Genomic DNA, 288358 nt, shown 5'->3' with positions numbered 1-288358 from the left:
CCATCTGTTAATGTCCCAGTCTTTCTTTTTTTGTTATCTGGGTCTCAGATGGTTTCTCAAAGATATACTTTGGAATCATATGATTAGCTGGCATGTGTAAAACTTCTGTTATTACTCTGTTAATTTTACAGTGTCCAAGATTGGGCCTTTGAGCCTTCCAGCATCCATTTTGCTCCAGTCTATATGAGCTCATTCTAGCCTGTCCCTCTATAAAGTTACTTAACAGAGGGAGATCTAGTAGGGTATTCAAGGCTTCTGTCAGTTTGCTACTTACTTTTCCTTGACTTACTTTCATCCACCAAATGATTGCTGCATAGGTCATCAGTGGTCTAATGATCATTTTGTATATTCACATTACCATTGCTGGCTTTAGACCCCATGTTGTCCCGACTGCCCTCTTGCATGCATGCAATAGGTTCTTAGCTCGGGTTATGTTTCTTTCTATGTGAGGATTCCAGGGTAACGTTTTGTCTAATATTACACCAAAGTGTAACACTTGTTCTTCCGTATAGATTTCTGCCCAAAGAGCTTCAGTGTTCTCATCCCCTCTAATTTCTTCCTTCTTGTGAAAGGGACCAGTGTTATCTTGCTTGGGTTGATTGTGAGTTGTTCTTCCTGACACCAGTTCTCCACAAGGTTAAATGACCTTTGCATGATGTCCTGGATGACACTCATCACCTTACCTATTACCACAATAACTAGATCATCTGCATATCCTTGTGTATAAAATCCCTGTTCATTGAGCATGACTATGATTTTGTTCACCACAAGGTTCCACAGAAGAAAAGAAAGGACCCCTCCCTGCGCACAAGCTCGGGTGGCTCTAACCGTTAGCGTCTCTTCAAACAGAGTTGCCTTTATTTTCCTCCCGTCCAACATGGATCTAATCCATTTTACAACAGTCTTGCTCACCCTTCAGCAACTTTAATCATTGAGTTGTAGGTTGTGTTACTGAAGTTCTATGTCTAGAAATGCTGCCAGAGCTATTTCTTTGTATTCTAGGCTTTCCTCTAGTTTGCAAACCAAATGATGGAGTGCTGTCTCATAGGATCTGCCAGGCCAGTATGCAGACTGATTTTCATGTAAGGTTAGGTTAAGTTGCACAGTTTTCCAGATGTTTTTATACAGTATCTTCTCCATTGCTTTTAGCATGAAGGAATTTTAAGCATAGTGGTCTATAGGCTTTGGCTTGGGCATAGTTTGCCCTTCCAGGCTTTGGTATAAATACCGCTTTAGTCTTTGATTTTGGCACGTACCCTAGAGCTACATTTGCTCTAAAGAGAGCTGTCAGGGCCTTGATGATTATCTCCCGTCCTTCCTTCAGGAGTATTGGGAGTATCTCCTCCGGCCCCAGAGCCTTTATGGGCTGAAACGTGTTAATTGCCCACCTCACATGGTTAGGCTTCATTAATTGGTTGGCACAGTTCCAATCCACTCTTCATGGTCTGGCCTCTGTTTCAACCATATCTTCTCCTTCTATTTCCTCAGCCTCAGGAAAATGACAAGCTAGCAACACCTCCAGCATCTCCTTTCCTATCTGAGTGTATGTTCCATTGGGATTTTCCAGTGTTCCCACTTGATTTATATGTATCTTTTTAAGAACCTTCTGGAGCCTTGCTGCTTCAGTGTTTGATTTCACTTTCTCTCAAAACAGTCTTCAAGAGTTTCTTTTTACTCTCTGTATCTCTAGGTTATACAAGTGAGCTTCAAATGATATACGTCCCACATGCCATCTCTTGATGATTTTTTATACAATGTACTAACCTCTTTCTTCATTTTGGCTAGGTTGTTATTCCACCACCTAACATTTTTGGCGGTTTTCTTTTCTCTGAGGAGACAGTTGTCATAGTATGAGGCTAAAATGGGCTCTTCTAATTGTCCCACTGCCTCATCCAATTCCCTCCTTCCCCTTATATTCATTTAGATCTTTTGTACAGCCTGCCCTAGAACTTCTCTGTATCCATCCCGGTTCGTTCCTTTAGGATCTCTGTACAATTCAGTATCACATTGCCTCGCATCTATCACAAATTGCATATGCTGGTGGTCTGCCAAGGATGGCTCCTCCAGCACCTTCCAATCCTTAACAAAATTTGCTATATGCGTGGTGCTCAATGTGATATCTATAACCTCTCGACGGTTCTTATTTATGAATGTTGGTTTATTTCCTAAGTTTAGTATTATAAAATCTGATCTAATAATAAACTCTAGGGGGCCGATACCCTTCGATGTTAGGCCCCTTAAAACAAGCAGCATCATCATCATCATCATTCATAAACTCTAGTAAAGACTCACACCTTGCATTGCAGTTGGTACTGCCCCATGCAGTGTGATGTGCATTTGCATCTGCTCCAAGTACTAGGTGTTCACCTTTCCTCTTTGTTTTGCAAATCAATTTTTCAACATCTTCTGATGGAGGTGGATCCATTGAGTTGTATGGAAGGTACACAGAGCCTATTGTTATTTCTCTGAGACCTTCCCAATTTCCAAGTTTTATCTTTGCTGCCACTAAATCCCTTGAACAATATTCCTGTAACAGAAGACATTTTAATTTTCTGCTCACAAGTAAACATGTTCTGGGCATATTCGATGTAGTATCGTACATTAGTTTACCTCCAGATTCCGCCAGTCCTGCTACTCTGCCCTTAACTACCATGGCTCTTGTATAAGGGCTGCGTCAATACCCTCGGACTTGAACTTCCTGATGAAATTGGCAACAGCTGCTTTTTTATGTTGAAGGTTGGCCTGAAGAACTTTCAGCACCATCCTTGCCAACGCTAGGTTTTGTTTTCCCCTTAATTACTTGAAATTTGATCTGCCCAAGTCCAAGCTTGGCCTTAAGGCCTCTCTTCTTGAGCTCTTCAAAATCTCTTTCATTAAGGGCCAAAACAATTGTCCTTCCTGTGTCATCAGTAGTTGTCGCATTCAGCACTCTCCACTCTTTCGTCGCAAGTTTGGTGTCATGTTGATGTATTCTGACAAGAACATCTTCAACCTTCATCTTATCAAATGGAGTTGGAAACTTGGTGATGATCTTTGTAATATTCAGCACCGTCTTGGCTTCTGTCACCTCTAAATTCTCTCCTTTCCAAGGATTGCAATTGGCTACTGTCTGTTCCAGCCAACTTTTGGTTTCTGGATTTGCACAGATCAGTACCATTGCTCCACTTTCCAGCCTTGGAGACTCAAGGAAGCCTGGAAGATATCCGTCCAACAGCGGTTTCATCAGCAATATCAGGACAGATGAGAGCTCTTTCACGTCTTCCTCCTTCAGAGTCCCATCTGGAAAGGTTTTAGGTATTATGGCTACCTTGATTGAAGTAAGTCTTTCAGAAAAGGACATGACTGTTTCTTCTTTCTGTTTCTTGGTGGGCGGTTTTGTAACTGAACTCGATGGCGTACTAATCTCCGACCTTAGCCTTTTGGGTGTTGTCGGAGGGATAGTCTCTCGCTGATCCCTGTTCCTTGGCTTCTTCACCGTCCAAGTTCCAGCCCCTATTTGGCTTCTTTCCTTGCTCTCTTCCTTTCCTTATAGTATGCGCTGTTGCGAGGTGGTATTGTCGATATGTAATCTGTTGATTTTCGATGCAGAAATCTTCAGTTCTGTCTCTACGGACGTTCCTGATTTGCTTGTGGTAGCAGTCTGCTCTACTGGAGCCTCTGTTGCCATTTCCTGATTTGTGTTGGCAACAGCCTGTCCTATTGGAACTTCTGTCTCCATTTTTCCATCTTGGGCTTGCTCCTAAATTTGCTCTGCTGGAGCTTCCATGGCTTCCCTTGATGTCTGAGTTTCTGATGAGCATCCATGTTTCAATCAATCATAGGAATTTTACCCCCTTCTAGGGTCCTGAGCGTCGTTCTCACCATCCATGATGAGTCATACAGCCAGAAATTGTCCTCCCGCAACTCAGACTCTCCGTAGCAGAATTCACGCCCCTCAGTCCTCCATCCATCAGTCCGCCCCTGGCCCGAACCTAGCCAGGTTTGTTCCCCCCTTCAGTGGGCCTACTCACGTGGTTTCCACTTGACATTCCTATGTCTGAGTTCACAGCCATGAGTTTTTCCCTAGGATTCGCATTGTTGTCGACAACTATCACGTCACTGGAAAAAAAGTGTGAGGCAATAGTAGATTCCATTCCACTAATTAAACGGCTGTAGTCATATTAACAACACTTGTGTTAAAATTGCTACAGCTATTGCATTTAAACTGGAAAAAGGGGTGGACAAAAGTAACGGATATAAAACTTTGTGTCAAATCTCAGATATACTGTACTCTGTTCTCCATGATTTTCATGTTAAGGCCTGTATTGATGGATATGACTTTATTGACAGAAATAAGTTACAGATCCACCTAATCAATACATCAGAATTGAGATAATTAAAATGAATTCATGTACAGTAGAACCTCGATTATAGGTTCCCGGAAATTATGTTTTCCCGTATTATTCATTCAAATTACGTGGTCCCGCGAGCATCCTAATTAAATCACGTTGTAAAAATCCCGCATTATCCGTTCCTCGAAGAAATTATTTCTCAGATCAACCCTCCAGAAATTTCAGTCCCATCAACGCTAAATCCTCGATCACATGCTTTTCAAGAAACTGTATCTTACGAAAGGACGGCTACAGCATACTTACAGATTTTGGTGTTGACATCCCATCATTGCGGTGATTTTAGGAAGTACAGTACTGGAAAAGCGATCGGCGGTGAACTTGTGCAGGAGATCATCTTAGCATCGCATTCGGATAGTATTGTTTAGAGAATCCTCGGAAATCATAAAGCAGAGTGTGCCCAGAACAATTGGAAGGAGACAGACCGCATTTTGACAGCTCTATCTGAAGACTGAATGAGTTTCGCCAAATGTTCATACTTGCAAAACTTCTACATTATGTCCAGGGTTATGTTTTTTTTTTTTCTTTTTTCCAGTGTATCGCCGAGCAGGTTTTCGGCATTTCCCTCAGGGCACTGTATAGTCATTGGGCTTTCAGGCAGGAATCGAAACTGTTCCTTCTTAAGTAACATAAATTTAGTATTTTAATATTATTGAATATGATTATGCTATTGAGACCAGAACAGATGTTGCACCTTACTTACATAAAGCCATAGGATGTTTTGGGATATCCTATTACTGTTTTCGTCCTAATATAAGACTAGCAATTTCACGTTTTTGTGTTAAAATGTTATAAAAACCGCAGTCGTTTTATTTGCGCACATACATTTAAAAACTTTGTATCATTTCGCACTCGTACCGACTTGTACAGCGAGCGTGCATTCCATCTGAGCTCAAGGTCGCGAATAATCGTAATTTTGCAAGTGTTAATGATATTTTTCTCTTTTAATTTGATTGTGATTAGTGACGGGCAGAATTGAATATAATGCATTTGAGAACTTGAGGATTGATACTTACATTCGAAACCATATTCTCAAGTTCAACATAACCTGTAAAATTCGATGTAGGCCTAATTTACACGGTACAAGATTTCCATAAACTGACTAGGAACAGTATACCAGTGCCCAAATTACAATGGAAGATTTAAAAAAATGATTTTGCCATCATGTTGGATGCTTTTGTATCTAATGTGCTTTATTTCACTAGATTAGAGAATTAAAAAACTACTTCTGGTCGATTGTTGTTTGGCTTGGCGTTACGGGTACGGTATTAGATTTTCCGAATAGTTTTGCTGATCAAAATTGCTGAACTGAAAGAAGTTTTCAAAGGAAATTTGATGAAGTTTCCCTGATAAAACTGAATGTGAGACTTTTAAGTCACATAACGGTAATTAACGTTTGAAGCCAGCCCCGCGATCTAACTTGCCTGCCTCTCATCCGGAGGGTCCGGGTTCGATTACTGGCCAGGTCAGGCATTTTTACCTGGATGTGAGGGCAGGTTCCACGTTCACTCATTCTACCTTTAACTGAGGAGCTATTTAATGGTGAGATGGCAACTCCGGTCTAGAGAGACAGGAATAACAGCCGAGAGGATTCGTCACACTGACCACGCGTCACCTCATAATCTGCTGGCCCTGGGACCGAGGGCGGTCGCTTGGTAGGCGGAAGGCCCATTGGGGCTGTAGTTTGGTTTGGTTTAGGGGCATTTCTAAGATTATAAGTATACATATTTCATTTTTGTGATGTTTAGCCAAATTGTTGATGGTTCATTCATTCCTGGATTTTTTGTTTTCCCATGTTGTACGCTTTTTTTTTTCATGGTCCTTCCAAAAACGGAGAATCGAGGTTCCACTGTATTCATTCAAAGTTTTTATTTGTCTTAGTAGTAGTTTCTGTCAAGAATCTCATCATCTTCAGCTAAACGAATCAAATAACAAGATAAAACATATCTAAGAAATGAGTACATAAACTTGTCTAAAACATGAAGGTGAATTATGTAGTTAAAACAAGTCAAAAGGAGGACTGTGAGAGTCCAGTCAGAAAAGGACCATCTTATAACTAGAGTAACTGAAACAGAAATGGCCATCAAAAAAGTACCTTCTGAACAACAGGAAGAATTTAGATTCAAGATTTAAAAACAGAGGCTCCTGATTTATATCCATAGTCTAAAAACACAGAACAACAATATTTCTGAACAAAAACAACTCCACGAACTAAAAAACAAAGTTTGAAACAAACAATCATAACCAAAGCTGATAAAGGTAATATTATTGTGATTCTCAACAAACCAATTTATATCAAAAACAGAAGAATTTCAGATAAATCATTCATAAAAATCAAGAGACCCCACTACTAAGCTACAAAGAGATCCTACTACTAAGCTCGAAAGATACCTAAAACAGGTCCTAACACACAGCACCTCTCTTTTTACAGTTTCTGAAACATAATTAATTATTATGAACCCTTAACTTCCAAAAGCAAGAACTCTCCCCAAGACCCACAAGGCCCACATTCCTATGAGACACATAATTAACTGTAGACCTAGTCCAATTAAACTCTCAAAAAAATTTTCAAAATTTTTTAAGTGACCATTACAAATTTCTCTTTAATAAGTCGATTAAAAATTTCATTCAGCTCTGCAAGATCACTAAAAATCTCAAAATTGCCCCTTGTGATACCCTTGCCTCCTTTGATATAATCAATATATATCCCACTATCCCTATAAAAGACATAATAGCTATTGTCAACAACAACTTAAGACAGCACAGCAACAATAATATTGTTTTTACATCCCACTAACTACTTTTTGATGGTTTTCGGAGATGCTGAGGTGCCGGAATTTTGTCCCGCAGAAGTCCTTTTACATGCCAGTAAATCTACCGGCATGAGGCTGATGTATTTGAGCCCCTTCAAATACCACCGGACTGAGCCAGGATGAAACCTGCCAAGTTGGGGTCAGAAGGCCAGCACCTCCACCAACTGAGGCACCCTTGTAATAGAAGAATTCATAGATATCCTGGAGTTCACTTTATATAATAATTGTTTCACTTTCAATAACTCTGTCTATCAACAACACGGACTTCCCATGTGTTCGTCAGCCTCAGGGATCTTGGCCGAGATTTACCTTGATCACCTTGAATATATGAGCATCTTTTTTTTTCTATCGACTTTACGTCGCACCGACACAGATATGTCTTATGGTGACAATGGAACAGGAAAGGGATGGGAGTGGGAAGGAAGCGGCCGTGGCCTTAATTAAGGTACAGCCCCAGCATTTGCCTGGTGTGAAAATGGGAAACCACGGAAAACCATCTTCAAGACTGCTGACAGTAGGGTTCGAACCCACTATCTCCCGAATACTGGATACTGGCCACACTTAAGCGACTGCAGCTATCGAGCTCAGTTATATGAGCATCGGTAACATAAAGTACATCATATTTACTTTACAATGGCGAAAAATGAAAGTATCCTCCTATTCAATACATCATATATTCCGTCATTAGACGGAGTAAACAAGTTCAGACATGTTTCGGCTCGTTTGAGCCATCTTCAGTGAAAAAATTAGGGGGGTTGGAATAATTTACATAATATGAGTTGAAAAAATGCTAAAAAACATAATGAAAGCGCAAATGAAAAAACAAACAAAAGAGAGCCTAGACGGAAACAAAATAGCACAAATATACAATATTTACATCAATATGCAGAGCAAAAAACAACTTATTGCAACAAAATTCAGTGAAACAGGAGTTAATTTGAAATAATAATTGATACTAAAAACTGCGTTAACCTAAGAAACAAGGGAATGAGAAAACAAATGATGCAGATGGAAATGAATAATAGTAGCACATGGTGAGGTTGTGGACCTCATAGTTTACAAATTATTAGTTTATAAAAACGACAAAACAGTTTGAAATCGCTGTCAAAATCCTAGTGGAAACCCATCACATCAAAATGGTCAGGAGAAGAGCGGGAGCAAACATTTTGAGAGAAACCAAGCCTGAATTAACCTGCAGGCGAAAAGCCTGTGATAAGGAGAAAAAACACCTTAAATTTAAGGCTTCAGAAATAGCAGCATTCTTAATATCTTCTCAATCTAGCGGTCCCTTTCTTCATTATTGTTTCATAATGTTGGCTGGTGTTTTGCCTTATTATGGAGGGGTCGGAAGGGCCGCATATAAAAAATATGAGAAGCTGTGTTAGGTAGAAGACAGATGCATAGTAAATTGTAGTAAACTAGTGGAAACCGTCAATGAAGTTCTAATCTGTAATGGAAAAAATGAGGTTGTATGAGAAACATGGGTTGATAAGTAAAAAGTGTGGAATGGTTGTGAAGAAAGCTTAAACTTACGGTGTGCAGTAGGTGGTTGTCCTCTCTAGTGGCCTGGCTTTCTCAAAGTAACGGTCTCGTTCGCGTGATCGAGTCTATTGTTGGTTCGGCTGTGTCTGCTAGGATGGAAGGAGCGGAGGGGGAAGGGGAGGTACAGGGCTGGTTTGAGGAAGGGAGGGGTGTTGAGTTGGAGAGATGGAGGTGGGTTTGTTTGGCAAATATAAAGAATGAATGTTTCAAGAGGATGTTAGTTTACTCGCTGACTTCTAAAGCTCGAATGGTGTGGCCTTCTTAAAGTGACGGTCTCGGTCGCGTGATCGAGTCTATTGTTGGTTGGCTGTGTTTGTTAGGTTGGAAGGAGCGGAGGGGGAAGGGAGGTGCAGGGCTGGTTTGAGGAAGGGAGGGGATGTTGAGTTGGAGAGATGGAGGTGGGTTTGTTTGGCAAATATAAGGAATGAATGTTTCAAGAGGATGTTAGTTTACTCGCTGACTTCTAAAACTCGAATGGTGTGGCCTTCTTAAAGTGACGGTCTCGGTCGCGTGATCGAGTCTATTGTTGGTTGGCTGTGTTTGCTAGGTTGGAAGGAGCAGAGGGGGAGGGGTGGTGTGAGGAGGGGGGGGGGAATGGTGGTGAGTCGGGGAGATGGAGGTGGGGTTTGTTTGTGTTATGGAAATTCTGACAAATGTATGGAATGAATGTTTCAAGTAGAATGTTCTTTTTCTCGCTGACTTCATTTAAATTGTGAGTGGGGTTCATAAACTGATCTAAATCGATGTGGATGCTCTCGAGAATGTTGAGCAAGGTGTCTTTTTGCTCATAATGCAAGATCTTCAGGTCTTTGTCTATTGAAGTGTATTCGTGGCTGGATGTTTTATGGTGTTCGCTCATAGCTGAAAAACGATTATATTTGAGAGCGTTGCGATGTTCGGCGTATCTTATGACAAAATTGCGGCCTGTTTGACCTATGTAGCTGGAATTACAGGATTGGCACTTTAATTTGTAAACTCCGGAGTTCAAATATTTGTTGTTGATGTTGCTATTGTTATTGTTGACAGTGTGTGGATTGAAAATGAGTTTGGAGTTGGTGTGGGAGGTTCTGTAAGCTATTTTGATGCTGTGTTTCTTGAAAATATTAGAAATTTGGTAAATGCTACTATTATTGAAAGTGAATGTGGAAAATTTTTCTTTTGGAGCAGAATCTTTTACTAGGGTAGTCTTGGGTCTGCTTTTGTATCTATTGATGATTCTGCTGATGAAGGTTCTATTGTAACCATTGTGTTCTGCAATGTTGTAGATGGTATTAATTTCTTTTTTGAAATTCTTGCGAGTTAAAGGGATAGTTAATGCTCTGAGGACCATGCTATTGTAAGCTGCTTTTTTATGTATGTCTGGGTGCACAGAGGTCTGATGGATGGTATTGATGGTGTGGGTGGGTTTCCTGTATATATTGAAGGATAAAGTGTTGTTGCTGTTGCGCATAATGGTTAAGTCCAGGTAATTAAGGGCTTTATTGTTTTCTGACTCTATGGTGAATTTTATATGTGGGTCAATAGAGTTGAGAAATCCAAGTACTGTGTTGCTGTTAGTAACGTGGGAGTCTAAAATAACAAAGGTGTCATCTACAAAGCGTGTCCAGTGTTGGATGCCATTGATCTTGCCAATGATGTGAGAATGTTCTAAATGATCAATGTAGATGTCTGCAAGGATTCCTGAAGCTGGTGACCCCATGGGAAGACCTATCTCTTGGTAAATGACATTATTGAAAGTGAAGAAATTGTTGTTCAAAGTAAATTCCAGAATTCGAATAAATTCATCTATTTCGCCTATACTTAAATTGCTGAATTTGGAGAGATTGTTTTTGATCAATTGTACGGTGCTGTTAACGGGAACATTAGCGTACATATTAGTAATATCAAAAGAATGAAGAGTGTGGTGTTTGGATAAATTAAAGTGTTTGATCTTATTGCAGAATTCTAAGGAGTTCTTTACTGATGTGTTGGCTTGAAAACGATAGTGTGACTTGAGAAATTTGTGAATGAAACGAGATACTTCATAGGTCGGACTGTTTCTGAAATTGATAATGGGTCTTATGGGGATGTCTGTTTTATGGATCTTGGGTAGCGCTTTGGCTGTGGGAAGTTTCGGATTCATGATAATCATTTTGGATTTTTCAAGGTCATTAAACAGAAATGAAATGTTCTTGATGATGGTTTTTAGGTCTCTTTGTATTTTATTAGTTGGATCTTTTTTAGAGGTTATGAAGTTGTTGTCTGTAAAAAAACGTGTGTGCTTTATTAACATAGTCACTTTTGTCCATGATTACGGTAGCATTTCCTTTGTCGGCTTTTGTTATAATTAAGTCGTTTTGTTTCACTTTTTTCTTAAGTTTGTTTACTTTAGCTACGTGCACTGTGTTGGGTTTAATGGTTTGTTGTTGATTGAGGATGGAAGATAGCTTGTGTTTGACTTCATATCGGACCTCTTCTTGTATATTAATTGGTAATTTATTAATGGCCAATTCAGATTCAGCTATGGTGGAAATTAAATTATCATGGTTAGAAGGATTACCCCAATTATGTTTAGGTCCCTTGCTCAGCACATCAAGATCATCGGCATCAAGAATAATTTATTTAAGTTTACTACAGGTTGGTGAAAATCATTAGACCTTGTGTTATTTGAGTTGTTATGTTTGCTAAGTATTGTTTTTGTTTTTGAAAGAGCATTCCATTTCTTGTCAAGTGTGTTTTGTTTCTTTAACAAAGTGAGGTTAAGTTTGTTGGAGACGTGGAATTGAAAGTACGTCCATTCGAGGGGGCAAAGGAGAGTGGAAACTTCTAAATGAGTTTCATATAGTTTGTGGTTCAGGAGAGATTTCTTTTTATGGAGAAATTTGATTTCCTCTTTAATCCAGATTTTATCGGTTTTAAGTTGAGTCGCGCGAGTTTTTGCTGTATTTCTGTGAGTTTTCTTGGTAAACTTTAGAAAATTGGGGGTTATGTCATTAATCAAGCATTTTTTCAAAAAACGTAAGTCTTGCCCTAATTTGGCGACCTTTATTTTGAGATTGCAATAAAGGTTGGCTTTCTTCTTTGCCTGGATGGCATTTCCATTACATTCATTTGCGCTTTCATTATGTTTTTTAGCATTTTTTCAACTCATATTATGTAAATTATTCCAACCCCCCTAATGTTTTCACTGAAGATGGCTCAAACGAGCCGAAACATGTCTGAACTTGTTTACTCCGTCTAATGACGGAATATATGATGTATTGAATAGGAGGATACTTTCATTTTTCGCCATTGTAAAGTGAAAACCGTCAATACGGAATGATTCTAATAATAAGTACATCATATGTTGGCTGAGGTATGCCAGTGATATCCTTGTGGTGGTGAATGAACGATCCACTAACAGCAAAATTATACTGAAGTCTCTAAATGATTTAGACACACATTAATTTCACCCTAGAGAAAGAAAATAATGTCTGTTCATTTTTTGGACCTTACAATATCTAGACACATGTTAGAACCACCACCATAGGGGCAAACTCCACGTATCCCAGCTCCCATAAGAAAGAAACCATAGCATAATTAACAGGGCCTTCAACATCCCCATGTCTCAGACCGACCTTAATACAGAATTAAACATAATCCGTACTATAGCCTTAAGTAATTGTTTCAGTCTTCATTACATAAACAGCCTTATCAATAAAATCAAACACAAACCTAAATCCAGTCTCATTAGAGAATCAAAGCCACAACATAAACAACTCCATAAACTCCATATACACATCCAACAAATTCGGAAATGCAGGCGTATATAGACTAAATTGGTCTGACTGCAAAGCCACCTATGTAGATCAAACGGGGAGGAATTGTAATGTACGTTATCTTAAACATGCCAATGCAATAAAATAAGTTTTATGATATGGTTCAACACCTTAAAAAGGATTTTAATTATTATTTCACCAATATTCAACAGGATTCAGACATAATTAGCCTCAGTCAGAAACATTACCAAGGAGTGCTTCATATCCCTTGACCAGTTTACTAATCCTACCTTTAATATTAATGAAATACTTTGTCTGAGAGCAACAATTTTTTTTTAGACCATAATTCCTATAATTGCCAACCACTACAATAGGAAATTCAACAAGCATCACATTAGCAATCACTCACATGCATCTCGTAATTACCCCCACCCTTCACTCCCTTCGCTTCCCCCTCCCTCTCCACTTACCAATTCCTCCCGTCGCCTCAAGCTTGAACCTCCACTAAGCTCTCACAACACTACCAACCGTTATCCCGCGGCATGAACTCCCACTGGAACGTCAAGGAGTAAGCTACTTATACTCGGTTTTCACTATCATTCCGCCTTCTGATCTCTCTGTTTTCTAAGTCTCGTTCATTTCATCCCTTTCTCGATATCTATTAACTTAATCATGATGACCACTAATGGTCCATATTGACTTAATTATAACAGTTAATGACAATACAACAATGTTAAAAACTCAAATATGAGAATCTTTCTTTTTATGTCCCAAATTTTAGAATTTATCTGTATATGATTTAATAAAATACAGCTGGTTGACTGTTGATCCATTGTATTTAAATGTGGCATTATTATGGTCTTTCATAGTCCCACAATTTGGTATTGAGACATCTGCTATCATTAAATATCTTAATGGAAGTAAATCTGTAAATATGTAGATCAAGCCTGCCAGGTGAAAATGAACTTTTTCACTTGTATAAGATGCAGAGGTCTTGCGGGTGTGTGGGCATTATAAGTTCAAACAGCAGACTCTAGATATCCTTTAACAAGCCTTGTTTACCATACTGATCGATATTGCTCTATTTATTATTTATTTATTTAACATATGATGCTTCATTTGACAATCATTTGAAATGTATTTTACATATAAGTGTTATTAGAAAAATATAAACATATTTAAATACATGGATATAGAGTATTTACAGACTAAAGAAAAAAAACACACACACACAATTGTAGGTTCTGAGATTTCATCACAAGCTGATGTCAAGTCTTTCCAGCCAAGTGAGTGCCGTAGGGGTTACTTGATGTAGCTCCTCCATAGGTCCAGTGAATGCTCAGAGAGGACATTCTTTCACGATGTGGCTGATGGTTTGCACTTCAGCACCACAGTTGCAGGAAGGAGACTCCAACCACCCCCATTGGTGTAGTGCAGAAGCAGTTCTTTCAACACCGCAGCATATTTTGTTTAGTCTAGTCCAGATGGTGCGTGGGAGGTTGAACCCAGGAGGTTTTGCTGTTGGATCATCAATGTTGATTAGACCATGTGGGTGTAATCTGACCCATTCTTGCTTCCATGCTTCGTCAGGTCTAAAAGGTATGTCAGTTAGTTCCCTGGCCGTCTTCCAGGCAGGTTTCTGGGATTTCAGTCTCGCAATGGCGTTTTCTTCTGCATCCTGGTGGATGGGAAGTGAGCTGTTCATCATCACCTATGTTTCAACATAATAAATATAATAACTAGGACATCCTTTTGATACTTAACTTCTGTTCACCATTCAAAGGACTTCACTACAACATTAGATTAAACAGAAGACCACCTAACAGGCTACATGGAAGTTTGCATGATCAACTAGTGTGGAATTAGACACACGATCATCATGTTCTTATATATGTTGTTACTTAATTGCAACATTGTTTTTGTATTAACATTTATTATCTATGTGTTTTTATTTACATGTTTAATCTTACATGAACATTATTAAGGATTACAATGCCACTGTTCTGTGGCATATTTTATACAACCTTATTGGAAATACTAACCTAGATACTCAATGCGATATTTTTAAGTGTCAAAACTAGGTACTTTAACATTAAACATCAAGATCTCAAGCTAACATATTTGCAATAACATGGACGCTGTACTCAATCTTTTATAATCATTTATCTCCATTGATCGTAATTTTGTGCGCGTTTTCCTTTTCATTGTGTTCTTTTTCTGACTGAACTCTTGCAGTCTCCTTTTGACTTCATTTAACTACACAATTCACCTTCATGTTTCAGACAATTTTATGTACTCAGTTCATAGATAGGTTTTATCCTGTTATTTGATTAGTTTATCTGAAGATGTACCGAGGGAAAAGATGTTCGCTATACTGGGGGACTATGGAATTAAAGGTAGATTATTAAAATCAATCAAAGGCATTTATGTTGACAATTGGGCTTCAGTGAGAATTGATGGTAGAATGAGTTCTTGGTTCAGGGTACTTACAGGGGTAACGAGCTCGATAGCTGCAGTCGCTTAAGTGCGGCCAGTATCCAGTATTCGGGAGATCGTGGGTTCGAACCCCACTGTCGGCAGCTCTGAAGATGGTTTTCCGTGGTTTCCCATTTTCACTCCAGGCAAATGCTGGGGCTGTACCTTAATTGAGGCCACGGCCGCTTCCTTCTCATTCCTAGCCCCTTCCTCCCTCATCATCGCCATAAGACCTATCTGTGTTGGTGCGATGTAAAGCAAATAACAAAAAAACTTACAGGGGTTAGACAAGGCTGTAATCTTTCACCTTTGTTGTTCGTAGTTTACATGGATCATCTGCTGAAGGGTATAAAACGGCAGGGAGGGATTCAGTTAGGTGGAAATGTAGTAAGCAATCTGACCTATGCTGACGACTTGGTCTTAATGGCAGATTGTGCTGAAAGCCTGCAGTCTAATATCTTGGAACTTGAAAATAGGTGCAATGAGTATGGTATGAAAATTAGCCTCTCGAAGACTAAATTGATGTCAGCAGGTAAGAAATTCAACAGAATTGAATGTCAGATTGGTGATACAAAGCTAGAACAGGTCGATAATTTCAAGTATTTAGGTTGTGTTTTCTCCCAGGATGGTAATATAGTAAGTGAGATTGAATCAAGGTTTAATAAAGCTAATGCAGTGAGCTCACAGTTGCAATCAACAGTATTCTGTAAGAAGGAAGTCAGCTCCCAGATGAAACTATCTTTACATCGGTCTGTTTTCAGACCAACTTCGCTTTACGGGAGCGAAAGCTGGGTGGACTCAGGATATCTTTCATAAGTTAGAAGTAACAGACATGAAAGTAGCAAGAATGATTGCTGGTACAAACAGGTGGGAACAATGGCAGGAGGGTACTCAGAATGAGGAGATAAAGGCTAATTTAGGAATGAACTCAATGGATGAAGCTGTACGTATAAACCGGCTTCGGTGGTGGGGTCATATGAGGTGAATGGAGGAGGATAGGTTACCTAGGAGAATAATGGACTCTGTTATGGAGGGTAAGAGAAGTAAAGGGAGACCAAGACGATGATGGTTAGACTCGTTTTTAACGATTTAGAGATAAGAGGTATAGAACTAAATGAGGCCACAACACTAGTTGCAAATCGAAGATTGTGGCGACGTTTAGTAAATTCACAGAGGCTTGCAGACTGAACGTTGAAAGGCATGACAGTCTATAATGATAATGTATGTATGTATGTATGTATGTATGTATGTATGTATGTATCTGAAGATGTATTCTTGATCGAAAATAGTATTAAGATGATAAGTTCTTTGAATAAATACACGAGTTAATTTTAATGACCCCAATTCTGATGTATTGATTAGGTGGGTCTATAACTCTTATTTCTGTTAATGAAACTTTAACAGCCAACGATCTTCCCCCTTTTAAGTATACTCCAATCACATCAGCTGATAAAGTGCAGCTTTTCGAGGTATAAGACCTTGTTGGAAAATAATCACAGATCCTTCACGTTCCAGAACTTGTAGTTTGTAGTTCAATGCTACTCAGGCTAAGGTGAATTAAATTGAAATATCATTAAGTAGTCTTATTCTTCTTCCTTTGAGTCTTTGTTTATGAATCATATTTATATTTTAAATTTTGTAGAAATTAACTTCTCAAGTTGTTTCTAATAATTTTTAAAATGTTTTTGTAGACTTTAATTTCAAAAATCACCTTCTGTTATTTCAAGTTCTTTTCAAACTGTTTCTTTTTCAAACAATATTCATTCATTTTACTGTGTATTCTTTGTCTTTGAACAGCCTCCAAATCAAAGGCCTGTATTATGTACTTTGTATGTTTGTGTCTAACCTATTGTTTTCTGAAGGATTTTTAAATAATTTTTAAACATCATTTTTTACATTTTATAATGCATTTTTCTTAATTTTTAGGTCATTTAATAAAGTCTTCTTATTCCTGATACGTTTCTGCTTATGCAGGTCATTCAGTTTAATAAAGTGATTTTTAAACTTATTTAAGTGCATATTCTTTATGTCATCAACATTCAGGTAAGAAAATGGGTTAGAGAATTTAAGAGCCGGGCTGGGTGGTGGTGATGGTGGTGATTATTGTTTTAAGAGGAAGTGGCTCAGACGGTTAAGGCGCTGACCTTCTAACCCCAACTTGGCAGGTTCGATCCTGGCTCAGTCCGGTGGTATTTGAAGGTGCTCAAATACGACAGCCTCGTGTCGGTAGATTATCTGGCACGTAAAAGAACTCCTGCGGGACTAAATTCCGGCACCTCGGCGTCTCCGAACACTGTAAATGTAGTTAGTGGGACGTGAAACAAATAACATTATTATTATTATTATTATTATTATTATTATTATTATTATTATTATTATTATTATTATTATTATTATGAGAATTTAAGGCCGTACTAATGTCCACGACAAGATGCGTAGAAGGCAACGGTCTGTCATTACTGAAGACTTGGTGCAAAAAGTTGATGCAAGGATTATGATTTCGTCATTAAGTTATGAGTTGCGTGAATTTTCAAGGAGTGTTGTTAATGAAATTATGTCAGGGCACTTAGATTTTATCAGAAGTTGTCCTCGCACTGAGTACATGGATGCTGATAGAGGTGCACAAAACCAAGCACGTAGGCAGCGATTTGACTTTCCTTGAGCGGTACAGTAATAAAGGTCATGCTTTTCTAAGTTGGATTGTCACTGGCAATGAAACATGGGTGGCTTATGTTACACCAGAATTAAAACAGCAATCTATGGAATGGAGACACTCAACATCACCAAAGAAAGTGAAGTGCAGGCAAACAATTTCTGCTCTCAGACTCATGTGCACTGTGTTTTGGGATAGGCAGGGTGTGTTGTTTGTGAATTTTTTGCACTGAGGTGACACAGTAAATGCCTAGCCTTATTGTGAGACCTTACATAAACTTCATCGTGCAATCCAATTCAAATGGCGTGACATGATCTCAAGGGCGATTTTTTTTTTTTTTTTTTTTTTTTTTTTTTTTTTCCTTCATGATGATGCACGACCTCACATGACTAATCGAACCCAAGACCACATTGCTTCATTTGGTTGGGAACAATTTGATCGTCCTCTGTATAGTCCTAACCTAGCGCCTAATGACTACCATTTTTTCCTGCACTTGAAAAGTATTTAGGAGGTCCATGCCATGACATTAATGACCTAAAAATGACTGTGCTGCAGTGGTTGGCACATCAGGTGGCAGATTTCTATGAAGATGGAATTCAGAAGTTTTTTTATGATAATGATATGTCAGGTGTCTTAATATGCTTGGAACGTATGTTGAAAAGTAGTTTAAAGTAGAAGCTTACATTTAAAGTTAAAAACTTGATTCACTGATCCGTATTGAACTAATAATTACAATGTTAGAAAGAGAAAGATGTTAAGAAATAATAAATTAATAAATAATAAATTTATTATTGTATTGAATAGGTGGAACATCTTTCTCTTTCTAACATTGTAGAAGCTTACATGTAAAAAAAAGGAATTGTTTAAAAATTGCATTACTTTTTTTCTATATCAAAACGGTATTTACTTAAAAATCATGCCTCGTACATCATTTCTTCTGCGGATCACCAGAGCTATGCCTCCAATTTGTGCATTTTGCATTGGAGTTCCTTCAGGAGAGTAGGTTATCTCATTTTAAGATAATGACTACCCCACTGCTCAGCCTGGATGCACTGATTTCCAGCATATCCCACTAGAAGTTTCAATAGATGTTCCTCGGGTATCATGAACGAGGTGTCATTTCGCATCGAGCAGCTCCTGAAAGAAGACAATCTGCGACCACTTTCTGTCATGAATAATCACCATTGAGGAATTTTTGACTGGGGCATACGAACTGGAACTCGAATGTCAGTCCGCGGAGTGACAATATGCTGTCCTGTTGCCAGTGTGGTAGGTGGTCGGAGCATGTTGCATATCGCATCCACTGTCAAACTTCCGTCAATGCATGTGATATCTACAGCGATGCGATTTTGCACAGTTGCAGCTACGTCTGCAATATCCTGTTCATGGTGCGTTTCTCGATGCCACTTGCCGTCTTTAACTCCAGTAGAGTCCATCTTCGGTCTTCCTCTAGGAGCTGCTCGATGATGGCACTAGCCACGTCAGTCCGCACTCTGACGGGTTGTTCCGAGCGTTACTGATCGCCAGTTGCCACGCGTCCTCACTGAAACTTTCCTACCCACCATACTACTGTATGGTAGTAGATCACAAGATTAATGAAACTTGAAAATGATTTTGTTTTGGCTGCATTCAAAACAGCACTTGTGTCGAATAAGGGTGACATAAACTGTCATTGTCCATTGGTAGTCCCACCATAGATCATGAGTAAAAAATACATCTAAGAAACCTGTATCATTTATACAAGAGATTATCACGGTGTTGACGCAAACAAAACTGGTTAGTTGCTGATGTGCATGTCAATGGCCGTATAATGGAAGGAACAATCTTCTTTGGTTACATTAAGTGAAGGATATCCCGATGTTATTAAAACAAATCGTATCTATCCATAAGGGCGTTTATGGGGGAATATCTAAAAGAGAAAGAAAGAAAGTTACTTGACCGAATTGAAACAAAATTGTGGGAATGTGACTGATAGAGAGAGAAAGCTCACCCTTTAAGCTTAGGTGGTCACCCGGCACAGCTGTCAGTTGATAAAGATGTTGATTCCCATAGGGAACCTGAAATATTTGTTCCAAATGAGTAAATTTATAATAACAATATAATGTGATTGGCTGCAGAAGGTGTATATGATCATGCTTATTGTTAAATAATGAGCATCTCAGCACACTTGTTTTTCTTAGTGATACTTTCTCCACATTTGTCTGTCTCCTCTTGCCAGTGGTAAAAATATAAAATGTGTAAAGTTAAGCTTGGACCAAATATTAGAAATGTTGGGCTGAGTAGCTCAGATGAAAGAATGCTGCCCTTCTGAGCTCACTTTACAAAAGAAAATATTTATAAAATCCTCCTATCAATACAATTCAAGTCATCTGTTAGATGAAGCAAAGTCTATACATGTTTCAGCCTAATCTCAAGGCCATCTTCAGTAGTAAAACAATGATTACATAATATACAAACAAATTAAAAAACGTAATGATGTGAAGTGACAGTGATCATGATTAGTGAGTTAAAAACACATTGAGGTGCAAAGTCCTCTCGTCTAAAGATCTTGCTGACTGTTAAATAAAACACTATGCTGAGGAGTGTAGTGAGACCGTCAATACTACGAATAAAACGTGTAACATTTGTAACAAAAAAGTTGTCGTCCCGAATGGAGATGACCTTGTCGGTCTCAAGTCACATTGACAACTAAGCCTTACTTGAGACCGACAAGGTCATCTCCATTCGGGACGACAACTTTTTTTGTTACAAATGTTACACGTTTTATTCGTAGTATTGACGGTCTCACTACACTCCTCAGCATAGTGTTTTATTTAACAGTCAGCAAGATCTATTAGACGAGAGGACTTTGCACCTCAATGTGTTTTTAACTCACTAATCATGATCACTGTCACTTCACATCATTACGTTTTTTAATTTGTTTGTATATTATGTAATCATTGTTTTACTACTGAAGATGGCCTTGAGATTAGGCTGAAACATGTATAGACTTTGCTTCATCTAACAGATGACTTGAATTGTATTGATAGGAGGATTTTATAAATATTTTTCTTTTGTAAAGTGATAACCGTCAATACAGAATGAGATTCATAACTTGCTTCTGAGCTCAAGTTGGCAGGTTAGATCTCGGTTCAGTTTGATGGAATTTGAAGGTTCTCAAATACACTGGCCTCATGTTGATAGATTTACTGGCATGTAAAAGAATTCATGAGGGAAAAAATCCTGGCATGTCAATGTCTCCAGAAACTGTAAAAGTAGTTAGCGAGACACAGAACCTAGTGGGTTTTTTTAACATTGTGGTAACTCGGATAGGTTTTTGGCGACAATGGGATAAGAACTAGTTAGGACTGGGTATGAGTGGCTGTGGCCTTAATTAAAGTTCAGACCTAGCATTTGCTTGCTGTGAAAAGACTTGAAATAATATTTCACAACATTGTGCCAAACTAAGGAGCGCCTTTGAACTTATTTAACAGTTGAATTTGCTTTCTTCTCTTCCCAGAATCTCCTCATTCTCTTGCTGTGTTTTTCCTTTCATTCTTCCGTCTATGCAGTGGTGGTTTTTCATCAAAATGATTTTTGCTCACCAACATTCTAAAGCTAGGTCTGTCACATAATTTCACCTGTTATGCTGATTTCTTGGTCTTTTTCAATTTTGATTATTCAGTTATTCTTGACTTTCAGTGAGGAGGCATAATTAAATATCCTTAAATATCCATTCTTTGAATGTGGCCATAATTTTTTTTTTTTCTAATAGTGTCTGATATTTTCTCAAAAGTCTGGTATAAATCAGGAGACCTCCTTTTCATCCACTCTACTTCTATGCATACTGGGCTAAAGATGATGATGGTGATGATGATTATGATTGTTGTTGTTGTTGTTATTATTATTATTATTATTATTATTATTATTATTATTATCCGGGCTGAGTGGCTCAGACAGTTGAGGCACTGGCCTTCTGACTTGGTAGGTTCAAACCTTGCTCAGTCCGGTTGTATTTGAATGTGCTCAAATACGTCGGTCTTGTGTCGGTAGACTTACTGGCATGTAAAAGAACTCCTGCAAAAGTAAATTCTGCCACCTTGGTGTCCCCAAAAACCGTAAATAAAAAAAAAAGGTAGTTGGTGGGATGTAAGACGACGACTACTACTACTACTACTACTACTACTACTACTACTTAATGCAGTTTTAATTTATTTAAAGGAATTCATGGATAATGTTTACATGGAATATTATACTATTTTTCATGCAGTTTTTGAAGTAGCTGTAAGGATAGCACGGAGGTTAGCCTTTTGTAACGAATTTTCAAAACAAATCAAAGTGGATTATTTAGCTCTGTTGAATGTGATGAGCATACCAAACATCCAGTTGTTTACAATTGATAAGTGAGTGGGACAAAACAGTAAGTCTGAATGCTAAAAAGCCTTCACATATTCCAGGGTGAAGAAACCACAGGCTCACTCCTCTGTCAACATCCTGGTATTGCAAAGATATCCTTCACAGGCTCAGTGGCTACTGGTGTTAAAGTGATGACTGCAGGTGAGTGCATATCATCTTTGTTCTATAGATTTGATTGTTCAAATATGTGGATATAATACTTGTTTCATTTTGTTTGAATTCAGCTGCTGCTGGTCTGAAGAAAGTCACTTTGGAGCTTGGAGGAAAGTCACCTCTCATTATCTTTGATGATGCTGATATGACAAATGCTCTAAAGGGATCTTTGTTGGCCAATTTTCTCTCTCAAGGAGAGGTAAGTTTTGGAACCACTTCTTTCATTCTTATTACTTGCTTTTCACTCAGATTTATTTCATTACTAGGTGTCATACCTGTTGTTATCCACCTCTGGAGTGTAATGGTTAGCACTATTAGCTGCCGTTCTTGGGGGCCCGGGTTCGATTCCTGGTACTGCCAGATATTTAAGAGTGGCAGGAGGGCTGGTATGTGGTTAAAATTATATGTGCAGCTCCCCTGCAATGGGGGTGTGCCTAAAAATAGCTGCACTACCTTGGGAGGACAACACAGGCTTACTTTACCCATCATTGATGGGTTGCTGTTTTTTTATATTTGAGGCAGTAAAGTGACAGAACACCTAAACTAACAATAGTGATTCAATGTAATGTTCATAAGTTTTATACACTTAGGACATTGTAGGCCATCATAATTTGTTTTCTTTGAACTTGATGATATTAGAGCAACCACCTGCCTTATGATTTCCCTTTTCCCTAATTCTTTGAGTGATAGCATTATGCTTCTCATTTTGATAGTCATCTTCATAATCTTCCTGATCAATAGTGGCTAATGACCGAGCAGATTTGCAGCGTATTTAAACATTCACAACAGTCACTATCATTATTAGCTAGTAGATTGCCATGACGACAGAACAATGGAGCATATCCCCGTCAGCAATGCTCACCGTTGATGGACTTCATTATTTTAACCATAATAAAGGTAAACTCGTGTCCTCATCGCAAGGTGGTGCAGCTCTTTTCAGGCACATCTCCAATGGAGGTGAGCTGCATGTACCATTTTAACCACATACCAGCCCTCCTGCCATTCTTAAATTTCTGGCAGTAGTGGGAATCGAACCCAGGCCCCCGAGGATGGCAGCTAATAACACTAACCATTACGCTATGGAGACGGACTAAATACAAACTCGTGTCCTCGTCCCGAGGTGATGTAGCTCTTTTCAGGCACACCCCCTATGGAGATGCGCTGCATGTACCATTTTAACCACATACCAGCCCTCCCGCCATTCTTAAATTTCTGGTAGTACCGGGAATTGAACCGGGGCCCCGAGGATGGCAATTAATAGTGCTAACTGAGTTTACATTTAGTCCATATTGACTTAAAATTGATCATACATTTATTTAAACATCTTGTTCCATATTAAAAGCCAGACATGTTTCAAGAAACTTAAACTGTTCTCTTCTTCAGTGGCATTAAATTTATCAACATATCCTTGGACTTGTTACATCATTATAATCCCAAATTCTTAACTAAACACATTAAAATACAGTAGAAGTCCATTATAGTGAGAATTAATAGCAGCGAAAAATTTACTCGCTATAGCGGATTGTCGTTATATCCAATTTTACGTAAAAGTTGGGGGAAACCTCGTACACATTAAAATCAGTATGAAACGGCAATCAATTTGTTCAAAACTTGCGTTTTTTTGGATAATTTCCACACTACGGCTTATCTTCTTTGTTATTTTTCAAAATTCGATACTGCGTGAAAGTGTGTTCAGTTTTATTCTGAAAAAATTATAGTATCGCTCCAGAGGCTTCTGTCGCAAAGTTTGTTTTCTTCTTCAAACAGCGTCACCTAACCTAACTGTATATGTGTCATGAAAACATATTTCAAGCACATGAAGAAAAAGAATAACCTCCTCGCTAAAAATTTATATGAGAATAGCCTTTCCGAAATTGAACTAGATGTGAGAAAATATGAACTATCCTCTGAAATCAGTGACATACTCTGCCATATCTTGAGGTGTATCATATTCTGACTTAATTTCAGTATGAAAAATTAAAATTAAATGATTGTTTATTCAGCTTTTATTTCTAATGAGTTAACAACTGCTATTGGTCACGTTATTTACGCATTTATTATGAACACGTGTTATCCTCTGTCATTTCAAATTTTCTTTAGAGAACAGCAGTCGACAGGTATTACTATGATATAAATGTTGATTCCCATAGGGAATCTGAAATATTTGTTCCGAATGAGTAAATTTATAAATGTCCAATAATGGACCATTTACATAGGTATTACTAATAGACTCTGACATCGCCTTCGAATGTCAACGAGACAGCATGTAAGTGTACATAGGGAGAAAACGATACCGAAGATGTTCGATCGAATTTTGTGGCAAACCTTTCAGTTTTCTTATTCAAATAGCGTCACCTAACCTAAATTAACCGTACTATATGTATGATGAAAACATACTCCGGTTGTCTGATGAGAAGTCGTGTGCATGCGGAGTAAGGGGTGTGGAGGATAAGCATGGCTTCTGCGCATGCGCCAGTCTTAAGTCTCAAGGCCTGACAAACATCGGTTCTGTCCGCGGTGATTCTCATTGTTGGATGCGCTTGAGAACGGTTGGCTGTTGAGAGAGCTCTTGCATTATTGTAGTGATAAAGTAGTGAAAACCTATTGAAATAGCTTAATTTTGTGTAGATCTGATTCATTTAGTGCTGTTTATATAGTGGTGTTTAGTGCTTGTTGGTAGAAATTGGGAGTAGTAATAATTATTTAAATTTTGTAACAAGTAATTCAGTTGGCCTTCAGTAAATTACGTTTTCTAGGTTAAGTAGGCTAGCTAGGTGCACCTTGTTTCGAATTTAAGTTTAGGTAATACTTTAGGTAACAATATTAACTTTAAAAATATTTGTAAATACCGGTATCTGTAGGTTCGTTGGTTGTACTTACAAAGGCAGATTATCATAAGGAATAGTACCGTAACTTCTGCAGCAACTTCTCCGGTATTTCGTATAGATATACGTTCAAACTATCGCGAAGGTAATAATTTACTGCATTAAAAAACACGATACGCCTGTAAACTTCCATTTAAAAAGAAGTTAAAGAGATTACACGGTAATAGTTAACAGTCGTATTGTTATTGATTATTGTCGCTCCTCATATTCAAATATTGCATTGTTGGCTACAGTCTTGAACAAAGGGTGTAGTGTAGTCAAGTAAATATAAATAAAAATCAGCTGACCTTGTATTCCATTCATTTGTACTTCTGAGCAGGTAGTTAGTATCCGTAATTTATATTTCGCTTCCTCGATCTTTCAGTATTTATGAGCGGTTAGCTAATAATAATAAAGTTCATATATCCCAGTAATTGCAGTTCAAGTCCCTGGAGTAATAGTAGTAGTAGTTTTGACAGAAATATTTGAGAAATTATTGTAGACAACCTCGTATTTTTCAGTAGGCGTAATTAAGGACACTTTTTTTTTTTTTCTCCGTCCCGTGGAGTAGGGAAAATAATAGTAATCCACCAGCTGTAATAATCACATAACCACATTTCAGTAGAATTGTAGTGAAGATAAGGTATAATATATTAGATAGTATCTTGCCAGTTATATTCGTGTTTTTCTTCGTGTACGGCAATCCTTTTGATACATAAGCATTTAACCAAATGCAGTATAGTGTAGTGTAGATACATTGTAGTATAGATACAGTACGGTACATTTAGATAGTGCCGTATCTTGCCTGCTATATTCGTGTGTTATCTTTCGTGTGTATCTATTAGACCCTAATACTAATAATAATTTGTCTAAGCATTTAGCTTCGTTGGTAATCTTTGAGTACAATAGTTCTTGCAAATTTCATTTCTGTTGTGCTTAGTAGTGACATACGGTACGGTACGAGTATCGTAATTAGGATACGTCTGAAAGTAGTTTAAGAATTACTGTAGTGTACTGTACAGTAGTATACGAGTAATATCCTATTAGAATTTAGTGTGCTTATTTTATTATTGTAAAATATTTGTGTAGTACTGGTGTAGTAGAGGTATCCGTAGAAACTCTTACTAAAATATTGTTGAAATTAGGATAGGCTTAATTGCAGTTTGGAATTGTGTAGTTCTTGTGTATTACTTTCGATATTCAGTAATTAACAGCAGTTTTTATCCTGTTAGGGGTTGTAGGATTTAAAAAAAAATAGAGCACGACTAAGTACTATTGTAGTGTAGTCGTATATTAAATTACCTTATTGTTGTGTACTATCCCAGACAATATATCCCTCCGTTCATTCTTTTTTTGCAAATAAGTTACTTCATTTTTTTTTTAATTTATAATTTTTCCCCCGTAAAGAATGGCTAAGGAGTGCGAGTGCACTTATTGTGGGTGTGGTGAGGCATTGAGGGGTATGAGGGAGGAGTTGGAAAGTTTGAGGGAGATAATTAGGATTCTCACAGAAGACAGGAAGGAAGATAGGACTCCCTCAAACAATGTACAGGTTACAGTAGGTGTACAAGAGGGAGGGGAAGGAAAGGGAGGAGTTGTAGAAGACAGGTGGTCTAATGTTCTAAGGGGAAGGAGATTGCAGGCCAGGGCTCTATTCAGGATCAGAATTCAGGACAGGTGTCTGTGCGAAATCGGTACGAGTCACTCCAGGTAGAACAACAGAGGGAAGATGAGGGACAGGGAACTGTTGCTGAGACGCATGGAAGTAGGAGGAAGGGAAAAGGTAGGAAAGGGAAATGCAGAGTAGAGGATAGGAAAAGACAGGTGGAACAGGGTCATGGGAAGGAGAAAAGGGAGGAGGAAGTAGCTTCTGCAGCTATCAGGAAAGAGAGGGCTGACCAGGAGGGGAGGGGATCAAATGAGGTGGGTAGGGTTGAGGCTCTGGTCATGGGGGATTCCATCGTTAGACACATGGGGAAAGTGTGTGGAGGAAAGGGAACCAGGATAGAATGTTATCCAGGAATTAGGTTGAGGCAGATGTTGAGGAAAGTAGAAGAGAGGGAGGAGGGGAAGGAGAAGGTGGTAGTGTTTCACGTTGGTACCAACAACGTAAGGCAAGCTGATATAAGTACCAACATAGTTGGAGATGTGTGGGATCTGGTAAATGCAGCACGGGTGAAGTTTAAGAAAGCGGAGATTGTTATTAGTGGAATACTGTGTAGGAGGGATACTGACTGGAGGGTGATTGGGGATTTAAATGAGACTATGGAGTGGGTATGTGGGAAACTGGGAGTGAAATTTCTAGATCCTAATGGGTGGGTAGGAGATAGGGATCTGCGCTCGGATGGCCTTCATTTAAACCGCAGTGGTACGTATAAGTTAGGAAATTTGTTTGGAAGGGTAATAGAGAGGTACATTCAGGGAAACAGGATGGCCTAGGGAGCGGTGATAAGGGAACAGGGAACTGGAAATCAAGTAGGGATGACATAAAATTGTTAGTGCTGAACTGTAGAAGTATTGTAAAGAAAGGAATAGAATTAAGTAATTTAATAGATATATATTTACCAGATATTGTAATAGGAGTTGAATCATGGCTGAGAAATGATATAATGGATGCAGAAATTTTCTCACGGCACTGGAGTGTGTATCGTAGAGATAGGATAGGAAAGGTGGGAGGGGGAGTTTTCATTCTGGTGAAAGAAGAATTTGTAAGCTACGAAAAAGTTAAAGATGAGACACATGAAATTCTAGGTGTAAGGCTCATTTCTAAAGATAATAGGCAACTTGATATATTTGTTGTGTACAGATCGGGAAAGGGTAGCACTGATGCGGATTCGGAATTATTTGATAGGATAGTCAGGTATGTGGGGAAACGACATGGAAAGAAATGTGATTGTAGCGGGAGATCTGAATTTGCCAGATGTCAATTGGGAAGGAAATGCGAACGACAGGAAGCATGACCAACAAATGGCAAATAAGTTAATATGGGAAGGACAGCTGATTCAGAAAGTGATGGAACCAACCAGAGGGAAAAATATCCTGGATGTGGTGCTGATAAAACCAGATGAGCTCTATAGGGAAACTGAAGTAATAGATGGTATTAGTGATCATGAAGCTGTTTTTGTGATAGTTAAAAATAAATGCGATAGAAAGGAAGGTCTTAAAAGTAGGACTGTTAGGCAGTACCATATGGCTGATAAAGCAGGTATGAGGCAGTTTCTAAAAAGTAACTATGATCGGTGGAGAACGGTAAATAAAAATGTAAACAGACTCTGGGATGGGTTTAAAGAAATTGTTGAGGAATGCGAAAACAGGTTTGTACCTTTAAGGGTGGTAAGGAATGGTAAAGACCCACCTTATTATAATAGAGAAATAAAGAGACTAAGAAGGAGGTGCAGACTGTAAAGAAATAGAGTTAGAAATGGCTGTGGAAGTAAGGAGAAATTGAAGGAACTTACTAGAAAATTGAATCTAGCAAAGAAGACAGCTAAGGATAACATGATGGCAAGCATAATTGGCAGTCATACAAATTTTAGTGAAAAATGGAAGGGTATGTATAGGTATTTTAAGGCAGAAACAGGTTCCAAGAAGTACATTCCAGGAATAATTAATGAACAAGGGGAGTGTGTATGTGAGGATCTTCAAAAGGCAGAAGTATTCAGTCAGCAGTATGTAAAGATTGTTGGTTACAAGGATAATGTCGAGATAGAGGAAGAGACTAAGGCCAAAGAAGTAATAAAATTTACATATGATAACAATGACATTTACAATAAGATACAAAAGTTGAAAACTAGAAAAGCAGCTGGAATTGATCAAATTTCTGGGGATATACTAAAGACAATGGGTTGGAATGTAGTACCATATCTGAAGTACTTATTTGATTATTGTTTGGTCGAAGGAGCTATACCAGATGAATGGAGAGTTGCTATAGTAGCCCCTGTGTATAAAGGAAAGGGTGATAGACATAAAGCTGAAAATTACAGGCCAGTAAGTTTGACATGCATTGTATGTAAGCTTTGGGAAGGCATTCTTTCTGATTATATTAGACATGTTTGTGAAATTAATAACTGGTTCGATAGAAGGCAGTTCGGTTTTAGGAAAGGTTATTCCACTGAAGCTCAACTTGTAGGATTCCAGCAAGATATAGCAGATATCTTGGATTCTGGAGGTCAAATGGACTGTATCGCGATTGACATGTCTAAAGCATTTGATAGGGTGGATCATGGGAGACTACTGGCAAAAATGAGTGCAATTGGACTAGACAAAAGAGTGACTGAATGGGTTGCTATATTTCTAGAAAATAGATCTCAGAGAGTTAGAGTAGGTGAAGCTTTGTCTGACCCTGTAATAGTTGAGAGGGGAGTTCCTCAGGGCAGTGTTATCGGACCTTTATGTTTTCTTATATATATAAATGATATGAGTAAAGGAGTGGAATCGGAGGTAAGGCTTTTTGCAGATGATGTTATTCTCTATAGAGTGATAAATAAGTTACAAGATTGTTAGCAACTGCAACGTGACCTCGAAAATGTTGTGAGATGGACAGCAGGCAATGGTATGTTGATAAACGGGGCTAAAAGTCAGGTTGTGAGTTTCACAAATAGGAAAAGTCCTCTCAGTTTTAATTGCTGCGTTGATGGGGTGAAAGTTCCTTTTGGGGATCATTGTAAGTATCTAGGTGTTAATATAAGGAAAGATCTTTCTGGGGTAATCACATAAATGGGATTGTAAATAAAGGGTACCGATCTCTACACATGGTTATGAGGGTGTTTATGGGTTGTAGTAAGGATGTAAAGGAGAGTGCATATAAGTCTCTGGTAAGACCCCAACTAGAGTATGGTTCCAGTATATGGGATCCTCACCAGGATTACCTGATTCAAGAACTGGAGAAAATCCAAAGAAAAGCAGCTTGATTTGTTCTGGGTGATTTCCGACAAAAGAGTAGCGTTGCAAAAATGTTGCAATGTTTGGGCTGGGAAGAATTGAGAGAAAGAAGAAGAGCTGCTCGACTAAGTGGTATGTTCCGAGCTGTCAGCGGAGAGATGGCGTGGAATGACATTAGTAGACGAATAAGTTTGAATGGCGTTTATAAAAGTAGGAAAGATCACGATATGAAGATAAAGTTGGAATTCAAGAGGACAAACTGGGGCAAATATTCATTTATAGGAAGGGGAGTTAGGGATTGGAATAACTTACCAAGGGAGATGTTCAATAAATTTCCAATTTCCTTGAAATCATTTCGGAAAAGGCTAGGAAAGCAACAGATAGAGAATCTGCCACCTGGGCGACTGCCCTAAATGCAGATCAGTATTGATTGATTGTATTGATTGATTGATTCTTGTGAACTAAGGTGCTGCTGTGAAGTTTGAGATTGGTAGTGCAATTGTGCTTTAGTTACACATTTACTGTAAGTAATGCATTATGAACAGTTTAATAATGAACACGCATCTCTTTCAGAGGGCTTGCACTTTTTATCGCGACGATTGTTTGTAGCTTAGTGTAGTACAGTCTGTTACTCATGCTGTACCTACAAGCTGCCGCGACTTCTCGTGAGACGTAGATTTTATTTCAAGTGCCAGTAGAGAAATAACATTGTCCCTATAAATTTACATGGGAATAGCCTTTCCGAAATTTAACCAGGCGCAAGAAAATATAAGCTAATTTCTGAAATTAGTGATGAGCTCTGCCATATCTTGAGATGTATCGCATACTTACTTAATTTCAGTGTATAGTATTAAAATCAAGCAATCGTTTACTTAGCCTTTACTTCTAACGAGTTGACAACTGCTATCGACCACGTGATTTACATATTTATTACGAAAATATGTTCTCCTCTTTCATTTCTAATTTTCTCTACGGAACAAGAGTCGACAGGTATTACCAATTGTCTCTGACATTGCCTTCGAATTTGAACGAGAGAGCACGCAATTTCTCATGGTGAGAAAACGTTACTGAAGGTCGCATTTTGTGGCAAATGTTTCAGTTTTTTATTCAAACAGCATCGCTTAACTTAACCTAACGTAACCGTATAAGTACCATGAAAACGTATATCAAGCGTCAGTAGAAAAGTGATAGCCTTCTCGCTATAAATTTACATGGAAATAGCTTTACCAAACATTAACCAGTCGCAAGAAAATATAATCGATCCTCCGAAATCAGTGATGCGCTCTGCCATTTCTTGAAATGTATTGCATACTTAGGCCTACTTAATTTCTTTTGCTAGTTGCTCTACTTCGCACCGACACAGATAGGTCTTATGGCGGCGATTGGACAGGAAAGGCCTAGGAATGGGAAGGAAGCGGCTGTGGCCTTAATTAAGGTACAGTCCCAGCATTTGCCTGGTGTGAAAATAGGAAACCACGGAAAACCATCCTCAGGGCTGCCGACAGTGGGGTTTGAACCCACTATCTTCCGGATGCAAGCTCACAGCCGCGTGCTTCTAACTGCACGGCCAACTCGCCCGGTCTACTTAATTTCGGTGTATAGTATTAAAATTAAGCAATCATCTACTTAGCCTTTATTTCTAACGAGTTCACAACTGCTATTGACCATGTAATTTACACATTTATTACGAAAACATGTTCTCTTTAATTTCGATTTTGCTTTATGGAACAGAAGTCGATGTCTAGTACTAATCGACTCAAACATCGCCTTCGAATGTCGACCAGAGAGCTCGCAAATGCACATAGCAAGAAAACAATACCGTACCGAGTATGATTGATTGAATTTTGTGGCAAACGTTTCAGTTTTCTTATTAAAACAGCATCGCCTAACCTAACCTAACCGTACTATATGTATGATGAAAACATACTTCAAGTGCCAGTAGAGAAATTATAACCTCTTTGCTATAAATTTACATGATAATAGCCTTTTCAAAATTACCAGACATGAATAAATATAAACTATTCTCTGAATTCAATGATGCACTCTACCATATCTTGAGGTGTATCCCATTCTTACTTAATTGTAGTATTTAGCATTAAAATTAAGTAATCATTTATTCAGCCTTTATTTTTAATGAGTTAACAACTGCTATCGGACAAGTTATTTACGCATTTATTACGAAAACATGTTCTCTTTCATTTCAAATTTTCTTTATGCAACAGAAGCCAACGGGTATTACTGATCGACTCCAACACTGCCTTCGAAGAAGGCTCGCTAGTGGCCATAGCGAGGAAACGATACCGAAGGTGATCGATCGCATGCAACATAATCGCTGGAATGCACAAATATAGGTAATGGAAAATTGTGCGTGCTTAATTGCTCATAATAACGAATGTGTCGGTGATAGAGCTCTCGCTGTAACCGAAGGATAATACCGTTGCCTACGTTATACTTCATAAGGCCGTGCAATTCAGGTCTTTTCGAGCCAAAAAAGCGGGCATAGCTGTTTCGCCTTTCTGCCGCTAGGTGGCAGGTTTTAGTCCTGTCCTTGCCGAGAATTAACATTGTGGAGATAGCTTTCCAAAGCATTAGTGGGTCCTTCCTGTCTTGTAAATTTTAAAGATTTAGGATTAGCTAATTACTTGAGTTACCTTGGGATCACTAAATAAACCACAATGAAATCGGTTCTGTTAGTGACTATTACTCATTTAATGGTTCATTTGTTAGCCGGAAAGATCAAACTTGTCACAATACAGTATCACTTTAATCTGCCATCCAAATCAAAACAAGTATGACCTTGCTGCCAACTCGCTTCCGCGTGACTGTTGGGAGAAAGGAACGAGCGGGTGGCAGGGAAGTTATCGCTACTATTTACATAACTCGTACTGAGAGGGAAGAGATGGGTCAAAGATCAGAACTACGTTAATTGTTGTTTCTTTCTTCTCTTCTTCCTTATGTATTTATCTGCTAATTTAAGCATGTTCTCGTTCATCGGCTCATTTAAATCTAGTTCGCCATTATGCTTTTGGGCCAAATAGATCCATATTCTTTCCAAAACATTCATCAATTTTCCTTTCTGAACTGTGTGTAATATTTTCATACCTCTCTCTATTTCTGTAAATTTATTACCATATTCTTTCATATGGTCACCCATTGCCAAGAATCTTCTGTGTTTAACTGCATTTATGTGCTCTTCTAGGTTCCTGCCGCACTGTTCTACATACACCTTTTTGCAATCATGCCATTTAATACAATTATTATAATATATAATTATAATAATAATAATACTGACATGGCAGGAATGTGGAAAACAATACGTGGAACAATCTGGGAGAAATATTTCTATAAGATTTACGGAGTAAGTCAAAGCAAAGGAATACACCAGATACTCAGTTATGTGTAATCACGTGCACAACAGTAATTATCAATTCACTTATATAGAACAAGATTTAAAATTATTACATCTGGTGAATAATGGAAAATGCATGAAAATGTTGGAAAAGTTGGAAAAGTTGGAAATTTACAGGTCACAAAAACCAAAATATTTGAACGAATATAGTGTAGAAGAAAACCGACTGTTTAAACTGACAGTCCAATACACGAAAAAAGAAAACGAGAAGAAATGAAGTAGGAAATAGCACATATCAACATTCACCTTCTACACAACATAGGCTTCCCCTCATTACTCCTTCCCTTCTCTTGGTAGCACACGATCCCCTTATCAGTCGGTTGTCTTTGGTCGACGCAGAAGGTCCACCTCATGATGTATAACAGCTGCCTCACATGAACGTAAGCTTTCTCACTACATGCCTGTGTTTTATTACATAAAGTTTCAGTAGGGTTATCATATCTTCATAGATATTGAAGAAACACACACAACCTGGCAGACTTTTTGCAGTTAAATCTTTGGCAGTTATAACTTCAAAGGATATGCCTTGTCACTATAGACGTATGCACATTAGACGATTTATCTTGGATTGGAATGCTCCATTCAACAAGGATTTGACACACTAAAGAGACAGTGTAAATCACATTAAGAGACACTGGATCATCAGGTTTAACAAATTATTTTATGCCCAAACGGACTTACTTGAAAAGTAATTGTAAAGTATTAATATGATGACAAATGTTTAAGGACAAGCAAGAATTCAAGGATATCATTTGAAAATTTAACAGTTTCATATAAATGCATACTTTTGTCATCATTCCTCACCCTCCATCAAAACCCCTTAGGAGTGTGTTGTTTTTAGACCACTTCTTATTTAAAATTTAAGATATAATTTTATGTTTATAGAAGGCAGCACCAATCTCAAATAAAAATCAAGATGAAACCTCCATTATTATTTAGGCCTAGTATATGTATTAAGCTGGTTCATGTTTGTGGGTTACTGTAGTCACGTCCTAGTTCGTGAACCATGGGCAACGGCTGAGTGGCCCAGTAAGTGGTCCTGAGAGTCGGGATACCAGTTGCTATGGAATGGGAGTGGGCATCTCGGACATATTCTGAGTCGTGGCCCTCCTTGTGCTCAGGTAGCTAGGACTATACTATACACCGGTGCTCCATAATCCGTTAAGAGGAGAGATCCTCACTTGGACTATGTGCAAGTAGGGTAGCATCCTGCTTCATGAATCTACCGAGCTCAGAACATTTTAAGCAAGCCTTGTACCTATGGGAGTAACGGAGTCCCACTCCCATTTGACAGACGAGGGACTCCTTGGAAACAACTTGGCGAATGAAATGGAATTCAATGGGGAGCTATCAATATTAATGGAGCTTATGGAAGAAAGAAAGTAGAACTGGCTGAGTCAGCAAAGAGGATGCATCTGGATGTGCTAGGAGTAAGTGATATTTGGGTAAGGGGAGATAACAAGGAAGAGATAGAAGATTATAAAGTGTACTTGACGGGTGTTAGAAAGGGAAGGGAAGAGTCTGGGGTAGGGCTCTTTATCAGGAATATCATTGCACGGAACATAGTTTCTGTTAGGCATGTAAATGAGCGAATGATGTGGGTAGATTTGTCAGTTGGAGGAATTAAGACTAGAATTGTGTCCGTGTATTCACCATGTGAGGGTGCGGATGAGGATGAAGTTGACAAGTTTTATGAAGCATTGAGTGACATCGTGGTCAGGGTCAACAGCAAGGATAGAATAGTGCTAATGGACGATTTCAATGCGAGAGTTGGGAATAGAACTGAAGGATACGAAAGGGTGATTGGTAAATGTGGGGAAGATATGGAAGCTAATGGGAATGGGAAGCATTTGCTGGACTTTTGTGCTAGTATGGGTTTAGCTGTTACGAATACATTCTTCAAGCATAAGGCTATTCACCGCTACACATGGGAGGCTAGGGGTACCAGATCCATAATAGACTATATCTTAACAGATTTCGAATTCAGGAAATCTGTTGGGAATGTATGAGTTTTCTGCGGATTTTTCAATGATACAGACCACTATCTGATCTGTAGTGAACTAAGTATCTCTAGGCCTAGGGTAGAGAAAGTGAAATCTGTCTGCAAACGAATAAGGGTAGAAAATCTCCAGGACGAGGAAATTAGACGGAAGTACATGGATATGATTAGTGAGAAGTTTCAAACAGTAGACAGTAAAGAAGTTCAAGATATAGAAAGTGAATGGGTGGCATACAGGGATGCTGTAGTAGAAACAGCAAGGGAATGCCTAGGAACAACTGTGTGTAAAGATGGGAAAAGGCAAACATCTTGGTGGAATGATGAAGTGAGAGCAGCTTGTAAATGTAAAAAGAAGGCTTATCAGAAATAGCTCCAAACAAGGGCCGAGGCAGACAGGGATTTGTATGTAAAGGAAAGAAACAGAGTGAAACAAATAGTTGTTGAATCCAAAAAGAAGTCCTGGGAAGATTTTGGTAACAACCTGGAAAGGCTAGGTCAAGCAGCAGGGAAACCTTTCTGGACAGTAATAAAGAATCTTAGGAAGGGAGGGAAAAAGGAAATGAACAGTGTTTTGAGTAATTCAGGTGAACTCATAATAGATCCCAGGGAATCACTGGAGAGGTGGAGGGAGTATTTTGAACATCATCTCAATGTAAAAGGAAATCATCCTGGTGGTGTTGTGAACAGCCAAGCTCATGGGGAGGAGGAAAATGATGTTGGTGAAATTATGCTTGAGGAAGTGGAAAAGATGGTAAATAAACTCCATTGTCATAAGGCATCAGGAATAGATGAAATTAGACCTGAAATGGTGAAGTATAGTGGGAAGGCAGGGATGAAATGGCTTCATAGGGTAGTGAAATTAGCATGGAGTGTTGGTAAGGTACCTTCAGATTGGGCAAAAGCAGTAATTGCACCTATCTATAAGCAAGGGAACAGGAAGGATTGCAACAACTATAGAGGTATCTCATTGATTAGTATACCAGGAAAAGTATTCACTGGCATCTTGGAAGGGAGGGTGCGATCAGTCGTTGAGAGGAAGCTGGATGAAAACCAGTTTGGTTTCAGACCACAGAGAGGCCGTCAGAATCAGATTTTCAGTATGCGCCAGTTAATTGAAAAATGCTACGAGAGGAATAGGCAGTTGTGTTTGTTTTGTAGATCTAGAGAAAGCATATGGCAGGGTACTGAGGGAATAAATGTTCGCCATACTGGGGGACTATGGAATTAAAGGCAGATTATTAAAAGCGATCAAAGGCATTTATGTTGACAATTGGGCTTCAGTGAGAATTGATGGTAGAATGAGTTCTTGGTTCAGGGTACTTACAGGGGTTAGACAAGGCTGTAATCTTTCACCTTTGCTGTTCGTAGTTTACATGGATCATCTGCTGAAAGGTATAAAGTGGCAGGGAGTGATTCAGTTAGGTGGAAATGTAGTAAGCAGTCTGGCCTATGCTGACGATTTGGTCTTAATGGCAGATTGTGCCGAAAGCCTACAGTCTAATATCTTGGAACTAGAAAATAGGTGCAATGAGTATGGTATGAAAATTAGCCTCTCAAAGACTAAATTGATGTCAGTAGGTAAGAAATTCAACAGAACTGAATGTCAGATAGGTGATACAAAGCTAGAACAGGTCAATAATTTCAAGTATTTAGGTTGTGTGTTCTCCCAGGTTGGTAATATAGTAAGTGAGATTGAATCAAGGTTTCGTAAAGCTTATGCAGTGAGCTTGCAGCTGTGATCAACAGTATTCTGTAAGAAGGAAGTGAGCTCCCAGACGAAACTATCTTTACATCGGTCTGTTTTCAGACCAACTTTGCTTTACGGGAGCGAAAGCTGGGTGGACTCAGGATATCTTATTCATAAGTTAGGAGTAACAGACATGAAAGTAGCAAGAATGATTGCTGGTTCAAACAGGTGGGAACAATGGCAGTAGGGTACTCAGAATGAGGAGATAAAGGCTAATTTAGGAATGAACTCGATGGATGAAGCTGTACGCATAAATCGGCTTCGGTGTTGGGGTCATGTGAGGCGAATGGAGGAGGATAGGTTACCTAGGAGAATAATGGACTCTGCTATGGAGTGTAAGAGAAGTAGAGATAGACCAAGACGACGATGGTTAGACTTGGTTTCTAACGATTTAAAAATAAGAGGTATAGAACTAAATGAGGCCACAACACTAGTTGCAAATCGAGGATTGTAGCTACGTTTAATAAATTCACAGAGGCTTGCAGACTGAACGCTGAAAGGCATAACAGTTTATAATGATAATGTATGTATGTATGTATGTATGTATGTATGTATGTATATGTATTAAGCTTGTGGAATTTGATTAGTAATTTGAGAGGTTTAAATCCTTAAAAATTAGACATTCAACATGCGCAAGAATATGTAGGTACCATTAATGGTATACAGCCTCAAATAATGTTTAAAAGGTTATTTCACTTAAGCCCATGAGTTTTACAAATAATATTTTTGGCAATAAAGAAGAGACATTGAAAATTCAGTCGAGTACCTTGGCTGTTGTGAAGACTTAGTTTTAGAATTTCAAACAACTTCTACATGGTCCCAATCCATATATGCGTTATGTATATGGTTTATTATCATTCTATTTTGATAGATATTGAAGAAACACACACAACCTGGCAGACAAACTGACACTGACAACAACCATATTTCTTGTAAAATTACAAATTCATACATCAAATGGTTTGGAGGGATGAATAATTTTGTTACAAGCCTTTACGCTCCAGCCAAAATCCCTTAGGGGCGTATTGTTTTAAGACCTGTCATTATTTAAAATGTAAAACTTACAGGGGCAACCATCATGTGAAATTTTAACCTCGTCAAACAGTTTCAGAGATATGAATATTTATGTTTTCAGGCCTTGATCTCCCGGTCAAAACCAATTAGTGCTGTATTACTTTAAGATCATATTTTATTTAAAAACCTAAGACATATAGGAGCAACTGTCATGTGAAATTTCAAACTCATATACCAAACGGTTTGAGAGGAATTAATATTTATGCCATCAGTCCCTCCTACCTCCAAGTTGAAGTCCCTTAGTGGTGTGTTATTTAAGACCACATTTATTTAAAATCTATTACATATAGGAGCAAACATCATGTGAAGTGTCAACCTCATAAGTTTAAACAGTTTCAGAGATATTAATATTTGTTTTCAGACCTTACCCTCCCAGTCAAAACACTGTAGAGTTGTATTATTTTAAGACCACTTGTTATTTAAAATCTAAGACATATAGGACAAACGTCATATGAAATTTCAAGCTCGTATGTAAAACAGTTTGAGAGAAATGAACATTTGTCATCAGCTAACCCCTTCCAGTCAATCCCCCCTTAGGGGTGTATTGCTTTAAGACCACTTCTTATTTAATATCTATTCTATATAGGAGCAATTATAATGTGAAATTTCAATCTCATATGTCAGTCGGTGTCAAAGATATGAATATTTATATTTTTAGGCCCCACCCTCGCGGTCATAACCCCTTAGCAGTGCATAATTTTAAGACAACTTTTTATTTAAAATCTAAGATATATAGAGCAACCGTCATGTGAAATTTCATACTTGTGTACCAAACGATTTGAGAGAAATTAATATTTATGTCATCAGTCCCCCACTTGCAGTTGAAACCCCCTTAGGGATGTATTATTTTAAAACCACGTTTTATTCAAAATTTAAGACATATAGGAGGAACCATCATGTGAAATTTCAACCTCGTATGTCAAACGGTTTCAGAGAAATGAATATTTTTGTTTTCGGATATTAACCCCCAGTGAATTTTGTTTATAAACTTGTGTTATTTAACATCTAGTTCATAAAAGAGTAATCATTGAGTGATATTTCAATTTTGTTCAGAAAACGGTTTCAGAGTAATGTATAATTTGATTTTCAGGGTTTTACCCCTGTTTCATCCCATTGAAGCTGGAATTTTAAAAAACCCTTCTTTAGTGCATGCCTATGTTGTAATAGCAATGTATCCCCAAAATACCATTTGTTTATGTATAGAAGTAGACAATCAGTCAGGACATTGCCTTTTATATATATATTGATAAGTATCATAATAAAAATACTTCAACCACTATTTCAGTTCTTTTCAACACAACACCCGAGATCCCAAATACTAAACTTCATGTCTCTAACATCTTCAGTTTTTGAGATATACAGTAAGAATCTTCTTAAGAATAGTTCAACTCCTTTTTCACTTCTTTTCACCCCCTTTCTCTTAAGTGGATCTTCCGAAAACAAAAGAATATGCGTTTCTATTTTTTTAAAGGAGATCCCAAATACCATACTTTGTCTCTAACATCTTCAGTTTTTGAGATATATGGTAAGTATCTTTGTAAAAAGAATTCAACCCATTTTTCAGTCCTTACACCTCCTGCCCCAATATGGATTTTTCAAAAATAAAAAATTACATGTTTTCTTTTTTAAGAGAGATTTCAAATAACATTTTTCACATCTGTAACCTTAAGTTTTTTTAATACATATAAGTACCCTCATAAAAAGAATTCAATCTTTATCACTTCCTTTCACCCTCTCCCTCCCTTAAGTGGATTTTCCAAAAACAAAAAATATGTTTCTTTATTTTTAAAAGAGATTCCAAATACCAATTTTCACATCTGTAACATCTTCATTACTTGATATATAAGTATCCTCATAAAAAGTTTCAATTCTTTCTTCACTTCATCCCTTCCCCCTGAAGTGTATTCTCCAAAAACAAAAACAAAATCTTCAATTTTTGAGATATAAGTAACTTATCCTTATAAAAAGAATTCAACTCCTTTTCCATTCCCTTTTACAACCTCCCTAAAGTGGATTTACCAAAGAACCATGTTTCTTTATTTTTAAAGGAGATTCCAAATACCAGTTTTCACATCTGTAACATCTTCTGTCTATGAGATGTCATTATCCTAATCAAAATAATTCAATCCCTTTCTCAGACCTCTTTACACCCCCATCAAGTGTTTTTTTTTTTTTTCTCTGAAATATGTTTCATTATTTTTAAAAGATTAAAAATACATATTTTCACTTCTGTAACATGCTTTTTTGAGATATACTATAGATATGCTCATTTTAAAAATTGACCCCCTTTTTCACTTCTCCTTAAGTGGATTTTCTGGGGGAAAAAATTATGCTTGTTCCTTTACTTTTACAGGAGATATACTATAGATATACTCATTTCAAAAATTCATTCCTCTTGTCACTCCAAAGAGGATTTTCCAAAAACAAAAACAACATATTTCTTTACTTTTATAGGAGATTCCAAATGCCAATTTTCACTTCCGTAAAATCTGTAGTTTTTGAGATATAAGTATCCTTATATAAAGAATTCAACTCATTTTTCAATTCTTTCACCCCTCCTTAAGTGGATTTTCTGAAAACAAAAGAATATGTGTTTCTTTATAAAGGAGATTCCAAATACATTACTAATTTTCACGTCTTTAAACTGTTAAGTATTTGAGATATAGATATACTTATTTTAAAAATTCACCTTCCCCTTAGTGACGGAATATCTAAAAACCCTTCATTAGTGAGAACTTGCACTGTAATATCAATATATCCCCAAAATTTCATTTGTTTATGTCCAGTTTTGGCTGGTGATGGTGAATCAGTCAGGATATATATACTTTAATAGTGGCAACACTGCTGTAGAAATGCCATGCAATGGAACCTAATAATGTCGCTGATAGCACATGTTAGTTACATACCTACCTTACCTCAGTGCTCATGGACTCTTCCTTCCCACATCATGCGCATGCGAACTGGCAAGAGGAACAGAGCCTTGTGTGTTAACTGACGGTCTAAGGTAGTGTTGTCATGATGTTTTTGAAACTTGAACAGCGGAGGGGGATAAAGATTGAATGTGCCAGGGGTCGTATAGCACAACAGTGTCATCAAGGTCTTCAAGAGACTTGTGGAAAATCTGCATTGCCTTACAGAACAGTGGCACGGTGATAAAAGCATTCAACAAGGGAAGCCAAAATATGGCAGACATGCATTGGTAGGTCATCCTGGTGTCAGTGAAGAAGTACTGGATGCTCTTACCACATCACTGGACACTGTCAGTTGCAGGGTCTGCCCTGTCAATATTTATTATAAAACTAGCTGACCCAACAGACGTCGTTCTGTCAAAAATAAATGACAATGGAACGAACTTAAATTCAGAACACGCAAAAATCAGAATAATGCAAATGACGAATCATCAACATCAAATGAGTTAATTTTCTACTGCTACTAAAAGTTAGTAACAAACTACTGGAAAAACGTGTTTTCATTACCTGCAATATTAATATCTTGATTGTGAATAAGGAAATGCTCAAATAGGTCACAGCATATCACTACCCAGAAATAACCCTGATTGACTGTAACGTAGATGAGAACTGTTCAGCAGGTCTTCAAATCCCTCACAGAGCCATAACTATCCCCCGTTGCAAATCAAGTAACTTGATAAGTTGATGGCGTGAAGATAATGTGGCAAAACTTACTCCTCTTTCTTCGTAGGAAATAACTATCATAGAAAACACTGATTCCAATCAACACTGTGAAGATATTTTTCATTGTAAAGCTTTAAGGTACACGATATTTTTTGTTTGATTACCTGGTGCGTAAACAAACAAAGTTGATGGTTTTCCAACACGGGAACAGGCAACATACAATTGGCCATGCAAGAAACATGGGTTTTCAAGATTAATGCCGCAAACACTCAATGACTGCCCCTGGGATTTATTTATGGTCATAGCAAAAGCGACGTGCACTGGAAACTGCAGTCGTTTAAATTCAAATGGTATGTCAGTCGGAATCATAGGGATTCATAGTATCAAAACGTCTTCTCCTTTATTATTCCCCGTTAGAATGGTTGCTTCGATCACGTTCAGTAATGTTTTCACCACTAGCCGTGTGCCATTACAAAGGCGCGGTTGGTTGATATTTCGCAACATTATGACCACTGATCCGACATTTAATTGAAGAATGTGAGGTGGCAATCCTGGCAAATCCAGCGAGTTCAAAAATTTGGGTGGATAGTTGACAACATCATCTTGGTTAGCAGCGGATTCAACTGGTTTGTATGTCCTCAATTCACCGGCAATTTCATTTTGAACTTTGAAATATAATTCATTTACATCCATGTTTTTGGCAGTTAATATAGCTCGTTCGCTCAACCAAATTTGATCTGTGTAATTTTGAGCAATGTTTGGGAACACCTCTTGAATGAGTTCAGTTTTGGATTCAGTCAACCGACAAAAATTGTCAGGAAAAGTAATGCAGCCAGTCAGAACGTCTGAAGGGAATTTGCCATTACCAATGTCAATGAAAAGAAAAAATGAAATGGCGTATGGCTTTTAGTGGCGAGAGTGTCCGAGGACATGTTCGGCTCGCCAGGCGCAGGTCTTTAGATTTGACTCCCGTGGCGACCTGCGCGTCGTGATGAGGATGAAATGATGATGAAGGCGACACATACACTCAGCCCCCGTGCCAGCAAAATTAACCAATGATGGTTAAATTTCCCGACCCTGCCGGGAATCGAACCCGGGACCCCTGTGGCCAAAGGCCAGCATACTAACCACTTAGCCAGGGAGCCGGACACCAGTGTCAATTAGTTGTTTTGAAATTATCTCTCCAGATGGATCATTTTGCAACTTGACATGCATATTCTGGCTTAAATTTAGTATCTTGACGTGTATCTACAAAACTGATGACTTTAAACACGCATTAAGTTCATCAGCTGGCGTTGACCGTGGAATCACTGGCAATGTTTGACGAAAATCTCCTCACAAAATCATCGCTCCACCAAATCGGTTTTGATTGTTCCGCAGATCTTGCATGGTTTCGTCTAATGCCTCCAAGGACTTTTTATGTGCCATGATGCATTCATCCCACACTGTCAATTTACATTGTTGCAAAATCTTTGCCATTGCAGAGTTCTTTGATATGTTGCAGGTCGGAGTTTCGTTGCTTTGCATATTCAACGGAAATTTGAGCGCTGAATGGGCTTCCGACAATGTAGCTGCAATGCCTGATGAAGCAAGTACAAGTGCAATTTCATTGTGTGAGCAATTTGTTGCTAAAATCAATGAAATTCAGAAAGTTTTTCCTGTACCCCCGCGAGCGTCCAAGAAGTAAATCCCTCCAGTTCCATCATTTACAACTTTCATTAGAGTATCAAATACATACTTTTATTGTTGGTTCGACAGTGGAAGATTTATTTGAACTGATTCTCTTAAAGCACCGAGATCGTACAGTTTTTTGCGTTGCAACTCTTGATTAAAAGCGTTGTGCATCGGGCGATTGGGCGCAGCCATGCCTAATTGAGATAATACTTTGTTTGACACCATCAAGCACATGTTCTTAATTGATATCAACGCCTCATTGTACATTTCTTCACTGATTTGTAAATTTGTGCAGTCCGATTAGATTAAAACATGGCTTTGCTTGCAGCATTTCGAGTTCTTCGACCGAAGTTGCTCCGCCCGCGTCTTATAGGCGGCATGAGTCTTGAAATGAGTATACTGTATATGGAAGCACACACAAAATAAACCAATCAACCAAAGAAAGCGATAAACTTGTTTGTTGAGAAACGAAGATTTAAAAACAATCAATGTAGACAAAGGTCTCTAACTACGACACTGCGTGCGACTGTCTGGAGAGCGTACGCGCAAAACCAAAACCCAAGGAGATATTCTTCCTGTCACAAACTGAGAACTAAGCAAGATAAGAACTTGGGGTTTGTTTCAAAAATAACTTCCATATCTGAAGACCATTTGCCTCGCTTTGACCCCCCTTGCAAATTCAATAGCAAAGAAGTTGGCCAGCGACTGACTTTTTTGTGCCTGCACATAAAAATCTCTGAACATGACTGAAAGGAAACACAAATAGTGCATGTTCTTACCATTTAAATTTAAAAACAAACTTATCTACGTCGAGCTGAAATGTTCCTTTACCAGCAGTGAAAAAATTACAAATATAGTGAATATTAAATAGGAGTTATGACATGATAAGTTCTATGCAATGAAGATTTTGCATTTGAGGTAACATTCCATTATATTAACATTTTCACACTCAATTATTGTGTAAACCTTTTTTCTGTTAACGGCATCAAATGCGGCTTGAAATTTTGTACATAATCTGATATTCACCCATTTTAACCGATAACATTGAGATTTATGGACATTTGGCAAACGCGCTGGATTAGAGGAGGATAGCGCTAAGCGCAAACGTGAGAGAAGGAAAGAGAGATGAACAGTTAGAATGGAAAAAGAGAAATGGGGCTTTTACGGTTTTTCCTGGCATTTTTTCCAATTTTTCTCTTCGTAAAAACCTTACTCGGACTTCGACAAATTTTTGAAAAAAAAAGAATTAGCCGAATTGGTCCAGCCGTTCTCGAGTTTTGCGCTTAGCAACGCATTTAGCGATTCATTTTTATTTATATAGATTCGTAAGTTTACATAATTATCACTCGTACACGTTTTGAGAGATGGCCCACTCTCTTCATCAGCGAACTTGACATCTCCAAACAAAATACCTCATATTTTAAGATCTGTTGATACTAACTTACACTAAAATCATAAAATATAACACATTTTCTCTCTCTCTCTCTCTCTCTCTCTCTCTAAAATGTTTCCTTAATAATGCTTCTCTAAATAGCAGTAATAGTTGTTGTATTGTCCTTCTTCTTCTCCTTCTTGTTTCCAAATTTGGCCACCTATGAACCGCATTGAACCTAAGTCTTCTTATTCTCCTTCTTATACATCTTCTTCTTCTTCTTCTTTTCCTCCTCCTCCTCCTCCTCCTCCTCCCAGAACCTCTTCATCCTTTCACTTCTAATCTTCCTTTCTTTCTCAGATATGACCAATTTGGGTCTACATTTTGGTGGTTTCTCCTGGAATGTTTCGATGCTGTCCACTCGGCTTGTATTGTCTTTATTGTGGAAACATAAACAAAATTGGTATTAATAAACTGTCATTGATCACTTGGATTAACTGTTAAAAGTCCATCTAAGATGTTCTTATCTTCCACTGAATTTCTTTCTACCTCATAAGATGTATTTAGAATAAGTTGCCCCTTGAACTGTAACTTGGTTGTTCAGACTTCTCCTGTGATGATGTTTGGCCATATATAAACAGAGCGCTCAGTTTATTGATGAGATTAACATCCACAACATCAACCCTGGTCTGATTTAACTAGACTAAGACCAACAGGCACATAAGATTCAACAAAATTCTATTATTTATCTACATAAACTAAGAAAGAATGTTATAACAATATTTACATATAATGATGAGGAACATGCAAAAACTTTTCCACAAAAGAAGATTGCAATGAGAGAACATAACTCTTAAAAGAAACTTTTCACACAAATGTCTTCATATTTTAATTGTTTTATAACATTTTTATGTATTGACAATGATCCAAAGAATCAAAACATGTCTGCATAAAACTATGTGTTAATTTTAGAGTTAACAACATTGTGTATTGAAGAAGGTGGATAAAAATCCTATATATTAATTTTAATTGTAAATTGTCAATACAGACCAAAGATGATTTTTATTGTATGCAATAATTAAATAGTTGCCACTATTAAAGTTCATACCCTCTTACTAGCAGGTACCAGCGACTTCGCTCATGTTCATTATTTCTACCCTAGATTTAAAAACATGATTTAAAAGCAAAATAAAAAACACATTAACACACATTGTTTTTACATAATACATAGGATATATATATATATATGTTATTTTAAAATTATATTGTACTTTCAATGGGAGACTCCGTGGCTCAGGCGGCCTCTCACCACTGGGTTCCATGGTTCAAATCCTGGTCACTCCATGTGAGATTTGTGCTGGACAAAGCGGAGGCAGGACAGATTTTTCTCCGGGTATTTTGGTTTTCCCTGTCATATTTCATTCCAGTCTCTAATATCATTTCATCTGTCATTCATTAATCATTGCCCCAGAGGAGTGTGACAGGCTTCGGCAGCCAGCACAGTTCCTATCCTCGCCGCTAGATGGGGGCTTCATTCACTCCATTCCTGACCCAGTCAAATGACTGGAAACAGGCTGTGGATTTTCATTGTTACTTTCAATGCTTAAGATACCGGGTTGGTGGATGGTACAAAGTAATATTAACACAGTATTATGACCTTATTATATAGAAAGCAAACTAATTTTTCCTTATAGAGCTTCTGGATTAACTGTATTAAGTGTCCTTCCATTTGGTGCTAAGATGTATAATGTATTTACCTTTCCAGCTCTTGAGCAAACCGCATACAGTTGACCATGGGAGAAGCACGTTTCCGAATATCAAGTCCTACAACTTTAAGCAATTGTTCTTGTGCCTTTTTGATGCACAAATCGAAACTCAAAAGAACGGGGAGCTGCAGACATCTAAATTGAAACGGTATATCCGAAGGGATGGTTGAATTGCAGGAACAAACACTACTTCCTCTGTGGCATGTCCAGTCACGATGGTGGTTTCAGTAATATTCGGCATCAGTTTCTTGACTGAGAGTCATGTTCCGTATCAGAGGGAAGGAGGGTTCATATTCTTGATGATAATCTTCAGCTCTAAGATGTTCGAGGGTATCCAGATGACACTCCAAGTTGTTCAAAAGCTCTGTTATATAGTTGACAGCCTCATCTGTATTGTGTCTCATGTTGATAGACTTGTAAATTTTTTATTTGTAATTCTTGTAAAAGTTGCGTGTTGATGCGATGACAGCTTCATTTCTTGGAGCAAGAATCTTTGGCACAGCCATGCGGTATTGGTGAAATGCTGTACCCATCTGTGTTAAAATTTCAAATACTTCCCGATATCACGGACTGAACGTGGCTCCTCGAGTTGGGGACTGAAACTGGCTTCCTATGCCATGGACTTAAAATGGGTCCTTTACTTGTATTACCTATCTTTGTATGTTGCCTAGCGACAGTGAATCTGTTCATTTATCCTGGTGATAGCATGTTGGATTGTCATATCACAACACCCGTTTTCTGCCAGTTTTTTTGTTCATAACTCCCTAATGAACATGAAGATAAAAGGTGCATTTGGACCCCCTTCCATCCACCTATGTTAAAAATTTCAGATCTCTGCTTGTCGTAATTTTGGCTGGGCATCAGGCACACACACACACTTCCTTTTATTTATATATGTATAGATATCTTGCCTTACTTTTGTTGAAATATGTATTTATACTGTCAGTCATATTCTTGTAGGTTTGTTCCAATGGGACCAGGGTGTTTGTACAAGAAACTATTGCATCACAGTTCTTGGATAAGTTGGTTGAAGCTACAAAGAAGCTGAAGATTGGGGATCCTTATGCTGAAGATACTGTGGTGGGGGCAACAATTTCAAAAGAACATGCTGAGAAAGTTTTAAAATATATTGAAGATGCCAAGAAGGAAGTGAGTAATACAGTATATGTCATTTGATATGATTGTTTCTTGTATATTATATTGCAGTTACTGAGTGCAAGGACAGTTTCATTCAACACATGAGAAAATTTTTAACAACTAATCATGCATTTTGAAATAGTTTGTTATTAAAATTTTAAAAATTAATATGGTCTTTTTTTGAGGATATTTAATTTTTAACATAATTTCTGTGTGTGGTCTGTACTAACTGCTGTAAATATTGATCAAGAATGAATTTGTAGTTCCAACAGCACAGTGACGGTTTTAGTGCATAGAGTTATTTCTGAAGTTTGAATGTTAGATCCCCATTTATGTTTGCTCCTTCTGCTGGTGTCATGTATATCGCTTCCTGTAAATCACCATACAAGAATGAAGTTTTATGTCAAACTGAGTGACCTTGTAATCATTCTTTACTGCTATGGCTAATAGGATTCTAATTTAACTGGGAAGAAAATTTCCTTGTAGCCGATCTTTTGTTTTAATAAATACTTAAGCACAAAGCCTGGCTTTAAAACCATGGTTTGTTTGAAGCTTCTGAATCTTTAACTTTGAAGACCCATTGGATCCAATGATAATCATTGTGCCTGTTTTTAGAGCAAGTATTGAACCAGGCCAGTTAGCTGGAAAATTTATAATTTTATTGTATTGGAATTATGCATTCACTCATTCAGGACAAATACCTCAGGTTCCCTATGAGAATCAAAATCTACATCATTTGATGGCCTAGCTGGCATCAGTTTTGTAATAAAGATCAAGTCTCTCACAGTTCATTGGCATTGGCTCGAAGTAGCTTACGCAGTGACCTCCACTATATACACTAGCCTCATGTCTTGGTAGGTGTGCTAGTTAAAACTGATGAGCCCAAATTGGCACAATGGGGCAAAACTCTGGCACCTAAGAATGAGTTAGCTGGAAAATTTATAATTTCCTCCGGCTTAAATTGGAATTATGCATTCACTTATTCAGGATAAATATTTCAGTTTCCCTATGGGGAATAAAGATCTACATCACTTGATTTACTTGATCATAATTTTCTAAAAGTTTGTTTTCTTGAGGACCTCGTTATGTACATATCCTTCAACATCTTCTATATCTTCTTGACAATGTTGCACCCGCTCTTGCAGCGGTCAATGCAAGATTATCCCGGTAGCTCATTATTTCTTCTCAGGGTATCCTTTTTCCGCCCATAAAATCTGAGATTTTATATGTAATTGTTTAACGTGGTTTCTGAAGAGATTCCGACCGCTGGGTACGCAACATGTAAGTATCAGTATGCACGAGAACGACGACCGATAACTTAAAAGTATCTCACATTTCATTTGTGAGAAGACATTAATTGCTTACATCTAGTAAACTTATCAACTAACTTAACTCTAAACGTTGCCAGAACAGAAATCATAACACAGTCACATTCTAAAGAAAATATATAAGATTATTTATTGAGAAAAATTAATGTTCAAGATATAGTGAAATCTTAGTAATTAATTCCGTGTTATCTCATCATTTGAAATTAAGTTTGAGTCAGCGCTGGCTCATTTAAGATAAAATAGTGGAACTTTAAAAAAAAATGCTAACATTCTCTCATTAATAAAGTTCAAATTCCAATAAATACACCTCTGTACCTTCGTAGCCATGTTCCGAAAGTATTATTTTTTTAAATAATATTTTGCGATCATTGAGCATTCAAGGAATCAAATAAAATTTTCATATTGTAAATACAGCTCTGTTAATTATTAAAGTTATCCTCACCACATATAAGACATGTTTCCCAAGTATACACTTTCGCGTGTATTAAACTGTGGCAGTGTTCACCGACCTTCTATTCATAAGTTAAAGTCTTTCATAGGTTTGAACTCCGAGTGTTAGGTAACATCTTTCAAGTACGAACAAGTAACGACTTACGAGCTAAAGCAATACCACCCTCGTGCCTACGATATCTGGCTCCTAACTAACCATTGTAATACTGGTCATTTTTATATACTAAGTTAAAATCATATTTATCTGAGTAGAAATAAATAAAATCTAACTAACTCTTCGAATAGTTTCTAATCTACACACTCATCTATTAGTGGCTCAATGTACTCTTGAAATCTGCACTGTCTCAATATTTCATTTATATACGTGCTACTGAACGTGTATGGATAGTATAGAATGTAGGGATTTCATATCAACCTGTAAGATCACCGCTCCACGAAATACTAGATATATAATCAATCATGAGTCTATTGCATCATATATAAGAACACTCTCTCTTACGTAGTACCTGTTATTCACCCAAGTCAAACACAATATCACTGTCACGATACACAATTCTACATAATTCATATTTACCTTACCTTGAAATGGTCATCTGCGCGAAATTCTCTTCTTGACGTATATTTTTAAACATGGCATATAAACTCACCTTATATTACTAATAAATCATTAGCACGTCAAATTGCAATTCTTACACTTCCAGTAGAACATAACTAAATCTCTTCACTTAAACCATTCATCAATATATAATCACATTTCAATAGAATACCGTCGTTACTTTAACATACTATCGGCTTCCATTTAGCCGCTTGCATATAGCCATAACCCCAAAACCATATGCTAAATATTCAAGAATTGCTTAGCAAAATACGCAGTCAATAACCTCTATTTTTAATAACAGTAATACGAATTCATATGCCCTCTTTCTCTGACGAAAGGAATACTTAATTTGTCAATGATCATCGTATTGCGCAGGTATTTCGTGACGTAAACTATACTCAGGTAAAACGAGATTAATCGAACCTTTACTAGTAACTTAGACTCATTGATTCTAGCTCTACACAAGTAACACACCTTTCTCTTATCGGATATTAGTTCCACTGTCAATGTGCTAGAGCGGTATCCAGTATATGTCATATTATCATTCTAACTCATCACTTCCATCTAATCTTAAAATCTTAAGTATTTCACACATTACTTATATTACACACGCGTTCTTAATTACTTCATAAATCACCAAATTCTCAGCACATGCCAAAATAGATTGAGGGTGCAGATTGCAAGAAACTACTCTACTATAGAAAAGTATGGACTTAGCTCGTCAGTTGCTACATCTGGTCTGGTGGTTGCTCCGTCCTTCTGTTGCTACTAGACCCTCAGATCGGAACTGGATATCTGGCTGGGCTGGACGTTCATGGTCATCTGCTGGTCATATAGCTCGTCAGACCACTCCATATCGTCCGGTCTTTAGGCTGGCCGATCCTCATCCAACGTCATCATCTCCACTGGTTGGCCTGTCCAATACTCTCCGGCTGGTCATCTGGTTCGACGGTACATATCCCCAGTTTAGTCCATCTTGATGAATTAGCAGACAGTCATCATCTTGTATCTGTAGACAATGAGAAGAATTCCTTGTGGGCAGTAATTAGTCATAGTATTCTGCATTTTTCTGTTATTTAAAATAATCGTCAAAGTTTTTCTTTCTGTGAAATATTTTCTCCGTAAATAATTATTATTTTTACTGCTACGGAAATTATAATCTTCTCATATGTAGATATTTAATATTTCACACAAGTGAATTCCGATTCTTCCGGTCGTTACGTTGCTGCTTATTAGCCCAAATCCGTCGTATATCACCAATATTTTATATATTTATATTTTTTTCTCGGCTCTTCTACTTGCATACAGCGATGAATACTTTAATTATATGCTGTCGCGAATATATAGAATTAATATTCTTCTTCTATAGGTAAGTATATTCGTCGAATATGTAGATCCGCTTGCATCTGCGTCTTGTCTCCGTGAAGTAATTTTTTTGAGAGTCTCCTTAAACAATTCACCCGCTGCTATATTTTTTTTAAAACAATTCAAATGAGCCTCTACTGTTCTCCAGTGTCTTCGAAACCTATCCTTTCCGTGACGTACATAGCCTGCTATACGTTGCATTGATACGAAGTTCATTGCCTTAGTAGATTGCATGGGCCATACCTTCCTACGCCGCCATTTTGTTGTTGGTCTACGAGATGCGAACGGGCACATTTAATCCCCCTGGCACAAAGAAAATATATTGGTGTCGATATATTTTCTCATTGTTAACTTGAATCTCAAATGTGACTTTGCATCTCGTATATTCTCTGCCATTGCGATATTATCTATTCGATTATCGAATATCAGCAGATTGATATCGATTACGTCCTAGTTGCATTAATTTGTTTACATGACCCGTAACCATGTATTTGGCAACCGCTTTTTCTTCATTCTAGTGGTCGTAATAAAGATATTTAATCCTTCCTCTTTGCGCATTTCACAATGGTAGGTCATTTAATGGCTTTAGACTTTCTTGACTCTTAAGTTCTTATTACATTTGCTGATTCTCTTGGAAGTATAACTTGATATTGCATGCATTATGTACGTTACGATATTTGCCACTTAAACTTGCTATTTCGTACGCATTATTCCCAAGTACGCGTTCGATTCTGTAGGGACCTTTGTATAACGGTAGAAATTTAGCACATATTTTTGCTGGTGCATTTGATATTGGTGCAGTCTTAACCAGAACTAGATCTCCTTGTTTGAAATGTGGATGGAACTTCTTATTCCGCAGCCTTCTTAACCGTTTTTGAGACTGATCCTTGAGTCTCTGTTGGATCTTTAGATTTATTTCTTGAGGATCTGGCTTTTTCTCTAGCTGCATAGTGAAAATGCTGTCCCATGTTCTCTGTGGATGAACATTTTTATGGGCTACGCTAGGAATTTGGGCAATTGATTGATTAACCGTGTTGTTTAAACTTTCTGCTATGATATCTAGCATATCTATCCATTTCCAATGTTGTTGACTACAATATATTCTCCCGAATTTAGCGATCTCCTTCATATATCTCTCTACGGGATTAGCTGCTGGATGACGAACTGAGCATAACGTATGCTTGATGCCCTCATTTCTTATTCGTTCGCGGAACATAACTGAAGTAAATTGTGTTCCTCTATCAGTTAGGATCCTCTCAGGTTTTCCCATTTCAGGAAATGTCTTATTAATGAGGCCGTGTAAAACTTGTTTAGTATTGGCTCTCTGTATGGCTTGCAATGAAATATATTTAGAGAATACGTCGATAACCACTAGTATATATTTCTTTCCCTTCCTAGCAGTGGGCAACTTTCCAAAAATATCTATTGCATAAATTTCCTGAGCTCTAGATGGTATAATTGGGATCGGTTTATGTCCGCATGTGTAATTGTTGTGCTTTACTCTCTGACACACATCGCATGTTTTCGCTATGTTTCTTACTGATCTTCGTAATCCATTCCACGTGAATTTCTCCATTATCGTCCCTATAACCTTGTCTATACCAGCATGTCCTGTCATCTTATGAGTATGCCAGATTAATTCTCTTTGTAGCCCTTCCGGTATTACAATTCTTTTGCTGTTACTGTTCTTGTCCACTACTTTCAATAGTATTCCGTCTACGATTTCATATTTCTTTGTGAGTTCTGGCGTTGATTCCCTGTTAACCAGATTATCGATGATGATCTTTAATTTCTGGTCAGATTCTTGAAATTCTCTCAGAATCTCTAACTTTCTTAGTAGTTGTTCGTCTTGAGTATCCAGTTCGATTGCTAGCACATGTTCTTCACCTTCATGTGGGTTTCTACTTAACGCATCAGCTAAGATGTTTTCCTTTCCACTGCAATGTTCAATCTTTAGGTCAAACTGTTGCGTGAATAACATCCATCGCGTTATCCTTTCGCTGATCATGACGGCTTTTAACCCAAAAGTCAACGCCTTGTGGTCTGTCCGTATTGTTACTGGGTAGCCATAAATTATACGTCTCCAATGTTGTAATGCGTGCACTATTGCGAGTAGTTCAAGCTCAGTAGTAGTATAATGTTGCTCATGTTTTCTAAGTTTCCTACTGGTAAATGCCAAATAAGTTCGTCTTTTGGTTTCATTATCTTCTTGATATAGGCATGCTCCTACACCAACGTGTGATGCATCAGCTTGAATTATGAATCTCTGTTGATAATCAGGATATCCCAGTTTAATACTTTTCTTCATCAGCTCTTTCATGTTGATGAATGCTTCTTCTGCCTCATCATTCCACTTCCATTTATTGTTGACCTTTAGCAAGTTCTGTAACGGTGCAGCCGTATCTGTGTAACCTTCACAATGGTCTGAGAAGAATCCAGTCAACCCAAGAAATTGCCTTATATGCTTTACTTTAGTCGGCCTAGGGAAATCGCATATTGCCTTTATTTTTACGGGATTTGGTCTTATCCCTTCTCCATCGATCACGTGACCTACAAAAAGTACTTGGCTTTGGCAAAATTTAGATTTTGATAAATTTATTTTGAAGCCAGTTCTCTGTAAATTACTTAATAGCTTTTCCAATTTGACACAGTGTTCTTCGAAGGTAGTGCTCGCAAAGACTAGATCATCAACATAACAATTTACAAAGTCCTTTACTTCACTCGTTAGGCTTCTGTCTAGTGCCCTTATCAATACTGCCGAACTGACCTTTAATCCGAAAGGCAACCGACAATAGGCATATGTTTGGTTATTAAACATAAAATCTGTTAATAACCGTGACTTTTCTTCAAGTACAATATGGTGAAATGAAGCTGTGCAGTCCATACTCGTAAAATATTTCTGACCTCGAAATCTCTTCACAATGTCCTTAATTTTAGGGGCCTGACTATACTCTGGAATCAGTCTGGAATTTAGGACTCGCGCATCGAGGCACAAACGAAGTTTTCCGTTATTTTTCTTTACAATTACTATAGGGTTCAGAAATGGAGTGGTAGTTTTCACGATCAATCCATCAGCTAACATTTCCTCGATGATTTGTTTTACTTCAGTGAAATATTTCTCTGGCACATCATATATTTTTCCCTTATATGGTGTCCAGTCAGTAACTATCAGTTTGTACTTATAATTAGGAATCTGCCCAGGTTTATCACTAAAAGCATCAATATATTTCTTTATGATGTTGTACAATATTCGTTTTTCTTCTGCAGATACCGCAGCTTGAATGATAGCCTCCCAAATTTCGGGTTTTTCGCAGCTTTTCTCTTCGATTGCAACTATCTCTTCAATTCTCATGACCAATTCCGGCTCTAATTCTGTGTTAAGATCTCTTTCTTCTAGTTCTTGGCTCTCTTCGTCCAATAGATCCACTTCTTTTCCCTCGATCTTTAACAATTCGTTCTCTTCAAGTGTGCTACTAATTTGAACTCTTTCTACAGTTCTGTTTCCATTATTTTCTACCACTGGAAATCGAATTTCACCCTTATCCATATCAATTGTCATCCTAGAGCTTATCATGAAGTCTATACCAAAAATGACGTTATATTTTATTTTCTTCATAACCATGAATGGATGCTCAAATTCATATTTTCCGATCTTTATACTTAAGTAGGCTTGTATCTTGCATTCAACAGACTTGTCTGGAATTATGCCTCGGATTTTTACACCAGATACAGGTATGATTGGTATCTGTATTTTCTGATTTAGCTCTTGGAATAAGGTATATGACATTACACTTATGCTAGCTCCAGAGTCCACTAAACAGTACAATCGTGTGTTGAACACTCTCACAACTATTACGGGTAACTTGAATTTAGGTTGAGTTTCGTGACAAGTATCTTCTTTTATTAAATCTTCAGGTTGAATGTCCCAATGATCTATTTGTGCTACTACCCAACTGCGAATTTTGACAATATTCATTAACGGTTTAATATTTACAATTTCGTGTTTAACTAGTTCGTCATCGGCGTTTTTTTTTTTTTCGCTCAGATGTTTGGGAAATTTCTGTGTTCCCATGATTTTCATGCTCCTTCCAGCCTTCTTCCTGTCTTCTTCGTTTATAATTCTGAAGTTCGAGACTTTCTGCGCCTTCGAGGTCGCCGTTTATATCCTTATTTTTGATGGCTTCCTCCCATCGGCTCCTATTTTGTCTCTCTTCTCTTAGCTCTTGAAGATATCGCCTATTCTCATCACTTTGATTATATTGTGCCGGTCTTCTCCTCTCATCGTATCGCCTTCTGTTCCTCTGATATGGTCGACTTCTATTGTTCCCATATCGAGTATTACTCCTATATTGGAAACCATTTCTATTTCCAATTTGCCCACATCTTCCGTGCTGTTGACCACTATACTGACAATAACATTTTCTTGGTTCTTTGTTTTGGGCTCTAACACAATCTTCTGTCCTAATTTCATGACCCTTATCTAGTCCTTGGTTAGTGATTTCGGAGCTGAGCGTATTGACTGCTTCTATTTGTCTTATATTTCTGGGGTTCCTCTCTATTAAGCAGGATGACGTTAGGTCGATCTGTCTTAACCGTCTCTCCATGTCAATAGCAGTTTGTATATCAGAGGCTGCTAATAATCTTTGTATTTCGAGTGGTAATTGCCTCTGAATAGTTTTAATTGCCTCCAGTTCACTAGGTGGAGAATCTAAGTCCTGAAAACGATGAAATTGTAGGGAGAAGAAATCACTAAAGCGAGTTTGGCCTGCAGTCGAAAATTTCCTTGAGTACAGCTCTAATCTTAGCTGCTGCTGGATCTCAGGATCCCAGAACTTCCTCAGGAAAGCTATTTTAAACTCATCATAGTTATGGAATGTGTATTTGAAAGCCTGGAACCAAATATTTGGGTTCCCGTCCAGATGTTTTTCGATAATTCTCAATTTCTTTTCCTCCTGGATTTTTCCTTCCCTAAAATATTCCTCAATGTCCCTAAGGAATTGTTTTGGCGAGGTTTTAACCGAACCGTCAAAATGTTTTGGGCGGTCGTCGTAATTTTTAATGATATTAATTATCGTGCTTCCCTCACTTTGATTACTACCGTTTAATATTTCCAAATCTCTTCTACTTGGGTCGCTTATCCCTGAAGGTGTGTTCTCTCTTTCATTAATCTGTACCTCTACTGCTCTCTGCCTATCACTAGCGCTTGAGGCCATTGATTTCGCCGTGTGCGATTCCACCTTCATCTCTTGGATTTCTCTTCTAATCTGTTTCATCTGCTCTTCTGTCTTTTCAATTTTCCGTTCTGATTCCAGCTTGTTATCTTCTATTTTCTGCTTCAATTCATCAATCTTCTGTGCTACTTTGGTCGCAGCTTGTTCATATTTTTCATCTAAGTCTTGCTGTCTTAGATTTAACCCTTGCATATTAGCTGTTATATTATCTATTTTCTCTTGTTCCAATTTTCGGATTGTTTCCTGGTTCTCCGTTACCATTTCATTTATTTTATTTATTTCCTCGTGTATTTCCCTGTTTCTATTTTCCATGGTTTCAGTCAACCTCATCTGCATGTTTTGGATTCCATTCTTAATTTCACATACTTCTGACCGTGTCTTCGCTGTTTCTTCAGTCACTTCCTCTTGTTTCTTGCGTAGCTCATCGATCATCCCTTTATGTTTGTCTTCTATTTTCTTAACAAATTCTTCTAAAGATTCTTTCTGTTTCTGTTGCCATTCTTCTCGTTTTCGTTCCTTTTCTATTCGTCTTCTTTCTTTCTCTTCTTCCATCTTCCTCTCTTTCTCTTCACGCTCCTGTTTCTCCTTCTGTCTTTCTTCTTCTCGCTCCTGTTTCTCCTTCTGTCTTTCTTCTTCTAGTTTCCTCTCTTTCTCTTCACGCTCCTGTTTCTCCTTCTGTTTTTCTTCTTCCAGTTTTCTCTCTTTTTCTTCCAGTTTCCTCTCTTTTTCTTGTTGTTGCTTCAAATATTCGAGAAACCATAATGGCGCTCCCTCTTGTTTCTCTTGAGCTCTTCTCATCTCCTCTTCTTGTTCTCTTCTTGTCTGAACTCTACCCTGTGTTGCCATTTTATGTCGTTTTCTATATATTCGTTATAATATCTCAAAGTTTATATTAAGCTCTCTATTTTGTTAAAAATCACTATTTGCCTAACAGTCCTCTAAGTTCACAAAATATTAAATATTATATCACACACACCACAATAACTTAGTCTACAAGGTTTAAAAATAGTTCAAGGTTTGCACTATATGCACTAGTTTGAAGTTTTCTCTTCAGTAAATAATAATATTGATGGACCTTCCTGGAGATCGGCACCATCTCACCAGATAAACCAACAACAACCAGACCAAGAGTTCAAACCTATGATTTCGTTCACATTTCGGAACATGTTACGAAATAAATAAATCAAAATTCCGTTATGCTGCATTCCATATTTATATGTATGGCCATCAGCCTATACCATAATTAAAATTAACTAAGTTTCATTTCATATTGACTTAAAATCACCTTACCCTAGATTATTATTATTATTAAAAAGAAGCATTCATCTAATAAATACAATAATTCCTTATTAATATATCTTCACAGGTTCAGCCATGTGGTAATAATTAATAAATTACTCAATACATTAGTGACATGTTTTCTATACCCGATACCTACATTTCGAGCTTCGTCACATGATTGCCTATTAAGTAATATAAATTATCAGACTATTTTCATACACTCCCGCGATGTGTTTCTCTTCAGGCGCCAACCATTAATGCGACATTTAATTTATTTCAAAGTGAAGACGGTTTCCAATACTTTTTCACTTTATTTGGCGTTCCCACGGTGTATTTCTCTTCACTCGCTCCACTGTTGCGGCATTTTATTCTTTGGCAACCAACAACTCCCACGGCATCTTTCTCCATTTTAAATCACGTTATGATGTCAAAAATTACCTCTGGCAACCAGTATTCAATGATCCCGCGGTGTCTTTCTCTTTAAATCGTCACACATTGCGGCGTCATTTTAATAACTTTCCCACGGTGTGTTTCTCTTCAATTGCCCCACAGTTGGGCAGCCATTTTAACTACTTGCACCCGCTCTTGCAGCGGTCAATGCAAGATTATCCCGGTAGCTCATTATTTCTTCTCAGGGTATCCTTTTTCCGCCCATAAAATCTGAGATTTTATATGTAATTGTTTAACGTGGTTTCTGAAGAGATTCCGACCGCTGGGTACGCAACATGTAAGTATCAGTATGCACGAGAACGACGACCGATAACTTAAAAGTATCTCGCATTTCATTTGTGAGAAGACATTAATTGCTTACATCTAGTAAACTTATCAACTAACTTAACTCTAAACGTTGCCAGAACAGAAATCATAACACAGTCACATTCTAAAGAAAATATATAAGATTATTTATTGAGAAAAATTAATGTTCAAGATATAGTGAAATCTTAGTAATTAATTCCGTGTTATCTCATCATTTGAAATTAAGTTTGAGTCAGCGCTGGCTCATTTAAGATAAAATAGTGGAACTTTAAAAAAAAATGCTAACATTCTCTCATTAATAAAGTTCAAATTCCAATAAATACACCTCTGTACCTTCGTAGCCATGTTCCGAAAGTATTATTTTTTTAAATAATATTTTGCGATCATTGAGCATTCAAGGAATCAAATAAAATTTTCATATTGTAAATACAGCTCTGTTAATTATTAAAGTTATCCTCACCACATATAAGACATGTTTCCCAAGTATACACTTTCGCGTGTATTAAACTGTGGCAGTGTTCACCGACCTTCTATTCATAAGTTAAAGTCTTTCATAGGTTTGAACTCCGAGTGTTAGGTAACATCTTTCAAGTACGAACAAGTAACGACTTACGAGCTAAAGCAATACCACCCTCGTGCCTACGATATCTGGCTCCTAACTAACCATTGTAATACTGGTCATTTTTATATACTAAGTTAAAATCATATTTATCTGAGTAGAAATAAATAAAATCTAACTAACTCTTCGAATAGTTTCTAATCTACACACTCATCTATTAGTGGCTCAATGTACTCTTGAAATCTGCACTGTCTCAATATTTCATTTATATACGTGCTACTGAACGTGTATGGATAGTATAGAATGTAGGGATTTCATATCAACCTGTAAGATCACCGCTCCACGAAATACTAGATATATAATCAATCATGAGTCTATTGCATCATATATAAGAACACTCTCTCTTACGTAGTACCTGTTATTCACCCAAGTCAAACACAATATCACTGTCACGATACACAATTCTACATAATTCATATTTACCTTACCTTGAAATGGTCATCTGCGCGAAATTCTCTTCTTGACGTATATTTTTAAACATGGCATATAAACTCACCTTATATTACTAATAAATCATTAGCACGTCAAATTGCAATTCTTACACTTCCAGTAGAACATAACTAAATCTCTTCACTTAAACCATTCATCAATATATAATCACATTTCAATAGAATACCGTCGTTACTTTAACATACTATCGGCTTCCATTTAGCCGCTTGCATATAGCCATAACCCCAAAACCATATGCTAAATATTCAAGAATTGCTTAGCAAAATACGCAGTCAATAACCTCTATTTTTAATAACAGTAATACGAATTCATATGCCCTCTTTCTCTGACGAAAGGAATACTTAATTTGTCAATGATCATCGTATTGCGCAGGTATTTCGTGACGTAAACTATACTCAGGTAAAACGAGATTAATCGAACCTTTACTAGTAACTTAGACTCATTGATTCTAGCTCTACACAAGTAACACACCTTTCTCTTATCGGATATTAGTTCCACTGTCAATGTGCTAGAGCGGTATCCAGTATATGTCATATTATCATTCTAACTCATCACTTCCATCTAATCTTAAAATCTTAAGTATTTCACACATTACTTATATTACACACGCGTTCTTAATTACTTCATAAATCACCAAATTCTCAGCACATGCCAAAATAGATTGAGGGTGCAGATTGCAAGAAACTACTCTACTATAGAAAAGTATGGACTTAGCTCGTCAGTTGCTACATCTGGTCTGGTGGTTGCTCCGTCCTTCTGTTGCTACTAGACCCTCAGATCGGAACTGGATATCTGGCTGGGCTGGACGTTCATGGTCATCTGCTGGTCATATAGCTCGTCAGACCACTCCATATCGTCCGGTCTTTAGGCTGGCCGATCCTCATCCAACGTCATCATCTCCACTGGTTGGCCTGTCCAATACTCTCCGGCTGGTCATCTGGTTCGACGGTACATATCCCCAGTTTAGTCCATCTTGATGAATTAGCAGACAGTCATCATCTTGTATCTGTAGACAATGAGAAGAATTCCTTGTGGGCAGTAATTAGTCATAGTATTCTGCATTTTTCTGTTATTTAAAATAATCGTCAAAGTTTTTCTTTCTGTGAAATATTTTCTCCGTAAATAATTATTATTTTTACTGCTACGGAAATTATAATCTTCTCGTATGTAGATATTTAATATTTCACACAAGTGAATTCCGATTCTTCCGGTCGTTACGTTGCTGCTTATTAGCCCAAATCCGTCGTATATCACCAATATTTTATATATTTATATTTTTTTCTCGGCTCTTCTACTTGCATACAGCGATGAATACTTTAATTATATGCTGTCGCGAATATATAGAATTAATATTCTTCTTCTATAGGTAAGTATATTCGTCGAATATGTAGATCCGCTTGCATCTGCGTCTTGTCTCCGTGAAGTAATTTTTTTGAGAGTCTCCTTAAACAATTCACCCGCTGCTATATTTTTTTTAAAACAATTCAAATGAGCCTCTACTGTTCTCCAGTGTCTTCGAAACCTATCCTTTCCGTGACGTACATAGCCTGCTATACGTTGCATTGATACGAAGTTCATTGCCTTAGTAGATTGCATGGGCCATACCTTCCTACGCTGCCATTTTGTTGTTGGTCTACGAGATGCGAACGGGCACAATGTTAATATGGATATTTTCAAAAAAATAATTTTCCAAGATGCCTTGATCTTCTTCATAACAGGATCAAGTAAATAGTAGATACCCGAGTTACCATCGTATCCCACAAACATGAACTTTTGTCATTTCCCATCAAGTTTGTTCCTTTGACTATGTGGCAAGTGCATGAAACCAATGCATCCAAATTTTTTGAAGAGTCTTTATGAAGGCTTTCTTCCTATGAATGTCTCAAATGGTGTTGTCTTTCTTCTCATTTGTTGAGGTCCTATTCAAGATATACATGACTGTGTTGACTGCTTCACTCCAAAGATTTCAGGATACGTTCATTGCATGCATCATCGACCTTGCATTTTCCATGATCGTCTGAATTTTCCTCTCAATGCAACCATTTTGTTAAGGCAAGTAAGGAGCGATGTTTCCTAAAATAACTCCCTCTTTCTTCAGAACATCCATAAAATCTTCATTTATATACTCCTTACTATTGTCGCAATGGAACATTTTTACCTTGTGACCAAATTGCTTTTCTGATATCTTCAGATTTTCTTTAAATTTTGACAAGTCGTCAGACTTAGGTAAGCAGCGGATGCACTGTCCTTAAGAGAACCAAATGATATTTTGCTCAGTCAATCACCACTGATCTGCATTTAGTGCTGCAGTCCAGGTGATAGAATCCCTATCAGATGTTTACCTATTCTTTTCATAAAACATAAATCAAAGTTGAAAATTCCATCGACACTGGTCCACTGACAACAGAGAATATTCATTCATCAATCGTCTCTCTTCTGACGCCTTCAGATGGATGTGGTAAACGATTGCCATACAAGCATGATTCACAAAGAAAATCTTTGTTTGCCAGCATAATGTCAGTTACTGCTTCTTTCTTCATCATGCCTCGAATGCATGTATTATTTACACGACCAAGCCTTTTAGGCCACAGTTTTAAACTGTTCACAGAAAATTAACAGGCATGGTGCGAGACATCTGTTTCAGTAACGCTTTGTTATTATTTTGATCCAAAATTACACTGTCAAACAGCCTGGGAAAAAAATGGGAGAAGTTGTGGAAGACAAGTACAAAATTACACTGGCAAACAGCTTGGGAAAAAGGGGAGAAGTTGAAGAAGACAGGTAGGCTAATGTTTTAAGGAGAAGGAAATTGAGGGCTGAGGGAAGATGAGGAACAGGAAATTGTTAACAGAAGAGGGAAGAGATAAGAGGAAAGGGAAAGGTAAAACTGGTAAACATATACTAGAGGATAATAAGAGGAAGGTCAGACAGGGTCATAAGTGGGAGAAAAGGGAGGAGGAAATTGGTTCCGAAGCCATCATGGAAGATAAAGGAGACTGGGAAGGGAGATAATCAAATAAGGTGGGAGGTTTGAGGCTTTGTTCTTTGGAGACATCATTGTTAGGTATGTAGGGAAAGTGTGTGGAAGAAAGGGAACCAGGGTAGTGTGTTATCCAGGAATTAGGTTCAGTCAGTCAGTCAGTCAGTCACCACTGATCTGCATTTACAGCAGTTGCCCAGGTGGCAGATTCACGATCAGTTGTTTACTTAGTCTTTTCTTAAATAATTTCAAAAAATTTGAAAATTTATTGAACATCTCCCTTGGTAAATTATTAAATTATTCCAATTCCTAACTCCTCTTTCTATAAACAAATATTTTCCCCAATTTGACCTCATGAATGCCAATTTTAATGTTGATGAATGTAGAAAGAAAGGAGGAGGTAAAGAGACGGTAATAGTTTTTCACATTGGTACCACCCTCTGTGGGTGGGGGACGCAGATGAAGAATACACCCAAGGTATCCCCTGCCTGTTGTAAGAGGTGACTAAAAAGGGCGACCAAGGGATGATTGAATTAGAACCATGAGACTACTTGTAATTAGTACCATCATGCAGGTAATACCATGGGTCGCTTTTACTTGTGCGTAGTACCACTATATTAGGTGCACAATGGGTTTGTGATTAGTAGCGACATTGTATGAATCAGGGTGGGTTTTACAGTACCTGTGATTAGTACCATGAGCGACACCATGGGTCTGCCTTGCCTATGATTAGAACCCCTATGTGAGGAACACCACCGGATAGTACGAGCCCCTGTGATTAGTACACCTATGTGAGGAACACCATAGGTTTGCGTTGCCTGTAATTGGTGCCACAATGTGGGAAACACCATAGGTCTGTGTTACATGCGCGCATTACATTACCTGTGAGTAGTACCATAATGTGTGGAGTACCGTAAGTCTACGCTACTTTTGATTTGTACCGCAACATGACAACTATAATGGTTCTACTTTCCTAGTGATAAGTACCATTATGCGCGGCCAATGACCTGGATTTTGGACCCCTTTAGTATTGTGCTTTAGAAGCAGTCCCTTGGTCAGTAATACTATTGTTTAATGCTAGTTTCTGGGAATGTGGGGCATTGCTGGTTGGATCCACTGATTGTTTTAAATTCACATCCATCCATTCATTCTTCGTCATGACGTTCCAAATTCTGGTCAGTGGATTATTTTGGACTTTTAAATTGTCATTACATTTAGTCTCATTTCATACCATTAGAGGCCGATGGCCTAGATGTTAGGCCCTTTAAGCAATCATCATCATCATCATCATCACATTGGTACCAACAATGTAACACAACATAGTTGGATCTGGTTATGACAGTGCAGGAGAAGATTAAGGAAGTGGAGATAGTTATCAGTGGGGTACTGTGCAGGAGGAATACTGGCTGAAGGGTGGTAGAGGATATAAATGAGGCTATGGAATGGATATTTGGGGAAACGGGTGAGATTTGTAGATCCTAATGGTTGGGTAGCAGATAGGAGTCTACACTCAGATGACATTAAGTTGAACCGCAGAGGTACGTAAAGGATAGGAGATTTGTTTATAAGAATTACAGGGAGTTACATTCAGGGAAACAGGGTGGGTTCGGAAGTGGTGTTAAGAGTACAGGGAGCTGAAAGTCAATTAAAGATGACATCAAGTTGTTAGTGTGCATAATGAAACATCAGAGTAAACTTCACAGCTCATATTAAACAAGCACCTAAACATTCTCTAAAAGTGATGTTCTGGAGAGGTTTTACCTAGAGTGGGCCAGAACCAGTAGTTCCCATTGAAGGTATGATGAGCAGTGACCAGTACATAGACATATTCGATGGAGGGTAGTGTTTGAGCTACAAAAACTCTCTCCACATGGTGAAAAAGTTTTTCAACAAGATCGTGGACCATGCCACACATCCAATAGTCAACAATTTTTTTGAAGACAGAGACATTGAAATGGTTCATGGTGTGGGTTACTGTAGTCACATCCTAGTTCATGAACCGTGGGCAACAACTGAGTAGCCTAGTAAGTGGTCCTGAGAGTCGGGATACCAGTTTCTATGGAATGGGAGTGGGTATCTCGGACATATTCTGAGTCATGGCCCTCCTTGTTCTCAGACAGCTAGGACTATATAATCCATCGTGGTCCCTAACCCGTTAGACGAGAGATCCTCACTTGGACTATGTGTAAGTAGGGTAGCATCCTGGTTCATGAATTTACCGAGCTCAGAACATTTTAAGCAAGCCTCGGACCTATGGGAGTAACTGAGTCCCACCCCCATTTGACAGGCGTGGAGCTACTTGGAAACAACTTGGCGAACCAAATGGAATTCAATGGGGGGCTATGAATATTATTGGGACTTATGGAAGAAAGGAAAGTAGAACTGGCCGAGTCAGGAAAGAGGAAGCATCTGGATGTGCTAGGAGTAAGTAATATTTGGGCAAGGGGAGATAACGAGGAAAAGATAGGAGATGATAAAGTGTACTTGACGGGTGTTAGAAAGGAAAGGCAGAGTGTGGGGAATAATATCAGGAATACTATTGCACGCAACATAGTTTCTATTAAGGCTGGTCTCCACTGATTAACATTTTAACACCAATATGTTAAATTTAAATTGAACATGTTAGAATTGACATGTATGTTGTCATTGCATCTTCCCATTGACTTTGCATGTTAACTCAGAATGTTGAGGTTAACACTTTTAACATGGCGTGTTTTCCGCTCCAAGTGGAAAACTTGACAAGTTAATTCATTGCTCGTGAGATATCAGCACAGCTTCTGCAACTTCGTTGTTCATGAGATGTCGACACAGCTTCTGCAACTTCCGTGCTGTTTCCATGTCAACAGATAGCTTAAACAGCCTGCTTCTCGTGAAAAAGCCAAGAAGTAGGATTATAGTTACAAGCTACAAATACAGTACGCACACGTGTGTCATTCTCTCTGCACTATACTAAAATTTGTAATCATAAATGGAGTGAAGCAAGGAGATCACTCTGGACTTATTTAATGATATTACAGAAAGGCCTTCTTTGTGGGATATCTCATCGAATATCGACATAAAGCGAGGAAAGCCGACACTTTCCAAGAACTCAAAATTATCTATAATTGCTCCCACAAGTACATTGAAAAAAAACCCTCCCTCTGCTCCCAGTACAGTCGAGAATTGCAAAAAGTTCAGAAAAGTCGGAAGTTGGGGACGGGAGTGGACGAAGTTGACACAGTCGTGCAATCTCCCCAACTCACCCAGACTGCCAGTATAAAACACAGTCAAGTGTGGAAGCGCACATCACCAAGAATGCACCACAACAAGAAAATTAAAACAAGAACTTGCCATAAACAGTGCAGGTGATAACAAACCCGTGGAACTCTGTCACTGTATAGAAATCTGAGTAACTACCCCAAGAAAATAACAGCACCATACTATTTAAATAATCAAAGAAATTGTATTGCAAATGTTTTAGATAATAGTTAAAACCGAACATCCTCAGAGCAAGAGCTAGTTTATAAAATAGTTGACAAATACCTGTGCATGATTCGGCCAATCCTCACAAAAGATTTTAGACAAATACTTACAACTTCTTTAACAATTTACTCAAATTCCATAGACCTCAGTCTTGCATATTCAGTAGCATTCAGTCTTTTTTTTTTTTTATCCCTTTCATAAACCATTTTTAGAATTTCGGTAGGATATACTAGTTTTACATCTTTAAGATTAGTAAAACTTAACCCATTGGGGAACTATTTCCACATAACGGGGTAAGAGTAGTTTAAAATAATAGTCACACAACAGCAGGAGGGAATAAAATCAAATACAGTAGGTGATAACTACACCAAGGTACTGAATAGAAATAGACAAAAGGATAATTCATCCAGATTGAAACACAACTAGATCAGTAATACCAAGGTATCCAATCAATACTAACCTCATCACAACGCAAAAACAATAATCATCACCAAGGTGACGGACCAAAGCCATCTCAGCTCAGTTGGCCCAATCACAAGGCGGGAGCTCAACAGTGCAAATAAGATATAGACGGAAGAAAAACAGAGGAGAAAACTCCCAATATAAACATTAAATGGAAAATAAACTAAACCAAAGTAAGGAACAGGGAAAAAGATCCCACCACCTGTCCTTGTGAAAACTCCTTCGCTAGGTTACCTCACATTAAACAGTTAAAACCCTACCAAATATGGTAAGGCGAATTCCTAATAAAATAATCATAATGTAGTTGAGAATACAACTTTAACTATAACATCAAAACCATTAGCTTCATCAAAACGTTATAATGTTGAAAATACACATTGAGTAGTTTTTTTAGAACTCGGTAATCATTAGTGGCCAAGCGAATGTTAGTTCCCAGAAAGATCAAAGACGCGGTTTTCAAACCTTTCGTATACCAGACACAAATCCACCCCTTGAAAAGGAAGATCAAACTCCATAGAAAGGCGAGCGCGAAGAAGCTCTCAAAATAATCTTGATGATTTGGTCGAGATATCCAATCCAGATATAGTACTTATGACCACGAGGCTATGAGAGTATCACACAGTTCAATCCATAATAAAAAAAACTGGAGGATGTATTAGTTATGAAGAACCAAAAACAAAACTCTTCGGGGAATAAACCCAGAAGGATAGTTGCACTTATCCATTGTCCATCATATTATTTGATTTTACGGCGTACCGCGAGCGCAGAGCAGAGTCAGCCTCCATGCTTACAGCCCACAACCTTATCATCACTTCTGCCCCCGAACACACACCATTTGCTTACACATGCCAGGGAAATATGCGCGTGCAGGATGCGCAGAGAATTAGAGTACTGGCAACGCAATATAGGATTGCTAAGGGAGAGCGCAGCAGCAGCAGCAGACAGACCCACACCCAGCATACAATTCTCATCGAAAATATTCAAATACATTTCAAATACAAAATTCAAATACAAAATATGAATAGTTTGTGTTTTGGGATCACTTTTAAATAATGTTAGTCAACACCTTGGCAAGAAGGTTCAGTTCCACAAATTTCAATGGTAATACTGTGGTACCAGATCAAAAGGATTATAGGAGGGCTGTTGTTGTTTGAGTCATCAGTCCATAGACTGGTTTGATGCAGCTTTCCATGCCACCCTATCCTGTGCTAACCTTTTCATTTCTACGTAACTACTGCATCCTACATCTGTTCTAATCTGCTTGTCATATTCATACCTTGGTCTACCCCTACAATTCTTACCACCTACACTTCCTTCAAAAACCAACTGAACAAGTCCTAGGTGTCTTAAGATGTGTCCTATCATTCTATCTCTTCTTCTCATCAAATTTAGCCAAATCAATCTCCTCTCGCCAATTCGATTCAGTATCTCTTCATTTGTGATTCGATCTATCCATCTCACTTTCAGCATTCTTCTGTAACACCACATTTCAAAAGTTTCTATTCTTGTTCTTTCTGAGCTAGTTATCGTCCATGTTTCACTTCCATACAATGCCACACTCCACACGAAAGTCTTCAAAAACATCTTTCTAATTCCTATATCAATGTTTGAAGAGAGCAAATTTCTTTCCTTAAGAAAGCTCTTCCTTGCCTGTGCTAATCTGCATTTTATGTCCTCGTTACTTCTGCCATCATTAGTTATTTTACTACCCAAATAACAATATTCATCTACTTCCTTTAAGACTTCATTTCCTAATTTAATATTTACTGCGTCACCTGCCTTAGTTCGACTGCACTCCATTACTTTTGTTTTGGAATTATTTATTTTCATCTTGTACTCCTTACCCAAGACTTCATCTAATTCCCATTAATTCTGTCATAAAGTTTATACTGTGCAGAAACGCAGAGTTATCCCAAGATGCAGGTGAGGTGGAATAGCTGCTCATAACTGTATGACTTCCTTTCTTATAGCAGGAAGTATTTTTTTCCAAAACTACATTAAAATCATGCCCAGATATTCTCAGAAAGTTTTTAAATCCAAACCTGCCTTCTACTTTTAGCTCATTCAGAATATCATCCACATTGTGCCTTTTACTGAGATATTGTCTTACCCACATTCTCCTTTCCTTCATTCTCAAAATCTTGTAAGAAGCAGCAGTTGTAATAACAAAGGTGAAATCCTCTCAATCCACGTCAATTGTTCTTGTTTGAAAATAAAAGACACCACCAGAATTTGTTACCACAAACCGATATGATGAACTGCCTGTATATAAACAAAGCGTCCCACCAACTACTTTCATGGTTTTTCGGAGACACCAAGGTGCTGGAATGTTGTCCCGGAGGTATTCTTTTATGTGCCTGTAAATCCACCGACACGAGGCTGATGTATTTGAGCACCTTCAGTTACCACCGGACTGAGCCAGAATCGAACCTGCCAAGTTGGGGTCCGAAGGCCAGCACCTCAACTGTCTGAGCCACTTAGACTGGCAAAGTCAAGCTTAACATGTTTATAAGTGTGGACACAATGTTACATAGAACAGTATTTAACAGTTAACATGTTGATGGTGTCACCAGTTAACATTTAACATGTTGTTATTAAATGTTAATCAGTGCAGACCGGCCTTTAGGCACGTAAATGAGTGAATGATGTGGGTAGGTTTGGCAGTTGGAGGAAGTTAGGACGAGAATTGTCTCAGTGTATTCACCATGTGAGGGTGCAGATGAGGATGAAGTTGACAAGTTTTATGGAGCATTGAGTTAGATCGTGGTCAGGGTCAACAACAAGGAGAGGATAGTGCTTATGGGCGATTTCAATGCAAGAGTTGGAAATAGAACTGAAGGATATGAAAGGGTGATTGGTAAATGTGGGGAAGATATGGAAGCTAATGGGAATGGGAAGCGTTTGCTCGGCTTCTATGCTAGTATGGGTTTAGCAGTTACGAACACATTATTCAAGCATAAGGCTATTCACCGATGCACATGGAGGGCTAGGGGTACCAGATCCATAATAGACTATATCTTAACGTACTTTGAATTCAGGAAGTCTGTTACGAATGTACGTATTTAACGGGGATTTTTCGATGATACACACCCCTATCTGATCTGTAGTGAACTGAGCATCTCTAGGCCTAGGATAGAGATAGTAAAATCTGTCTGCAAATGAATAAGGGTAGAAAATCACCAGGATGCGGAAATTAGAAAGAAGTACATGAATATGATTAGTGAGAAGTTTCGAACAGTAGACAGTAAACAGGCTCAGGATATAGAAAGAGAATGGGTGGCATACAGGGATGCTATAGTTGAAAAGGCAAGGGAATGCCTAGGAACAACTGTGTATAAAGATGGGAAAAAGCGAACATCTTGGTGGAATGATGAAGTGAGAGCAGCTTGTAAACATAAAAAGAAGACTTATCAGAAATGGCTCCAAACGAGGGCCGATGCAGACAGGGAATTGTACGTAGATGAAAGACACAGAGTGAAGCAAATAGTTGTTGAATCCAAAAAGAGGATTTTGGTAACAACCTGGAAAGGCTAGGTCAGCCAACAGGTAAACCTTCCTGGACAGTCATAAAGAATTTTAGGAAGGGAGGGAAAAAGCAAATGAACTGTATTTTGTGTAATTCAGGTGAACTCATAATAGATCCCACGGAATCACTGGAGAGGTGGAGGGAATATTTTGAACTTCAGATCAACGTAAAAGGAAATCTTCCTGGTGGTGTCGCGAACAACCAAGCTCATGGGGAGGAGGAAAATCATGTTGGTGAAATTACGCGTATGGAAGTGGAAAAGGTGGGAAATAAACTCCATTGTCATAAAGCAACAGGAATATATGAAATTAGACCTGAATGGTGAAGTATAGTGGGAAGGCAGGGATGAAATGGCTTCATAGAGTAGTAAGATTAGCATGGAGTGTAAGTAAGGTACCTTTAGATTGGACAAAAGCAGTAATTGCACTTATCTATAAGTAACGGAACAGGAAGGATTGGAACAAATATAGAGGTATCTCATTGATTAGTATACTAGCCAAAGTATTCACTGGCACCTTGGAAAGGAGGGTGCGATCAGTGGTTGAGAGGAAGTTGGATGAAAACCAGTGTGGATTCAGACCACAGAGGGGCTGTCAGGATCAGATTTTCAGTATGCGCCAGGTAATTTAAAAATGCTACGAGAGGAATAGACGGTTGTGTTTATATTTCATAGATCTAGAGAAAGCATATGACAGGGTACAGAGGGAAAAGATGTTCACCATACTGGGGGACTATGGAATTAAGGGTATATTATTGAAATCAAATAAGGCATTTATGTTGACAATTGGGCTGCAGTGAAAATTGATGGTAGAATGAGTTCTTGGTTCAGGGTACTTACAGGGGTTAAACAAGGCTGAAATCTTTCACCTTGGCTGTTCATTGTTTACATGGATCATCTGCTGAAATATATAAAGTGGCAGGGAGGGATTCAGTTAGGTGGAAATATAGTAAGCAGTCTGGCCTATGCTGACGACTTGGTCTTAATGGCAGATTGTGCTGAAAGCCTGCAGTCTAATATCTTGGAACTGAAAATATGTGTAATGAGTATGGTATGAAAATTAGCCTTTTGAAGACTAAATTGATGTTAGTAGGTAAGAAATTCAACAGAATTGAATGTCAGATTGGTGATACAAAGCTGGAACAGGTAGTTAATTTCAAGTATTTAGGTTGTGTGTCCTCCCAGGATGGTAATATAATAAGTGAGATTGAATCAAGGTGTAGTAAAGCTAATGCAGTGAGCTCGCAGTTGCGATCAGCAGTGTTCTGTAAGAAGGAAGTCAGCTCCCTGACGAAACTATCTTTACATGTCTGTTTTCAGACCAACTTTGCTTTACGGGAGCAAAAGCTGGGTGGACTCCAATGGTATCCCCTGCCTATCGTAAAGGGCGACCGAGGGACGATTGTATTAGAACCGTGAAACTACTTGTGATTAGTACCATCACGCAGGGAACACCATGGGTCGCCTTTACTTGCGATTAGTACCACTATATTAGGTACACAATAGGGTTGTGATGACTAGGAGTAGAGAGTGGTTCACTGTGGGTTTCCAGTACCCATGGTTAGTACCATTCTGAGTGTCGTGACAAGATTTGGACCTTGTAGGAGAATTTCAGGTCAGTTGATTGTTAGCTTGGATCGTTCCTGAACGGTTGGAACGTTAGGGTTGGGAAGTTTCAGCTAAGGTGCAGAGAAGAAGGATAACTAGTGAAGTAGACTCCGACGATGAATTTACTATTTTCAAGTGAAATATGTACAGACGTTATGACTCTAATATGATGAGTCTTGAGCTAGAAGTCGTCCAGAAAGCCGTCGTACTTGGCTACGAAGTATGCAAACTCTTATTATTACTATTATTGCATAATTGCCCTGTCGACTGCCAAGGGTCCTGGCTACACTGCTTCGCGAATATCTACAGAAGGCCCCAAGCAGGGTTTTACTGAGCTGTATGTAGGCTCACTGACCCCACCCAGTCATTCTCGAAGCTTGTGGAATATTCTATCTGATATACCATAGCAACTTCCATGCTTTCAACCAATCAGAGACCCAAATCCTCTGTATATTTCCTGTGCGTCTCTATATTGGTAGCAGTCTGACCTATGTACTGCGTCAACATGACTCATATCCTCGTGGTTGTGACTCTAGCTGTGACGACTTGTCTTGCTCAAGATTTCCTAATGAGTTGAAATATTACTCTTCAACTACAATTCTCAATTATGTGAATTATAAATTATATTACAATTTCCTTTTCTTTTTTTTTTTTTCCTATACCTAACCGTACTTGTCTATGAGTACTGAGTTTCAGCTTCTTATGCCTGTTAACCCTAACATATCAGGTTACAGCGATTCCTCCTATGTTCCGTTCCTTCTGGTTCGATTTTCGGAGGGAGTTGCCATCCTGAGTTCATGTCCCGGGGAGGACACAACATGAGAAACACCACGAATCTGGGCGTTGCCTGTGATTAGTACCACTATATGAATGACACCGTGGTTCTGTGTTGCCTGTGATTAGTGCCCACTATATGAGTAACACCACGGGAATACCGGTGCCTGTGATTAGTACACCTAGTTTAGGAACACCATGGGTTTGCGTTGCCTATGAGTGGTGCCATTATGTGAGAAACACCGTAGGTCTGCGTTACCTGTGAGTAGTACCATAATGTGTGGAACACCGTGAGTCTATGCAACTTTTGGTTAGCACAGCAACATGACAAATACCATGGTTCTACTTTACTAGCGATAAGTACCATTATGAGGGGCCGTTGACCTAGATTTTGGACCCTTTTAGACAACAAGCATCCTCGATTCAGGATCGTGCTTTAGAAGTGGTACTTTGGTCAGTAATACTATTGTTTATGATAGTTTATGGGTCGGATCCACTGATTGTTTTAAATTCATATTCATCCATTCATTCTTCATCACATTTTTTATTCTGGTCAGTGGATGATTTTGAACTTTTAAATTTCATTACATTTCGTACCATTAGGGGCCAATGACCTAGATGTTAAGTCCTTTTAAACAGCAGGCATCATCATCATCATCATTAAGGATGTCAGCAGGATTGTCACTTTCAATAATCAACTGACCTTCCTTTAATAATTAACCACCAGGCAAGTTGCAGTTACGGGTGCGCAGCTGTGAGCTTGCATCCGGGAGATAGTGAGTTTGAACCCCACTGTTGGCAGGCCTGAAGATGGTTTTCTGTAGGTTCCCATTTTCACACCAGGCAAATGCTGGGGCTGTACCTTACTTAAGGCTACGGCCGCTTCCTTTCCACTCCTAGCTCATGCCTGTCCCATCGTCGCCATAAGACCTATCTGTGTCAGTGCAACGTAAAGCCAATTGCAAAATAATAGTAATTAATCAAACTTGTTTAGTCATAATGCTTTCGGAAAACAAATTTATTTTAAATTCTTGTACAAAGAGAATATTAGTAATTACTGACTCATACCAATCAGCTCTAACCATTTGCCAAATTTTATTATCTCTTTTTCCCAAAACAGGAAGAGTTGCAGTATTTCAAGAACAGCAGCTGTTTGAGGAAAAAAAAAATAGATTAACCATCTAATCAATACACAATATAATCTAAAAAGATTATTTATCTAACAAACGTGGACATGTTTTGGCTCTTGATCACTACATTCATGATTTCCTTTCAGATGTGTTTATTTATGTGCTATTAATCTTATTTAAGTGTTTGTATGCTGACCATGGCTTCAAAAGCCAAAACATGTTCACATTTCTTAGATAAATAATCTTTTTCATATTATATTATGTATTTTTTATTTTTTTGCTAGTTGCTTTACATCGCACCGACACAGATAGGTCTTATGGCGACGATGGGACAGGGAAGGGCTAGGAATCGGAAGGAAGTGGCTGTGGCCTTAATTATGGTACAGCCCCAGCATTTGCCTGGTGTGAAAATGGGAAACCACGGAAAACCATTTTCAGGGCTGCCGACAGTGGGGTTCGAACCTACTATCTCCTGAATACTGGATACTGGCCGCACTTAAGTGACTGTAGCTATCGAGCTCGGTCTATTGTGTATTGATTAGGTGGTTAATTTTTTTTTTTTTTCCCTCAAGTTATGTAGTCAGTATGGACCAATATGAGCATGATTACTGGTAACAGCAGCTGTGCCTGGTTTTACTTGACATTGCTTATATTGTCCATTGGTCTGGAAAATTTGGGATGAAAAGCAGAAAATTATTTTTGACTTTGGTTGACTTTTGTTTTTTCTTGAGCTTGCAGTAACCTGCAACGTGGCTGTTTCCAAAAAAAAAAAAAAAAAGTTAACTTTGAATCATTGAGACCTAATAGGATTTGGATTTTCTGATTGTTTTCTCTATTGGAGAAGTGACGATGATTTAGGCTGCTTCTGTGAATTTCCAGGCATTAAAACGTTTTCAAGATTGCTCAGTCATAGCAAAACTTCCTTCTTCACTGATTAATTGAGCAGTTAAATTTTCTAGCATTTGATTTTCCAGAGCAAACAATAGACATGCTTGTCAAAAGTTCTTGTACTTCATAGGTAGTGTACTGAAAGTTTTTGCCATGATTGCTGTGTCACTGATAGTTTCACCAGTATCCTTTAGTTTTCTGCTAAATGTTCAATGTTTGCAATCAGTTGTGCCATGGTTTCATTGTATTTTGTTTGACATTTGTGGAACTTTTCATGCGCTTTTATAGATTCAGTTTTCTGCAAATAAATGAATCGTGCTTTCCAGTACAGTAATTTGATTAAATCTGTTAGTAGTACAACGCATATGTAAGAATAAACATCATAATTGCCTCATTTTTCATCCATTCCTTTTGATCATTTCCTTCAGCTGCAGGCTTTGCTTCAACTCTTGTGTTCATTGTCATATGGTTGTTACGTGCAGAATGTACAAAATTATTTGAAAACAACTTTAGTGATAATTTGAGCCATCAAACTTGTTTGGACGACTAAAATCTAGCTTCTCGGTCATTTTACATAATCATTATTTAGAAGGTTGTCTTAACAGGCATGGCTAAACGTGTTAAAAACAAAAGAAACAATTCAATTTTACGACGCATGTACAATTCAGTTTTCAGATTGGAGTGACTTCATGAACAAGAATAAACAAGACTACACACCGTTGGAGTGTATAATCTTGTTGGTGCCAATAATCCATTCTCAGTTTGTTGATCCAACCCTTTTCACCAGTATTATGGTCATATTGAGAGGTTGCCCTTGGAATCTTATGGACATCACTCGATCACTTATGATGTAACCCAGAACAGTTCTAGCAGCTTTTCTGGTTGATTACAAAAGCCACACTGTGTTCTTTCTGTTCCTCATGTCCTGAGTAATATATTATGTGTTTTTCTAATTTGAAATCACTAATTTCAGTCCATCGTAACTCCGTAATTCCTACGATATCAACATTCAAGAGAGTCATCTCATTTTTCACAATTTCTAATTTACCTTGATGCATACTCTGCACATTCCATGTGCCTACATTTAATCTGTCCTTACAACTTTGGGTTATCTTTTCCTGAATGGCAGCATCAGCAGCATTAGCATCACCAGAAATATGAAGGATCCGAGGCTCTTCCTCACTAGCATATCGAGTCCTTCCAACCTGAGGGTCACATCTCCCGGCACTACATCATCGTAACTGACTTCAGTTATATTCCATGCAGTTTTCTTGGTAATACTGTAATATACGAAAGTGGTTTACCATTGCCTATTTACGCACGTAGTGGAGTCTCTGCCATTGTCATATATACGATCATCCGCCGCAGACATTGTCTTAACTGTTGCTGCCCTAGGAGCCACAGCCGCCACTAACCTGGGATACAGATGCTGCTTTATGGATTTTAGGGGCATTTCCTCCACCCAGGGGACCATCACCCCACCTAGAGGGACCCATCCATCCGAAGCCATTGATCCCTTTAATGAGCAGAGTTATTTACCGCCACGTAGCACTTGGCATGGAGTTGCTGGGTGTACGGCCTGCTCCATTACCGTAGCAGGGATGCCTGGCCATACTACAAAGTTACTGCATACTCTGAGTTTATCATCTTCAGACAACTGTCAGTCAGTTCATTGTAAATTTGTGGGACAGAGGGTAGATTTCTGAAAAAGCTACTGTAATTGCATTTACTAGGAAACTGTTGGAATACAATATTGCTTAAGAATGTAAAGAAGTGTTTTGCTAAGTGGCTCTTCATCATAGCTCTAAGAATTATTAGAGCGCACAAAGCCTCAAAATCACCCTGCAAAAAAAAAAAGGCCTCTTTGGCAAGCTAATATTACTTTTTGAGGGATATAAACTGACTACTCTGTTTCAATATAAGTTCATTATTTATATAATAGAACCACATTAATGTAATAATTTTATTCTTGAGAACTGTTTAGTTTAATGTTCAAATATATTGACAAAGCTGAGATATACTACAAATCTATGACTATGAGTATCAGATCTAAATTGGATTTCTTGTAATCTCATGGTAAAAATTTGGAAGAAATATTTACAATCCAGGCCATTAATTCCAACAACAACAATTAAGAAGTAATTGCACCTGAATGTATAGTATGGTACTTTGGACTTTCTTTTAGGGTGCAAAGGTGATGTGTGGTGGAGAAAGAATCCACCTTCCCTCTCCCTTGGATGGAGGCTACTATTTATCTCCATGTGTACTAGCCAACTGTCATGATGGCATGCGTGTTGTCCAAGAAGAAGTGTTTGGAGCTGTGTTGTCTTTTCTCACATTCTCAACTGAGGAAGAGGTTCTCAAGAGGGCAAATGATACAATGTTTGGTCTAGCTGGTGGAGTTTTCACTAGGTGAGTTATCTGTAGCTTAATGTCAGTTTCTTTTGCTATATGCAGAACCATAAATGAATGATAAAGTAGGTCTATGACATACATACAGTGTTACCAAGTGAGTGGCTGCGTGGTTCAGGTCATGTAGCTGTCAGCTTGCATTCAGGAGATGCTGGGTTCAAATCCCACTTTCAGCAGACCTGAAGATGGTTTTCCATGGTTTCCCATTTTCACACCAGGCAAATGTACCTTAATCAAGACCATGGTCACTTCCTCCCCACTCCTAGCCCTATCCTATCCCATGGTCGCCATAAAACCTATTTTCTGTGCTGGTGCAATGTAAATTTTTTTAAAAAAATCCCATACAGTGTTGAAACATCCAAAGTTTAGCAGCAATGGGGTCATTATTTTAAAGGGTGATCACATGCTTTTAACTGGTGGAAAAGAAGAAATACACAGGTTCTTGGCAAATAAACTTTCAGGCAGGAAGTATGATTACTTGTCTCCCCACTAGATTTGGAAGAAAAAATGTCAGTTAATAAAATTGCTAATGTCCAGGTACTAGAAAAAGCTGTAAACAGTTAAAAAGGTAATTTTCCTCCAACTATGCAAAGTATAATGACCATTTAATAAGCTTTCTTGAAAAAATATAAATACATCTTGTGAATTCATTAATGTACCTACAACATATGATATGAGACTAGTGTCAGATGGGAAGCTAGTTACATTGTGGTTGCTTTTATAAAGAAAATTCTTTGGCCTGGTGTGAGTGATATTTGTAACTGCACAGAATCTTAACCCCATGTGATAATTTTGTAATTATGGTATTATTTACGCCCACATATGTTATGAAAGTATTATAAGCATTATTTATTTCATTGTAAGAACACTATATTAAATTGGTGACATTTTGTGGCACCAAAAGTTGGGAATCTTTGTTAGGCAAGAGAGCTAAGTACTGTATAAGGAAAGTTGTGTAAGAGGTTGGTTTGTCCAACATGATGCAGATCAACCAATATTTTTCATGGCATCAGTATTTCAGTGTTTTGCATCAGTATTTTGAAACAGCGTGCCACATGCGATGAGAATGCAATGTCATGATTAGCTCGGATGGAGAAAACTGCAAGGGTAGAAGTTATGACCAGTGGGAGAACCATGTGACTGGAATAGTTTATTTATTGGCTGGTTCATCAGGAGTGAGATTGTCTTTGAGGCTTGTGGCTTGCATTGACTCTTGACTGGGACATCTGATTGACTTCAGTGTTACTGCAATGTCTACTGAATTGTGCTGCGAATTGTTAAGCTAGTCAACTTCATATTGTGAGCGTGTATTTACCGTGGTCTCTGACCATGAACTTGTACTTCGTTATCGTCAAATGTTAACGAGGCACGAGGGTATCTAACCTCAACTTCGAGTAGCATATGTAAGTGCACACTCATTACTTAGGGGATAAATTGAGAGTGTCAGGATTGATATGTACAGTTGTTCTACCAAGTGGTCGTGGTTGTACGGTATATAGTTATGAGTTTGTATAAGCTTTGGAAGATTAAGGTTATTAAGGCTTTGTGGATCATTTTTCATAACAGGGTTTTATTCCTGTGTAGTGTTGCAGGTTATGTGGCAGCAGTTGGTGATTCAGCATTTCTCACTAGCCAGATTGCGTACATATTAGTGCTAAGATGGTACCTTATTTTGTAATACATGTACAATGTAATTTAGCATGTGTTCTGCGAAAATCAAGGGACGCAGAAAATATGAATGTGATACTTTACTAGCAAGGTTCAGTCATGAGCGAGACAGCGTACAGTGCAGACGTGTCAGTGGAAACGAGGAGTGAGTGATGGGAATAACGGCACAGCAGTACAGGATAAGAATAGGGTGTTGGCAAGGAGCGAGGTGGTGCTGGAGGAAGTGTGGAATGGAAGGAGGCAGAGATAAAAGCAGCACTAAGGGGCTGCTAGAAATCATGTTGTGTACAGTGGTGATAGCAACGTTGTTCATGGTGGGAGGAGTAGAGAAGAACCCAGGTCCCATTTGGGTGGGAGGAATTGGAAGAAATAAAGAGAGTAGTAAAGGAAGCTAGTAAGGGAGAAGAGATTAAAGAAATGCTGCAGGAACACGATCCACACAAAGAGAAATGAAGGATCTCAAATTTTTTATAAAAGAAGAAATTGGTGGGGTAAACGATAAGATAGCTGACTTAGAAGAGGAAGTGGGTAGTTTAAGAGAAAAGGGGGGTGCATTGGAAGAGGAATTGGTAGAAATGAAGAAAGGAACAAGGCTGGCAATGCAGGAGTCAACAAGGAAGAATGTTTTTGTGTATGGAGTACTAGAGGATAAAAAAAAAATCAAAAGTGGAGTTGGTGCTGAAAGTGGTAGATATAATTGCTGATAAGATGAAAATAACTTCTCGGAAGTAGACATTGATGATTTGTAAAGAGTAGGAAGAAATAATGGAAATAAGTCGGTGAAAATGAGATTAATTTCAATCCTGATAGCGGACATATTATTAAGAAATGCAGTGAATCTGAAAGGCTCAAACATATATTTGAAGTCAGAGATAGACAAGGATGAGAGGAAGCAGATGGAATTTTTAAAGCGACGTATGTCGAAGGCGAGAGCACAGGGCATGCGAGCGAAAAGAGTAGGGAAGTGTTTGGTTACAGCAGACAGGAAATGGTCGCAAACTTGGACCCCGGAGAAACTGCTGAAGCTGGAAAGGGGCGGGAAGGAAGGGAGTTGCAGTGACCGAGCACAAAACGTCATCAGTGGAGATAATGGAGACAGAAGAGACGGCAGTGTCAGCAGTCAGCTGTTGGTGAATACAGACACTTTGGTGAGTCAAAGCAGCACAGTTGTAAATGAAATGAGAAAAGACACTAGCGGTCCTGAGTGAGGAGAGAACAGGAGGTGAAGGGAAGGGAAGAGACATAATTAGACAGGGAAGTGATCCAGCCTCCCCGATGTAGGGGAAAACAGATAGGAGTGTGGAGAGAAGACAGGCATTGAATAAGGGAAGATCGATAAGTCTGAAAGATTTATGGGGGGTAGAAAGGATTTCGGCTCGGAGAAGGGAAAGGAGGGAGGGGGCAATAAAGACAAGGAAGATGAGAGGGCCGAGGAAGGCTCATAAGAGAGAATTACGAGAAGCAAGGCAAGGAGTGGAGAAACACATAAGCAGAGAGGGGTGGGGGGAGAAAATAAATAACTATATATGTCGATAGCGATGCTGAACATTGAGGGGTTAATGGGGAATTTGATGAACAGAGAAATAGTGGAATTAGTAAAAATTTTTGAAATAATTGCCCTAGTGGAGTCTTGGTTAGGGCTAGGTGTAGAAATTGAATTGGACAGATATAGAGTAGTAAATGTGATAAGAAAAAAATAGGGAAGATGGGGAGGAATCCAGGGGGAATACTAGTTTTAATAAGAAATGAGGTAGCCGGGAGAGTGGAGAGAATCTAGTGTGAAGTAGACGGGGTAGTATGGTTTAGAATAAATATGGGAAGAGGGGATCATGAGGCAATTTGTCTGGCCCTCCTATACAGTTATCCAGAAGACTCAGTATATGCAAATAAATATTTATTTAGAAATTCATTGAGAAAATAAACATGATTAAAGGGTTCTATGAAGAAGACGGGATGATTTTAATGGGTGATTGGAATGCAAGAGTTAGCAATAGAGTACCGGATTATGGGAGAAATGATATGGAGGTTAGAGGGTGTCGAAGGAGGAGTAAAGATAAAGGTTTCAATTGTTGTGGGGAAAGGCTGCTGGAGTTATGTGCACTAGAAGATTTATATATTTTAAACATGTGGATGAAGGGAGATTGTAATGGGGAATTGACATATATTACAATGAATGGGGGGGGGGGGGGGGCGTAGTGGATATAGGAATAAGTTCAGAGATAGCTTTAAGGGGGGAGATTCGTTTTGAAGTGTTAGGGTGTGGGGTTACAGAACACATGCCAATAAAGATAAAATTGAGAAGTGAAGTAGAGGAAGAGAAGGGAGATGTGAGAAAAAGAAAGAGTATAAGGCTGAGGGGTGGAAGTATGTTTGGAATGATATGAGGTTGGATCTTAGAGAGAGGGGAGAAATATTAAGGGTGGGAATTGAAAAATGTTGGAAGGAAATAACATAGATGGGGTGTTAGAGTTAATAGAACTCCCAGTGCGGAGTGTGGGGAGGAAATTTAAGAGAAGATGGAAAAAAGAATAGAGAGACTGGGTGGTTTGGTGAAAACTGTAGTAGGAAAAGAGAGGTTGTAATGAGAGCCCTAGCGGAGTATAGGAAGGTAGGGGAACAAGGGAAGAGAGAGGAATATTGTAAATTAAGAAGAGAATACAAAGGTGTATTGAATGAAAGAAAAAAGAGGGTGGAAGGAGGTGGAACCAGAAAGAACTGGATACTGTAGGGAAAATAGAATAGAGAAGATCTGGGAGTCTATAAATAAGATAAGGAGAGCAAGACCAATGGAGAAGGGGACAACCATAAGGGAGAAAGATTGGGTGGAATATTTTAAGAGGTTTTTAGGAGGGGAAGATAACTGGTATAGAGAAATTGGAAAAACATATATAGGAAGAGAATTAGAAGTAGGAAACCAGATATTAGATGAGGAGATAACAGGGCAGGAAGTAATTAGGGTATTAAGAAATGCAAGACCCAAGGCAGCGGGGGGTGTGAATGGCATTACTAACAGTGTGTGGAGGGAAGTAGGTGCCAATGAAGCGATGTTGAGAGGGATGGTAAAATTCTTTAACAGGTTGTTTGAAACTGCTAAATATACGAGTGAATGGAGAAAGGGGGTATTATGCCCAGTTTATAAAAATAGAGGGGTTAGAAGCAATCCGAATAATTATAGAGGGATAACACTCTTAGACGCCTTGTCAAAGGTGTACACAGGGAATCTTGACTAATAGGATAAAGAATTGGGCGGAGCAGTATGGGAGTATATCAGAGTTTCAGAATGGATGTAGGAAAGGAAGAAATACGGTCGATAATGTGTGGATACTGGACACTTTGATTACAAAATATGTGAGGAGAGCAGGGCTCAAATTATGCGTAGCGGCGGTTGATTTAGAAAAAGCTTTTGATACAGTGAGTAGGGAGGTGCTATTCACGAGATTAAGAGAGACAGGGTTATCGAAGAAAATGAGAGGGGCAATTGCAATAATGTATGAGAAGGTATTTGTGATAATCAAATTACAGGGAGGAGGGTTGAGTGATTTTATTGAGTCTAAGATAGGTGTGAAACAAGGATGTAAGCTATCCCTGATATTATTTATATTATTTATAAATTATATATTGGAGAGCCATGGAGGAGAGAGATGGCATTGTCCATGGATAGGGAAGAGGGAGGTGCCGGGTTTGGTATTTGCAGACGATTTATTGATTCTGGCATTGACGGCAAGGGATTTGCAAAGAGGGTTAGATGAGGTGATAGATTATACCAGAAGATGGTCTCTTAGAGTAAACGTGAGAAAGGCACACATAATGATATGTAGGAAAAGGAGAGATAGGAAGGAAAAGAAAGTCTGGAAGGTAGATCAAGAGGAAATTATACCAGTAGAAAAAATTGAATATATGGGAGTAATAATTAATAAGGGGTCATGGAAAGAACAGTGTAGAAGGTCCAAATTAGAGGGAAGAGGAGTGCTCACACCAGTAAGAGTATTAGAAAATAAATTCCTAGATCATCATCATCATGTGCAGTTTCCAGCTGTTGGCCGGGTCTGCTTGGAACATAAGCCTCTCCATCTCCTCTTGCCTTCCCACCACTTCTCCCTAGTCACTCTTGCCCAGTCCTCTCCTCTTCTCTGTATACACTCTTCCACTCCTTTTATTCACCTGTCTCTTGGTCTTCCTCTTGGTCGTTTACCAGTTATCTCCATTTCGTGCATCCTCCTCAGTATTCTTTCCTCTGTCATTCTCTTCATGTGTCCATACCATCTAAGTCTAGATGCCTCTATCCTATTCTGTAGTGGCTCTTCTTTTACTATATCTCGAACCTTCTCATTTCTCATCTTGCCTCATCTTGTGACTCCTATCCTGCTTCTCAGAAATTTCATTTCACTTGCCTGTATTCTATTCACGGCTCTCTGCCTCATTACCCAAGTCTCAGCTGCATACATCAGAATAGGTATATAGTACATCTTCTATATCACCCTTTTGCTTCTCTGAGGGACGTCCTTGCTCTAAACCAGGCTTCTGACACTTTTCAGGAATGCTCCTGCTTGTCTTCCACGCTCAATTATTTACTTATCATTATTTCCACTTTCCTCTATGATACTTCCTAAGTACTTGAAACTCTCTACCTTCCTAAGCTGTTGCGCCCCAAGCATTATCCCTCTCATAAGTCTCTCCTTCTTTCTAGTTGTGATCACTATCTCGCTCTTTTAGGCATTAAATTTCATTCCATATTGTTCCACCTCATCTACCCAAGCATCTAACTGTTCCTGGATATCCTCTTCCTTTTCTCCCCAGACTAACAGGTCATCTGCAAACATCATCACTTTCATTTTTCCTTCTCCAATTTTCCTTGTGACTTTTGCCATTATCTTGTCCATTGTTACTACGAAGAACAAAGGTGACTGAGCATTTCCTTTAATCTACCTTTTTGCTCAAACCAGCCTGTTCTCTCTCCTCTTATTTTCACACAACTGACACTCCCATTGTACATCTCCTTCATTCACTCTTTCTATGGTCTGTTCCTCGACACCTTTTCTCTGTAAGGCTTCCCATACCTTGTTTCTACACACATGGTCATAAGCTTTCTCAAAGTCCACGAAGATCATCACAAGATCCTTACCCCATTCATAATGACGCTCTTGTAGTTGCCTTACTGTGAATATGAGGACTACTGTGGAGCTTCCTGATCTGAAACCATACTGCTCTTCTCTTAACTTTTCTTCCACCCTCTTTCTGATTCTATTCTCCAGAATGTTCTCAAACACCTTTGCACAGTGGCATATCAATGTGACTCCCCGATTTCTCTATTCTCCTTCTTGAAAATGGGTATGATTACCCCCTTCTTCCAATCTTTAGGGTCCTTCCTTTCTTTTCATACTACTTTTAACACACCATACCTCTCCTGCTGCCTTCACCATCTCAATATTCATCTCATCTAACCCTGGGGCTTTCCCTCCTTTCATCTTGTCCAGTGCTAGCTCCACTTCTGCCCATGTTAAGTATTTTTCTTCTTCCATATGTCTTCTTCCCTGGTTCTACTTTACTCAAAATTCAATCTTCAAAATACTTCTTCCACATTCCTTTAAGTTTCTCCATTTCCTGTACTTCATTTCCATATTTGTCTATCTTTATAACATCTTCCCTCATGCCTTTCCTCTTACTCTAGACCATTGCATACAGTACTTTTTCTTTCCTTTGCTATCCTCTTCCATCATGTTTGTCCACTTTTCCATCCATTTTTTCTTGTCCTCTGTTACAGCCTTTTTAGCTTCTTCCGTCTTATATTCTTGTGTTGACTCCATTGTCCTCTGTTGAAACCACACTCTGAAAGCTTTATTCTTCTCCCTAATTGCCGCTTTGGCTCTGTCGTTCCACCTTGGGGTCTCCTTGCATCTTTTCCTGGCACTAGTTGTCCCACAAACTTCCTCTGCAGTTTTTACTAGTGTCCTCTTGAACCTTTCCCATTCCTCCTCTCCTGTTTTTGTATCATCCATTGGTACGTTCAATCTTATTTTTTACTGGTATTCTTCCTTGGTTTCCTTTTCCTTCAGTTTCCATATTTTTGTGTGTCTTTCTTGCTTCTCTGTTCTTTTCCTTTCTGTCATTGTTCTCAGTTTCATTACCAGTAGTCTGTGGTCACTATCTAGGGCCTCTGATGGTATTACCCTTACATCTATAACATTTTTCTTCATTTCCCAGTCGTAGATCATATAATCTACAATGGATTTCGTAGACCAGTCACTGCTATACCACGTTATCTTATGGGTTTCTCTCCTTTTGAACCACAAGTTCCCGACCACCAACCTATTTCTTTTGCACAAATCCAGTAGTCTTTCTCCTTATTCCTATTTCCCCATCCTTCCGCTCCAAGCACGTTCTCATAACCCTTCTTTTCCATGCCTACATGGGCATTCAAGCCCCCATTACCACGTTATTTTGTTCATTCAATTGTCTCTCCAGTTCTTCCTCAAAGTCATCTTTATCTTGTTGCATGCATACTGCTTGTGGAGCATACACTTGTACAATTTTCCAGGTTTTTCCTTTGACTGTTATTTTGACTTTAATCAACCAGTCACTTATCCCTTTTACTTCCTCTTTCAATCCATTTCTTACTACCACTCCTACTCCATTTCGCTTTCCCTCATCATTTCCTATCCAGTACAAGAAAAAAACATTCTGCAGCTCTCTCCTACCCTCACCCCTCCACTTAGTCTCTGCCAGCCCTAGTACAACCAGTTTTCTTCTTTCCATTATGTCTACAACCTCTTCTACTTTTCCGGTCAATGTTTGTATATTCATTGTGCCAATTAGTAATCCTGTTCCTCGCCAGGGTTGTCGTCTGTTACATCTGTCCGGCTTATCATTCCTTGTTTCCTTGAAAGCGAGTTAATATCCATCACCAGCTTGCTAGGCCTGTCGTGACTTCATCAGAGCCCCGTTTAGCCGCCATCGTTTTCAGGATTCCTGTAGGGCCTTCACAGCTACCGTAACGATCTCGGGGCCCACACAGTCCCCACTGTACTTCACCCCCACAGGCTATTCCCTACTTGATGACGTTGCCCATCTCCCACGACGTAGACGAGGGGTTGGACTTGTGGGAGACAAATTCCCAGATATATAAAAAAAATTCCCAGATATAAAATACAAAATCCAGAAACTGATGTTTAAATCACTGGTTAAGAGTAAAATGGTATTTGGGGTGGAAGTATGGGGATTGGAAGAGGATAGGGTAGAATTAAACCAAGTAGTGGCGAAGTTCAGCAAGATCATGATGGGACTATGCGGGGGCTAGATTAGTTTGCAAAGAGTCTATGGAGATTGAAATGGTAAAGAGGGTGATAAAGTATAGGATAAGATTGGTGGAAGGGAAGGGAGGGAAATGATTACAGGAAGCTTCTAGATTTCAAAAAAGTGTGGAGAATGAAGGATATTGGGTGAATAAGTGTAAGGAAAGGTTGCAAAACTAGGTTTGGGGGGGAGAGGAAAAAATGGATATGGAAAAAGATAAAGGTGAGAATATTAGATATGGAGAGGCAGAGTTTAATAATGGAATGTAGGAATTGACTCTCTATCAGTGTTAAATAAATTGATTGAAGTAACTAACCCAAAAACAGATTTTGAGGGGAGAAGAGCAAAGGGAGGCTTGTATTGGTGGGTGTTAGGTGTACCAAGAAATTGGGGGTGGGTAGGAAAGGAGAATAGGTGTGTATTGTGTGGGGAGGGGTGATCAGATTTACATATATTCAACCACTGCAAAGCTTTGGATGAGGTGAAAAGGAAATTGCTTAATAAGAAGGAAGTGGAGAAGTTAGATAAAGTTTATAAGATGACATCATGGTTGTGTAGAGTGGGTGAGAGGAACAAATATTTCAAAATTTTTAAATGTGGTTAGAGCAAGATTGATAAAGAAATTGAGGGAGTAAATGAAGGAGACAAGGGAGTTGATAGGTAAAATTGATTGAGTACTGAAAAATTATATAACTGATGTAGAATGTAAGAACAAAAGTTTGTAGTAAGTTGTAATATGATAAAGGCAATAGTGTAAAAATGAAGAGAGGGACAGTGTGGGAAGAGCTACAGAAAGAAAAAATGAACAGAGAAGAGATTTGAATGTTGAACTGTTTGTATGTGTGCAGTGTACGTTTATGTAGAATATTGTGAATAAGTAGTAATGTGATAAAAGTAATGGTTTAAAAATGAAGAGAAAGGCAGTGTGTGAAGAACTATGAAAAGAAAGTGAACAGAGTAGAGATGTGAATGATGAACTGTTTGTACGTGTGTAGTGCAAGTCTATGTAGAATATAGTGATGAGAGTAACAGATAATAAGAAAGAGTGAACAGAGTAGAGATTTGAATGATGAACTGTTTGTATATGTGTAGTGCAAGTCTATGTAGAATATAGTGATGAGAGTAACAGATAATAAGAAAGAGTGAACAGAGTAGAGATTTGAATGATGAACTGTTTGTATGTGTGTAGTGGAAGTCTATGTAGAATATAGTAACTGATAATGAGATTGTGATGGCTTCACGCGAGATGGTGGAGTGTATGACGTAAATTGTCAGAGGGAGGGATAGGCCAGACCTATCCCAAGGAAGCGATGATGTACGTCTGCATGAGGAGAGAGAGGAGATGAGAAGAAGTACGCTATCAATGTGACAGTGAAATGAGCTGAGTATGGTTGCCGTCTTGGCTGGAGAAGAGAGTGTGACGGGCTACGTGTAGAGCTGGTTTCCGCTCACATGCGGCCTGTTACACAAGGTCTGATGAGGAATAGCATTGACAGCGTTACGGGTATCTGAAGACATGGTTTTCCGGCCTCATGATGCAGGGCTAGTTGTGGCGTCCATTGGGATTTGTGATTGATGCAACACTGACTCATTCAAGACTGACTCCAGACCGACCTGGTCTTGCTGGGTTCACTCTTTGTATAGGCCTACGGAAGATATTTGTGGTTTCCACTTCTAGATCCTGAGATCATTCTGGATACATTCTTCATCACTAATCAGCTTCGAGCTTCTTTTAGGAGCTTCTTTATTGTGATCCTCAACAATTTGCCAGTGCTGTTATTTTGCTTGCTGCTGGCCCACCCACATTGTCGCTAATTTGTTGGGATTGGCAGCTCTCGCCAGCATTGTAGCTTCTGCCGATCCTCTGCACTCTCAGCCTTTGTCACAATGTTAAACGGAAGAATGAAATACAGGTACTATGCATTTACCAAATAGAAGTAACAATAGTTTGAGGAAGACCCAGGTTAAAATAGATGGACCTACTGTATTTAAGAACAGTTACTGTGTAAAGCAACAGGGCATGATCTAGAACATATGTGGATGAGTGGTAATGGAAAGATTAAGATAGAAAAGAGCAAATTTTGCCCAGACCTGGCTGCATCTGGATCATCATCATCATCATCATCATCAAAGTTGTTTGGAAGCTATGCTATATGTAAGCAAACTGCTAGTAAAGTATCAAACTAGTATACTGGTTCCACCTAGTCAATACATACAAGTCTATTTACAATTCAGAGTTGTAAAAACATCATATCAATTTTTTAATTTCGTATGGCTATTTCTAGCCGAGTGCAGCCCTTGTAGGCAGACCCTCCGATGAGGGTGGGCGGCATCTGCCATGTGTAGGTAACTGCGTGTTATTGTGGTGTAGGATAGTGTTATGTGCGGTGTGTGAGTTGCAGGGATGTTGGGGACAATACAAACATCCAGCCCCCCGGGCCATTGGAATTAACCAATGAAGGTTAAAATCCCCGACCCAGCTGGGAATCGAACCCAGGACCTTCTGAACCGAAGGCCAGTACGCTGACCATTCAGCCAACGAGTCGGACAAACTCGTGTCCTCATCCCGAGGTGGTGCAGCTCTTTACAGGCACACCCCCATTGGAGGTGAGCTGCGTGTACCATTTGAACCACATACCAGCCCTCCTGCCATTCTTAAATTTCTGGCAGTACCGGGAATCGAACCCGGCCCGAGGACGGCAGCTAATAACACTAACCGTTACGCTACGGAGGCGGACATTATATCAATGAAGCGATGGAAAGAAAATGCAAGACCATAATGTGCCACATGGTCCAATACTTGGAAGGATGATGATGATGATGATGATGATGATGATGATGACATAACCTCTCCTGTCCAAATGCCAACCTCACCTTCCCGGGATGAACCAACCTGTTCCCACAGACGGGGCCCTGTCGACCGAGTCACAGCGGTGTAACCGTTACATCAATTACGGAGGAAATGCTGTAATTTCAGCAAGTCCATTAGCTGAGAGGTGGCAGCCCCACCAATGGTCTTACTTCCTTCAAGCTAGCAACCCATCGGAAGGACATTTGATTGCTTTCAAGTCTTGCAAAAAGAAAAATGCAAGACCATAATGAGACACATGGTCCAATACTTGGTAGGATGATGATGATGAAAAACATAATATTAGAACAACAGTACTGGCCATTTTAGGCCATCTTCAACTGTCTAGAAATAACTTTGACTTAAATTTAATGTATTGAAAGTTGCACAACATGAGTAAAATTTATATTCATATGATTTCCTGTTCTCCTACTTTGATTTTCTTTGTGACCCTATTTCCTATGGTGGTAATTTGTTGTTGAATTTCCTGAACATTAAGAGATATGAGAGCAAGGTCATCAGCAAATCAAGACAATTTAAGGTTATGTTGTCTTTTGATTTTTCAATTTTGATGTTTTTTGGGTTATCCTTATACCATTCCTTCGTTATATATTTCAAAGCACAGTTGAATGGGTGAAACAATCTCCCTGTCTTAAACTAGTTTTTATGAGGAATGGCTTAGAAAATTCCCCTCTGAACTTGACTTTTGATTGTGTGTTGGTTAAAGTGAGTTCAATTAGTTTGATTATTTTCAGGTGAAGATTGCGAGAGGTTTGTTTTTTCTGTAATATGCCAGAACTAACTTTAACAGGGTGATTGGTTCTGCACAGCTTCTCCAAGGTCTGAAACCTCCTTTGTATTCACCTAATTCTTGCTCTAGTTGTTCTTTAATTCTGCCATACAGGATTGTAGCAAATATTTTCTATGTACAGTCCAAGAGATACCTCTGTAGTTATCTTGGATTGCTCTTATCTCCTTATTTGTGAAGCGGGTGGATGATAGCTGTTGTCCAGTGGCGGGAAAATGTTCTGTTGTCCATATTTTTGATAGAACCACGTGAAGGGAGATTCGAACTGTGTCACGGGCATATTTTCACATTTCTACAAAAACTTTATCTTCTCCATATGCCTTGTAGTTTTTCATCTCCTCGACTGCTGTTTCCACCCATTGGAATGTTGAGGGGTTTAGGTATTCAAGTTTGGTGTTTACTCTGGTGTCTGTGTTAATTTTTAAAAGTTATTCGGGCTCTTCACAGTTCAAAAGTTTATTAAATGCTTTTGCCATAATTTTGGCATTTTCCTTATTACTGTGTGCCATTTTTCCTCTTCACTTTTCAACATTAATGTAGGGGGGTTGAATTTCTTTGTCTACCAAAGATTTTATAGTAATCTCTAGAATTGGTTTTATGGTATTTATTTTTTTTGAGGTGATTATATCTTTCTGAAAATGTCTCTTAATTTTTCTAATAGTTTGGGTGAATTTTTTCCTAATATTTTTGAGGTAGATGGCATCTTCTTCTGTTTCGTGAGTTTGAAATTTTAACCATGCCTGGTGTCTTTCTTCGTGACATTTGTCACATTCTGGTTGTCCACCAAGCATGCCTTGTGGCTAAATTTTCAGCCTGTTGTTTGAGAATTGGTATACGGTTAAGTTCTTCTAAATCATCTGTTAATTTTATGGTCTGTGTGACTTCTTGATATTTGTCATTTCTGATTAATTGGTGTGGATCGTAATTCCTTTTTCCTCTATTTTGATATCTTCTTCTTTAATGGTGTGAATTTAATTTTGATTTTGACTACCGGTATGTAGTTGCCTGAACTGGTGTCTATTCCTCTCAGCACTTTAACATTGTAAATTTCTCTATGAAAAGATTTGTCCATACACACATAATCCAACTGCAATTCTCCTTTTCTCCAGCCAGGGTGTTTCCAAGTTTTAAGTTTGTTCGGTCTCATTTTGCAGTATGTGGATTTGGAAATGAGATTATGTTCTCTGCATAATTCAATGAATCTTTGACCATTCTTATTTGTAAATTTGTGTGGAACCCATTTTCCAATTATTTCTCGGTATTGTTTTTCCTTTCCCACTTGGGCATTGAAATCCCATAATAAAATCTTAATATTGTTTTTATTCATTTGATTCATTGTCTGTTCTAGGTTATCCCAAAAGTTTTCCACTTCTCTCCTGGTCTTTGTTAGAAAAGTTTTCTCATTTATGAGGGCATGGGCATTTATGATATTATAATTTTTATTTGTTGTTTTTAAAGTTAAAGTTGCAATTCTTGTTGAGATGGCTTGAAAATCCATGATAGAGTCTATGATGTTAATATTTACTATAAACCCTGTTCCAAATTGCAGGCATTGTTTCATAATCTTTTGTCCAGGCTTCCCGTTGTAAATTCTGTATCCTTGAGGTTCAAGAGGTTCTTCCGTTGTATTTCTCATCTTTTGGAGCCCCCCCCCCGCTATCAAAATTTTTTGTTTATTTAATTCATCAATAAAACTTTTAAGTTTTCCTGTTTTCAATAGAGAATTAATATTGTGTGTCGCAATGTAGTTGATTTTTGTTACGCTTGATCCATTTCTTGTCTTCTGATGTATATTTTGGGCGATTGCAAATGCTCCGGTTCGTTGCTGTCTTTGAGATTGCTACCCATCGAATCCGCTGTAGCCTTCTTCTGCTTTCTTGCTGGACAGAAGACCTTTCCATAATTGACTTTCGAAGGTTTTTATTTATCCGAGTCTGAAATCACTACAATATATTTACAACTACTCTATTTACACTTTGTTTTTCCAGTATTCAACTAACTTATTAGTTATTATGAACTTCAAAGGGCATTTTTCAATGCCAGCTTTAGTAACTTTTGAAGGTAGTTAGCCTTGATTGCAGCAATCTCCAGTTTACAACTATGGTTGTTAACTGCAGAGGAATTCTGATTTAGTTCACTTTTTGGAAATCTCCAGTTTCCCAGAGGCTATTCACACGAACCACGGGGAGGTGCGAACCGAAAATTATATGAAGATTTAATTTTTTGTTTCAGAATTAATTACAGTGATTATTTTTATTTTGACCGTATTGAAATTCAATTACCATATTAAATGTTAAACAATTAATTTATTGAAACCACCTATTCAAGTCAATTTTGATAGGGGGTCTCCAAAAGATGAGAAATACAATGGAAGAACCGTTTGAACCTCAAAGATACAGAATTTACAACGGGAAGCCTGGACAAAAGATTATGAAACAATGCCCGCAATTTGGAACAGGGTTTATAGTAAATATTAACATCATAGACTCTATCATGGACTTTCAAGCCATCTCACCAAGAAGTGCAATTTTAACTTTAAAAACAACAAATAAAATTTATAATATCATAAATGCCCATGCCCCCATAAATGAGAAAACTTTTCTAACAAAGAAGGAAAGAAGTGAAAAATATTTTGGATAACTTAAAACAGACAATAAATAAAATAAATAAAAACAATATTGAGATTCTGTATGGTTCATGGTGTGGGTTACTGTAGTCACGTCCTAGTTCGTGAACCATGGGCAACGGCTGAGTGGCCTAGTAAGTGGTCCTGATAGTCGGGATACCAGTTGCTATGGAATGGGAGTGGGCATCTCGGACATATTCTGAGTCATGGCCCTCCTTGTGCTCAGGCGGCTAGGACTATACAATTCACCGGTGATCCATAACCCGTTAAGAGGAGAGATCCTCACTTGGACTATGTGCAAGTAGGGTAACATCCTGCTTCATGAATCGACCGAGCTCAGAACATTTTAAGCAAGCCTCGCACCTATGGGAGTAACGGAGTCCCACTCCCATTTGACAGGCGAGGGACTCCTTGGAAACAACTTGGCGAACGAAATGGAATTCGAAGGGGAGCTATCAATATTAACGGGGCTTATGGAAGAAAGAAAGTAGAACTGGCTGAGTCAGCAAAGAGGATGCATCTGGATGTGATATTCGGGAAAGGGGAGATAACGAGGAAGATATAGGAGAGTATCAAGTGTATTTCACGGGTGTTAGGAAGGGAAGGGCAGAGTCTGGGGTAAGGCTCTTTATCAGGAATACCATTGCACACAACATAGTTTCTGTTAGGCACGTAAATGAGTGAATGATGTGGGTAGATTTGTCAGTTGGAGGAGGAATCAGGACTAGATGTGTCTCCGTGTATTCACCATGTGAGCGTGCAGATGAGGATGAAGTTGACAAGTTTTATGAAGCATTGGGTGACAACGTGGTCAGGGTCAACAGCAAGGATAGAATAGTGCTAATGGGCGATTTCAATGCGAGAGTTGGGAATAGAACTGAAGGATATGAAAGGGTGATTGGTAAATGTGGGGAAAATATGGAAGCTAATGGGAATGGGAAGCTTTTGCTGGACTTCTGTGCTAGTATGGGTTTAGCAGTTACGAATACATTCTTCAAGCATAAGGCTATTCACCGCTACACATGGGAGGCTAGGGGTACCAGATCCATAATAGACTATATCTTAACCGACTTCGAATTCAGGAAATCTGTTAGGAATGTATGAGTTTTCCGGGGATTTTTCGATGATACAGACGACTATCTGATCTGTAGTGAACTAAGTATCTCTAGGCCTACGGTAGAGAAAGTGAAATCTGTCTGCAAACGAATAAGGGTAGAAAATCTTCAGGACGAGGAAATTAGACAGAAGTACATGGATATGATCAGTGAGAAGTTTCGAACAGTAGACAGTAAGCAGGTCCAGGATATAGAAAGTGAATGGGTGGCATACAGGGATGCTGTAGTAGAAACAGCAAGAGAATGCCTAGGAACAACTGTGTGTAAAGATGGGAAAAGGCAAACATTGTGGTGGAATGATGAAGTGAGAGCAGCTTGTAAATGTTAAAAGAAGGTTTGTCAGAAATGGCTCCAAACAAGGGCCGAGGCAGACAGGGATTTGTATGTAGATGAAAGAAACAGAGCGAAACAAATAGTTGTTGAATCCAAAAAGAAGTCGTGGGAACATTTTGGTAATAACCTGGAAAGGTTAGGTCAAGCAGCAGGGAAACCTTTCTGGACTGTAATAAAGAATCTTAGGAAGGGAGGGAAAAAGGAAATGAACAGTGTTTTGAGTAATTCAGGTGAACTCATAATAGATCCCAGGCAATCACTGGAGAGGTGGAGGGAATATTTTGAACATATTCTCAATGTAAAAGGAAATCATCCTGGTGGTGTTGCGAACAGCCAAGCTCATGGGGAGGAGGAAAATGGTGTTGGTGAAATTACGCTTGAGGAAGTGGAAAGGATGGTAAATAAACTCCATTGTCATAAAGCAGCAGGAATAGATGAAATTCAACCTGAAATGGTGAAGTATAATGGGAAGGCAGGGATGAAATGGCTTCATAGAGTAGTAAGATTAGCATGGAGTGTTGGTAAGATACCTTCAGATTGGACAAGAGCAGTAATTGCACTTATCTATAAGCTAGGGAACAGGAAGGATTGCAACAACTATCGAGGTATCTCACTGATTAGTATACCAGAAGTATTCACTGGCATCTTGGAAGGTAGGGTGCGATCAGTCATTGAGAGGAAGTTGGATGAAAACCAGTGTGGTTTCAGATCACAGAGAGGCTGTCAGGATCAGATTTTCAGTATGCGCCAGGTAATTGAAAAACGCTACGAGAGGAATAGGCAGTTGTGTTTGTTTCGTAGATCTAGAGATAGCATATGACAGGGTACCGAGGGAAAAGATGTTCGCTATATTGGGGGACTATGGTATTAAAGGTAGATTATTAAAAGCAATCAAAGGCATTTATGTTGACAATTGGGCTTCAGTAATAATTGATGGTAGAATGAGTTCTTGGTTCAGGATACTTACAGGGGTTAGACAAGGCTGTAATCTTTCACCTTTGCTGTTCGTAGTTTACATGGATCATCTGCTGAAAGGTATAAAATGGCAGGGAGGGATTCAGTTAGGTGGAAATGTAGTAAGCAGTCTGGCCTATGCTGACGACTTGATCTTAATGGCAGATTGTGCGGAAAACCTGCAGTCTAATATCTTGGAACTTGAAAATAGGTGTAATGAGTATGGTATGAAAATTAGCCTCTCAAAGACTAAACGGATGTCAGTAGGTAAGAAATTCAACAGAATTGAATGTCAGATTGGTGATACAAAGCTAGAACAGGTCGATAATTTCAAATATTTAGGTTGTGTATTCTCCCAGAATGGTAATATAGTAAGTGAGATTGAATCAAGGTGTAATAAAGCTAATGCAGTGAGCAAGCAATTGTGATCAACAGTATTCTGTAAGAAGGAAGTCAGCTCCCAGACGAAACTATCTTTACATCGGTCTGTTTTCAAACCAACTTTGCTTTACGGGAGCGAAATCTGGGTGGACTCAGGATATCTTATTCATAAGTTAGAAGTAACAGACATGAAAGTAGCAAGAATGATTGCTGGTACAAACAGGTGGGAACAATGGCAGGAGGGTACTCAGAATGAGGAGATAAAGGCTAATTTAGGAATGAACTCGATGGATGAAGCTGTACACATAAACCGGCTTCGGTGGTGGGGTCATGTGAGGCGAATGGAGAAGGATAGGTTACCTAGGAGAATAATGGACTCTGCTATGGAGTGTAAGAGAAGTAGAGGTAGACCAAGACGACGGTGGTTAGATTCAGTTTCTAACGATTTAAAGATAAGAGGTATAGAACTAAATGAGGCCACAACACTAGTTGCAGATCGAGGATTGTGGCGACGTTTAGTAAATTCACAGAGGCTTGCAGACTGAACGCTGAAAGGCATGACAGTCTATAATGATAATGTATGTATGTATGTATGTATGTATGTATGTATGTATGTATGAGATTCTGTTGTGGGATTTCAATGCACAAGTGGGAAAGGAAAAGCAATACCAAAATATAATTGGAAAATGGGTTCCACACAAATTTCCACCACCTATTGAATAGGTGGTTTCAGTAAATTAATTGTTTAACATTTAATCCATAATTAATAACAGAATGATAAAGAACATTAAAAAATATATTTACAGTAATCTCATTTTTAATGTGGTATCATCTGCAATTGCTGTTGCCTTCCTATGTGTTTTCATGATGCCATAGATGCCAATCGTTATGACGTAACTACCCCTCATTTGTTTTTCAGAGACTTGCAAAGAGCAATACGAGTGGTCCATAAGTTACAAGCAGGAACGGTGTGGATAAACAACTTCAATGTGGTCCCTCTTGAGATTCCGTTTGGAGGTTATAAGCAGAGTGGAATTGGACGTGAGAATGGTACAGCTGCACTGGATAATTATACTCAGCTGAAGACTGTCTATGTGGAGAGTGGTGATGTGGACTGTGGGCCTTTATTGAAGGATTAGTGTGCTCATTGTATATACAAATAGGTTTTCTGCTGTGGATATAAATATTTCTACTGTGGATTTTTTAAGGTATAGTATGTATAAAATGTTCAGTTTGAACATTTAGCTTTCACAACTGCAGTGTTTTTCAAACAGGTTGTGTCAAGTGCATTTAGTACATATGAAAGTGATGGCAAATACAGAGCCAAAATGGCCAACTAGACACCAGTTGAACCAAAACTCTCAGCCTTTGAATTTCACATCTGATGCTATAGAGATGAGCGAGTCATAGCTCATGCTCGATGTCTTCATCCAGCAGTGGCACTCTCAGCAAGTAGGCAGGCAGACCTGTGTCATAATTTTGGACCTCTGATGCCTTGAACTTATTCTGATGTCATGCACACATTCAGTTTGATAGCTGTCTGCTACATACTGTGCATGAAAAAGAGTGGAATGGGCTACCCCTCATTTCTTTTTCAGAGATTTGCAGAGTGCAATACGAGTGGTCCATAAGTTACAAGCAGGGACGGTGTGAATAAACAACTTCAGTGTGGTCACTCTTGAGATTCCGTTTGGAGGTTACAAGCAGAGTGGAATTGGACGTGAGAATGGTACAGCTGCACTGGATAATTATACTCAGCTGAAGACTGTATATGCGGAGAGTAGTACAGTACCTTCTCTAAGACATTGGAACTCTCTTCAAATCAAAATTATTCAATCTCAGACGTCTCAATTGAAAATTGCTTTAGAAAGGGCACTACACTTAAACAGATCTCTTTGCAAGAAACTGTCTAGTTTCTAGTTCTTAAAACTGAGGCTCCTCTAATATTTGTATTAAACAATATCCACAGCTTTTCCTGTAGTGTCTGCCTGGTAATCTTGGATTATATTAAAGACAACTTTGGTGTATTTGCTACCTTAAAAATTAGTGAAGTAGTTGTCTAAGAAGCTATTACTATAGTCCTTGGTTCCTGTTCTAAACTCTGTTTATTTACTGTTATTTGATTTTAAACATTATCAGCTATATCGTTAATACCTTTATATATACAGTATATACTCACAAGATTTTTGTACTTTTCATGCTAGTTTGATGTAATTCACTATGCGAGCGAGATTAAACTAGACTCCAAGTCCCCCAGCTAAGTTCCATGTGGGTCAGGTGTGCGATCAGGACCCGCATTGAGACTGGTGATACAAGGTCACTGTACTGGTCAGTTGAGTGGGAGTATATGTGTTTTGTGTTCATCTGTAGTAGGCTAGGATCTGAGCTACAGGTCTGGCATTACTATAGTGTGTGAGTCACCTACCATGGTCAACTGTAATTGAACATTTAGCTTTCACAACCACACTATCCTTCAGATAGACTTTCAACTGTTAAGTTGTGTCAAGTACATTTAGTACATGCCAAAGTTTTGTACGGAGTAAAAATGGTCAAGTGGACAACAAATGCCACCTCATAACAATGTCATGAAGTCTGGTTCAGACAAACACCATTCCAAAGTTGCACATGAAATTTGGGTATTTTAGAACGAGAACCAATCATCAGAGATGTCGTTTGGGTTATATTTGATCTTGAAGTAGATACTGTTTAGGTGATAAATCAGTCCCTTCTCAGCATTTGCTTGTTTTGGTTTAGTCATATACCATAAATGATTCTTTATTTTCTGCTGGGTTGAATGGTTATCATGTCAAAATATCTATTACTCCCATTAGTGATCATCCATAAGCATTGTTGTGTACTTCAGAGCTGTAATATCTTGGACAGTTTGTGATCATATGTCATATGCTCTAACTTGGCTGTCTCATAAATGTAAACCAATAAATATGGACTGATGAAGTTGATTTCTTAGGACCTCCCTATGGGGACAGGTGGCACTCTACATGAACAAGGGTTTCATACTCTCTGTAGCATTGTCAACTGAGCATTCTATCCAAAGACAGGTTCAGCACAGAGCACACAGAACAAGCATTTATCGACATCTTGATGGCCTCTACCCATTCTACTCGGGTATATTTTCTGTAGTCTTGTATTAATTTGTTCACCAGTATGTATTCCTGGAAAAGTCTGATACCTTTCCCCTTGTATAGTAACTTTGCTCATGACTGTATTTCTTTGTCACTAGTAAGACCCCAGTTAGAGTATGTTTCCATTGTATAGGGACCTACAATAGGATTATCTGATACAAGAACTGGAAAGTACCCAAAGGAAAGTATAATTTGCTCTGGGTGGTTCCCGACAAAAAGAGTAGCATTACAAAAATGTTGCAAACTTTGGGCTGGGAAGACTTGGGAGTAAGTTGACTAGTTGCTCGACTAAGTGGTATGTTAAAAATTAAATAATTGAAAAGGAGGTTCAACCTATTCAATACTTAAAAGAAAGAAATGTAGTAATTACATTCTTATTTAAATGGGACCGGTTTCGACCTTAGTCCAGGAATTACTCAAAGGATGTTACACCAATCAACATTCTAAAAGGTACTTTAACACAATTTAATAAATGAGTACTTGTTATGGTTCGCCTAGAACCATCCTCAGCTCAAACAATACATACACTAAGGCAGATGTTTAAATTACACACATTAACAATAAATACACATAAAAATACACAAGTTATAGCCATCATATTCTATATGTCACCAAATTTCTGTAATATTATTTAATAAACATGGGGTAAAAGTAGCTTACAGAAAAACTAACAACAATTTTTTCCCATTTTCACAACTTAAGAGTCCATTAACAAATCTGATAAATTTGGCAACTCAGGAATTTATAGATTACTGCACCAATCTTGCCCGGCGAGCTATATAGGACAAACAGACAGGAGCTTCAGTACTAGATACACCAAACATATCAACGCGGGGAAACATAATAGATATTCTGCAATGGGATTACGTATGTCCGAATCCAACCATTATCTTTCCAGTGTAGATAAAGACCTACAAAATATCAAAACCATCAAAAAGGGACCCCTGCACAATATTGCAGAAATGTATTACATATCTCTGGATCAACAAGAAAATTTCAATCATAATTTGTACAAATCTATCAAAAGATAAATATTCTTTATTAGGTTATTCACATATTTAGTGAGGACAGCACGTCAATGTATTACTCCCTGATTCTTCCACACACCTTTAGCATCACAACCAATCCAGAACAAGTTACTGCTCCCTTCCCAAACACTCCTGCTGACATCATCCAGCAACAAGCTTCACACCAACACAGATGAGCAGTGCACTCCCAACTTAGCCAGTTTTTTTTTTTTTTTTTTTTTTTGCCAGTTGCTTTACCGAATGGAAATTCTAAGTTCCCATAGAGGGAATTAGTTGCTTTACATCGCACAGGTAGGTCTTATGGCGACGATGGGACAGGAAAGGCCGAGGAATGGGAAGGAAGCGACCATGACCTTAATTAAGGTGAAAATGGGGAACCATGCAAAACCATTTTCAGGGCTGCCGACTGTGGGGTTCGAACCCACTATCTCCCTGATGTGAGCTCACAGCTGCTTGCTCCTAACCGCACGGCCAACTTGCCCGGTAACTTAGCCAGTGGCAAGATCACGAGGGCAAGGAGTAAGAGAGCAAGTACCATTAAACAACTTTTAATTTTAAATTTAAAGTCTAGGCACACATAGTTTTCATTATATTCTACTCTTCTTTTTCCACAGACTATCCATCTCTCTAAACATTTAACATTCCATTTAACTACGGCCGTATCGTCATACGACTACCTAATATCAACACACTGGCTGTTCCATTTTAACTCTGTAATGAAGGATGTTCCCCCAGGTCTCAACTCGCCTGCATGCAGCTCACCATAAGTGTTAGCTGGTCATATTCAATTTCCTACAGTATAACAATGTACTTTAATATTGTCTATTCAACTGGTTTCAAAAACGGCACTTTTACATATTTTAAAAATGTTTTTTAAGTTTCAATACAAATGTGTGTTTTGACTTATTAGTCGGACTCACAGTAAATAAGTGTGTCAAACTATTATTCCATGTTATCATCTTAGCTCATCCACCTTCATAGCTACATGAATATAATGCTGCTGTTTTCCAGGAACTTTACAAGAACTATAGTCACAAGTGTCATATATCATTTTAAGACAAACTTTGATTGATAGTTTTACAATGCTATTTTAACTTCTAAGGAAGTTATTTCAAGATATTTAGTGACATATTCTATATGTTGGCTATAACATGTGTATTTTTGTGTATATCTATTTGTTAATGTGTGTTATTTAAACATCTTTCTTACTTTTATGTATTAGGCAAATCAAAACCGGTACTCATTTATTAAATTGTGTAAAAGTACCTTTTAGAGTATCAAATGGTGGAATATCCTTTAAATAATTCCTACCACACCAGATAATCATCAACACGGAAATGAATATAATAAACTACGAAGCGTGTTTTTTAAGTAAGGTCCATTTGAAAATAAGTGCACAACGAAAGGTTATTTCAAAAAAGTAAATTTATTTTCAGAAAGTAAATATAATAAATTACGAAGCATGTTTTTTAAGTAAGGTCCGTTTGAAAATAAGTGCACAACGAAAGGTTATTTCAAAAAAGTAAATTTATTTTCAGAAAGTACATACTTCATTCTTCATTCTATTTTTTGACATAGTTGCCAAGTTTGTTCAAACACACAAATACACAAAGAACATATTCCAATGAGACCTATTATTAACTACAGAGCAAGCCCAACCTATAAACTTTCGCAACTTATTCAACGATTTCTCAAAAAGCACTACGTATTCTTAGCTAATAAAACAGTACGGAACTTAATAGATTTTTGTAATAGGACAAAAGGATTAAAGATTGAACCATATCACAAACTCGCATCATTTGACATAACAAACATGTACCCGAACATTCCCACAAAACGAACAATAGAAATCATTGAATCTAACCTAAAAAGTCATAGCAATCTAAGCACTTTGGAAATAGAAGAGTTCATTAAATTACTTAATTTTGCCATTAGTAACAACTACTTTAAATTTCATGATACTATCTATCAGCAACAGGGTTTACCGATGGGATCTCCCGCTTCTGGTATAATCGCCGAAATTTACATAGACTATTTAGAGCACACATTCATTAACAAAATAGACCATATATTTTTTTGGTTTAGATTTGTTGATGACATCTTTATCATCCTCGACAGTAAGTCCACAAATGAAACTGATATATTAGATAAACTCAATACAATAGATTCCCATATAAAATTTACCATGGAATCCGAAAACAATCACAAACTGAACTACCTGGACATAACGACAACTAGACATGATGACCACCTTTCTTACAGAATATACAGAAAACCCACGCATACCTCAAATACAATTAAAATGGATTCCGTTCACCCCAACATACACAAAAGAGCAGCCTACTATAGCATGATACACAGAGCATTCAATATACCGTTAACAAAAGAAGATCTAAACAAAGAATTACAATTAATTCGTGACATAGCTAAAAACAATGGATTCAAGAAAGAAATGGTTAACAAAATCATTCACAAAATAAAATCCCAACCCAAAACCAAACTAACAAAAGTAAACGAATCCAAGAAAGATTATGCACTATTCACTTTCAATAATGTACACATATACCCCATAACTAACATTTAAAAAAAACATAACCTAAGAATAGCATTCAAAACTACACACAATAGTACCAACATCATACACAACGTCAGGACAATCAACAGCAACAACAAATACAACCACTCAGGGGTATACCGTATCAAATGTAATAACTGCGAGACAAGCTATATCGGACATACCGGTAGAAACTTCCTAACCCGATATAACGAACACATAAACGCGGTGAAACACAATCATTTTTCCTCAATAGGACAACATGTCGCAGACTATAAACACAGTTTTACAAACATCGATAACGATATGCAAATCCTAAACAAACCCCAAAGGCCCCCTGCTCAACATAACAGAAGAATTTTACATCACTCTAGATCAGTACACCAATCCAAATTACAACATAAATGAAATCACAGAAAAAACTAACATCATCTTCAATACAGTTATCCCTGCCCTAAAAAACCCTTACCTTAAGTTAATCAATAAACAGAACGCGACACGCAACAGAAAAACACCAAACAACGCACCCAGCTCCACCCCTACTCCCACAACAACTCTCCCTACCCCTCCTTCCCTTCCCCTCACAGCAGCTAGTATGAGCCCAAGAAGAATACGAAGTAGTACATTACAGGCTCGCACGTCAAACACAACTCAGCTACACCAACAACAGTAAGTACATATTCTAATTCACACACATAACCCTTAGACATTCCTCCAACACGATATCACTTATAACTCAATCTTATCTTCCACAGATAAACATAACATCATTGCACAGCTACAAATGGGAAAGGAGCCACTACTTTGAACCCAATGCCATCCAAATTTATGGACGCCACAGGACAACATGAATTGGTTCCAATAAAGGGGCAACACACACAGCAGAGCTGAACATATTTTAGTTGAATTTCATCCATACATTTGGCACCTTTTTAAAATTGAAAGTGTTTTATCCCACATATACACAGGAAGACAAAACTTTTCATCCATGCAATTTTACAAACTCCAAGAATAGCAGCCGAAGTGTACAACTGTAAATAAGACTTAAATACGGAAGTTAGTCGATGTATTGACCAACAAGCAAGAACGAATGTTCATATGCATGAAGTGTTTTTATATATAGTATTTATCTTGTACATATATATAAAAGTTAGTTTAAGTAAAGACATATTTTATACACTAATTTTAAGACCTTCAACATAATATTTTAGACATACAGTTGCAATATTGTACAGATTGACATATACGCCAGTTCACACTAAGACGTGCCCCATTTGTATGTGACTAAATGTACATCATCATCATATAGCATTCCTTTAACAACACAATCTTAATCAAAGCTTCATTATATAAATATGTATGTATGGTTCAGCTGAAGATGACCTTGTATATGAGGTCGAAACCGGTCCTGTAGTTCAATATATGCAATAAATAAGTATTGATTGGTGGAAATCCTCTCCTATTTTTAATTGTACCCACTTACACACTTTGCTTTCACTCATAACAGTATCACCGTACACTTAGCAAATCTGTCGATGAATTTCTGCAGCAGGCAGGTTGCTTGCTGACAAAAACCATATCACTGACCGAACCACACATGCGGCGGGCGAGTTGATAGTCTTAAACATTTTGAAAGCACAGAACACAACCGTACAGGTTAGCTACAGAGCTGAAACTGAGTACAGTTGTTCCCGAGACATGCCGGTACACGACGTATGTGCTCGTTGCGATATGCATGCGAACTACTAGTATCTACAACAAAATGGACCTTACTTAAAAAACACGCCTCGTATAAGTAGTATGATCCGAGCTCTCAGTGGAGAGATGGCGTGGAATGATATTAGTAGATGAATAAGCTTGAGCGGAGCTTTTAAAGGTAGGCAAGATCATAGTATGAAGTTAGTTTGAATTAAAGAGGACGAATTGGGGCAAATACTCATTTATAGGGAGAGGGATTAGGGATTTGAAAATTTTGATAAATTTGAATTAAAGAGGACGAATTGGGGCAAATACTCATTTATAGGGAGAGGGATTAGGGATTTGAAAATTTTGATAAATTTCCCATTCTTTGAAATCATTTATGAAAAAAACTAGGTAAACAACTCATAGGGAATCTACCACCTGGGCAACCTGGGCTGATGATGTCTACAAGATAGATGAAACATGTTGCATTATTTTTTAAATGTTATTTAAATAATGAAATTTAAACATTTTTAGTATTGTAAAGGTGGAACATTTGACCATACGTTTTAAGTATACGCACAACAATACGGGCTTTATAATGAAATTCATTTTATGCAACCAGCTGCCCTTTCTGGCATCAGCCTTATTGGAGGAGTTAATGAGATGAAATGATTTAAAGTTAAAAACTTCATGAGTGTTCCGTATTGATTAGAGAAATAAGATGTACAATATTATAGGGAAGGATCCACCTTTCAATACTCCATAGTAAGTTGAACTAAAAAGTAGTTACAATCTGTTTATTGGGACCAGTTTCAACACATTTCAAGTGTCATCATCAGCCAATTAGCGAAGATCTTAAAACAACTGTGTTCAATATATTAGTTGTTTTAAGATCTTCGCTAATTGGCTGATGATGGCACTTGAAATGTGTTGAAACCGGTCCCAATAAACACGTTGTAACTACTTTTTAGTTCAACTTACTATGGAGTATTGAAAGGTGGATCCTTCCCTATAATAGATGAAATGAATCATGTGATATAAGAATAAATAAAGCCGACTGATTATACTTACAGTATTTATAAGCCTGAAAGACAAGTATTCACCATTTATTGTTATCTTCTATTATTTTTAATTTCAAAATACTGCCTACCAACAAAATTAGCCAGTAACACTGAAAATACAATCATAAATTTGTTAAAGAATAGTGTTGAATACACACGTATACAATTTATAGGCCTAGTCAGAAGTCATGTGTTCCCTGAACAAAATTGGAGGCTATCACATACTGGACCTCTCCTTACTTTTTGTGTTTATAAAAGTGAACAAAAAGGGGGTCCAATATGTGAGGAAATACATTAGTTTTACTTCATCTGGCCATGGAAACTTTGCATATATCAGTCCTTAACCCATTGGGCACTTGGCTCTAAATTACTAACAATTTTTAAGGGTCAGAAATAATTGAAGTTTTTTAACAGTTGAGTTATTTTTGACATAGATACATAATGTAGATGGTAAACAAAACACAAAAAGATGGTCAGTCTATAATAGTGGTGGCAGTTTTCATAGGTCACATTAAAATGGACATTCATTATCAAGTCAGTAACTTGCAAGGGAATTAATATAATGTGTACGTTGTGTAATGGAAGGGTTTCTGACATTTTCTGCCAATCATTTTTGTGTCCAAAGAGTTTAAATATATTCTACCTGCCCTCACTTCCTATGAGTATATGATCAAGCAGTTCCTTTCTTTCTCAATATTTCTTGTACATTTTCAGTATTTCACTACAGTACATTCATGAAGTAACTACCAGTAGCATAGCCAGGATTTCAGTTTGAGGTGGCCTATTAAGGTAGTTCTTCATCCAGAATTTTATTTTGATAGGTGTCCAAACTTCCAGAGTTTAGGTGGTATAGAATACCTAAAAAGGAAATGAGTGTCCTTGGATCCAAGTAAGAGTGGTGGATTCGTGCGGATTCCAGAAGCTAATATACATTATATATATAAAATGCTTAATAAATGTACATTTGTGAAAACTCCTGGGGTGTCTGGACTCCTTGGACGACAACCCCCTTCCCCCCCGCCAACCTCTGTTATTCCCACCCCAACATAACTGCAGCATTTCATATATTCCGAGTACAAGTGAAATTAATGCAAGAATATATAGTTTGAATAAAGATGCAATATTCCGTTATAAAATAAATATGGTAATTTTATTAAAATAATGGTCATGTGATAAGCTATAAAGAAGTGACATTTTATACAAATAATGCAACAAGGAAATACACACACGCACACAACATAGAATGTAAGGTGTATGGGTATAGGTATTTTGTTAGTTGGTAAATAAAAATACACATCACCACATATGCTAGGTAGGGTTTACCTTGTCCTATTAGTTTCCCTCGCAAGCCTGGGATACAGAATATATTAGTATAAAGTTACAGTTTTGTGACGCTAATATTCATATGTATAATTTTTATTAACGTGCCAGAAACCAACGACATGGAGCTGTTGCCATTTCAACACCATTTTAAGGGCCTCTGACCCAAGCCGGGATTTGAACCTGCGAACTCGGACTCAGAAGGACAGCAACTCAACCAGCTGAGCCACATTAAAAGGAGGCGTTTGCGATTATTGTTATAAATAGATGCAGTTAGTATTTTTACAAAGGTTTTATGAGGAGCATTTATTAAGGCATACTTTTTCCAACTGTCCTAAATGCACGAGACTGGACGGTAGAACTAGCTGTAAGCTAAAGAGCTTTGCAGGGATGTCGCTTCCTTCTCTGTTTACTTTTCCAAACAAAACTCCATGGCGTAACAGCCCTAAAGGGCCATCGCCTACCAAGCGACTGCTGTTCAGCCTGAAGGCCTGCAGATTACAAGGTGCCATGTGGTCAGCACGATGAATCTTCTTCGTCGTTATTCTTGGCTTTCTAGACCAGGACCGCCATCTCACCATCAGATAACTCCTCAATTATAAGCTCGTGGGCTGAGTGTACCTCGAACGAGCCCTCAGATCCAAGTAAAAATCCCTGACCTGGCTGGGAATCGAGCCCGGGACCGGCTGTTTACTTTTAGCTATCCTTATTTTAGAATTTTACTGAAGGCATCCGGCATTCGATTCCCGGCACTGACAGAGTTAAGAAAGGTATGGGATGGGGAAGATACAGCCTTGTTTGTGTGTGCAATAGAGTTGGCCTTGAGTCTCCCGTAATCTAAATATCTAACGACCTGGAAGGTAGTTAACTTCTCGGGGCGTAGTACCAAAGTGGTTCCCTTGTTTTAAGAAGACAAATTAAATGAAGATTCTACTTTCTCACAAACGAAGAACGATATTATCAATTTTATGAACACTATCAATAATGCAGCCGGTTTATGTTAAGACTACTACAGAAGCTATGATTTCGATTGTTGGATATAATTACATGGTAACAATCAAAACCATCAATATCTACTGAAGATCAGTCACCGCACTCGGTAGGACTGGCTTTCTTTTCATATCCACCGGGCGAGTTGGCCGTGCGGTTAGGTGCGCACAGCTGTGAGCTTGCATCTGGGAGATAGTGGTTTCAAACCCCACTGTCGGCAGCCCTAAAGATGGTTTTCTGTGGTTCCTCATTTTCACACCAGGCAAATGTTGGAGCTGTACCTTAATTAAGGCCACGGCCACTTCCTTCCCACTCCTAGCCCTTTCCTTTCCCATCGCCATCATAAGATCTACGGTGCGACATAAAGCAAATTCTAAATAAAACCACAATTGGTATGGTACGGGTCAGATCTCTGCAGCGTCCATAACATGAGCTGTCACTTTCGTGGCTTTATTGCCAGAGGGCTCCATCTGCCATTAGCTGCTTGTCTTTCCACTGTCATTGCATGCCAGTGCATGTTTGAGCCTTAAACAAAGCGGTTCATTGTTTCCGGTGCATCTGGGTCTTTCTGACCTGCTCCATACCACGAGTGTGACATACATTCACCTTGTCACTGTCTCCTTCCACCATTATTTCTTTTAGTTCTTCAATTGTTCTGTGTTAGTAGATATTCATACAGTGTGCAAATAGTGTGTAGCAGCAATGGCAAGTAATTTTAGGCGAAATATGACTGGACGATGAGCAGATTCTTGTTGCTTTGGATGAAGAAGATGTAGTTCTTGAAATTAACAGTAATGTTTCTGACTTTGAAGACATTATAGAAGATAGCAAACACTGTAGAGAAAGTGAACAGTTGAAGAAAGTGTTGAAGTTAGTGGTGATAATGATGCTCACTTCTTCTATGGCAAGGGAAGAAATCCATTCAAGTGGACTGCAAGTTCTCCACAGCATAAGAGTGTACGGACCCCTGCGCACAACCTTGTTAGAATATTTTCAGGTGTTATTGGTGATGCAAGAAAACTTGATAAAGGGTCCAGTGAAGGAATGTTCTGGTCGTGTATGTTTAGTCAAGATATATTAGACAAAATACTTTTGCGCATGAATGAGAAAATACATCAGTTCAGAATCTGTGGTCTGAGCAACAGAAACATATGGTGAAAGAAGCTGACATTACTGAGCTGAAAGCATGTTTAGGCCTATGTTACCTTTGTGGAGCTTTCACGTCTGGAAATGAAGACTTGAGCTCACTGTTTGCACGTGATGGAACAGGTCGTGATATTTTTCAAGCTACAATGATGCTTAAGAGATTTCTCTTTCTACTGAGCGCAATGCGTTTTGACAGAGAAGAACATCAGAAAATTGATCCTTTGGCTGCTATTTCATACATTTTCAGTCTGTTAATAAACAACTGTCAAGCTTGCTTTACAGTGGGAAACTATGCATGCATTGACGAAATGCTGCTGGGTTTCCAGGAAAAGTGTAAGTTTCGTGTGTGCATGACAAGTAAACCAAAAAGGTATGGGCTAAAAGTGGGCTGATGTGAAAACAAGTTACTTGTACAATGGCTGTGTTTATATTGGAAAAGATTCTGATGGGAAAGGACTTCCAGCTGAGATGCAAAGTTATTCTAAACCAGCACAGGCTGTACTCGGACTGAGCGAACCTCTGGATGGTAGTAATCGCAACATAACAGCCGATAACTGGTTTACGTCAGTTGAGCTTGTTCAGATTTTTAAAACCAAAGGTCTGACTTACGTAAGTACTTTGAGGAAATATAAACGAGAAATACCACCAGAATTTCAGGCTAACATATCTCACCCAGTTGGCTCGTCATTATACGTCATTATTGTCACATGTCCCAAAACGGAATAAATCAGTCTGGAAAAGACAAGGACAGAGAAAAAGAAGAGATCATAGAATTCTACAACTGCACGAAAGGAGCAGTTGACAGTCTGGATCAAAAGTGTGCCAATTATTTGATGGCTAGGTGTACTCAGCGGTGGCCAATGGCTTTGTTTTGTACCATGCTTGATATTGCTGGGGTGAACAGTTATATCCTCTACTATTCTATTAAGATAGAAAATGCTGAGTCACATGGTTTGTTTCTGAAAAATTTAGGTCTTTAACTCGTTATGCCAAATATTTTGCAGTGAATTTACAATAATCGCTTACCTGTGGACTTCGACAGGTGATGAGTCGAATTTGTGGAGTTCAGCTTCCTCCTAGGGGTGACAATGACCCGATTCCAACAGAAAAAGGAAGGGGTGTTATATTTGTCCCTCCAAAATGGACAGGAAGACAAACGAGTCTTGTAAAGCATGCCAGCGACTTACGTGTGGAATGTTCAGCGTGCGATACTGTCTCAACTGTGATCCAAAATTAGTGCTGTTGAGGAACAAGTAATCTAGCATGTGAATCAAGATTTCTGTAAACTTTGAACACGATATCTCCTTTTTATTAATATGACTGTAAAAATATCTTAAATTTGCTCAAAAAATGCCATTCCATTTTGAAAAAAAGTGAAGTGCTTTTCTTTGTGACTAAAATTTACATAGTGCTCCATTTTTTTGAAAAACTGACTGTCACAAACTATAATTTTTGTGGAACAGCGTTTTTTGTATTTAATAGCTGATAAAGATGTGTAAGACAAAGCAGGAGTTTCATTTATCAGTTTAGATTTGTTAGAAAAGGAAAATAATTTTCTGGGTTGTTTAGACCCTCCCCATACCAGTTGTGTTTCTAAAATCCACCACACCCGCTGAGGATAAAAATAAAAAAATCTTTCACAACCCCTTCCAAGGAAAAGTTGTATCCACGCTACTGGCCTGGACTTATACCCGATTCACTGAAATTATTTTGTGGGTATGCCACTGCATCCACTCACCATTTAACGTACAAGGTAAGCCCAAAGAATGGTTGGATACTCAAAATACACCACCATACATGATGCGGTTATGGCTCGAAAGTACTAAAGAAAGGTAAGGGACGGGATTTAGTGTTTTAAGTAGAATCCGAATCAATAGGAAGTGACTTCCGATTTTTAAAATGTTTCATGCATCGACTGCGATTCAAGACTCGGCCGTCTTGATCAGAAGATAGAACCATTGGAACTGAGTTATCATGCCCGCTAAGTACAAAATAGTTACCCGCACTTTTGATGGTGCCATTTGAGGTTCCAATCAGTCAACGGGCATTTGCAAAATATATAGGCTTACCTATAGAACTTAGGTATGCATCCACAATCTGTCTTGCTACTGTTAGAATTTAAAAAAACTTTTTCATAACTTACCAAGAATGCCCGTAGTTTTGGCTTCTTTATGACAAATTGGTCCATCTTCAAAAAAAGTTACTTACATTGCAAAAAATGAACCCACAACCCCGTTAACTTGGTGGTCACGTTCCGGCCCCCTACTGAGTAATCCCTTGCTAATTATTGCCCTTTTCCTCTTTTCTTCACATTAGTCAACACACGGTTATATTCCCAATACTGAGGCCTCTACAGGGAAATATCCCCGCTCATCACAATCCTAAGCTTTTCCTTTCATTCAAGTAGTACAAATATGGAAAATTATGTATGGCCCTACTGAGCCTTGCTAGTAGATTCTTTGTCGCTATGTTAATTTAACATTTTGGCGTAAGTTTAAGTTGTTCGCACCGTGCGTAAAACAAGGCTGATCCTCGCTCTAGTTTCAGGAAACATTTTGGCGGGCCCCCTATCCCTCCCACCCCCTTGGCTATGCCAGTGGTAACTACTATCCAGTTGTTGAACTGATGGACATTCCAACAACTCCCTACACCACTGATGACTGTACTGTCTTTTGATTTCTTATACTTGTGTATTGACTATCATGCTATTACATTGAAGTATTTTATTGAAATAAAATTATTTTTACTTCTACAGTGTTTGTGTTTTCTACCTGTTTCAGAATTTACCAGTAATAGGTACTGATGTTTAAGAGACATGTTTTTCAGTGGGATAACACAGTAAATCAGTGTGTTCAACTGCTTGGACAAACAGTAATACGTAGGTCAAGACATAAGTCATGGCAACTATTTTTTTTTTCTTGCGAACAGGGGACAACATGGAAAATCTAAGATATGCATTTGGAAACGTACGGTATGTACTTGAGTATGATGCCACTAGATGGTGTATGTAAACAACAGTGTCGGTCTAAGCATGCCCCCAAGTTTAGTGTATGAGTGAGTGAGAGCGTCACAAAATGTAAGTCAACAAGCAGGAGCAACGATCGAATATTAAAATAGCAGTTCTCCGCAGCAGAAATGCATAACAATGCTATGGAGAGCTGTGGAAAGCATTAGTTGTGCATGCCATGCTCTATAGAACAGGGGCGAGGTGGGTGGAGACGTTCAAACGGGGTAGAGTATCAACTACCTATTTGCCTCACCCAGGCCATCCAGTGTCCATGGACAAAGCGATACACATGCAGTGAGTGGTATTCAGCGCCTGCCCCACAGCTGGCAATGCACAGTGGAAACCTTGGGTGATTATTTTGAAGGTCTGTAGCTAGTGGAGACCTGTCCGTTGTACATAGTCTTGTGTATTTGCTGTCTATACCATAATAAAACAATGTTTACCAATGACCTGTGTTCTGTCACTTTCCTATGAGAATCTCCTGAAGTCAGAATTTATCTTCAGGCACTTTGCATAAGTACATGCCCTACATTTCCAAATGCATATCTTAGTTTTTCCGTGTTGTCTCCTGTTCGTGAGAAAAAAAAATAGTTGCCATGACTAATGACTCAACCCTCGTATTACAAAGGATTACTAATACTGAATTATCGTTAAGACATGAAATCTATATGTCCGACGGTTCAAGTCACATTGGTAGAAAAAAAAATTTCACCATCAGAATGTTGGGTGGTGGTATAAAATTTCTAATCACTAGATTGCATGCCAAAAGCCTGGATTCAATTTGAAACCTCTCTGGAGCGGTCATACGATGCTGTTGATGGTGATACGTACTTCACTGGGGACGTTAAGCCTTTAGCAGACCTCTTGGTGCTATTCGACAGAAGTAGGCTACATCCCAGGTGGATTTCACCCTCTCCCTTCCTACTATCATACATCATGTCATTCATTTCATCTCATTAACTCCTCTGAGGAGGTTGATGTCAGGAAGGGGATCTGGTTGTAAAAACTTGCTATGAAGATTCATATCACTTCATACCCAACCTCATAGAGGAACGGAACAAAGGTTGAGCATACACACACAGAAAGAGAGAGAGAAAGAGAGAGAGAGAGAGAGAGGGGGGGGGGGAGGGGTTGATAACATGTTGAATTCTCTCTGAATAAAAACCCAATATATTCTGTACATGCTAACAAAAAAGTAGATCAGTTTTTATTCAATACTTGTGTATTCTGATACTGGGTACGGAATGATAGTAAAGTTTTGCTTCATATGGAACGTATTATGATTTAGGCCAGTCCAAGAATTGTAATGAGTTAAAAAGGTGAGAAGTAGGTTGTATGGAAGCCAAACTGTTGCGGGCAGCCTCTGAAGGACTTTTGATAGGAATGAAGGAAGTACATTTCTTCTTATACTGAGGCAACTAAGCTTTTAGTATCCTCATGGTTTTAAATAATAACAAATGTTTTTTGTGTTTCTCCTGATACTGCACGATGCACTTTGTTTTTGATACCGATTTTGTGAACTTGTATACACCATTATTAACCCCTGCGGGTGGGGGACGCACATGTAGAATACACCCGCGGTATCCCCTGCCTGTCGTAAGAGGCGACTACAAGGGACGACCAAGGGATGATTGAATTTGAACCATGAAACTACTCTTGATTCGTACCATCATGCGGGGAACACCATGGGTTGCATGTACTTGCGAGTAGTATCACTAAGTTGGTACGAAATAGGTTTGTGATTAGTTGCAGTAAAAAGCCTGGCCTGGTGGATTCCAGTACCCGTGTGTCGTACCCATGTGAGCAACACCGCGGGTCTGGGCGTAGCCTGTGAGTTGTACTGCTATATGAGCGGCACCATGGGTCAGCGTTGCCTGTGATTGGTACCCACTATGTGAGGAACACCACGGTAATACTGGCGCCCGTGACTAGTACACCTAGGTGAGGAACCTTACCGGTTTGCGTTGGCTATGAGTGGTGCCACTGTGTGAAAAACACCATAGGTCTGCGTTCCCTGTACGAATTTCAATACTTGTGAGTAGTACCATCTTGTGTGGACCACCATGAGTCTTCGCTACTTTTGATGAGTACCCCAAAATGACAAATACCATGGTTCTACTTTACTTGCGACATGTACCATTCTGTGGGGCCTTAGACGTGAATTTAGCACCCCTTCAGACATCAAGCATCATTGTGCTTTATAAATGGTCCGTTGGTCAGTAATACTCTAATTAACTACCTTCTTTTTGAGTCTCATCCACTGTTTTTGTTTGTTTGTTTGTTTTTGTTTTTTGTAGGGCTCATGTCCATCCATTAATTCTTCATGACATTTTTTATTTTATTTTGGTCAGTGGATGAATTTGAATTTTTTGTTATTTCATTTCGTACCATTAGGGGCCGATGACCTCGATGTTAGGCCCCTTTAAACAACAAGCATCATCATCTATACACCGTTATGATCCACTAGTAATTTACATAATGTGCATGAGACCCAGGATTCTGAGGAACAGCAAGTCTATCTGTACTAACAAATGGAAGTCGAAGTGTTGTGATATTATAAAAGGTAGGTATAATAATGCAAATAGCCATGATTTGATGAGGCACTTCCAGGCACCTTAGAAACTTAAAACTTGGTACAGGAGTGATACCTCCAAGATCCCCAGAAAAATTGAAAATGTCCAAGAACTTCCTTAGGGGGGAAAAGCTGGCGGAGCACACATGCGTGTGTGTCAAATTTGGTGTTCAAAAGCGAAACAGTACAAGCATTATTTTCACCCAGTGTCCAAGTGACGAAGCACTGACTTGTTGGAAATTTTAACCCAACATGAATGAACATTTTATCTTGTCATCATAACCATCACATGTGTTTTAATTGTCTTGTCATTTTGTCAAAACTTTTAGCTGATTTTATCATCATAATTATCACATGTATTTTAATTGTCTTGCCATTTTGTCAAATCTTTTAGCTGAAGACGTTCCATAATCAGAACGAAACATGTCCTAGAGATTAAGCTGGATTATATCATGTAATTAATAAAACCATTATATAGAAAATGACAAGTATTGGAAGGTGGGAATCTCCTTATAACTTAACCTTAGTTAAGCCAATACGGGACAAAATATGAGATTTATAAGCTGTAATGGAAAATTTACCATCACCTAGAGTCCAACCATCTCAACCATTTCTCAACGCTTGTGTGGACTATGCAGGCCCAATATTGATCAAGTGTGGGAATGTGTAGAGCACAACACTGAAATGCTATATTGCAACATTCATCTGCTTGTCAACACAGGCAATCCATCTAGAAGTGGTTAGTAATCTGTTTTCAGATATACAGTGATAACGGAACCAATTTCGTTGGAGCAAACCAACAACTACAGGATCTGAGAAAATATTTTCTGTCAGAATCATTCAATCTACAACTTCACGAGCATACAGCAGCAGAGCAGCTAATCTGGCATTTCATACCCCCAAGTTCACCTCACTTCAGCAGTCTGTGGGAAGCAGCGGTAAAATCCATGAAATACCATTTTTAATGTGTAGTAGAAAGCTGGCATTTGAGGAATTAAGTACACTAACTGCTTAGATAATCTACCCACCTCCTTTACAGTGGTGGATGGGAGTTATTACCAAAATTCACCCAGGCTAGGATAGAGTGGTGAGAGTGGTAACACTGCAAACCAAGGCAGGCACACTTACGTGTCCTATTCACAATTTGGTGTTACTGGCTACTCAGTAGGAAGTCTTTTAAGACAATGGAACAGTCTTGTATTGTATTGTATTGTATTGTATTGTGTACGTTGCGTAGACTTGTCAATGATATATTGGAATTTACTGACAATTGAACAGTGTACATAATATTGTAATTCAAGGGAGGGGAGTATGTTTAAGTTATGTTTTTTAATGTATGTTTAAGTTATGTTCGTTTTATGTTTAGGATATGTTTGTTTTGAAAGGTTGTACTGAGGGTATTGGTGTGTTGGCAACAGTTAGTTGTCACAACGTGGCAGTAGAATATAGTTGATTATCTATTACAGTAGTATCAGTCATGGCAAAAGAACGGTTAACAAATCATGCAGGGTGAAATAATGTAACAACTTTCCAGTCTGTCAAACACGCACATCCTGAGATCACATTTGTTTGGAGCTCCATAATTTAAAAATCCATATTAACGCTATATTTCTATATTTTTGGCCCCGTAGGGCTTACCGAGTTTTGTTCTTTGCATCAAAGGCCTTAAAATGAGCTTCTGTCTAGTCTTTGTGCGACAAATTCGATTTTGATGTAGATGTTGATTCCCATAGGGAACCTGAAATATTTGTCCCGAATGAGTAAATTTATAATACCAATATAATGGTCTGTTATTGGACATTATAAATTTTCCAGCTAACTCATTCTTGGTGCCTGCGTTTCGCCCTTGTGTGCTAAGTTAGGCTCGTCAGTTGGGACTTAGCACACCACCCAAGACGCAAGGCTAGTGCATACCGTGGAGGCCACTGCATAGGCTCTTTGAAGCCACCAGCAGTGCCAATGCACTATGAGAGCTATGTCTCATTTCCAAAAATGGCAATGTAGCTCTCTATAGGTGAAATTATTTTTAAAATCGGTTCAGTAGTTTTTGAGTCTATCCGTTACAAACAAATATACAAATATTTCGTCTTTATAATATTAGTATAGATGATAAAACAACCTGTGTCCTGATACACTTTACTTCGTCCATTGTGGCAACCCATAATTGTGGGAAGTCATTGATTCATTCAATAAATATACAAATCTGTAAAAAAAACACTATTATACCAACATCAACTTAAAATGATCAATCAATCAATCAATCAATCAATCAATCAATCAATCCTGATCTGCATTTAGGGCAGTCGCCCAGGTGGCAGATTCCCTATCTGTTGCTTTCCTAGCCTTTTCCTAAATGATTTCAAAGAAATTGGAAATTTATTGAACATCTCCCTTGGTAAGTTATTCCAATCCCTAATTCCCCTTCCTATAAATGAATATTTGCCCCAGTTTGTCCTCTTGAATTCCAACTTTATCTTCATATTGTGATCTTTCCTACTTTTATAAACGCCATTCAAACTTATTTGTCTACTAATGTCATTCCAGACCATCTCTCCACTGACAGCTCAGAACATACCACTTAGTTGAGCAGCTCTTCTTCTTTCTCTCAGTTCTTCCCAACCCAAACATTGCAACATTTTTGTAATGCTACTCTTTTGTCGGAAATCACCCAGAACAAATCGAGCTGCTTTTCTTTGGATTTTTTCCAGTTCTTGAATCAGGTAATCCTGGTGAGAGTCCCATACACTGGAACCATACTCTAGTTGGGGTCTTACCAGAGACTTATATGCACTCTCCATTACATCCTTACTACAACCCATAAACATCCTCATAACCATGTGCAGAGATCTGTACCCTTTATTTACAATCTCATTTATGTGATTACCCCAATGAAGATCTTTCCTTATATTAACACCTAGATACTTACAATGATCCCCAAAAGGAACTTTCACCCCATCAACGCAGTAATTAAAACTGAGAGGACTTTACGTATTTGTGAAACTCACAACCTGACTTTTAACCCCGTTTATCAACATACCATTGCCTGCTGTCCATCTCACAACATTTTCGAGGTCACGTTGCAGTTGCTCACAATCTTGTAACTTATTTATCACTCTATAGAGAATAACATCATCCGCAAAAAGCCTTACCTCGGATTCCACTCCTTTACTCATATCATTTATATATATAAGAAAACATAAAGGTCCAATAATACTGCCTTGAGGAATTCCCCTTTTAATTATTACAGGGTCAGATAAAGCTTTGCCTACTCTAATTCTCTGAGATCTATTTTCTAGAAATATAGCAACCCATTCAGTCACTCTTTTGTCTAGTCTAATTGCACTCATTTTTGCCAGTAGTCTCCCATGATCCACCCTATCAAATGCTTTAGACAGGTCAATCGCGATACAGTCCATTTGACCTCCAGAATCCAAGATATCTGCTATATCTTGCTGGAATCCTACAAGTTGAGCTTCAGTGGAATAACCCTTCCTAAAACTGAATTGCCTTCTATCGAACCAGTTATTAATTTCACAAACATGTCTAATATAATCAGAAAGAATGCCTTCCCAAAGCTTACATACAATGCATGTCAAACTTACTGGCCTGTAATTTTCAGCTTTATGTCTATCACCCTTTCCTTTATACACAGGGGCTACTATAGCAACTCTCCATTCATCTGGTATAGCTCCTCCGACCAAACAATAATCAAATAAGTACTTCAGATATGGTACTATATCCCACCCATTGTCTTTAGTATATCCCCAGAAATCCGATCAATTCCAGCCGCTTTTCTAGTTTTCAACTTTTGTATCTTATTGTAAATGTCATTATCATACGTAAATTTTATTACTTCTTTGGCCTTGGTCTCCTCCTCTATCTTGACATCATCCTTGTAACCAACAATCTTTACATACTGCTGAATGAATACTTCTGCCTTTTGAAGATCATCACATACACAGTCCCCTTGTTCATTAATTATTCCTGGAATGTCCTTCTTGGAACCTGTTTCTGCCTTAAAATACCTATACATACCCTTCCATTTTTCACTAAAATTCGTATGACTGCCAAAGAATGACAAAGAATGACATGTTATGTTCTACTAGAACATCCTCAGATTCTATCAAATCACTTAAATGCATACACAGTATATATTACAGTATTGTTTATGCTGTGTAAACTTGTCAATGATAGAGAGTTAGGTGATAATATGTAAAAGTCTTAACAAATAATGATTGTATAAGTATTCAACCATCACTGTATTAACATAATGAAATACTTCTGTACTTATCTAGACTGCCCAAGCTTAGTCCGTTGTCGCCAAACACTATTTCAGGACTGTGGTCATGGAGAGGCTAGTGGAAATTTTTGGGCATAGCATACTGTTCCGCAGAGAGGGGAGGGGAAGCAAGGGAGGTGTGGGTGGAACACGTGCATGTGTGTGGTTCGACTCATTGTCAATAGTATGAGACATCAGAGTGGGCTTTCTGTAATCTTCTTGTCAGTTTCTGGTTCCATTGTGACAGTAGCAGGATTGAATACAATGATATACAGAGCCATTTCCATACCAATGAGCACAACGGATTTCAATGAAGAGATACAAATAATTAAACAAATCAAAAACACCACCCTCTGGGTACAGTAGATGAACTATTAAATAAACATAAGTAAAATGCCTGGGAAGCCACCAGACATGACAGTGAAAAATATGTAGTTCTCAACTGTTGTTGTTTGAGTCATCAGTCCATAGACTGGTTTGATACAGCTCTCCATGCCACCCTATTATGTGCTAACCTTTTCATTTCTATGTAACTATTGCATCCTACATCTGCTCTAATCTGCCTGTCATATTCATACCTTGGTCTACCCCTACCATTCTTACCACCTACACTTCCTTCAAAAACCAACTGAACAAGTCCTGGGTGTCGTAAGATGTGTCCTATCATTCTATCTCTTCTTCTCATCAAATTTAGCCAAATCAATCTCCTTTCACCAATTCGATTCAGTATCTCTTCGTTCGTGATCCGATCTATCCATCTCACCTTCAGCATTTTTCTGTAACACCACATTTCAAAAGCTTCTATTCTCTTTCTTTCTGAGCTAGTTATCGTCCATGTTTCACTTCTATAGAATGCCACGCTCCACACAAAAGTCGTATATCAATGTTTGAAGTGAGCCAATTTCCTTTCTTAAGAAAGCTCTTCCTTACTTGTGCTAATATGCATTTTATGTCCTCGTTACTTCTGCCATCGCTAGTTATTTTACTACCCAAGTAACAATATTAATTTACTTCCTTTAAGACTTCATTTCCTAATTTAATATTTCCTGCATCACCTGCCTCCATTTGACTGCACTCCATTACTTTTGTTTTGGACTTATTTATTTTCATCTTGTACTCCTTACCCACGACTTCGTCCATACCATTCAGCAGCTTCTTAAGATCTTCTGCAGTCTCAGATAAAATAACAATATCATCGTCAAATCTCAAGGTTTTGATTTCCTCTCCTTGGATTTTGATTTTCTTTGTTGTGTGTTCTATGTAAACATTGAAAAGGATAGGGGGGACAAACTGCAGCCTTGCCTCACTCCTTTCTGGATTGCTGCTTCATTTTCAAAGCCCTCGATTCTTATTACTGCAGACTGATTTTTATACAGATTGTAGATAATTCTTCATTCTCGGTATCTGATCCCAATCACCTACAGAATCTTAAATAGCTTGGTCCAATCAACATTATCGAATGCCTTTTCTAGATCTACGAATGCCATGTACGTGGGCTTGTCCTTCTTGATTCGATCCTCTAAGATCAGACGTAAAGTCAGGATTGCTTCGCATGTTCCTACATTTCTTCTGAAGCCAAATTGATCTTCTCCCAACTCAGCTTCAACTTGTTTTTCCATTCTCCTGTAAATAATAAATGTTAAAATTTTGCAGGCATGATATACTAAACTAATGGTGTGATAGTTTTCACACCTGTCAGCACCGTCTTTCTTGGGGATTGGTATAACAATATTCTGCCGAAAATCAGATGGGACTTCTGTCTCATACATCTTACACACTAAATGGAATACCCTTGCCATGCTGATTTCTTCTAAGGCAGTCAGTAATTCAGAGGGAATGTCATCAATTCCAAGTGCCTTATTCCTATTTAGGTCTCTCACAGCTCTGTCAAACTCTGACCTCAAAATTGGGTCTCCCATTTCATCAGCATCAACAACCTCTTCTTGTTCCAGAACCAAATTATCTGCATCTTCACCTTGATACAACTGTTGGACATGTTCCTGCCATCTTTCTGCTTTGTCTTCTTTCCCTAGCAGTGGCTTTCCATCCGAGCTCTTAATATTCATACACCTAGATTTCCTAGAACCATACAACCTTTGACATCCTTGCACTTTCTATCCACTTCATTCTTTAATCGCCTGTATTCTTTTCTGCCCTCTTTATTTCTAGCATTCTTGTATTTTCGTCGTTCATCAATCAGGTCTAATATCTCCTGAGTTATCCACTGATTCTTAGTTGATTTTTTCTTCCTTCCTAACATTTCTTCAGCAGCCCTACTGACTTCATTTTTCATGACTATCCACTCTTCCTCTATTGTGTTTCCTTCAGCCTTTTCATTTAGTCCTTGTGCAACATGTTCCTTGAAACAATCCCTCACACTCTTTTCTTTCAACTTATCTAGATCCCATTTTTTTTTTTGCATTCTTTCCTTTCTTCAATTTCTTGAACTTCAGATGGCATTTCATGACCAACAAGTTGTGGTCAGAGTCCACATCTGCTCCTGGGAAAGTTTTGCAATCCAACACCTGGTTTCTGAATCTCTGCCTAATCATAATGAAGTCTACTTGATACCTTCCAGTGTCTCCAGGTCTCGTCCACATATACAGCCATTGTTTGTGGTGTTTGAACCAAGTATTGACAAGGACTAAATTATGATCAGTGCAGAATTCAACCAGCCGACTTTCTCTTTCGTTCCTTTGTCCCAATCCGAATTCTCCTACTGTATTACCTTCTCTTCCTTGGCCTACCACTGCATTCCAGTCTCCCATCACAATTAGATTCTCGTAACCTTTTACGTATTGTATTAAATCTTCTATCTCTTCATATATTCTTTCGGCTTCCTTTAGTAGGCACACAGACCTGTACTACTGTGGTTAACAAAAACACATGCAAAGTAGCTAATATTTTCAAAAAACAAGGTCTAAAAGTAGCCTATAGAATGAACAACACACTTTAAACACAATCAGCAAGTGCAACCTAAACAAAAATGACCCTTTCTCCACGTCAGGAATCAATGAACTCAAATGCCAAGAACCTAACTGCAATGCCACAAATATAGGCCAAACAAAACATAATTTCCATGCAACATACAAAGAACACAAAAACGCAATCAGATACAATTGGTATTCAGCCCTCGGAGAGCACGTGTACAACAGTTCACACCATTTCACAGACATCAATACAGATAAAAAAATTTACACATCGAAAAAAAAAAAGGGGGGTGGAGGGAGGGGTCTAATGAAACCAACCTAAATGACCATGCACATTTAAAAAATTCCCCCTTTTCGCTTTACTGGTCAAACACTTACTCTTTAAATTAGCACTTAATGAGCTTTATCATAAAAATAATGTTTAATAGATACTTTCTATTTCAATTCCATACTTTATTTACCCCAAAATCATTAACTTGCTTTTATCCATAATTCATAAAATACATTATAACATGAAGAAGGTTAATAACCTTCTCTCCCCTCTGCAGTAAATGAAGGAAGGCTCCACAATGCTCCCCTCGCTCTGCCCCTACTCACCATTCCCTCTCCTTGGTACAGTATGCTAGATTATAACATGGAGAAGGAATTAACCTGCTCTCCAATATATATTATATATCTTCTCTTCTGAATCTCTATTCATTCATTCACTGTGTTCCTTTCAGCATTCTTCTATCCATCCACAACGTTCCACTAGCTCCTCCCTTGCTTCCCTTCCCCTCTCTGTGGAACAGTATGCTATGCCCAAAACTTTTCACTAGCCTCTCCATGACCACAGTCCTGAAACAGTGTTTGGAGACAACAGACTAAGCTTCGGCAGACTAGATAAATACAGAAGTATTCCAATATGTTAACACAGTGATGGGTGAATACTTATACAATCATTATTTGTTAATACTTGTACATATTATCACCTAACTCTCTATCATTGACAAGTTTATGCAACGTAAACAATACTGTACATATACTGCATATGCATGATTTAAGTAATTATCTGATAAACTCACCAACAATCCAATCATGCTTACCGGGAATAAAATCAGTGAGGTTATTTATTTGAAGGCATATTGTACATCTATCTGGTAGATATATTTACACTGTTGTTGTACTTTAATCTTGGATTATAATTAACTATGTGCTCACTCGTGATGAAACACCCTCTCGCCATTTAGAGTCTAACTATTATCACCGGACGCCTGTTAAATTTTAAATACTATTTTCAGAAATTCAGTGAACAGGGAAAGTCACACAATACTACAACACTGCATAATCATTATTGCATTATGTAATTATATTACTTTTTGCTTAATGAATAACAGGAATTTTACTTTTTAAAAATGGAAATACTGTCATTCCCATCCAAGGAATTGTAAATCGTAGCTTGTACACTTAAACACTGTACCTCTGTAGATTGTAACACAAAAATTAAAACTAACTTTATATACCAACACAGCATAAAATCAAACCAGAATGTCTTGAAGAGATCAGTTTTTTTGTTGCGATTATAGTTTTATTTTAAATAATGTATCCCTATCAGCACTTTGCTGAGTAGTGGAGGAGAGCTTCGTAATTAAAATTGAACGTCTATGCTCCTTCGCTTCCCTGCAAAGTGTATTTGCTCTCTCGCTTCACTGTGACGTATGCTTCCTATGTAAGCTGCCCGTATTTATATCAGGCCCGCCTGGTTGTACTGCGCTAGCCTCAATGGGCGACCAGCTGAGCACCTCTGATTTAAACTGGCCATCTCAGAAACCACTGACAATGTTGCTCAGCTATCATGTCCCCATAGCAAATCCCTTAGCCAACAGAATGGGATGGCATACCACAGTAGTTCCCATGCCATGTAACTTATGTCTATACACTACTCAACCCAACATTAAATCTGTGGATAGTTCTCTCATACTTACTCCTGAGACAAACATATACAAAGTATTTGTAAACTGTTGCTTATTGAAACGGTTACTAGAAAATTTGAGTTGCTACTTACAGAACTAAAAAGTCAGAAAATGTTTACAGTCAGTCAAATGTGATCTAGAATCCACATTTTTATTTATAATGAGGTTATTGTATACAGAAGATTTTATTTTACACACTTTACTATAATAATTATGTATATGCAAATTAATTGAACACAATGTACATTTCAATAAAAAGTTATAAAACTAGCTTTCTGCTTAAAAAAAGTAATATTTACAACACTACATACATTGATAATGATAGAAGGTCCCAAGATTGAGATCTGAATGATTCCCAATTCTGAATTTTAAACATAATTTGTATTTGATCAAAGCTGAGAACTATATGCTGGCCACTTGGGCACAATAAGAACACTTTGGGCTAATTAATTGTCTCTCTTGAAAAGGGAGATTGGTTAACAACATAATCAAGTGGTGCAATATGGTACACTACTCAATCCTGAGGCAAATTTAGAAGAGAACCAAATGAAAGTAATCTGGTTCTCTTGTACTTCTGTTTATCTGCATCAGAGATCAGCAAGTGTAGCTAGGATAGCTCACAGTTATTTTCAGCTAAATCCACTTGATGCTATAAATATTCCTTACATGAAGGTTTCATCAGGTAGAGTAGCCATTCCAGCTTACTGTAAAGACTGGAGCAACAAGTCAACATTCTTCTTGAATTCAGGGTTACCAGTGGTTGAAACCTAAAAACAAAAAATTCATATTTCGTATTGTAATATTTTAAGATACAAGAAGCATAAAGTATTTCATGACATGTAATTGTGTGCCTGCAGTTGTATGCAATTGAATTATCTTTTCAGGTCATCAATACCAGACTAACAGCTAACGCAAGAGATACTGTGATTGTTGTGATACATACTATAATATGGGAAGCCGAGCATTTAATTCAAGGACTAATATTTGATGATGATGCTTGTTGTTTAAAGGGGCCTAACATCTAGGTCATTGACCCCAGATTAAGATTTATTTAGCAACTAGTGCACACACACACACACACACACACACACACACACACACACACACACACACACACACACACGCACACACGCACACACACACGCGCACACACACACACACACACACACACACACACAGACAGAGTTTGCACTCTCCATCACTTATGCACCAATACAATCACATTGATTCCACAGGTACACACAACAGAATTACCAATATTGTACGTAGTCCTGTCTTAATAAGCCAGTGTCGCTTGTTCGTCGGTCACACACTCAAATAGTCTCCGTCTGATGTGCCTTGCTGGTCTTCGCCAAAGGTGGTGGAGGTGTTTATTGCTTTAAGAAGAAGTACAACTAGGCATCCATCCTCTATAAAACTAAATCAGAGGGAAAAAGTGGAAGGAGTCTGACACTTCAAAAAATGAAAGTATCAGCCAAAGAAAAAGAAAAAAAAGAAGAAAAAAAAGGAAAAAAGCCACGAAGGGCATGAAAATGAAAAACTTTTTAGGCCTCCATATGTAATACAGTTAGTCAGAAAAGAACAAAAGTTGACCAAGGAAGGTCAGATTGGATAGATGAAAGTGAGAAGCTTGGCAAAAGTAGGTGGAAGCAATGCCTGGAATCACCTAAGGGCCTCATGGTCGCCAACCCAAGCTCAAAAGTTAAGAGCCCCTGGGGACCCTTTTAGTTGCCTCTTACAACAGGTAGGGGTTACCGTGGATGTTATTCTACCACCCCGACCCACAGGAGGAGTCTTCGCCAGACTCCATGGTGACCCAACAACCAGAGCGCTCCACACTGCAGGCAGAATCGGGACCGAACACAATTTTACAGAGGACACAGTGGGAACACAACTCCGTAACTCAAACACTTCACAACAAAAACAGAAGCTCTGCTTTGTACATGACAATATTCCACAGCAGTACACACACAATACTCGGTGCTCTATGACAGTCAACTCAACAACAGAACACGCACTACACTCAATTGTACTCGATTCTGACTGTCTGCCTGCCTGCTTTATATGGGCCAGATCAGTTACTTGAGATATTATCAGAGAGGGGAGGTCTCCAGAAGTCTCTCGATTTGAAGATTCTGGGCTCAGTCGCCCAGAGACTTCTAGGGGGATGTTCGAAAGGGACTGGCCTCACTCTTCTCGTCCTTCCCAAGTGGTAGCCGCAGCAGTGGGACAGAGCCAATAAACTTGATATCATTAATAACATTGATCGCTCACGGGCGGGGATAGACTAAGTTGCTCCTTCCACTTTGGAACAGCACAACAACATACTTGCCAACTTTTTAGAAATCAAAAATAGGAAGATTTTTTAATTATTGCACCACGGTCTACGTAAAATTGGACAGGATAGAAGGCATACATATCTACAGTTACAGTGTGAATTGACCATTAAATTTCAAAATTAAATCAAGCTATGAAAACATAAAAGTGGTTACAAGAAAATGTATGGTCTACCTAATCATTCTCATTTATGAGACATACATACAAATAATAATATTTATATCACACCAACACATGCAACAAAATGCAGAATAGTTCCCTTTATTAGACTGTAAATTGAATAGAATTTTAATTTTATAGGTATTTCTGAACACTTGGAGATAACGCTTGTTATGTTTTTTGACCATAATGTGAAGAGAAAATACCAGAAACTGTCACCGACACAACTTCCTGAAATACATGCAACTCTTAAAATTATGGAGTAAGAATGAACACAAACGCACAGAAATATGTGAAACTACCACATACAAAACAGATTAATGTGTCTCATACATTATTAACATACGACTTTGACAGGGGGGAAAAAAACAAAGAACTGCAAGAAAAAACACGTGGCCTACAACTCCAGAAATGATGTTAACAGTGCGCGAACCACACAATAACAAACTCATTCTTTCATCTTGATTAACTGAGTCACTAGCACGCGCTAGCCTCTCTTGCTTGCAGGATGATTTCCGTTCCAAATCTCCGGCTGTAAAGCACACACGATACACAAAGGCGATGGACGATACATTCGCGAAATAAAGCATCAAAAAATACTCTTAGAAATGTGGTTGCGTAAATTACACAAGCAGATACAAATTTATCATTTATCCTAGGGGAAGATTATTGACCATACTGGAGGTTATATTGGTCAAAAGTAGGAAGAAGTAAGAATAAATCAGAAAATCGGAAGACGAGTTAATAAAATGGAAAGTTTTTGGGTAAATCAGAAGGGTTGGCAGGTATGTGACAACCATCCTGCAACAATGCCTAAAGCATAGAGATGTTGAGATACGGTTTTTGAAAGTCATCAGATCGTTTGTGCACAAGATTTGGAATGAATCTGAAGCTCCCAGCAGGAATGTGTCACATGTAGCTAGGAGTGAAAAGCATTTGCAGCATTCAGGCAATATGAAGACAACACAGTTCATACAATAGGTGCAGAATATTATTGATGAGAACCCCCGAATGTTCATGAAGACCATTGTCATAAGGTCCAATCTATACTGTGTAGCCCAAGGACTTTCATTTAACTTGTATGTTGTGAGGAAAGAGAAGTTCATATCGATGCACACAAGAACAACACTGCTCTGAGCAAAGTGATTGCTAGGGAGTGGATTTTTATGTAATTACCAGAGCTAGGGATTTCAGGTGTTGCACCTTAATAACGTTTTACTATTAAAACATTAAAACTGACTAAAAGGAAAACATAAAATAAACAATCTTAACTGTGTTTTGGTTGCACCTTTTCTCAATGACAGCACCTTTTAGCATTCTCTCCTGCCTCATATTTTTCTCCTTTGCTGTGTTTATTTCCATGGAATTCAATAAAGGAAACCAAACATCTGTGGTTTGATCTACTTTCCTCCCATTGACTGTTTTATAAATGGACAACTATCACACTTTCTATATGCTTGTTGTTAGAATTTACTGTTTTAAGGATGGTATCACATTACTCTTGCTTCAGCGCAGTCATGTTAGGCAAAAGCTTTCTGATTACTTTGAGCCTCAATGAACTCCCATTAGGCAAAAGTTCCACAAATCCGTTTGTGCTTTATCACACTACAGTTAGGTGAAAGCTTTAGAACAGGAAGAAAATGGGGAAGGTGAAGTCAAACTGACCAATTAGCAATCCCACCAATCAGTAGCACTGACTGATGTAGTGGGGAATGAATTTAGACTGTTGTAATTTTTCAGTCCAGAGTTCATTTTGGCTAGTGCATGGTGTCTTAGTCATTCTCCTTTGTAGCCAATATTCAACATGTCAAAACAGAAAATGAACCCTGGGAAAATGCAAAATGTTGTTAAACAGTTTAGTGCAGATAGATATTCAAAGTGATTGGTCTGTTTCGAGGTGTAATGTTTGTGATATTTCATTAAAACATTACTTAGTGAGCGAAGTTGCAACTTCACTGAAAAATGAAAAATAACAGTTTCTGGATGAGAGACTTCAATAACATAGTGACCAGGCGAGAGACTGCGCAGTTTGGATCTATAGCAGGTAGGTTCCTCTTCCATCTTCCTCAGTTCTCACTACATGGGGTACAGGCTTGACGGCTGGAGTGCTTATCTTTAGCCATATTAAGGCTGCATGTGATTTCCTACATGCTTAACCAAATGATTCCTAAGCTGTGACAAAGTACAAAGAACTGAACCTAAACAGGAATTGCAAGAGGAACATTTTTACTGTGCATGGTCACACTCTCCTGACAACTACCCTCACAAAATTGGAGGAACAGTCAGTGTCTTTAGAAAGATGAGCAATGGGCTGTTCTGATGGATGGGAAGGAAGCACCGGAGGGAACTGGAAAGCAGAAGCCGTAGCAGAGCTCAGCCATAAACCTTGACATTGAGATATTGCAAGTTGCAATCTACATGACTATATCATTACATATATGAGGTCTGTATTAGTACTATTATAATTCTGTTTTTTCTGAACTGATATACATTTGATGCTGTTGTTATGAAACTTGGAAGTCATCTTTGAAATATACGGTGCTGTGAAGGATTAGTGACAGTTGCTATGGTTATTATAAACAAGTCATTTATATTCTCTGAAGATTGTTTCCTTATATGGTGAATATTTTAAAATTATGAAATTCTATACATTTTATATGTATTTTATCTATACCATGAAGAACTTGGCATATTAACCTTTTTTTAATTGTACTGTATAACAACCAACATTAACTTTATGTGGAATACATAACCTCTTCTGCTCAAATGCCAACCTCACCTTCCCGGGATGAAAAAACATGCTTTCACAGACGAGGCTCTGTCGACCGAGTATAACCGGTATAACCGTTACATCAATTATGGAGGAAATGCTGTAATTTTAGCTAGTCCATTAGCTGAGAGATAGCATCCCCACCAATGGTCTTACTTCCTTCAGGCTAGCAACCCGTCGGAAGGACATTTGATTGCTTTCAAGTCTTGCAAAAGGAAAAGAAACCGGTCGGATATTAAAGATGACGAACATGGCAAAGAAAAGGTTAATGATGAGCATAATAAGTGGAAGAAAAATAATATATTTAAGTGTGCTACAGGGAATAGCACACAAAGACGATCAACTAGATGACATTCTCTCAAAAAAAGGACATCTCGATTGATTCAATCTCTGAAACCAAACGTAAACTACAAGGCTCAAAAGAAATGGTAAATTACCTACAATTTTATAATGGGGTCAAACAAGAGGATAGAGGTCAAGCGGGAGTCATGATCATGATACACAAAAGACAAGATCGAGAATAGATAACTACACTTTCTGGAATGAAAGAATTATTTCAATAAGACTACAGCTATCCAGAGGCTGTCTGACGGTCACAGGTGATTATGCCCCAGTAGAGGGACGATTAGAAGACAATGATAGTTTCTATAACAATGTACAGAAAGTAATTAACAAAATTAATAAGCAAGATATGATACTTTTAGTGGGAGATTTTTATGTCAGAGTAGGAAATAGCAAAATTCAGAACAATATAGGAACAAATGGGGAAAAAATCTGCAATAGTAATGGAAGGAAACTTACTGACTTTGTTCTCTTCAATCAGTTAAAAATTAGATGTTAGAGTATATCGAGGTCCTGAAATAGAAACAGATCATTTCTTAGTAGTTTCACCAGTCCGCATAAAGCCAAGGTGGATGAAGAAAAATACACCCTGCATGGAACAAAAAGAAACCACTTATTAAAATGGTCTTTTAAGAGATCCAAGCATAAAATGGCTATACCAAAATAGACTTAATAATCTAATTCAAGCAAAACCAGTGAGTACCAATGTAGAGGAAGAATGGTCAAATATTAACTTGGCTTTGAAACATGCAGTTTTTGAAATTTTAGGAATAAAAAGAAAATGGAAGAGAAAAAAGGGCCTGAGAATTTGGGATGAAGAGATAATAATGGTCATATCAGAAAACAGAGATGCTTACAAGAAATTTCTGTCAACTGGTAAAATAGAAGATAAACTAAAATACAATTATAAGAGAGCAGTAGCTAAATGAGAAGTTAGACGAAAATATAGAGAAAGTTGGGAGAATCTTGTTTTTACATTGGAAACAGACTTAACAAGACCACAACCACAACCTTATAAAATTCTGAAGAAATTAAACAGGGAAGTTGAGGAAGAGGTAAAACTTGAAACAATACCATCAAATGACTGGCTTAATTATTTTCAAACACTATGGACAAGTCCAAAAAATGAAGTGTTAACTTTACCAATATCTAACAACTATACATTGGAATCTATACCATTGGAAGAGCTAGACCAAACTTTGAAGAAGCTAAGGAATGGTAAAGCGCCTGGAGAGGATGCAATACATGCTGAACTGTTCAAATATTCAAGTAAAACTTTCAAACAAAGATTCCTCAGCTTTGTAAATCAAATTTGGAATGGAGACAATCAACCAGAAAGTTGGCAGAAAGCAATAGTTATCCCTCTTCATAAAAAAGGTGACATAAAAATCCGTGAAAATTACAGAGGAATTAGCATTGTTAACTCAGGTTATAAAGTATATGCAAATATCATTAATGGTAAGTTGCAGCAACATTATGAAGATAAACTGGGGAATGAACAACAAGGTTTCCGTAAAGGGCGCTCCTGCACTGATACATATTTCACTATGAAAATATTAATAGAAAAACATAGAGGATTAAATTTGGAAACACGCATTGCATTTGTGGACTTTAAAAAGGCCTTGGACCGAGTAAATAGAAACAAATTGCTTGAAATTCTAAAACAAGACAATGTGTCTCTACAGATTATTAACAATATCTACAACATCTTCAAATCCAATCTCATTTCTGTAAAATTGAACAAGAAGCAGACCGAGTGGAAATCAATAAATGGTGGTATAAGACAAGGCTGCGGACTCTCCCCTCTACTTTTTATAATATATATGAAAGCAATAATGGAAACTTGGAAACAAGGATGCCTTGGATCAATATAAAAAATGGACGCCTTGAACACTCAGACCCATATTATATGCTGATGATGTTGCGTTGCTGGCTATGATGGAAGATGACCTACAGAGATCAGTTTTCAATCTAGAAAATGTTTCCTCAGATTTTAATATGATTATTTCAACAGAAAAGACCAAAATAATGGCCTTCAAGGGAAGAGAACCGATTCCTAGTAAAATATGCTTAGATAATACAACATTGGAAAGAGTACATGTGTTCAATTATCTCAGGTTCAACTTATCATACCAATCAGAATTATATATACCAGCAAAAAATAAAAAATTCACAAAAACTACAGGAATAATAAACATCATGAAACCTTCACTTGTTCAGAAACATACTTGATTGAGCCTTTACAATACCCTAGCTAAACCAACACACTTTGCTATGGATGTGAGGCATGGACGTTAAGATCTCAAGACTTGCCTTGAATTACAGCATGAGAAATGACATTCATACATCGTACAGCAGGATATACAAAATGGGACCATAAAAGGAATGAAGAGGTGCTAAAAAACTGATAGTACAACCGATAACCGACTACATATACAGTTATCAGGAAAGCTGGAAACGTCAAATACAAAGGATGGAACCTGGTAGATTGCCAGAAGAGATTCTTTGATACCAACTCAGAGGAAAAAGATCTGTAGGACGTCCGATGAAGAGATGGAGGGAAAATGCAAGACCATAACAGGACACATGGCCCAATGCTTGGAAGGAAGATGATGATGCAATCTACAATAATGACTACAAACAAAATATGCACCACTTTAGTCTGTTGACATTTTCTGGACAGTTTCTGGATGAGTGACTTCAATAATGTAGTGACCAGCAAGAGGCTGCGTGGTTTGTGTCCATAGGTACCCGCCAGCTTGCATTTGGGACATAGTATGTTTGACAGCCCTGAAGATGGTTTTCAGTGCTTTCTCATTTTCACACCCGTCAAATGTTGTGCCTGTTCCTTAATTAAGGCCATGCTCGCTTTCTTCCTGCTCCTACCCCTTTCCTATCTCACTGTTGCCATAAGACTTATGTGTGACAGTGCAACATTAAGCAGATTGTACATACATACATACATACATACATACATACATACATACATACATACATCCATCATCATTAGACTGTTATGCCTTTCAGGTTGTCTGCAAGCCCCTGTGAATTTACTAACTGCCAATCTTGTAAGCGCAGCTGTCAGGAAAGTGTGACCATGCATAGTAAAATGTTCATCTTGCAATTTCTGTTTAAGTTCAGTTCTTCATCCTTTGCCACAGCATAGGAATCATTTGGTAAAGCATCTAAGAAATCACATACAGCCTTAATATGGTTAAAGATAAACACTGCAGTCTTCACGCCAGTACCAGATCTAGTGAGAACTGAGGAAGGTGGAAGAGGAAGTAGTTATTGAAATATCACAAACATTGCACTTCTCCTATTTGTAACTAGTTATGTGGCCTCGTTTAGTTCTGTATCTCTTATCTTTAAATCGTTGGAAACTGAGTCTAACCATCGTCGTCTTGATCTCCCTCTACTTCTCTTACCCTCCATAACAGAGTCCATTATTCTCCTAGGTAACCTATCCTCCTCCATTTGCCTCACACGACCCCACCAGCGAAGCCGCTTTATGCTTACAGCTTCATCCAACGAGTTCATTCCTAAGTTATCCTTTATCTCCTTATTCCGAGTACCGTCCTGCCATCTATTTGTACCAGCAATCATTCTCACTACTTTCATATCTGTTACTTCTACATTATGAAAACAGACTGATGTAAAGATAGTTTCATCCAAGTGCTGAGTTTCTTCTTAGAGAATACTGTCGATAGGAACAGCAAGCTCACTGTGTTAACTTTACTGCACCTTGACTCAATCAAACTTACTATACTACTGTGCTGGCAGAACACACATCCTAAATACTTGAATTAATCTACCTGTTCCAGCTTTGTACTCCAACATGGCATTCAATTCTCTTAGGTTTCTTACCTGACATCACTTCAGTCTTGGAAAGGCACCTATATTCAAGTTCCAAGGTAATAGACTACAGGCTTTCAGCACAGCCTGCCATTAAGACCAAGTTGTCAACATAGGCCAACTATATTTTCACCTACCTGAATCCCTCCCTGCCACTTTATACTTTTCAGCAGGCGATCCATGTCATTGTCGGCAGCTGCAACTCGTATCCGAGTAAACATATTCTTCAGCAGTTTGTATTTTCACACGCACAATGCTGTGTGAATATGTTTCGTATGACTTAGTAGCCCAAGCTTAGCATGAAACATACGTCCACACAGATCGCCTGGAATGGTTGGGGTAGGGCGGGGCTTCCATGGTAGTCGTTTATCTTCTTATCCTCTTCAAGCACCGTAACTGATGTAGAAACAGTGTAGCACCAAAGTGTATGATTCTCAGCAAGCATATCCCAGGATTGAGTGTTAATTCCAGCTCTTTTCATAGTATGCTTTAGCTGATTCTTGAAACGCCTCAAAGGGGCTCCATGAAGTCTTGTGCCAGAGCAGAGTTCACCATACAAGAGTTGATGAGGAAGCCTGGTTTCACTCATGCAACGGATGTGCCCTGTCCATCTGAGACAGTGGCCAATGATGGTAGCGTCAATGCTTATAGCATGCGTTTTCTCAAGAACTGCAAGGTTTGTGACTAGGGCCTCTCATTTGATGTTTAAGATGGATCTAAAATTTTTCAGATGGAAGCACTCTAGCTTTCTGATATCCTGATGGTAGAAGGTCCAAGTTTAACAACCGTGAAGCAGTGTTGATATGACAACAGCATGGTAAACCATGATGATGCATGTACAGTAAACTATGAATAACAAAGGTGAAGTATTACAGCTTTGTCGAACCCCTCCAAGTACCTTGAACTACAGTAAGAACTCATTTTATTACCAATTCTCACTGCAGCAGAATTGTCAACATAAATGCCTTTCTATGATTTTAATACTCTATCCTTAATCCCATAGTCCCCAGTACGATGAACATCTTTTCCCTCCGTTATAAGCTTTCTCTACATCTACAAAACAAACATAACTGTCTAGTCCTCTCGTAGCATTTTTTATTACCTGCTGTATACGGAAAATCTGATCCTGACAGCCCCTCTGTGGTCTGAAACCACAATGGTTTTCATCCAACTTATTCTCAACCACTGATCGCACCTTCCCTTCCAAGATGCCTGTGAATACTTTGCCTGGTATACTAATCAATGAGATACCTTGGTAGTTGTTGCAAACCTTCCTGTTCCTTTACTAACACACCATGCTAATTTCATTACTCTATGAAGCCATTTCATCCCAGTATTCCCAGTATATTTCACCATTTCAGGTCTAATTTCATCTATTCCTGCTGCTTTATGACAATGGAGTTTATTTACCATCCTTTCTACTTCATCAAGCATAATTTCACAAACATAATTTTTCTCCTCCCCATGAGCTCGGTTACAGGCAACTTCACCAGGAAGATTTCCTTTTATGTTGAGAAGATATTCAAAATATTCTCTCCAGTGATTCCCTAAGATCCCCTCCAGTGATTCCCTGAGATCTATTATAAGTTCACCTGATTTACCCAAAACATTATTCATTTCTTTTATCCCTCCCTTTCTGAGATTCTTAATTACTATCTACAAATGTTTCCCTGCTGCTTGACCTAGCCTTTCCAGGTTATTACCAAAATCTTCCCATGATTACTTTTTGGATTCAACAACTATTTGTTTTGCTCTGTTTCTTTCATCTATGTATAATTCCCTGTCTGCATCAGTTCTTGTTTGGAGCCTTTTCTGATACGCCTTCTTTTTACGTTTACAAGCTACCCTCACTTCATCGTTCCACCATGATATTCGCTTTTTCCCATCCTTAAGTAGATCCTACATGGTTAGTAATACTGAGTCAATAATACTGACAGTACGCATCAATATTGTAGCGACCTTACATGATCATTATTACTGTCAATATTTTGGTCAGTACTAGTGTGCTTGCTTACCATTGCGGTATTCTCACTTTACAAATAAAAAGTCAATAACCGTCAATATGGAATGAGATTTATAACATGCAACTGTGGTATTCTATCAAAATGAATCGTCAAAGACAAGCATGTGTAGCTATCACATTAGCACTCTGCACGAAATGCAGTGTTAAACGTAAACGATGGGTTAATGATTGGCTTAGGAAAAGAGAAGAGTATTCTCATATCAAGTTGTTGAGGGAAATACAATATACCGAAGCAAAAGATCATCAGAACTATCTCTGAATGAGTGAAGGTACTTTTGCAAAATTACTAAGAATGGTAGAGCCTTTTCTAAGAAGGCAAAATACAAACATGCAGGCTTGTTTATCGGTGGCAGAGAGATTAAAAAATAAAGTCAAAGAAATATTAATGTTTATTTATTCCACCTATTCAATACATAAAAAATGATTTTAAATTATAGGGACATATTTCGCCCTTTATTTAAGGGCATCTTCAGCTTAAATCTCAATCTGAAAGATAAACAATCTGGATCCTGATTGTTCTTAATCGTGGTTGATTTAAAAAAAAATTACAAATGAATGTGAGGATGATGTAGGAAATAGTTAAGATATTCTTAAAAATAAAGTCTTAATAAAATCTTACAAACAAATAGACGTAATTTATATACTTTCTTGAATGTCCTTGTCTAAAAATGTGGTAACAAGTTGCATATTGGTTGTTCTATAAGAACGCAAATTGCTATGTTGAATCTTGTAACGCGGCGCCCTGTGTTGGTTGAGGGCGTTAGAGATAAGTTTAGATCCTAAACAGTTCAAACGTCAGAATAATGATCAAGAATGTTGCCGATTACTCCAAGTGGAGTTTAAATACATTTTAAAGCTAGTAATAAGACGTTTCTGCCGCTCACTCAAATTATGCTGTAGGGGCAAGGGAGATGCTTGATACTTTAAGTGGGGTTTATAATAACTTATAAAGTGGTTAGATTGTTGTAAATCTCGTATGAAGAGATAAATCTGTAGATTTCTTAAAGCACGAGTGAAGAATAGTGCTGTGTTAAATATTAGCTGGAAGGAGCAACTGTAGCTTCTTGTGTAGAGTCAAAAGGGAAATTTATTTGAAGTCTGTAACAATAATAGGAGATTTACGTATTAAGGAATGATTTTGGAGGAAAGGAGAGTTCAAAGAAAAAACCGATGTGTGTAAATTTACTTATCTCTTTATTAATATTAAATTGGTTAACGTAAAGTTGAGTTGGAGAGAAAACGTTGTGTGTAATTTCATTTATTTTCGATTGTAATATCGTTGAAATGACTGATACTTATGCTACTGGTGTTACAACTATGTGAGATTAAAGGAGAGGGTATAAGCGGGGTGCCAAGTTTATATGCTATTGGCCGCGGGGCAGCGAGAAATGAGTTCAATTCTCAGAATAAAAACAAAGAGAAATGTTACCAACTGCTTCAAGTGGAGTTCAAATAAATATTAGATCCAGCCTGTAGTCAATCCTTTTCTTCGTCAGACTATTAAAACTATAATTTGATTTCTTACACCCTCAACCCTTTACAGGACATCTTTTAGTGGAATTGACTGAGTTCTTATAGAATTTTATTATTGTGGCAGCTTACTGTCAGGCTTTTCCCACACTCCTGCAACGTAGTTTGAGAGGGCGGCAGAATTATCTGCTCCGAGAACGTGCATGAGACTAACACCAAGCACGGAAGTAGCGTATACTGGGAGTGGAGAGAGCATTGTTGCCAAGCCGTGCCGGCGGTGATGCCCGATTTACGCGCATTCGGAAAGATAAATTTCCCAAAATTTTAAATAAGACCCACACCCAATTTTGGAAGCGATATTTTCGATAAAACAGTGCGGGTGGTACTCGAGATTATACGGTATCTTCATGGGTCCTCTAACCACCATCCTTGCCAAAAACATGATGTGCTTAACCCATTCAAGTCACAATAAATTGCCATATTGTTGACTGTAGAATCAGATTTAATTTGCCCACTCATAGTTTGAGTGTACTTGTCACACCAAAACATGTATAAAATAAAAACTAATGCAGATAAACCACTCAAATTTCACATTCATGCCACTGAAGGTTATAACTTACCCATTCCTCCTTTCCTTCAGTGACTGCTGGCTGCGGTACAAATATTTCAGTTGAAATAATTTCAAAAAGAGGGGTTCCGTGTACTCTAAAAACATCGCAATTTCAGATGGTGGACGGACTATACATTTTTCGTACGTATTTCTAAAACACCGCTGTATCTACAAAATCGATACGTATTATATCAGGATTATATATTTTTTCTCTCCAATTTTCAATCACTATAGTTATTTTGTGTCACCAGCCATGCGCGTTTGGAAGAACCTGGTGCGGCACTTTCAATCTCAGTTTCTTCAATATTCTGCTCACTTCAGTAACTTTCACTGTTGCTATCACTATCATCGAACTCGGGTTCATTTTCCATAATGTCATTATTGCCATAATCGCTATCTAAACAATGTCTACAAGCGCTTTTAATCTCTCGTCGACATTACCATGAAACCAGTTCTACTGCATTATGAATACAGATGAAAATAAACTGTTATTCAACAATTCCAGTGTCATACAGAAATACAGACAGCATTGTTTACCAACAGTACATGCCTCTAGTTCCCTAGTGTGTATTGTTAGGAATTATATTGCAAGGAAAGCTAATATATGAAGAAAAGCGAGGCACTGTGTCATTGAGAGCTGAGCCCGTCATTTTATTTATGCGCCGAAACACCACACCTGACCACAGCTCGTCATATAACGTGAATGGGTCACCACCCTTATCAGCTAAGTATGGGAGGTTTGCGAGCAAGATAAGTTAAACGGCGAATTTGAGTTCCTAACCAGAACATTTCTGAGAAATAGCTATTCAATGAAACACATTGATAAAGTGCTACATACTAAGCCAAGGGACAGATTGTCACATGAATTTTCTCTTTTAAGTCTGGGCTCCTTGCCATGTGTACAATCTGTTACGGATAGGATGGGCAATATTCTCAGAAGGCACAACATCAAGACCATCTTTAAGCCTTTTATTATCACAGGTAATTGCTTCCAATCTGTTAAAGATCCTATTGGTTTAAACTGTGCTCAAAAATATATGATTCCTTGTTCCTATGGATCTGTTTATGTTGGCCAAACATGTAGGAAGGTAACGAGAGTTAAGGAACATCTCAAGCACGTATGTCTTTGCCAGCCGGAGAAGTCTGCTGAGGCGGAGCATGCCAAGGATGGGAAAGAGCTAAGATTGGGAAGGAAACGGTTGTGGCCTTAATTAAGGTACAGCCCCAGCATTCTCCCTGTGTGTATTCGGAAACCATGGAAAACCATCTTCAGGGCTGCTGATGGTGGGACTTGAACTCACCATTTGATGAATGCAAGCCCATAGTTACGCGACCCTAATCACACGGCCAACTTGCTTGGTTTCACACAGCTTTACAAAATGTGTGTTTTCTCAATGTCCTTATCTCTTAAGAATGAATACACTCTTACCTTTGCACTTACTTGTTCAAAATAGACATGCTCTGCACATTAAAAGAAGCAAAGAATGTTGTAACTAGAGGAATATAATTAACAGTAAGGAAATAAGGAAGCATAACATAATGTTCAAACATATCAGTTAACTGAGATTGTAGGCATAAATGAAGGATACCATACCTGAGACAATATTCTGGTAACTTCAAGCCACACACAGTCTTGATCACTAATAGCAATTGTTCGGAACAGCTTGATGCAGAATTCCTTATGAAAAGAAAAAAGGGCACATTATACAAAAAACACAATTGTTCGGAACAGCTTGATGCAGAATTCCTTATGAAAAGAAAAAAGGGCACATTATACAAAAAACACAAACATTAATATAAACTTCTACTTTAATGAATTCCCAGTAGAGCAGTAACAACAACAATTACTACAACAATACAACAACATTATCGTTATGGATTTTACATCCCAATACAGTGGAAACTCGGTACCTCGAATCACCTCGGGAGCTAAATTTTATTTCGAGTTATCGAAATTTTGAGATATAGAGAATACTATTTTTGAGCATGCATCATCATCATCATCATCATCATGATAGACATTTATTCGTCAACAAATTGTGTCGTCTCAGATGGCTGAACAGCCTGATTCTGATTTTATTGCAGTGACAGCACACACTAGTTGTTGCAGCAGTTGGTTGTGCAAGAACACCATCCCTCATATTCGCTCGTTCTTTCCTACGGTTCCTCTTCTCAGCTTCTAATCTTCTCCTATCTTTTTCTAGATGTTCAACTCCGTTGTATACAATGCTATGCCATTTGGACCTCTCCTTAGCTGTAGTTTCCCAGTTGACTGTATCAATAAGACACCTTTTGAGATTACATTTTAGAACATCCTTATATCATTTAAGCTGCCCTCCACGGTTAAGCTGGCCATTCTTTAGTTGGGAGTACAGGAATTTCTTTGGGAGGCATGTATCTGGCATGCGGACGATATGACCAGCCCAGCGTAGCTGATGCCTGACTATCTTTGCCTCCATGCTCGTAGTGTTGGCTCTCTCGAGGATACTAATGTTCGTTCGACAGTCTTGCCATTTAACTTTCAGTATTCTCTGCAAGCATCGTTGATGGTATTTTTCCAGGCATTTCAGGTTTCTCCTGTAAGTTGTCCAGGTCTTGCAACCATATATAAGAGTAGGAATTACAACAGCATTGTAAACGTACAGTTTGGTTCTCACACTGATATCATGATTGTCAAACACTCTTCTTAGGAGACGACCGAAAGCCGCACTAGCACATCTTAAACAATATTGGATTTCTGCATCAATGTTTGCACATGCTGAGAGGTAGCTTTCAAGGTAAGGAAAATGATTTATGTTCTGCAGAGAATGGCCACTGATTGTATTAGCCAAAGTTCTCTTATTGGAATTTGGTGCCGGCTGGTAAAGGATCTTAGTCTTATTAATATTAATTTCCAGTCTGATACTTTCAAATGCTTGATTAAAAGCATTGAGGATTGATTGCAGATCTTCCTCTGTATTGGCTAAAATAACATTGTCATCTGCGTACTGAAGCTCTGTAACTGACACTGAGGACACCTTGGTCTTAGCTCGTAGTCTGTTAATATTAAACAGATTTCCATCTTGTTACACAGAGTCTTGTCCCCTTTCTTGAAGATAGTGATGATGGAAGCATCCCGCAGATCAGCAGGGATTGTTCCCGTGTTCCATATTTTCACAATCAGCATGTGTGTATGCTGAATTAGCAACGGATCACCCTCCTTGAAAACCTCGGCTGGAATTCCATCTTGTCTGGGTGCCTTTTTATTCTTCAGCTGTTGAATGGCCTTCTCGATTTCTTGAATAGAAGGGACTTCACCTAAGTGATCTCAAATTGGCTGTTGTAGAATATCAGCAAACACATCTTCCTCGATATGCGAGTTTCTGTTCAGGTGTTGAAAAGTTCTTTCCAACGGGAAGCTATCGAGTCAGGGTCTTTAAGAACTCCAGTACCGTCTCTGGATTTTAGACAATTAAGACCTTTGGTGGAGGGACCATAAATAGCTTTAGTAGCACTTAAGAAGGCACTAGTGTTGTTGGAGGCGATTAAATTATCCATTTGCAATGATCTGTCTATCCACCATTTATTCTTGATCATCCTGCATCTCTTCTGGACTTCTGTTTTGAATTGTTGATATCTCTGTTTCTTGGGAAATGAATTTGGGTCATTTTGCCAAGCATTGTAGGCTTTCTGCTTTTTATCAATTAGGTCACATATTTCTTTGTCAATCTCGTCAAACCAGTCCTGATGTTTCCTCTTATTAAAACCAACTGCTTCTTTGCCAGCTGCTATAATAGCTGATTTTAATAATGACCAGTGCTGCTCAATATCTTCTGTGTATTCATTTGGAAGTTTATCAGCCAATAGTACTTGATAGGCAGATTTGATACTGTTGTTCCTAAGTTGTTCAGTATTTAGTTTGTGTTTTATCGCCTTCCCCTGAATCCGTCGTTTTGGAGGAACCTGTATAGCCATCACAGATCGAACTAAGTGGTGTCCTCGAGCGCTTATATCTCTGGCGCGGACAATAATGCAGTCGATTGAGTGCCAGCGCTTTGATCTGGGATGTTGCCATGTTGTTTTAAATCCATCCTTCTGGCGGAAGAGTGTATTTGTAATGACAAGATCATATTCAGAACACTTTGTGAGTAGGAGGGTTCCATTGGCATTGACTTTGCCTACACCCTCTTTACTAATAGTTCCAGGCCAAAGTGACGATTCTCTGCCAACCCGAGCATTAAAGTCTCCCAGCAGAATAAGCTTATCTGACTTGGGTACATTCGACAGGAATTCATCAAGTTGATTATAGAACGCTTCCTTTTGATCACATTCTGACTTCAACATTGGGACATATGCACCGATTACCGTAGCTCTTTGGTTGTTCTTGAGTTTCATAATAATAATGTTATTTGCTTCACGTCCCACTAACTACTTTTACGGTCTTCGGAGACGCCAAGGTGTTGGGATTTAGTCCCGCAGGAGTTCTTTTATGTGCCAGTAAATGTACCGACACGAGGCTGTCATATTTGAGCACCTTCAAACACCACCGGACTGAGCCAGGATCGAAACTGCCAAGTTGGGGTTAGAAGGCTAGCGCCTTAACCGTCTGAGCCACTCAGCCCAGCTCTTGAGTTTCAGACGGAGGGTCGTGAGTCTTTCATTAATTCCAGATGGGAACTCATCACGATTGTGAATAAGCTCATTCTTTATTGCAAAACCTACTCCATGAATTCTTAATTCGCCTTCATCTTTTCCTTTCCAGAAAAATGTATAGCCACTGCCATGCTCCTTGAGTTGTCCTTCTCCAGCATGTCTGGTTTCACTACGAGCAGCAATATCTATGTTGTATTTCTTCAACTCACGACTTATTATTGCTAATACCAATATAATGGTCCGTTATTGGACATTATAAATTTTCCAGCTAACTCATTCTTGGTTGCCTGCGTTTCGCCCTCGTGTGCTAAGTTAGGTTCATCAGTTGGGACTTAGCACACCACCCAAGACGCAAGGCTAGTGCATACCGTGAAGGCCACTGCATAGGCTACTTGAAGCCACCAGCAGTGCCAATGCACTATGAGAGCTATGTCTCATTTCCAAATATTGATGCCTGCCTGGCCATCAGATAATACAGATGTTAATTCCCATAGGGAATATTTTAAATTCCCTATGGGAATTAACATCTGTATTATTATTGCTATATGTTGCTTGGTTATCTACATCAGTGTCCATCTGAGTACGAATATTCCAGGTAGCTATATTCATGTTGCAAATCTTTTTGTTTCTACCGCAAATTGATGTACCCACTGAATGCGGTAATCCAGTCAGGTGAGAAGTTAGATTGCCTATGTTTAGGGCACCTTTTAGAGCCCCCTCACCATTCAGGGTGATCAGAGGGGATCCTAAATAGGACTGCTCAGTCACGGGTGTAGCACACGAGTTGCTCTATAGTCTGTCTTCGAGCAAAACGGCGATCACACACTCTGATCTGTTTTTTTATCATACACTCACCGCCTACGTGCCAACTCATCACTAGGAGAACCCAGATTAAACTATCCTGCTCCCGTCGCAACTTGCCGATCGTCACAGGACTTTGATATTGAGCAGATGGTGTTGCTTGCCAAATGACGCCTGTGCATGAAATCTTTTTACGTGGGAATGCTGGTGCACATCAACAGTCACACGGCCCTTGACAGTTTCAGGACGCTGGCCCAGTGGCATAGAGTCTACGACGACTGGAGATCCAAAAACTGCTGAGGTTGTTAGACCTCATAGACATAATCTGGTGTAGTTGGAGTTGTACCTTATTCGACATTTGGAGATTAAGATGGTATCTTCCAGGAGCGTCTTTCTAGTTGTCGACTATCTCTGATTGCACTCCTATGGCTACAAGCAGTACAGCATGCCATATATGCCATAGTAATCAACACACCTTAATGAATGATAGAGTGGTGATCCTCCAGCACTGATCTGCTCACTGACCCAGTTTCCCATTCATACTGGAAAAACAAGAACATTCGACGAATGCAAGACGCCAAACTCAACTTAACGAAGTGTTCCTATTTATTGTAACAGATTTTAACATGAACTGTATATTTTAACATGCCATTCAACATGTACCACATATTTTTAAATGAGAATGTACCTGCATAATTAATAATTCACCTACACGATTTTTAGCCCTAAAAAGATTCACCCACAGTTATTTTAGATTGTATATATAGTCAATTTTAACTTTGAGTATGCCCAATTAGAACGTAAGACATACTCCATATCATGACTTTTACAACAGACAAGGCAAATCAATAAAACTTGACTTATGTGTAGGTTATAGTGTACAGCTGAGGATGACCGTATGTAAAAAGGTCGAAACTGGTACTGTAGATTGAATTTTTATATAAATAAATTTGTATTGAAAAGGTGGAAACTTTCTTGTCTATAACATACGATAACTGTCAATACGGAAAATGAAACTGATAAATCAAGATAAAGTTTATGCATCAGGAAAATGAATGTATAAAGCCACAGGCATATTATACCAATCCATTGTGCACTAGCCAATAGTAATTTATGAACCGTACGTTAATTGATATTGCATTTACCTATGCTGTCGTTATTATCTTCGTATAGTGACACTGAGCACAAAATCACGAAATCTCACACCACAAGTACACTTCTTAAGTAACCACCTCAAAACGGCGACCACACACTTCCATCACAACAAGCTTGTAAGCACTTACTGAAGGGTGCTGCAATCTTGCGGCGATTCCCAGAAAGTGACACTGTCCGATACTGCACGCTGTCCAGTACTGCCAGATCTTCCCCTACTTTATTTTACAAAATGTTTAGAATTATTTACATTTACATTAAAATTTACATTAAATTCTAAACAATTTGTAATATATTGATTAGGTGGAAAACTCATCCTTCATACTGGTGTAATGTATGTGCTGCAGGTCAGTATATCTCCAAAAGTATTATCACATAGGAGGTTTTGTCCCAGCAATGACATGTTAAAATTTTGCAAAAAGTTATTTTAGTGATTTGGAAAGCTGATATGCGAGTCATTTTCTTAGCAACTTAAGTGTGAATGGTTATGTACATGACAGTAATGTGCATGCTGTAAATCACTGTCCTACAAATGCCAGTAGTGACCATAGACTACAACCAAATGTTTAATTGTTACTGCTGGTCACCCTGCCTGGTGCTTTTACTGGTGACAAACAACCTGTTCACATTCTACCTACTGGTTCGAAAAAAACTGCCATATTGCACTAACCTCCATGCTGAGTATAACTCAAGAAAGAAAGGTTGGTAGTGAATAGTTTGACACAACACCTGATGAAATCAAAGCTTCCTTGAGAGACTCAAAAAGTGTGAGAGTAGGTCTGAAATATAGTTAAATCGTATGGAATATAGCTCTCAAATTTTAGTTAAATGTGTTGAATAGTTTTAAATTTATGAGCAGTTGTTTAACTCCAGTCTTCCTCAAAGGCTAAAATACAGTAATAAGGTGAAAACTGGGGATAGCAAGTGCAAAAATAAGGTAAGGAAAAGGTTAACGAAAATCCATCTTGATGAAATATATTGTTTACAGTGCACTGTGGGCTTAGCATATCTTATTCTGACCTTTGCTTTTGAAAATATGAGAGTGACTGAGGTGTGAGCATAGCTAGTCACATCATTCCCTACACAGTCAGTGGTGCTGATTGTTGGATTATTGTTTTAAGAGGAAGTACAACTGGGCAACCACCCTTTACGTGTCAGTGGGCTTAGCAGACATTTTTATTTTTTAGGATCTGCTTTATGTTGCACCGACACAGGCAGGTCTTACGGCGATGATAGGATAAGAAAGGGCTAGGACTTAAAAGGAAGCAACTGTGGCCTTAATTAAGGTACGGCCCCAACCTTTGCCCAGTTTGAAAATGGGAAAGCACTGAAAACCATCTTCAAAGCTGCCGACAGCAGGTTTCGAACCCACAATCTCCCGAATGCAAGCTGATAGCTACGTGACACAAACCACACAGCCATTTGCTCGATTCTTACCACTGCAGACTGGTTTTTATACAGATTGTAGATAATTCTTCATTCTCGGTATCTGATCCCAATCACGTACAGAATCTTAAATAGCTTGGTCCAATCAACATTATCGAATGCCTTTTCTAGATCTACGAATGCCATGTACGTGGGCTTGTCCTTCTTGATTCGATCCTCTAAGATCAGACGTAAAGTCAGGATTGCTTCGCGTGTTCCTACATTTCTTCTGAAGCCAAATTGATCTTCTCCCAACTCAGCTTCAACTTGTTTTTCCATTCTCCTGTAAATAATAAATGTTAAAATTTTGCAGGCATGATATACTAAACTAATGGTGTGATAGTTTTCACACCTGTCAGCACCGTCTTTCTTGGGGATTGGTATAACAATATTCTGCCGAAAATCAGATGGGACTTCTGTCTCATACATCTTACACACTAAATGGAATACCCTTGCCATGCTGATTTCTTCTAAGGCAGTCAGTAATTCAGAGGGAATGTCATCAATTCCAAGTGCCTTATTCCTATTTAGGTCTCTCACAGCTCTGTCAAACTCTGACCTCAAAATTGGGTCTCCCATTTCATCAGCATCAACAACCTCTTCTTGTTCCAGAACCAAATTATCTGCATCTTCACCTTGATACAACTGTTGGACATGTTCCTGCCATCTTTCTGCTTTGTCTTCTTTCCCTAGCAGTGGCTTTCCATCCGAGCTCTTAATATTCATACACCTAGATTTCCTAGAACCATACAACCTTTGACATCCTTGCACTTTCTATCCACTTCATTCTTTAATCGCCTGTATTCTTTTCTGCCCTCTTTATTTCTAGCATTCTTGTATTTTCGTCGTTCATCAATCAGGTCTAATATCTCCTGAGTTATCCACTGATTCTTCGTTGATCTTTTCTTCCTTCCTAACATTTCTTCAGCAGCCCTGCTGACTTCATTTTTCATGACTATCCACTCTTCCTCTATTGTGTTTCCTTCAGCCTTTTCATTTAGTCGTTTTGCAACATGTTCCTTGAAACAATCCCTCACACTCTTTTCTTTCAACTTGTCTAGATCCCATCTTTTTGAATTCTTTCCTTTCTTCAGTTTCTTCAGCTTCAGATAGCATTTAATGACCAACAAGTTGTGGTCAGAGTCCACGTCTGCTCCTGGGAAAGTTTTGCAATCCAACACCTGGTTTCTGAATCTCTGCCTAATCATAATGAAGTCTATTTGATACCTTCCAGTGTCTCCAGGTCTTGTCCATGTCTAAAGCTGTCGTTTGTGGTGTTTGAACCAAGTATTGGCAAGGACTAAATTATGATCAGTGCAAAATTCAACCAGCCGACTTTCTCTTTCGTTCCTTTGTCCCAATCCGAATTCTCCTACTGTATTACCTTCTCTTCCTTGACCTACCACTGCATTTCAGTCTCCCATCACAATTAGATTCTCGTCACCTTTTACATATTGTATTAGATCTTCTATCTCTTCATATGTTCTTTCGATTTCCTCATCATTCACTGAGCTAGTAGGCATATAGACCTGCACTACTGTGGTGGGCATTGGTTTGGTGTCTATCTTGACGACAATAATTCTTTCACTATGCTGGTCGTAGTAGCTTACCCGCTGCCCTATTTTCTTATTCATTATTAAACGAACTCCTGCATTTCCTCTGTTTGATTTTGTCTTGATAATTCGGTACTCGACTGACAAAAAATCCTGTTCTTTCTGCCAACATACTTCACTTATACCAACTACATCTAACTTTAGTCTATCCATCTCCCTTTTCAGATTCTCTAATCTACCACAACGATTAAAACTTCTAACATTCCACGCTCCGACTCGCAGAATGTCAGTATCCATCTTCCTGATGATCGCCCCCTCTCGTGTAGTCCACCCGGAGATCCGAATGGGGGACTAGTTTATCTCCGGAATATTTTACCCGGGAGGAAGCCATCATCAGTACATCATTCATACAAGGAGAGCTGCATGTCCTCGGGAGTTAGTTACGGCTGTAGTTTCCTATTGCTTTCAGCCGTGTAGCAATATCAGCACAGCTAAGCCATGTTGAGAATTATTACAAGGCCACATCAGTCAATCATCTAGACTGCCGCTCTTGCAACTTCCGAAAGGCTGCTACCCCCCTTTCGCTACACCATATCGCTTTCAAAACACATGAAATGGAGTGGTATATCTGCAGTACAGAACTTCTTTGAGCATTTCCATGGAATCGCAAAGCATGACATTATATCGCGTTCATTCGTGAGATTGGTGAAGTACACACTGCACCAAAACATGTATATATAGAGTTTGGCGGACGTGGCTGGGTGTTCAATAACGTATATATACGGGTTTGGCAGTGAATAGGTTAAAGGTGGTTTTAAAGAAGTTTCAATAAAACAACAACTGATACATGAATATGTATCCTTCATTATACCAACTTGTCAACATAATTTAGTCAACAGGAAGATAAATGTTCAATCAATCAATCAATAAATACTGATCTGCATTTAGGGCAGTCGCCCAGGTGGCAGATTCCCTATCTGTTGCTTTCCTAGCCTTTTCCGAAATGATTTCAAAGAAATTGGAAATTTATTGAACATCTCCCTTGGTAAGTTATTCCAATCCCTAACTCCCCTTCCTATAAATGAATATTTGCCCCAGTTTGTCCTCTTGAATTCCAACTTTATCTTCATATTGTGATCTTTCCTACTTTTATAGATGCCATTCAAACCTATTCGTCTACTAATGTCATTCCACGCCATCTCTCCGCTGACAGCTCGGAACATACCACTTAGTCGAGCAGCTCTTCTTCTTTCTCTCAATTCTTCCCAACCCAAACATTGTTAATGTTAATAATTTCATGCTTAGCTGTGAGTTTCATCTATACTTCTGATGATATAAACCTAAGAAATGACTGACATGGAAAACAACTGCTTAACTGCTTAAACATTACGAATTTATACCTGGAGAAGAGGAGGCTGCAGCTGGCTGAGATACGGTGAGCTTGCATTCAGCACTTGGTACATCTCTTTCTCTTGGAAGTGAAGATCCACAGCCAAGTCCCCCAACTTATCCAGCAGCTCACATTGAAGTTTAAAGACTTGGGTAAAGCAATATGCAGGCACCATGCCTTTGTGTTGACTCTCATTTGCAGACCGAGAGAGGAACTGACAGATTTGTGGCAGGACATTCCTAGAGAAGAAATAAAATTTAAAAAATAGAAAATGAAAAAAATGGACTTCTCTAATGAATGCTCTTGAGTGAGACCTGTATTATAGGAGAGCTCCTCCGAGAGTAAGAAGGAAACGTATTTGAAATAATTGTACCAGTTCTCAGTTTCTAATACTTCTGTGGTCTTGGGCTACAAGAATTTCTACCATGAATATCACCCTCAAAACACAGCAGTAGTACATGGGGATAAGACATTAAAGCCTTATGCCAGTGCTTTACCTGACAAGAAACATTTAATCGTACTGTATTCGATATATCTACAGCTGCCCAATGCCTCAACTCCTGAAGCCACTCCCAATTTTCAAGAGATATGCTCAATATTACAAAATTTGCATATTAACAATATAAATATTTACCGTGATGACCTGTGCTAGTGTAGGCATTGACAATATGAAAAGCAAAGAAATTTTTTCATGCACAGTAGGAATTACGCTCCCCTTCCACCTTTCCAATGAATTCATAGTCAATTTGGGAACTAACCGAGTGAAAGTAATCTCATCAAAAACATATTTTGTTAAGACTTTCTCCCAAGAGGTCATTCACTTCTTGAAATATTGTAATCGTTGTATTCCAGTAATCATTTCATTCTAGTCATTGGTGCACATTGCATTGAAAGTTTGGCCAAGTTGGAGCCCCAGCAATCGTAAGCAGTCATGCCAAGGGCATAAATTATAGAGCCAAGGTTACGTAGGAATATTGCAATACCACATTCGGTACGATATTTTGATACTGATAATCAAGTTACAAAAATATCAATACTCAGATAGTATCAGAAACAGATATCAATACTAATAGTACCATTCAATATTGGCAGTATTCTGCAAGCAGTTTCAAATCTGGAGATAACAAAAGAGCAGCAGAATTAGCTATCAATACAACCTTCAAAGCTCTTATTATTACAGTATGCGTGGATGAATTGTGTGAGCACTACTAACAGTAGAATACTAATACATAATAAAAATATAAATATAGCAGAACGTGCCCATTGTTGATGGACCAATATTTGGCAGTCACTGAAGTTTGTTTCTACTCAGTGTTAACATGTAAGCCATTGGTGCAGACTTCAGGGTTGCTTTGCATATTGATCATCGCCAAAATAATTATTGGTCATGCTCAGCACTTTCAGCATAATTCATGTGCTGTATTTCCTGAAACTTAAGAGCCTCTTCCAACAATTACTTCAACCTGATGGCAGTTAGCATATTAACTTGTGAAGTTCATGAAACTAGGTTTTACAGTGCCAGTGTCTACTTCTACGGCTGAGCATTCATTGTGAAAGTTTGTGTTTTGCCTATTCTAGACATTATGTACGGAAATATATTCAAAACGAGAGTGAAATAGAGTCACATATTAAATAGTGATGAATACCCGGAAATGAGTGATAATGAGTGGAAAGTGAGGAAAGTGAAATTGTTGCAAGTGAGTGTAAAAATAATCTAAGTGACAGAGCAGACACATATGACGAAAAAGGGTTCTGTGGCCTGTGTTGTCTCTAAGGCCTAAAAAGTAAGAAAAGAGACTATTTATTATTGTAAAATTTGCACAGCAAAGTCATTCTTATACCCAGATACATGCTCTGAAATGTATCACACAAGTGAAAGTTTCTAAACTGTCAGGGAAGACTCAACATCATGTGTATAAAATTGCATCATAAATACTAGGTAGATTGTTACTGTATATGTTTATTGGTGAATTTACCAGTTCAATATTTATAGCAGTAATCACAGTGAATTATGAAGTAGGGTAGAAATTAAATTACACTTCAGATATTTATTGATCTTAATTGAGACTAAGAACGTAGATCAAATATAAACAGGATTTTTGTTCCTGAATCTCAAAAGTTGGTAGGACTGGCCCCGTGCTTCTGCAATGCTTAGGCGGGACCGTTAGGAGTGGGGAGAGTGTGCTGTTAGATATTTCCCACAGTTTTGTCAGTAGTACTCATGATGTCGGAGCAACAGGTGCACATCTCCACTGCGCAACGCATAATTATAAAATTTCTTGCTCGTGAAGGAGTTACAGTGGCGGAAATTTGCCAGAGATTGACTGCACAGTTCGGTGATCAAACACTGTCAAGGATGCGTGTGCTTGCCTGGCATAAAAAGTTGAAGGAAGGATGAGAACGTTTGGGAAATCAGCAAGATGATTGCCATCCTCAGACCAGCATTACAGACGAAGAACATTCGTGCGGTTAAAGACATTATTGACGACGATCGAGAGTATCAGAAATTGCAGAACAAGTCAGAATCAGTTATGGGAGCTGTCAAGCAATCATCACAAATGACCAACAGTTCTGTAGTGTGTTCCAGATGGGCCCCTTGCCTTTTGACCGAAAATCTGAAGTTGAGACGTTTGGAGGTCTGTCAGAGGCTTACATCATCCACCTTACATCCCGGACTTATCGCCCTGCGATTTCCATTTGTTCGGACCACTTAAAGAAGCTCTAGGAGGGTAACAATTTGAAGATGACAAGAGTGTGGAAGACTTCGTGCACAACTGGCAGGTGAGACGACCCTGTTCTTTTTACGATGAGGGCATCAAAAAGCTGTCCATATGCTGGGACAAATGCATTTCCAAAGCAAGAAATTATGTGGAAAAATAAATTGTAATTGCCTTGTGTTTTTCAATAAATGAATTTAAATTAAAAAAACTAAAATCCTGTTTATATTTGATCCCTCCCTCGTACTTTGTGTTGTGCCTTGTGCCATTTTTGCACTGTAACAAGCAATTAAGGATTTATTTTTTCAAGATTATATGGATACCTACAAGCTGATCTCCTAAAATCAGGTATGAATGACTTAATAAACCTTAGAGTACTTACATATTTGCATTTTCATGTGTGTTAAGAATAAAAAATATTTTCACAAAAAATAATTATGCTCACAAGCAAAAACATATCCGCTTGACAAGGGTTAAACCAACTTCTGCATCTCCCATGTTTGATTTCATGTTGATAATTCTGTAGTTACCTGACCAAAAATCCCGCTCTTCCTGCCAACGTACTTCACTTATACCAACTACATCTAATTTTAGTCCATCCATTTCCCTCTTCAGATTCTTTAAACCAACCACAATGATTCAAACACCTAACATTCCATGCTCCAACTCGCAAAATGTCAGTATTCATCTTCCTGATGATTGTCCCATCCCATGTAGTCCCCACCCGGAGATCCGAATGGGGGACTATTTTACTTCTGGAATATTTTACCTGGGAGGAAGCCATCGTCAGTACATCATTCACTCATATAGAGAGCTGCATGTCTTCGGAGTTAGTTTCAGCTGTAGTTTCCCGTTGCTTTCAGCTGTGTAACAGTATCAACACAGCTAAGCCATGTTGAGTATTATTACAAGGCCATATCAGTCAATCATTTAGACTGCCACCCTTGCAACTTCCAAAAGGAGGCTGCTCCCCTATCGATGAACCATTTGTAGTCTGGTCTCTCGACAGATACCGATCCGATGTGGTTGCACCTGTAACTCGGCTATTTGCTTCATTGGGACGCGCAAACCTCCCCACCGCGACAACGTCACACGATTCGTAGGAGAGGCTAAAATTCATATGAATACCAATATGTTTTGCCATCATGTTATCCTTAGTTGGCTTTTTTTTGCTAATACAATTTTCTAGTAAGTCCCTTCAATCTCTCCTTACTTCCACAACCATTCCTACCTCTATTACTTTCTAACCAGTAACTTCTTAATTTTTTTATTTCTCTGTTATAATACAGTGGGTCTTTCCCATTCCTTACCACCTTTAACCGCTTGGTGTACTTTGACGGATCTCTCTGTCCTGGCTCTCGACTGCACTCCGGTACAAAGACGGATCTCCCCGTCCGCGTAGTGTATATTTCCGGACTCGCTCCAAGCCGGTTTCCCTTGTGAAAGGATTTGGTATTAGTAACGTAACCTCTTGACAGATAGAAGCACTGTTTTATTCCACTGATGTATTTGATAAACACTTCTGTGCAGTTATTCCGTGGAAAGAATAACCTGTATCTTAGCAACCTCATCGTAAGTGAAATCATGGCTGCCTCCAAGTTGAGTGATAAAGTGATTATAAGGGAATTTCTAGAAGAGAGTGACAATGATATAGAAATAAGCAACGAAGAATTTAGTGGAAGTGAAAGTAGCGAACGTAGTTCGTGTAACAGTGGCGTGAGCGCTGGTGGGGGTGAACAAAGTGTTGTTTTGCCATCAAATGTGTCCTGAATTTTAGGCCTACATCTGATGCCACACCAGTGGATGAAATAAAGGCCAGATTACCTTTAAGTGGTAAAGTATGATGGCAAGAAAAAGTTCAGACCCAATTTTGTTGTTGACTACAAATGTGGAATGGGTGGTGTTGATTCCCATAACCAGAGACTCGCATCATTCCCCTTGATGGCAAAGGATGTAAAAGGATACAAAATATATACTTCTACATGCTAGACATGACACTTATGAATTCCAAAATCATTCATCGCCTCCTCAACCCTGACAAGAAGTGAGAAGGCTTTACCAGCTTCCAGATCAATTTGGCCGAACAGCTGTTGGCAAGTGTGACCTTGCCTGACTATCCAAAATGAGGATGCCCAAGCCCTTAGGATACACCACTGAGACTTCAGGGGAGGCACTGGCACTTTCCAATGAAAATAACCCCAACAATGAAGAAGGTTATCCCATCACAGAGATGCAAAGTCTGTGTGACACGGGTCTGAGGAAGGAATCTTCATTTGAATGCCACCGGTGCAAGATGGTGCTGCACGTACATTACTGTTTTATGATCTACCATACACATAAAGACTTTGCAAAGTACCTCTGACAGTAGTTGGGATATTTCCTCTCATTAGGTTGCTATAAAGCATGCTTTTTAAGCATCGGTGATAATGTCATGCAAAGTAATGAAAATAAATGGTACACCAGGGCATAAGTAAGTTCAGTTAAATTGTATGTGAATGGGTTAAGGGCACACACCCATTTTCACACTCCTCAACAATAGCTTTAAACCAATCCCATAGGTGTATTTATTTACCACTAGCTGATGTACCCTACTTCGCTACGGGATTCTCAGAAAGACTGTGGTTTTCCTAACTGAAGTCAACATAGGTCATTACAAAAACATCAGTAGGAATGTAGTGATTAAAAGCAATGTTACCATAAATAAAAAAAATGAAACGGCGTATGGCTTGTAGTGCCAGGAGTGTCCGAGGACAAGTTTGGCTCGCCAGATGCAGGTCTTTTGATTGAACACCCGCAGGCGACCTGCCAACTTTACAAAACAAAAAATCAGGAGATTTAGATATGAAAATCAGGAGATACAATTGGTCAAAGCTGCTTATTCTAAATGTATTGCACAATACAGGACTACTATGGTATACACTGACTGAGCAAATGTCATGGGATAGCGGTGCACTGATGCGCAGGTGTGTTGTCTGCACACCACATGACCCCTGTGCCAGCGGCAGTTGTATAGGAGACCTTGTGAGCAGTGGCTGTGCATGTGACAGGTGTAACATGGAACGTCGTCGTGAGCTGACATCGTTCGAACGGGGTATGGTGGTCGGTGCCCGAGGGATGGGAAGTGCGATTTCGGAAGTGGTGCGGGAATTTGGCTTCACACGCTCAACCGTGTCCAGGGTGTATCGTGAATGGTTGTATGCGGGTGTCACCGTCCACAACAGACGAACGACCGGCCGTCCAGCCACCCTCGATGACCGTGACCGGCGACATCTGAGACGGACTGTCAATAGTGACAGACGGGTAACCGTGCAACAAATCACGGCTCAATTCAACACAGGTCGTGCTAGAAACGTCTCCCAGTGGACAATCCGTAGGAACATGGGTTCTATGGGTGACCAAGATCTGAGCCACGGAACCCAACGGTGAAATGCCGGCGCGCTGCTGCCTGAGTCACGGAGGCTCAGTTGGAATGGAATCTGATTCAAATTGATTTTGTAATGTTACAGTCACAAAATAATGTAATGTTAGAACTGGCTGATAATTTTTATTACCCAGTGAGTTGGCCGTGCAGTTAGGAGCACGCAGCTGTGAGGTTGCAGTCGGGAGACAGAGGGTTCGAACCACACTGTCGGCAGCTCTCAAGATAGTCTATGTTTTCCCATTTTCACACCTGGGGCTGTGCCTTAATTAAGGCCACGGCTGCTTCCTTCCCACTCCTAGCCCTTTCCTATTCTACCATCGCCATAAAACCTATGTGTGTAAAAAAATTAATTACCTTGCTCTGATTAGAACTGAATGCATGAGTCGTAGATTTATGAATGGTGCCTTCCCTAACTGAAGTGATAATTGACACACATTTTGAACAACATTTGAAAATGTGCCTGAACCATCAACAGAACTAATCAGTGACAAGAGTCCTTTCAATTATTATTGAGCTATTAGTCAAATTATGATAATCATTTAAATCTATGCCTCCACTTGTATAGGACCTTGTGGGGAATTATGACTCCAAGCTAAATTAATATTGATTCCATGACTAGTAAACTTCTTCCCATATAATTTACAATCAACAAAAGTAGATGAATTACCCAATGCTGTAGACTGTGCACACGTTTCAGCAGACATGAAATCAAATTAAATAATTCAAGAAGATGATTAATAACTCTCGTAATATAGAGTATTAGTTGGCATAACGGATAACTGTGTAATTTGACACAATTCATGGGACCAATGCCAATCCAAGAAGTCATTAACATATAGAATGTCTTTAAAGATGTGAAGGAAAGTGCAGTGAAGGTAAATGAGCAATGAGGTGTAACGTGACTCAAATAATATCAAAAGAAGCAGAACACAATTTACTTAACGTGTTATCACCCTGTCGTAATAACCAAAAAAACACAAACTTCCATGTAAAGCCCTTTAGGATAACAAAAAAAAAACCTTATAATTAAGTGAGAAAAACTTTATTATGGTGACGATGGGACAAGAAAGGACTAGGAGTGGGAAGGATGCGGCCGTGGCCTTAATTAAGGTACAGCCTCAGCATTTTCCTGGTGTGAAAATGGGAAACCATGGAAAACCAATGGAAAATTATAGAAAATGCAAGTTCATAATAATTTCTAAACTATCATTCCTTAGTAACCTTGTAAACAAAAGGGATGAACCATAGTCATCATAAAATCACTACTGTAAAAGGGATGAGAACAAAGAGACATGTACACTTAAGAAAATGGAAATTGCAACACCATGAAGGCATTGGTCATTTGTGTTGATTTTCAAGATATGGAACGGTGCCATGTAGGTATGTAAACGATCAAAGTTTCAGACCCATTGGATTGTTGCTACAGGTCTCCCCACGTGATTGGTCGCGGAGGAATCAACTCCAGTATACGGTCTCTGGTGTAGCATAGTTGACACAGTCTGTGCAGTGATGTGTTCCCCGTCAAACATGCCTCGACGACAGAGAAGAGCACGCTATCAACAACTGTCGCTGTTTGAGAGGGCTCGGATAATTGGGCTATGTGAGGCTGGATTATCGCTAAGGACTGTAGCTGCACGTGTTGGCCGACAGGCATCTACAGTACAACGTGTATGGCAGCAGTGGTCAAATGAAGGTACCCACACTCGTAGACCTGGCACAGGCCCAGCGCGACAGACGACTGTGAGAGAGGATCGCCGCATCATTCGGATGGCCCGGATGGAATCCCATGCAACAGCAGCGCAAATTCGAGCAGCTGTGGCACCCCACGTTACACAACAAACAGTTGGTAATCGCCTGCGTGCAGCTGGCTTACGAGCCCGTGTTACTGCAGAGGGTGTTCCATTGACCCCACAACAGCGACGTGTAAGGCTGGCCTGGTGTCGAGAAAGATCAACGTGAGTCGACGAATGACATAGGGTCATCTTTATGTGATGAATCGCGCTTCTGTCTTGCCCGCAGTGATCGCCGGAATCATGTGTGCCGACGTACCGGGGAGAGGGGCCGCCCAGATCTTATTGTCGAGAGGCACACAGGGCCAACACCAAGCATTATGGTCTGGGGAGCTATTGGCTTTAATGTGAAATCACAATTAGTGCTTGTTGAGGGCACTATGACTGCTCGAGAGTACGGTGATAGGGTACTCAATCGAGTGGTTGTCCCTATGATGGTGAACATTGCTAATGGGATGTTTCAGCCGGACAATGCCCGGGTTCACACTGCACGCATCTCCAGAGAAGCTCACCAAGACATCACAACCTTAGAATGGCCCGCCAGATCCCCGGACCTCAGTCCTATTGAGCATGTGCGGGACATGATGGGTCGACAACTGGCCGACCGTCCTCAGCCACCCACAACTCTAGAACAACTGACCCATGCAGTGCAGCAAGCATAGGCCACAATTCCTCAGGAAGCGATCCACGGCCTTACTGACTCCATGCCTCGACGAATTCATCAATGTATTGCAGCTCGTGGTGGGCGCATCCTGTATTGATTGTTGTCCAAACTTTCGGTCAGAGGGACCTGAAAGTGTAATCATCGAATCACAACCGAACACTCGTCCTGCATGTTCAATTGCAGCAATGTAGCACCACTCCTTCTGGGTGTTGCAATTTCCATTTTCTTCAGTGTAATTTATCACCACAGATGGCCCAAATGGCACTACTCACTCTTCAGAGTATCACACAAAATTACCCTATAAACCGCAAAACAATAACATAAAAGTGAAAGAAATATTTAAACTATATAATTATCAGCAGTCTAGAATCTCGCCCTATACATCGTTCAGCCATAACAACAATTGGACGTCTTCTATTATAATTCAACGCCAATGCTGTACTAAAATTCAATAATAAGAATCCTGCAACAGACAGGAATGACTCTATGAAATGGGTTTAAAAATAAGCTTTAAAATAAAATGAAATACTAAAACAACTTTTCTGGTTCTCTCTCAAAGATTCTGAGTGCACTTAAGTCTACTGATCATGAGAAAGACTAATCCACTGGAGGACTAACAATTACGTATTTTACTTACTGTAGGGTTCTGGAACGTATGAAGTTTTTAGCAAGGCAGGCCATCGTATGAAGAAGGGAGAAGCTACGACTAAGTATGAGAGGATCTGAGGCATCCTCAAAACGACCAATCAGAGGTGACCAGATGAGGTGCACTACAGGTAACAGTTGATCTTCCCATTTTGCCAGGATAAGTAGACCTGCTTGTAACGTCTCTAGAGCAAGCAGTTTACACTGCTTATCCTTGGAGGGCAGGAAGTGTAGACATCGTTTCAGAATGGCTTCTGTCATTTCCACATAACTGGGTACTTTCGGTTTAGTTTTATTACCATCGTCTTCATTTAGCTCAGCCATGAGTTCACTCTCACTATCTGGTGAAGTACCCTCTGCACTTTGCACATCAATTTTCAAATCTGATAACAGCTTATTCTCATGATATTTAACTATACTCTCAACAATACTCGTAGAGGATTTAACTTCTTTCCTACATGGTTGCTGACTGCTGTCTTCATCCCCAAGCCATTTTCTGATGGACACAAAAAATGTATAAAATACTTGAAGAAATGACAGAGCATGACGATCTTGAAAAGAATCACAACTCTGCAGCAACACCTGAAGAATAAAAATACACTATGTTTCAAAAACAAATCAGAAAGGAATATGACAAATATTATTCCAATACCTTCTATGATTTAACACAAATTATTTACTGATAAACAAAAAGCTGATGCTGAGATAAGCATGATGGATCAGATTTATTCCTGAAGAAACAAATAAAATATAATACGAAATTGAGTCTGCACATCTAAGTTGATGAAAAATAAGCTCACAATTAGGACACTCGTAGACCTGTAAATGACATTTGATAAGGTGCTTGTCTCGATTCTGTAGATGACTGAAGTACAGAGAGAAGATTTATCTACAATCTGTCCATGAATCAAACAGCAATATTACGAGCTAGGGGACTTGAAGCAACTTCCCAGAAAGGAGTGAAGCAGGAATAACATCTTTATTTTTTGTTAATACCATAATAAGTAATTTGTAATATTACATGATAATTCATATTTCAATCTTTTAAGATGCGAATACTAGTTACAACAAGGTCCATATAAACCATCATAATTTGAATGAGTTATAATTTCTACTAGAACTTCATGGCTAAGTGGTTAGCGTGCTGGCCTTTGGTCACAGGGGTCCCGGGTTCGATTACTGGCAGGGCCGGGAATTTTAACCATAATTGGTTAATTTTGCTGGCACGGGGGCTGGGTGTATGTGTCGTCTTCATCATCATTTCATCCTCATCATGACGCACAGGTTGCCTACGTGAGTCAAATCAAAAGACCTGCACCTGGCAAGCCGAACATGTCCTCGGACACTCCTGGCACTAAAAGCCATACGCCATTTCATTTTCCTACTAGAAGCGAGTGCAAACTAGAAATTGAGTTTAATGATGTTAGTGGCTCTGAGAAAATCTATACCATCTATTGTCAACTATTATGATTATTGTTGGCTATTACTAATTAGTTTGCAGTCTAGTTTTTGTAGTCATAAAATGAATATGCAATAATCTCTTCGTCAGCATGTTTTTATTGTGAAGACGTACTGGAAGACAAATTCCTTGACTGAAACATAAAGAGCATTTCAAAGAGAATTTGGTGTGTGTGATGTTCCAATCAGGCCAACAATTTTATCGATTATAAGAAAGCTGGGGACAGTGGCTTGTTCCTCCGTAAGAGTAGAAAATGAACTAGGAATTAAATCAAGATTGTGTTGATGATGTTTGAGGATGTTTACTGAATTCACCAAAGAAATTGCTGTGCCGATTGAGCGAAGAGACAGGCTACTGTACTTATAAGGCACATTAGAGAGCTGCATAGGAATCGGGCTTACGAACATACAAATTGCATGCAAATCCAGATACTAAAAAAGTGAATGTGTTATTGTCAATGGTTTCAGATTCTTCTTATTGCAAGCCTAGACATTATTTCCATAATTTGGTTTACAGATGAGGCATGGTTCCACCTGTCGGGTTACATAAACGCACAAAACAGCAGGTACTGTGGTACTGAAAATTATAATATCATCCATAAAACACGAGTGCATTGTGTTGCGCAGTATCAGCTACCAGAATTGTTGAATTTTGTATGACAATGTGGTAAACACTGAGGTTTATGGGCACATCTTCAATAATTTATTATTCAACTAAGGTCAAAGGATTTTTCCCACCTTCTATTACTTATTTTATTTTTATAGCTAGTTTTTATACAAACGTGTCAGCTTAAATTCTACTTAAACATCACAAGACCATGTATCATTCCATTTTGAAACATCTTCAGCTTAAAAAACATATCAAGTACAAATATTGGCACACATAAAATAATGGGAACACTAAAGATGATAATGAAGTTAAAATGCTCTTCCGTAAAGAATTAAAACACTGAACACGTCATTGCTCATATTGATAATATAGTTTGTTGTGGCATTAGTCTTTAAAGGGAAGAGGTTCTTCCTCCTTCTAAATATAAAAATGTTGTTGATATTATACATTGTACATTCCATTAACTTGTAATATGTACTGAGTTTTGAATTTTAAACTACAATCACTGGGGGAAACTCCTTAACATCAGAACCTTAGTTGATTATAATTCCTGGTTAAAAATAAAAATAAAGAGATGTTAGTGGGAGTCTATAATGAAAGGAAATAAAATGTATTAAAAGGGAGTAAAGAACCTCGTGAATAAGTGGCAGTGCTGAGTGAAAACAAAGAAATTCTTACGTCCCTGTCAGCCCCGTTATATTCCTCCTTCCCTTATGCCATCAGCTGACTGACTGCATGTGTTGTGAGGTTGATCTGTGAGTGAAGGATGAAACAGAGGAGGGGAGATGGAAGGTTGAGTGATAGGTATATCGTTGAGAGTGAAAATGGTGGGGTGCGAGGGAAGGCACACAGGATGTTTTATCGGATTCTTTTTGGTGATCTTCCTACATGAATCCAAATTAGTAACTTCATCTAGAAAATGTTGATGCTATCAGTTATCTTGTTTATATTCTGGCCAGGGTTATGTTTTTGATCGATCTCAATGTAAAGGTTTTCCAAACTATTCACCAATTTACCATTATTCAAAATTTGCAAAATAGTCAACTCTCTTTGTATTGTGGTAAAGCTGGGATTATATTCGGTCATGTTTTGACTTATAGTCGAGTGTCTGTTATATCTTTCTGAATTTATGTGTTTCTGATACTTATTAAGTAGTTCCTTCCTGAAACATGTCTCCCATGAGTCCAACCCCTCGTCCACGTCGTGGGAGACCGCATCATTACAACATGATTCAAGACAAGAGTTAGAAATATTCATCTGGTACAGTGCTATGCACCAACGGAAACAGCAGAGCCGGAAGAGATGGACCCTTTTTATGGACAGCTTGAAAGTGTCCTGACAAAGATTAAGAAGAAAGAGATCAAAATGGAAATGGGTGATTTAAATGCCAAGAATGGAAATAAAAATGATGGGGTGAAAAAAGTTCTAGGGAAACAAGGAGAGGGAGTCCAGAATGACAATGGAGAGCACTTTGTTGAATTCTGCCTAAATAACCATTCAGTGATTGGTGGATCAAATTTTCCTCACAGGACATGTCACAAAGTAACATGGGTTTCGCCAGATGGGAGAACACAAAATCAAATCGATCACTTTGCAATTAGCCAGACGAGAGGGCGATCCCTCTTAGACACTTGGAACACAAGAAGCGCAGATTGTGGAAGGGACCATCACCTGGTAATAGCTTAAGTTAAACCGAAGATTGCTGCAGTAAACCGAAGAAATAAACCAAGTAGAAAGAGAAAAATTCAATGTCGAAAAATTGAAAGATGCTGACATTAAAAAAGGATTTTGTAATCAAGTTGAAGAAAAGGTACAGTTCACTTGATCTAGATAACGCAGGAGGAGTCCCAAATGAAATGGGAGTTAATGGAAAATGGGAAAGGATAAAATCAGCCTTCCTGAATACAAGTGAGGAGATACTGGGATTCAAGCAAAACAGGAGAAAGGTATGGATATCACAGACAATACCTGGAAGAAGATAGATGAGAGAAGAGATATCAACACATAGCTAAATCATTATAAAGATGAAACAAAGAAAAGAAGCTTGATAGAACAGTTCAGCGAACTGAACTGACAAATAAAGAAAGCAGCAAGAAATGATAGAAGGAATCCGGTAAATAGACTAGCAGAGTTGGCACAGGAGGCAGCACTTAAAGTAGACTCAAAACAGTTCTACAATGTTACAAAACAGCTGTCTCAAAAGAAATTCAATTAGCGCAGGCCAATAAAATCCAAGGAAGCTTACAAATAGTGAAGAACAAATGAGAAGATGGAACGAGCATTTCAGAGAAGTGCTAAACAAAGTCATGGTATACGAGGATCAAGGAGAGGAAGACTATCGAGAGGTTCCGGAACTGAGAGTGAATATCAACCTGCCAACAAAGACCAAGGTCATAAAGTCACTGAAAAGCTGAAAGACAAGCAAATCACCCGACGTGGATAATATTGTGATGGAGGTGTTGAATGTAGACTACAAGTTGACTGCTGAGATGATTTTGCCATTGTTTGAAGACATATTGAAGACGGAGACACTCCCAGAGGATTGGAAGAAGGGAATTTTGATACGACTACCAAAGAAGGGGGATCTGACTTGTTGCACCAACTGGCGAAGAATTACATTCTTGTCTATACCAAGTAAAGTTTTTCGAGAATCATACTGAACCGATAGAAACATTGGAAGCTAAGATCCGGAAAGAGCAGGCAGGTTTTAGAGAACACCGATCCTGTATAGATCAAATAAATAGCTGACAAATTATAGTAGAACAGTCCATGGAATATCAGTCTTCACTGTACTTGGCATTCGTTGACTTAGAAAGAGCTTTTCATAGTGTACAGCACCAAGCAATCTGGAGAGCGATGCAGGGGTATGGGAGTTCCAAAGAAAATCATCAACATGGTCAAAATGCTATACAGAGGTTACACCTGCCAATTGGAACATAACAGAGACCTATCAGAGCCCTTTCAAATAGAGTCGGGAGTGAGACAAGGGTGCCTGCTCTCACCTTTGCTGTTCTTATCGACATTAGATCAGGTCATGACAAAAGTGGTTGAAGGGAAGCAGAGGGGAATACAATGGGGAATGATGGATCGTCTGGAAGATTTGGACTTAGCGGATGATATAGGTCTATTATCTTACTCATTTAGACATATGACTGAGAAAATGAAAGACCTCAAAACGGAAGCACAAAAGGTGGGACTCAAAATAAACATTGCCAAGACAAAGGAGCTAAGGATCAGTGCCAGAAACACAGACCCACTGGTATTAGAGAACAAGACAGAGCGAGCTGACAACTTCTGTTACCTAGGAAGTATTATTTCCAGAAGTGGAGGGGCAAATGAAGATGTCCAAATTAGGGTAAACAAGGCCAAAGGGGCCTTTGCCCAGCTCTGGCTGGTGTGGAAGTCCAGAGAACTGAGAACAAAGACTAAATTGAGGATCTTTGAGACAAATGTGAAATCAGTGCTCTTCTACGGGTGTGAGACATGGAAGATGATTAGGGAGATAATATGCAAGGTCCAGATTTCATTAACAGATGTTTAAGAATCCTCCTAGGAGTGCGATGACCAGATATTATATCAAATCAGGAATTGTGGGAGTGAACCCAACAATGCAAGGCTGAAATCCAGATAAAAGAACGTAAATGGAAATGTATAGGTCACACACTGCAGAAAAGTCCTGACAGCTTTCCAAAAGAGGCTCCTGTGTTACCTCTTTACAGGTTACATTAAAAAACAACAGCAACAACAACAACAATAATAATAATAATATTAATAGATCTTAAGAATTAAAATAAATAAAAACGGTTACAATACTTGCAAAATTTACCGACTGAAAACTGCGTTACATGTAAATAAACAGGTTGACAAATGTGACAACTATAAAGGACGTGGGAAGCGGCATGGAACTCTAAAGGGTGGATGGTTACGTGTGCGTTGTGGGGAAAAAAATGTAAACGGTAATCACTCTTAAAAATTTTAATTAAATGAACTAACAAAACAGCGATTAAAAAGGATGAACAAAATCAAAACAAAAAAGAATAACGTAAATAAACAACCTCATATATAGACGATGGCAATTTCAAACTACATTTAAGGAAGAAAATTAGAGCGAACATTACATGATGTATAAAAGGGTTAATCCCTATAACAAACGAGGTAAAAGAAACATGTAAAAAGATTAACACAGAAACAGAAATGGGGAGATAAAAAAAAACTTAACACAGAGGCGCCGGAACCTAGTATACTAACCTAAAACACGTCCAGCAAGAAACATTGGTTTTCAGGGCACGATTTAAGCGATGCTGAAGTACCGGAGGCAAATCCGAGCAAAGGTTATGACATCTTGATTACAATTTTTCTTTCAATAAAAGAAAAGGGAAATGCCTCCAAAAAAAAAAAAAAAAAAAAAAAAGGGGGATGCTTAGCTGAACAGCTAAGTCATTTTGATTATTAAATGGCGAATGTTAATATCGAGGGTAAACTCCTACGTGGAAGAAAAATTTACAATTAAATTAGATTAAGTCCAAAAAAAAACAAACAAAAAAAAACAAGAAGTAGTGCTTACCCCGAGGTAGGTATCCCATGATGGGATGGAAGCCGAAGCGCGTCCGCCCTCTAGGCTAGTCAGAATCAAAGGATGCAGAAACAAACTTTGCTCTCACGAAGGAGCGAGAAGCCGAAAATGGTGCAACCACCAGGTAACCAATCAGGACACAGAATTTACTGCCGACTTTCACATTCACCAATTAAAATTCTCGTTATTCTGACCAATGAGGTCTCTTCATTCTTGATGATCTAATTCTTTTTGGAATAACAGGAAGCAACTGGAAAAATCCTAAAAATGGCACGTGTAGGTACACGCTGCCTCAAAAGCTAGATGCATGATTTCAAATATTAATAATAATGTTGTACAAATGTTTTCAACATAAATGTTCTTTAGAGTTCCAATTATAAATAATTTTGTTCGCAGGTCCAAGAAGACCACCCCGCAATTATAACAGTATACACCCGTAAGCTTGTGCATACTAAGAAAAATAAAATAAAACGATAAAATAATTAATTTTTTGAAACAATAGATTGATTTTTTCAAAGCAATAAGTCCAATTCTCAAATGTCCAAATAATTAGGTTTTTTCTACAACATAATTAATTTCTTTTAGAACAATAGATGATTTTTTCAAAATACAATGAAGAGATTTCAATGACTTCCGCACAGCCGTCTCAATACCGGTCACAAGGGGCAGAAGAAGAGGGAGACCAAGGATAACATGGCGTCGAACAGTGGAAGCGGAAGCGGCGTCAGTTGTGAAGTCCTGGAAGAATATCAAAACTGTGGTAGTAAATTGAGTCATATGGAGAGCTCACGTATGTGCCCTATGCTCCACCCAGGAGTAACAGGAATTAAGTCAAGTAAGTCAGTCCTGAAACATATTCTTATAATGTTTAGCTAGAATTTAAGCTGGCACATGTTGATATATGCATAAAAACTAGCTATAAAAATAAAATAAGTATTGGAAGGTGGGTAAAATTCTTTAACCTTATAATACGGAATATAAATGAGATTTATAAATTTATTATTCACTGGAGTTATAAGCAATACCGTACAATGCAGTAAAGGAATGTTACGATTATACAATTGAAAAATAAATAAACAAAATGTCTCAGATTAGATGATCTTCACCCAGAAATGGGCCACTTTCATAGCACTATCACAGCCTACCATTAACTCTTGCGTTGTGCAAGAGTATGGGCACAGTTCACAGGTATGCAGGTGCAACAATGCCTGAAAGTTTTAGGTATCCCCATTTATGTAAATTAACTCTACATCTCCCCACACGACTCCTAAGTCTGTTGAGTGATCGCCAGATTTCCCAGTTGGTGTCGTGGACTGCAGGAAGGCTTTCTTTGGCCTTCATCCCCTCTGGTGGTATAGTGGATTACTATAGCTGTGGCATGGCTACCTCAGGTTTTGCAGTGAACATTGTTGTTGTCCACTCAAAGCTTTTCCTTGATTTGAGCCATCTCCTTGAAGGTTGGTGACCAAGGAGAGGGTGAGCTAGGTCCTCTACTGACTTTGTTCTTTCAGTCTGTGCTATGACGTCATGATGTACCACAGGAGGGTCTATGCCTGCCACGGAGTATAGTTTACAGACAGATGTAGATTTTAGGCAGCCAGAAATTGTTCTACATGACTCATTGAGAACAATACTCACTTTGATTTGGATTTATTAATTTTCATCTCGGAGACCTTTTCCAAGACTGTGTCTACATCATTTTCCCGATCTTCTGCAGTCTCAGATAGAATAACAATATCATCAAGAAATCTCAGAGTTTTGATTTCCTATCCTTGGATTGGGATTCCTTTTCCAAATTCCTTTTTGATTTCCTTTATTGCCTGTTGTATGTAAACAATGAAAATGAGAAGGGACAAACTGTAACCTTGCCTCACTCCTTTCTGGATTGCTGCTGCTTTTTCATAGCCTTCGATTCTTATCACCGCAGACTAATTTTTGTACACATTATAGATAATTCTTTTTTCGTGGTATCTGATCCCGAAAAGTCTTCAGAATCTCAATTAGCTTGGTCCAATGAACATTATCAAATGCCTTTTCTATATCTACAAATGCCATGTATGAAGACTTGTCTTAATTGAACCATCTAAGATCAGAAGTAAAGTCAGGATTACTACACATGTTCTTAAATTTCTTCTGAAGCCAAACTGATCTTTTCCCAACTCAGCTACAACTCGTCTTTCCATTCTTCTGTAAATAATACGTGTTAAAAATTTTGCAAACGTGAGATACTAAACTAATGGTGCAGTAGTTTTCACACTTCTTAGCGCATGATTTCTTGGGAATAGGTATAACATTCTGTCTAAAATTGGATGGTACTTCTCTTGTATCATACATCTTACACACTAAATGAAATAACCTCCCCATGATGATTTCTCCTTAAAGGCGGTCAGTAATTCTGAGGGTACGTCATCAATTTCAGGTGCCTTGTTCTTATTTAGGTCTCTCGAGGCTCTGTCGAATTCAGACTTCAAAATTGGGTCTCCCATTTCATCAGCATCAACAGTTTCTCCTTGTTCCAGAACCTTATAATCTATTTCTTTCCCTTAATACAATTGTTAATAATATGTTCCTGCCATTTTTCTGTCTTGTCTTCTTTTCCTAGAAGTGGTTTTCCATGTGAACTCTTAATATTCGTACAAATAGTTTTCCTTTCTCCAAAGGTTTCCTTGATTTTCCTGTATGCAGCATCTACCTTTCCAAGGACAATACAACCTTCAACATCCTTGCACTTCTCCTTCAGCCATTCTTCCTTAGCTGACCTGCACTTTTTATCTGCTTCATTCTTTAATCATCTATTCTTTTCTGCCTGCCTCATTTTCTGCATTCTCGTATTTTCACCATTCATCAATCAGGTTTAATATCTCTCAAGTTATCCACTGATTCTTACTTGATCTATCCTTTCTTCCTAACTTTTCTTCAGCAATCCTACTGATCTCATTCTTAATGACTGTCCACTCTTCATCTATTAGGTTTCGTTCAGCAATTTTATTTAGTCCTTGTGCAACATGTTCCTTGAAACTATCCCTCACACTCTATTTCAACTTATCTAGATCCTATCTTGTTGTATTCCTTCTTTTCCTCAATTTCTTCCACTTCAGACGACATTGCATGACCAACAAATTGTGGTCTGCTCCTGGGAAAGTTTGGAATCCAACACCTGGTTTCTGAATCTCTGCATAATCATAACGAAGTCTATTTAATACCTTCCTCTGTCTCCAGGTCTTATCCAAGTGTACAGCCATCATTAGTGGAGTGTGAATCAGGTATTAGCAAGGAACTAAATTATGATCAGTGCAGAATGAGTGCTTAAGGAATCTTCAATTCCAAAATAGGTTTGCAGTTGGGTATACTGCTGCCTCACAGCACATATCAATTATGTGGAAGTATGTAATTACATGATCATATCTTTAGAATCCCCTTGATATTATTATTATTATTATTATTATTATTATTATTATTATTATTATTATTATTATTATTATTATTATTATTTTTACTACTAATAAATACATTGCAATTGGGAAATATCCCAGTAGCAATGATCACTTATAGTAGTGTGATAATAAAGTAAAGATAAAACATAATTATCCAACAACAACAAGAGTACAACAAGCAATTCCATGGAAAGAAAAATCATAAGTAGTACTACTAGTTTAACATTCTAAATCCAGCATCATCATATAAGAATTCACATACAACTTAAGTATTTCCAGTGCTTTGAAACACTACGGCTTACAATACTATAGGTTGAGACTACAACTAGCTTAGCATTACAACACAGTCACATACAATGTCACACGTACCTTAAGTATTTCAAAATTTCACACTATTACTTACAGTAGACTGAGCAGTCCAATTACTATTATCTTAGAATTGTAAACACAGCAGTTCATATACAAATTCACACTTATCTTAAATAATTCAGACACCTTAATACTACAATTTACAGCGGGTTGAGCGCTGCATTAAAATTGATACCATCACGTAGAAACTTACCACAATTTACAGAATGCTGGAGTCTATTGTTGAAGCATCTTGCATTTTTGGGAAAAGGCTCTAAGACAGCTACAGGTAATGCATTCCAATTATCAATTCCCTGATTTACAAACAAATATATACTAAATTAGTTTTCTGCTCTACCTTTTACTTTATGCTTTATACTTTATGACCTGACCTGCTTATGTAACAGAAGCCTCTCCATTTTGTGTTTTGACCTGGAAAAGGCCTTTGATAGTGTTCCAAGACTCGCTATGTGGGCAGTTCTGAGAAGCTTTGGCTGTCCTCAGCATTTTGTATATATGCTATTGGCTTTACGTCGCACCGACAGATAGGTCTTATGGTGACGATGGGACAGGAAAGGGCTAGGACTGGGAAGGAGCCCCAGCATTTGCCTGGTGTGAAAATGGGAAACCACGGAAAACCATTTTCAGGGCTGCCGACAGTGGGGTTCGAACCCACTATCTCCCGAATACAGGATACTGGCCGCACTTAAACGACTGCAGCTATCGAGCTCAGTGAGCATGTTGTGGGCCTGGTGCAAGCACTTCATGATGGTATGACAGATTCTCCATCAAAATAACTTCTCCGAACCATTCCCAATCACGCATGGATTGAAGCAGGGTTACGTACTTGCTCCGACTCTGTTTGCCTTGTATCTGGCGGTCATGCTTTATGAAACAAAAGACAGCCGCAGCATAGAGATTAAATACCGCTTTGATGGTGGCCTCTTCAACTTGGCCAGACTCAATCGCGAAGACATACCAATGTTACTAGAATAACTGAAATGCAGTATGCTGCTGATACCGCATCACCGGCTCTTACACCTGAGGAACTGCAACAGTCAGTCAACATTTTCAAGGATGCATATGACCTTTTTGGCCTCACTATCAATGCCAAAAAAACAAAGTACTTGTTCAGCCTGCACCAGGGACTAACATCTCAGACTTTACCATTATCATCTCAAACACCAAACTAGAACAAGTAGACCACTTTACTTACCTTGGGAGTATCTTGTCAAAGAGCTGTACTTCAGAACAGGATGTGCAAACCAGGCTTCGTGTTGTCCGTGTGGCCATTGGCCAACTATCACACAGAGTCTTCAGGAATAAGAACCTTACAATTCACACAAAACTAATGGTGTACCAGGCTGTAGTCATCTCTACACTTCTCTACGGCTGTGAAACGTGGACCTTATCCCGCTGTGAAATCAAAAAGCTGGAGCGCTTTCACCAGCAAAAACTATGCTCCATCATGAACATCAAGTGGGAAAACTACGTCTCTAATGTTGAAGTTCTCGAGAAAGTATGTGCTAAGAGTGTAGAAGCATTGATTGTTGGCCATTGCCTCAAATGGGCAGGACATGTGTGCCATATGAATAACACCAGACAACCACGCCAAATCCTCTATGGTGAACTTGGTTCCGGTTCAAGACCACGGAGTGCCCCCCTCCCCGAGATGTTTCAAAGACCAACTGAAACAAACCTTAAAGATGGCAGAAATAAACCTACAAACCTGGGAAAAACTTGCCAAGGACCGTTAACTTTGGCGGCAAAGTGACTGTGCCTCAGTTCAACACTTTGAACAAGAACGCCGCAGACATGAATATATTGAGTGACAGGAATGCAAACTTCGCCAAACCCAGCCAAGATGTCCCTGTCCCTCAGCTGCGCAATGTGTGGACGTATGTTCTACGTAAGGATTGGCCTGTATAGTCACCGGAAGTTTAAATACAAACTACCATGAAATGAAGCGAGCTATTAGCCAGGAAATCTGTAAACTCGGAAACGAGTAACTGCCGACGATGACGATACTCCTGTGCCTTCGCCTGGGAACTGCTGCCCTTTGGCACCCTCATCACGAAGTGTAAGGACTTGTATGCTTTAGTAATTACCCTTCCTATGTGGGTGTCCCATTTTAGATCTCTCTTTACGTGGATTCCTAAGTACTTGCATAAGTCACACTTTAGCAGGGCGTCCGATCCAAGACAATATTGAAAGTCCCCTTGTCTATGTTTCTTTCCGATTCTTATGAGATTGCCTTTTCGAGAATTTCTTTTTGTTACCGAGTGCCCACTTATGGAGTATATTTGTATCACCTTGTAATAACCTATTATCGCTAGCATTCTGTATTTTTCTGTATATTATGCAGTCACTTTGAATTTCATTCGGCAGAACGTTGATAAACGCTGTAAATAGGAGTGGTCCTGTAACACTACTCTGCACTATTCCTGACATTATAGAAACTTCGTTGGAGTATTTACTTCCCACCTTTACCCTCTGCGTGCAGTCTGTCAAAAATTTCCGGATCCACAGAACCACCATTTTATCAATGTTTGTTTCCACCAATTTTTGGATCATAATATCATGTGGTACATCAAATGCTTTAGCAAAATCAATTATAATAGCATCAACTTGCACACCTTTGCCTAATGACTCGCTAATATCTTCAAAGAGTGACTACATATGGCTCTTGCAGGAGAAACCTTTTCTACAACCATGTTGCCATCCATTAATCCACAAGCTTTTCTCCCATTCTTCCCTTAGATATTCTGAAATGAGGTGTTCCATTTGTTTGCACACATTGGAAATAAGGTTAATGGGTCTGTAGTTATCCATTAGCAGCCTGCTGCCCGTTTAAAAATCGGAACTACAGTTGCTTTCTTCCAGTCATCCGGAATTTGCGTATTGTTGAGAGACACAGTAAATAGTATTTCCAAATAGCGAAGAATAGCTCTACCTCCCAGTTTCAGAATCTCCCAAGCAATATTATCAGGCCCTGTCAACTTATTTTCCCTTAAGTTCTTAATTCTTACCTGAACAAGTATTATCGATAATGTCTACTGCCAGGCTATTCTGCTCATTAAATACGTTCCTATACCAATGATTTAATTCATTAACTATTAGTAGATTGTCAGCAATTACCTCACCTTCTCTGCACACTATCACCGACACATCCTGGCTGGCTCCTTTCCTTTTCCCAACATCCTTAGAGATTTTTCCACCCATTTTCTTGGAAGAAAGCACACCTTTCATATATTTGTCATGAGCAGCTTTCTTTTCAGAAGCAAGTTCTTAGAACAGCTTGTGAAACCTATTCATATGCTCTGAACTAAACTGACTTTTGTACGCTTTCCTCACTTTCCTTTTAAGGCTCCTAATTTTCCTATTGGATCTGGGTCCTGTTTCTGTAATTTAAGAGGCACAAACTGCTCAACGGCCCTATTAATAACATTAACAAAATTATCCCATGCTATGTTTATGTACCTGCTTTGTGATGCCCACCTGGGAAATATTTGATATAGAAACACTTGGAATTTAAAGGGGTCAACTTTACTATACTGGTAGACCTTTATTTTCTCCTCATTATCTACTTTAGTATTTAACGGATGTCTAATATTTAATTCTGCAGCGCAGTGGTCACTAATTCCTGATACTGCCATACAGCAAATAATGTACGTCATCGGGTCTTACAAGATAAACATCTAAAGTGTTGTTTCCTCAAGTAGGAAAGTCTACTATTTGGGTAAATCCACCATCCCTAATTAGCTTGTTTACCGCAACCTGACTGTAGCTCCTTCCCGTAGCCTCGCCAGATCAGTTTATGTCTGGAATTGTAAAACTTTTCTGAATACTGTTGCTTGTACATGTAACATCGTACAGTCTATTGAGAACCAAGAAGTTGTTACGAGGTGCCCTATATATTCCTATATTTGAATGGGATTGGCATTCCCTTGATCAATGATTTGCACACACAGCATTTCATGATCCTCATCAACCCTTTTTAAACAACTCCACCACCTCTAGACTCTCTGTTCCTTCTATTGCTACTATTTACATTCCCATTCACTATGGCTGAGTACAAATGACAATATCCACATGGTATCATTCAGTAATATTCCAAAATTCAATAATTTTATTTTGCACGCTTTTACAATTCACCTGCAGTAGTCTTATGGTCTCGTCAGCTCCAGTTGGCAGCCCTCCTCGTTTCAATGACTCTCTTGGGCAGGTTTCCTAACTCATGACTCAGCTATGATTCAATACAAATGACAATATCCACATGGTATCATTTACCTCAGTCTGTCTCGCGCAAAGTCCCAGTCTCTTGTCCAGCAATCCGTCTCCACATACACCAAGTCCAGTTGCGGACACACCCAGCCCATCTGGTCATTCAAAGCCTTCACCCGCCGTAGAGGTATGTCTTTTTAGCTGCACTTGCCAGTTCATACACCTCTCCTATTAAATAGTCTACTGACATCTTTCTTCTAAGATCATTGGTCCCTACCTGAAGCACTAACACTTGCATATCGTCCGGCTCTATGGCTAAATGGTTAGCGTGCTGGCCTTTGGTCACAGGGGTCCCGGGTTCGATTCCCGGCAGGGTCGGGAATTTTAACCATCATTGGTTAATTTTGCTGGCTCGAGGGCTGGGTGTATGTGTCGTCTTCATCGCCATTTCATCCTCATCACGACGTGCAGGTCGCCTACGGGCGTCAACTCAAAAGACCTGCACCTGGTGAGCCGAACATGTCCTCGGACACTCCCGGCACTAAAAGCCATACGCCATTTAATTTCACTTGCATATCGTCGCTATCTTCCACTCTTTCAACCTGCTGAGACAGCTGTCCAATTTTTTTATTTCCAGACAACGCTGTACATTTTTACCAGTCCTTCTTGAAATATCTCCACTCCAGCATACTGTCGAGTCACCCATGCTGAGTATGTCATATAAATTTTTTATGATCCAATCACTTTCCTTCCCTGAGTCAACTGTAGGAATATAATCAGGTTCTGCTTCCTTGTTCCTTTTTGTGATAATTTCTATCTGTGCTTTCACTGTTTCGTTGAATTCTGCAAGTTTCCGCTCTAGATGCTCTATTTTCAAGTCTCTTGCCTTGTTCAATTCCCTCATATTTTCCACAGTGTCACAAATTCTACAAAACCAAAAGTTGTCCAGACAATCTTCTTTCTTCACCTTAGTACAGCCGAAGTGGAAAAACTTTGAACACATCACATACTTGATTCCATTCTTTAAGTTCTTGCACACATTGAACACTTAATTGCTATCACTTCTGTGGGAGCCTGAACATCACACTCCACTGCAGGTCCTGGGTTCAAATCAACACCATCAATAACCAATAAGGCCGCTATAACACTGCCAGGAACCACAAGTTACTAGGTCCGGAAAGACCACACTGTCACGGGAAGGAGGGCTTCACCCGCCCGTACCACATTCCTATCCTCGCCCGGTAAATTTCCAACGTGCAACCCATGGTAAAACAACTTCACTTCAGAATGCTGGGAAAACACATCCGTCCACTTCCACGACTTACTCACTACTGTTAGCTTACTTAAACATAAGTCTCCAGCTCTCAAAATCAACCACAGTCAACACACTTCACACTGCAGACATCCCATCCTGTTTGATGAAATCAAGTCAATCAATCAATCTGGTCATCACTTGCACCACAGAAAAAAACGGAGAGGTATCTACAGTATATCCCAGTTATTTCTGAGGCTCATTATGGTTTTGGCCCAGGGTTTAAGACTGGATGCCCTTCCCGATGTCACATGATTCTTGAGATGAAAATCTAGACCCAGAATCGATCGGGATTCGAACCTCAGCCTTCCTCAACCCACCCCACCCCCGACCCTACTGTTAGCTTACTTGTGTTTCCCAATAGCTACTGCTTAACCTTTGTTTTTAAAACTTTGAATTCCTTTGATATCAAATTTAAATCTGACTGTATTTATTTGGTTCATGGAATATCACCCAGGTTCTGAGGGCAGGACCACAAACGCAAGTGTCTGTGAGCACTCCCATAGTGAAATAGTTCATTTTAAGAATTTTGTATTTCATGAATTAGTGTATTTTAACTGCAGACCAAATTTTCCGCATCAAAGGATAGACTTTTATGTTTAATAAACAATAGCATAAGAAACATGATTCCCCGAGTTTGAGAGGGTCACCAATTTGTGTTCCTCGGCAGGGTTGTCCAGCACCTTCCACATTCTGTTGTCCGACGGTTCGTATTGCCTTCAATTGTAAGTGATAAATATCATTAGGGTTCCGTATTGAAGATACTGTACTACTTCTTCTTATGACGCAGTCTCCCTCCGAAGGTTGGCGATCCAACTGATTATGATTATGTAATGTGGCACATAGGTATTGTTAGAGAAGGGAACTGAGAGAAGTTGTCTTGTTTTGAGCCAGACTAGAGAACTACTGGCTACTACAGCAGGTACGAACAGACGAATGGACAATGTAGCAGATTCTCACCACGAGTTCCCTGACTGAACTGAACATCTTTTAAGAAGAGTAGGAGAGAAGGAGTACTAATAACATTTCACATTTTCTTAATGCCAGGTGAGCAAGTAATGCTGTGGCACACTTTCTAGGTATCTATGTACAGTATATCCCATACATGTAGCACACAACAGTCTATGATCTTGCATCTTAGACTTTCATGTTTGGAGCTAATGTTGTTGCCTGTGGTGCTTTAGGCTGTTGTACAGCATCCTGGTTGGTGAGTGGCTAACATCTATATTACGGAGATGGGCCGGTGCATTGCCATAAAAAAAACACACATGCACATACGTCTCCAGCTCTCAAAATCAACCACAGTCAACACACTTCACACTGCAGACATCCCATCCTGTTTGATGAAATCAAGTCAATCAATCAATCTGGTCATCACCTGCGCCACAGAAAAAAACGGAGAAGCCATAGATATCCACCCATGTGACTACAACGGAGATGAGGGATTACTGCCATCTAATGTCTAGAAACTAGTACAAAAAGGACAAGAACCACCGAGTAGTTCAAATGCCGGGTATAAATACTCCCATTTTACTTTTTCACTCAATCAGCCTTCACAAATTCTACAGGAATGATGGTGAAATGTCAGCCATTCACCAATGCAGGACACGGCACAACAGCCTAAAGCACCATGGACAACAGCAATAGTTTGTAGCATTTCTATTATAAAACTGTTTTCATAAAGGAAGACTATCATCAACTAAATCATTACAGATCATAAATACAGATAAGTTGCACCCTACATACTTCCTTTACAACTTCATTTCCTAAACATACAGCATTTATCTGATGTAAATATTCTATACAGGATATAATTGTATTCACTATTCTTCAAAGAAACTTTCAGTGCATATCAGCAGCTAAGAATTTTCAACTGGACTTAAAAACAAAACCATTGCGAGTGAAAAAAATGGATTAGTTTTTTTAATACGACTAGGTTGATTACTCCCTTGTAAGAAGAAGAAAAAAGGAATGATGGGTACAAAATTTAATTAAGTAGCATTATGGAGTGACTTACATCATCCACTATGGTTTGTAGAGAAGGTAACATTTCCTTGTTACTATGCCTCATTGCAAGGCTCAACACATCTAGGACTCCTGGGTTCCTATCTACTTTACGAAGTTTTATAGTCACATGGAATGAGAAGTAGTCCATATTTGCTGTTAGTAGGCAAGCAATGCTACTTCCATAGCCCCCAGCACAGGCAATCTCCATAGCTGCCATGGTACCCGCCAGTGCAAGGAGTTTGTGGGTACTACCAGCACGCTCCATGACCACATACAATGTACGGAGAAGGAATTGGTTAAATTTAGAACCCAGCATGTGAGCCATTTTACCAATACCTTCTACTAACAAGCAAGATAGAACCAAGTTACTCTGTGCTTGTCCAATTGTAATGCTGTCTTCTTGGACAGAAAGGGGCAGATACCACAAAGATGATTCCAAATAGACATCTAAGACATTGTTTACTGTATGCACACACTGATCCGGTGAAGCTGAAAGAGAAGCATACAGAAAATGATAGAATCTTGATATCTTAAATAAGAACATTAAACTGCAATACATAAATAACTGGGTTAGAATTGGGAAGGACGTGGTCATGGCCTATGAAAGGCAGTCTCATGAATTCCCTGGGGTTGAAATGAAAAACAATAGTAAACCATTTCAAGGACAGCCAAGAGTAGAAACTGAAACAATCTGGGTGAAACTTTCATACATGGTATCCATCATGGCAAGTGCAACCCAAACCTCCTGAGGTTTGATTCACTCAGCAAAGCCTATATGCTATAAGAAAATTTGGTGATCCATCAGTAACCAGAATCTGACTGTGAGAGACCAATTTTAAGAAAATGATATACAGTACATATTTAAAATATATTATAACCCCTTAAGTCTAATAAGTACTGATTCTTTAATAAACCCCTCACCCCCTATGTCCTTCCAACCAACCAAAAATATAAAATAAAATTGTTTTACATTAATTGCTTTACGGCTATGGACAACAGTTTCAAAATCTTCTACTAGAAGTTTCAAGGGATGACGCTAAAAACAAGTTCAAGATCTCTAGTGGAAGTTGTTAGCTGGATGGAAGTGATTTGCCAGTGAGTTTAAGAGGAAAAAAAAAAAAAAAAAACATGGATATCCCACTATCTATAATAATTTTGCTAGAAGAGCCTTTGACTTCATCTGGTAGCAGACATTTGAAACTATAAAGTTGTGCAATAAGTCTTGAACCAGCATATGCCTTTCTGAAGTCCACGAAAAATGTCACATACTTGTTTTTTATGATACTCTTAAGGTTCAAGATTTGTTCTGTGCATGATCTACTTTTCCAGAACCCTGTTTGATATTCTCCCAATTCTTGATCCAGTATACCTCCTACTCTAGTTACATGCAGTACTGTAATCGCTTTAGAGAAAATCATGTACAGGACCATAACTATAGATATTCTTCTGTAATTATTAACATCTTATCACCTTTTTTTAATGCAATGGATGTATCAGAGCTATCTGCCAGTCTTCAGTGATCCTCTCCATTTCCCATACTGTATGTTCTCAAGTAATAGAGTCAGAGATTATACAGAGGGATCCAGAAAAATGTTGACACTCTTTGATAGTAGCTTTGGAACAAAATGATATATCATTGTAATTCTTGCACAGTAGTGTAGTCCATTGTTTTCTCAACAGATGATGAAGATCATGTGAATGGTGCAACAATCTTGCCATGCATTTTCCAGCAGATGACAGTGCACAAATGAATGCAGTAAGATTGTCGTTTGAGGCACACAAGGCCGTATTGAAGTGTTACTGGAAGTGCGAAAACATGATGGAGGTACAATGGCAATGGCGTAATGTGTACGGTACTCAGCCACCAACTCTTACAACAATTTATCGTATTCGGGATAAATTTGAAGCTGACTGTACTGTTCAGGTTGTGCATAAGAAAAGGTCTGACAACCAAAAACATCAACAAGTCCAGCTTCCAGTGCTGGTGTCACCTCAAAAATCTGAGAATCAGGGTGCACGTGAAAGCGGGTAAGCCGATCGACCGTACGATGAATTCTGAAGGCTGCAAAGTGGAAAGTGTACGTTCCCAGATCACTGCACGCTATGAACGAGGACGTCTCAGATCGAAGGATGGAGTACTGCTAGTGGTTTGAAGGCATGCTTCGCAAGGATGAACGGTTTGCAGGGATGGTTGAGGTGCCATTCAAACTGAACGGTACTGTAAACCGCCACAACTGCGCATACTGGGCTCATGAAAATCCTCACATTCACGTGGACAAACATGTTAATCTACCCGATGTTAATGAGTGGTGTGGTCTGTATCCCGCAATTTGATTGTCCCATTCTTCATTGAAGGTACCATAACTGGTGACTTGTATCTTCATATGCTGAAACACCGATTTTACCTGCCATCCAAGAGGTGTTTGGAACTGAAAGATTTTACCTACAACAAGATGGCACTCCTCACTACCACAGAGATGTTAAAGCCTACTTGGACGAAAATCTAACTGGACAATGGATAGGTCTAAGAGGAGCTGCTGAGTACCCATCATGGACTCCAGACCTTACATCTCTTGACTTCTACCTATGGGGGACCTTGAAAAATGAAGTTTATCGACAGAAGCCAGCTACGCTGAACGAGCTATGAGAAAGCATCGGGGCGTCCTGTGCAGCTATCACACCGGCAATACTGACAGCTGTAGTTCAGTCAGCAGTTCAGCGGCGCTGGCGTTGTTTGACACCTAATGGGGATCACTTTGAACACACAAAATAACCTTCCCCCGTGCAAGAAATGTAACGGTATGTCATTTTGTTCTATTATATTGACTATTAAAGAGTGTCTACATTTTCTGCACCCTTCTGTATAAATTCAGTAGGCCCAATTTTCAGTTCTGCCAGAATGTTGTTGTTTTTTTTTTTCCCCAGCCAGCTATGGACCACATCATTTGAACAGGTTTCTTCATGGTCTTTATCCTCTGGCCAGTACTCCTGCATTCATCTTCAGTGAACTGCTTCTCTCTCCTCAGTCCATTCTGGGCTTTTCCTGAAAATCAGTGTCCTAAAAGTTTCTTTTGAGGATGCCATCATGTCTGAGCCCCCACTTTCTCCAAGTCGTATTCAACCTCAGTGAAGCAAGCTTGTTTTGTCTTCTTATGCAGAAAATAGGCAATGATCTGATTGGACAGCTCATTTGAACTCATTTGCATCAGATCCTCCTTTTTTGAAGGGTGTCCATTTTCTTTTCCACATGTGGATATAGTTTACGGTCATGCCTACTTCTCTAACAATTTTCTTTGAACAGGCCCAGACTTTCCTCAAGACCTTCATTTCCTTTGCTTCAAGTTTCTCTATCAAACCTTTCTTATTCATTTGCAAGGCATGCTGCTGCATATGGCTGTACATAGGTTCTCTGGTAAAATGACTGTACTGTAGAGTCTGAACTTAGTATTGAAGGACACAGATCATTTATTATAGATGTCTTTGATTAGTTGCTATGTACATTTCCCTCTTGCTGATCCTTGATATGAAAACATTTTTTTGGATATGTTAGACTCCATTCACCTGGGTGTTTGAACTTCTCTATCTGCTTTATTTTCGTATGTCCCACTGCTAGCTGGAGGCCTGCCTTTGCTACTCGTGCCTTTTGTTTTGTAGAAGTGTCAATGGAATCTGAAAATAATCACAAGTTGATGATGATGATGGTGGTGGTGGTGGTCGTGGTGGTGTTGGTTGTTGTTGTTGCTTAAAGGGGCCTAACATGTAAGTCATTGGCCCAAAAATCACATGATCATCTGCAGATGCTTGAGACACAATTGTCACATTCTTATACAGCCCAGTCTTACTCTATTTCCAATACCCTCTTTACTCAGTTCCTTGCACGACTTACAGATAACTTTCTCAAGCACACGGCTGAAGAGAAGAGAAAGCCCTGCGCAACTGATTTCAAAGGTTTTTGAAATTTTCTCTCTAAATTTCACTTTTGAGGTGGTATCCATAAGATATGTTGAATGAACTTTTTTTTTCTTCCTAGCCTAAATCGATCTGAATTTTGATTAAAGTGGTTCAATCAATCAAGTTGTAAGCCTTCCTAAAATTGAAGATCACCAAGAATATCTTATTCCTAAGTTTCAGGTATGAAAGAAAGGACTTAAGTTCATGATTCTTCTTCTTCCCCTATTCACTTGGGTTCAGGTCCCCTCGTAAAGCGGCACTGTGTTGCTCGAACTCATGCTGTTACAGGTGGTAAGTTAACAATCCTGGGTTTTTTTTCTATGTTTGTCCATTACGTCACAGTTGACCTGCCTCTTCCCATGGATAGATTTGGCATGCTAAGTGTTTCTTTGACAAAATAGGAATTGTTCTTCCTCATTACGAGATTATACCAGCTCATGTGACACTCCTTGAGTTTCTCTGTGATCAGGGCAACTTTAAAGAAACCTTTGATGTATTCATTCCAGATCTTATTGAGTTGGGTAACACCTCCTGCCCGTCTTAGCATTTCATTTACATGTAGTTGCCGTTCAAGTATTATTATTATTATTATTATTATTATTATTATTATTATTATTATTATTATTATTATTATTATTATTATTATTACCACCCACCTTTACGGCTCAGCCCTTTAGCATCCTACATACATCAGCCCTTATGTCAGTTCCACATTTAAAATGAAATAACAAAAATGACCTAAGATTGCTTTAGTATGTCAGCTGGGGGTAAGCAGGAAGTGTGTCTGTAGTAAAATCAGATTAATGAAGCAAACCATGCTCATCACCTAATAATCGAAAAGAATATGACAAAAATAATATGTATTTTATAACACCATTTGGCATACAAGAATACATGTTCACTCTTATCGACAAAAGAAAGAACACTATGGAGTCAAATGGGATGTGCGTAAGCTGATTTACGTTTGGAACGTACAATGTGTTCTATGCGTAGAACAAGCATTCCCAATACAGTGAAAGGCATGAAGTTGTGCTGATTTAAGTCAGTCAAACACACATGTCGTCAGGTCTTGGTCAATTTCATACCAGATGATGATGATGATGCTTGTTGTTTAAAGGGGCCTAACATCTAGGTCATCGTCCCAATTTCATAACAGAAAAGAAATGCTCAGGTACATAGATGAAACCAAATACCAAAAGAAATTCCGCAGATTGTCTATGCAGTTGAGGATATTACTACTGTAGTGAAGTATTCTATAAAAATCGTGCCCATTTCGGGATTACAGAAATATGTCCTTGAGCTGGATGTTGCACAGCAGTTCTACCAGCTCAAGCTGGAAGTAATGGGGAACAATCTCAGCCTAAAGCAACAAACATCTGATAAATAAATCAAAGTCAGTCTGGAGCTCTTCGAATCTTGAAAACTCTTCCTGCAATGCAAGAAGTACAGACTGATAAGATGACTGCTCCTATAGTATAATCAGACTGCCAACCTTTACTTCCTCCTTGCCCCTCGACACTACTGCACTTGGCACACACAGGGCAGGAGCAGAGCCGGAGTGCTATTTGGCCAGTTCTCCTCTAGATTATCAACTGAATAGATAACAAGATTCAGGAATATACAGGTATTACAGTAGTAGTTCCATATTTGTTTTAAGGGAAGTAGAACATAACCTAATAATGGACAGAGATGAAAACACAAAAATGAAACTTGTTAGATTGAATCCTGGCACAGCCCTTTGGCGTTTAACCCGTATCTGCCCACATTACTTTCCTGCAGAATATTGCAGTATATTTTCTAAGTACAGCTGTTTGTAACCTAAATGAATGGGTTATGATAATTTTAGGTTTCATTAACATATTTTTCCGGAGATTTTCCGTGATGACATGTCGACAGTGAGCATGAATGGGCAGGGTAAAAGACATGCTCAATAAAGGTACATTTCTTAGCAAATTATGCTCATATGAATGTAATAATTAATCATTTAGTAAATATTAGTTACATAGGTGTTGAATTAGCATAAAAAATTAAAATATATATGACTTAAAACATCAACGAGGAACAGTTTTGTCTCAATTTAGAATGCACACAGTTTTGGGGATCACTGTAAGTATCTAGGTGTTAATATAAGAAAAGATCTTCATTGGGGATTGTAAATAAAGGGTACAGATCTCCGCACATGATTATGTGGGTGTTTAGAGGTTGTAGTAAGGATGTAAAGGAGAGAGCATATTTGTCTCTGGTGAGACCCCAACTACAGTATGGTTCCAGTGTATGGGACCCTCACCAGGATTACTTGATTCAAGAACAGGAAAATATCCAAAGAAAAGCAGCTCAATTTGTTCTGCATGATTTCCGACAAAAGAGTAGCATTATAAAAATGTTGCAAAGTTTGGGCTGGGAAGAATTGGGAGAAAGATGATGAGCTGCTCGACTAAGTGGTATGTTACATGTGCTAAAATTCATTTCTGGGTCTGTATTGAAAGTATTTTGTATTAAATAACACTAGTATTTTTTTTTTGTACACCCACCTATTCAATATAATACAATCTTAAAAATTGACGTACAAAGCTGAAATGGCGGGATTTGAATGTTTGAAGTTCGCAAAAATCGGGAGAAATAATAGAATTATCAGGAGGTGGGAAAAACTGTCGAAAATCGGGAGTCTCCCGCCTAAATCAGGAAAGTTGGCAGGTATGGAGATGGGATCAAAGGAACGAGAGTGGATAGTGGATGCGACTGAAGGACACGTAAAAAGCCAGATAGAGAGGAAGTTATGGAAACAACAGCTGAGAGAGCTTTTAAAAAGACAGAATCTTGGTATTCTGGGACATCTTATTCGTATTCGCAGGGGCATTCCGTTCATATTCATAGGGCATTTCATTCGTATTCGTACTGGCATTCTGAAAGTAGTCACATTGGAATTTTGATTATAAATCTCATTTCTTGATAGTTGCAGTGTTAATTCATGTGTGCGCAGCGTTTCCAGAGATAACTACTGATTCAGTCTTACAAGTTACATGTTTTTCTTTTCAGTTCTTTATTTATACAGCTGAAGAGGACCACTAAGTGGTCGAAACATGTCCTGTAAGTTTTAATTTTATTCAATTTTGCCTGAGGCATTAATAAAGTATCGATTAGGTGGTTATTTATACTTACTTCTTGATTCAGTCTTAGTCGAATTCTGAACTCATTCTCAAACTTGTTCTCAGAAGCAGGCTTAGTATTATATTATGCTGTACGGAGAGTGTCATTCGGTAATCAGTTAAATATAAAGACAATATTAAAGTATTCACACAGCCCCTATGAAGATAATTCAGAAGGGACACAGTGCAACCGCGAGGTATTCGAAGCAGTAAACAGGTGAAGAGGATATGATGTCAGAACAATTGACATGAGCAAGGCATATTACGTGTGTGTCCGAGTATCGAGACCGTCGCTTTACAGAAACTAAACTAAAGTGCGGGAGTTTCTGACGGACACCCGCGGAACAGTATTCACGAGTGAAGATAAACATTAGAAAGACAGTAGGAAGTAGTGGTACCAACACAGTCCACAACGCTAGAATAAATCACGATAGCCAATGATTAATAATTTATTAAGTCAAATGTTAAATAACTGAGGTCCGAGTGACGTTACAGACTGTTACCAGACTACTCGTGCAACCTGTACGAGTCTGGTCAAATCAGCAAGGGACCACAGCAGTAGCAGTATCGTATCCTGAACTTGAGACGACATGGTCCAGCCCAGCATCCAAGGAGCAACTGATTCAATGGGAACCAGCGATGGCATCATGATCGAGTAGAAGCAGTAGGGAATGATACCTTATGCTGGAGGAAAGATGGAGGTCGAAGGATGAGTAGAACAAACTCTTAGCATGTAAAAACTCATGTAGATGTTTTAGAGTGAAGGTTTTATTTTGTAAATATTAGACAGGATTTTTATTATTGTAGTGATTCAGAAAACTGTAGTTTTATGGTACAGATAATGATAGGAATTTGTAAAGACAGGTAAACTGAGTGATTTTGTTTCATTTCATTTCATCTTGTGTTATGATGGGTGGTTTAGTTCAAATGCATGGGAACCACATGAGATAAGTCATAAATGTAAATACTGGGAAGTAAAGACTTAAATGTTATGCGAGTCAAGGGATGGGATGGAATATAATGTCAAACCGTAGGGAATGTTGAATGTAATGCATGCATACAGTGTAGTATGCATGAATGAATTTGTGTTAGTGTGAAAAGTGTCAATTTAATCAGAGAAGTGATTATTATGTGATTATTATTTCAGAGTCAATGTTGCTTAGGGAAAGTTATTAGTAATGTGTAGCATTGTGGCTAGAGTAATCTAGTTTGTTTATTAATCATGGGAAAGAAAATGTAACAATTGTGCAGTTGATAAAGGTAGGTTATTTCAAAAATTACCATATGCAGTTGATGAGATAGAAATTAATATCATTATGAGTTGTGAGCTTGGTTTAAGTTAGCATGGTGACTGGAAACTGCAAGAGTTTTTTGATAGTTAAATAAACGTCACCTGAAATTAGGCAATGTTATTGAGAGTGTGTATTTGATAATATGACAAGATAGAGATTTCAGAGAGGCCATAGAGGTAAGATGGTATGAGAAGGTTGACAAGCCTTGAGATCACATGTGTGTTATTACGGAGCGACGTTCTCCAGGTGTATGTGCAGCTGAGTATCATATGAAGTAAAGGTATTTATTTTGTAAATATTAGACATGATTTTCATTATTTTAGAGATTTGGAAAACTGTAGTTTTACGGTACAGTAAATAATAGAAATTTGTAAAGACAGGTAAACTGAGTGATTTTGTTTCATTTCATTTTATCTTGTGTTATGATGGGTAGTTTAGTTCAAATGCATGGGAAGCACATGAGATACCGTATTTACGCGAATAATCCCCGCACCCTAACTTTAGGAAGGTTGATTTTGAAAAAAAAAATTGCCAGCATTGACGCAAATAAAACCCGCACCCCAATTTCGTGCCTCAAATTCTTTTTTAAAATGTGCGGGTATTATTCGCGTAAATACGGTAAGTTATAAATGTAAATACAGGGAAGTAAAGACTTACATGTTATACCAGTCAAGGGATGAAAATAGAGAAGGTATTTGAATTCCCGTTTGTGCAAGGCGGAAGGTGTGTGATATTGGTAATCGCTGTCAGCTTATGTTATATGCCAGCTGGACTGCGAAGGTATTTATACGGATCCCAGGGAGTGTCAGGTTTGCAGAGGCCAATATGATGATATTGTTAGCACTGCACTACTCACGAGTATAATTTATCGATTTCCACAAGCGAGTATTTAGACCAGGAAATAACTGCAAGAAAGTAAGATTTGAGTAGAGTTTATTAGTTTCTGTCATGATAATCAGTTTTATAGGCATGAATGGAGATTTGCTTAATGTTGAATGAGAATGTACGTGAAAGCGTATTTGTGGTAACTGGGTGGCATAATATTTTTAAGGACCTGTGTGTGTTGATTTGTTTTATGTTGCGATTCATTGCTTTGTGAATAATTGTCTGTGGTAAATGAAATCCACGCGAGGGTTGAAATTCATGTTAATTTGATGTTGCGTGTGTAATTAAGATAACAATTCACTCAGGATGTGCAGTATGATAGATTAGGTTAAACTGTAGTATTCCCCTAAAACATCTGTGTGAGGCGGGTAGGGACTCATCGATGATAGGCAAATCATGGTGAGGAATAATTTGATCCTTCAGCTAAGTGATCAAATATTCAATGGCTAACGATGTTCGTAGATTCAAGTGCACAGATTTTGAATTCCAGACATTTGGGAGAGAAATTTAAGTACATTTCTATTCGTGTTTATGTCACGATTTTTGTCGTAACTGCTGTATGTTGTGTTTGTCAAGTTAACTTTCTTTGATCTTTCTTTTGAATAAATTTGACTAAATTTACCAAATGTTGCCATTATTTTAGTATAGCTCCAACCTTATTCATGTCTGTCAGTAAGTGGAAAATCTCAGCTAGTAAAGTTAGTTAGACGTTCGTGAGAGGGCGTGAACTGGTCACCCCTGAGATATTGAGCAAAAGTCGGAGCAAAACCAGATTTTGGTGGCATATGGGGACACTACACTGTCAAGATAACGGAACTGATGTATTTGTTCCAGCTTTGATCCATCTAGAGTGACATTAGTATGGATGTTCTGCTGATTAACAGGCAACATTGCCGTTTTGGACTTGCTTATCTTGAGACCAAATTGGTCGAACGTCGTATTCCAGTCATTGTACTTCAGCCTCACTATCGTCCCATATCACTACATCACCTGCAAAGGCAAGAGCTTTAAACTCAGAGTTGTTGTTGAGTCTCTTTAACTCTTTTCATTATTTCATCCATTAAAATGATGAATAAAAGCAGCGATAGTGTGCTGCCTTGTTGTACACCTTGCCTAGTCATAAACCACTCTGAATATCCAACCCCAATTTGGACACAACTCTGGCAATGTTCACACAGCATTTTGACTTCATTAATTAAAGTACATGGTATAGATCTATTCTCAAGGCATTCTCAGATTTTTGTCTCTGTACACTGTCGTAAGCCTTCTCAATATCTAGGAAAATGAAGATTTTTCCTTTTTGCCAGTGCTTCTCCATGATCATTCTTACAGAAAATATCAGATTTGTTGTTGCCTTATTCCTTCTAAAACCATACTGCTCATCTTCAAGCTGTGGTTCGGTGATGGTTCTTAGTCTCTGTTGTATGATTCATTCCATTACTTAGAATCCATGAGATAGAAAAGTGATACCTTTGTAGTTGCTGGGCTTCCGTCCATCTCCTTTCTGAAAGTGAGGGACAGTGACTGCTTTAGTCCAGTCTTTGGGTAGATTTACTTCTTTCCAAATGCTGTTTAGGACTCTTAAACAACCACTGCAATCCTTGCACTCCAGCAGCCTTGGTCATGTCGGTGCTTATCTCATCTGTATGTGTAATGGTAGTCTTCATGAGACCCAGTGGCTACTCCAGAATTCGGTCCTGTATCTGTGTCTGGGTAGGCCTATTTAGAACCACCGCTGCCTACCCCAAATGAAGAAGGCTCTAGAAAATGTGGGCTAAACATCAGAAGTCACCCTTTTGCCTGGCTGGGCAGCTCCACCCAGCGGGTAAGCCCGACATGTGGTCGAAATATGGCAGATGAACGTAAAATTATAATTGGATCCTGGAATATCAGAACATTGCTTGATAACGACAACAGTGAGAGACCAGAGAGAAGAACAGCTTTCATCACCCATGAGCTTGCCAGACTAAACACAGACATCGCTGCACTGAGCGAAACTAGACCATCAGATTTAGGGAAAATTGTTGAGTCCGGATTGGGCTATACCATCTTTTGGAAAGGGAAGGAGGATGGAGCGAACCGTATTTACGGTGTTGGATTCATTTTTGTTGTACCCAGCAGAAACGTCTTAATAAGGTTTTATTGTTTTACTGTATTTGTTAATACAGTAGTTATTCATATTACCAACTACAGTAATTCTCAATCATTGACAAGTTTACGCAACGTAAACAATACTGTACATATACACGCATGATATAAAGTGATTTGATAGGATGTGAGGATGTTCTTGTAGAATGAAACATGTCATTCTTTGTTTAACAGTGTGTTTTTTTACAGGTATGTTTATAGTGTTATATTTTATATTGAAATTTTGTGTGTTTGACAGACTGGAATGTTCGTTTTTATATCTCATTTGACTAAGTCAACACTGGAAATATGGCTTCGTTCTTAACAAAAAATTATTGAAGAAAGTCATCTTTCTCTTTTTTACTATACCCAGTCTGTGGATCATAAATCTGAACAATGGTCAGGGTGTTTTTTGTTTATTTTCTGATGAAGCTTAATGACTCGTTCATTAACATATTCTATATCGGCCATAGCATCAATGTCCTTGCTGATTATAACGCACCATTCTTAGTTTCCTTTTTATTTCCATGCTAGCAGATTTTGTATCCTTTCTGCAGAAAATTTATTCCCTTTCCCTTTCCATTTGCTCAGTGCAAGAATGTCAATCTTTCTTCTTTCCACGAGCTCTACAGGCTCCTCACATTTAGCAGTCAGGGTTACAGTACAGTAAAACCTCGTTAATTCAAAGTCGTTAGGACGCAAAAATCGGATTTTGAATTACGTGATTTTGAATTAACCGTTAACTCGTAATTCAGAAATGCCAACCCTTGCTGCAATTAAACTGAAATAAGAAATAAAATAGTTCAACCTATTCAATACAATTAAATAAGAAATGTAGTGTTACAATGTTATTTGATTAAAAGCGGTACCGGTTTCGACCACCAATCTGGGTCATCATCAGGCAATTAAAAATACAAAAACAATGCATAGGAAAACAAGAAATTAAAGGATAAGTCTTTCAAAAGCAGTTGAAGAGGCAATATAAGACAATAAGGATTAGCACTGTGTGATTTTAAATCATAAAATCCAGAAAAGTTGAAGATCAGTCACTTATATAAAGCACGGCGCAAGCCCTTGAAGAGTAGCATAACACACGCAATATCCGGAACTGTGCCTCAAAATGTTTACGAGAAGAGGTGAATAGTTCAGTCAACCAGTCTGCATACACTGTCTGGCGCAAAGTCACAACACAATTTAGTAAATATGAAGTCCCAAAAATGTGTAGAAGTTGAAGATAAGTTGTTTAATTGAAGTGAGATGCTAGCTCCTGAAGATCAGCGTAACATAGGCCTACTCAACGTCCGGCACTGTGCTTTTAAATGCCGACGAAACTTGGTGAATAGCTTAATGATCAAGGCTGTTAATGCTTCAGTCGCAAAAATATACATTATACAATTAAATGTAATTGATGTATGTATCAATGTTAATAGGATCTTGTAGATTCTTAAAATATGCGGAACAGTTGACATAAAAAACTGTTGATAACTCAGTGGCAAACATAACCTCATGCAGCGAAAGGAAAAAAAACACGATTCAAAGAAGAGGACAAATTATGCTGGCTCCGCTGTGCAACTGCTTTATTTCTTGGGTTACTGTACTGTTTGCATTTATAGATGCCTTGTTCTTGGACTGAAAGTGCCTGACACCCTCCTTAAAACATCATGGCTAATCGAACTTTCCTACGACAAGGGGAGTAAGTCTCCACTTCCGTCTGCATTGCAACACAGTACAGTGACCCCCCCACCCTTGTACGATTTCCCAGCCTGGCACTTCTCTCTTTTAAAACCATAAGCCTGTTTGGGCCTGGCATAAAAAAAATAAAACAATGCAGTTTCATTGGCATTGACAATATTGTTCAGTGCATATGAACTGATTCGGCCAAAGGACGGCATCGCCAGTGTTCTTGGATTCAACTTCTCGGCACACTGCCTGCTACATGATATTGTGGCATTCCTTAAAACGCTGAATACAAAAGAATGAAGATTTTAATTCAAACGTAGCAACTATGAAGCACATTGTAAACACACCGACGTGAGTGAAATTGTGGAAAGCTGACCCTGCATGTTCCGGAAATTCACATTATCATCATCATCATCAATTTCCCACTCCAGTCTCTCGGGTGTAGTTAACAAGCCTCCACCACATCCAATCCAGCTTCTCTAATGTCCTTCCAAATCGTATCCATCCACCTTCTTCTCGGTCTTCCAACTGGTCTCTTTCCCTTAACTTCTCTTTCCAATTCCCTACTTGCTACCCATTCCTTTTCCATTCATTTTACATGTTCGAACCATCTCAGTCTTGCTTTCTGTATATTTTGCACTAAAGGTTCTATATTTAGCTCTTCTCTGATTTTGATATTTTGAATTCTATCTCTTTTGTCTTTTTAACCGATGTTCTTAAAAATTTCAGTTTTACTGTTTGGATCTTACTATCTTGTCTCTTATTAGTTACCAGCGTTTCTAGTACGTATGTTACAACTGATATGAAATACTGTTTATATAATGTTAATTTTGTTCTCTTGGGTAGTTTGTCATCCCATAAAGGCTCTCTGACTTGATGAAAAAATGTTGTACCTTTACTTAGTCTGTTATTAATTTCAGGGTTGATTTCATTACTTCCAGTAATAATGCTACCCAGATATGGAAACTGTTGTACATTCTCTAACCATTCTCCATCTTTGTTTACATGGCTTCTCTTTTTCTCTTTTCCACAGTGCATGACTACAGTTTTCTTTTTACTAATTACCATTCCAAACTCCTTCAGATTTTCATTCCAAATGTCCAGTCTCCTTTGTACATCCCTTTCTCCCTTTCCCCAAATCACCACATCGTCTGCAAATACCAAAGCATTCACTTCATCACTACTAATACTCTATTTTACACGTTTTATGATTTTATCCATCAATATAATAAACAACAATGGCGGTGCACTTCCTTGCTTGAGACCTTTCTTTGTATAAAATGTTTCAGAGTCACCACTCCCCACTTGTACACTGCTTTTACTCTCATGATACAACATTTTTATCTTGTTAATTAATGATTTGGGTACATTCCTTTTCAGTAGGCATTCCCATACATGTTTTCTCTTAACTGTATCATAAGCTTTTACCAAATCCAAAAATACGAAGATGATTTCCTGGTTCCTTTCCAGATGATTTTACATTATCGTTCTCACTGTAAATATCAAGTCTATTGTTGATCTATTAGGTCTAAAGCCATATTGTTCTTCCTCTGTGTTTCTAATATATCCCTCAGTCTTTTGTCTATGACTTTCTTCATTATTCTTAGCCCATGTGATAATAGGGTTATACCGGTACCTCTATAATTTTCACATTTCTTCCTATTTCCTTTTTTGAACAGTGGTACAGTGTTTCCTTGTTGCCAATCTTCAGGTATCCTTTCATCCTTCCATATGGCAATGAGGGCTCTGTATAGCCAGTGTAGTCCAATGCTTCCTGCTGCCTTAATCATATCATGCTTTACCGTTGGTCATTGCTTTCACTCCCCTTTCAAGTTCCAACCATGTTATCAGGTTCTCTTCTTTTTCTCCCTCTATTATTTCCATTTTCTTATCTCCTTCTTCGTCTGAGCAGTCATCCTCATTATAAAGTTTTCAAAATACTTTGCCATCACCTTCTGATGACCCTTTTCGTCATGTACTATGGATCCATCTTCCCTCTCTAATGCCTTAATTTTTTCTTGATTTATTCTTTTCGATTTTATTACTCTGTATAATAGTTTCTGATTTCCTCGACTATCTTGCTCAATTTTGTTGGTAAACTCTCCCCAACATTTTTCCTTTTTTTCCTTGATACTCCTCTTTACTTGTAGTTTCAATCTTTTGTATTCCACATGTAACCTTTCTATCTTATTCTCATCCCTCTGATACGCTTTTTTTGCTTTTCCTTATCCATTTCTTTCTTCACCTTGTTCCTTTCTTTTATTTCTTTTTTTAATATTTTGTCTGCCCACCACCGTGTCTCCTTTCCCTTAACCTTTGCTTTTGTTTTCCTGCATACCTCAATTGCTGCTTCCACAAATGTCTGTCTTAAATTGTCCCACTCTTCTTTCCCACTTCATATTTCCGTGTTAGGCAACTTCCTTTTTATACAATCTTGGAATGCCATTCTTTTATTTTCCTCCTCCAATTCCCAAATCCTGATCTTTGGTTTCTTCTTCAATACAATTTTAGGGATTTTTACTTGTTTCAATTCCACAATTAATAAACTATGATCACCTTCCATACTTTCACTGGGGATTATCTTCATATTCATGATGTATCTTCCCCATTCTCGATCTGTTGTTATAAAATCGATGAGTGTTCCATACTGTCCATCCCAACTATATCGGCTGATATTATGCCTATTCCTCTTCATAAACCATGTGTTTTTTATTATCAGGTTATTTCTGATACAAAAGTCCAACAGTTTCTCTCCATCTTCATTTCTATTGTCGAAAAGCACGTTCTATTGTGACGCAGAAAATTTTGAATTTAAATTACTCTGTAAAATACTATTCTTTTTTTTTTTTTTTTTTTTTTTTTTTTTTTTTTTTTTTTTTTTTTTTTTTTTTTTTGTAAAGGCAGATTTGAATTAAAAGTCTAAATTTCCATAATGGGACCGACACTGTTCTTTGAATGATGAATTATCCGTATTTTGAATTAAACAATTTAAATAACATGCAAAACCGTACCTCATGTTTCCGGGAACAAGAGCTTCAATAAGTAAACTCTTTCAAGATTCTTCACTAAGGAACAAAATGAGATTAGTTACTTGTAACAAGAGCTTCTTCGAATTAGACGGAAAATTGATTTAACTGATTTTGATTTATCGAGGTTGTATCGTATTTAATGTTGTTATTTTGAATTTGTTTTTCCAACCGGGAATTTTCTTCTATGAATAATTTCGTTTAACTTCGGGCTTATCACCGTCATCCTTACCAGAATTATACATAGGAGGAGGTCTATGTCTTGGTTCCTGTTTATATCCGAGGCTCATTTTACTGTTGAAAATGATTTAACAATATTTTCTACCATTGCTGGACCTAACACAAGGCGAGGTTTTTCTCTCAGGGTTAAGTCCCTTAGCCTTTGATAGTCCCCTATCCAGTCTGCACAGCAGCAGTGTTGTGATAAATTTGTGTGTCATTTCCTACACACAGATTTCATCAAACCTGCTAAGGAGGAACTTCTCCACCCAAAACCGTTGGTTCTTCCTTGGTTTGCCTGGTCTGGTACTGGCCGCAAGACCCTCAGCCAGACAGTCGCAGGTAGTACCGTCTACTGTCATATACGGTAACAGAATGATTCTGACCTGACCAGATTTGGATAATACAGTAATGAAATTATAGCAGTAGTTACAGGATTATATCTGAGAAAGTAACACATAAAAGCTCACAAATCACAGATTTTAACGAGAATTAATTTTTTTTTGTTCTCATGCTCTGGCACAGAAGCAATCTGTATGTGAACTGAGAACTAATCGGCATTCTGTGCACTGCTGCCAAGAATAAACAAGTGACAAACAAACTCAAATATAGAAAGAGAGGAACACATACTAGGATAAACACAACAGGTAGTACAGGATGTGGGAACAACAGAAAGGAGAGACAAGGACAAACATGTAAACATAAAAGGATAAGATGTGGACTTTGTCCTTATCTCTCCTTTCTGTTTTTCTTTCATCCCACACTGACCTGTTGTGTGTAACATGGTATGTATTCCAATCTTTCTTTATTTCAAGAGATATAATAACTTTAAACAAGATATCGTGATTTCTACATAAAGACAATACAGAATGAAACAATTCACAAACATCACATTATAAAAATGCCTACTTTAGTCACTTGTGTAACCAAATTGTATAAAGTGATACACTTCAAATAATTTTGTCTAAATTTCACCAGGTAGGACTTACCTCCAGCCAATATTTCGTTCATAATGAGCACTATCTCACTACGATGTGAAATGTCAGTGTATAGTAGGTCCAATAAATAATCGCTTAGGATACCCAAATCACCAAACTGACCAAGTAGCTGACATATAGTTTGTATTTTCAACAAAATATCTGGATTCATAAAATGCTTAAATTGTTTCCATGGCTTATTAAGTCCCAAACATATACTCTGGTCCAATTCTGAAAAATGAAATATTGATACAATATTAAAAATTCAGATTTAAAATAATATTAATTAGTTGCCATTTAGTTTTCTATTTACTGGCTGGGGTTATCTTTAGGGCATCCACACTGAGTAACTGTGCTTCTGAATTCTACCTTATATCCTGTATTACTCTGATATGTATTAGTTTAACATACCTTAAATTGCTACAGATTTTAAGAGAAATGGGGTGTTGGAATTATGTCCCACAACTGCAATGTGCAAGAATCCAACAGTACAGTGTTGTTGAATGTAAATACCCACAAATGCCATCGCTCTCAGTCAAAATCAAACTGGCTATCTTAAGAAGGGAAGGACAACTAATTGACTGCAACACTGAGCCTAGTAGGTATGTTTGCCAAATTATTGGGCCATGGTTGGGATAAGTGCCTGGGATTTGAAAGACAATGCAGTATATCCCAGCATTTTCCTTCAGTATGAAAAAGAAAATAAAGAAAATTCTGGTTCAATATCTTGTAACTACCAAAAGTTGCCATTAACCTAAAATTAAACCCCACCACTTTAGTTCCCAAGTCCTCCCAGAGTGAGTCTCTAGCATCTTAGCAAGTCTGACAACAAAAACTAGTTTCATGTAAAGAGTACATGGGCAAACCCTGAAACAACCAACAAGCAAACCACAAAGCCAGCAATCACCATGTAGTTTACATCAAACTGGTAGATGGAGGCTCAAACAGACAATGAATGCAGTGGAAGTTGCTGATTCTTAGACAAATATTGATTATGATTTATGTATACTTTCGACTAGAGTAAACAAATAATTTATAAGATTTTCTTCTAATTACTTTTCTGTTACATTTGCAATTATTTCACTAAAATGTGGGCTTAATTCAGTTAAAGCGTGATGACCGAATGAATACTGACCTCCTGCAGTGTCATCTCTTTGTATTTTATATTTTATGTGAAGGTCGAGAACCACTTTTATGATGTAAAGTATCACTCTCCTCAGATCTCCCTTTTTAATGTTTTTTTTTTTAACAATTTGCTTTATGTCTTACGGTGACAATGAGATAGAAAAGGGCTAGCGGCAGCAAGGAAGGGACCATGGTCTTAATTAAGGTAGAGTCTCAGCACAGATCTCGTTATTAAATACAAGAGAGAGTGTATATCATTTCAGATCAACATTTGTTGTGGAACTTACTTAAGGTTGATGAAATAACAACCATCTTAATCACTCAGAATTGCATTCATAACTAATATCAACAACATAAAAATGATGACATCTGTGGGGTTTTCTACAAGAAATATTCGTTTGAACATACACAAATGCAGAAAGGTGAAATGATATGATCTTCGGAGCAAACTCGAACATACACGCTATAAACTTGTCCTGTTTTAAACAAACCCATCCCATATACACAAATCCATACATTATGATGGATTTAGGAGCAGTACAGTGGCTTTATTAAAAATGAAAAATATATGATGCACCAAAATTAGTTCTAAAATGACCATATGAAATAAATGTAACTAGATAAAGCAGAAAGTAAACTATGTTGTTGTTATCCTGAACAGAAACACCACTCAAAGAGCCACATTTTAAGTACCTAGTATGTTGGTTAATGTAAGAATGGGATACAGATATAGAAATCAAAACTAAAATCAACATTGCAAGAGGTGTGTTTCAGACATTAAAACATCTTGTGTGCAACTGTGGCTTAACAATCAAAACCCTGTGTATGTCATGAAGTGTTATGCTTACGCATTATCAGTGCTGCTTTATGATGCTGAGGGCTGGATACTAAAGATAATGGACTGATTGCAGACTTGAAATTTGGATGCATTTCAAAATGTTAACAAACATATGTGTAACCACTATCACTAATGAGGAGATACTCTGCTGTGCAGGAAATCGTACAAAACACTTACAAAATGCAAGAAAACAGCCTATTTTGGTCACATCTTCTGAAATGATGAACACAGCCTGATAAAACTAATCACAGAAGACAGAAGGGAAATGTGAACGTGGACAGAGAAGATTACCCTGTAAGTAGAACCTCTGACAGTGGTTGAACATTCGCAATATTGCAAGAGTGATATGGAATGTGCAAAATAGGGATAATAACTCCATGACGGTTGCCAATCATCTATCAGGGTAAGCACCAGAAGAACAAGAAGAGGATAAAGAAAACACTGAGAGGAAGATCAAATTATCCAGACAATACGAGAAGATGTGCGTAATAAATCAGAATAACACACAAAAGAGAAATATTTCAACTTTATGTCTTTATCAGTAGGAGGAAATAAGAGGCATCATGTAACACAACACATGTAGAGGGGAGAAGAAGAAATTTAAAGCACCATTTCCTGTAAGTTTTTGTGGTTGTGCCCTCCGCCAAGTGAAACATACTCTAAAAATGAAATCAAAATATTAATATTCAAAGTATATACGATACATAAACAATGAAAAGAAATCAATTATCACTAATCATATTACCTAAATGGCCTTAAGGACTCCAAAATCAAGCTGTAAAGACCTGGCCTGTTAAGTCAGGAAACCAAAATACCGTAAAGAAGGTGTTTGGCATTAATGGTGGTGTATATTTCAGATTAACACCTATACGTTGGACTTAGTTTTATTAGCCTATATCCTACAATGCTCTGTTCTAACCTCAGCCTTTAATATTTGTCAATACCACAGAACGTGCTTGCATTGTTTAGTTTTACTACATAACTTATGTTACATGAGTATGTCATACAGTGATTATTTTGCAGTGTGGCGAACTTTAACATTCATGAAATGTTTACCGATGTGCCTTCATAAACAAATGCATTGTGCTCACCCGAAACGGGGAGGAGTTTTATAACTAGGATTTAAGTTTTATACGCCAGTTGGTTCAGGATACCTTACATATAAATTATAAACATAAAAATTTTCCACCTATTCAATACATAGATTTATTTACACTGCGTGTATTTACACTATATGGGTTGCCTGGGACTAGTTTCAATCTTACTTGGGCTCACCATCAGCCATACTAAAACAAATATTTAACAAAATCCTAAAACATGTTTTTAATGAGCAGTATTACATATGTATTGTATGGCTTTACAAGTACACAAAATTATCTAACATCAAATGGAAATGTCCAAATTTGACAACCAGTCCAGAGCACTCGGAGTCACTTGTGTAGAAGCTTCAGATCACCGTTAAATGCTTGAAGTGGGCACTCATTAACAATGTGTTCTATTATCTGCTCCTCCGCTCCACAGTCGTAGTCAGCAGATGAACGGAAACCCCATTTCTTCAACATGTAGCCACACCTCCCTTGACCCGTCCCAATTCGGTTCAGCTTCGACCAGGTTTGACGCATGTACAAGAAAGAGTTCTTACGAGAAGACATCTTCTTGAGCAAGTTTACCTTAGCTGCTTTCCTCCTTAGATCTGGCGGAGCAATATTAGCTAAGACAGGTAACCACTGAATGGGAGTAGATCTGACAGTACCAGTGATAACTCTCATGGTTTCATTAAGCTGGACATCAATTTTTGTTGTGTGAATGCTGTTTTGCCATACAGGAGCACAGTATTCACCAGCAGAATACACAAGAGCGAGTGCAGCAGTGCGTAGGGTATTGGTGTCTGCACCCCAGCTGCTTCTGGCAATCTTGCGGAGTAGATTCATTCTGGGGATCAAGGAAGAAGCCTCCCCGAAGATTGTGGTTAATGCAATCGAGTGTTCCCTGGGCAACGGTTTAACTGGCTGATTCTTCCACAAAGGTGCGGCTACACAGCAACAAGTAATGAGCAGTAAAAACATTATGAAACAAATATACAATTAACACTATGATGTGTGGTTGAATTAGGCAAAGTGCTATGGTGCTAAAAATGTTGCATATGAAAGTGAAATATTATGTGTGACAATAGGTGAGCCATATATAATACAAGTACACAAAGGCGTTAAAAAGTCTGGGTATAGAAGTACAAATGAGATGCTCTATATTGTGGATCGGCTTGAGTCAAATTTTTTAGACACATGGTGTTTCAGATAGAATTCGGTAGGTCCTGGCAATACATTGCGGTTGTGGACCGACTGCTATGGTACTAAGAATGAACAAAATATAATGTGACACTTATAGTAAAAGTATACAAGTACAGTATGTAAAAATGTTTGAGTAACAAATGTGTACATGATTCTCTCTAGAAGAATCTAAGAGGAGTTGATTATGCACTGTATCAGCTTAAGCAGAAATTTTGAACTTGGTATGTTAGGTAACCAAGCTATGTTGATATGACTGCAAGACTGATTGTTGAAGTTTTAGAAATTCTTCTGGAGTTGTAAGTAGGCACTGAGCATGATGATAGAAATGGGTGGAACTCTCAGTTCATAGCGGAACAAGTGGGACCTATTACAATGAGGAAAAGCCAGTAAAAACATAAAGTACGCGGAAAGAAGAATAGATAACAATGAAGCGAATGGACACTCACCTTGCGCACCGGTGTGTGCAGCTTAGCTGGTAGTGTGCAACTGGTGTGAAGATGTTAGTGGCGCAATGGGAGGGGAGGAAGGTGAGGGGCAGGCACATGCGGGTTGGGCATAGTAGTAGTGCCTTGGGAGGGGGGGGGGGGGGGAGAGGGGAATTTAAGGCGGAGCTGAAGGGTATGGGAGAAAGGGTAATTGTTTCGGAAAAATCCTTTAATTAAACTTAGGATCGATTTCTGGTTAGCTGAATTATTGTTTCTGAGAAAAGTGATAAATAAAGATGTTGGGATTCTCTGAGATTTCATTAAAATTGTAATTAGCATTAAAATATAGGTCTAGGTGTATGTAGTAACTTTCCATTATGTTGAGTAAAGGACCCTTATTTGCTAGTTCGAGTGTGTGCAGCTTAGCTGGAAGTGTGCAATTGGTGTGAAGATGTTAGTGGCGGAAGGAGATATATGGAGGGAGGAAGGTGAGGGGCAGGGGCATGCGGGTTGGGCAGAGTGGTAGTGGCTTGGGAGGGGTTGAGGGGGGAATTTAATGTGGAGCTGAAGGGTGTGGGAGACAGGGTAATTGTTTATGTTTATAATTTATATGTAATCTCAATTCAATACGGACCAATAACATGAAGTTTATAACCCTTGGTCAGAATACCTTAACGCATGATAAGCAGAATAAAGACACAACATTATCCGGGCATGATGATCAGATGCTGCTCATGATACACCGCCATTACTAGCAAGGTTGCACGTGAGCGAGCAACACCTCAGTGTACTATGGTAGCGTACCGCCGAAGGTTATCAAGCAAGAAAGCTTGGCTGGCCATACGCTGACAAACTGACACAGAAGATGTTCATGGTTGAACTTATATTTCTTTGTCTATTTTCTGGTAAGCTTTCATGAAGAAGAAATAAAATATGCTAGAGATCGATTTTTGTTTCACAATACTATGTCTTCGTACAATTTCTGTAACTTCTTTTAAGACATCCTGTGTATCCTCATGTCCTTTTTCTGTTGCTCCCTCTGCACATGCTTTAAGTTTATCCTTGTATGATCCCCTATTGTCCTTCCTTCTCTTAAGTACTGTTAAAGAAATTCTTTGTCTTTGCAGTGACACACCTGATGTAATGCTACATACAGCAAGAAAATTCAAGGGGTTAGGTCTATTTCATTCAAAATGGAAGCATATCTGCAACACATTTATTAATGCAAGACCACACTTAAAACCAGAAATCCTCATGATTGCTACAAGACCCCTCAGCGATGAGATCAGACTGCCTGCTTAAACTAATAATAATAATGTTATTGGCTTTACATCCCACTAACTACTTTTACGATTTTCAGAAATGCTGAGGTGCTGGAATTTAGTCCCCCAGGAGTTCTTTTACGTGCCAGTAAATCTACCGACACGAGGCTGACGTATTTGAGCACCTCAAATACCACCAGACTGAGTCAGGATCGGCTTAAAGTAGAACTGCTTAATGAATCTGCATACCTGAGGGTCCAAGTAGCCTGTGAGAAACTGAGGAATCGCGAATACAAGAAATGGTGTGAACTACCCCAAAAAGACAAAGGGGTAGAATTATACCAAGAATATACACCTGGCAATCGATGGTTGTTCGACAAAACAGACCTCACATCTTCAGCCTGGCAAGATGCTATCAACATGACAGCAAATGTAATACCTCGATGAGTTCTTCCATGCAGATCCCAGGATGGATCCCGCTACAGACACTGCAATGAGTCTGAAACCCTTGCACATGTTCTGGGAATTTGTCATTATATAGAATTTTAAAGGAATGTCTGTCATCATTAAGTCAGCAAGATAATAACAAATGGATTAAAGGACTCTGTTTTGGAGGTACATGAGAAAGTTCATTGTCTTGCTACAGGAGGTTGTGTATGTTATTGCAGTTGTCAGAAAGAATGGATATGCTATTGTAATTTATCTGACAGGTTTGAGGACAATGCTAAGTAGGTATCTAGAACAGAAAAAGTATGCATGAGCCCACAGTTACCTACCTGAAGGAAAAATACAGTGTAAGTGAAAATATCAACTTTATAGGATTAATGATAGGTCTCAGAGGAAATATTCCAAAATTGTTAGTGGATACTTTTAAACCGTACAAAATTAATCTAAATTTAATATCAGATATAGTTATTACTACATTGAAAGGTTTGTTATCATTAACACCACACCACTTATGCCAGAATTAACGAGAAATTGCCATGATTATTAATGCTGAAATGTATACTTTTAATTTATGTAATTTATTATACTATGTCAACTGGCAACCTCTGATGAGAGGAAGATGAAATTGATTTTCATCCTCTCTCTTTGATCATTTACAGAAATTGCTTTATGAGCCAGTCTAATGTACAATGTGTGAGGATTTTAGTTTTTCATGCTCATCATTCACAGTTTGTTAAATAATCCTGGATAAACTTTCAAGGCAGTCACAGCATCATCTCTATTAAAGGAGCTATCCTATCCTTTTGCCTATTAGGACTAAATATGGGTCCACACCTAAAACTTTAACAGTTCTCCTAACGGACTAATTTACATATAACATTTTTTACAACTTTTTATTGTTGGGTTCTTCAGTCTGTCAGGGCTGATTTATGAGTGAATACATTTGGAAACTGCCTGAGGGGGAGAACATCTGATAGCGTAATAATAAGTCATCTGAAAAAGAATCAAATTTTGATCTGGTAGTTAGTAAAGGTGCCCTGCATAATGCCCAATACATTAGCTGGTGGAATGATCAGACTAAAGAAAATGACGTGTCTGAAAAGAAACAAGTTTTTAAGATCTGGCAAGAACTGGGTTCGAAAAAAGAAGAAATACAGTCGAAATCATTTATTGCAACATTGCTTTTAATGCCCCGTGTGTGTAACATCTGGTAAGGGTCCCAGCTAAGGGTTACGAGTGAAGACCTCAACGGAATCTTCAGCGGAGGAGATGGACATCGGAATGGTGGAGATTGCAGACGAGGCAGCTCTTGCCCAGAATTATGGGTGAAGTCCATAACGGCACCTTTGGCAGAGAAGGCAACCTTCAGAATGGCAGAGATGGTGGATATGGCAACCCATCCTCTCTGGGGTTAATTAGAAGAGGATACCAATGCTGTTACCTTGTAGAAGTGGCAGGGGACTGCCAAAGGCTAAGGGACAAAACCCTAACAGAAACTCCTCTCCAGTAATAGGCTTAGCAAGCCAGCTGAAGAGTAATTTGGATCGCTTTCGAAACTAAAACAAGCCTCAGAAATAAAAACAAATACCGGGCTGACAAATCTTTTCAAACATTTGTAACGTATGATGACCGAAAGGCTGATGATCTTTTACAACGTTATGCAAAGAAATCCCAAATCAAGAAAATCAAACACAGGACTGAAACACTAAACATCGTTACATTGACAAGTAAATGTGAAAAACTGGTGGATTTCATGGAGAGGAGGAAACTTTGCATCCTTGACATAAGTGAGACAAAATGGAAAGGCACAGGAGTAAAACAAATGAGGAAAGGATATAAACTTCACTGGATGGGTAACAAATCCGAAGCTAGGAATGGTGTCGGATTTGTACTGAGAGAAGATATAGATGCTGTAAGTGAAGTGATATATGTGAATGACAGAATCATCAAACTGGATGTCTCCTTCAATAAGGAGGTGTTAACAGTCATACAGGTATATGCCCCACAGTCTGGATGTGATGAAGAAGAAAAGGAGCAATTTTGATCTGACTTGGAGGAAGCTACTGAAGGAGTGGAAAATGTATTATTGATGGGTGATCTGAATGCACAAGTAGGAACAGACAGACTTGGGTATGAAAATGTGTTGGGCATGGTTTTGGTACCAGGAACCAGGAAGGTGAACAACTTCTAGATTTTTGTTGAGAAATGGCTTAAAAATAAATAACACCTGGTTTCAAAAACAATTATCTCCAAAATAACATAGATTACATAATATCTGATGGAAAAGCTGGTCAAACTATTTGTGATGTTAAGGTTGTACCAAATGAGAGCTTAGATAGTGACCACAGACTGCTTCTTGCAATCATCAAAAATGTAAAAATCCACACACCAAGGAAAACCAAAAAGCCAAAAATTAAAACCTGAGAACTGAAAAAAGGAGAAAACAAAATGATGTATACAAAAAAGGTGGCCTCCAAAATACCTGCAAACAGAACAAATACAGAGTGGAACAGATTCGAAGAATGTCTTATTGGAACTGCTGTAGAAATATGTGGCAAAACTGGTACTAAAGTAAAACAGTCTGGTGGAATGATGAAGTAAAGAATGCAGTTAGTTCAGCAGAAAAATGAAGCAAGAAAGGCTTGAGATAAAGAAATTCAGAAAGGATATGAAAAAGATGAATTAAAAATGTGTGAATTGCAACAGACACACAGAGATTGTAGAATGTGAGTGAAACTAATAGTACCGGGCGAGTTGGCCATGCGGTTAGGAGCGTGCGGCTGTGAGCTCGCATCCAGGAGACAGTGGGTTCGAAGCCCACTGTCGGCAGCCCTGAAGATGGTTTTCCGTGGTTTCCCATTTTCACACCAGGCAAATGCTGGGGCTGTACCTTATTTAAGGCCACAGCCGCTTCCTTCCCATTCCTAGGCCTTTCCTCACCCATCGTCGCCATAAGACCTATCTGTATCGGTGCAACATAAAGCAACTAGAAAAAAAAAATACAGTGAAACTCTGTCAAGAAGTTTTTCAAGAGACTGCAAAAAAAAAAAAAAAAAAACTTCTTAAGCAGGAAACTTCTTAAAAGGGGTAATGTCCAAAAACTTATTCTGTACTTTGAAATACATGTGAAACACACAGCCAACAGATTTCCTTGTTTGTGAACAATACCGAAATAGGCTGATATGTAAGAGCTGCTAACAGAAAGCCACAATATAAAAATTTGCCACAAATTGTTTTGTAAATGATGCCGGCTTGATTTTTAAAGCCGTCCAGCCACCCGTTCAACGCGGTAAAAGGTACCCTTAATTTGCATGCAATTTTTCGGCTTTCTCCTTCACAATAGTCCAACTGAAAGGTATGTTTAAACTTCGCTGCTGTTTAAACCACATTAGCAGAGCTTGTTCTATTTCATCGTACTTTTCAGATTTAACTTCCTTGCAATTTGCTGAAGTAATCCCTGCAGAAGCAAAGATCTCTTCTTTCTTCGCTATAATGCCGTTCAAAGTAGACGGCGGCATCTCCAGTTCCTTTGCCAAAGCAACACGGGAAAGTGTAGATGACTTCACTTTCCTTATAATCTCCACTTTGTCTTTTATTGTTAGTGCCTTTCGCTTGATCTCTTTCCTCTGAGTTCCACTCATTTACACTTAAAACGTTTTTACGTTGATATTACAAGTACAACTAACTTCACCGACTCCTATTCATACCAATTACGATGCTACACTATGCTTGGCAATCCGTAGCTTAGGCTTACAAGACGCAAAGACAAGACAGTTTGTTAGCATGTTTTTTCTATCTTCCTCACACCCCTGACACCTGCTTCAAGGATAATGGCAGCAAATGGGAAATCTGGCAACTTATTCCTATAGAACCCAGGCCTAAATAGCCCCTGCATTCCTACTGGTTGTCACAGCAACGGGTGTAGTTTCTGGCTGTTTTGCAAGTACCGCATGGTCAAGCCAGTATTGAGTTTATTTTCCCGCTTCAATCCTCTTCATGCTATAGGTAATGAAGAAAAGAAACACAGGTTCGAAGTTGCAGAAATGAGTGCATGGAAAAGTATCTGGGGTATTACATGGGAGTGATAAAGACGCAGTAGCAACGCTAGCACATCTAAACGTAAACAAGTTTCTTTCCCCGCGAGAATTTTATTTCATGTCTCCTCATCCTTGTGCTACGTTCTAATAATGTGATGTAATAATTACGAGTGACACAATAATACAATGTTTAGCTCGTATAAAGGTAAAATTAAAAATAACTTTCAATTTTATGCCAACACGTGGTATTGCAATGCCTCTGTATGCCTCCCACCAACACCCAGTTGGCTATCAACATTCGTTCAACTTTGTAGACGATCGGGATCTTTCGGTCAGCTGTTTGGCGGCATGTGTATCAGCTGGCTGCTGGCAAGTCGGCTGTTTCCTGCATAGAGTCAGGAAGTGTTTTTGTTCACCTCACTAATAATGGACATGGAAAATCTTATCAGTTTAGTTCAAAAACGTAGTTTCCTCTACGACAAGGCCCATAAGTATTATTGCAACAACAACGTAAGAGAGAATGCCTGGAAGGAAATAAACAAGGGAATGAAAAATCAAACAGGTTAGAATATTCAATTTTGTGGTAGATTAACAGTAATGTTGTGGACAAATACACTTTATGGTTTTTAATTAATGTTTAGGCCACCTCGATAAATGACTTCACTCTATTGCGGCCCGTAAATTACTGCATTAAAGTTTTATCAAACCATCCATTGTGTGCTTTATGTTTCCCACGTAGAATCCCATTCGATTCTATTCTGCTAGATGGAATGGAGGAGTGGAAATTTTGACTGATGGGTTCGATTCGATTCCGCAAGGTGAGAGTGAGCATCTGGTGTCCGTGTTGCACAGCGTGACGTCGTATGGCCTTGGCAAGCCTGCACAGGTTCCGTGACACCAGAAACACACCGCGAGCACGTGAATGGTCTAACACAGGGTGCAATTTGCGCAGAGACTGGAGGGTTCTAACCATGGGCTGCTTTGAGCAGACGTTTTCTATCTCAAGGGGCTCTAAAATCTGAACTGTTTAACTGGGAAATATATTTACAACAGAACACTTTAAACAGGAAAAATATACATATATCTTAATGCAACTGATCAAGGGACCAAGAATATCACACTTCTTAGGTGGGAAAACTTCTTATGCGGGAACTTCTTAACCGAGTTTCACTGTAGTAGCAGAAGAAAAACAAAAGTCTTGGATTGATTTTACAAATAAATTGGAAGAAGATAGTAAAGCAAATTCCAAATTGCTGTACAGTGTTATTAGAAATACCAATAGTAATTAGGAGCAAATAACAGCTTTACAGAAACCAGATGGGAGCAATACTAGGGAAGACACAGAAATAAGAGAAATTATGAAATTGTACTTTGAGAATTTATACAATGATATAAAGAAGGATTCCAGTCCTTATGCACAGCTTCAGTCAAGCTGCAATGATAATATATCTGAAGATACGCCACCAACTTGGAGTGAAGTAGAATCAGCCCTTAAAAGTATGCACAATGAACAAGCTACTGGCTTTGATGAATTAAGTGCATACATGATTAAAGCTGCTGGCCCACAAGGAATTCAATGGCTATACAGGGTGATAAGGGCAATAGATAAGGATAAAATACTACCAGATGACTGGAAAAAGGGAGTTATAGTTCCCCTGTTCAAGAAAGGAAGTCAAAAAAAAGTGCAGCAACTATAGAGGGATTACCTTAGTGTCCCATGGTTTAAAAATATTTGAGAAGATTCTTGAGAAAAGATTAAGGAAAATTATTGAAACCCAACTGCAAGAACAACAATATGGATTTAGGAAAGATAGATCAACTATAGACTTCATATTCACACTGAAAATTGTATTTAAAAAGCACTGGGAGAAAGATCGTAACTTGACATTTGTGTTTCTAGACATTGAAAAAGCATTCAATAGTGTCCCTAGAACAACTATATGGGGAGTGTCTTAAAAAGAAGAATGTATCTATGGAACTCATTCAGAGAATAAAAATGCTTTATGATGATTGCTACAGCTGTGTTCAAGTAGGAAATGGATATTCAGATTGGTTTCAGACATCTAGAGAAGTGCAACAAGGCACTGCCCTTTCACCATTACTATTGCATCACCATCATGGATGAAATCATAAAAGAAGTGAAGTGGAACACCAATATGGATCTTAAAGCATTTGCTTTTGCAGGTAATATCTGGGGAAATAGCGAGATGGGAGTCCAGGAAAGGCTGAACGTCTGGAATGATCACCTGAAAAAATATGGACTGAAAGTAAGTGCTACAAAAACTGCTGCAATGTCTGTTAATAGACAGAGAAGTGAAGATAATATAATGTTGGAGGGTGTACAATTGGAAACAGTAAACCAGTATCAGTACCTTGGATGCATAATATCAAGTGACAACAGAATAGAGCTTGAATTAAATAACCGTGCTCAGAAATCCAGTCAATTCTATCAGCAAGTTCAATATCTGCTCTGGAATAACCAAGTGCCATTAAGATCAAAGCAAACTCTGTTTCGAACATACTTTGTCCCTATATTGACTTATGGGTTGGAAACATGCACAACTACCAAAAAAGATGACAGCAGACTTCAGGCTTCAGAAGTAAAGTTTCTAAGAAGCATGCTTCAAAAGACTAGGAAAGACAAAGTAAGAAATGAGAAGATTGGAGAACAAACAAGCTGGAATACATCAGTCCCTGAAGGAGACCATAACTAGGGCACGTTTGCGATGGTTTGGTCACGTCAAACGTATGACAGAAAGAAGAATTGCCAAACAATGATTGCATACTGAGATTACTGGAAAGAGATCTGTTGGAAGACCTAGGAGGAGATGGCTGGACTAAGTGAAGGAAGATATCACATCCAAAGGAATCAATTGGGATGAAATCTTGAAGGAGCAGTGGTACAGGAATAGACTAAAATGGAGAGCGCTCGTAAACCACACCCGGGAAACTGGAGTGGAAACTTGATGATGATGACGATGATGATGATTTCTGATGGCATACACTGAAAGCACCTGGTAATAAGGAATTTTAGATTCAAGTCTGAAAGAGTTCACCACTTCCAACTCAAATTATTTAGAAATTGAAGATGAGTAATGCTTGTCTTACAAGCTACTTTCAAACAATTTGCTTTTTTTTTTTTTAATGTTGCAAAACTTAGATTGTTTTTGAACATGATGGGACATGAAAAGGTGCATCCATGGGTTTATTCACGGTACAGCCCCAGCATTTGCCTGATGTGAAAATGGGAAACCACGGAAAACCATCTTCTCTCAAATGCAAGCTAGCAGCTATACAGCCCATACCATGCAGCTATCTTGCTTGGTATAATTCAGTTCACTGGGCGAGTTGCCCGTGTAGTTAGGGGCGCGCGGCAGTGAGCTTGCATCCGGGAGATAGTGGGTTCAAATCCCACTGTCAGCAGCCCTAAAGATGGTTTTCTGTGGTTTCCCATTTTCACACCAGGCAAATGCTGGGGCTGTACCTTAATTGAGGCCATGGCCGCTTCCTCCCAACTCCTAGGCCTTTTCTATTCCATCGTCGCCATAAAACCTATCTGTGTCGGTGCGACCTAAAGCCACTAGCAAAAAAATAATAATAATAATTCAGTTCCTTTGGAATTAGAGAGCATAGATACAAGTAGAGAACTACACTGAATGAGTCTCTAGACTGATAACATAATCCAGGAAAGTATGATTTAGGAGATATCATAATTATCAGTTTAACACCTAAATCCTTCACCTCTCAAGCTGCTATCTTCCAACAGGCACACACGAACAGTCTCCATTTCTACAATTTGAATCAAAGTACGTATCAAGCGTTGAAGATGACAAGCAGAACTCAGCATATGAGGGAGCTTGTCAGCTCCCAGGAGTTGAAGGTAAACTGCCAGCAGGCTAAGTTCTGCCAACTTCTCCCCATCATCTGGGAACAATTCAAGAGTTAAGTAAGTATAAATGATCAGAGAATAGACATTTTATAGGTAGAATGACCAACACTCACTGACAAAAATGTGAAAGCAAGCACTTTAAGAATAATGAGTAAGGCAAATATAACAAAAATAAATTCAACCATTTGTATTTGTGTTTGTAACATAAGTTATTTTTAAAATACCATTTTAAAAACCTGATCAGGAAAATATAATTTGAAATGTGCTAAATTAAGTTATATTACCAAAGAATTATTTTTTTATCTTCTCTATATTAGAACCCTTTACCTCATAAAAACATATACAGTGGACTCTTTTTAATTCAAACTCCAAGGGGAATTAGAAAAAAATTCAAATTATCCAAAATTCAAAATAACCAAGAATGACTATTTTAACAAAAAATATAATACAGTACTGTATAATTACATAAAATTAATAATTCATTGTAATGGATAATTAATACTGTATTATGCATTCTACCATACCTTAACAGCTGCTATGTTGTCCTGTACTGTAGATGAACGTTTTCACACAAAAATATACTGTATAAACACAAGTAAAACAACAGCATTTGCAGTATTTACACATAATTTTGCACATGTGATAATACACCACTTCCATTGCTCACTTAAAAGAGTTAGTGATTTTTGTTTGTTTGGATTTGTATAGTTTTGCATGATAGACAAAATCCTCAATTTCATTTAAAGCTTGAAACACCTCATCATAACAATTTGACAAAGCTTTAACAAATCTTAAATTTCCTATCATTTTGAAAGCTCAGACGTGGTCAGTATAGGCCCTTCCATGACATCATAACTGTTTTTTTTTTTTTTTGCTGTTCGTCATTGGATGGATTGGAAGTTTGTAGTACTTCTTGCAGAATATTGCCTCCTGTCAGATCTCCCTCCAACTGCAACTTCAGTATTAACAGCTAAATACACGTCATAACTGACATCAGTCACTACTTCTTGCCATCGCTCTGGATCAACATGCATTTCTAGTTCTTCTGGAAAAATTTCTGCACTGATTTCTTTATTTTTGAAACTTGCTCTCCAGAAACAGTTTGCAATTCTTTGCTCACATTCCAAGGTTGATGACTTCGGGATGGAGGAAGGGAAAGATTTCCAGTGGCCAAGTGCGGATGTCCACAGACAAGCAATGATCAAGGCCATTGCCGATCCTACACTCATTGACAGCCACAGAGATAAAGGCTAAGTCTGTTATCAATAGTAACTACTTGACCATACCTAGGAACGTACAATAAAAATAGAGAATTCTTGGAAATTATTTGAAGGCTTCAATTCGTGGAACCGTTACAAAAGTAACGTGCAATAAAATCCTGACTTCGAATTAATCAAATTTCAGCTTAGAAAATTCAAATTAAATACAATTTTTTTTTGCATTGATTAGAATATGAATTTCAAGGGGAATAAACTTTTATTTGAATTATCAAATGTCAAATTAACCAGAGTCCACTGTATGCTGTATGTGGCAAAACAAACAACACTGAAATGTTATTGCGTTGGTATATGTTCAAAGTGTGCACGAGCACATGCCACACATTGTTCATAACATTTCTGAAGATTAATGGACATGTTGACGAACAAAGGTTGCTGTAAGAACACAAAAGATGCTGTTATCTTCTCACTTAATTCAAGAATATTTGTAGGTGGATCTGTTTAGAAAACTGATTCTTTCAACATGCCCCATATGTAGGCATCTGGGGTCATGAGATCCAGGGAGCAGGATAGGTATGGGAATGGAGTGGGCTGTAGCTCCATCTCGTTGCAGCCATTGTTGTTGGATTCTGGTGCGACAAAAATAGCTCACATCCTGCACAAATGGGGGTAATAATGAAGTCTCTGTACATTACCTCGTCCATTGTTTTAGGATTCAGTGCAGCATCCTCGATGAAATAAGGTCCCAATATTCCAGACTGGACACACAACATCTGTTGGAGAAGCCATCCCCACGATTCTTGTTTGTGGTGACGATTCTTGAGTGGCCTGTTGTCCCCTTTTGTTGACATAAGACTGATTCAAACAAGGGTGGAGCATGACAAGAAGAACTCAACAGAGTAGCCAATGGGTTTAAATTGTATAACCTCATACGTCCCCTGATCTGGAATAAGAAGGTACCCCTACAAATCAAGATGTCCTTGTATAGGCCTAAATCATATCTTATTCCCATACCAACATATAAACCTGCACGTTGCAGACTAGAGACCTTCATAACCTGCAGGCCTGTGAAATTAAATTTCTTAGGAATACCATTCATAAAACACATCACGATCATTAAAAAAAAATTTAAAAATGAGGATGTCAAATCATCTTTGGGAGTGGAGCACCCCCTGGAAGAAAGAGTAAGGTCTGCAAGGCTTAAATAGTTTTCAGGCATGTAAAGAGAATGCCAGGCACTCAAACCCCACATGCATGCATATATACATGGAACATACAGTTAGCAGAAGGAGGCCTGTTGGACAACCGAGGAAACAATGGCTGGACCAACTGCAGATACACGTCAATAGTAGAGGAGGGGACTGGAAAGTGATCATGGAGGAAGAGAACTACATGGACAAATGGACAGACAACACTGGCAAGAGCTCTGTCAACACCACACTATCCAAGAAGTTGGAAGGGTTACATGATGATGATGAAGAAGGAGAAGAAGAAGACTGATTCCGTAAGATGGAACTCGTCAAAACAGCAAACATTCGTCTGTTATTTGGTGCCCCCTTATTAAAATGCTCTTTGTACTGTTCTTTAACATGAAGCCAACTCGACTCATTCTGACGCCCCACTCCGTATGAACGGAAATAATGTTCCATGATAAACACCTTCTCCACTGTTGCGAGACCCAAAATTGCAGAAATCAACACAAGACTGAATTTACAGTATGTCAAACTATTATATACAAAAAATATATACTTCACTGCTTGGGAAACATGAACAGCAGATGAGCAATAATTTCAATGTTGTTTGTTTTACCGTATATCATACAACCTAAAGTTACTTAAACTTATTAATTCCAATACAGTTCTCCTGTTCATTACAATGATATTTTTTACCTATAATCTATACATGTTTTGGCCCTAAGTTTGGGCCATCTTCAGTAAAACAATTGATTAAAATATTAACACACGGCTATATAGTTGTGAAATATATGAATGAATACCTAAAAACATTAAAAGGTTTGCTGTAAATGATAATAATTGGTAATGAAAAAAGTGTGTGATAAAATATTGCCCATGCCTTGAATGTATTTTAAACTATTCCTCAGTCTTTCAGATGTTAGATGAAAATAAAATATGATGATCACCAAAGCACATAAAATCAATCACTGCACTGACATGCGAGTCCATATATCAAATTGGTTATTGAAGTGAAGTTGTTTTCTTTAAGTTTGCTTATATTGTTAGTGATGATGTGTTTTAAAAAGTATCCACAAGGAACTTAAACTGAAAATATAATGTACAGCGAACGTTGTGATATGGATGGATACAGTTGGCTGTCAATACGGATGTAGAGTAACTGGCTAAAAGGTATATATTGAAGATATATGTAGACGTCTGTAATATGGAAAGAAAAACATTTCAGAAATATTCAGTGAAAAAGGTTGAGGTAAAACTTGTTCCTTGTTACCCATTTGATTCCTTACAGTGAATCAGTTTATAATCAGAACTTTTTCCTTGGTGAGGTGTGATGATGCTGTTATTGGAAGCGGGAGGAGCACATGAGAGAGGTAAAGGAGAAAGAAATGGCCTTGATTCACTGAGGGTAAGACTGGGAGTTATTAGGTTTGTACAGATGAACGGTGTAATTGCTTCATATAATACATAGATTTTTTTCATTAATTTCATTAATTGTAAACATGAAAAGAAGGCTTATCAGAAATGGCTCCAAACAAGGGCTGATGCAGACAAGAAATTGTATGTAGATGAAAGAAAGAGAGTTAAACAAATAGTAGTTGAATCCAAAAAGAAGTCGTGGGAAGATTTTGGTAATAACCTGGAAAGGCTAGGTCAAGCAGGAGGGAAAACTTTCTGCACAGTAATAAAGAATCTTAGGAAGGGAGAAAAAAAAGGAAATGAACAGTGTTTTAGGTAATTCAGGTAAGCTCTTAATAAATCCCAGAGAATCACTGGATAGGTGGAGGAAATATTTAGAAAATCTTGTCAACATAAACATAAATTTTCCTGATCCTAGAGGAAATATTTAGAAAATCTTCTCAACATAAATGGAAATTTTGCTGATGGCGTCGTGAACAACTGAGCTCATAAGGAGGAGAAAAATAATGTTGGTGAAATTACTCTTGAAGAAGAGGAAATGATGGTAAATAAACTCCATTGTCATAAAGCAGCAGGAACAGATGAAATTAGACCTGAAATGGTGAAGTATAGTGGGAAGGCAGGAATAAAATGGCTTCATAGAGTAATAAGATTAGCATGGAGTGTTGGTAAGGTACCTTCAGATTGGACAAAAGCAGTAATTCCACCTATCTATAAGCAAGGGAACAGGAAGGATTGCAACAACTATCGAGGCAACTCATTGATTAGTATACCAGGCAAAGTATTCACTGACATCATGGAAGGGAGGGTGCGATCAGTGGTTGAGAGGAAGTTGGATTAAAACCAGTGCGGTTTCAGACCACAGAAGGGCTGTCAGGATCAGATTTTCAGAATGCGCCAGGTAATTGAAAAATGCTATGAGAGGAACAAACAATTATGTTTATGTTTCATAGATCTAGAGAAAGCATATATAATGTTATTTGCTTGACATCCCACTAACAATTTTTACCGTTTTCAGATATGCTGAGGTGCCGGAATTTTGTCCCACAGGAGTTCTTTTACGTGCCAGTAAATCTACCGACACGAGGCTGACGTATATGAGCACCTTCAAATACCACCGGATGGAGCCAGAATTGAAACTGCCAAGCTGGGGCCAGAAGGCCAGCGCCTCAACCGTCTGAGCCACTCAGCCCGGCCAAGAAAGCATATGAGAGGGTACTGAAGGAAAATATGTTTGCCATACTGGGGAACTATGGGATTAAGGACAGATTATTAAAATCAATCAAAAGCATTTATGTTGACAACTGGGCTGCAGTGAGAATTGATCGTAGAATGAGTTCTTGGTATAGACTACTTTAGGGGTTAGAAAAGGCTGTAATTTTTCATCTCTGTTGTTTGTAGTTTTACATGGATCATCTGCTGAAAGGTATAAAATGGCAGAGAGGGATTCAGTTAGGTGGAAATTTAGTAAGCAGTCTGTCTTATGCTGACAACTTGGTTTTAATGGCAGATTGTGCTGAAAGCCTGCAGTCTAATATCTTGGAACTTGAAAATAGGTGCAACGTGTATGGTATGAAAATTAGCCCAAGACTAACCTGATGTCAGTAGGTTAGAAATTCAACAGAATTGAATGTCAGATTGGTGATACAAAGCTGGAACGGGTAGATAATTTCAAGTATTTAGAATGTGTGTTCTCCCAGAACAGTAACATTGTAAGTGAGATTGAATCAAGGTGCAGTAAAGCTAATGCAGTGAGCTCGCAGTTGCGATCAACAGTATTCTGTAAGAAGGAAGTCAGCTCCCGGATGACACTATCCTTAGATTGGTCTGTTTTCAGACTGGGGCTGAAAGCTGGGTGGACTCATGATATCTTATGAATAAGTTAGAAGTAACAAACATGAAAGTAGCAAGAATGATTGCTGGTACAAACAAATGGGAACAATGGCAGGAAGGCACTTGGAATGGGGAGATAAAGGCTAAGTTAGGAATAATAATAATAATAATAATAATAATAATAATAATAATAATAATAATAATAATCGTATGGCCTCAGCTACCGTGTGCAGACATTTCGATTTGACGCCATCTGGCTGTCTCCTCGTCAATTTTGACGTTCCATTTTACTCTAGGCCCACTAGATGGTAAACCGCGTAAACCAAAACTCTCTTGGGCGTCTATGGCCGAGATTTAATTAATTTTGTCGGGTAAACACCAAATGTGTCACCAGAGATCTTTTACATGCTGACATCGTACGACATGGAGTGTCGAATGGACTTTTTTCCGCCCTTCAAAAATCCGGCTACCTCTGCCGGGTTTGAACCCACTATCTTGGGATCCGGAGGCCGACACTCTACCACTGAACCACAGAGGCAGCTTAAGTTAGGAATGAACTTGATGGATGAAGCTGTATGCACAAACTGACTTTGGTGGTGGGGTCATGTGAAGCTAATGGAGGAGGATAGGTTAGCTAGTAGAATAAAGGACTCTATTATGGAGAGTAAGATAAGTAGAGGGAGACCAGGATGATGATGGTTAGACCCAGTTTCTAATGATTTAAAGATAAAAGTTATAGAACTAAATGAGGCCACAGCACTGGTTGCAAATAGAGGATTGTGGCGACGTTTAATACATTCGCAGAGACTTGCAGACTGAACGCTGAAAGGCATAACGGTCTACAAAGATGATGTATGTGAGTATGTATGTTGTTGTTTGAGTCATCAGTCCATAGACTTATTTGATGCAGCCCTCCATGCCACCCTATCCTGTGCTAACCTTTCCATTTCTATATAACTGCTGCATCCTACATCTGCTTGTCATATTCATACCTTCGTCTAGCCTTACCATTCTTACACGCTACAATTCCCTCAAAAACCTACTGCACAAGTCTGGGTGTTTTAAGATGTGTCCTATCATTCTATCTCTTCTTCTTGTTAAATTTAGCCACAACGATCTCCTCTCACCAATTCGATCCAGCACCTCTTCATTCTTGATTTAATCAATCCATCTCACCTTCAGCATTCTTCTGTAACACCACATTTCAAAAGCTTCTATTCTCTTTCTTTCTGAGCTAGATATCATCCATGTTTCACTTCCATACCATGCTGCACTCCAAACAAAAGTCTTCAAAAACATTTTCTTAATTCCTATATCAATAGATTCACAACCAAGCATTTTTTTTATTTTTCACCTTGTCAATACATTAGTTGCTTAAGGTAACTTATTTGTTAAAAGTGGTACATGTTTCGTATATTATTAACATCTTCAGCCACACAACACTGTTTAGATGAAAAATTCATTAATTGACGAAGTATCAATGCTTTGAGAGAAAGTGCCGGGAGTGTCCGAGTACAAGTTCAGCTCGCCAGATGCAGGTCTTTTGATTTGACCCCCGTAGGTGACCTGCGCGTTGTGATGAGAATGAAATGATGATGATGATGACATATACACCCAGCCCTGTGCCAGCGAAATTAACCAATTAATGTTAAAATTCCCGACCCTACCAAGAATCGAACCAGGGACCCCTGTGATCAAAGGCCAGCGCACTAACCATTCAGACATGGAGCACCCTCACTATTAATACTATTAAACAAACTTCACTACATCCAGGAGCCCATAAAAAGAAACAGCTTAGAATAATACGATTCATTGAGTATAATGTCCATCTTTCCAGTAAAGATTTCAACAATGCCATTTATGTCATAGCTGAAAATAACTGATACAATAAACAATAAAATAAACACTTCATATACAAAATAATCAATAAATTCAAAAGTTAACCTAACACCACTTTAACAAAAGATCCTTCCCCTAAGAAGGGCTATTCTTCTTTTATATTCAATAATAAGAATGTCTACCTAATTACTCATTTCTTTACCCTCTTAACCAGATGTGTTGAGATAATTTGTCTAGCAATAGTTGTTACGCAGTCGGTGGGTAATGACGAGTTAACTCGTCTAGAGCCTTAGAAAATTGTTATCTGCTGGACAGGACATGTTATCTCGTCTCTTACTGTTGAGTGTAGTTCCATGATCGCTTTGTAGATGTCAATAGGCTCCAGATTTTCCGCGCCACAGTGTGCGCCAATATTTTATTTTATTTTCTTCCATACATAATGGCTAAACGCGCTAGTTCAGATGATTAAACTATTCTTCATCTCAATAATCCAAATTATGAATTAGGTGACAACTCTTTGGACAGCACCGATAGGACAAGTGGTGAAAGTGACAGTGAACTTGCTTCTGAAAATGAAAAGGGGGGCACTGACTTTGGTGGTGGGGTCATGTGAAGCTAATGGAGGAGGATAGGTTAGCTAGGAGAATAAAGGACTCTATTATGGAGAGTAAGATAAGTAGAGGGAGACCAGGATGATGATGGTTAGACCCAGTTTCTAACGATTTAAAGATAAAAGTTATAGAACTAAATGAGGCCACGACAAGTGCTGCAGCCACTTCACACTGGCGTAACCTGTGCTCCTTTTAGGTTTGTATCAGTTAGTAAAATAATAACTGAAGCAGTTGCAAGAAGTCGAATCAAATACGAATTATCGTTTGAATTAACAAATGCAAATCAAAAGAAAGCTTTCTCTTTGCGAAAATCAAATGATCATTGACATGCCTCTCGGTCATGGCCATCCATCAACGGCTTCTAATTTCAGACAACCACCAGCCATTAGATATAGCCTGCACGGTTGCTAGGTAACACTGTATGATCATCGATCCATACCTTACATCACAGCATGCAAGTTACACTTCTGTCACACCTACTGTGACGCTAACTTCTGTAACGCAAATTTCCAGATGATCACCAGCCATAAGATATATTTATGTCAAAAGGGGCAGGCTACATAACTTATCTACTATGAAGGCATGCACGCGTAATGTGCGAGTTTGCGGAAGCATCGAAAGATTTGATTGGACCTGCCGGATGGCAGAACATCCTATGATGAAGATGAGTCAGAATATATTCCCCGCTACAAGTGTTCATTTCTCAGTGGAAACTCCCTGGTTAAGAGGTTAAGAAACACACATATGAAAGATTTCAATCACAGCTACACTTCTATTGATCGAGACTTAAAAATCTTGTATTTTGCCCATAAAGGCATAATGCATTTGAAAATATATACATTCATACGGACCAAGATGTGCAACGTAAAAATAATTTAAATGAAATTAATTAAAAAAAATTAATACATTCATCCATAAAAACAAACCTAACAATTCACAGTCCACTCAACTAATCAAGGCCCTTCTTTTCCCTCCCATTTCTCATTTAACTCCCCTCCTTCCCCTTCCACTAACAGCATCAACACTCCTCACCAAGAAAACAATTCTTAGCATACTGTAGACTGATTCACTATAAGGAACTCTTAAACAAGTGTTATACCTCAAATACTACTCCACTCATTGTTCTCTTTACATACACATATCATTATAGACTGTTATGCCTTTCAGCGTTCAGGATGCAAGCCCCTGTGAATTTACCAAATGTCGCCACAATCCTCTATTTGCAACTAGTGCTGTGGTCTCATTTAGTTCTATATCTCTTAAATCGTTAGAAACCGAGTCTAACCATCATCATCTTTGCCTCCCTCTACTTCTCTTACCCTCCATAACAGAGTCCATTATTCTCCTAGGTAATCTTCCTTCCTCTATTCGCCTCACATGACCCCACCACCGACACCGGTGTATGCGTACAAATTCATCCATCAAGTTCATTCCCACCTTAGCCTTTAACTCCTCATTCTGAGTACCCTCCTCCCATTGTTCCCACCTGTTTGTACCAGCAATCATTCTCGCTTTCATATCTGTTACTTCTAACTTATGAATAAGATATCACGAGTCCACCCAGCCATCGCTCCCGTAAAGCAAAGTTGGTCTGAAAACAGACCCATGTAAAGATAGTTTCGTCCAGGAGCTGACTTCCTTCTTACAGAATACTGTTGATCGCAACTGCGAGCTCACTGCATTAGCTTTACTGCACCTTGATTCAATTTCACTTACTATATCACCATCCTGGGAGAACACGCATCCTAATACTTGAAATTATCTACCTGTTCCAGTTTTGTATCCCCATTCTTACATTTAATTCTGTTGAATTTCTTACCTACTGACATCAATTTAGTCTTGGAAAGGCTAATTTTCATACCACACTCATTGCACCTATTTTCAAGTTGCAAGATATTAGATTGAGGGTTTTGACACAATCTGCCATTAAGACGAAGTCGTCAGCATGGGCCAGACTGCTTATTACATTTCCACCCAACTGAATCCCTCCCTGCCACTTTATACCTTTCTTTTCCACTTAATATTTCTAACACGTTTTTCTTTCTATATTATAGACATCTACATCATAATTTCTAGCCAATACCCTACATCCATACTGACAGTCAAGTATATCCATGTTATAAAGTCATAACACAGTAGAACTCGGAACATTTGTTTGTTCTCCACAGCCATATATTTTCAATTAAGATTCCTTATGGATACTATTAAAAAATGAAATGGCATATGGCTTTTAGTGCCGGGAGTGTCTGAGGACATGTTCGGCTCGCCAGATGCAGGTCTTTTGATCTGACGCCTGAACACAACCTGCACGTTGTGATGAGAATGAAATGATGATGAAGATGACACATACACCCAGCACCCGTGCCAGCGAAATCAACCAATGATGGTTAAAATACCCGACCCTGTCAGGCATTAATCCTAGGACTCCTGTGACCAAACACCAGCATGCTAACCATTTAGTCATGGAGCCAGACAGGAATACTATGGAAGCACATCAGTGCAGTGATTGCTTTTGTGTGTTTTGCTGATCAACTAACATCTGAATGAATGAGAAATAGTTTAAAATACAGTAGAGTCTCGATTATCCGACCTAAACGGGACCTGGAGTACGTCGGATCACCGAAAATGTCGGATAATACAGAATAACTTTGAAAATGAACTGAAGCAAACAGGATGGCTATACTCTAGAAGTAAAACAATGACATGTTTTCCAGTACTCTGTTTATTGAATTATCAATTCAATTGTACAGTACATGCAGTATTGAACGAAAACATTCCAGATATCTTACGAAAGGAAACTTTTCTCCACAGATATTAAGCTGCCTAATGCCGTACCGTTTTTCCACCGATCAAACCACCCAGCACTGGCAGGAAAATTAGGGTCCCCTTCATTAAACTCCTTGTGGAAATACGCAGCCTTTTCCTGTAGCATGGGGCTAGATATTGGCAGGTCCTTCTCCCGGTGTTGAGATAACCAAAGAAATAGTGCTTCACTTACTTTTTCGTACTCACATTTTTCATTTTTTCTCTGCTCTGATAGAGCACCACTTTTAAATTTCTTCCCTCTGTTTTTTCCAGTCTCCCACTGTAACACATCCAACATCCATAATCTGAAGCCACATTTTGAAGAATTTAGCGGTCAGGCCAGTGCTTGTCTCATGGTCGCACCCACCACAGCGGGTGTGCCTGAATTTAGTCTCCACCAAAAGTTCAAATTAAGTCTACCAGTGTCGGATAACACGGAATGTCGGATAAGCGAAGGTCGGATGAGCGAGACTCTACTGTACATTCAAGACTTGGACAATGCTTTTTTGCACACTTTTTCATTATTAACGTTTACCATTCACAGCAACCTTGTGATGTTTTTAAGTAGACATGTTTCACAACCATATAGTCATGTTTTAATATTTTAATCAATTGTTTTACTGAAGTTGGCTCAAACGTAGGGCCGAAACACATAGGTAAAAAAATATAACTGTATTGAACAGGAGGATCCATTGGAATGAATAAATCTTTTATAATAGTTAACTGTCAATATGGACGATAATGAAATTTATACCTTGTAATAACCTGCACTTTACATGAAAAAATAAAGATGGATATGTAAAGTATAGATTAAGAAAATAAAAAGATGGATATGTAAAGTATAGATTAAAGAAATAAAAAGATGGATATGTAAAGTATAGATTAAGGTACCATTTCCACGTAGAATTCTGGGGAGTTTCGTTATCAAGTTATAGAAATTCTCTTCCAAGATCTCCAATAGAGAAGTATCGCTTTCTTCTTTTAATCTTTTAGACAGAAGCTCAACAGCTTTTTTACTTTCACATGAAACTTGTTCAATTGGATCATCAGACAGTTTGAGCAGCACATCAACTATAGTCATAGCAACAGGTCTCAAATTTCTGAAAAAAATATTCAGGTGAAAGACAATACACAAGATTTAACTGAGAAAAACTTAACTCGTACCATTTCCTATACTCAATGCATTGCACCAGTTTCTGTTTTTAAGTATATCATTTACTTATATAACTAAATAACATAATATGTTGTCTTGACCTTTTCTTTTTTCAAAAATGCACATAACCGAATAATTTGTTGTACCACACGACAAAATTAAATAATTATTTCTAAACATCAACTTACATTATTTAGCTATTATATGAATAAACCAGTCTACTTTATGTCTAGTGACCAGTGTATGAATGTACAGCGTTTTTCAAATGAATGAATAATCAATATTTTGGGGACATAAGTTATATTGGCATTTATCTTTGAAAATAATAGTTTGTGTAACCTTTCTGACAATATTAATGACAGAAATTGAAGTTAAAAAATTAATTTAGACATTTGTGATATGTTATTAGATTACTTTTAAAAATATGTCATGTATTAGGCATCCCAGTCAACACATTCTTTGTGGGCCATGGACCAGAGGAAGAGTCTTCTATAAAAAAAGTGTTATGATTATCAGGAAACATATACTGTATGATTTTCCACAGATCTTCATTTTTTTAGGTTAATGTTGACTATGTGTCAAGCCTGCCTGGTGGCCATCATCATTAAGGCATCAGGTCTATATGGTCTAACAGTATGGTTAGCTGGCTCAAGTCCTGATGATCAAAAATATTGTCACCATCAGAATGTTGACTAGCAGGGTAAGGAAAGGTAGTGATATTCAATTTATAATCATTAATTGAGTGCCAAAAGCCTAGATTCAATTCCAAACCTCTCTGCAGTGCTCATATGGAGTGAGGGCAATGATGCTGTTGATGGTGATTAGTCCATTGGATGGGGACGTTAAGCCTTAACCAGACCCCTTGGTGCTATTTGAGAGGAACAGGCTATGATAAAGATCTTGATTCCCATAGGGAACCTGAAAAATTTGTTCCGAATGAATAAATTTATAATACTAACTATATTGGTATTAGGAACAGGCTATGTACTGGGACCAGGTTTCATCTTCTTCCTTCCTACTACCATATATCACATCATTCATTTAATAACTCCTCTCATGAGGATGATGTCAGAAAGAGCATTCAGTCATAACACTCCCTGCAAAGATTCATCTCACTTTATAGCCAACTCTGTAGAGAAATGGGACAAGGGTTGGACACACACAATGTTGAATCCACAAGCACATTCTAACAACAATAAAAGGTACTGTGGAGGAAGGACCCACCTTGAAGTTGAATAATGACTTGTCATCAATGTCCCTGGTAACAGCAATTCCAAAACACATCAATGTATAATGGAGCTGAAAAATCATCAATGACTGTCTCAGTTTCTGGCATTTTCTTTGCAAGAATATTTAATGTACTCTATTCTTCTTATCAGGATGGGAAAATCAGATAGAAGTATATGTTTCAGCAAATAGCTAAAGAAGAGGCAGTAAGCAGGTTAAGCAGGTTCAGGATATGGAAAGAGAATGGATGGCAAATCGTTCTATGTACGCTATTTTACACCTAACCTTGTAAAACCTTCAATTATTATGTTTAATACATTAATACATTTAGTACATTTATTAAATGCTCTAAGTATGCCTAACATATGATTTTCCTGTAAATATGTATAGTAAATTTGTATAACCTCAAAATCTGTTCAGCCAAAAACTGTAGAAAACTCTAATATTTATATATTGGGTATGTCCCACTATCAATCTGATACACATGGAGATATCTGGAAACTTATCATGATGTTTTATTATCCAGATATGTGTGGAAGCTTTAAGAATTATGTAGACTTCTCCAGTAAGGGTTTTGTATTGTAGTCGAATATTCCAGTTTGGTCACACTGGAGTACTCCAACCGACTGGTCAGTCGATCGATAGTTCCTTGTATGTTGTACATAATTAGAGTATTGCAAGAGCATTTCCAGACGTTGGAGATTTCTAGATGATCCCTCGAACGGTGTATATATATTGAGCTGGTGTCTGAGAGGCCGGTAGTTAGTCTTGCCTTGTGATGGTGAACTGAATAATCAGTGTGAGGACTTGTTGATACCTGTACTTGTCACAATTGACTGTAAATTGCTTTAGTGTGTTTCTCTTAATAGTATTGCAGTGTTGCTTATAATTGTGTATAATTGTGTAGTTGTTAAGTGAACTGAGTAGGAACTGTGTGCAGTTAAAGAACAGACTCAGTGACAATGTGATTTTTCAATCAAGAAGTGGAACTTATCTCGTGTGATATTTATTTACACCAAATAAAATGAGACTGAGAATGATAAAATGGCAACCATGACAGGATTCTTGGAAACTCGAAAATGAAGATCGACCAGATGACCGTAGCGATTTTATGCAAAGTGCTGGCATCCCAAGGCTTGCCCACAGCAGGAAGCAAAGCGGACTTGCAAGCGAGGCTACGCCAGGATATATTGGACAACAAGGAGGACCCAGACAGTTTCGACTTCGAAAACACCTCGGAGGAAGAAGCTAACGACCCGGTAAGAGCTAATTCTTTAGTCAAAAATTTCAAAGAAAGTATTTCAAAAATTAAGATAAAATAATGAACTTAGAATCAGCCATGGATAAAGTAGTAAACCATATGCACATTTTGGAAAATAAAGTCGAGGAAAAGCCTGGAGAAATCGAGTGAGAATCTAATGATTTTAAAACTGAGGTAGACCAGAAATTTACGAAGTCTGAATTGAAGGTTGGTAATACAATTTTAACCCTTGAAAAGAAAATTGTTACAGACAGTAACCAAGCTGGCATGAGTAAGGATCTTCCCTTTGGGATACATGTCAATTATAGATTAATTAAAGAAAACCTACCCGAATTTCATGGCAGGCTCTAAGAGTGTCCTAAAACGTTTCTGAAAACATCCGAGTCCCTAATTTGTAGGACAAATATACCTACAGAAATCTACTAGTAGATTGTCAGTCAACAACTAAAACGGTCAGCAGGGGTTTGGTGGAAGAATATAAAGGTCTCAGTCTTGACTGGGAAGAATCCAAGAAATAATTCGTCCAGAGGTTCGACTCAGCGGCTCTCCAAACTTCTATTCAAAAAAAAAAAAAAAAAAAATCCTAACTGAGACACAACCCAGTGGAATGAGTGTGGGAGCTTTCATGATTTAAAAACTTCAACTCTTTAAGAGAGTCCACAAGGGAGAAGACAATGACACGAGAGTCCCTTATATAATTGAACTGTTCCATGATAAGGTTCTATCGCTTGTTAAGGTGGTACAGCCACAAACGTTTGAAGATCTCCGTCACATCGTAGCTAAACTAGATGAAGAGACAAGTTACCGTACCACAAAAATAAAGACTTCAACTAAGGATTAATCCCGGGAATGCTACAGATGAGGGCAGACCGGGCATTTAAAAGACCACTCCCTGGAAAAACTCAATTGGGACTGTTTGAGTCGGGGCAGAGACGGTTCCAAAAGAATAACGAAGCCCCCCAAAAAATACACTTGCTAAAAAGTGAATGTATTGGTCAAATTTATAGTGATGATTGACATAATCCACCCCATCCAGCCATTGATTTGACGATTAATGACAAACTTTTTGTTACTATCCTTGACACTCAGGCTTCACACTCATTTGCGAACATGAATGTGGCAAAATTAATAAAACCTCTTCGTCCTGATAAGATGGCGAATGTCAAGGGATGCAGTCCTTGGCATAGATTACAAGATTGAGGGTTATACTTTTCTTCAGATGAAATGCTCCAATGAAGTAACAGAGAGATGAAAGTTGTCAAGGATTTGATACCGTACCTGATATAATTTGTCGTATCCTAGGAGATGGAGAGGCTGGGCACTAGGATTCAAATATCAGATTGACCTTGATAGAAAACACTTTCTGACACCATTAAATTCTTACTCTAATTTATTTAAACAGATTATCAAGTATACCCTTTTCAATAATACTACAGCACACCTGTAATTATTCTTCTCTCAACATTACTTTTAAAGTAATCAGTTTATCAGTCTTTGACTTCTATGGAGAATACACACACTTCCACAGTTCACTATACAATACTTATTAATTCCTTTCAGTCTTTAAGGTCTCTTAACTAGTTGATAATTATCTCGGGTTTTGAAGCTTCTCTCTTCTTGCTTCTTTCTTGAATCCTCGTTGTAGATTTTCTCTGAATCTTCCCTAATGGTTTCAGGACTCGAACGCAGAACTCTAAGGTGAACGCGAACTGAAGCTACTGTCTCCTTTGAACACTCAGGGAGTTCTCTATATACTGTCTCTGTACTTTACCCTGTGGGACACTGCTAACCAGTTCTACTGCTTGACAGTCTTAATTGCTGCCTAATTTGTGTAACTTCTTATACTGCTGATGGCAAACTCAACTGCTGCCTGATCTGACTAACTCCATACACTGCTATCTTCACTAACTTTATTCTACAGAGTCTACTCTCTGCCAAGTGACCTAGTGACTGTCCCTTCCTGAGAGAACACTCCTTTCCAAGTTACCAGAATGCCTGATCAGAATGACGACCAAACATGACCAAGAGTCTCCCTTGTCACACCTCTTTATCACTTCTCCAAGTTTCTAGAACAAGTCATCCCCTACTACTATGTTCCCTCACATCAATGATCTGTTAGCTTCCTATTGGTTACTTCAAGTGTGGTCCCATCCTCTCCTGCATCTACGTGTGTCTGGTGACCTTCCACAGATTCCTTCTAGAAGGAATGATTGCACCATCTTATTTTACAACCACAATGTGCGTTCTTATTTTACAGGGCACCTTGCTACGTGACTAACAACAGGCTTGCTTTTCCTGGTTCACGCAATTTGAGCCTCTAACTATGACCTTCTAGTGTGTTTACTTCTTTCTCTGACAAATATTCTGATTGCACAAGTTTGCTTCACTCTCCGGCTCCAAGTTGAGACTAGCTTTAAGAAATGCTTTTAATTATAATTGTAATTCTGCACTTATTCACTACACTGATAATTGATTTACTTTTAATTACTCCTTCCACTGATTTTGCTTTACCACCTCTTTATATGATAGACTTAAATTACTCATGATTATTAGGGATTTCTGACTGGGAGGTCATGGATTGAACCCCATTCGAAGTGCTCGCTCCATAATTTCCCACGGAAGGACGTGTTGCGAATCGGCACTCGCGACAAATTTTAGGACATGACTTTTTACCCAAACATAGGTTAGTGATGGATTATACAGCCAACGGAATATTCTTTGGTAATAAAAGCAGAATTAGGTTGGCATAGTTAGAAAATAAAGCCTTTGAGTCTGAAACTTTGGAAACCAATGTTTTGGCCAAAATAAAAACAGGGCTGTTAGGGTTGGAAGAGAAGAAAGATCTTGAGAAATTATTGAGCAGGTTTCCTGAGGTTATTACAGATAGAATTTGATTTACCACAACAGTAAAACAAAATAATTCACAAAGATAACGCTCCAATAAAAAAAAAGACCTTGCCCACTTAACCCAGATAAACAAAAATTTGTAATAGAAAAAGTTCAAGGAAATGGAGAACCAAGGACTGATTGAACCTTCAGTATCAGGATGGGCTTATTATTTATTTATCATATGATGTGCACAGATAGATTATATAAATAAGTATACAATATATACACAATATATACAAGCAGAAGCCTATAGTTCCAAATCAAGTCCATTGATCCATATTAAGGCCTCCTCAGTTGCATTATGAATGTCCTCCAAAGAACCTTGAAATGCTCTCTGTGGACACTCGGCAATTATGTGGTGGATGGTCTGTGAGGTAGCTCCACAATCACACCCAGAAGACTTCTGCCAGCCCCATTTATAAAGAGTATAGCCGCATCTTCCTTGATTGACTCTTATCCTGTTTAGAGTCCTGGGTAGATGGAATCCGGGAGGTTGAACATGAGGTAGAGTCACAAGATCTTGATTGGGAACAGAAGACTGCTGCCAATGGTGTAACCAGGCGTTCGTGATGGAGAACCCAGATTCTTCCAGTGTAAGTGCAGTGCGCCAGGGTGGAGATCTAGACTTAAGTCGTGGAGGGGCAGGTTGAGTAATATCCTGGTGAACGGGGAGGTTGGAGTCCAGGCTGGTCTTCTTCCACAGTTTTAGAAGAGCTTCAGACCTTCTTAAGCAAGGCGGTGGAATATTACTGAGTGTAGGCAGCCAGGCCACGTTTGTAGAGCGAATACAACCAGTTATGATGCGCATTGCTTGATTTAGTTGAGCATCAATCTTCGCAGTATGAGCACTGTTCAGCCAAGTTGAAGCGCAGTATTCGGCAACTGAATAGCAAAGAGCTAGAGCAGTAGATCTCAACACTTGGTTGTTTGCACCCCAGGATGTGCCGGCTAATTTTTGAAGAATATTATTCCGACTTTTGATCTTGGCGGCTGTGTTGTTAATATGATGTTTATATGTTAGGGATCTGTCTAATGTGACACCTAAGTATTTTGGGAAGGGACAGTGTTGTAAGGATTGATTTCTGAATGTTATTGTAGGCTTGTAGTTGGCAAATTTATTTCTGAGATGAAACACAGATGCGACAGTCTTTTGGAGATTTGGACGGAGGCACCACTTTTGGAAGTATGTATCTAGTTTTTTTTAGATCTGCTGTAAGAATTTGTTCAGCTTCTGGAAAACTTGGTGTTTGGCTAACCAGTAGTATATCATCTGCGTAAATAAATTTCCTGGACTTAGTTGCTGGTAAGTCAGCAGTATAGAGGTTGAAAAGTAAGGGTGCCAGAACAGATCCTTGTGGAAGTCCATCATTCAGTTTGTAGGTTTTGCTTACTGCATCATCCGAGAAGATCTGAAAGTTTCTGTTGCTAATCATATTGCCAATAAGATTTGTAAGCTTGAAACAGGGGATGGCAGAGATAAGTTTTAGCAGGAGCCCTTCTCGCCAAACAGTATCATAGGCTGCTGATAAGTCTAAGAAGACAGCCATACTAATCTTCCGATTCTCAAATCCATTTTCAATATGAGAGGTCAATGCAAAAATTTGGTCAGCGCAATTTCTTCCAGGTCTGAAGCCAGCTTGTTCTGTGGGAAGGAGATTATTGATGGTTTCTGAGATCCTATTGTATATTAGTCTTTCCAGGAGCTTCAGAGTAACACTTAGCAGTGCAATGGGTCTGTAGCTTTCTACTCTCAGAGGGTCCTTGTTGGGTTTCAAGATCGATATTACTTTGGTCTTCTTGAATAGTGAAGGAAGGTTACCTGTCTCCAAAATATTGGAGAAGAATTTGGTGAGCCAAGTGATTGTTGCAGGTCCAAGATGTTGCAGGAATTCAGGATAGATGCCATCTATACCTGCTGCTTTCCCGGATTTTATGTTCTTGATACCTTCTAGGGTTTCCTCTCTTGTGAAAGGACAAGAGAATTGGGATGATTGTTGTTTTGCTAATTGCTTTTTATATTTCAGTGCTGACCGGATTTCCCTTACAACTTGTTTATCTCTATTGATCTTTGAGATAGAGATCATGTGTTTGGCTAGATCATTAATGTTAACACTCAGTTTCTGTCTACCAGCTAGCTTTGATGAGTCAAGCTTTCTAATGAGAGACCAAGCCTTTCTACTTGAGTGGGTAAAATCAAGAGATGACACAGTGTCGTTCCAAATTTGTTTTCTATTGTCATTCAGTGATTGAATAAGTTTTGTGGCTGTTTCATTGTTGCCATTTTCCTCAAATTCCTTAAGAAGGCTCTCACTCTCTGCAGTCCATCCAGGAATATATTCCTTACGGCATCCTCTTGGAATGCAGCGCCGAGCAGCACCTTTTATAACTCCAACAAATCTGTCATAGTTATTAAAGGTAGGCTTAATCCATCTTATATTTGCATCAGTTTGTGATTTAAATTTTTTCCAATTAGCTTTTTTAAAGTTCCATTTAGGTTTCGGATAAGATCGAATGACAGGAATATACATGCCAATTTGGAGTATGACAGGCCGGTGTTGACTATGAGGGAAACTGTTGAGAACTGAGCGAAGTATCTGGTTAGGAGAGTTTGGGGATTGGGTTATGAAGGAAAGGTCTGGAGTATATTCCTTACCCCATCAGGTGGAGAAGAAGGTTCCTTTTTCTTTAGCATCGTAGATTAGTTTAAGATTTTCCATGTCCATCCAGTCAACAATTGCCTCCCCATTTAGATCATTTTGTTGATAGCCCCAACATGTGTGATGACTGTTGAAGTCTCCTATGATTACGGTTGGGTGTTGTAAGGATGGTAGAGGAGGAGTAGGCCACGTTGTGTTTGGTGGCTTATATACGTTCATTATTGTTAGATTATTGATTTTAATTGTGATGGTGAAAATGTCATCACTTGAGCTACAGTCGACTACTGAGTAGTTAGTAATATTGTTTCTCACATAGGTAGCTAAGCCATACATCTCGTGATTATTGTGAGCCACTAATTTGAAGCTACTCTAATAGTACTACCTAAAAAGAAAAATCGTGACTACCAACTTTGTGTAAATATACGTCAGGTAAACAACAAGTAAATATCAGATGATTATCTTCAAAACCTAATATAACACGTGAGTGGGGCAAAAGCCTTCAGTACCCTAGATCTTAATTCTGGCTACTTGCAAGTGGAAGTTGAAGAAGAGTCTCAACCTATGACTGCTTTTTCCACACCAAGAGGACTAAATTAATTCTAAGGCATCCACCCTTAAGCCTCCAGCCAGAACCAAAATAAGCCTCGGTGGCTCCAGCAACCCTCAAAATAGCTGGGATAAGCTGAAGGAAGTGTTCATCACGATATGCCCCTAAGATGAGATGTCAAGGGAAACAAAAAGAAGAGTTTAGAGAATGCATTGAAGAAATCATCAAGACACATTCCAGAATCAGGAAACACTCATAGTTGGTGCAGATTTGAATGGGAGAGTTAGACAAAGGAGGAATGAGTACTATGGAGAATATGGAGGCTTTAGATATGGAGAGAGAAATACTGAAATGAGCAGACTGGTAGAAATGGAGTGAAGTTTTTACCTCACCTTTGTGAATATCATCTTCAAGAAGAAGAGCAAGTACCCAATTAACACTTTCAACACTATAACGGGCGTGATTTTCTCGTGTGTTTATATCCAGCTGCACGTATCACGTACGGTTCCCGTCCCTTGGTAGGAGGTAATAGTTCATCTAGTGACCACTAGAATGCAGCAGTTATCGGGAATTTTGAACTGAAACGATAAACAGTGTATTTTCTCCTTGCCGTGACCTCTACCGAAGCACTCGGTGTGCTGCGCGCCCCAAATCTGTCATGCTGTCAGCTGTGTTACTGTGTAAACATGTCTTCACGCCAGCTCAATGATAATGATATTTTGGATATTTTATCGGGAGAAGCGGGTTCAGAGATGGATGAAAGTGATGACGACTCTGCTTACGAACTGGATAATATATCAAGCGATAGTTCAGGTAAGATTTTTATTTATTACGTCACTTTGGAACGTAAGTGTTTAGCTGTATTATTTTACTCCGAATACAAACGATAGAAATACTTCGCCTACAGAAATTTGGGTTTATTTTTTTCGTTTAGATGAAGAGACGCAGGCTGATGATTCACCTGTGCCGGGAACATCTGCTAGATCATCTGAACCTGATGATGAATGGTCCGAAACAGATGATCAACCACAGCTACCTGTCTTCCAGTCGGCATCTGGTTTTACTCAGTTTTGCGTGGGGAGTGACGAAATGGATTGTTTCAGTAATTTTTTTTAGTGACGATGTGATCAAAAATATAAAAACAGGAACTAACAGATATGCAGGTACGACAATTGCGGCAATGAAACGTCAGGGCAAACTGAAGGAAAATTCCATGTCGCACCGGTGGTCTACAGTAAAACTTCACGAAATTTATTGGCTTTTTGCAACAATTTTGCATGTGTGTGTGGTGAAGCTACCCAAACTTAGTGATTATTGGTCTACTGATCCCTTTTATCAGACAGGATTTGCCAGTCGATTGTTGAGTCGTGATAGATTTTCCGGAATTTTATTTATGTTGCACCTAAATGACAATGCCACCTTCATCAAGAAGGGGGAACCTAATCATGACCCACTACATAAACTCAGGCCTTTCTTTGATTTTTTTGGTGCACAAATGCATTGCCAGTTTTCAGCCGTATAAGAACCTAACAACAGATGAGGCTATATGTCCCTTCTGAGGTCGAGTAGAGTTTAGGGTTTATATGAATAATAAGCCCAATAAGTACGGTATGAAAATGTATGTACTTTGCGATCCAGCAACAGGCTACGTACTGAATTGTGAAATATATACGGGATCCGCAGGGAACGTTGACAACAGCATTCAGGCTCTTGTAGATAGATTATGCTCACAGTTTTTCAGTAAGGGCCACTGTATTTATATGGACAGGTACTATACTAGCCCCTCCCTACTGAATATGCTGTGGCAAAAAAAAAAAAAAAAAAAAAAAAAAAAAAAAAAAAAAAAAAAAAAAAAAAAAAAAAAAAAACCTGGCTGTTGGAACTGTCATGAAAAACAGGAAGGTTTTACCACCAACGTTCAAGACAAAGAAATTGAAGAAGGACGAGATGATATTTTTGAGGAAAGGGCACCTTCTTGCTGTGAAGTGGAAGAGCAAGAGGAATGTTTTATGCCTTTCAACAAAACATAAGGCTTCCACTACACTAGTTTCTGGTAGATCGAAGGGTGGTGTCGTACAGATACTAAAGCCTGATGTAGTCATCGATTACAATATAAATAAAACTAGTGTTGATAGAGCAGATCAACTGAACAGTTATTACCCATTTGCACGGAAGACAATGAAATGGTGGAAAAAGCTCTTCTTCCATTCGTTCCTTATGTCTGTTGTGAATGGTTTCATTCTATATACAGAGACCTCAAAATCAAAGATATCTCTTGTGGATTACATGAGTGATCAGTTCGCGGTTAGCAGCTAAAGGAGGAGGAGACATCTCAAGGCTGGAACCTACTCCAGCCCCCAGTGTTGACAGGACTTTTGTTCGCCATTTTCCAGAAAAGGTTCTTCCAACGAACAATAAAGTGAATACTACTCGTTATTGCAAGGTATGCTCAGACAAGGGCAAGAAGGAAAGTGGTAAGCGCATAAGAAAAGAGTAGATGGTGGTGCAAGGAGTGCAAAGTAGGACTGTGTATAGTCCAATGTTTTCAGGACTACCATACGAAAACAAACTATTCCTAAATAGGTAAATATTTTATTCCACTGCATTTGTGTTTATTTGTGGCCTAAGTATATGCATTAAATGATTATTTTTTACTGTTTGAGCAAGCTTATTGGTATAACCTCAATGTAAAAAAAAATTTCTGTACTATTTTCTTCATGTTTTTCATAAGACTAGTATAATTAAATTACTTCAGATATTCACTTGTTGATTAACATCTTCATTTTGGATGGTTGACACCTTCATACAGTACAAAAATCAGGCATGTAATATATTTCGCTGTTCCATAATAACATGTTAAAAATTAGCAAAAAGACACAGTTCACAGCCAGGATCCATGTTAAAATATGGTAGTGTTGAAAGTGTTAACTATTCAGGAGGAGTTATTGTTAGTTAAATGGAAAGTCTATTTTAAATGTAAAAACCTGCAGGTTACCCATTACAGCAAAGAGATCTAGGGGAAGGCAGAGGCTAAGGTGGAGGAATATAGTTGAGAAGCAATGAAAAAAGGACTGAAAGAATGTACTCCAATATACCAGTAAATTACACAAATTAACTACAGAAAATCTGTTGCAACTACATAAATTAAGTAGACATGAAATAGAAGAATTCATGATCATTCTAGAATTTGTTCTTAACAGTAACTATTTCTCTTTTAATAACATGTGTCAGCAAAAATGACTCTGAATGGGAGCTCCCGCCTCTGGAATCATAGCAGAAAGAAACTGAAAATAATTACGACTAATACTTTCTTGACCTCACAGCACTAAAAAATAATAACTACATTACAAGAAATAAAATTCATGTTTAGCCCGTACTGTCAACCTGAATAACAGTTATGGTACTTCTAGGAGAATTCCACACCTAGAATACAAATTAAATTTATTCCTTTCACAATAACATTAAATCATGACACATGTTACATCCTCATTGGAAACTATCTTCAGCCTTTAACTTCAAAAAACAAAAAGAGAACAAGGATATATACGAAGGTCGATCAAATATAAACGGGATTTTTGTTCCTGAACATCAACAGTTGGTAGGACTGTCCCCATGCTTCTGCAATGCTTAGATGGGACCTTTAGGAGTGGGGTGAGCGTGCTGTTGGATATTTCCCGCCGTTTCATCAGTAACGCTCACGATGTCAGAGCAACAGGTGCACCCCTCCACTGCGCAATACATAATTATAAATTTTCATGCTCGTGAAGGAGTTACAGCGGCGGACAATTGCCAGATATTGACTGCACAGTTCAGTGATCAAACACTGTCAAGGACGCGTGTGTTCGCCTGGCATGAAAAGTTCAAGGAGGGATGAGAACGTGTGGAAAATCAGCAACACAATCGCCGTCCTCGTATTTTTCGATCGGCAAGGCAAATTGCTGATTGAATTTTTGCATGGGCAACACATAATCAATGCCGCTTACTACTGCGAGCTGTCGAACAATGCAAGGGTTGCACATCACTGCAAAAGACGAAACCAACCGATTCGACAGATCATACCCCTGATATAGATGTTGATTCCCATAGGGAACCTGAAATATTTATCCCGAACGAGTAAATTTATAATACCAATATAAATGGTCCATTTTTTGGACATTATAAACTTTCCACCTAATTCATTCCTGGTTGCCAGCATTTTGCCCCAGTGTGCTAAGTTGGGCTCATCAGTTGGTAAATAGCACACCCACCAAGGCACACGGCTAGTGCACACCATGGAGGCTATTGGGTAGGCTAACTGGAGCCACCGGCAGTGCCAATGCACTATGAGAGACTTTGTCTCATTACCAAAAATTGATGCCTGCCTGGCCATCAGATGATACAGATGTTGATTCCCATAGGGAACCTGAAATATTTGACCCGAATGAGTAAATTTATAATACCAATATAAATGGTCCGTTACTGGACATTATAAATTTTACAGCTAACTCATTCCTGGTTGCCAGCGTTTCGCCCCAGCGTGCTAAGTAAATAGCACCCCACCAAGACGCATGGCTAGTGCATATTATGGAGGCCACTGCAAAGACTACTTGGAGCCACCAGCAGTGCCAATGCACTATGAGAGACTTTGTCTGATTACCAAAAGTTGATGCCTGCCTGGTCATCAGATGATACAAATGTGATTCCCATAGCGAACCTGAAATATTTGTCCCGAATGAGTATATTTATAATACCATAATGTCCGTTATTGAACATTATAAATTTTCCAGCTAACTCATTCCTGGTTGCCAGCGTTACGCCCCAGTGTGCTAAGTTGGGTTCATCAGTTGGTAATGAGTTAGCTGAAAATTTATAATGTCCAATAATGGACCATTTATACTGGTATTAGGTCATCCTCCTCCACAACAACCTGCGGCCCCATACTGCAGCTCTGTCTCCAAGCTACAGGAAATGCACTGGACTACACTTGATCATCCTCATTACAGCCCAGACTTATCGCCCTGCTATTTCCATTTGTTCAGAACGCTTAAAGAAGCTCTAGGACGGCAATGATTTGAAGATAACGAGAGTGTGGAAGACTTGGTGCGCAACTGGCTGGTGAGAAGACCCTGTTCTTTTTTACGATGAGGGTATCAATAAGCTGCCCATATGATGGGACAAATGCATTTCCTAAGCAGGAAACTATGTGGAAAAATAAATTGTATTTTTATTGCTAGTGGCTTTATGTCGCACTGACACAGATAGGTCTTATGGCGATGATGGGATAGGAAAGGGCTAGGAGTTTGAAGGAAGCGGCCATGGCCTTAATTAAGGTACAGCCCCAGCACTTGCCTGGTGTGAAAATGGGAAACCACGGAAAACCATCTTCAGGGCGGCCGACAGTGGGATTCAAACCCACTATATCCCGGATGCAAGCTCACAGCTGCGGACCCTTAACCACACGGCCAACTTGCCCGGTAAAATAAAATTGTAATTGCCTTCTGTTTTTCAATAAATGAATTTAAATAAAAAATAAAATCCTGTTTATATTTGATTCCCCCTCATTTCAAAACTTTGAAAGACTCTAAATAATTCTTGGTATCTGATCCTGTCTATGTACTCTAGGTTGTTCGTTATTTTCCGAATTCAAAATTTCTGAACACTCACCCTCCAAGTTTGTTCAAATGACTCTTAAAATATACCTATACAAAATTTTGTTGAGATCGGAGCATTCTAACCCATGCCGACTTAAGCACAAAGTCGCATGAAGAAAAAGTGCGGAGTTGCCATCCAGTGCTGAGTCAGGCCTGACCCTATCCGTATGTGCATTGTTATCCACCATGTCACACAGGTTTTTGGGTCGCTAATCTAACAATGTTACATCAATTACGCAGTGCCAGGGAACATGTATTTATATAAAACACCAAATAACTGGACACAAATCACCATCAAATAAACAAGTGCTTGAAGTTTTATTTTATAACATGCGGGGGGGGGAGGGTAAAATTAACTGTCAGTGTACGTGCTGATCTTGTAGTTTATGAGTGTATGATATTTCGGGAGAAAGTAAGAATTCCAACAAGAGCTTATGAGCATTGTTCACCAAAACTTATTAACTTGTATTCAGTGGAGAAAAAAAAAAAAATGCAATCAAGTGTGAAGATATTTTTAAGCATCATGAAGAGGAGTTTAGAAATAATTTGGACAATTTGTTTAATATTGCGCATCAACAAATGAGGAAGTTGGAAGGAGAAGAAGACAGGACGTTTTTACTTTGGCAGAGAGAACCAGGACGTAAAGGCTACGTTGCACGAGTAGACAAAAAAGTTGCAGATAAAGAAGAAAGAGTAAGGTAAGGAAAATTACATCTCCTAATTCAATCTTATCTTCATTTCAGTGAAAACAATAGACTACCGTGTGTCAACTAAAAACAGGGATCTGTTCTCTTTCCTGAAGATGGCCACTAGATTTATTCAAGAATGTCCTTCAACATGGACGAGCAAAACTTCATATTTAGAAGCTAAAATGATAGTTATGGAGTTGAAAGCTGTGAATGACTCTGCTGAAAGGGGTGTTAAATTAATGCAAGATTTTCATGGACTACTGACTGTACAAAGGGCACTAGGAAAGTTTTGCAATGTGAGTGAACACTTTAGACTTTTTCAAAATAAATTCCACCACACTCAATTCACTTCTCCATACGTCGAAACCAGTCACTGAACCAACTCTGCCACTTTTCTTCGGTAACATTTTCACTATCTTGATCCCATGCTCCCAGAAACTCCCTGCCGGATGCAAAACACCGCCCTTTCAGCTTCATTTTCACTTCTGGGAAGAATGTGAAGTCACATGGGGCAAGATCAGGACTGTATGGAGGGTGATCAAGCACAGTCAACCCTGATCTGGCAAGAAAATCCATTGTTACATTAGCACGATGTGCTGGAGCATTTAAAGATAAAAATTTCATTGTTCCGTATTGAAATTATTGATGTTAAAAATTAAATAATTGAAAAGGAGGTTCAACCTATTCAATACTTAAAAGAAAGAAATGTAGTAATTACATTCTTATTTAAATGGGACCGGTTTCGACCTTAGTCCAGGTCATCATCAGCCGTAAAAACATGTACAATGTTTATGAATATTGGAGGTCAGTTTCACACTCTAATAGGCACAAAGACATGACACCACATTCTGTCATGCACAAAGTCACAACACTATCAACTAATATACGAAGATCAAAAATAACTTGAAGTCGCAGACGAATAGATTTGTAGTAGAAAGCCGCCAGCTCCTGGTGATCAGCGCGGCACATTCAAGGTCATGCGCTGCGGTCGAACGCCAAAGTAGAGTGGAGAATGTTTTGAAGGTCCAGAATTTGTCACAGTTGCGGGAAGTTAAATACGTATATAAAAATATACGACGCAGCATGACCTTGAATGTGCCGCGCTGATCACCAGGAGCTGGCGGCTTTCTACTACAAATCTATTCGTCTGCGACTTCAAGTTATTTTTGATCTTCGTATATTAGTTGATAGTGTTGTGACTTTGTGCATGACAGAATGTGGTGTCATGTCTTTGTGCCTATCAGAGTGTGAAACTGACCTCTAATATTCATAAACATTGTACATGTTTTTACGGCTGATGATGACCTGGACTAAGGTCGAAACCGGTCCCATTTAAATAAGAATGTAATTACTACATTTCTTTCTTTTAAGTATTGAATAGGTTGAACCCCCTTTTCAATTATTTAATTTTTAACATGCTGGAGCATTGTCGTGATGCAAGAGCCACGTGTTGAGCTGTGACCTTGGATGGAGCTGCTTGAGAGCCTGGATGACCCGAGGCAGACAAGTCTCACTGTACCACTTCGCAGTAACTGCCCTTTGTGTTTCTAGCACAACCCGAGTTAGGATGCCCCGTTTAGTGAAGAATACTGCAATCGTCCTTTTCTTCACTGACCTTGAAATCGCACAGTCACAGGAGTACCCTCATCTTCAAACAGCCACACCTTGTTCTGGGATTTTGTTGGGACATCGTAATAATAAAGCCAAGTTTCGTCCCCTGTAACGATGCTATTGACGTTACGCGAAGTCCCATTTTCAAACTGTTTTAGCATTTCTTGGCACCATTTTACTCGATGTGCCCTTTGTTCCTCTGAAAGTGAATGGGGCACCCCAAGGAGGACAAACCTTTCTAACATGGAGAGGGTCATGTAAATTTGAATGCATAGCTGGTGCAGGAATGTGGAGGGTCTCTTCTACCTGCTGATATGTCAACCGCCTCTCTTGCTGCAACAATTTCCTCACAGCTTCAATGTTTTCCTCAGTTACTGATTCAGACGGTCGCCCAGAACAAGGATCGTCTTCAACCCCAAAATTACCCCTCTGGAACTCTTTGTACCAGTGGAAAATTGTTGCCCGATGTGGACAGTCTTTCCCCAGCACAGGAGTCATTCCCTCCAGGCACTGGTCAACAGTTAATCCCCAAGCAAAATTGTAGCGGATAGTTGCGCATTATTCACCTTTTAACCACACTGACATCTTAACTTACTTTCAATCCCACTGCTTGGTAACAACTGGTGTGAAGGTCGCACCTTGCTGTCTTCTAGACCGGTTTTCACCCCTCTTTTCATCCATCACCATAACAGGGATGTCCAGCCAACCGTTTTTGCGTATTGCAAAACTTTCCTAGTGCCCTTTGTAGATAAAGAGCAAAAGCAATTTGTGTTGTATTGTGTTCAAGAACATGGTACACTGTATCCAGACTGCAAGAAAGAAACACCAAACAGAAAGTATCAACAAGAATACTAAACACCATAATACAATCTAAAGAGGGAAAATGTATTAAATTTTATTACAAAATTTGATAATAACAGGTGTAGGCTACGTGCCGACACCAGGTTTCACTCTCTCCCTTTCTACTATCATATATCACGTCTCATTAACTCCTCTGGTGAGGTTAGCGTCAGGAAGGGCATCCAGTCATAAAAACCTGCCACGACAGATTTATCTCGCATCACCTCAACCCGACCCTATAGAGAAATGGGACAAGGGGTGGACAAACAAACAACAAACATACAATTAGACAATAAAAATGTATCAATAGCTTTTCCACTAACTTAAAATTACAAAACCTATGCAAATTTCATGCTCAAGTCATCACAGGTTAATACAGTATCCGCCCACTGAGATGAAATTTTGTTTTTGAGTAAATCTGACCCAATAGAAAATACGGTATTTAGAGTATGAGCCCAAAAAACAAGCATTTTTTATTTTTATTTTTGCAAAATAAGGGACACCGTATTGTACTCATATCACTGCCGTCTTACACTAGCCTGGTCAGCCTGTGTGCTGCCTTGAGTTGAACTGCGAACAGCTGAATGCTTGCTTGGAGTAGTGAAGATGTAGAGGGAGAAGTGGGAGGATTGAGGGGAGTGTGAGAGAGGAGCGGGAGTATGTAGGTTGTAAGTACTTGTTGCAGTATTAATGAAAAAATGTTAATGATCTCTTCATGTAAGATGTTGATAGTTTCAGATACAGTGGACACTACTTATTATGATCACTATGGACGCAGATAATTTGATAACATTAACGGACTGATAACAGTAGCCGAAAAGTAAAAATTGATAGGCAATCTGTGTTTATTCATAACCTACATGCACTACAATGAAACACTGATTCATAAACAAGGAAACAGATACTGGTACACAGCACTGCAATACCATTAACTGTTTTCAGCTACGTAAAACAGTCTCTAATTATTGTTTGCTTCTGGTTTTCCCTCAAAAGTCCATTAATATCTAGTGCCTGTCGCATTTCAGCATTTGTTGGTGTTTGTGAAGTTTCGGCAACATCGTCATCATCAGCATCATTATCTTCTGCTCCATGTTCTTCACCTCTCATATCTAATTCTGTGGAAGTAACTGCCTCACATCTTCTGTCTGTTTTGCATCAGTAATGATGCCCTCATCAATGTTCATCCATTCCTGAAATTCCTCTTCTGTTAAGCCTGTTGGACAATGTTTAACATTCTCGTCTACTTCTGGTAACCCTTTTAAAAATCTCCCATGCCGGAAACAGTTCCTTATTGTATGTGCTGAGACATTATCCCATGGCATGGCTAGAAGATGCAGGGCAACGAGAAGGCTGGTTGTTTAGGCAAGGGCACTGTCACTAGTTTTATGCGAGTCCTAAGATTCTTGTGTGCATTTCATGGCAATAATACGCTTTCATGGTGCGATTGATTCCTTGATCGCATGGTTGAATTAATGAAGTTGTATTCGCCGGTAAGAAAACCAAATTGATGTTCTTGAGCTCAAAATATACAATGTGTGCTACATAGTTGTCAACCAGCAAAACTATTTTACGGTCCAGCCTACTATCCCACTTCAGTAGCTATTTTTGAAAATCAGGGCAGTCATCCATGCATTCGAGTTGGAATGATAGTCCATTGGAAACTTATTGATGCCTTTAAAGCAACGTGGGTTCTTACTTTTCCCAATCACTAACAGTCTTTTCTTTTCACCAGACATACTTGCACAACATAAAACTGTTACTCGTTCCTTAGAGATTTTACGGCCTTTAGCACTTTCATATTTGAACTAGTAAGTGTGTTCAGGACAGGTGCGATAATACAGTGCAAGTTTTTGTTTTCTTTTGCTGCCTTAAGAATATTGTCTTGATTTTTCAATAGCTTGCACAGAAGAGGTTGCAAAATTCATAACTCCACAGCAGCATTGCGTTGACTCATTGTAGGTAATTCATCACAACATTATGTAATTGAAAGTTTTTCTTTAATGGTTAAATCTTTAAGTATGCTTTTCACGCTAGCCATCACTGCACTACAACGCTAGAAACTTCATAGTGCGAAAGCTTTAGTAAGACTCGAATGAGTGGTGCTTGGCTAAACTATCACAAGGGAAGAAACAAAAGAGTAACTGTATGCGGGAGGGTTACCACCTGCGCTGACTGGTTTTCTACCGTACACCTACTACAAAAGATGAGACGTGAAAATGGCCCTGAAGACAGGCGCAGTGTAAAAATGGGTTTTTAAGGGTTGGGAGCGTTTTCTTTGTATGCACTCTAATCACATACTTGAGAACGAAATCCTTGAAAACAAATGAGATAACATAAACCGAATTCATGGTCACAATAAACGGAAGATTTTCAATGCTTCAGTATTTGTCCTATGGGACTTCATAAAAGTGATTATATAATACGGCCGATAACATTATCCATGATTACAATAAACAGCGTCCACTGTATTTCGTTCAGATTACCATTCGGATTCTTCCTTTGGTCTATATTGATAAAATCTTCTCAAAGATGTTTCACAGAATACCTTTACTGGTTGTTCAAAGAATGGATAAATCCTGACTGACTGACAAAAATGAATCACTGAAATCAGACATGTGAATACTAATGGCTGAGAATCTATTATGTCTCTTGGCATTAATATGTTCTTGATACCAGGTAAGGAAGCTACGACCAGATTGACCTATATAACTGGCCTGACAATGAGTACACTTCAGCTTGTATATTCCAGATTTCATGAATTATTTTACAAGTTGCTATACGTCGCACCGATACAGATAGGTCTTATGGTGATGACGGGCTAGAAAAGGGCTAGTTGTGGGAAAGAAGCGGTGTTGCCTCAATTAAGGTACATCCCCAGCATTTTTCCTGGTGTGAAAATGGGAAACCATGGAAACCCATCTTCCGGGCTGCCAACAGTGGTATTCAAACCCACTATCTTCCAAATGCAAGCTCACAGCTTTGCGCACCTAACCACATGGCCATGAATTTAGTATTGCTGGTATTAATTAACACTATGGGAATTGTAAAACGTAGTTGAATTACTGTTGACTGTTTTAAATGGTATGCTAAAAAGCTTCCTTTTTTTCTTTTTCGATTCTCTAAGCAGAGTAGATGGAGGTTTATTTATAAACTTATTAATAATTTTATCAACAAAACTTCTTTTGAATCCATTCTTATTACCAATTAAGTAAATTGTATTCAGTTTTTTTAAAGACTTTTTTTCAGATAAAGGAATATTGAGTGCTCTATGAACCAAGCTAAAAATGGATGCTTTCTTCTGGGCTTCAGGATGAAGTGAATCCTGTTTTATTGTATAATCGTTTTTGTAGGTTTTCAAAATATATCAGAGGTAAGTTGATCATTATTTCTACTTATAATAAGTTCTAAGAAATTTAATAAGAGAATCTATTTCATTCAATTGATCTAATACCAAGTTCCTATTTGTGATTTTATGGTCAATTATAGAAAAGAGAGCGTCCACATACCGAGTCCAGAAAAAATCCTTTTCTGTTATTGAATACCTTGGTCCTCTCTAAATGATCAATATAGATTTTGGCTAGAATGCCTGAAGCTGGAGTACCCATGGAAGACCTTCTTGCTGATAAAATGAGTTAATAAATGTAAAATAGTTGTTTGATAATGCAAATCCCAAGATGACCGTGAACTCCTCTGTTTCATGTTGGCTCAATTTACTATGTTTGTAATGTTGTCTTGAACAAGCTTAATAGTTTTTGATACCAGGATATTTAAATACATATTTTTAATGGAAAATGAATGTAATTTATATTGAGGTTGTAATTCTAAGTTCTTAGATACTTTCCAAAAATCTACAGAGTTTTTAATACAATTTTTACTCTTGAAAGTATAGGGCTTTTAAGAAATTATGAATATAATTTGAGGATTCATAAGCCGGACTATTTTTGAAATTAATAATAGGTCTTATGTGAAAGAATTCGTATTTTGCTGAAAATGCAGGTTACTGCCGTAATATCTATTTATAGCATTAATTTTCAATCTGACCTTAAAGGTTTTCAATTATTATAAGATGTACAGGAAAGTGAAAAGAAACGGCATAGAAATCATTCTTTTTATTTTCATGGTGTATATCATCGATTCAAAATTTTGCTGCCTCTATGTATAGTATGAGGTTTACATGAAGGAAAATATCCAAGTACACTACCCATATTTTATTATTTTGCTATCCCCCTATTTTTATGTTACCCGCATTTAGAGTTTTCCCCGCATCCACCGCCATTCCCCACCTCCCCCTCCCCCCCCCTGAAAAACAATGCATCAAGGTTTTTGCTGTACTTAGTTATTTACAAGACATCCCCAAGTACTGAGGCTGGCTTGATGGACACAGTATACTAAAAAAGCATTGGTACACAAAAATAAAGAACTCTTTAAAATGAATTAATCCTAATGCCTTATTACAGCAATGAACATCTTTAAATTTGCCTCTATTTCTTTTCACATCTCCTTTTTCTCTTCATTTATATGTATGCATGTAGGAAGTAAATTCCTTTTAGATTTTTAATTTACTACTATTCACTAGTGATGGGTTGTGCATGGAGTCGTGAGAGTCAAGACGACTGCCTCCGGAACTGACACTTTCTATTGCAGTGTTAACTCCGTTGATGCAAAAAAATCAGCTATCAACTGTTCCCGGAACTGCTTGGATTTATAGTTTAACGTCTCTCCCCTGATAACTTGCGGTATGATAAATACACGAACATTATTAGCCAGCAAACATTAAATATTTTTTCAGACTATCACTGTCAATAGGAGCCTCCGTGGCTCAGGCGGCAGAGCTACGGCCTCTCACCGCTGGGTTCCGTGGTTCAAATCCCGGTCACTCCATGTGAGATTTGTGCTGGACAAAGCGGAAGCAGGACAGGTTTTTCTCCGGGTACTCCGGTTTACGCCGTCATGTTTCATTCCAGCAACTCTCTCTAATATCATTTCATTCCATGTCATTTATGAATCATTGCCCCAGACGAGTGCGACAGGCTTCAGCAGCCGGCATGATTCCTATCCTCGCCGCTACATGGGGCTTAATTCATTCCATTCCTGACCCGGTCGAATGACTGGAAACAGGCTGTGGATTTTAATTTTCATCACTGTTAATGTAGCTCTTTCTTCTTCCTAATAGTCTAATATCGCACTAACACAGTGGAAGTTTTGGCGGTGCAAGGAATAGAAAGGGCTACGATTGGGAAAGAAGCTGCTTTGGCCTTAATTACGGTACAGCCCCATCATTTGCGTGGTGTGAAAATGGCAAAGCATGAAAAACCATCTACTGGGCTGCCAATGAAGGGATTCAAACCCACCATCTCCCAAATTTAAGCTCACAGCTACACACGACCCTAATCGCACGGACAACTCACTCGGTAATGTAGCGTTTTGATGAAGATGATAATATTTTTAAATAATCACCACTATGAACTTCGACATAAAAAAGAAACACCAGTAAGTGCTTGGATTATGATTTTAAACCAAATATTTTACCAATTATTGTGCATCATAATAGCCGGCCCTGCATCAGGGATTTTCACCTGGATCTGAATTCCACTCAGCCAGTGTGAGTTACCTGATGGTGAGGTAGCAGCCCCAGTCTATAAAGCCAAGAAAATGGCCAAGAGAATTAGTCGTGCTGACCATGTGTCGCCTCGTAATCTACATGCCTTCAAGTAGTGCATCGGTTGCTTGGTAGGCCAACGTCCATATGGCTCATTCGCATAACTTAATTTATGGGCTGGAATTCATGGTATTCACTGTCATGACAACAACACTCTCTAAACTGAACACAGCAGTATAATTTATTCAAAACGGTATAGCCTCCAACATGTATGGGAGTCAACAGTGGCAGATTTGTTAAGACTTCATTCACTGTGTTTATTTTTATTGGCTTTATCTACGTTACGATTTTGTTTTTCATGATTTTACCCATGATAGATTTGTTTTCATCTTCCCTGTCTTTTGCCACATTAAATTCATGATTTAACAACGATATATATTTTAAATTTTCCTGATCTTGACAAATGAAGACACGTACTTAAATGCCTAACGTCTCTTATGCAGACACTTCCTGACTTGACTCATCGTATGTAAATTATACCATTATTCTCATGTGTTGTGTATGTTGGGTATTCAGCCCGAAGGCTGGTTGGATCCTCAACAGGTTCACCATTAGCTGTCATAGATGGCCTAGGTGTCACTGAAGAGGTGTACTAGGGAAAAGAGGAGTGAGGTAGTTTCCCGTTGCTTTCCTCACTGAGCCAGAAGTCGCTACTGCACATCAGTCTGCCAAGCCCACTGAAATGCGTGCATCAACCGACTCTATGAGCAATATTTTCATGCCATTCATAGCAGGGACTGGCTGCATAAGGAATGGCATTACTAGCGTCACTCATACCTCAGCCACTTTCATATTGTCAAAGCCAAGGATAAGACTGAGACTGGTCAATGAAAGTAACAATTTTATTCTGGCCCATACCAGAAGACATAGTGCACTGTAAACACTACATCTTGCCAGCAAATAGTCTTTATTAATGATACTTCATTCTAAAACCCTTAAAATCTCACAGGGGAAATGAGCATAAACATGGATACTATTATGGTATTCACATTATGTGCAGGATCAAACCTGCCAACTTGAGTTCAGAAGGCCAGTGCTCTACTGCATGAGCTACTTAGCCTGCCCATCTTGTTACAGCTTCGCAACATAAAATATTCTTTAAACAAGCCACCGGGATTTGAAGACATACCCTCAGAATTACTGACTACCTTAGGAGGAATCAGCATGGCGAGGTTATTCCATTTAGTGTGTAAAATGTATGATACAGGAGAAGTGCCATCCAATTTTCAGCAGAAGGTTATATCTATTCCCAAGGAAGCCGGTGCTGACAAGTGTGAAAACTATCACACCATTAGTTCAGTATATCATGCCTGAAAAATGTTAACACATGTTATCTACAGAAGAATGGAAAGACAAGTTGAAACTGAGTTGGGAGAAGATCAATTTGGCTTCAGAAGAAATGTAGGAACATGTGAAGCAATCCTGACTCCATGTCTGATCTTAGAGGGCCGAATTAAGAAAGACAAGCCCACATACATGGCATTCATAGATCTAGAAAAGACATTCAATAATGTTGACTGGACAAAGCTATTTGAGACTCTGAAGGTGATCGGGATCAGATTCTGAAAAAGGAGAATTATCTAAAATCTGCACAAAAATCAGTCTGCAGTGATAAGAATCGAGGGCTTTGGTGAAGAGGCAGCAATCCAGAAAGGAGTGAGGCAAGGTTGTAGTTTGTCCCCTCTCCTTCTTAATGTTTACATAGAACAGGCAAAAAAGGAAATTAAAGAGGAATTTGTAAAGGCAATCACATTCCAAGGAGAGAAAATCCAAACCCTGAGATTTGCCGATGATATCATTATTTTAATCGACTCCACAAACAATCTGGAGAAATTGACAAATGGTATGGACAGAGTCATGGAGGAGGAGTACAAGATAAAACTAAGTCCAAAACAAAAGTAATGGAGTGCAGTCAAAGTAGATGATGCAGGAATTTTTTTTTTTTTTTTTTTTTTTTTTGCTAGGGGCTTTACGTCGCACCGACACAGGTGGGTCTTATGGCGACGATGGGATAGGAAAGGCCTAGGAGTTGGAAGGAAGCGGCCGTGGCCTTAATTAAGGTACAGCCCCAGCATTTGCCTGGTGTGAAAATGGGAAACCACGGAAAACCATCTTCAGGGCTGCCGATAGTGGGATTCGAACCTACTATCTCCCGGATGCAAGCTCACAGCCGCGCGCCTCTACGCGCATGGCCAACTCGCCCGGTGCAGGAAATATTAGAATAGGAAATGAAGTCTTAAAGGAAGTAAACAAATATTGTTACTTGGGTAGTAAAATAACTAATGATGGTAGATGTAAGGACATAAAATGCAGACTAGCACAAGCAAGGAAGGCCTTTCTTAAGGAAAGAAATTTGTTCACCTCGAACATTGATACAGGAATTAGAAGAATGTTTTTGAACACTTTCGTCTGAAACGTGGCCTTGTATGGAAGTGAAACATGGACGATAACTAGTTCAGAAAGAAAGAGAATAAAAGCATTTGAAATGTGATGTTAAGAGAAGAATGCTGAAGGTGAGATGGGTGGATCGAATCATGAATGAAAAGGTACTGAATCGAATTGGTATGAGAGAAGAACGATTTGGCGATATTTGATGAGAAGAAGAGATAGAATGATAGGACACATCTTAAGACACCCTGGACTAGTACAGTTGGTTTCTGAAGAAATTGTAGGCAGTAAGAACAGTAGGGGTGGATCAAGGTACGAATATGACAAGCAGATTAGCGCATATGTATGATGTAGTTATGTAGAAATGAAAAGGTTAGCACAAGATGGGGCGATATGGAGAGCTCCATCAAACCAGTCTATAGACTGATGACTCAAACAACACATAAGAACAAGAAACTTACCTCAAGCATTTTTCCAGAAGCAAGTGATATGAGGCTGCCAACTCTAACCTCACTTTCCAGTGAGCATGTTGCTGTAAGGGAGTAAATGATTCGAGCAAAACTGCAACTTTTTGCACAATGTCTGCCACCCACTGTGGACTGCGAATCTGGTTCTCCAGGGCCCTCATCAAGTTCTGCTTGCTATCATTGTCCTTTATCTCAATTCCTGGTTCATCCACAGGCACCAACTGATCAGACACTTTTGCTACTATACGTAACTTTGGAGGTGGTAATTCTTTGGTTATGGCATCATCTTCTATCATAAGAACCACAATTTTACTCCATGCCCTTAGTGCCATCTACAAATGAACCATATTTATTGTAGTAAATATTTATTTCATAAAATTTATAACAGGAAATTCAAATCAATACATTTTAATATCATGCAGTAAGAACCAAGATTTTGGAGAAAACCCGGAAGGAATTAGTGAAGAAAGCACGATCTGTACTTTAGCAGGAAAGGACTATGATTTAAAAAAAAGTAACAGCATCATACAACCTGCACTCAGCAAGTGAAATTTTGACACAAGCGTGATAAACAGATATAACTTGAAAAAAAAATTCTCTCACCCATGGGTAAATAATGCAAGTATTGAGCTCAAATTATTATTATTATTATTATTATTATTATTATTATTATTATTATTTTATGATTATTATTATTACATGTAATGTATGGCTATGAAGTGTTACATCCAGTTAGTATTTGTATTATTATTATGATATGATCGCGTTGATTGTGAGGTTACGTCGTGAAACAAGCGCTGTACATAAATATTTTTATGAGTTCAGTTAATGTAAATACCTGTAAATTAATATTATATAATTTATTATTATTACCTGTATGTGATGTGTAATCCGCTACAGAATTGTGAAACACACTGTAACTTCCAGAATGGCACTAGATGATGGTAGAATATTCTGTATATTATAATCCTGTTGTTAGGCACTCTAGATTTTCGAGAAGGTATGTTTTGTAACGTATCTTTCTAGAAGCCTGGCCAGGCACATATATAAGGAGGCGGTCTTGATGGTTATCCACCTTGACAGGACCAACCCACTTAGGTGCGAGACCTGCATGAAACCCTCCAATCTTATTACTGACTGGGTGGTTATACTGCAGTACTTGTTGGCCTGGTAGGAAGATCTGAGTCTCTTCGACATCTTGAGCCTTGGCCTGGTTAAGGGATCTCTTCACGACCAAATCTTGCTTCTCCTTGATGTTCTACTGCTGCTGCCACTTTGCCAGGGAAACAGTTGCATTATCTTGACCTGAAGTGGGTGGTGGACGAATCTCCCAATCCCCGGTGCCGTATAGCTGTCGAGCAAGGAACAGTTGAGGCATCGTCGCAGGGCAAAGAGAGACTGCAGTATCTGACGGTCTCACAGTCGATGTTCTTTGTCTATCAGGCGGACCCATAGCATCCTTTTCAGCTCCTGGTTTCGTGGTTCTGTTGGATTGGCCCTTGGATTGTAGATAGGGGTGGTTCTGTGCTCCACACCCCATTCTTTCATTTGCTGCCACTTCCTCGAAATGAACTGACTCCCATTGTCTGACAAAATGCACCGTGGATAACCGTAGCGACTGAATACCTCGCCTTGTAGCAGACTAGTGATGCATCCTGTTGTGGCTTCAGGTATCAGAAAGGCTTCAATCCACCTTGTGAAGAGGTTGGTGACTAGGAGTCCTGTTTTACCCCGTGGTGTTCTAGGGTAACGACACATCAAGTCCAGGGCTATGACCTCCAACAGGCGTTGTGGCAGTCTTCCTCGTTGGCTGGAATCTGCATTCCTGTTGCTAGCCTAGGTGCAGGCACAGATGTAGCACCCCTTCACATAGTCCAGGATGTCTTTCTGCATGTTGACCCAGAAGAATCTTCTTCGCCTCCTGGATGTCCGGCTTCAGTCCTGTCGTGGAACTTCTCAAGGATGTCTGCCGTGTGCTGTCTGAGGATCACCACTACTGCAGGCATGTCGGAGAGGTGCGACCTGTACATCAAGAGTCCTTCGTCAACCCAGAAGTTCTGGCAGCACATCTCGAATTCTCTCGGGATAAGTCGACTATCGGTGATCTGTCTCTTAATCCACGGTGTCATGGTCCTACAGGGCTTGTCTTGTTCTTACTACTGTTTGATCATTCCCAGATCAAGTTCCTTCTTGATGGTCATAAGGACGGGTTCCTTAGGCTCACTCTAGTGTTTTCGTGGGAACTCCCTCTCGACAATGGTGCTCCTAGCTTCAGGTTCCATCGCCGGGTGCCTATGTTCGTCGGTCCTGGGACGTGACACACATCGAAATCAAAATCTGCGATTAACAGAGCCCATTGCATCAATTTAGATTTTGAGCCAGATACCGAGTTCAACCATTTGAGAGCGGCGTTATTGGCGTAGAGATGGAACTTCCTTCCTTCCAAGTAGCCTCTGAATTTGCCAATGGCCCACACCACGGCTAAGGCTTCCATCTCGGCAGTGCAGTAGCGCTGTTCGGTGGGAGAAAGCTTCCTGCTGGCATACTAGATTATGTCCCTTCCGTCATCGCTCCTCTCCTGGAATAACACTGCTCCTAAGCCGGAGTCACTGGCGTCTCTCTGCAGGCACATCTTCCCTAGAGGGTCCAGATGGGCTAGACCGGGAGCGTTGCGTATCGCTACGTTATGTAATGCCTTGGAATGCAGCCTCTTCCTTGCTAGTCCATTGAAACGGACGGTTGTTATGAAGTAGAGCGGAGAGTGGTATTGCTTTCTCTTCAAAGTGTGGTACAAAGCTGCTATACCATCCACACAAGCCAAGGAACTAACGTACTTGTCTCTTGGCCCGCGGATGTTCAGTTTCTTCGACAGCTCAATTCTTCTTCGGTTGCCTTTCTAAGCTTTCAAATGTTAGGACATAGCCAAGATATTCTATGCGGGACTGGGCGAAGTGGCACTTCTCCAGATGGCAACTCAGTCCATGAACCTTCAGTCTTGAAAATTCTTGCTGTGAATTAAAATGTCGTTGAGATACACTTGGAAAAAATCTCCAACATATCCTGATAATACCTCATCCATCAGTCGCATGATGGTGGCAGGAGCATTCTTCAATCCAAAAGGCATTACTGCAAACTAGTACAGTCCTCTCGGTGTCATGAAAGTGGTCAGTGGTCTAGAACTTTCTTCGACTTCCACTTGCCAGTATCCGGAGTTAAGATCCAGTTTGCTGAAAATCCTAGACCCACTTACTTGTTTCAGCGAGTCTTTCAGGTCAGGTATGGGGTAGGCATCACTAACGGTCTTCTCGTTCCACCTGCAGAAGTCCACACATAGTTGATACTCCCCATTCTTCTTTTTCTTCTTCTTCTTTGGTAGGACGATAGATGAAGCCCAACAGGATGTAGATGAGATGCCCTTCCATCTCCTGAATCTTCTGGATGATGAAGTTGCATTTATCCGGGTTGATTGGATATGGACGGTCCTTAATGGGCGATGTAGTGTTGCATTCAATGGTGTGCGTTACCGTTGTAGTCCGTCCTATTTTATTGGTGATGACTTCCGGAAAGTCCTTTAAGGTGTGCCTCAGCTCCTCTTCTGCACTGGGTCGAAAATGTGTTAACTGGATATCTCCCAGGTCTACGTCGACTTCCATATCCTTGCGAGTCCGGAGATTTCCATCGGGCCAGGTGACCCTCAGACGTCTGTCTTTTCCCAAAAAGACTTCATGAGCTGCATAGTCTAGGATCATCTTGTATTGCACCAGAAAGTCATGACCTAATATGATGTCAGGTGTCAGGTTCTGAATCACTGCAACGTCAATTACAATAGGCATGCTCATACATTTAGCGGTTAGGTTAGTCTGTCCTTGGATGGAATATGTTACCCCGTCCGCTGCTCCCACTACCCTTCCGTGGTGGTGAGACTTCACAAGCGGTAGTAATCTAACAAATGAATGGCTCGCTTGGCAGTCGAGTATGGCTGAAAAATTCTCGTTACCAATCCTTAAGATGATAACAGGGTGGGGTTGGCCTATTCTACGCACTATCTGGGTTGTGATACTTTCACTAGGAGTTGAATCTTATCGTGGAGTAGCTCTGTGATATCTGGTAAGATCTCGTTTTTGCTTCCTTCTGGGTGCAGACGTTTGAAGAGTTGGTACTTCTATAGGACGAATGCGCTAGCTCTCATGCCAGTGGGTTGTGCTTCAGTCAGTAGCTTCCTTTTCACGGAGCTCTTCACCCCTTCGGAATCAAACCTAGCGAGGAAGACCATTCAAGTTATTCCATCAAGTAGCGGCTTGCCCCTGTAATCGCGGCGTGATGAGTTGCATGAAGATGTTCTCTGCTAAATTAGTCCTTCCTAATAGGCTGACCGATTCCTCAACGAAGCAAGTCGGGTTCTCTTCCAGTCGCCCGTGGTATTCTGCAAGGCTCTCTACAATCACCTTCAGGTCTAGGAGTCCTGTATTGCCGGTTAGGTTTGAGCGGGTTGGAAGTGTGGCGGTACGTCCTATTTGAGTTAATCTATTTTCTACTGCATGAAGGGTGCTTTCCTTTATATTCTGCACATCTCCCTTGATGGTCCAAATTTGGTTTTCTAACCTTCCTTCAACAGCAGAAATACGGCTCCCGAAATTTCCCTCGACGGCAGAGATACGACTTTCAAAATTTCCCTCGATGTTAGAAATCCTCCCCTCAACCTGCTGTTTTATGCCGAAACCTGGATTTCCACCTCCTCCTCGAGGTTCACGATACCCCCTTCCAGCTGGCTTACTCTACTATTGATCTGGTCAACCTATCCCAGTTTTGACATGATGTCTGATGTCTGCTGCATTAATCGATTGGTGCCGTCGCTAATTTGCGATTAAATTTCGTCATTCCCGGTTGAAATTTTTTATTCTAGGCTCTGTTCAAGTTTCTAAACCTGCGTGTACACTTGTAATATTTGTCCGGTTAAAAGTGAGTTAGAGTCTGAAATTTTGCCAGAAAGCTTGTCATTTACGTCTGAAATTTTATCATTTACTTTCGAAATTTGATCTGCAATCCGTCTTGTTAGGCCGGAATTGATGTCTGAAATTTTCCTGTTAGGCTGGAACTGACGTCTGAAATTTTGTCATTTAGCGCCTGCATCATGGTCATTAGGTTAGAACACATTTCGGTTATATTTACCTCTTCTTCTGTCTCCGAATCTTTGTCGAGTTTGATGAAGAACTTTTCGGGATCTTCTCCTTTTTCCACGAGATCTTCCTGTAGCCGCGCCTGTAGCATTTTTGTCTTCCCGTTCATAGGGAGATTCTTTCTGGTGAGTTCGTCCTTGAGTTGTTTCAGTGACATATTCTCTAGTATCACTTGCATTATGATCTACTACACACTTACATTCGTATTTACTTGTAAATTTTTTTCATCATGTCATGGTCACCAGTTAACGTATCCACCAAGACGCACACGAAATGCTGTATTCACATCTATTTACAAATTAAACACACACATAACCTTAGTCACTGCTGTCACTAGCAAAATACACACATCAACAAAGCCACCATTCTAAAAATTGCCCATCATGGCACATGGAGGTTACAACCTTAAAACACTGTTGAAACAATTGACTGCTTACAAAAATGGTCGTACAACACGTGTTCACCAGTAACACCTGTTACACCATACCTCTACTAAGCAATAACTCATCTCTACCGTCAAGACTGCCACGTTATATGTGTGCCTGGCCACGCTTCTAGAAAGATACGTTACAAAAAATACTTTCTCGAAAATTCTAGAGTGCCTAACAACATGATTATAACGTACAGAATATTCAACCATCATCTAGTGCCATTCTGGAAGTTACAATGTGTTTCACAATTCTGTAGTGGATTACACATAATATACAGGTAATAATAAATTGTATGTATGTTGGGTATTCAGCCCGAAGGCTGGTTTGATCCTCTGCAGCTCTGCCAACAGCTGTCATAAATAGCCTAAGCGTCACTGAAGAGGCGTATTAGGGAAATGAGGAGTGAGGTAGTTTCCCGTTGCTTTCCTCACCGAGCCAGCCGCTGCTATTAGATATCAGTCTGCCAAGCCCACTGAAATGCATGCACCAACTGGCCCTATGAGCGATATTTTCACACCATTCATAACAGGGACTGGCTGCATAAGCATTGCAGGAAAGGACTATGATTTAAAAAAAGTAACAGCATCATACAACCTGCACTCAGCAAGTGAAACTTTGACACAAGCGTGATAAACAGATATAACTTGAACTATAACTTGGGTATTCAGCCCGAAGGCTGGTTTGATCCTCTGCCGCTCCGCCAACAGCTGTCATAAATAGCCTAGGCGTCACTGAAGAGGCGTATTAGGGAAATGAGGAGTGAGGTAGTTTCCCTTGCTTTCCTCACCGAGCCAGCTGCTGCTATAACACTACATTTAATACTCTTCTTCCCGACTCTTGCACTGTAAGAGATAGAAATAATTAGTTTTGAGGTGAAAATACAAATGATCACGATAACAGGATCAAAATAAAAAAATTGAATAAGATTTTTGATAACAAATATTTTGAACCACTATGTCTTGTTATTAATGATAATAATTGTACTCAGAGGTACACCCGCTCCGCTCATTCAAATGAAGTGCCTTGAGGAATGCCATCTGATATACAAAGTTTGCAACAACTTGTGCAAGAAGTTTGAACTTTTCTTCACAGATGTCTCTACCAAAAATAACTCATATCATGCCCTCTGGCATAAAGAGGAACTATTATAATTGTTAAGTAATTTTGTATTCCTAGGTTTCCTAAAATGAGTTGATTATTCTTTGCTTTTGGTGTATTACAGTTTGCTACACTTCTATCCCATCCCGCCAACTTGAGATGTTAGCCAATAGAAAATTTTGTGTATTTAATTTTCAACCAATAATCGTTTTCTTTTATCTATTTAGTTATCCAATAAAATTTGGAGTTGTGTCGGGCCTTGGCCCAGAGCTCTCTAGAACTTTCCTCTTGGGTATAAAAGCTGGCACTTTTTCGAGCCACCTTATTGATCGTCCAGTCTACGAGTGTGTGTTAATAGAGGAGGCGGGGGCGTCTCGCCCGGCATCGAGTATTCCATCAGCTTCAGATAATGGCAGCCCTTATATAACTATGTGATAGCCTCTGAAAGCTAGCTCGAGGGGAAGGTTTCCAATCATCAATAATGTAACCTTAAATTTCCGAAAATTTAAATTTCTACTTTGAATGTAAATTTCAAACAAGTTAACAGAACTTAGCTGAAAGCCGGGAATAGAGACTGTGTTACCCTCTCGCGTTCCCTATCAACTTGATTTTGAGGTGACTATGGTTCATAACCTGTTTCAGTTTGAAATCATTGTAATTTAAATTTTCTCTCTATCTAGTCAGCTTGGTAGCTTAATCTTAGCCTCTGTGGCTTCGGGCCAAAAGCCCAAATAGGGTTTTAATCCTTTAATTGCAAATTTCAAGGAATGCAAGTGTCTGCCTCCATCTCATTTCGATTTTTCAGCCAGTAACTTTAACCTGTAGTTTTTCCACAAAGGCCCAGTAAAATGGGTTCTCGATACCCCTGTATAATTTCTTTTGTGTAAATAGGCAGACTGTTGATACGGTCTTGTTAAATGTAGGTTGTGCCTAAACAGGCCTGGAAAGTGTTAATTTTATTGAGCAAAGATACTCTGGTTATTAATGTAAAAGTTTAAGGTTGCCTTGAGAAGGCTGTAAGGGTATAAGGTTTGAAGCGCAGTCTCCTAGATAAATTCATAGAGCATAGATGCTCTTTCTATTCATGTAGAGATGTTAGTGTAAATATTGAATGGTGCCTTTTGGAAGGCAGTAACGTTGTGGTCTCCTAGATAATTTTGTGGAGCAAAAGATGCTCTTGGAAGATTGTACATTGTTAATACTCCGTAAATGAAATTGGGAGATCTGTCTCCTTGACTACTGAGTGGATGGAGCAATAGTGCTCAAGTAACATTTGTAAAATTGGGAGCTTTAAGCTCAGATTGTTAATTGATAATTTTGTTGATTTTTCTGATTTCTCCAATTTTGTACCTAAGCTAACGAGCTAGTTCTGTATCTGAGAGCTTGTTCTGTCGCTGAGCGACTTGTTTTTTTAAAATTTAGCATCTGAACAACAACACCAACAACAAAAAAAGCAGAAAAAGAAATATAGCTCCGATTTTGAAGTTTTAAATTAATCTTCTCATTGAATAATATGGACCCATTCATGCTCGCACCTTCTTTTACCTCTGTCCACCACGGTATCCCCGTAACAATAATAATACTAAAGTACTTTTACAGGTTTTGGAGATGCTGAGGTGCCAGAATTTTGTCCCTTAGGTGTTCTTTAACATGCCAGTAAATCTACTGACACAAGGGTGACATATTTAAGCACCTTCATATACAAGGTCTTTATTTATGCTTGGCAAGGACTTTCTCACTTGACCTTGGCCGCCGATGACAGGTCGCTACCGGCTGCTGGCGCGCGTGGTTTCCGGCACTTCCTGCAGTGGCTGAGAGCTAAGCTACAAGATAGCAGGGGATTCAATGAAACTACTGCATACTGTATGTCGTATTGTATAGTGTTTTATTGTGATTGTATATAGTGCTGTAATGTATGTTAAATATTCGTTACGTGAACGTGTATATCTGCACAATACTTACATTAAGTGCAAAAAATCGTGCGCTAGGACAAGACAAAAGTTTCGAGTGAAATCTCCAGGGAGACCCATTCCTATCAATCGGACAATAAAACAATTGGCCAAGAGATTCAAACGTACACGTTCAGTAAACAATAAAAATAGATGTAAAGGTCGTTAACTCCTTACTGAAGCGTGTTTGGTACGAGGATCATAAGTAAAAAATCTGTGGCCCCCTCGTAGCCCAGATTTAACGGCATGTGATTTTTATTTGTGGGGAATGTTAAAAAATGTAGTTTATGGGAACAACTCTCACACACTAGATGAACTTAAGGACAATATAAGAGCTGCAATTGCATCCATCAGTGCTGAAGAACTTGGCAGAGTAACTGAAAATTTCATTAGGAGATGCCGATTATATTTGACAGCACATGGGGAACATTTTCAGCGTAAACTGTGAAAATGGTGAGTAAAATGCATGATAAATGCATGACGATGCATGATAATGATTTTGAGCATAAACTGTAAACATGGTGCATAAAATGCATGATAATGATTTTGAGCACCGTATTCTGCCGTACATACGCACGCGCGGTAGCCAGCAACTGAACCGTCACAGGCAGCCAAGGTCGAGTGAGAAAGTTCTTGCCAAGCATAAATAAAGACCCCGTACCACCAGAATGAGCAGGGATCAAATCTGCCAACTTGAGCTCAGAAGCCCAGCTCTCTACCCAGCCCAGCTCACAAGAAAGGAAAAGAATTAAATTATGCCAAAAATGTACGATATGTATTTGCATTACTTTGGAAAATTATAAAGCAAAACTAAACCCCATGGTGCTAAAGCCCTGTAGGGCCCTGGCCTAACAAGTTATCACTGTTCAGCCCAAAAGCTTACAGATTGTGATGTGACGTAGTCTGCATTACTAATCCTATTGGCCGTTATTCTTGGCTCTCTAGATTGGGGCGCTAACTCACAGTTAGGTAGCTCTTGAATTGTTCTCAAATAGGATGAGTGGACCTTGGACCAGCCCCCAGATCCAGGTAAAAATCCTTGACTTGGCCACGAATCACACCCGGGCCCGGGTAAGAGGTAGACGCGATAAAAACAGCATTTTCTTCTTTACTGTGAATGTTATACATGATTCTTTTTCACGGTTTTCATATTTTACTAGGTTTGCCATTAATTATAGGTTACCTCATTTCTGTACTATACATCCAATTCTCAACAGATGATACTAAGCCCTGTTCTATATTTTGGCTCAAAAGGTGAGGCAATTATTTAATTAATGTTCATAGACTGTAGGAAACAAAGTTACTATCATCTCTGATAGTGGAAATTTTTTTTACTATAAGACAAACTGATGATAAAACAGCGATAAAATAACATTAAAAGGAACTTACGAATGTCACTCGATGGCCTTGTTTATCATCACCAATTGCTACTTTATGTAGCCCAGTCAGTATACCAGGAAGAACAAACATAAGCATTTCAGCCACTTGATGTCTCAGGCCAGATGAAATGACTTTTGATCCATCGTGTACCTGGGCAATCGTCATGATGAAAGAAATGGCTGCAGCTCTAAAATTAGGATGTAAACATCACAATTTACATAGAAGTATTAAAACTAATAATTCTGAACACAGAACATAATAAAAAGTAAGACCAGTCACAAGAGAAAAGCAAATTTTACCACAAAAAAAAAAAAAAAAATATATATATATATATATATATATATATATCCACAAATATAAATAATACTGTGTTACCTGAAGTAAGGCCTCAAATGTTATTTTCTGTGCGAACTGTTTGTAACTCTTGCCATGATAACAAAGAGCACCTAAAAATCATGCAGTTGGTTATTATGTAAAATTGGTATTTAGAAATAGTAATTCTTTTTAGGTGAACTAAATTAAATATGGTAAGGCCTATAAGCATGGCTCCTAAATGTGCTAATGGAACCCTTAAGCACTGTTTCAGCTAGTGTTTATGAAGGCTTCAAACTGTTCACAAAAGTTAACAAGAAATGTAGGGGTGGTCTCCCGGGCTTCTAACATTAAGCTAACCACAGTCATTGATTCAAGATGGTAATTTCTCTAAAGAAATTGACAGATGGCTTGTAGGTGTGTATTCGGTGGCAATGATTTCCTCAGTCTGATTTTCATGTATCTCCAACTTGACATTATATTCAATGATGTATCTATCACGAGAGTTTAGCTTAAAATTTGATATCTGCTTGGTTGCTGTCAACATTAGAAAGCCCATGCATATCTTCACACTGAATCATATCTCCTTCAAGAAAATGAGAATGGCTGATCTGGCAGAGTGATGATATGAGTTTTGTAAGAGTGAACTTGACCATAGAATTTCAGAACATGAGTAAAGGTTTCAAACTCCCAGCAACAATGCCAAAAGAGGCTGGTACCCTGAGATCTGCCCAGTATAGTATGAACAGCTGATTCATTTGCAGTCATTTTAAAAGCTTCAGCCATTTGCTACATTATAGTCCTTGATGTACTCTAATTCATTTGTTTGTAGGGTATATTGCTTGAAAAGGAACACATCTTTCCCTTTATGCTCTTCCTTACTCCAATAACTCCATACTAGTCGCGTGTATGCATTTTGTAATTGACACTCAACACGCCAGAAAGTAATACAAGCAGCTAATTCTCTAGTTTCCAACACTCACTGAAATATTACAAAATTATATTGACTTCATCACTGCTGTCTTATAACCATTTTAACACTACTGAAGTTTGTATAATTCCATACAAATGTTAACATCTCCATAAAACAGATATTGGTATTGTGGAATATAAATATAAAATCAGTGTACAAATTTCATATTACATGTAGGTAAAACCTTAAATCATGAAACATTACATTACAGGAAGATTTTTGATGATGATGATGATGATGATAATAATAATTGTTACAAAGTTTCCGTGGCTCACAGAAGATTAGGAATTGCCTGAGTTGAATAGCTGGACAAGGAATTAGAGCAAGTTTTAATATAACAAATTTGGAAATTTTATTTCTCCCTCCTATGGATCATTTGAGCCGCACGACTCTATGATTTCTTGTAGTGACAACTGAATGAAAACTTGCTGAAATTTAAAATTACTGTATTGGACATAAACTTTAAAACATTGAAAATAAATTGAATGAGATCAACATTCTAATATCAAAGACGTTCTGCGTAACTGTCAGTCGTTATTAACTCACTAATTGAACAGATCCTTGAGGAACACTTCTGAATATGGTATCTTTCACATACTTGGTCACACAGCCTACACACAAAGTTTGTTTGGTTCATGGAATGCTTTGTTCCTACACATGTTGAAATGGAACCCATGAACAGCAAATCTTGTGACAATATGTCTCAGCCGGAAGCCCATTTCCAAACATTTCTGATCCATCATGGCCTCTGTCAAGTAAAAGTCGTCCCAAATGTCCCTCTTCTTTCTTCTTAGCTTACGCATCAGTTTAGCATATGCAGCACTTCCTGGCAAAATTAGATTGTATCTCAGATCCTCGATCAGGAAAATTTCCCTCACAAGCTTATAAACATGACGCGATCTTGTTGTCTTTGATACACTCTGGGTTCTTTTTAGAGAGTATATGTTTCTCATAAGCCAAAGATCCTGCAATACATCCATGATGAAATGTATCATGAAATGTATCAGCCGATATGCCCTATGTCTTCTAAAAGAATATAGTAAGCACATATGCTTCGGGAATGAAATCTATACTTTCCGAGATGGCACACTACATGCTACATTTAAGTAGAAATAACATTCAACTGAATAAAAACAACAGAAACAATCAATTTATTAAACTACAATCAAAAGGAAGTAGCAGAGACTAGCTGAAGCCTGCCAGATGTGTCAATTTTCAGTCGTTAATTCTGTGTAGCCAAAGGTCCTTGAATCTCGTCCTTTTCTCAATAGTTCTTAAGTAATATTGAACATGTTACTTCCTCTGATGGCAGTTATCGAGAAAATAGAAACTAAAATGACAAATAACTTTAAAATTATGTAAACTGGACATATATAGATCAGACTATCCAATAATTCTTACCTCAATGAACGTAGCTTTTCATTCTGCATAATCTGCACACATATATATATCCCTTGGCTCAATTGTGGAGCATGTGCACTTTTATATAACTGCTGAATAATATTAACTGTAATCTGATGTAGTAACTCAGTCGAACATTTCACAATGCTCAGTTTTAGTTCCTCAGGAACATCAGCCACTGAAAACAAGAGCCATCTCTTTATACAAGTACAAAACAAATTATTCATAATTTCAACATTCCCTGTGTTCTCCACCACATGGCTTCCATTTGTACAACCAGCCGTCAGGAAGGTCTGATGTAGGAATACTTCTGCAGCAACGAGGACTGATGCTATCCAGCATTAAGTCTCTCTTGCAAATCAGCTCTGCATTCTCAAATAGCTCTCCATATAGCAAGGACCTTTAGTATTCACTGAAGATCCTTGCACCTGACATAATCCAGCCACCTGAGCTACCTATGGCCAAGGGCGAGGGTGATTGGAATAAGGAAGAATTTAAGTGAATAATGATATTCGAATATTCACAAAGTTAAACATACTAATATAAAAATAATAACACAAAATTTAGAAAATATTCTATTGAACTTTTTCTAAATACGGATTTAAAGCAGCCAAGTGAAGTCCTAACGCAATATTTATTGTAGTGATATGCATTTATAAGAGAGAGCATAGACCATTAAATCAAAAATGGAAGAACAGAGACAGTAAATAAAAAAGGTGCCTAAGGTATTTGAGGACATATTAAAGGCAGTACAAAAAAAATCGTATCTGACAAATCTGACAAATAACGAAATGCACTGATGCAAAATTTGGTACACAGGTGGGGTAATGGTTGGAAAACAAGTTTATTCAATGTAAATGCTTTTAGCTGCAAAGACAGCTTCCATGCAAGACTGAAAACATAGACATGCACGAATCACATGATCCTTTCTGATCTTGAGCATTACTTGAATAACGGTGGCTTCTAGAGAATAAGTTGTATTGTTGGAATGTTGATTCACCTCCTGTTTCAACAACTACCCACATGTAATAATGTAAAAAAAAATTTAAACCACAGTTTTTTTTTGTTTTACTTTTTCTATTTGTTTTACGTCGCACCGACACAGATAGGTCTTATGGTGACGATGGGATAGGAAAGGCCTAGGAAGTGGAAGGAAGCGACTGTGGCCTTAATTAAGGTACAGCCCCGGCATTTGCCTGGTGAGAAAAAGGGGAAACAACGGAAAACCATCTTTAGGGCTGCCGACAGTGCGGCTCAAACCCACTATCTCCAAAATAATGGATACTGGCCACACTTAAGCGACTGCAAAACCACAGTTTAATCCTGATGCAAACATATAGGCAGAACATCTTGTGTTTGTACATAGACATAGTTCATTGGATAAGCAACCGTTGCATAAGCACTAGACTGGGTGGGAGCTCAAAAAACAGTGTATCACAGTATTTTTTGCTGTATAACTTATAAAGATTTTGGAAGTATTTATCACATTCAAAAAAATGTGTATCACAGCAGTATATACCATATTTACTTGCATAATTCCCACATTTAGAAGGCAAACCTCGAGGGGCAGGGGGGTGGAAATCCACTGACATTAAGCAATAACTACAGCAGAATATGTCTAGGGAGTCTGGACCACAGCTACTGCTGCACAGTCCAGCTCCATGGCTAAATGGTTAGCGTGCTGGCCTTTGGTCACAGGGGTCCCAGGTTTGATTCCCGGCAAGGTCAGGAATTTTAATCATCATTGATTAATTTCTCTGGCACAGGTGCTGGGTGTATGTGTCGTCTTCATCATCATTTCATCCTCATCACAACGTGCAGGTCGCCTACGGGCATCAAATCGAAAGACCTGCATCTGGCGAGCTGAACATGTCCTCGGACACTCCCGGCACTAAAGCCATACGCCATTTTATTTACCGCTGCATATGCAGCTGAGGCTAGGTGCTGGGGCGCACAGGGGCCCCAGCAAAGCCATTGACCTGGAGGCCATGTGTCTGCGGAATGTTAACCACAGGGTCTTTATATAACAGCCAATTTGTCTTGAAGGTTATTGCGGGCGAGGTGCAGCCTAGGTGACCATGGGACTGCCCTTGAAAAATGAACAGGATGTTAGTTTATGCATCAACCAACTTGTTCTGTACTGAATACCATTGTGGGTGAGGAAAAAACAAGGAGAGGTGCAGTGCAGGAGTCCAGGCCAAATCTGCTTCACAGCTTGTTGAAGGTTATCTATCCATGAAAGGTGAACAGGATGTTTGTGATGACTTGTAATTTTGAGTGAAGGTTAACAAGCAATAACTCCAGCCAACTGGTGAGGAGTGAAGGTGGGGCAGGGAGTATTTAAGGACAGGACCACGGCTTGCTAACCATCATCTAGTTAAAAGAAGAGAACTTCTCTACTACTTTTCTTTCTTCTTCAGTAAGTGAGTTGAAATTTATTTAGTTTGTTTTCTTATTTTGAAAAAAAAAAGAAAAAGAAATAATAATAATATTTTAAAGTAATGGACATGCTACTGAAATTGAATAAGATAGCAAAGGCACGTCAATTTCACAACAGAAAATTAAGTGAGTTGCAAATTTACCATCCTTAGGTGAAAGAACCGAAAGCAGCAGAAACACATTTTGGAAGGAAAATAATAGCTAACATTGAGGGTGAAGATAAGGAAAACGTGAGTGTTTTCCTACCAGCTAAATTTTCAAAACTCTCTACGGATGAATTAGAAGAAATGTAGAAAGGCATGGAGAAGGGATATCACCAAGTGTACAGTAGAATGTAGATAATTTCTTCATTTATTTTAACTAAGTATGCAGAAGTTTTCATTCTTTCTCAGATACAACTTTTTTCTCATTTCCATAATTGTTTTGTTATTTTAAAATAGTACGTGCTGCTTTTTTTTTTCAGGTCTGTGTTGCTATGATGAAGTGGAAGATTACGGCTGGATCAGAAAACCAGGCATATCTTATCATACAGTCATCGGTTACAGATACATCGAGGGGAGGAAGTCGAAAAAGTAAACAGGATGATCAACATGAACCGGGACAGCTGAGCGCAAAGCAATGCCAAAAACTCAATGAAAATTGTATAGCATTATGGAATAGAACTTGTGCTCTTTTAAGTTTCACAGTGTATGTGACTAACCTTAGTAGAGCTTATGAAAACCAGCAGGAGGTAACAGCTGCTCTAGTGAGATTTCTGTTATCCAAGTTTTTCGATTAATGAACATTTTTTACTGTTTATTGGTTACAACATATTAGATGAACTGTACATAATTGCCTTTTCCTCACAAGAGTCGACTAAAATTTCTTATTACTGGAATGCATGGATAGGTAAACTTCAGGACGAGTTTCCAAGCAAAGCTGTTTACTGTTCACTAAATGTCGTAGGGAGTGAGTTAGCTCGATGGTTATACTGTGCGATGACTGATTGTACATTCTTCATAAGTCATTGCTACAGCAAATGGTAGAGTTGTTTAGAGAATGTAGAAAAATTTAGCACCAGAATGTCATTTGTAACTTATTTTAGTCATAGAGTTTCCTTCGAACAAATGTAGAAAATTAGACATTAGACGGATGAATATGAGGGAAGGATGCAAGCTCATTTTGATAGAGAGTTTGAACACATTTGTGATTTTATGAGAGAGGTAAATGGATCTCTATTAATTTTTAATAAGTTTGAACCTAGCGAGGAGCGACAAGCTGCTGCTCAGCTAGAGCTGATTGAAAATCTAAACGAGAGGAATTGTGTGATCAGATTTTAGAAATTTATTTACACGCTCGCAGTGTTAATTGGCTAACTCTTCAGACAGAAGATATGTCTGTTTTACAATGTAAGCAAATTGAGGAAGCCTTTAGTTGTAGAGTGTACACACTGGCGGTAGTAAATGTTAAAATGAATTCTTACTTCCCGAAGATTTTGAAGATAAATCTTTTGTTTGGTTTAATGAAAGTGAGGAAAGCGCTTAATACACAAGCATTGAAACTAAATACTGTTCTGTGCACACATGTTCTTTGTGATGAAATCGCTAACAATTGTTTTCATACTAGGAACGCAGAAATTAATGAATGTATGAATATAAAACATTGGTACAATGATTATGTAACTACACTAATTTTGAAAAAATTGAGATTTTGATGCTCCTGATTTGGGTCGGTCTCTGTTACGAATTTGTGAATTAAGGATAAACATTAATAAATATGTTGGTTTTCACATGGGGAAATCGCAGAGTAGTCTAACATTGCCTTCAGCAATTAGAAACAAGAAGGCAGTTATTAATTTGCAGAACACACATGATGCTTGCTTTGCATGGAGTGTGGTTGCTGGCTTAGTTCCAGCTAAACATCATGTGAGTCGCATTTCTTCTTATCCACATTATAATTTAATTTTGAATTTAAAACATATACCAATCCCGATGGAATTCAAAAAATTTAAGATCAAAAAGAGATCTCTGTAAATGTATTTGGTGCTCAGTACGATGTAAACAGCTGGGTTTGCATAGGAAAGAAAGAAGATAATAAAAAGTTTACCCTTGTTCCTTTGTACGTTTCAAACAAAACTTGTAAAAAGAATATAGATCTACTAATGCTTCACATTGGTGACAGTGAGAAGTATCACTTCTGTTTAATTAAGAATCTTGCATGTCTTGTGCTCACATCCCTTTAGAAGTCTAAGAATAAAATTTATTTATGCAGACTATGTTTGCAAATTTTATACCAGACACAACGTATCTGTTTTAACCACATCTTCATGTGCCGTCCTGACAATGTCTAACAACATTTCAGCATGATTTAACAAGCACCACAAGAGCATCTCATTTTATTAGGTTGATTGATGTTAAAAACACCATCTAGCAGTTCTGCATCAGCTGGTGGACATTTACAGCGGTGTCGAATGACTTGCATACGGCTAACACCACTCAAGTGGATTTGGTGACTGACTACGGGATCAACATTTACCAGTTCCCGTATACAATTGATTTAGTAATGATTAGCAGTATTAGAACTAACAGTTCTGTGAATATTAATGCATGAAAGAGTCTCGATGATGAGCATTCTCAAGATGCAAGAATTTAGAACCTAGTTATTTTCAAATTTACTCATAATTTCATCCCTGTTTTTAATGTCGATTTGTATAGGCCGATATTTGTTTCATTTGTTTTATGTCAAATGTGTGTATGTACATTTGTTTAGTTATTAGATGTGTTACATTAAGGCTGAAGATGGCCAGCCCTGGCCAAAACTAGTCCCTAGTTAATGTAATTTAGAATATTGCACATTACAGTATTGAAAGGTGGACCATTACGACATTAATTGAATAATTATATTGTAAGGAACTAAATCATAAATATACAACAACTGTCCACAATTAAAAGATTTTACATTATGAAAAGAAAGGTCCCTTACTCAATATACTTGAGAATATTTATATTGATATTGACCAATACAACAATTCCTCACACAACTTAAATGAAATCAATGAGAAGAGGAACGTTTCGCTGGAAACTTTTGTTCCAATCATCTGCCTACAGTTTGTTAATAAAAACAAGTTTCACTGTCGACATTCCTGAACTAGACCTGCCCTTCCCTCAATATCTCCCTCCCGTACCTTACCCCTCCTCCTTCCCTCTTTCGCTTCCCCTCCCAACCAAATCAGCACTGACCCGCTGCTAGCTACACACATGTTTAGCGAGACATGAGACGACAGCCTTCTAACGAGTAAGTTTGATTGAGCCTATATCCTTTTCTTTCCTTTTCATGTGATATATATATTTTTTTCTTGTTTCACCCATTCATTCCTTCTTTTCTTTTCTTCCATTGCAGATGATGTGCACTCATTATCCCCTTATTGACGGTCTCACTACGTCGCCCAAAACAGATTTCCACTTTTAAAATGTTTAGCAAGTTTTATGTTAAACAAAAGAGTTTTTAGAAGAGAGGATTTTTCTACCTCAACATTCACATGTTTTTTATATGTTAATTATGATCATTGTCTTTTAATTCCACACATATTTCAGTGTTTTTATGTGTTTGCATATATATGTAATATTTTAGCTTCTACTGAAGATGGCCTTTAGATAGGCTGAAATATGTTTAGACATCCCATCTAATATAGATAGTTTTTTGTATTGAAAAGGAGGTCAGTATAAGACTTTTTTATTTGTAAAGTGATAACCGTCAATACAGAATTAGATTTATAACATGCAATGGTATGCATTACTATGTTACTAACTGCTTCTGTGTTCAAGTGACAACGCCATATCAGTAACATGTGACGATCATAAATGCACGACGCACTGCAATCTCAGCATGGGGATTCGATCAAGCTTGACAACGTGCAGGAAAGCAAAGGATGAATTGCAAGGCTGGCACACAAACAAGCTGACGCAGGAACACAGTGCACATATCTCCTACTAGCTTATCAGGCTGACTACAAATTTGACGTCAGATTTGTCGTTTAGAAAATAAATCTATGATTCAATTAATTACACTCGCCTTTTGTCATGATGATGTGCAAGTAAGGTGGTCATAACACATCGTCCTTTGAACATGTCCCCTGGGTAATGTTTTTTAAGTTTCAACTACGAGGCATGTTTTTTAATTAAGTACCATTTTGAAATAAATGAAAAACAGAGATTTTTTAAAATTTTATTTTTATATGAAAGCCTGTACATTACTCTACTTTTCAACATAATCCCCACCAATATTGAGGCACTTGTCATATTGTACAACGAGCTTTTGCATACCATCCTCATAGAAGTTGGCCGCCTGATTTGTCAGCCACTGCAACATGGTCATCTTGACACCATCATCGTCTTTGTGGCGTTTGCCGGCCATATGTTTCTTCAAGTGCAGGAACAAGTGGTAATCACTGGGCGCAAGATCGGGACTGTATGGAGGGTGATCGAGTTGTTCCCAGCGAAATGATGTGATGAGGTCTTGGGTTCGAAGAGCCACATGTGGGCGGGCATTGTCATGAAGCAAAAGGACACCCTTACTGAACATGCCACGCCTTTTGTTCTGAACTGAGTGGCGCAATCTCTTTAAGGTCTCACAATACTTTGCTGAATTGATTGTCTCACCGCGGGGCAAAAAGTCCACCAGTAACACCCCCTTTCTGTCCCAAAACACGGTACACATTATTTTCCGGGCAAACATTGTTTGCTTAAACTTCACTTTCTTGGGTGAAGTTGAATGTCGCCATTCCATAGACTGCTGTTTTGAATTAGGTGTAATGTAGGCCACCCAGGTTTCATCCCCTGTTACAATTTGACTCAAAAAGTCATCACCTTCCTCATGGTAACGCTCCAGGAAAGTTAAGGCACTGCCGAAACGTTTGCTTTTGTGCTCCTCTGTCAACATTTTTGGTACCTAGCGTGAGCACACCTTTCAGTAATTTAATCGTTCACTCATAATTTCATAAAGAACACTTCGAGAAAATTGAGGAAACACGTCAGATAACGACGTAATCGTAAAGCATCTGTTTTCTCTCACTGCTCGGTCACCAAATCTTCATTAATGGCTGAAGGTCGCCCATGCCGTTCTTCATCATGCACATCTTTGCAGCCACTTTTAAATGCTCGAACCCAATTTCTAACCATTCCATCGCTCACAATGTTTGGTCCATAAACTGCACAGTTTTCACGATGAATATCGAGAGCTTTCGAACCTCTTGCACTCAGAAAACGAATAACAGACCAGACTTCACAGTCGGCAGGACTCTCGATCGGCGAGGCCATTTCAAATGCTTGCCAACAAACGTACACAAGGGCGACTATTGCCGTAAGGGCATCTCAGCCTTGCTAACAGATGCAGGTACACAGCGCGCATGCACAGAATGCCGACCACAGCACTGCATCAGCGGAATATCAAAACGTTACTTACTTAAAAAACATGCCTCGTATTATCTCGGCATGTAGTACAGTTAGCCTATTGTTTTGAAGGCACATGGTAATTTGTTTCAAGTAATTGGTCTCAGCACAATGGGCTGAATGTTATAAAATTTCAATTAACATTTCCACAGCATGTGATGTAAAAAGTGACAGCATCACTATCTGCTCCCAGTCTGACGTCTTCATAGGTAACGATAGACCATTAAATTACATTACAGTCTTCAGTGAAGTTGTATTGAAATCCTTGCTCATTTTAACTGTGTATTCATGCAATATTTACCATGTTTAATTTGACTGTGGATGTACCGGCCTCAACCCATTATAATGTTGTACTAGTCAAAAGCTTTATTGGCAATTGCACGGCAACTCGTTATTATACAAATACCTTTTTTAATAATAGTTTCAAAGGCTACAGTATGTCCCCAGGTCTCTTAAAAAAAAATTCTGAAAATTTTCCACAAAATAGCCAAACCCCCTATTTTGGGACCTTAAAATTGGCATAAAAAGTGTGGCAGATATGCGAGTAAATACAGTAAATATACTTTGAACTTCAGTCATTCAGCCTTCTTTTGCAACCACCTCATCCAAAACTGAGGCTTATCAACTTCATTATTCCCACACCTTGTTAGAATTATTAATTAATTAAATTTAATTAAAGAACAGGGGCACACAAACTTAAATGTATTATGCTTCTTGATCAGTCAAGTTAGTTAAAAGATGCTGACATATCTTGGCTTCTCCAAGTTTCAAACTCACCATCCAAAATTATCGCACATGAGGATTTGACATGTGTACAGTATTTTGTGGAATCAATGGTACAAAATTTCATACTGGATTTAACAGAAGGTATGTAAGTTAGCAATCCAAGTGACGGTGGTTATGGTGAATGTTGTTTTAAGATGAAGTACCACTAGGCAATCTCCTCTATTAACAATACAGTTGAACCTGCTTTATACGTAACTCTATTCTGCGTAATTCGTACTTGTACGTAATTTCCTTTAGGTACCGGCAAAATGTAATTTAAAGGCGTGTTATTTAAACCTTGTGTACATAATCCATTTATACGTAATCCACTGTTATACGTATTAAGTGTCAGTGAAATATATCTGAGTTTTACGTAATTGTAATGAGCACATGCTTTTTTAAAAGAAACTACTGTATTTACGAAGTTTCCACTTTGTCGGCGAAAGCAGAAGTAGAACGGTCTCGTTTCGGTGTTGAAATAGAACACAAAGAGTTTTGCCGAGTGACATGATTGACACTTACTTATTGGCGGCTTAACAAAGGCCAACCGATCGAGTCATCTTCGCTCTCTATCTCGCTCCTCCTCTACCTTCGTCGTTTTTTACAATCACAATGCCGCCAAAGATTAAGTTACATTACAAGGAAAGTGAGCGGTTTTGGTGCGGAAACAAAAGAAAATACAGTAAATTTGTTTGAATATGAGAATTTCTTTCATGGAAACAACAGAGAAGTAAAATGTCCATGGTGCCGGCACGTGGTGTTTACTGTTGAACAGTAGTTTTGTCACTCAGTTGCTTTTGATTAGCCATGGAGAACAGAAAAAGGAAAAGTTATACCCTAGATGAAAAAGTAAAATTTATACGAGAAGTGGGCGCTAATCCACACAAAACAAAAACTGAAATTGCTTCAGACTTAGGGATTGCTTATACAACGCTATGTACAGTCATCAGTAAAAGAAACGCTATTTTGGATGAGTTCTTAAAACTGGGTTCAAAATCAGCAAAGCGCAGTCGTCAGCAAGAAGGAAGGTATGTAGATTTGGAGAAAGCACTTTTCACATGGTTCCAGCAAAAGTGGGCTGCAGCTCTACCACTTAGTGGCGACATGCTGAAGGCAAAGGCAATAGATTTAGCTAAAAAGATGAGTATCACTGCTGATTTCAAGGCTTCATCAGGATGGTTGCAAGGATTTAAAGATCGTCATGGAATCACAGGGAGAACAATTTGCGGCGAGTCAAAAGCTATAGACGACATCGCGGTGCAACACTGGAAAGAAGAGGTTCTGCCGGGTATCGTAAGCGATTATCAGCCTCCAAACATCTACAATTGTGATGAGACCGGTCTATTCTACAATCTCCTTCCCAGTAAAACATTAGCGGAAAGAGGTGACTCATGCCATGGAGGGAAGAAAAGTAAAATTTGTGTAACAGTACTTCTCGCCACCAATGCAGATGGATCTGATAAATTTCCTCCACTTGTGATAGGAAAATCGAAGAATCCGAGGTGTTTTAAGGGTGCGAAAAAAAAAAACCTACGGAATATGAATCCAACAGAAATTCTTGGATGACTATGCTTCTAATGGAACAGTGGTTGAAAAAACTGGACATTAAAATGAAAGAAACAGAAGAAGATCCTTCTTCTTATGGATCGATGTGCAGCACACATCCACCTCAAATCGTTCTGGAGAATGTCCGAGTGGAATTTTTCCCTCCTATCTGTACCAGTGTTCTACAACCGCTTGATTTGGGCATCATTGCAAATTTCAAAGTGCATTATAGAAAAATGCTGGTTCAACATTTGATAACACTTGAGTGATGCAGGAAATGAACCTCTCTCCATTAATTTGCTACAAGCTATGGACTTTATTTCGACTGCCTGGAAGCAGGTGTCATCCTCCACAATCAGCAACTGTTTCCACAAAGCTGGTGTCTTACTAGAAGAGGCCGCCTCCAATGATGATTATGGGGACGAAATTTTGTCTGGCAATGAGCTAATGCTACCAGAGGGTGTAGAATTCGATACTTCTGTGCATTTCGATGATAATCTGGCTGTATGTGGAGAACTACTGGATGAAGACATTATTGCTGATGTATGTCAACAACGCAGTGGTGATCGACCAGCTACAAGCGATAGTGACAGTGATGGAGATGGAAATAACGACTTGAATCTTGAAACACCTCAACTGAGTGAAGTGTTAAATGCAATCGATGTGTGTAGGAGTTACATCAGTGCGAAAAGTTGTAGTGAAAATGCTTTGAATTCCTTACTAAGTTTGCAAAAGGAGGTTTATACTCTTAATGCAAGAAAAGTGAAACAAGCCAAACTATCTAATTTCTTTAAGGCTGGACCAAGTTCAAAATAATATTTTCTGTCTTAATGTATTTATTATTTGCAAGGATTTACCCATGCAGGTCTATTCCATTGGTTTTTCAGTAAATGTATTTATTATTTGCAAGGATTTACACATGTAGGTCTATTCCATTTGTTTTTCAGTAAATATGTGGTGTATTGTGTAAGTCTGATTTCTAAGTAATTCTCAGTTACAAGTAGATATTTCTCTTCCCTTTGATATACGTATAAGTCAGGTTCAACTGTATCTCATAATTCCCTCAATTCTGAGGATTGTGATCTCCCGGGAGGCTATTGGTCAGTTGTCTCCATCTCTCGCGGTTCTCAGCCCGATGTGCTGCACCTAAGATATTCAACCCAGTTATACTCATGATAATGTTCAACCACTGAGTGGGAACTTGCCCACGATCTCTCTTGCCAGGAACATTTCCAAGAATGATCAATTTTTCTATGCTGTCATTCCACGTCATATCCAAAGAATTGTAAAACTCTTTGTTTACATAATGATGATAATCTGATTCTGATGTTGAGCTGGTTTATAATGGAATGATTTGTGCGAAATGCTGTCCAAGGTATGCGACACATTCTTCAGAGTGAAAAAAACTGAAGGGTCTCCACACTATGAAAAATTAAGGTATCGGCCAAAGAAAGGAAAGGGCCATGAAGGGCATGAAAATGAAAGACTCCCTAAGCCTCACGAACCTAATACCATCGGAGTCAGAAAAGAACAAGAGTTGACCAATGGAGGTCGAATAGGATAAATGAAACTGAGGAGCCTGGCACAAGAAAGCAATCAAAGTGAAGCTTTAATAAACAGCCTGATTGGCATCAGCAGATATATGTGACAGTGATTATAAGGGCTGATAATGAGACTGCTACCTCAAGACTTAAATTTAACCTGAGAGCCTGGTATGGCATGGACCAAATGTTGGCAGATATGAGGTTTGTTCCAACAAGAACGGGAAATGAAATGAAATGAACATTTTAACATCAAATAGACTGCATACAATTTTTAATTCCTCAATTTTAAGTGTGCATTCTAATTAGACAGTACGAGAGCATAGAATTACAGACATTAAGAAATTGAAGACAACTCATCAACCAGATGAGAATAATTTTATATTCATGACTTACAAGAATTCTCTTGTTACATATTAGGGATATTTAATATAGCATAATAGATGTTTAGGATTTAACCAATAAATATTCTGTTGTATGTAAATATGTATATGTATGAGTTAAGTATGACAATATTTTGTTTAATATTTAGATCGCCAAGTTTTTTTCACATTTTCTAAATCAGCTGATGATGGTGACATAATAGAGCACCGAAACATGTACTGGAATAAATAATGTTGTAAATATCATCCAACAACATTGTATTAGTATTGAAAAGGTGGAACCTGATAGACTTTAATTAATTGTGATCTCAGTTCAATACGGACAAATAAGATGAAGTTCCTTACGTTTAAAGACTATGGACCGTTCCTGAACCAGTTTGCGGACTGGCAAAGCAGTTTGTGCTCCAGAACAAGTACGGTTCGTCAGAGACATGCACAGTACACCAAAATAAGTGTGAGCTGTGCACTCTGCTCCATAGCTGTCACTTGGTGAAGTGTGAACAGCTGATCGGTATCATCTGGCGCGAGCAGACGACACGTTACACATACAATTAAATAGCAGTACGGTGTTGTTATACAATTATACAGTAAAGGTTAAAAAGTTATACAGTTAAAAAGTCATATTTGACTACACACTAATAAAGTAAGAGGCACGAAATAAAAACGAGAATGATGCATGACGATTTTGAAGGCGGTTCCTTGAATCACTAGCTCACTGGGACATTCTATATTAAATAAATAAATAATCTATCAAGCTCGGTGGATATATTACAAGATCCCAAAAGCAAAAACTGAAGATTATTTCGGCAAGTTATTATAATTTTTTTTAACTTGTTTGCAATTAGGTTTAAATGATATTCATTTTCACTACATGTATGAGTAACTCATAATTTAGTAACCAAAATTCTCTCTTTCTCTCTCTCTCTGCCTATAGAAGAAACAGTACCTCGCTATGACAATGAAACATTCAAGGAGCATTTTTGCGTCAGTAGGGAAATAATGGAAAATATTGCAGAACGGTATGAAGGAAGTGACCAGTACAAACATCAGTCTGGCCAATATGGAAAACTTTCTGCACTGAGTCAGGTTTGTCTGCAGCTGCTGCAATAATAATAATAATAATAATAATAATAATAATAATAATAATAATAATAATAATAATAATAATAATAATAATAATAATAATAATAATAATAATAATAATCGTTAAGTGTTGCTTTTCCAATAATGGTTCAATTTTTCCTGTGGTTTATTGAGCATCAGACTGCAAGTTTCTGGGATGTTGCAGATCGGTTTGACATTTCTTTGAGCTATCTAAATTGTCAAACGATTGACTGTCTTCATTAGCAACTTATCTCCACAAGTGATCAATTGGCCTACAGAAGGTGAGAAAGTAAATATTGAGCAACATTGGGAAAGTGGATTTCCAGGTGTCATTGGTGACATAGATGGCTGTCATATTGAAATTGATAAGCCTGCAAATGATCCCGACTCTTACATAAATAGAAAAGGACACTATTCCATACAGGTATATTTTATTTATCATAACATGTCTTCATAGTAAACCACTCTTATTAATGAATGCAAGCTGTTTGTGACCACAGGCGAAATTTTTTGGATGTGTTTCTGAGTATTTTTTAATGCTATTTGTTCGGGGGTCGACCCGTGTGGATCTTTTGCCCCTACTGGCACCATATTGTATGAACCTGCGTGTAATTGGAATTGTGGTAGTGTGGAGTGTTGTGTGTGAGGAAAGGAAGATTAAGGACGCCACAAAGGATGTCATTACAATTAAAAATCCTGACCCGGCTGGAAATCGATCCCGGGGCCGCCGGGTGACCGGCGGACGCGTTGCCCACTAGCAGAGTGTTTAGAAGTTCACCTCTTGGCAATAATTTAGAACAAAAAAATGTGATCAGTGTTTTCTTTTAGGTGACAGTGGTTATCCTCTGAAGAGAACCGTCTACATTATCGGTTTTTACGCTGCCAGTACTCGTGGTAGAATTATAAATTCACGTAATTCTGGAATAAAGTAATTCTTATTTTAGAAACAGGTCCATTAGTCTATAATTTTATTAATTGAGTCATTTTATTGCCAATTACCTTCCACTGAGTAGGCCTAACAAGATGTTTAGCAGAGATGAACAAGAACAGCTGTTTATTTATCCTCAAACAGGAATCTCCCACGTAATTGTGAACGCATGCGCATTGTAGTTTTTCTTGACCGTTCACGAACCGTTCCAACAGACTGTTGTTTAGCAACGGTTCCCAACGAGTACATAGCTCGCGCATGCGCTTACATCAGTTCATGAATCGATACCAAACCGTACGCAAACTGCTTGTTGGAACAAACCTATGGACTGCTGTACTCGTACGAAACATGCAGCCTCTGCATTCTCAGGATTGTGAACTAAGGCAAGGATAGTGTATTGTTTCCTCTTCCTTTTGGTGTACATATTGACCTTATTGGTCCTTTCCTTCCCTTTGATCAACTTGGAAGTTATCAGTTTTAGCACTGTGACAACTCACCATGGCCGGAAGCGGTATTGTATAGCTTTCTTTTCTTATGAACAACAGAACCAACGAGTTAGTGATAGTGCTCTGGATTCCAGTGATAGTTCATCAATAAGTGACTTGTTGTGGGGGAAAGTAACAAAGAAAGTGAAAGCAATAGCAGATGCATGAACATGATGTTAAGCAATGTGCTTCCATGACAAGTGCCTGTGCATTGCAGGGGGGGAATGTAAATTTGCTCACATGGTACAAATGCACCTGGCTGTATAAATAGTGCATTATATTGTGTGTGCATACGTACAAAAACTATTGAGTTACAGCAGTTCCAGTACCACAAATTTTACACGCCTAACTTGCAGTGAATAATGGCCTCCTCCTCCTCCACCAACGAGTGATGCGCAGAGAGAATGCTCCCATGCTAAGGGGCTTAAGGTAGCAGTCCTGTATTTGCCTAAAGTAAGTTTGGAAAAGCCAGTACAAGTTGCTATGGCTGAAGATCAAACCACTCAACTTCAGCTTCTCAGCCCTCACATGGAGTGCACCTTGGGTGTTGTGATATGAAAATGAGCAGTTTAATGGCCGGTTTCTGGTACACCACAGTTACCTGTGAGTTACCTAAATGCACTTGTAACTTTAACTGCACTGTTAACTTTAACGAGTTTCCGGAAACTTAAATCCAGATTTATAAGCCCTGGTAATAAACAGAGCAGTTATCGTCATGTTTAGTATCTGTCGTCCTCCAATAGATGTCTCTACGCAAATGATTTTAGGGTTATTTTGGTAATATCTAGTTACTTTTACTAGCAGAAGTTTTCTACAATGAAAAATGGTTAGCAAATATGTACACAGTCATCTCAATCAATCTGATCAGCATGTAATAATCTCTCATAATATGAATATACAGTATGTACGATCAAATAATGCAAACATTATATATATTTCCCATTCTTATTCACAGTACGCAGTCATCATCTAAATTGCACCTTGATCGTTGTCGTCAGTAAAATTATAAAAATACACAGCAATTTCCAAACAGATCGCTTTTCACTGATCCAGAGCACAACAAGCGTAAACGAAAAAATCCATAAATGAAAACATGCAGCACACTTTGGAACCTATCATTCCGGCACTGAAGTTCTACACTGATGGTGCAATATCCATTTGTTCCCGCTGCAACTGTTGCAGATTTTTTTTTTTTTTGTAGATTGCAAACAAACCGAAAACTCCTACTTAAAACATGCATATGCCGTTTTTCTCTTCAAGGATGCTGGATATGTACAGTAAGATTGCCGTTTCTTCAGTTTTTCTTCCGTATCTCGACGCTGAGTTTTACGTACAAAATGTTGCTTATTCCCGTTCGTATCTCTCTGGGAACTCACTCATTGATCATTCTTCTTTGACATGTAATTTCACCTGATCAGATGCCAAACCCTTCAAGAACTCCATTTTTCTCCGGGCTTTCATGGCACAACTTGGACAACACGAAAGCATTACAATCTGCGATCTCCAACAGCCAAAAGAAAATAGCCATATCACTCAATTTTTCATCAGTACTGTAGTTCCCTAATGTACTCCTCGAACTGAGAATTTGTAGTTCATAATAACTGCAACGGACTAGTAATTTGACGTTTTACTTACACTGAGCACGCAACATGCATTACAAAAATACTCTCATAACTGCTAACGTGAAGTCCACTTGAGAATTTCAATCGACCCTAGCGAGCTAACCCCGACCTAGGGTGTGAAGTGTATTGACACAGATAAGATGACATAACCTACAGCTCTCTGCAAGATTTTTAATTAAGTCCAGATGATTTATGTTTACTGGGAGTCTATGAGACCACACGTCACCGGTTAAAGAGTACAATAACATTAAAAAAGCAATGAAAAATCTATGTTTATTATTCAGCAGGCTTATATTAAATGCATACCGGTACCTATGATATTTATTATTTAATACAAATGTAAATATTCCGTAATTTCAGACCGGGCGTTAACTAACTATTGGTGCGACACATGAATCAAAGCCTGACGAAAGAGATCTTAACATTAATTCTACTGAACAAAGAAAGATCAACTTGAGCCTGATGAAAATCCATTTGATTCTTCTATTTTATTTGACGATTCATTTCCCGTATTGCAAGATACGAGAAGACTATAACCTAAACAGATGACAGTGGACAGATGACACCATTTAAGTGGAATCGGTGACTAAAAGCCAGTGATAACGTGGAAGTAAATGTACTGACCAAAATAATGTAGACTCCAACACACCCAAGCACGTTAAAACTACAATGAATGACTGTAAATATATTATAACCAGTTCATTATCACGTATTAATGTTTACAAAACTAATATAAGACTTTGTACGAGTGGCGCCTCATAGCGGTATATGTTGGAATCAGTTCTAACATAGAGGTAACTACAGCACTAGCTGCAGTGACCAGTCGTTGCGCAGATAACTGTGAAGAAGCCGATAACTGTTGTTTCGGAAACTCGTTTTAAACATATCAGTATGTTAAGTCACTGATAACTACGCATCTACAGATAACTGTCATTCCAGAAACTGGCCATAAGTGTGGTCTATACCTGAACATTCCTTGCACAGCACTTCCTGAAAAATCAGAGCAGTCACATTTCCCTCTAGAACAGATGCATAAAAAATATACTTACCCATATTTACACGTGACCCATCAAAAATTTGTGAGAAGAGCAGACCATAGAGCCGGAGGAATAGAGACAATTCCTCAATCTGAGTGCAATGAATGAGCTCTTTCAGAGTATCTGTGATGTGCGTCTTAGCTTCTTTACTGAAACAAAATTACAAACTGAAAAGGTTACTGCCATAAGTCATGTGAAAATACTGCTAAAGCATAGTATTCAACAAGAAGAAGAATCAGGTAGATTTTCTAGGTTGTATTCATATAATATTACTCATCACCATCAACATAACATCAATCACCACTGATCTGCATCTAAGGCATTTGCCCAGGTGGCAGATTCATCATCCGTTGTTTACCTAGTCTTTCCTTAAATGATTTCAAAGAAGTTGGAAATTTATCAAACATCTCCCTTGGTAAATTATTCTAATTCCTTATTCCCCTTCCTATGAACAAATATTTACTCCAATTTATCCCCTGGAATTCCAACTTTATATTTCAGTTTCATATTCTACTTCCTAAAGCTCCATTCAAGTTTATTCACCTGCAAATGTCATCCCATATGATCTTTCTCCTTCACATCCTTACTATAACCCCTAAATACACTCAAAAATCCTTTATTAACAACCTCATTAATATGATTAACCCAATGAAAGTCTTTCCAAGACCAGCTTGTCTCCTTACTCCCAGGTCTTCCCAGTCCAGAATTTGCAACATTTTTGTAATGCTACTTTTTCAATGGAATTCATCCAGAAAAAATCATGCTGCAATCCTTTGGATCTGTTCGAGTTCTCAAATAAAGTAATCCTGGTAATATATACAATTTTGTGTGGCTATTTCTAGCCGGGTGCAGCCCGTGTAAAGCAGACCCTCTGATGAGGGTGGGCGGCATCTGCCATGAGTAGGTAACTGTGTGTTATTGTGGTGGAGGATAGTGTTATGTGTGGTGTGTGAGTTGCAGGGATGTTGGAGACAGCACAAACACCCAGCCCCCGAGCCAGTGGAATTAACCAATGAAGGTTAAAATCCCCGACCCTGCCAGGAATTGAACCCGGGACCCTCTGGACCAAAGGTCAGCATGCTAACCATTTAGCCATGGAGCTAGAGTAATCCTGGTGAGGGTCCCATACACTAAAACTATACTCTAATTGAGGTCTTACCAGTGACCGATACACCTTATCCTTCGCATCCTTACTATAACCCCTAAATACCCTCATAACCATATGAAGAGCTCTGTAACCCTTATTTAACAACCTCGTTAATGTGATTACCCCAATGAAAGCCTTTCCTTATATTAACACCTAGGTACATAGTGATCCCCATGAGGTATTTCCACTCCATCAATACATGGTACTATTCCCAATTCATTGCCTTCAGTGAATCCCCAGAAATCTAATCAATTCCACCAGCTTTTAAACTTCAATGAGAGAGCTACCTCTATGCACAATGCTTTTTTTAATGAACAAGTAAAGTTAACTCTGCTGTATGTTAGCATATTGCACTGAGTGGGTGGAATAACGTGACAATTTAACAGCAACTTGGTTGAAAAATTCTGAGTAGTCTCGAGGCCAAAACACCCCCCATTTATTATTAATAGTGGAATCAACCTGGGAGGAGTCCTGGTAACTCTAGCAAATGGGAGTTCAGCAAGCGAACTCAACCAGTCTCTTTCACTCCAAATTCAGCACATAACCTAGATGCCCCTGTCAAGCTGAGCAAACCAGTGGAAGGTTGGGTAACGAATCCCAGCGGGAAGCTGGGTTGGTGAGCCAATCCATACCAAGGGCTTTAAGTTAAACCTTTGTTATCTTTTAGGTAACCACCCCTCTACAATTCTCGTAAAATTTGAAGCATGGGGAAAACCTCTAACAGGAAAAATACCCCAGGTTTAATCAATCCACCCCCATTCAGGATGGGACAAGCAGGTCATCAGATTCAGAGGAACCTGCACTTTCATGCATTTCACCATTACAAACTCCACACAAACTAATGAAAAAGAAAAGAAGCTTTGCCTAGATAGCTACCGTAAACATCAACTCCCTTCTTAAAGTGGGTAAGCTAAAACAGACGTTTCACATGCTAGGCAAATACAAGATCAAGATAGCAGCGCTCCAAGACACCCGTTTTCCAGATGACGATGCCATTGAGTCAGAAGATAATAGGATCTACAAGGACAAACCACGTGAAAGATTGCTGAGTACAGTCTCACACCTAGGTACAAGTTTTTCAGTACATTGCAGCATGGTCGATCACATTTTAGATTTCACTTCGTCTGACGGAAGAACTTCCTCACTGTCATTCCGATTTTGTAACAGAGCATACACCACAGCGACCTTCCATGCACCCCACAAACGATACCAAACAGAAAGACCTGGATACGGTTGAGCACTTCTGGAACTCCCTACAAGAATTACTAGACAAGATTCGATCTCATCATTCCACCATACTCACGGGTGACTTTAATACGCAAGTTGGCAAGGAACTAAAATACCAAAGGACAGTAGGCCTTTACCCAGCGCTCAAGAGAACAAACAAACAAACAAACAGGAATGGAGAGCGTCTCATACAACTCTGTGATAAGTACAACTTGGTCTTCAAATGAACAGTCTTCAAACGCATCCCTAGGAGGGCCAAGACCTGAAAGAGCCCAAACCATCTGTTAAGCGAATTTCAGATTGATCATGTGGCTACAGACAAAAAATATAATAGAGAGATACTAAACATCAAGGTATTGCGAGGAGTAAACATAGATTCCGATCATTACCTTTCACTTGTCAAGGCCAATTTTCTACCCTTGAGATGAACAGCAAAACCCCCAAGGAGCTCTAAAATACCCAGGTTCAACACTCTGCAGCTACATGATGAGAACTGCGCCTTTCAGGATACACTCACGAAGAATACACAGAAAGAGGGTTGGGCAGCCCTACAGAAAGATCTCCTGGATGCCGCCGACGAAACTATCCCCACTATGTCCAACAAAGGCAAGCACACTTGGTGGACAACAGAGTGCGACCAGGTCATAGGGGAAAGGCATAGAGCCTGGATCACGTGGAACCAGCACAAGAATGAAGCCAACCATGAGGCCTTCATCACGCAAAGAAAGGCAACAGCAAACACTGCACGCAGAGTCAAGAGGAATTACCTACGAACCCTGCTTCAACAAGCAGAGAAAGACTTCCTGAGAATCAACTCGAGGGATCTGTACAAGGGGCTCAAGAAACATTCGGCCCAGTACACTGCCCCTACCTTACTTCTTCGTAGGCAGGACGGGAAGATTCAACTGAACAACAGGGACTACACCAATAATCTTGCAGATTATTTCCAGAAGCTCCTCAACACAGAAGAACTTAGTGAAAGACTAATCTTCCATGAGCCTTCAACCAGGAATCCTGATTCTCAACCACCCGACAGGAAAGAAATAGAAGTTATAATCAAGAACCTAAAAAATAACAGGGCCTCAAGTGAAGACGGTATAAGGGCAAAGATATGGAAATATGTAGAGGAACAGTCCCTCCAGAGCATCCACTTGATCTTACAAGATCAGAAGGATGGATGTCAGCTGTGATAAATCCACTCCACAAGAACGGATGCAAGACAGACCTAAATAATTACAGGTCACTTACAAGATTCTTTCTGCAGCCCTGTTAGCTAGAGTCACCAGCCAACTACACTCTCCATTAGGTGAATATCAGGCTGGCTTCTGGGCCAATGGATCTTGCCCAGAGCAGATACAAAATCTCAAGACCATCCTCACCTATAAGACTTAAAGGGGACATCCCTGGATAGTGGCCTTAGTAGATTTCCAGAGAGTCTTCGCTTTGTAGCGGATAGGGCTGGCTTGAAGATCAACATCAGGAAGAATGAATTCATGACCAATAGCAAAGAAGACCCTTCACAATACCACTACAAGATACCCCCATCAGAAAGATCCCAGCGGTCAAGTACCTAGGAGAGTGGATCTCAGCAAACCAGAGTGAGAACCTAGCCATAGACACCAGGTGCACAAAGTTGGAGAAAGCCTACCACTCCTGCAGAAGCATCTACGCATCAAAGTACTTCTCCAAGAACCTCAAACTCAGGCACTATAATGCCTCCAAGTGTCTCGTGATGACTAGGAAAGGCCTTCTCAGGAAACTAGAACTCAAGGAAAGGAAGATCATGAGGAGAATACTGGGACCCATAAGAGAAGAGGGAGTCACCTACAGAATTCAGCATAACAATCAGCTACAGGAATATCAGGAAGACACCATCACTAGTCCCTTCCAGGAAGCACCAAAAAGGGCCACTACAGGTCTGGCACGTAACAATATCATCCTCCGAGGAACTCATTTTCACCGTCTTGCTTTCTTTAAAAAAAAAAACTGTCATGTTATCGCTGGAAGAAGTAAAACTCCCCGCAGATGACTAGTGTGTGCAGATCTGCTTATCACTGGCCCTGCATACCTGGACCGTCAGGGCTGCCCGCTCCAAACAAAATGTACGGTACTTGAGCGACTTCCTATTGATCTATATGAGAGATTCGCCCCATTATTTCAGAGACTTGCAATTACATCTGGAGGCTGTTGTCTTCTTAAAATACGACAGTGTCAAAAAGGTTTCAAGGTGTGTTTCAACCTGTCTTACCTGTTACTTCCTGTGTAGGCTAAGTCTATAAAGTCATTACTATATCCCTCCCATATTCCCAGCTCTTTTCCACAATCTGTCAGATTGAAAATGGTTTGTACTGCTGACCTTCTACTTCCAAATCCAAATTGTTCCCCTTGTAACTGACTTTCCACCTTTTCTCTGATCCTTTCCATTATCGTGGCAACATGGGAGAGAATGGTGATTCCTCAATAGTTACTGCACATCTTCTTATCTCCATTCTCAAATATTGGTATTATAATCCCATTTTCCAAATCCTCGGGCATTTTCTTCTCCCTCCACACACACATGAGTGTTATTTAAGTCCACTGGAGTCCCACTGGTTCTGCAGCCTTTATCATTTCTATGGCTACTTCATCTATTCCCATAGCTTTTTCTATCTTCTTTTTAACTGCCCACTCCACATCTGTCATTGTAATGTCTGATTCCCTCTCTCTTACTTCTATTCCAGGATAACGTCTCCACGTCTGGTTTCTCACGCTCTGCTGTTCACTGAAATATTCTTTCCATATGTTCATTATCTCTTCTGCTTTTGTCAGTATTACTCCTTTATTCTTCAAAAATTCTGTGTTCATCATTTCATTCCTACAATTTCTTATAATTTCAAATAATGATTTTTTTTCCCACAGTTCAAATCTTCCTTTACTTCCTGGGTGAAAGTTTCCCAACTTTTCTTTGGCTACTACTTTTTGGCAAACTCTTTTTGCTTCCATTTATCTGGCTCTACTCTCTTCAGCCTTTAATGTTTTCCATTCTTTCCAAGTTATCTTCTTTCTCCTTTACTTTATCTTTCACTCAATCATTCCTGCATGTTGTCTCTCTCTTACCATTCCTGATGTTCTATCATATATTTTCTCTGCACACCTTACAAATGCACTCTTAAAATTATTCCATTCCTGTTCCACATGACTAATATCTGTCCTTGGTATCAGCTTTTGCAATTCTTTCCTGAACTCTTCCTGAACCTCCTTTCCCTTCAATCTCCAAACCGTACTTGTTTTTTTTCTCTTTTTCCTTGTAGTTTTGAGACCTTGCCTACTTTCAATTTTGCTATCACTACTCTATGGTAACCCCCAAAGTCTTCCTCAGGCACAGCTGTAACATCCATAAGGTCCTTCTGATTTCCTTTTTCCACTAATATGTAATCAATCAACGTTTTCGTTCTATCTCCCCATCCATACCTGGTAACCTGGCTATTTTTCTTCCTGAACCATCTGTTTCCTATTAATAGTTGGTTCCTCTGGCAGAAGTACATTAACATATCCCCTTCTTGATTCTTGTTACCATATCTATATGGCCCCAGAATCTCTTCTCTTCCTACTTGTGCATTCAGATCTACCATTATAATTACTTCCTTGTCTTCTATTGTTTTTCTCCGCTTCTTCAAAAAATTTTCTGTATTCTCTTTACTTCCAGTTTGTGGAGCACATACTTGGAATAGATCACGTATTCTTGTCTGAAACAGTATCCTTGCTATGACATTCTGTCACTGAACTTCTTCTCCTTCTCCACATATTCTAGGCCATCCTTATTAATGATTGCTACTCTGTTTACTGTATCCTTTCCTCCACTGTAAAGCAGCCTTTGCCCTTCCTTCAGTTTTCTTTCCTCTCTTCCTCTCCATTTTGTTTCACTAAAACTAAGGAGGGCTATGTCTTCCTCTTTCATTGACTATCTTGTCTGTCAGGATTGGGATGTTGACTGACCCAATTTGGATTACACAATATAAATATGTGAAACAAATTACAACGCTTGTCCGACTCGTTGGCTGAATGGTCAGCGTGCTGGCCTTCGGTTCAGAGGGTCCCGGGTTTGATTCCTGGCCGGGTCAGGGATTTTAACCTTGATTGGTTAATTCCAATGGCCTGGGGGCTGGGTGTTTGTGTTGTCCTCAACATCCCTGCAACTCACACACCACACATAACACTATCCTCCACCACAATAAGACGCAGTTACCTACAAATGGCAGATGCCGCCCACCCTCATCGAAAGGTCTGCCTTACAAGGGCTGCACTCGGCTAGAAATAGCCATTATAACACTGAATTCTCCCTCTTTAATTTGTTTACCACAACTGCCCTATTTGGTGTGGTATTGCACAGATAGATGGTATGGGAACAACCTTCACAGGTTTCTGCAGCACAACGTTTCCATTTCTTATCAGGAACCATGGCCACCAGATGGTTTGTCCCATCATATGTGATATCTTCCCTGATGCGGATGGATCCTGAGGAGCTTCCACAATGACCTGGTCCTCTTGGTAGCATTGAGTTCAATGTCATGTAGCACTATACAGTATGTCTTCTAAATTGCAGCTGGGGCAGATCATTCCCCGTTTCCCGGTACAGGACCCAGAAGCATTGTGAATGTGACACATCTATCAACAATGTAAATATATGCGACCACCACTTTTTCTCTCAGAAGTGTATTCTATAAATATTACAGTGTTTTCGTCTATTCGGTCAATTTCACCCATGTACTGGTTAATTTTCCAAAGGCACATGGACAAGAGACACCAATTTTCTTTTGTTCCTCTTTATCTTTGTATTATCTCATGTGTGCAAAAACCTCATCATGATTTTGAAATGGTATCTTCTCAATGCACAGTAATCCAGCACCTGAATCACAGTAGCTCCTACTCAGAAGCGGATTGTATCAAGACAGAATAAGGATACCAATGAACCATTTCATCCACTGATATCTTTGGATAAGCACAGTTTTTGAATAGAGTATAATCAGAAACCTCTCTTATCAAAAAATATAAAAGTTCCTTGTCCAAAACAATTCAAACAAGTCAAACTGAGATACATTTGTGCAGGCATTACAGGAGAATATTGGGCTTGTTTCTTTGAGTTCTTCTCCTTCCCAGTCATGGTATGTCTTCTTATGAAATGCAAAGGTCACTTGAGAGCTGTGAGTGCTTAATGAATCAGTAGAATGAAGAAGAAATTATGAATCATCCCATAGGCATTCCTTGCTCCTAAATACTACTTCTGCTCCTGCCTGTACATGCTGGAGGATCCAAGATTGTTTAACAGCCCACCACAATCTTTGTCCACTGAGTCCCTGTCTAACTCAAAATTTGAGTCAGGAGGTTCTATGAAGATGGCACCTATCTCATCATCCTCTTCCTCCTCCAGGATTGCCAAACTCCATCTACAGTCAACCTAAACCAATCAAGTAAAAGTTACTAATCTGCCTAGTGTGGCATATATGGCATGGCAATATACTTTTGTAAACAGTTCAGTCAATTATGAACAATCATGTAATGTAATAAAATGCACTTAAATTATGGTCTTTACAGTACGTTAAAGTTCTGCTGAATGATTCATATTGTTCATAAATAACTGCATATCTTTCTTGTACATATTTTTCTTCTCATCAAAGCTTGTACTCCTTACTTCATTAATGCAATGCTACAATAATGCACATAGCTGATAAAGAATGACAGTTGACACACAAGAGTATATACAACAAAGAAATGCAACTAACAAACATTCTCATTTCTAGCAATAATCATACCAAAATGACACTGTGCCAAGTTAGTACAAATTATTAAATAATAACTTACGAAAGATCAGTCCTTCTTAGATGTAATTCCAATGGAAACAACACATATGTCTGTAGTTCCTGCAGTAGTTCTGAGGGTATTTTATGAAGTTCTGTAACAAGCTGATTGCAGTGCTCATTTGAAGGCTCTTTTATAAATTTGTCACATACTGCCTTCAGAATCTGAAAGGCTCTGTTTTTATCCATAGTTTCTTCACAAATAATCACCTGCCATGAAGCAAAATAAACAATTTGCAGAACAACCATTATAAGTAGTAAAAAGAGACAATGCTAAAGAACAGCAAACACATGAGTATATGAGTCAAAAAATAAGTTTCTACTAAAAAAATTGTATAACGGAATCAATAACAAACAATACATATTCCTTTTTACAAGTGTAACAGGTATATGAGCATATTTCATGAACTTCTTGGAGTACAACATCCAAATGAGCAACATGCTGCACACTATAAAAAAATACATTAGAAGGTCCAAAATGGATACTAACATGAGAAGCTTCGTACCCCAAATTCTGAAATATGTAAGATGAAAGTGGTGTAAAGCCTGCTCAGTCTGTTTTAAAGTGGTTCCACCAACACTTCTGATAGGCCTGTAAAATACCTACCACAGAAAGACATACAAAGTTAGCCAAAATGAACAATCTTAAGTTGTATACAACTAGAAATTCTCATTAACATAACCTCTACATAAAAAGAAAACTTAACACTTCCTTTCGGAATTATTAATTACAGTGGCAAACATCTAAGAATGAAAATATAAACGTTAAACATCAGTAATATCATTTTTACCATATTGTGTAATGATGTCTAATTAAATATTGGCAGCACGGGCATCCAGTCCTAAAGGTACAGATAGACACATCATTTGAAAGAGAAATTCCTCCATAACGACTGCTCTAATTGAAATCAAACATCCTTAACTCTTTGTAATATCAATATCCATACTGCCAAACACATTCAGAATCATAAAATGAGAAACATTTCCCTGCATTTCGAGTCCACAAAGACGGGCATTGACCATTTGGCATAAATGTGAGTATACGCCTATGATGATCAAGATTCAACTGTACAAATATTAACACAAAAACTGACACTCAATAAAATCACAAAGAGCACATTACGATTTACTTCCGTGGCAATACCAAAACAACCGATATTCTGAACAACACAATTTTGGCATTCGATGTTTACCAATACATAAAATGCGCCATGTCTCTTTCACAGAACACGAATATGTATCAAATTTGACAATCATTTCCACCGGCGGTTACAAACGTAAGAAATTCTCTTCGATGCTCGTAACCTTAGATGAAGAATGACATTCATACGGAAACTTAAATCGCATAAGAACTAAAGGCCGGTCTCCACTGATTAACATATAACAACAACATGTTAAATGATAAAAGTGCTAAATGTTAAGTGGTGACACTATCACCATGTTAAATGTTCAATACGATTTAATTTAACATCGTGTCCACACTTGACATTCTACGTTTATATATAGGTAGTTCATCATATCAATTTGCGGTAATACATTTAGGTGGTGTCTAGTATTTTCAAACAGGGTCAATGGACCCAGATGAAGAGGAATTGGCCTCTGTTATTGCCACTATTGCTTCTTGTTATGATTTAGAAATGCAGTTTTATTAGACACATTTCCACCCCTCATCCTTCTCATTGCTTCAAAAGCAAACTTCTTTGAAGTATAAACTTCGTCCGCTCCCGCCCCACGACTTCCGACTTTTCTGATTATTTTGCAATACTCGACAGTACTGAGAGCTGAGGGACGCTAGAATTTTTTCAATGCACACGCGGGAATAATTATAGACAATTTAGAGTTCCTGGAAACTGTTGGCTTTCTTCGCTTTATCTCTGTATTCCTTTGATGAGACATCCCACAAACAAGGCCTTTCTATCATGTCATTAATTAAATCCAAAAGTAATCTTGCTCCACTCCATTACTGACAATAAATTTTAGTATAGTGCAGAGAGAATGACACGCGTGCGCGTACCGGCAAATACTTTAATATGACAATACCGGACAGCTTGCTGTTTTCAGTGAGAAAGTCGACAGTGCTGCTACCTACATGGCTTGGTGTGACCAGCTCTTCAATAACATATTGTCATCTGTATTATTCTTGGCGCACTCCAGTGTTGTTTATAATGTATCTGTGTTTGTCACTAAATAATCTTAGATTGCAGTTATATTCCAAGAAAAGTGTTATGCGCTGAACAAATTACCCACAAGATAATGGGCATACGAACTGATAAGGACCACAAGTATTAAAAACAGTAATGACCTCGCATCTCTGTTAAGGTTACATTCTATGCCCCTTATATTAAGAAAATCAAGCAAATACTCTATTGGAATGTTAGTGGGACGTAAAATCAATAATATTAACAAATATAGAACTCAAATTGAAGGGTCCACATTGTTAAACAGTGCCATAAATTTCATCGAAAACTTGTGGGCCTGTAGCGTAATGGTTATCTCGGAAGTCTTGAAATTGAAAATTGAAGGCCATGAGTTTCGAATCCAGTCATTTTTCACTATAAGAAAATAATAGTAATATTAAAATTATTATTATTAATAATAATAATAATTTTCTTTACGTCCCACAAAGTACTTTTAGGGTTTTCGGAGACGCCGAGGCGCCGGAATATAGTCCCGCAGAAATTATTTGACATGCCAGTAAATCTACCAACACGAGGCCGACGTATTTGAGCACCTTCAAATACCACCGGACTGAGCCAGGATCGAAGCTGCCAAATTTGGCTCAGAAGACCTTCGCATCAACCGTCTGAGCCACTCAGCCCGGCGTAAGAAAATTCTTCTTCTTTATCAGTTTACACTCCAGGGTTGGTTTTTCCCTCGGACTCAGCGAGGGATCCCACCTCTACTGCCTCAAGGGCAGTGTCCTGGAGGTTCAGACTCTGGGTCGGGGGATAAAACTGCGCAGGATGACCAGTACCTCATCCAGGCGGCCTCACCTGCTATGCTGAACAGTGGCCTTGCGGGGGAATAGGGAGATTGGAAGGGATAGACAAGGAAGAGGGAACGAAGCGGCTTTGGCCTTAAGTTAGGTACCATCCCGGCATTTGCCTGGAGAAGGATGGTCACTTACAGAATGGCTGAGATGGGTATCGAACCCACCTCTACTCAGTTGACATCCGGAGGCTGAGAAGACTCCGTCCCAGCCCTCGTACCACTTTTAAATTTCGTGGCAGATCCGGGAATCGAACACGGGCCTCCGGGGGTGGCAGCTAATCACAATAACTACTACACCACAGAAGCGGACAAGAAAATTATTTCAGTGTATTATTGGCATAGGCTTGAGCACCAGTCCAACTAATTTAATACGTGTGTATGGTAATTCTTCATGCATAAATTTGTGAAATAGACTTAAGGAAATTCTGAACACTTCTTCCTTGTCAGGAACATCGTAGTTCAGTCACGTAACTCTAATGTATTATATATATTGTATATTTCTGTCTTCAGAGGTAAAACAGAAAATTCAAAGTACAGCAAAAGCGAGATAGCAGCGTGAGCTGAGTTCGTTGATGATGATGATGATGCTTGTTGTTTTAAGGAGCCTAACATCGAAGGTCATCGGCCCCTAATGGTACGAAATGAAAGAACAAAAATTGCAAAGGCATCCACTGACCAAAATAAAAATAAAATATGGCATGAAGAATGAATGCACAGGAACTCAACAAAACACAAAACAAACAAACAAAAACCAGAGGATCGGACTCAATACAGATCGAAAATAACATTATTACCGACCAAGGAACCACTTATAAAGCACAATGATGCTTGGTGTCTAAAGGGGGTGCAAAATCCACGTCTAAGGCCCCACAGAATGGTACATGTCGCGAGTAAAATAGAACCATGGTATGTGTCATGTTGGGGTATTAATCAGAAGTAGCGAAGACTCACGGTGTTCCACAAAAGATGGTACTACTCACAAGTATTGCAATACGTACAAGTAACGCAGACCTATGGTGTGTCTCACACAATGGCCCAACTCAGAGTCAACGCAAACCGAGAAGGTTCCCCACCTAGGTGTACTAAACAGGGGCGCCGGTATTCCCGTGGTGTTCCTCACATAGTGGGTACTAATCACAGGCAACGCAGACCCACGGTGCTGCTCATATAGTGGTACAACTCACAGGCTACGCCCAGACCCGCGGTGTTGCACACATGGGTACGACGCACGGGTATTGGAATCCACCAGGCCAGGCTTTTATTGCTACTAATCACAAACCTATTTCGTACCGAATTTAGTGGTACTACTCGCAAGTACAGGCAACCTATGGTGTTCCCCGCGTGATGGTACGATTCAAAATTAGTTTCATGGTTCTAATTCAGTCAGCCCTTGGTCGCCCCTTTTAGTCGCCTCTTACGACAGGCAGGGGATACCGCGGGTGTATTCCACATGTGCGTCCCCCACCCGCAGGGGGTAGTGTGTTTGGTCCGCGAGATGTATTTTATTTCCCTCAAGTCCGCCGGCAAGCCGGTTAGGACCCCCCCTATCCGCCACCTGGGACGCGCCACGTGGGAGTATCACCTCTCCCCCTGCTACGCCTGCGTAGCAGGGTCGTGATGAGCTGAGTTCTCCTGTCGAATTCGGGAAGATCAGGCGTACCGAAGAAGGAGAAGAAGAAGACAAAATAATGGATCGAAACTCCTGTTCCTTAATTACAGCTTCTCTTTCCCAAAATCTTAATAATTCATGGATGTTGTTAAGTTATCTGCCCCCTCTGGCGCTTTGGATGAAAATCGTTAGCGCTTCCTGCCCCCCCCCCCCTCCCCGTTTTTGTGATACCTTCATTCTTCGGAGTGTTGGACCTTCTGATTAGTGTTAATAGAGGATGGCTGGCCAGTTTTACTTCCTCTTAAAAAATAATCACCGCCACGGAAAGGTCAGCGTACTGGCCTTCGGTTCAGCGGGCCCTGGAACGATTCCCGATTGAGTCGGAGATTCCATTCGCGTCTGTTAATTCCTGTAGATCGGGGGCTACGGGTTTGTGTTCGTGTTCATACGCATCTTCAAATATATACAACATGTCACACGAGAAACAACCACAGAAACACGAGGTATTGAATATATATCCCTCCACATACAATTGGTGGTAGGAAAGGCATCCGGTCGCAAAACTGGGCTAAGTCCATACAAAGTCCTTCGTCAGGCTACAAAGAAGAGGAGAGAGTAGGTAGTTGTTAAATATTTTCCCCAGAGGATGGGTTGATCCTCAAACAAATTCTTCTTTTAATTTTTAAGACATAGCGAAAGGCGGCTAACGTAATGATCGTTTGGAGGTTTATAAAGGAAGCATTTCATATTTTAAAATTTCATTCTTAATTATTATGATTATTCAATTATTTTAACAAAAACATTACCAATGAGTGTAGTGCATTCCTCTCAACTGTAGCATATACGAGTATGCAGTTCACACCAACACGCTAGATATCACCACCATCGCTGTTCGCACTCCACTCAATGTTGTTGAGATAGAGCTGTCCGGTATTGGTGTATTAAAGTATTTGGTACCGGTACGGTATTTGTGGTTTATAACATTTGTTTATAACCAAGACCGTAGAGATGTGCCACTCGATCGCCTGGTGGAGCAGGCTCGAGTGCTGACGTCACGAACTGGTGTGTCGACCTTGGTCGAGCAAGATCGAGCAGCACAGAATTCCCACGTGATGTAGGCTTGCATGCGCTCTAAGCAAGACGCGTCACAACCATTGAACTGTAGGTAATACCTACCAAGGTATTACCTATAGTTCAGTGGTCACAACACACGCGTCAATGGTTGTGACTCGAACCACACTTCTGTCTTCACTTATTCTCTTTGGTCTTCACATTCAGGCATTACATTGTAGTAGAGTAATTAGCGATCATTCTACAGAAGTACGTACATACCACAAGTCGTAGTGGATGCATCAGTTTATAAAGCCCATATATGCCTAGAATAAATTTTGTTATCAAATTTAATTGACTGCTCGACATGAAGATGAGCTCTGCATAGTGATAATATTCTTGTAGTTTTCCTATCGTTATTTGGTCACTACTTCCATTTGATGTATCATTTTAATGACATATTCTTTTCAGTTTTATTATAGTGCTATGGTACTATTCCTCCTACACGAAGACGTATTG

General features: G+C 38.7%; 2 protein-coding genes across 3 annotated transcripts in view; one reads left to right on the top strand and one right to left on the bottom strand.

Annotated features, from left to right (window-relative positions):
• Positions 1-97079, top strand: part of LOC136857994 (4-trimethylaminobutyraldehyde dehydrogenase) — a 168016-nt gene extending 70937 nt beyond the window's left edge. The window contains exons 6-10 of the mRNA XM_067137164.2: positions 22045-22144; positions 22228-22355; positions 47535-47723; positions 76803-77029; positions 95972-97079. Of these exons, the coding sequence (XP_066993265.1) occupies positions 22045-22144; positions 22228-22355; positions 47535-47723; positions 76803-77029; positions 95972-96191 (864 nt within the window). The 3' untranslated portion in view covers positions 96192-97079. The remainder of the gene's footprint in view (positions 1-22044; positions 22145-22227; positions 22356-47534; positions 47724-76802; positions 77030-95971) is intronic.
• A 25730-nt stretch (positions 97080-122809) lies between these two features.
• On the bottom strand, positions 122810-283370 carry Tti1 (Telo2 interacting protein 1). Of its 2 annotated transcripts, XM_068228387.1 has the most exons (14): positions 282981-283370; positions 282194-282399; positions 273994-274130; positions 256707-256884; positions 254030-254207; positions 243980-244317; positions 217859-218067; positions 205906-206088; positions 191755-191973; positions 174450-174928; positions 156466-157055; positions 147247-147475; positions 137878-137961; positions 122810-123484 (listed from the first exon to the last, which is right to left on the bottom strand). In XM_068228387.1, the coding sequence occupies exons 1-14, from the start codon at positions 282981-282983 to the stop codon at positions 123419-123421; spliced, it is 3099 nt and encodes a 1032-aa protein (XP_068084488.1). In that variant the 5' UTR covers positions 282984-283370; the 3' UTR covers positions 122810-123418. The 2 variants fall into 2 exon arrangements, with proteins under 2 accessions (XP_068084488.1, XP_068084493.1); XM_068228392.1 differs by lacking the exon at positions 282981-283370 and having other exon boundaries at positions 273994-274125; positions 282194-282249.
• Positions 283371-288358: the final 4988 nt, after the last annotated feature.

This window comes from Anabrus simplex, chromosome 1 (assembly GCF_040414725.1).
Source record: "Anabrus simplex isolate iqAnaSimp1 chromosome 1, ASM4041472v1, whole genome shotgun sequence".
Taxonomy (NCBI): domain Eukaryota; kingdom Metazoa; phylum Arthropoda; class Insecta; order Orthoptera; family Tettigoniidae; genus Anabrus; species Anabrus simplex.
Note: the sequence above shows the minus strand (reverse complement) of the source record. Positions and strands in the feature narration are given on the sequence as shown.

Bases quoted from the DNA above. Each gene is read 5' to 3' on its own strand.
- Tti1 (XM_068228387.1), bottom strand. The intron at 147,476-156,465 runs GTAAGTAAAATA...TTTCTTCTCTAG, and splicing joins ATACGTTCCAGAACCCTACA to GAATGTCCTGCCACAAATCT. The intron at 123,485-137,877 runs GTATGGTATCCT...TTTTGTTTTTAG, and splicing joins TTACCAGAATATTGTCTCAG to GTTTCAACCACTGGTAACCC.